Below are 288,358 nucleotides of genomic sequence, written 5' to 3' on the forward strand. Positions count from 1 at the left end.
TATGTCGCAAAAGTCACAGTTTGTGACAGGCCAAACCTGATTGTGGGGCTTCGAGTACAATGCGTGAGGCAAATGGCCCCTTACATCAGTCATTCACAACTAGCTTTAGGCTAGAAAGTGTAAACTGATTTACATATTTGAATTTGTTGCACATATTTGAATTTAACACAAGTTAATTAAAATAACAAAATGTCGTGCCGGTACCAAATTTATCAACCCTGGAGTAAGTATCGGATTTCCCTGTATACACTTATAAAGTAGAAGCATAGACCAAGGAAGGTATAGATATCTCAAGTGAATTCACAGCGCTGTAGTTTGTCAGCACACCGTAGAGGGCTCTTTTTCGTCTGCAATTGAGTGATTTTTTAATTTGGCTTTAATTTGTTTTCTTTCCTTTGTTTTCTTGATGAAACACCAAATATTGTAAAAGCATATAAAATTCTATACATCCACACCTTTTTTGTAATGCAAATTGACTGATTTGTACGGTAATTCTCGTTTTTAAAAAAAGAAATTGAGTCACTTAACTGCGCAATTGAGTGGAATGACTGCGCACTGCAAATAAACAAAACCATGGTGAATTGTCAAGGTATGTCTCTATTTAACTGCCTGTTTCTGTATGTCGAACAAGCTCTATCGATCGACTGAAATGCGTAGAAACAGCTGATTTTTGGTTATAAATTCAGCTGTTTGTTTCCATTTCAGTCGATCGATAGAGCTCGTTCGACATACAGAAACAGGCTATTAATTGGTCTATGGTAGAAGAATACGGCAGCTGATTAATATCCCTGTAGGAATTTCTCGAACTCACTCAAAATCAAACTAACTTTTTACTAACTAATTTGAGGCGACTTTTAGCTAACTCAATATTTATGCAGTCTTGAGTCAGTTGAATTTTTCCCAAACTCACTTTTTCTCGATCAGCAATGAGTTACCTTTTCGTTCACTCTAAGCTGATGCATATTTAAGTGACGTAAAGTCATGGAAACAATTCAAATAAACAATAAAAAAATATGTATTGACTTCCATAATTGTCAATTTGGATTTGGCTTTCTATATTTGTTTCAATTTAATTTTTTGTCACGGATAGCGGTAAGTAACATATAAATGCATAATTAAAATGCAATTTAATAATTAAACTTTCCACTAGAACCCATCATTATCAGTGACGGAATAAATGGAAACTTCGAATAAAAGTATTAAATGGCTATTTGAGGACGAAGATATTGGGAAATACACTTAAGCCTTTTGGACTTCCTTGACGAATGCCACTTCCATTCAGTGTGCGTCATTACAAAAGTAGGTACAACTCCCTCTGAGTTAAATGAGAACATTAAGACAAGATTCAAACTCAAGACAAGATGAACTAAACTAATATTACCCGAATTTTTATTTACGTTATATTTTACTTATTGTAAAATAATTTCAAAAAAATCTGAATTGTTATTATTTTTTAATTAATTCAAAATAAAATGAATCAAAAATAATAAAACAAAATATTTTATTATCCACAAAGAGCTCACCATAAACTAATCAGTTAGGAGCTAACTCATAGTATGCTCATATATTATCAGCCTAAAGCTAACTCACTTTGAGCTAACTTTTGGTTAGTTGAAGCTTCTGCAGGGTTGAGTGAGGACTGACTCGTTCCAATGACAACACGTGTTAAAACTGAATAGGATTTTACATGGGAAATGAGTTAGGTTTTGAGTCACCTGTGACTCAGTTATGACTAACAATTTATTAACTTAAAGTCACCTCAATTTCCTACAGCGATATTTTATTTTATCACCAACCAATAAGAGCAACATAATGTGACAGAAGGACTTGCGGACAAGCACACACACAGAAAAGGATTTTTTTTGTTGATCCTACTTTATAAGTGTGCCCTGGGATTTCCCTGGAATTCAGCTTCAATTCTGTGTGACAGAGAATGAAAGTAGAATAGAACTTTTCTCAATACCTTTTTCCACCTGGTCAATATAGTTCTACCCCCGGTACAACTATAAAGTTCATAATGATTTTTCTCTTTAAAAAATTGTATTTCGCAGAGTAAAAAAGTTTGAAACACTCAAAAACAAGTGAAGCGTCTAAGTCCCTAAAGCCAATTGAGCTCTAGTTCATGGAATTATTATGTTTAGGGAAAGTTTCCTTAACCTTAATAGTTTTTTGCGTACCTTAGTTAAATGAACTAAAACAGGAGAACAAATTATACACAAATGAAGCATAACGATGCACTAAATAATTCAGAATTGGTCACAAAATAATTCAGAATTTGTAAATTTTACCACAAAAGCGATCTTACTGCCTGTTCATGAAGCAAAAAATCGACTTGAGACGAGCTGTTCGTCAAGATTGATGAAACTAAAATAACTTTAGATATATTTGCTAGAAAATCCTGAAATTGGTCATGAACACATTATTTGTGATTTATTATCGAACACCGAAACAATTGGGATTCCACAGACTCTGGTTTTCGAGATATCAATATAGGTTTTTTGACGAATCGTTTGTCTCGAGGCGAACGAAAATTCCACGAACAGGCAGTTAAAGTATGTGTAGCTAAAGACAATTTTGCAATTTTGAACACAAATTTTTACCTACATACCAAGACATTTTAGGAAATCGGCGTTTGTTATACAGTTTTGGTAAAAATTTCTAAATTTAGCCAAAATGTTCCTTATTGGTGGGTTCAATAATTTTTGAGTGACATTTTAAATTACTTATATTCAGCTATTTTCGACAGAATATCAACCCTATTTAAAATCAATTGTGCGAACTCATGATCACCTATACATAGAGAATTATTTTTGGAACTATGATCTTATCTATAGATTTTACTATATTCTAAAAAAAAGAAAAAAAAAAGAAAGAACGAAATCGATTGGAGCGTGAATCACTTTGCAAGTTAATAAGAACAAGATGTCATAATTTATATCCAAATTATGGAAATTCGAATGTAATATTCCTTATATTTTTGTTCCGAAACTATACAAAGGATCAAAGGAGCAGCAGATCAATCAAGATACAAATTATTTAAATTAAAATGTCTAATTTTATTTCAAATTCACGTTTTCCGCGAAATGTATTTTTAAAAATTATAAGTAGAGTCCTTACTCCCTGCCAACATTTCAAACTTCGACTGTATCATCACTAGTGACACTAGAACAGTCTCCAAATCTCATGTGATTTATAACCAAACCATACCCATGGCGATATCAAAATTTCCAGTATCGAAAGGCAATACAAAAGAAGCAGCGATTGTTATCTCAGAGTCTACGTTTGTTTGCCAAAACCGAAAGTAATATGTCAGTAAATATGGGTTTAGGTTTCCGTTTTTAAAAAAACAAAATTTCCCAAAAATATTTATGTGTGATCATGGGAGAAAGTTTCACACATATTTCGGAATTTCAAAGACCGCAGACAATTACTAAGTGATAAAATATATGCAACTACTTTCGAAAAATGTGACTGCTTTTGCTTGTCCCTATAAATCCCGGACTGTACGGCGCAATGTCCCGGATTTCCGCAACCATCATCTGGCAACCTTAACTCCGATGCTTCAGTTTTGCAATGATAAGGCTGTAATATATCTTGTAACTAGATTGCCATAGTTCAACTCACCTTTGTTGTCCCGTTTTAATTAAACAATATTTCAAAGTTTAAATTTTTATACAATTTTGCATTTTTTATTCATTTCACTTGACGTTGTAATCAATTTTGTAATAATTTTTTGTTGCTTTAGTTGCTTTTTATGTTATTAATTTTTTATCTCTGTTGTTACTTCGTACTGTTTTCTTTTAGTTGTTGAATTATTATTTCATTTTTTGTTTTATTTTGGTAAATAACTTAATTATATTGTTGTTGGTTTTTAAGTGTGTAACGTTTGTATTTTTTGTTGTTGTTTATTTGGGTTGTTGACATATGTCTTTACTAGATTGTTGTTTTTTTCATAATTATTTAATTGTTTTTGTAATATTTTATTTATTTTAGAATGCTTGTTTTATTATTATTTAATAATAATCTCATCATAATCATTTTATTTTTTTTTAATTTGTTACATTTTTAATTATATTTTTTTTTTCTTTTTTATATATAATGAAAATTAACACAGTCAAATATTAATGATCAACAAAATGATCATTTGTTTTGTATTACATCCTACAAATACGTACATATTTTTTGGTAATTGTGTTTTTTTATTATTACTTTTATTTTGAAACTAGCAGAGGAGGGGTTCAGGGTAATTTTTGAATTTTTTGTTTTCCTATGCCTTTGGGGTTATCACTTTTAATGTGTTGTTGGAAGGGTGGGAGGACAGAGAGGAATTATTTTGTGGGGGAGTAAATTGTTGTCTGTGTATGAATTTATTAACATTTTCTTCATTTTTCATCTGTTTGTTTGTTGTTAATAATAACCTTCACTATAAATTGCGTTATATAAATACTTTTTCATTATTTTCTTTTTTTTTATTTTGGTAGTGGCGTTTGAGTGAATAGTTTGCTTTTGGGGGTAGGGATCTGGTGATTACATAATAATTAAATTGAGTTTGTGGATTTCTTGTTGTTGTAGGTGGATAGGGAAGTTTTGAAGGTTTTTCATTTTAAAATTCTGCTATTTAAACAATTCTCCTATATAGTGGTTATAAATATAAGAGGGTTTTGGTATTTTCTTTTTGGATTTCTTAAACACGGTCATACATTTTTACTCTCTAAACTCATTTTTATAGGGGTTAGTTAAAGGAATTTTTACTGGTGTTGGAAGTTTTGGTGATGACGGTGCACTGAATATTGATACTAAAATTAAAACTGTGAATGGTGTTGCTTCTAAATGTGTATAATTTATTATTTAGTTTTGTTTATGTAGTCCTTTCAGGGGGAGCAATGAGTTTTATTGGCCGAAGTTTTTACACATGGGATACGTGAATGATTCTAGACAATTCTTTCCACAAATCTGATTTTGTTGATTCAAATGAAAGCAAATCATTTAGTTTTAGAAATTCTTTAGTTTTGAATGGGGGTTGGGAAAGATTCGAGTTCCTCAGATTGTTTCCACATGGGAGAAACTTACAAAGTTAGTCTTCTCAATTTCCTATCTGTTTTTATTAATGAATTCATACACAAATTGAACTAATTGCACGCAGAGAAGGAATATGATCACCCCAACCATGTTCCAAGAACAAAATGTTACTTTATCACGGAAAACATGGAGCATGTTTGTCGAAACCATTCACTTTTCTCGGAAACTATATATCTGATTTCGGAAAGCATGTTATGCTTGACGAGAAAATAATATTTTTGCGACAAAAATGCTACATGGTCGCTGTGAATAAGTAACATTGTGCTCTTGAAACATGTTTGAGGTGATCATATTCCTTCTCTAGGTGTGGTCATCCTCATTAATGGTATACACAAAAAAAGTGAACCCTCCTGGGCTCTAAAGCCAATTTAACTCTAATTAAGTTCATAATTTACTATGATTTAGTTAAAATTTCTCCAATATAATAAACAATGTTCGTTAGTTAAATTCACTAAAAAACCAAAGAAATATACACACAATACAATGAGTTCATAATTTACTATGATTTAGTTAAAATTTCTCCAATATAATAAACAATGCTCGTTAGTTAAATTCACTAAAAAACCAAAGAAGTATACACACAATACAATTACAATATAAAGATTTATTAAATTCGTATTTCCAACAAAATAGTTCAGAATTTCTTAAAATTTGAAAATTTTCCCATGAATGCCCCTATTCTGAACTTTGTATGGCGCTAAATTTTTTTAAAATTAACCAACATTTTCCTCCAGGTGGGTTCACTGTTTTTTGAGTGGAGTTCACTAAATGAAGAAGTTTTAGAAAAGTCACAAATATCTCCATGGGTTTTTCACCAAACTTGAAGAAAATGTCATTAACGAAGTTTTTCATTGAAATTACGTGATTTCTTCCTTTATCCAATGTACACGATCGTTACTTAAGAGTTACAATAACGAAAAATTGCATTTAAGAAATTGTTCGTTCGACTTAGTTTTAATGGCAAAATTTTCAATTTTCTACCAGAGCATAGTCTGTTAAAGTGACATCTCATCATAGTACAACGCATGATAGAATACAGTAAAAATTTTAATTTTGTAAATATATTTCAATTTATTACAAAATATTAGACGCAGAAATTTCATTAAGCATTGGCATTACCCTTGCTAAAATAATATACGTTGTCACATCTTTATATCTTTAGAATAATAAAAGTTATATAGATATTAAAAAAACAGGATCGGGTTTCCCGTTGAAATTTCCACCGTTAAGGTCAGTACTATGTTCGGTTTCCGCAGTGAAATCCCATACAAAACCATAAATGCGAAAAACTACCGAAATATTTTTCCATTTGTGGTACTTTTTTTCGAGTCAAAAAACTGATCCTTTCAATGTTTATGTTAGTTAATTTCATAACATGTCGCCATTTTCAATGTGAATTGAGAAATAATTTATTTATTAAAATGATTTGTGTGAATTTATAATGGATCGCATTGTTATTTAAAAATGTAATCAGATCGATTGACAAAATAAAATATAATATTGAGCGGTTTTTCTTTAATAAACTAGCATCCACCTTCAAGTCTTGCTTACTATATGGTAGAATGTAAACAATGTAGGTTTAGGTTTAGTTTAGGTTAGGTGGCAGGCAGCCCGATGTATCAGGCTCACTTAGACTATTCAGTCCATTGTGATACCACATTGGTGAACTTCTCTCTTATCACTGAGTGCTGCCCGGTTCCATGTTGAGCGCAATGACAAGGGACCTCCTTTTTATAGCCGATTCCGAACGGCGTTCCACATTGCAGTGAAACCACTTAGAGAAGTTTTGAGACCCTCAGAAATGTCACCAGCATTACTGAGGTGGGATAATCCACCGCTGAAAAACTTTTTGGTGTTCGGTCGAAGCAGGAATTGAACCCACGACCTTGTGTATGCAAGGTGGGCATGCTAACCATGTATATACCAGTATATATGGATATGTTTTTGAAAATATTTTCCTCACTTTTAGACATAAAGTCAAAATATCTGTGTTACCTTCATGTTGAAACTGATTTGATACGTACTTTATCAGTAATCAGCGTTGCCACTACGAAATTTTATTTTGGACTAAAATTTTTCCAAAATCGGACCAAAATTCCCTCCAGCGGACCAAATTTCCAATTTCGAAGAAAAATGCTTTAAAAAATATTTTATTGTTGTACATAGTGCTTTTGTTAAAAAAGTAAAATACTTTTCAACTTTTTTATTTAAATTTGAAAAAATAGACTTTTTGAAAAGGTCGAAGTCAATTTTAGTTGACATCAACACAAAATTTTCATTCGATTTTCTGTGATTGAAATGGTATCTAATCCCACACTGAAAAAAAGCATTCACGGCCCCAAAGATTTTGTCTTTACGCTCATGATTTTGGGATTGATTCCGAGCCAAAGAAGCAGAGAATAGAATACAAGTGAAAACTATTTTATGTTTCAAGTAAAAAACGACTTTAAAATAATGTGTTAAAAAACACCTCCAATTTTTAAAAGCTTTTAGTTTTAAAGTCAAGATGCAAAACGTCAACAATATTTCATGTTAGGATACCTAATTTTATGTCGAATTATAAGGACAAACCGACTTCATTGAAAACTTTATAGACTTTTGGATAAGGAAAAAACTTTATTTCAGAGAAATACGTCTTCTATGCTAAGCAAAATTCGCATTCGTATTTTAAGCACATGAAATCTTTGGCCTCCCGGCAATATTTTTAAATTTATTATTAAATATGTGATAGATTTTTAAATACTAGAAAAAAATTTATAAATTTGACTAAATTTATGAAAATGGACCAAAATGGGCCAAATTCCGTTTGGTCCGACCATCGGACCAATTTGAAAAATTAGAAATCTTTTGGACCAATTTTGGTCCGATCGGACCAAAACGGCAACGCTGTCAGTAATAGTATCAAATATTAAAAAACTAGCTAATGAAAAGAACACACCCAGAGAGGGAATATGATCACCTCAAACATGTTTCAAGAGAACAATGTTATTTTTGGATGGTGACCATGTAACATGTTCGCTACAACCATGTTATTTTCTTATTTTCTTATGTATCTGTTTTCGGAAAGCATGTTATGTTTGCCGAGAAAACAACATTTTTGCGACAAACATGTTACATGGTCATCATCCAAAAATAACATTATGCTCTTGAAACCAATTTTCCATCTTCTTCTCTTCTATTATCTTTGGTTTTAACAAATTTAATTATACCAAAAATGACGCTGCGCCCCCCATGAACCTCGTGGTGGGCACACCCCCATTTGTGAAGCCCTGCATTATACCATGTTTTTGTTTTGTTTTAATATTCAACATTGGAGTTGAATTAAAATATAATTGTTTTATTATTTGCTGAGTCTTTGGTTTTAACAAATTTAATGATACCAAAACTGCTCAACCAAAAATGACGCTGCGCCCACCATGAACCTCGTGGTGGGCACACCCCCATTTGGGAAGCGCTGCATTATACCACGTTTTTGTTTTAATATTCAACATTGGAGTTGAATTAAATTATAATTGTTTTATTATTTGCTGAGTTATTTGAAGATAAGAGGATTTCCAAGTGGCCAGACAACAACGATGCCTAATTGTGAGTTAAAAAATTTGATAAGCAATGGCAACACTACACCATTTTCTGTCAAGGAATTAGAATTGACTTTAATTGGGACTTCTCATAAGAAAGGCCCCTAAACAAGTGTTCGCTTATCACTTTGTGCTTGAAGTCGCTAAACTCGAACTTAAAACCCACCTTTAAGAGGATAATAAAAATATTTTTTTGTTGGCATATTTTATTGCAACTTGATGGGGAATGATTTCATGCAACATTCGAATGATGCAAATCAACAAAATGAATTATTAAAGAAAAATGACTGTGAAGAAATGGACATTTTAGCGCGATAATACGAACTTAATACCGGCCATTAAATAACAAAAATGCCGTCTATGTAGAGATGCCATCTCATGAACATGAATTATGTAATTCCAAAAACATGTTATTATCAGACTTGAGGAATACGAATACTAGTAGGAAATTAGTGGAATTTGTTTTTTTTTAACAATTTAAATTACCATTAAATGAGATTATAAATGATGAGGAGGGGTTATTTTGGCATATCTCGGACATTAATGTCTGTTTGTCGGACGTTTCATTAAACAAGAGAGAATATTCAATCTTGTTGTTTTACAGGAGATTTATTGTTCCAAAAAACTTTTTAATTTTTTCATTGTTTTCTTTTAAATAAAAAATTTAAATAAAAGCCTTTGGTTTTCATTTTGTTGTGGTTGTTGTTCTTGTCTCATTGAAGTACATAAATATAATGCTAGAAATACGCTCCGAAACCGTTGAGCATTTTTTGTTGTCCTCATGTTTGTTATCAAATAGTGTCATGGTTTTGTTTTGTTTAGTTTGTCTTAAAAAATAAATTAATTCTTTTGTTTTTGATTTTTATTGAGACTATATATGTATGTACTTTTTTGTTGGTTTTTAGAATTTCTTGTTGCTGTTGTGGGTAAAAGATTTACTCATTCGGTTGCTCTATTTTTTAGTTTGTTAAACAAAAGTTATATATATATATATTTTTTGTTGTAATTATTACATTTTTGACTTTCCCCTTTGTTGTTTTTTTTGTATATATACTTTTTTAACTTTTAACCCTTAACTGTTGTTGTTTGTTTTTTAATTTACTTCTAAATTCTTTTGAACTGATTGCGTTTAAATCCGTCCTCACTCTGCATTCAATTTTTAATGTAACTGTATTCTACTAAAAATGCGAATGGAGTTCCACTTTTGCATTTTTTGTCATCTATATCTCATGTTATGTTTATATCTTTTTTTGTGTGTTAAAACTTAAAAACCATAACTATATAGAATTTGTCTCCATTTGTTTGTTTTCCCTATCAGTTTATTTAAATACATTCGAGTATTAACGGCATTAGGGTGTTTAAAAATAACATCCTCGTTTTTGAATCCTACATATGTATAATGATCAGTTTAACTATGTCTGTATGTGTGTGTCATGTTTCGGTTTTGCTATAAAGTATTTGTGGATGTTTTATAAATCCATATGCGTCTAATTGGTACTTCGCCTAACTTTATTTATGAGTGTGAAATTTGTTTTGAAATGTAATGTCTAAAGGTTCTTTTAAGAACATTAAATATCGATAACAGATTTAATCGACCGTTTGATTATAAAAGATATTTTAAATTTGTTATTTTATTGTTAGCTATAAAACTATAAATTAGAATTGAGATTTACGAATTTTCATTCTATTTTTGTGATTCTATTCACGTATTTTTGTGAAGCTATTTACGTAAAAGTAAATCCAAGTTTAAAATCCAAATTGTAATAGATACTTCAAAATTTGTTGGTACATTAGTGTAGTAATAAATCGAAATCTAAAAATAAGATTAAGGTAGGGTTTCCATATGGATAATTTTCAAGAGAACTTTCGCTTTACAAAAAGAGAACATTTTAACTAAAAAAGAGTTTACAATAAAAAAAATTCTTTATTAAATAATTAATAATTTTATTGATGTTAAAATTAAAATAATTATAGTTTCTAATGATAGAAACAACGAAATAAATATATAATTAAACTATAAAAAACAAAAAGAATCACATTTTCTTAAAATATAAACAAAATAAATTTACGACGACAACGTATTGGCGTATTTACGTCGTAAGTTCAATTACATCTATTTCTAATTTTTACGCCGTACGTCGAAACGTCGCAATTGTGTTCTGGCATTTAATTTGTCAACAGATTTAACCCAGTAAACAATTACTGGCGAATTCCTACTAAATAAATAAAATTCTATCAATCTAGGATTTTTTTTGAAATAGAGTACATAAAGAGCACTGTTGGACATAAAAATACGGCACCAAAAAAAGGAAATTGTGACCAAAAAGATACGAACACAAAAAGAGAACATCTTCTCTTTAAAAGAGATGTAATGGACAGCCTAGATTAAGGGATTGTAAGTTATACGAAAAGATGATGCACAGTGCGGGTGAAAAAATTGTTAAATTTGGGATATGTAAATTTCACAAGAAATTAACATAAAAGAAGCAAATTAAATAATCTCACCCGGCCAGATCTCGCTAAAGACTATGGAAATGTGTAATGGCCAACACTGAAACATATATGTATAGTCAGGCTTGCGAGATGGGTATCTGGCATTTTCTTTTCAGTAACTTAATAATGCCAATTCTCTTAATCTCCCCGTCCAATAATCTCGAATAAATATTGTAATAATTTCTAGTTTAAATGGTTTGGACATTGAACCAGCCTGCATTGATATCAAGCTAACATAAAAAAAAATGTTTTCTTAATTAATAAAAAAAAAAATCCAAAAATTAAGGTATCTTTTATATTAGGTCAATATTTTTTCAGTACAGGATGGGAAATACAAAGAAATTCTTTGACAGCCGAAAATCCATAATTGATGATCATGAAGTTATAATATAACATAATTTTATTGGAATATATATTGCTACTTATGGAAAGACCGAATTGGTTTCATTTAACTCTCAATAAAAAGTCTTCTAAATGGACGTTGGCAACAACATTGACAACATTGCCAGAGAGAATAAAAAGGCAAGAGGAGGAAATTGCGTCAGTAGGTGGCAGTCATGAGGAAAATTTCTCTAATATCATGCAGTTTTTGTCGGCGCTTCTCTCAAATATCATACAGTTTGCGTCGGCGTCACCCAGTTCAATTCTCTGCCAACTTTACGAAACGTAAAGAAAATAGGATTTAAAACCTACTTTGCAGTAACAAATGTTCTTTTTTATAAATGTTTTCATTCCATTAAATTTTTTGGCAGACAATTTGAAATTATAACTGCCGATGCCTTTATAAACAATTTAACAAAACAGCGCTTCGACCGCAATGTCGGTTATACCAAAGCTACAGGCATTGTGCGACATCTATACGGTTGTTATTTGTTGTTTTTGTAGAAGAGAAATTTTCGTCCTCTTGTTTTCTTAATACTCCCTGACATTGCTATTAGCAGTTCATACCGATATAGATACACATACAATATTAAAGCATAATTTTAGGCTTAGATAATTTTTCTATACCAATACCGGGACGTCGTTTTTTATCCGATTCCGAACGGCTGAAATACTTAGAATTGTGGCCCCATTGAGGAAAATTTAAATTCAATTTTCAAAATAATAATTAATAGTAGTGAGAATATTGTGATTTAGAAGCTAAAATAAAAAAAATATATAAAAACAAAATGAAATGAACTCGGAATCGACTTGAGACATCTATGTCTTTCAACGCCCATGGAAATATAATAGGAATTTTCAATTTATATGTCTGGGAATTATTATTACTTATTATATCAATTTTCAACGATTTTAAATTTACATAAAAATGTACAAATATACAAAGAAATTGCCAAAATAAATCAATACTATCATCATTCTTACTTTTCGTGAATGAAAGAATGTGCTTGTCGTATTGAAATCATAGCACCAACTTTCTCAGTATTGTTGTTGTTGTACTAATGATAAGACACCTTTTACTCAATGATAAGAACTATTGCAAATGTTTCTTCAGTTTTCAATTAGTTTAATCGATATTAGTATTAATATCGACTTATGACGTAAGTACCACAAAACGCATTGATCAATAACGGGCAAATAGGAAACATGTCGTCAATAATGTAGGTTCGTTAATGTGCTTTTTCGATAGTATAAAAGTGTTTAGAAGTTTAAGATATCATATTGCTTGTTCTTATTTTTTCTGGAGTAGATTTTTTTTTTAATTTAGATTTTTATTTGCCTAAAGAGAGATTTTTTTTAGTCCTTTGGGTATCATTTTTCGTTTAGCGTATATTTCAGTTTTTTTCATTCAAGATGTGAAATAGACACTTTAATAAAGTAATTTCTTATTTTGGTTTGGTTTACTTGTCGATTTTTTTTTAGTTTTTTTGTTTTTAGTTTAGAATATGATGTGATGACATTTGAAATGACCGTTTCGGTTTAATTTAAATTCAATTATGAGGGGAATAATAACTAGGTAAAAATAGGCGTGTATGCGCATATAGTGTTAATTGTAATGGTGTTTTGTTTCTGATAAATTGATTCAATTTGATTGAGTGAAAAATTTCGTTTGAAAGCATTTATTGAAAATCGATAAACTTACATTTAAAGATTAAATTATTTAGAATATGATCTCAAATTTTCACAAATGTTCTCAAGAGAAATTTTTCCGCTATTTGTGTAGGTGTTAGTGTATGTATATGTGTGTTCTGTATGAAAGTATTACCCCTTGTTTTTTTTTTAAGAGGAAAAGCCCATTTTATTTGTTTTCGAATGTTGCTATTGAGATCTTCCTTTGTTTTTTTAATAAAACTTAAAATCATGTTGTTTTGTTTTGTGTGATGTGACTATCGGAACGGCTTTTTTACTTGCGATATTTTCATATATACAACTTAGTCATACTTAAATATGAGACAGTTTATATTTGTTTTTATTTCTTTTGAGGAACTGTTGAAGACTTTGTCTTTTGTTCTAAACTAATACATTTCTAACATAGTAAACCTATTGCACTTTTTACCCATGTCACAAAGAATGTTTAGTTAGCTTTCATTGATATTTACACATCTGTGATAGATTTCATAGGGAAGAGATCAATGTGCCTTAACATATTAAACATTTTCGTTTAATGCTATTGGACACGTTTGGACTCAAAATAAGGTATTACATAGATATTTCTAAGGAAATGTTAACAATACTAGGAAAAAAACTAATGTTTTCATCAATATACTATTAAACATCATACACCTTCATATCTCAAAAAAGAAAAAAACAAGAAAGACGGTGAAATATAATTTCACAATATTTCTATCGAATACATTTCTCCTAAAAACGTAATAGACCAGTGTTGCCGCTCTGTACAAATGGAGATGCAATTGTACCAAATTGGTTAAATATACATATTCTCCTAAAAATATGTTTTGAGTTTGACTTTAATTCAATCAGAGCTGCCAATTTAGAAATGTCGTCTTTATTGCCTCCCAAAAATACGCCATGAACTTTTAAATTAAATTAGTGTTGCCACCCAATAGGTGTGGTGGTACAATTCTCCCTAAAAATATGTTTTAGGTTGAAATTAATTTAAAAGGAGTTGCCAATTTTATGTTTGTAAGGGCCGGCAGTATCTTCAGTTAGTTCTTAAACTTTATTTTCTCGTTTACATTTTTGAAATAATTTAATTCATTAATTTTCTCAGTTAATGTAAACATTTTCATTCAAATATTATCAAGATCCATCCAAATATTGCCAATATCTCTAATTATTTCAGCCGAGATTGACATTTCAACTTGTTGGATTCATTTAAAACCTTGATTTCCTTACCGAAATACAATTGACAATATAATGAAACTTCGTTGGTATAACATTTCGTTTCGAACCAGAGAATTATTTATTTTGTCTATAACAAAAACTTATGACCCATTTTCGTATCTCATACGAAAGCTTTCTTTCGTATTTGAAACGAAAGAAAATTGATTTTGGTTCTTTTATTTCGAAAGTCAAGTCAATTTATATTTTATTGTCGAATAGAATTCCTTCGTTACAATATGTCAAGATAAATGAAGAAACATTTTTCAAACTTGAATGAATTCTCAGGAAATAAATTTAAAAATACTCATTACGTATTCTCATACAGAGGAAATGAATGTTCACAAATGGAAAAGCGTAAATTGTTACGAATTCGAGTGGCTGCTTCTTTTTCCTTCAGCTATCATTATGATTGGTAATGTATCAACGTCACGATTATTCATTTGGTGCCTACAGATATGTTATAGTTATATTAGATATCTTTTCGTATGTAATAGATTGGCAACGTGTTGTCCACGATATTCATTCGGTGCCTAAAATTATGCCATAGTTATATTATCTAACATATGACATGCATTAGATTGGTAGCGTCATCCACTTGATATTCATTTGGTGCCTGAAATTATGCCATATTTATGTATTTCTAAATGGTACAAAAATTACCTGAATAGGAAAAAGTGACGGTTTTTCAAGTAGATTAATAGGTATATCCATAGACCTTATAATACATAGATGGGCCATGGGTGTCAAACTATGATTGACAGTTCCGAAGATTAAGAATAAACGAGAAAAATAAGAGCACGCTTACAATCTCTTTCGTTTTCCATTTTGTAGTTTGCCAATTTTACACAAAATTAGAACGTTTAGGATGCACCAGAGAATTTATAAATAAATTAATATATTAAAAGTTCATATTTGAACAAAAAATTGTGACCAAAACCGCGAAAATACGAAATTAAATTTTGAGCAGCATTGCTCTTTACGAACAACACAAAAGCAAATGCACGAAAATTAATATTTGGGACAGACTCTTTACGAAAAAATCAAAACGAAATGTCAGAAAATTAATTTTTGGAACTGACACATTTTTTTTAAAGAGACACATGGCCTATCTATATATCATCTATTGTCTATGGGTATATCCATTGGGATTTTGTTCGTGACAATAGCTTTACCACTGACAATTTCGAAAATACCTCACAAGTTGTTGCTAAAGAGGCAGAAAGGCAACTCTGGCGGATATACATTTGAATATTGGAACCAGGTTTTTTTATTGATCATACTTCATAACATCCACTATTAATCTCATAAAACTTTGTGCATTTTTGCTCAAGTTTTTTAGTGGAGTCATAAGTTCAATATATGTAAAAAATTCTAAAAAATGCATTGTTGCATAAGAACCTTTAGCTAATAGTGTTGTATATATCCAATATTTGCTTTAGGTTTGGTAAGATAGTTGGTTCATGCGAACTAATTAGTAGAACCACTTTTTGTAATACAAAGTGCAATAGTTTAACATTTGTTAAAAATATAAATTATTTGTATATGTGTAGGTATTTTATAATGGTAATAACAAGAAATCTGTTTATGGTCAATATATAAAACATATAATGTGTATGTGTGTCTGTATTCGGCATGTAATTGTGTATAGGTGTTATGTATATGTCTGTTTGTCTGTATGTATAGTATTTAATAAAGTATTTATACTAAGAGTTAATAATTTTTTGTGGCACAAAACAACAAACTATTGATTGTTATAAATAATGAATAGTGTTGAATTGTGCCTTTATTTGGTTTAGTATGATTGCGAAGTTTTATTCCTACTTTCACTTGGTTTTGTTTGCTTAGTTGTTCTTTGGTTTTCCTTAAAACACAATACAAACATATAAATACACATAATGTATACTTATTTATAATATATATCATATAATCATAATAATAGTAGTAATAAACATAACTTTCGTAATAACTTCTTCATCATTGTCGTAAAAATAATAATCTTATTATTTGTGACATTGCCTTTTAATTTTTTGTTAATTCTCTATATAATATGTACAATATTAGTTTACCTAAATACTAAACGAATTTCTTCTAGGTTTTCTCTCATCTTTTGGTATCTGTACATAATTTATTTTTGTTTTCGCATATTTACATTAAAAAAGTTTCCCGATCATTTCTTTTAGATTTTGGTTTAGTTTGGTTTTTAATACGTTTTATTTGTTTTTTTTTTAGTTTAGGCAGTATTTTTTTCTCTTAAATGTATATTCTTTTTAATTAGTTTTTTATTTCTTCATCATCATCGCTTAACTTTTAGCCTAATTTTCGTTTTTATTTCTTCTATTTGTTTTTATATAACATGTTTCTTTTTCTCATTCATAAAAAATTGTAACTTAGAAGTGCTTAAAATTTAGATTTTTTCTTACTGTGTTGTTGTATTTTTATTTGTTTTTTTTTTTGGATTTTTTTTCTTTTTTGGTTTGAAAATTTCTTACTATATTTCTTTGATTTTTTTTTGGTTTTTTAAATAATACAACAAGTTATCATTCTGGTGCAAAAAATATGTAAAATTTCTTCTTTTTCCTTGTACGTGCAAAATAAATGAATTTGAAGTGCCTCACCGATGCCTCGTCTTGAGTTTCATTATTATATCTAGTCCAGAATAATAAATAGTAAGTCGTGGTGTCATTCATAAGCGTCCTCATCTCTGTTCTATACGTCATGGATTAATTTTAGTATAAAAATATGACTATGACTTAATATTCGATATTTAATTATTTTTTTTCAAATGCCTAAAATATAAATTTGGCAATTCATTTTGGAAGCGCTTAATTTAAAAGAAAACAAATCTAACAATATAACCTATGATGTTAAGAATATTTTTAATGTTTTTCGAAGTGATATCCTTTTTGCGCCATTCCATCAGTGATTAAGTTTATAATAGAACTAAAAACAATAAAGAATAATAAATCTCGGACATTATCTTGTTGTTGATATATATGTGAAAATTGTGCTGTGGATTACCTTCTTCATGTTCAGTATTTATATACTAATGTGCTTTATGAAATTTATGTCCAAGGAGTTGAAGTTGAAAAGATACTCAAGATCTGTGGGCCATGAAATAGCTATAAAATCACAAAGACTTGTTCGAATTGACCATATTTAAGAATTGAGAAAAGTTAATAGAAGTGTTGTTTAAAATATTATGTAATTTCCAAATAATTATTTTTACAACTATGATTAACTAATGAAACATCCTGCGAAGAAAGGGAGCATTTACTGTTTATTACATATACATCAACATAATGTTAGTTACAGTTTGGTTCAGGAATCCGCTGAATTGATTTAGTAATTTGGCAGCACTTTCCATCTTGCGTCTAAAAGTATGCTGTGCACTATTAAATATTACCACATAAACCTTTAAGAGGCGATCTAATTATCCATATAAAAAATATCAAAAAATGTGATGCGAAAGGCTTCCAAAATGTAGTACTCAATTTGTACAAGCAAACTCAAAGATATTCGTTATATTTATATCCATGTTCATGGGATTTTGGAGGCATTGTAAACGCGACATATGCATAGAAATATGATGCCAGAAAAAGGGGCTCTAATGCCAACTGAACTTTATTTTAGTTCATGAAGATTATTTGATTTTAGTTAAATTATGCACAATATGAGTAAATGTTCCTTATTTGAATAATTTTTCGCTAACTTTAATAACGTGAACTAAAAATAAGAAAAAAAGTTGTATACAAATATAGTGCACAATTTTACTAAATAATAATATAGTTCATATTTTCCTAAAATGGCAGAAGTTTGCTTAAATTGAGTTCATAAGTCTCTAAAATGAGTAAATTTTACTAAAATTGTACCTGTCATGAACTTCGTATAGCGCTAAAGACATTTTAACAATTTTTAAATCCAATTTTTTCTTTCGACATATGAAATTTTCCTAAACAAGAGAAAAAAATTAATTATTTTTAATAAATTTTCTTCAATGTGACAAAAAGTATTAACTTATTTGTAACATGTTGCAATTAGAAAACTATTTTTGTTAAAATTTTCTAAAATAAACCTACAATTTCTTCCGCGGTGGGTTCACTTTTTTTGATGTGTTGAGATTTGGTGATTCTATTAATTGGCAACACAAATTCGAAATAAAATTTAGTGCCTTAAAGTATGCTATGTATAGTATTTGTCGTAGCAAACGAACCACAGTTGGCATTGCACTGAGTATTTCGAAGTCTCTAACCGATGTTTCTCGAACTATTTAAAATGCAGTGGCAGTTCAATTAATTGGTCGAGAATATATTTGGTGCCCAAAAGTATGCCATATATATTATTTGTCGTAGCAAACTGAACTACAGTTTGCGTTGCACTAAGTATTAATTCTTACTTGGGAATTCATTTGAGTGGTAACTCAGTTTTGCGAATATATTTGGTGCCTAAAAGAAGGCTATGGGTAATACTTATCATAGCAAACCGAATCACAGTTTGCTTTGCACTGAGTATTTCAAATCCTCTAACAGATGTTTTTCGAACTTTCTAAAATAACTATTGGATGTAAAACTAATAAAATGAAAGGTATTATATAAAAACAAAAACAAATCGAAACGAAACTTTGATTAACTTTGTGATTTTACACTTATTTCGAATATAAAACATTTTTGAGTGTGTAGTTAATTGACATTTAGAGGTAAATTCCAACACGGAACTTCGCTCATTGGCCCAGGACCTTAATATGTGAATACGATGTGCAGAATATTTTTGTGAGATATTTTTAAGGAAGACAATGTATTATTTCTTTATGTTCAAAAACAACGAGAAACTAATAAAAAAAACAAGAATATGTGGAGTGGAAGTGATATTGATCCTAGATATGAAGTTCTTTGAAGTTTTTTTTTTTGTTTTTAGGTGAGGACGAAGTGAAATTTTGGTTTTATTTTGTAAATGTTGGTAAGGCTCTTTAAATTTAGTATTTTCTTAATCATGTTGTAATAAAAGGGAAGCCTGAATTAGAATTCAAAAAGGAGTGGTCTAGAGAAAGAGAGAAGTAGATGAAATTAGGAGCTGACAAATATTGTATTCTACAAAGGTGGCGGGGGAGTGAGGAGGTAAGGTAAAAAAAAGATATCTGAAGGGTTTTATTTGATTATTATTGAAGGAGGCATCGGTTGGTTTGTCATTTTTGCTTTGTGCATTTTCATCTATACTCTTTCTGGATGTTGCATCTCATTGTCTTTATTCCATTCATATTTACTATGAGAGTCATGCGTTATCTTTCTCTCCGTATTGATTTTCTCACATCATTTTTAGAGATTAATGGTAAGTCTTAATTTGTTCTTCTTACTTATACATAAAGGGATTATGGGGTTGGGGATGTGTTTTATTGTTTTCTTTTTAGGAAGTTGGATTGGGGGGATTCATAAACAATGCTACTTGAGATGTCAATATATAATTTTGATTTGTATGCGTATCTATGTTATGCGTTTCTCTTCCTCTTCCCGGTTACTATTTATGTATGTGTGTTTTTGTGAGCTTAATATCCGGTTATAGGCCTTTGAGAACCATCCTATCTGGGTAGTTTATTCATCATAGTTTATGGTAATTAACATTTGTGATTTTTTTGGGCTTTGTTGGTTGGTTTTGTCATACATATTAAATATATGTATGTAGTTATATTTCATTTGGTGATTTTTTGCTTGTTGGGAATTTGTTTTTGTTGTTTTCTTTACATTAACAGTAAATTATAACTATTCTTGTTCTTTGTTTTCTAAAATTATTTTGGTTTTGCTTTGTTTTATAATATGTATTAAATTTCATTTAACTACATCTAATGCGTGTATCTCTTGGGTTTCTTTGTTACCGCTGCTGTAGTGAACCATTTGTTGTTGGTTGGCTTGTGATTCGTTTTGTTGAGAGTTGAGAGTGTTTCGTCGTCATACTCCTTAAGCCTGGATTAGCCCAGGAAGTGATAACCTCTCGCATATTGTTCTACTTGGAATGATTGCTGGTTGGTTGGTTGTTTGTTAGGTATTGTTAACGTAGTGATAATATGGTGGTCAGATTAGTACAGCTATAACATCTCCCAAGGTTCTTCACTCTCTGTTTTTGGTGCTTTGATTGATACCTGCTACTCTTTCCTTCTGGTTTCGTTTGAGGTCTTTCTTCATTTATTTCTCTTCACCCAATAAGACCAAATCATCTGCCACCACATCGCTAACATGCAGATAGATAATCCAGTACATGAGATTAAAGCACACGAAACACACCGGAAATACAATGCGTGAGTATTTATCAATGTCCGATGGTGTTATACCCAAGAGCTTGTTTATATCCTAAATTTCGTAAAACAATAGATTCATACAATTAAACAAAGAGAAAGAATGAGAAAGAAAACAAGAGGCAGAGAGAAAATAGATTAGTTTAATTTCCATTCTTGTGGGGGTAAGGAAGTGTAGGCATAAAATTACTTTTTTTACCTTGCCCGGGTGTAGCAAGTGAGCTGGTACGGCTGCCTCAGCATCACCACCTTCGGGCGGTGCAGGCGGTCCACTGGGCGGGCCCTGGGGTCCTTGGGGTCCGGGTACGGGCGGCCCTCCACGTCCACCATTCACAGTATTCTCTAGCGTTCCACCCTTAGAATGGGCCTTGGGATCGTGCACTTTGAATCTCACCTCCTGGAACAAGGGTCCCACTATCGAGCAACCGCGACCACCAACGTTTTGTTGCATATTTTGAAAGCCAATTGGGCGGTTACTCACTGTTTGTTTGGGTACATGAGGATGACCATGGCTATGATGGCCATGGCCATGCCCATGTCCGCCATGATCCACCACCGTATTCGGATTTGGATTGGGAGGCGGTTGCACCCCATCTAGTTGCTGCTGCTTTTTTTGCTCAGCCATCTTTTGGATCGTCATAAATCTTTGTTTTCGCATTTGAATTCGTTTTGCCATATAGCCCACAGTGGCATATTCTATTTGTTTAGTCAATTCAATTCATTTTCATTTAAAGTTGGTCAAATTAAGGAGGATGTTTGGTTGAGGGATATGATAATATTTTTTTTTTTTTAGGATTATTAAAATAAAACAAATACATTTTTTCAGATGGAAAGTAAGGAATGTTTGATTATTATTAATCAAAGTTATAAAGGATTCGGAGGGGACAATATTTAAACATTTTACAACGAATCGAATTGAACCAATATTTGTTACATGTTTTGTTTTTTTCAGAAGTTTTGTTATGGATTTTGTTTGGATATGCGGTTAAAGCCGTCGAATTTGAATTTTGGTAAAATTTTCAAGATTTGGTTTCGTTTTCGGTTTCGTTTTTTATTGGATTTTCAATGTGAAAAGAAAAAGATAAATGTAGAAGATAATAATAATGATCTTCGAATTGAGGGATCATAAGAGACATTTTGATAACTGAAAAACCAATAAATAATAATAATAGAAAACGTACTAAAAACAGGTAAAGACATTCAATTGTAGAGAACATAACAGTAAGGCTCTGTATCCATCAGGGCTACGTCTATTAAAATGATAATAGCTTGCAAATTGATTTTAAAATGTATTTTCTCGGCAAACATTTCTAAAATCTTATCATAAATGTACTTATACTTTTATTAGAAGAATAGTCAGGAGAACGAACAAAAACATGGAACGATACATGCTTTTCAGCGTATTGATATTATTATAATTCACTAAAAAATTGGGTTAATTTTTGAAGTTTTAAAGAAAAAAACAAGTAAGGAAAGTCTAAAGTCGGGCGGGGCCGACTATATTATACCCTGCACCACTTTGTAGATCGAAATTTTCGATACCATATCACATCCGTCAAATGTGTTGGGGGCTATATATAAATGTTTGTCCCAAATACATACAGTTAAATATCACTCGATCTGGACAGAATTTGATAGACTTCTACAAAATCTATAGACTCAAAATTTAAGTCGGCTAATGCACTAGGGTGGAACACAATGTTAGTAAAAAACAAGTAAGGAAAGTCTAAAGTCGGGCGGGCCGACTATATTATACCCTGCACCATTTTGTAGATCTAAATTTTCGATACCATATCACATCCGTCAAATGTGTTGGGGGCTATATATAAAGGTTTGTCCCAAATACATAGATTTAAATATCACTCGATTTGGACAGAATTTGATAGACTTCTACAAAATCTATAGACTCAAAATTTAAGTTGGCTAATGCACTAGGGTGGAACACAATTTTAGTAAAAAAAATATGGGAAACATTTAAATCTGAAGCAATTTTAAGGAAACTTCGCAAAAGTTTATTTATGATTTATCGCTCGATATATATGTATTAGAAGTTTAGGAAAATTAGAGTCATTTTTACAACTTTTCGACTAAGCAGTGACGATTTTACAAGGAAAATGTTGGTATTTTGACCATTTTTGTCGAAATCAGAAAAACATATATATGGGAGCTATATCTAAATCTGATCCGATTTCAAACAAATTTGGCATGTATAGCTGCAATGATAATTGTACTCCCTGTGCAAAATTTCAACTAATCGGAGTTAAAAATTGATTTCTGTGGTCATATGAGTGTAAATCGAACGAAAGCTATATATGGGAGCTATATCTAAATCTGAACCGATTTCAACAAAATTTGGCACCCATAGCTACAATGCTAATTCTACTCTCTGTGCAAAATTTCAATTAAATCGTAGTAAAAGATTGGCCACTGTGGTCATATGAGTGTAAATCGGGCTAAAGCTATATATGGGAGATATATATGAATCTGAACCGATTTCAACCAAATGTGGCACGCATAGCTATAATGCTAATTCTATTCCCTGTGCAAAATTTCAACTAAATCGGAACAAAAAATTGGCCTCTGTGGTCATATGAGTGTAAATCGGGCGAAAGCCATATATGGGAGCAACCAAATTTGGCACGCATCTCCCTGTGCAAAATTTCAATTAAATCGGAGTAAAAGATTGGCCACTGTGGTCATATGAGTGTAAATCGAACGAATGCTATATATGGGAGCTATGTCTAAATCTGAACCGATTTCAACCAAATTTGCACGCATAGCTACAATGCTAATTCTACTCTCTGTGCAATATTTCAATTAAATCGGAGTAAAAGATTGGCCACTGTGGTCATATGAGTGTAAATCGGGCGAACGATATATATGGGAGCCATATCTAAATCTGAACCGATCTCAATAAACCGATCTCAATGGCACACTTGACTGCACTACTAATTGTACTCCTAGTGCAAAATTTCAACCAAATTGGGGTAAAACTCTGGCTTCTGGGACCGTATTAGTCCATATCGGGCGAAAGATATATATGGGAGCTATATCTAAATCTGAACCGATTTCAATAAAATGTGGCACACTTGACTATAGTACTAATTATGCTTCTTGCGCAAAATTTTAAGCAAATTAGGATAAAAATCTGGCTTGTGGGGCCATATAAGTCCATATCGGGCGAACTATATATATATATATATATATATATGTATATATATATATATATATATATATATATATATATATATATATATATATATATATATATATATATATATATATATATATATATATATATATATATATATATATATATATATATATATATATATATATATATATATATATATATATATATATATATATATATATATATATATATATATATATATATATATATATATATATATATATATATATATATATATATATATATATATATATATATATATATATATATATATATATATATATATATATATATATATATATATATATATATATATATGCGAGCTATATCTAAATCTGAACCGATTTCTTCCAAAATCAAAAGGGTTCTATTCTGAGCCAACTGCGACCTAGACTTTGATTACAAAAATGTGTTCACGGACAGACGACTCAGGAGCCCACCCTGAGCATTTTTGCCAAAGACACCATGTGTCTATCTCGTCTCCTTCTGGGTGTTGCAAACATATGCACTAACTTATAATACCCTGTTCCACAGTGTGGCGCAGGGTATAAAAACATATAGACTGATGAGATCTCATCAAGCTAAATTGTGGTACCTGTGGCTCCAAAATCTTTGAGTTAGCTTTGAGAATCTTTTCCATCCTCGACGTGTATCAGTCTCATTGGACCTTACTTTTTCGAGGTTTGATCAATAGTTTCGGAGAGTGGATTGAGCTTTCAATGATATGAACAGTCTTTGCTTTCAACAGAACGGCACTACACAAAAATCGTAACAATTACTCTTTCTTAAAAAAAAAATTCCGTGATGTGTTATTTCTCCAAGAGAAATCACCTTGCGATTTATTTCTTTGGGGCTACGTCATCAATGAAATATAGCAACCACTTTGCGACTTGGTAATACAATATTTTATGGTCGTGTAAGCGTTGTAGTCATTTGGCTGATTTTGTTGCCCAGTATTAATGATATATCTTCCTGTTTATTATGAAATTAACATCTTCACGGAAATAACAACTTTTACTGATTCAATCGTTATATTAATTGATCCAATTAAATATTCAATTGAAATTGCTTCTTTCAATTTGGTTTGGTTGGTTTGATTAATAACACAAAAGGTTACCTTGTGCAAAATTTGAGTAAGATCAATAAAGAAATGAGGCCTCTATGGTGAACCATAAGGTTATTAGGGGCAAAATTTTCAAAATCGGGCGATACATATATGGGAGCTATATCTATATCTCAACCGATTTCGATGAAATTTTGGATATACCGTTAGTACAATAGAGGACTGGATCTAGCCAACTTTGAGTACGATCGGTTAATAAATAAGGTTTCTATGGCCAAATTTGGGAAAAGTGGGCTATACATATATATGGGAGCTATATCTCAATGTGAACCGATTTCGATGAAATTTTGCACATACAGCTAGTGCTATAGAAGATTACATTTGGCTAACTTTGAGTACTATCGGTTGATAAAAATCGGTTTATAGCCAAATTTAGAAAATTCGGGCGGTACATTAATATGGGAGCTATAGCTAAATCTGAACCGATTTCCATGATTTTTGGCACATATAGTTAGTGCTATAGAAGATTCCATTTAGCCAACTTTGAGTAAGATCGGTTGATAAATAAGGTACATATATATGGGAGCTATAGTTAATTCGGAACCGGTTTCGATGATTTTTGCACATATAGTTGGTGCCATAGAAGATTATATTTCGCCAACTTTGAGTAAGATCGGTTAATAAATAAGGGTTTTGTGGCCAACTTTGGGAAAATCGGGCGATACATATATATGAGAGCTATATCTAAATCTGAACCGATTTGGATGAAATTTTGTAGACTTGAAGGGCTATGAAAAAGATTATTTTTTGCCAAATTTGGCGACGATCCGTTTGTAAAAAAGCGCAACGTAACCCCATTTGTCGAAATCGGGCGATACATATATATGGGAGCTATATCTAAATTTGATCCGATTTCTTCCAAATTCAATAGCGTTCGTCCTTGTGCCCAAAAGACTCCTTGTACCAAATGTCATTAAAATCGGTTAATAATTGCGACCGGAATCCTCTGAACAACAAATACATGGACAGACGGACGGACGGAGACCAAGCGCTAGATCGACTCAGGAGGTGATTCTGAGTCGATCGGTATATTTTTATGGGGTCTAAAATCAATATTTCTGGTAGGCACATTTTTGGGCAGATCAAACTTAAAGGCCGATGTTGAATGTGAACCACACCTAAACGCCAATTTTTTTCCGAATTTTATTTGACATTTCTCTATTTCAGACTTACTCAATTTGAACCATGGAGAGATACACAATCCAACAACGTGTTAAAGTTATCCAGACTTATTATGAAAATGGGCGTTCAAATCAAAATGCATATCGTGCACCTTCATCTTCAGTGATGAGGCACATTTTCACCTCAGTGGATTCGTCAATAAACAGAATTGCCGCATTTGGGCGAATAAGAAGCCAAGAGTGATTGTCGAAAAACCAATGTACCCGCAAAGAGTGACTGTTTGGTGCGGTTTATGGGCTGGCGGCATCATCGGACCGTATTTTTTTTCCAAAATGAGGCCGATCAGGCAGTTACTGTGAATTGTGTTCGCTATCGTGAGATGATAACGAACTTTTTATGACCCGAATTGGAAGATATGGATGTGGACGATATGTGGTTTCAGCAGGACGGTGCCACTTGCCAAACAGCTAACGTAACAATGGCTCTTTTGCGCAACAAATTCAATGGCCGTGTTATCTCAAGTAATGGCGATGTCAATTGGCCGTCAAGATAATGTGATTTGACACCGTTGGACTTTTCTCTTTGGGGTTATTTGAAAGAAAAGGTGTACGTCGATAAGCCAGAAACAATTCAAGAGCTAAAGGATGAGATAATTCGGCACATTAACAGCATAGAACCTCCATTATGCCTCAGCGTCATTGAAAATTTGGACCATCGGATGAAGGTGTGCCACTGAGGTTGCGGCGCCCATTTGGCCGATATTTTGTTACATACATAATTGAGTAATACCAATATATCATAATAAAATAATATTACAATAATTTCCTAAATAGTTTGTGTTTTATTCAAAATCAACATCGGCCCTTGAAATTTTAACCACCCTTTATTATACCCTGACCACTATGTGGTTTAGGGTATAATGAACTATTTTGTGAGAAGTACGAATTTAGTAAAACTTTTTACTTCATTTGTGTACAATTTTTTTCCCGTTTTTTAGTTCATTTAACTAGCGTACGCAAAAAATTATTAGAGTAAAGGAAACTTTCTCCATATATAATAATTCCATGAACTAAAATAAAGTTAAATTGGCTTTAGTGAAATAGAGAGTTCCCTTTTTTTTGAGTGTACATGTAAATTACAATAAAAAATTAATTTTAATTTGCAGTTAACTCTTTTTTAATTTTTCTTACGTTTTGTTTTAGAATTGGTAAGCTTTTATGTAAATATAACTTCTTTCATTAAGTAAGTAATGGTTACTTGATTTGGTCCCAAAACTAATACTCCAAATATATAATGTATTCTGCACTTTCTGGCATCGTTATTCCATACAAAATCATTGTTTATGTAAAACACATGCAAAACGATGAATACATACGAGATTACTCTAATAGACAAACATTTTGCATTTTGTTTTTCTTTTTTTGGAGGACCTAAAAAGGGTTTGATTGTATTTGAGAATTTTTCCCTCACCAATCATGGGTTGTTGAGAATACTAAAATATTAAATACTAGAGAAAATACAATTCTAAATTTTTACGACCATTGGGTAAGCTTAGGTTGTTTGCAAAGGGTTGCAGATTAATATTGCAAGGTACTTTAAAATGTATGGAATATGCAATATTAAAGGGGTGACTTTAGGGACATAATATAAGCCAAACTCAAATATGTTATTTTCAATGGGGTTCAGAAAACCGGTGAGGACAGACACATAAAGGCCAGACGTAATTCATGGAGCTACCTAAAAGGGATTCCCAAAAAGAAAAACGTTTTTCAATAAATACATAATACCATAGGATCATTGCAGGCCATTTAATATTATGTTCTCCTCTTAAAGATAATCAACATTTCAAAAAATAAAAAAAAAATATAATATAACAACACAACTGAAATAGTAAACTATGGGCACTACACATTACGGATAGATAAATGTATGTTTATTTATTTCCTTAATATATTAAGTCCATTTTGAAAATTAAATAAATGCTAAATACTAAACTTAATGAGTTTCAGACTCAGACCCGTAGGTCGTCCTATGTGGGAGCTATATTGTCGCGTATAAAAATGTTCTTTATATGGGTTTCTAAATTACTTAAAATTGCAAATGTGGGCTCAAGAAATAAAATTGACGGATTGCTTTATGTGGGTCAATATAAACCATATCTAAAACAATCACTTTCAAATTTAGTGACATTGCATAACAGGTTGGCTGATAAGTCCCCGGTCTGACACATAGATGGCGTCGCTAGTATTAAATGCATATTATTTTTATATAGTACCAACCTTCAAATGATTCGTGTCAAAATTTGACGTCTGTAAGTCAATTAGTTTGTGGGATAGAGCGTCTTTTGTGAAGCAACTTTTGTTATTGTGAAAAAAATGCAAAAAAAGGAATTTCGTGTTTTGATAAAATATTGTTTTCTGAAGGGAAAAATATGGTGGAAGCAAAAACTTGGCTTGATAATTAATGAGTTTCCGGACTCTGTCCCAGGGAAATCAACAATAATTGATTGGTATGCAAAATTCAAGCGTGGTGAAATGAGCACGGAGGACGGTGAACGCCCGAAAGCGGTGGTTACCGACGAAAACATCAAAAAAATCCACAAAATGATTTTGAATGACCATAAAATGAAGTTGATCGAGATAGCAAAGGCCTTAAAGATATCAAAGGAACGTGTTGGTCATATCATTCATCAATATTTGGATATGCGGAAGCTCTGTGCAAAATGGGTGCCGCGCGAGCTCACATTTTTTTTTTATTCTTACACATTAAAAATAGATTGTTTAAGTTATAATACTAAGTTATAATACTACAACTAGTCTATTTACAAAGGGACTAACTAGTAGTTTTTTAATATTGATATGAAAATTTACAGAGTTAAAGTATCATATTGTGCCGTGTTGATTGAATCGAAATTTCAAATCAAGTGGTTTATATCTCTGAAGTCTTCGGTTAGATATATGTTGTAATATATGTTGTATCTCTTCATTTTTGTGACTTAACAGTCTCATTTCATGCGCTTCTGCTTGATGATAGATTTCTTCTCTCACTGTTTTTATATTCAGATCCCTATGCAGATCGTTGTTCCTTATATACCACGGAGCGTCCACTATTTCTCTCAACACTCTGTTTTGAAATTTTTGAATCATATATATGTCTTGATTTTTAGCACAACCCCATAGTTGTAGACCGTATGTCCACATAGGCTTCAATACTTGTTTGTACACCATTAGTTTATTTGCAATTGACAAATTAGATTTTCTCCCAATTAACCATTTTAACTCACGGTATTTTATTTCCAATGCCTTTTTCTTACTCTTTATGTGCTCGTTCCATTTCAGCTTTTCATCAAGTGTCATACCAAGATATTTCGCTGAATCAGCTCGAGGTACTTCTTGATCTTTAATATATATATAGGTTTAGGTTGTATCTTTTTCTGTGCAAAGTTAACGTGCACAGATTTTGAACTGTTTAATTTTAGACCCCATTTGTCCATCCATTTATCAATATCGTTTAGAGCAGTTTGTAGTTTGGTTGTTGATTCTTCAATATTTCGCGTTTTTTGCCATTATCACTGTGTCGTCAGCAAAAGTGCCTATTATGCAATCTTCCTGAGGCTGAAGGTCATATGTATATAGGAGATAGAGCATAGGACCCAATATGCTACCTTGCGGTACACCGGATTGAATACGGTAAAGGTTGGAGTACTCTAAATCTTGCTTGACGCGATAAAATCGGTCTTTTAGATACGATTCCAGCAAAAGGCAGACGTTGCTGGGTAAAATGTTTTTCAATTTGTGTATTAATGACGAGTGTACTACTCCATCAAATGCTTGTGATATGTCCAAAAAGACTGCTGAACATACCTCCCTTTTCTCAAAAGTTTCTTCAATGGCATGAGTTATTCTGTGAATTTGCTCTATTGTAGAGTGACCTTTTCGGAAGCCGAATTGTGATTAGGAATGATTTTTTCACGCTCCACCGTGGTGCAATGGTTAGCATGCCCGCCTTGCATACACAAGGTCGTGGGTTCGATTCCTGCTACGACCGAACACCAAAAAGTTTTTCAGCGGTGGATTATCCCACCTCAGTAATGCTGGTGACATTTCTGAGGGTTTCAAAAGCTTCTCTAAGTGGTTTCACTGGAATGTGGAACGCCGTTCGGACTCGGCTATAAAAAGGAGGTCCCTTGTCATTGAGCTTAACATGGAATCGGGCAGCACTCAGTGATAAGAGAGAAGTTCACCACTGTGGTATCACAATGGACTGAATAGTCTAAGTGAGCCTGATACCTCGGGCTGCCACATAACCTAACCTAACCTTCACGCTCCAAATATGAGTTGAGTCGTTTACATAAAATTTTTTCAAATAGTTTTCCAATTAATGGCAGTAAAGATATAGGTCTGTAAGAGCTAGCTTGACTAGAATCCTTCCCAGGCTTTGGAATCATTACAACTTCTGCAACCTTCCAGAGAGTTGGAACGTATTGAATGCGAATGCAAGAATTGAATATTTTGGTCAGTTTTGCTACCGCTTTAATTAGTAATTGCTTAAGGATCTCTCCATTAATTAGGTCAAAACCAGGCATTTTTTTGCAGCTTAATTTTTTTATTTCTTGAAGAACTTCTTTCATCGAGCTCACATTTGACCAAAAAAAAAAAAACCGTGTTGATGATTCTGAGCGGTGTTTGCAGCTGTTAAATCGTAATACACCCGAGTTTTTCCATCGATATTTGACAATGGATGAAATATCGCTCCATCACTACACTCTTGAGTCCAATCGACAGTCGGCTGAGTGGACAGCGACCGGTGAACCGTCTCCGAAGCGTGGAAAGACTCAAAAGTCCGCTGGCAAAGTAATGGCCTCTGTTTTTTTGGGATGCACATGGAATAATTTTTATCGATTATCTTGAGAAGGGAAAACCCATCAACAGTGACTATTATATGGCGTTATTGGAGCGTTTGAAGGTCGAAATCGCGGCAAAACGGTCCCATATGAAGAAGAAAAAAGTGTTGTTCCACCAAGACAACGCACCGTGCCACATTGAGAACGATGGCAAAAATTCATGAATTGGGCTTCGGATTGCTTCCCCACCCATCGTATTCCCTAGATCTGGCCCACAGCGACTTTTTCTTGTTCTCAGACCTCAAAAGGATGTCGCAGGGAAAAAAATTTGGCTGCAATGAAGAGGTGATCGCCGAAACTGAGGCCTATTTTGAGGCAAAAAAAAAAAAAAAAAAAAACAAAATGGTATCAAAAAATTGTAAGGTCATTATAATCGTTGTATCGCTCTTGAAGGGAACTATGTTGAATAATAAAAACGAATTTTGACAAAAAAGTGTTTTTCTTTGTTAGACCGAGGACTTATCAGCCAACCTGTTATAAGTTGCGCTTACTATATGGGGGCTAATCAAAAATATGATTATATTAGTATTTCACCAATTCAGATCAATTTGGCGAATTTTTAATTTAAAAGAAGATAAGCGTCAATATCAAGTGTATAAATGGTTAGTTTTAAACAGCTTTAAGCATAAGTGAACCCACCAGGAAGGACAATGTAAGTTAATCTTAGACATTTTTAACTAAACTGTAATACTAATGCCGATATTATAAAAATCTTTTTAGACAAATTCAAGAAAATTTAATTTAAGAAAATTTCGTGAAGAGAATGGAAAAATTGGAAATCGAAAAATATCTTTAGCGCCATGTGAAGTTCACGATGGGCGCATTTGTGTTAAAATTTACGAATCTAGCAAATTTTTATACTTCATTTGTGTATAATGTTTCCACTTTTTGTTTAATTAAATAACGTACACCAAAAAACTGTTATGGTCAAGGAAACTTTCTAATATTAGAGAAATTTTAATTAAAACATAAAATATTTTGATGAAATAAAAATTTTGTTAATACAATTAATTTTTAATTGCTTCAATTTTGGAATAATATCAATCGAAAGATGAAATGATCCAATAAAAACAAATTATTTTATTCAAGCAATTTTGAATTAAAGATTTAATTAAACAAACTATTGGTTATATTTTTTTCTATGTATATGAAAAGATGGACCCATTTGATCCCATCTATAAATGAATGGACAGACGGACGGACGGGCGAACAGGGTTCCCAGGGAAAATGATCCTAAATCGATGTGGAGTCTGGAACCTATATGCATATATATTTAATATAATTATTTCCGGACAACAACTTAAATTTCTTTTGTATATTTTATAATTTAAATTTTATTAAAATCGTATATAAGATTTTCAGATTAATTATTTAATGATTTTGCAAGTCTTGCACTAAATATCAACGTTTTTGGACTTAATACATTAAGGATATTGATATGTGTAGTTTGTGGTATTATGAAACTTTTAATTCAATATCAATGAGTATAAGCACTAATACAAGCCAGTGATAGAGTGAAAGAGAGAAAATGTGGTCTTGTGTGTATGTGAGAGCGTATTTTAATTGAGAGAGATAGATAAAGCAAACATATAAAAAGCATAGGATATTGAAAAATCTTTCGATTTATGGTGAGATGATAGAATTGTTTTTTTTTTTAATTTTTTTGATAATTTACATACAAATATTTCGAAAAAAATTCTAACAAAAAATCTACTTAGTTGAAAAAAATAGTAAGAGAGAAATAGATCTATTTTTGTAGAAAACAAAATAAAAATTAAGAATTATGGTGTTAAATTTTGTGTTGTTTTTTCTTTATTCGAATAAAAATGGGTGGTGGCAGTATGATTGGAAAAAGAAAATATAGGTGGAATATTTGTTTTGTTTTGATTTGTTTAGTTGTTTTGCAGGATTTTTTTTTTGCTGTTTCTAATAATTTTTTGATAACTTAGTAAATTTTTGTTGTTGCTATTAGACCATCACTTAAAGAAAATTGTTGTTTTACCACAGATACAAACTCATTGTAAGGACGCATCAACACCTTAAAGCAAAAGATGTAGATTTATAATGGGTTGAGGCTCGGTTTTCAAAGCACAAAGTTAAGTTTTGTGTGTTTTTTTTTTTTTTTTTTAATTTGAAATCATAACACGCCATTTGGAATTTTTTAGGCTTCGTAACTATGTAAACAGTAATGTAGACGTAGGTTTTTATTTTTTATAAAAAAATGTTCATAGGTTTTACATGTATATTATTATTAATACATACATATACATATTAATTTCATTTCAAAAATAAATTTAAGAAAAAAAATCCAATTAGAGGGCGGTACTATGTTCAATTATCGCATTGAAATTTTCCCGATGCGTTCTTACCAAAATTGTATGTATTTTTATGTATTTATGTTTTAATTATTTTAGAACTAGTAACCATGAAAATGGAGTGATTTTCAACTCGAAAGCTGAACATGGACCGGGCATAAAAATTTATACTTTTCACAGAAACACGAAAATCTATTTATTTGTTTATTTTTTTGTGCCTAAAAGTCACACCTAAAACAATTACTTTAAAAATTGTGTATGTGGGAAATCCGGTAAGTACATAACATTTTTCTGCAGGGCATTCTTTCAAACGAATACTGGAGAAATTTCAGCGAGATTTTCTCCATGAAGTGCTATTTGTAGCCTAAGTACTTATCGGATACCTAACACTGCAGATATGAATTATACCATATACAATGTGTAATTCATATCCTCAGCGTTCCCATGCATAGTCAGTATTTCTGGCGATGTCTCTATTCATTTGAGTCTATTTACTTACCCGATGGAACATTTTACAATGGGTCTTGAAATGCTATATACCAAATTATTTGCAAATTCACAACTAAAATGACGAGTGGTGAAGAACATTAAAACAATTTAAATGTTAATGTTTGACAATTTTTGTTTAATGTTGACCCCTCCATGTTATTTCCAAATCGATCAGGATGAATAAATTACTTTCAATTGAACTAGTACAGTTGAGTTGCTACTACTTCTTGTTTTTTTTTTTTTGTCACAGTTAAAAATAGTTTACACCCAGAGAAGAAATATGTTCACCTCAAACATGTTTTAAGAACAAAATGTTATTTTTGGGTAGTGACCATGTAACATGGTTTTCGCAACCATGTTATTTTCTCGGAAATCATGTATCTGATTTCGGCAAGCAGGTTATATTTGTAGGACGCAAGTAAATTTAATATGATTTGTCTCTTTATTTTAGTTTTGTTTATTTTAATTATATACGAGCAGAACCACTGCGCTTGCATCCAACCTCTGTCCATCAACTCACGAGACTGACTTTAAAATTATGTGTGCAATGCCAGAAGGGCAAAAATGACAAATGCCAATTCACTCAAGAGCGGTAGTTCTGTTTGGCTTATTTCTAAATACACATATACACACAACGACTTGTTTATAAATACATTTATGATCTAAATTATGATTACAATTAGTGTACATGCTATATATTTGACGAGAAAATAACATTTTAGTGACAAACATGTTACATGGTCACCATACAAAAATAATATTTTGCTCTTGAAACATGTATGAGGTGATCATATTCCTTCTCAGCGTGTACAATCCAAATATCAGTCATATAGTCTAAAAATATCCATTTTTAGCCACTTAAAAAGGACACAGTATGGAATCATCTTTAGTAGCGATCTGATCGGATTTTAATCGGAGTTTTAGGCAAACTGTAATTTAATGACGTCTTCAGTACGGTTCTAATTAGCCCCAGATTTCAAATTTTGGACAAATCTTAGATGTTTGCAGATGTTCATTGTGTAAAATCTATATATAACAAGTATATACGGCCGTAAGTTCGGCCAGGCCGAAGCTTATGTACCCTCCACCATGGATTGCGTAGAAACTTCTACTGAAGACTGTCATCCACAATCGAATTACTTGGGTTGCGGTAAGACTTACCAATGGCAAGGTATCTTAAAACTTCCTAACACCGTAATATATACCACATAGTCCATACGTGGTTTATATTAAACTAAAAAAGACCGATTAAATACGTATATAATTAAGTTTAAAGTTAAAAGTTAAAATTTGACAACATTTTCTATAGAAGTAAAGTTTGGAAAAATTTTTCTATAGAAATAAAATTTTGACAAAATTTTCTATAGAAATAAAATTTTGACAAAATTTTCTATAGCAATAAAATTTTGACAAAATTTTCTATAGAAATAAAATTTTGACAAAATTTTCTAGAGAAATAAAATTGTGACAAAATTTTCTATAGAAATAAAATTTTGACAAAATTTTCTATAGAAATAAAATTTTGACAAAATTTTCTATAGAAATAACATTTTGACAATGTTTTCTATAGAAATAACATTTTGACAATGTTTTCTATAAAAATAAAATTTTAGTAAATTATTTTTGGCTCGAGTGGCAACCATGATTATGAACCGATATGGACCAATTTTTGTGTGAGTGGGGATCGGCTATAAATAACTATAGCCCGATACGGAAAAATTTTGGTATGGTTATTAGCGGCCTTATACTAACACCACGTTGCAAAGTTCATCCGGATCGGATGAATTTTGCTCCTCCAAGAGGTTCCGGACATCAAATCTGGGGAACGGTTTATATGGGGGCTATATATAATTATGGACCGATATGGACCAATTCTTGCATGGTTGTTAGAGACCATATACTAACACCACGTACCAAATTTCAACCGGATCGGATGAATTTTGCTTCTCTAAGAGGCTCCGGAGGTCAAATCTGGGGATCGGCTTGTATAGGGGCTATATATAATTATGGACCGTTATGGACCAATTTTGGCATGATTGTTAGAGACAATATACTAACACCACGTACCAAATTTCAATCGGATTGGATGACTTTTGCTCCTCTAAGAGGATCCGGGGGTCAAATCTTGGGATCGGTTTATATGGGGGCTATATATAATTATGGGCCGATGTGGATCAATTTTTGCATGGTCATTAGGGAACATATACCAACACCATGTACCAAATTTCAGTCGGATCGGATGAAATTTGCTTCTTTTAGAGGCTCCGCAAGCCAAATCGGGGGATCGGTTTATATGGGGGCTATATGTAATTATGGACCGATATGGACCAATTTCTGAATGGTTGTTAGAGACCATATATTAACACCATGTACCAAATTTCAGCCGGGTCGGATGAAATTTGCTTCTCTTAGAGCAATCGCAAGCCAATTTTGGGGTTCCGTTTATATGGGGGCTATACGTAAAAGTGGACCGATATGACCCATTTGCAATACCATCCGACCTACATTAATAGCAACTACTTGTGCCAAGTTTCAAGTCGATAGCTTGTTTCGTTCGGAAGTTAGCGTGATTTCAACAGACGGACGGACATGCTCAGATCGACTCAGAATTTCACCACGACCCAGAATATATATACTTTTATACTTAGAGCAATATTTCGATGTGTTACAAACGGAATGACAAAGTTAAATTACCCCCATCCTATGGTGGAGGGTATAAAAATTTACCCCAAAAATGTGTGTGTATTTATGGATTTTTAAATAACTTTAGATTTGGAACTCCATACAAATAGACTTTCATACCGTAGGTAGTCACAATTGATACATTGGTCTTACGGTTCGCTTGAATTAAAATTTTGGGCAATCGGGAGACTGTCCAAAATTGAGAGATATGCCAAATAGACCAGCATCGCTATAAGTATGGTTAGAGACCTTTATTTGGATTTATTACAAACGTGATGAAGGATCTATTATATCCTTATCTTATAAAGGAGGGTAAACAATTAACGAGTTGGGTACACTTTACCAAAGACAATAAACTTGAGGAAGATAGGAAATTGGCTTGCGTCATACCAAATGTTGCATTTACCATGTTAGTTCCATACATGTTTGTAATTTTTTTATTTATTTTTCGTTTTTATTTTTTAAATGAAAAACTTAATTTTCTTAATGAAACAATGTTGAATTTTAGGCTACAACAAAAAAATTACATTTTCCCCATTATGGAAATTTATTTCGTGCACTTAATTTATTTTTATTTGCATTTTAATGCTATGTCAATACTTGTCGTATACGCGTTTGCTTCGAGTATGAAACTAACACGGTAAATGGTTTGATCTCCTCAGTAGCCAATTTCCTATCTTCCTAGAGTTTATTGTCTTTGCACTTTACATCCATTGTTGTTGATATTTTTTTTGATTACCATATTGGACACAATCCCGTCTTCTATGGCATAAGATCTGACTGAAAATACATTTCTTTAACTTATTTCAATGGCGTTATTACTCAAAATTGGCATTTTTATTAATGCAAAAATAATATTAAAAACAAACAGCATCAGTTATACAACGATTTATGAATTTATTTTAGGATGAATGATAATGAGAAATTACCCTCTTGAAGTAAGTTAGAAAAATGTATTAAACTTCACTTTACGTACTCACAGATGTTGTACATCCAGATGTGAAATGAACAAATATACACCCAGAGAAGGAATATGATCACCTCAAACATGTTTTAAGAGAAAAATGTTATTTTTGGGTGATGACCATGTAACATGGTTTTCGCAACCATGTTATTTTTTCGGAAATCATGTATCTGATTTCGGCAAACAGGTTATATTTGAGGAGAAAAAAACATTTTAGTGACAAACATGTTATATGGTCAGCATACCAAAATAACATTTTGCTCTTGAAACATGTTTGAGGTGATCATATTCCTTCTCTACGTGTATTAACAATTTCTTGTAGAAACATAGCAGTTATAAACATCTTTTTGGCTAGTAGTTGTACCTTGTTTTATATTTTAAAGTTCCATAATGTGTTTCAAATAGTTTTGTATCAATTAACAATAAATCGGCAGTACATTTGTATTACTCTTTTTTAATAATAAAAATATATATATTAAAACCTACACTGCTACTTTTTTTATTTTTTCAAGGTCCTTTAAATAATTTGATGGTAAAAAACTTGTTGATGCACATACAGTGCTAAAAGAGAATAATAAGATATTTCCGTAGTAATAAATAAAGTGAAATATTAGATATTTAAGTCTTTGGAAATAACTCTCTTTCTAATATTTACAGCAAATTTCTTGAATCCTTATTTGTATATCAGGGCCGTATTATATTAACTTCGAAGACAAATGCGAAAGATCTAGTAGACAATGAAAAGCACAATTATAATAATTTAATTTCTAATGGTGTTAGACTTTATAAAACAAATAAAAAGAATAAAAGATTATCATTAAAAATGTGTTTTTGTCAATCTGCTACGAAATAAAAAATACTTGGGAAGAGGAAAAAGTCTTTTCGTATTGGGTCAATAGATATCATTCTCGTCTATGTCCAGTGCAAGCAATCCCAATGTGTCATACCATAATCTGTTGGAAAGGTGACATTTTGGGTTAGGTTAGGTTAGTCCTTGTGACAGTACGCTTACTTAGACTATTCAGTCCATTGTGGTACCACAGATGCTGAAAAAGATTATGATTGTAGCATGAAGATTAATGCATGATCGAATTTGACGCCGCAAAAAGTTATGCTGAGTATTTAGGGGTATTGGAAAGGAATCATCCACTATGAACTGCTTACGCCTGGTTATCAGAGGCTACACTTTACTGTCAACAATTGATGAGAATGAAGCAAGCCATCAGTATGACTCTGCACCACGTTCATAGTTGATAACATGGCACAACTTTGATCCAACGGACTTGGAATTAATTTGGCTTCAAGAGAATCCTGTGAAAATTAGTTGTTGCACTTATTCGCAGAGAAACCGCAAAAGTTTTACACTGATGGAATCATGTTTCTAGTACAATATAGTACTTTCAAAAATATAAAAAATTATAAAAATGGTTGAAGTTGGGTTAGAAATACGAAAAGACTATTTCGAATATCCAATATATTCCTATTTTATTTTTTTTAGTCATGATTGCTCTAAAGAATATATTGCCAAAAAACTACTCTCTGTTTTTTGTTGCAATTCTAAAGTCTTTTTTGTTAATGTAATGCCATCCCAGAAATATACAAAAATAAAATACATAGTTATAGTTATAGTTGTTGTTTTTTAACCTTAAAGTTTATAGGAGAGAATTGCTTTCTAAATAAAATTTTGGTTTAGCTAGTCTCCCAAAAACAAAGCTTCGAAATATTTAATGTAGATAGAATAAATTGTTTATTATAGAAAAAAATTAGTAAACATTATCATCACTAATTCCAGGTAATTTATTTATTTATAAACAAAGTCATCTAAAGCCAAATCATTAAAATATTGAATTAATTTACTTACTTACTGCGGTTATAAATGTTTTACATGCTCATAAAATATTCTCCTAGTACATGTCCATCGATGAGGAGATTATCCTTGTTTTTTATTTTTATTTTGTAACAAATTAACTAAATCAATTATATGGCTATCAACACTTGAGATTGAGTGCCATACATGAGTTTTAATGAATATTTAATGCAATTAATTTAAAATGCCATCATCAAAATTGTGAATAATTTGAATAGATATCTAAATTCCAGTTAGTAATCGAAAATTGAAAACGAATATTTTATATTTCGCACAACTATAATTGATGGTTATATATGGAATATACATCCAAAAGATAATGCTGTGTTCTATATAAAAGTAGATAAAAAGCAACTTAGAAGTTTTCCCAAATCATTACTTTTAATGCATATCGAAAAATGTTTTTCTAGAGAATATGCTTCGTTTCTTCTTCACAAGAAAATATTTCGCAATAATTTACAATTTTCTTTATTCTAACGGATATTAAACATAGCCATGACAAATAGAGTAATGGAAATATCCATTTCTTTGTTCGAAAAGTGTTTACATAGATGTGAAAACCCAAATTGAAAGAAAGAAATAAAATCTGAAATAGCATCACATTTGAAAAATTAATGCGGGACTAATTAAGCGAATGCTTACAAAGATGACAAGGTCCGCTTGCAAAAAGAAAATTTTATAATATACTGGTAGAGTGGATCGCTTAGTTATGGCTCGTGTTCAACGAAAATCAAAATGCAGTAATGATGAAATGGCTACAGATATGGATGTACCCTGTAAAAACAAGCTAAAGTAAAGCTTTATTAGTATCAAAACGCCCATGATCTTAAACATATCGTTCCGAGTGTAGCTCACCAAATTTTAAAATTGTTAATTTTTCGCCATTTTTTTTAAAGAATTTTGAATTTAATCTTTGGCATAATTTTATATATGGACATAACTTTTTTATGCATCGACGAAAGGTCGATATATCCATGGCCCAAAAGACAAACAGACCGACGGACATCCCCCAATCGATTAAGAATTTGGTTCTTAGACGAACGATACACCAAATGTTGGGACCTTTTTTTCAGTGTGCTATATGTCAATACACACACTTATTATGCTTTGTACAACAGTAGTAGTGAAGGAAAGTGAGAAAGGGGGAGAGAGAGGGAGAGAAATACAAAGAACTTCACCACCTTTAATATAACAAGAGACTTAATAATCTAGTGAGCCTGTCACAGTTACAGTTTGAACCGAACACCAATTTCGGAGTAGATTGAGACTTCTCTAAAACAGAGAGAGAGGGAGAGAATTTCACCACGTGTAATATCACAATAAACTGAATAGTTTAGTGAGCTTGAAATTATCTTTATGGTATAGAGTATAGCAAAATCGGTGAAGGGAGTGTATCTGTGACTATTCATTATCTAAAGTGTGGTTCAAAACAATAGCAAAAGCATTTTTAGCGATTAATTCGCATACAGTTTGAGTAAAAATGTTCTTTATAATACACTGAAAAAACAGTGAACCCATCAGGAAAGAAAATTTTAGTTAATTGTTGAAAAATTTGATTAATTGTAGAAAATTTTAACTAAACAGATGTCGCTCCGATTTCGCAAAAACAAGTAAAAAATTTTCGACAAATTTGAGAAGATTTATCAGAAAAATTATTATTTTTCACTTATTAAAGAAAATTTCGTAGTTTGAAGGAAAAAATTGGAGTTCAAAATTGCAAAAATGTCTTTAGTGCCATACGAAGTTCATGATGGACGCATTATTGGTAAAATTTACAAATATTAAGGAATTCTGAACTATTTTGTGGGAGACACGAATTTAGTTCATCTTTATACTTCAATTGTGTATAATTTTTTCTTCTGCTTTAGTTAAGTTAACTTACGTACGCAAACAATTGTTAATGGCATGGAAATTTTCTTAAAACGTAATAATTCCATGAACTAAAAGAGAATTAAATCAGCTTTAGTGAAATATAGGGTTCACTTTTTTTGAGTGTATGTAAATAAAGAAACCTAAAGACAACCCTAAATACTATAGAATTCAAGAAGTTTGGAATATCGTATATCAAATATCAAACTTATTTCAATAATTGATATAACAATAGTGAGAGATAAAATTACGTTGTTGTTTACAGTTTGTCTTTGTTAAATCATCCGTAGAATTCTTCGAAGCACTTCGTTTTCATGTGATCACGAAAGCTGAAATAGTATCAAAACTTGGTTATACATTATTTCTTGAAATATATATGCAATGCTAAAAATCATAGATGCTAATAGAGCTAAGGACAAAAACTTAACAATTCAAAAATTTTCTAAATAATATAAGATATTTAAAATATATGTGATTAGAGCTTAGTCATTTGAAACATATATTATAATTGCTGCTAACTACAATATAAAATCTTTTTTTATATAATACTTGCTTAGTAGATATATATTTTTATTTAAAAACAAGTTAAAATTATATATACTGTTAATTTTAGTTTTTGTTTCTTAAATATAAGTTAAATGTATTAGTAGTTATTACTTTACTTAACAATATATCAAACATTGCAGTATTTATATATTTTCATATCTTCTCACGTCAAATGTATTGAAAAAGAATTAAAAAGAAGGAGAGCTGTATTTCTTATTTTAAAAATATCAGCATACATTTGTAGTAGTTTTGAAGTACAAACTCGGCTATACAAATTTTTCATTTATTTCATAGATGTTCGAATTTAAAGACCTAAAAGCCTAATTAATTTACACCAAAAATATCATAGAAATAATAAGTTTGAAGCTTCTTTCAAATTTGTTTAGATCGAAACAAATGTACCTAAGCCGAAATATTATTTTATACCGATACAAAACTTATACGCATATATATTTCAATTAAGATCAATTTTATATATGTGGAAATTTTTAATTTAGAATTGGTGTGAGTGGGTGACAGACAGATAGAAGGAAATTGATCCTTATAGGTTTTACCAATGGGTTTGCAGCAGCATTATAAAATCTCGTTATTATGCCAAATTTTAAGAAGTTTGGCTTTGGCTTGGCTTTACAACCAAAGAATTTACTTTGTAAAACAACGAAGAACTAAAGAATTCTTTGAAACTTCGAAATTTTAAAGATGAACATACAGACAGTTGAACGGTCATGTAAAGTCCGAAAGGAGATTCTGAGCCGATTAGTCTTAGGTGTTAAATCAAAGTTAAATAATTGAAACGTGGTATTACACACAGAGAAGGAATATGAGCAAAATGTTATTTTTGGATGGTGACCATGTAACATGTTTATCGCAAAAATGTTGTTTTCTCGCCAAACATAACATGTTTTCCGAAAACAAATACATAATTTCCGAGAAAATAACATGTTTGCGATAAAAATGTTACATGATCCTCATCCAAAAATAATATTTTGCTCTTGAAACATGTTTGAGATGATCATATTCCTTCTCTGGGTGTACCAATTCAATAAACCAAGTTATTGATTTTATTGCGACTGACCCCAATTTTTTTACTTTTCAAGTAATATCCCTGGGATTCTATTTTAAAAATAGTTTACTTAAGAAAAAATTTAAGTAAAATAAAACGCCGTTAATCAGTTATTCAAGTTCTTGTTGCATTATTTAACTTTGGAAGTACAGCTAATCCATTTTGATAAAAATAGAAAAAAATAATCATTTTACAAAAAGGCAATAAAAATGTTACTAAAAAGTACTAATTTTTTTATTGAAGCTAAACCCGAGTAGTCCACGTCGACGGCGAATTACTAGTAAATCACTGTGATTATCGATTATTACGTGTGAACTTCTCTTACTCTCCAGTTGAAGTTTCTTTCTTTTTTTGTTCTCGCTCTCGTAAAATCGTTAAACGAGCATAATTAAATACCCTGCAAACATTTTCTATCGAAAGTGTATCGAAGTAGTTTCGCCGCGGAAGATAAAACTTTTGCAGGTGATATCATCTTCTTATCGAATTAGGGTTTCCGTTCGGGAACAAATGTCCCACTACGCGATAGTGTTATCGGGGAATCGAACCAGTGACTAAAAGTAGTTAGAAAAGCGATAGTTATTTTTTACAAAATAAAAATGATGATCGGATGCACCGAGCATTGAACTCGGAACCTTTCGTTTTCAAGTCAGAGGCTCTCCCTCTGTGCCACCCACGCTATGCCTGTGCCCAATTAGCTATGCCGATGTATGGAGTCTATATTTAGATTTTTGATCGCTGTTAGAGTCGAATTTGTTTCGAAACGGAAACACCCCACGCGATAGTTGTTTTTATTATTGCTGTGCTTAAGATTTTACTACCAGAAAACTTCCTGGCGATCCGAAATAGTGACATCTTAGCGAAAGACGATAAAACTATCACCCAAATGTTGGCAGGGTACTGTTTATTTATAAAAAGAAAAAGAAGCAATAGTGAATTCACCTTGTACAAGACTCAAAATGTAAATAAAGTTTTTTTGTAAAGTAAAGAGCAAACATAAAACAGCTGACTACTCTATTTCGGTAGACAGAAAAAAGTCGTAGTGATATTAGTTTTGCGTATTGGTGCTGCTGCCACAGTTTAGCTGAAGTTGTTCATAACATTGGGATCGGTTGAAGAAATCGCTTTGTACAGTATCTGTATCAAGTGAGTGAGTAAGACCCGGCAAGTGTTTGGTCAAGCACTAGCTCTGTAAAGGAACTGTGATTGATGTAGTAGATCTTTTTGTATTCGAATTATCAAATCATTTTGAAATCAATCGTTGTAATAGAATGTCAGTAATCGAATAATCATATTACTCGATTACAACCAAAGAATTCATTCACTTTGTGATTTAAGCTGAACAGTAATTGGATAAAAATAACAACGAGTGTACCTTTTTTTATTAAACATTTCAAAAAAAAAAACAATATAATTATATTATTATTTCCATAAAAGAAATCGAGGATTACAAAATAGTTACGTATATATGAAAAATTTAACCAAGAAAAAGTTATTATTTAAAAATGTTGCGAAATCTGATTTTGAATATATCTCAATGTCTGGAAAAAAAACTCAAATTTCAAGTATTCGACAATCGGTATTACAATTTATGATATAGTATTTAAAGTATTTGAGTTCGCTTACTTATTTCATATGATATATGTAAACCATGAAATGATATTTCGTCATGTTAAAGTATTCGAATAACGATTACTTAAATACTTTATGTTATGAAGTCAATGATAAAGTAAACATATGATAAGAGTCGATAAATTTTCAAATAGGCAAAGACGACACGAACATTTTTTACGTCACGTTTTCGTAGAATACTTCGTGACAGAACACCATACATAACATGGGTCTTTGCAAAAATGAGCCGCAAAAAATGTTTCGGGTGGCCTTGACCTTAAATTTAGGTCATTGCATAATGAGATAATCAATGTATAACTGATGCTGATTAAAAGTCAAGTCGTTTCTTTTTGCTCATATTCAATGGATGGGTGCATTGTTTCAATTGTCGGTGGGTTATGAACTCTGTATATGTTTTTGTTTCTTTCGGAGATATCCAATTAGGCCACGTTAATTTCATGTCCTTCTTTTTGGGGTGGGTAGATTTCAAATTTAGACCGTTCCCTAAGGTCAAACATGATAGTTGTTATGCTAATTGAGATATTTTTGTTTTTTTTTTTAGCTTGAGGAGAGGGATAGAGCCGTTGCATGGTGGTGGTAGTGGTTGTGGTGGTTATGATTATGTCGAAGTGCGTAGAATATCAGATGATAACCGCTGGAACGACGCCAAAAGCTATAGAAAGCAGGATACCTGTACCATTTTTACAAAAAGAAAACTAATTGCGGCAGACACGTGATATTATGTATAACAAATATCACATGGTCGTCTTTGGTTAAGCTGAATTTTTTTGGTTTGCTTTGCGTGTGTACTTACTTTTAATGTATTCATTTATGCTTTGTGGTTGGCGTGACAAGCGTTTCATATACATGTATATATATACCAAAAAATCCTTTTTGTGTTTGGTTTTCGTAGAACAAAAATGAAATTATCTGTCTTGCACGCCTGGTCCATCTGATGTGTCAGAATGGGTACAAGTGCCTCCAGCTGCGTTTATGTTTTATAAATCTATGCGTTGATGAACTGAGTGATCCCAGCATGCAGCATGCTGCAAGCTGAGTGTCTAAGTGGTAAAAATCTTGTCTAAGTTATGAATACATACCTTGTTCGTAGCAACTTATAGTCAAGTCAAAATGATATAGAGAGAAAGCCTAATGGGAGTAGGGAGAAGGAGGAGGAATTAGGGGATGGGTGCTGAGGTTGATGCCAGGATATTGTATGCAAGAGTAGCAGGGAACTGGCGGAGCCAACTATTAGTGGCCCATTCAACTTAAGACTACCACACACTTTCATTGTTGGCGGTGGTTTAATGTTTTAGTCGCTGATTTCTTTGTTTTCATTTGGACTCTTGGTTTTGACGGAAGCTGGGCGTATATGATATCAGGGTATCATTGCAGGTTATGGCATGTTTTCACCCCATGCTGAAGCAATCCCATTGCCCATTATCTAAAAGACAAGGAGCAATGACTTTTTACTTTTCGTTCTTTTTTCTTATGAACAAGATACCACACTGAATAGTGTGTATAGACACTCTGGCAGCCAACGGGGGGCAACCCAAGTGCAGGGAAAACATGACATAATCTAGCTTTGCTTAACAGTCGGATGTCTGTCTCTGTTGGCTTATCTGTGATCAGTTTTCATTTCAGATTTATTTATTTTGATTGATTTTTATTTTCAATACTTTTCTTTTAAACATTTCTTACGAAGCTGCTCTGCTGTAAATGCATGACGCGCGTGCCAAGGTTGGGTTTTTGATTCTTTTTGTACATAGTTTTTTTGTTTTTATTTAGTTTAGTATTATCTGGTGTTTTTTTGGCGGCATTGACTTTAGTTTACGTTGTAATGTTTTAAGCACGTATAAAATAAGAAATAGTTGGGTTTTTTTATGTATGAAGTATATAAGGAAAAAGAAAACGAGAAAAGGTTCGATCGAAAAGGTCTTGCGGCGAAACTCTGTGGCATTTAAGGCGAAAATTCGCAAACAACAATGAGTTTATATTTATTTTCTTCAAATGATGGTGTTCAAAGTTTCTTTTCTTTAAAAAAGAAACAAATACGAAAAAAGAGATTCTTTCTTGTGTGTCTTGCTGTTCATTTTATATTAGCTTTTTGGCATTTTTTCCTATTCTTTTATTCTGCAATGAATTAAATTATTGTCATTGAAGTGTTCGTGGAAAACTAGAGGGCTGTAGAACTAATTTTTTTTTACAGAAAAAGAGCCTCTCGTGTTCCAAGAAACTTTTGGCTTGCACTGAAAGAATTGTTTTACGAAAAACGCGATTGATAAAACTAACATAAACATTACTAAAATAATTTTAAAAAAGCTATAATTTTTTTGAGGGTTGTATTAACCCTCGATTTAATTTCACTGAAGGATGCAACCAAATAAACTCAAGGATAAGCATACGCAACACCATATCAATTTGAGGGTAAACCCCATACTCAACAGAAATTCAATTGGCTTTGCAAATTGTTTGCCGTCAACACATTGAGTTTTAGAAATTGTCGCCAATGTATTGGAAAATTATTGCTAACGTTTTGAATTTTACGGTTAAGGGTAATGTCTGTTTTTTGTAGCGAACTTAATTTTCTCAACAATTTCTCATCTTGCATTTTAGCTTAAAATGTTTGAAAGCGTGTTAAATATAAACATTTTTCTAATGCTTGTGTTTATTGGGAATGTTTACCTAATAGAAAACTGATGAAATACGCTCTTCAATTTTCTCCGTAAATTGCATTATGTAATTTTCGAAGAAATGGCCAAAAAAGAAACGAGTCCACGATTCAAGGATTCTCTAAAAATGTTCCCAATTTCTTCCTTGAACTGTTTTTATAGGGAACCATTTTATTATTATTTTGACTACCATGCACACAGGAGCAGGTATCTTCAAAATAGCTGCGATTGCGGTCAGTAGAACATGGTTCCCCCATGTGGGATTATGCATATTAGTATTTATATTAACTTTCGACGAGAATTATTTCTCCAAAACCTTCTACTGTATATATTTATTTAAGATTTGAAGTATAACAAATAATTATGTTAATTGAACAATCATCATATAATTAATTTAGCGATTGGTTAATATCACGAAACAGGTTCTTTCAGTGCACGCTTATTATTTGATATTTGTGTGTGAGTTTAAATAAATGTTTTGTTAGTTTTCCGTGTATGTGTTTCAAGTCTGTAAGGGAGTGCTCTTTAGTGTGATCGATATTTTTGTATTTTTTGGTTTCTTGTGAATATTCGCAATAAGCATTGGCATTTTAGACAAATACATATCAAATATATTTTGATATTAGTGAGAGAGGTTGTATAGACATTGGAATTGTAAGAGTTTTTGTTATAAAATATGGAGCTTATTCAGTTTTGTGGTAAATTGAGTGTGGATTAATTTCCTGAATGGTGTATAGTGGTGTATACAAAGGAATACAACATGTACTGACGAAGTATATGGTTATAGACAGTACATGTTGGTTTCGCAAAGTAGTTGAATTTTGTATTAAGGTTTTTAATATTTTACAGATAGAAGTAGTAGAAGAAGAAGAGCTATGTAATAGTATACAGTAGGTGTGGTAGAAGTAATAGAAGTTATATATGTACGTTACATAGTGAATGGTGAGTAAACCAATGCCTTAAGCTGGTAAAATATTTGTCCCTCTTGATTACTCAGCAACTCAAGAGTTTTGAGATCATTTGATTTTAAGGGAGAGTTGCAATATTTTGCCAGCTTTTTTGCTTTGTTGAATTTGTAAGCAGAATTGGTTCGGTGTATTGATGATATTTGTTGTTTTTGTATTGTCATTTATATTTTCTACAAAATGTACACGGAGAAATTAAGGGCACACTTTCAAGAATAATTCACAAAAAAAACGGAAAATTATACATGTTTTTAGTAAAGAAACACAAAAACATAAATTAAAATTTTACAGAAAACTCAGAAGGTGAAAACAGAAACATATATAAAGAGAGAGAGATAGATAAGTATATAGACCAAATACTTAGAAGAGTAATACGGAAAACGTTACACATGTACAAAATGTCAGAAGTTTAAGTTTTGTTTACCCAATAAACTGGCAAAGACCATCACGAAACATGTTCCGAGATACACGTCAATCGATTTGACATAAGAAATTTTCGGCAGCGCAGCATTTGTCGATGACATCAAAGTTGTCATGGTCAACACAGTGGTGACACCTAAAGCTACACGGGCTGGTGTAGCATTACGATTAAGCCAAAATGATACCCATGATATAATAACGATCAGTCCAGAGGGTATATAAATTTGAATAAGATAATAGCCCATCGAGCGTACAAATTGTATCTCACACGCCAGACGCGAGTAATTTCCTGTTGTTTTGTAGATCCAAATTTTGTTTCATAATTTTATTTGTTTTCCATACAGTAGACATCAAACATCAGACATTAAACACCCGACATCGTTGTTTCGTTTATACATTTAGAAATTACATTAGTGTTAACGTAATCGTAGCATAGTTTATCGTTCGAGGCGATGTATAACGTGGCATAACGTATCCATATATTCAAAGTGTGTGTGTTTGAGTGTAAAGGTTATATGATTTTGATTTTGTTTTTTTTTTTTCGAAGATGACGATGATGTTGTCACAAACACATAAAAACGTCGCATTCGATGGCCGTGTTATAAGGGAGTTGTAGCAAAAAAGTAGAGTAGAAAATTATTTACGTTATTATAAGGATTTTTTCTCAACAAATTATCATTAACACAAAAGACACAACATTTAATTATTAAAAAAACAAAACAGAAAACATAAGCAATGAAATAAAAGAACAAAACCAATAAGAAACCTGTGAAATTATAATTTGAAATAAAAAATAGCTTAGGATTTCATTTAAGGAGTTAGAAGATAAATATTGTTAATAACTAATTACATACAGACACGCAAATACACACTCACACAAAAACGTTAGCTCATAAGTAATATTGTAATGTTTAAATTTTCTTGATATTTAGACAAACAACAAAAACAAAATTCCACAATAAACAATTTGGCATACCATCAACAACTTTTTCAAACTAAAAAATAAAACAATGACAAAACCATGAAAATCTGAAAAAAAAATATTTTAACAATGGAAAAAAAATCAAAAATAAATGCTTGTTTAGCGGACAACAAATATTAGACTGACATAAATTATGAAATGATTTATTTGCTTTGCATGGTAGTTGTAATGGAAGTGGGGTGATGTTGACGGCATGACAATAACTGCTTTCATAAAAATATACAAAATGAATGAAATGGTCAGTAAGAGGACTATGACAAAAATAACACAAATAATCACACAAAAAATACAGAAAAGGCTAATGACAAGTGCGAATTGTGTGGTGACAACACAAACAAACAATATTAAATCAAAGCTGCGGATACAAAGGCACAAATACACAGTGGTGCAAAGGATTTTTCATGATTTTTTTCAATGCCAATTTGTAAATGAGCTAAATTAACAAGCCCTTTGTTTTTATCAAAAATCTAGCTCATTAGATTTTTTGTGACAGACTTTGATTTTAATATTTTACATTTTTGTATTAGCTTTGTGTCTTCCTGTATATAAGGAATACAAATTACTAAATAAAAAAGGTAGAGAATTTGACTATATTCAACATGAGTTGACAATGTTGTTTGTGTCTTCCTGTATATAAGGAATACAAATTACTAAATAAAAAAAGTAAAGAATTTGACTATATTCAACATGAGTTGACAATGTTGAACTTAGTCTACAGTCAATGCCAATGAAATTATGAGTGAGTTTTGATGTTAAGGAGAAGTATACAAAAGTCAACGTTTATTATGATATTACAATAGTTTGTTATTTTATAGATAAATGAAAAGAAAAAAATAGAATCTAACAATATAAAATAAAAAATATATTTTTTTTGTAACATAAATTGTGTTATTTTTTCAACTAAAAATTGCTGATAAAAACGAGGTCTTTATTTGTTTTATTATTTTATTCAATATTTTTTCTTTATCCTTTAGAACACAAAAGAGCTTGTGTAATAAATAACATGTAACTTATATATGATAAAGTGTGAAAAAATAAAAATGAAGAAACTTATCAAAATAAAAAATAACAAGTAAGTAAAGTAGAAAGTCGGGCAGGCCGACTATATCATACCCTAAACCACTCTTACTGAATTAGTAATCGTAAGCATTTGTGGGGTAACATTGATATAGGTCTGGGAGATAAACCGCAGCTGCATATTTAAGAAAATTAAGGGGTACATGCTTATGGGTGCTTTGTCTCAATCTGACTATAGCTCATAGTCAGTGTTGCCAGCGAAAATGTTCGGTTTACCCTACAAGGACAAAAAAAAGTTCCCTACTTTCCATACATTCCCAAACAATTTTCCCTACAATATCTTTCGTTAAATTTAAACAAATTTTACAAATCAAAAATGGTTCCAACTACTTTATTATCTTAAAACATGAAAATGCAATGTATAGAAAATAAATTTTTATTACCCCCACGGTTGCCACAGTTGGTAGAATTGTACCAAAAATAGTATTTTTTTTTGTTAAATCTCTATAGAAATAAAATTTTGGAAAATGTTTCTATAAACAATTTTTTTTGAGAAATTTTTCTATAGAAATAAAATTTTGATAATAAATTCTATACAAATAAAATTTTGAGAAAAAATTCCATGGAAATAACATTTGGAAAAAATTTTTTATAGAAATAATATTTTGAAAAAAATTTCTATAGAAATACAATTTTGACAAAATTGTGTATAGAAATAAAATGTTGATACAATTTTCTACAGGAATAAAGTTTAGACAAAAATTTCTATAGAACTATTTGTTTGGTAGATTTGTGGTAATCTTCAAATTTTGTTAAATTTTTTTTAGCACGAGTGGTAACTGTTGTTAAAGATCAAGCCTTGCCGGCTTCTAATTTCCTCCTCTATAGCCACCAAAATGTAAAAATTATTACAAATTGTGTTGAGAATGTCCCTACATTGTGGCCCTACGCCCAGATGCTACAAGACGCTAAATATTAGAAAAAACCTACATATCGGGAATTTTCCCTACTTCTAGCAACACTGGCTGTAGTTGATATTGCACCTACGGGGTTAGTATGCCATTAATATTGAGCCCATTATTTAGAAAGAGAAAATCGCTCAATTGGTGTGGGTAATAAATCCAAATTTGTACAAATCGAGCAATATTCTTATGTAAAAGCTACAAGTACGTACAAATACGATCGGTTAGTACATCAAAATTTGAATTTTGAGTAACATTGGTTAACGAATAAGAAATTATTATAGAATTATGGCCAAATTTGGGAAAATCGAGCGATGCATATATATGGAAACTATATGTAAATCTGAACCAATTTGCATATTATTTTTGGGTTTGATTAATACCACAAAAGGTTACCTTGTGCAAAATTAGAGTAAGATCAGTTAAGAAATGAGGCATCTATGGTCAAACATAAAGTTATTAGGGGCAAATTTTTCAAAATCGGGCAATAAATATATGGGAGCTATATCTACATCTGAACCGATTTCGTATCTAGCCAACTTTGAGTAAGATCGGTTAATAAATAAGGGTTCTATGGCCAAATTTAGAAAAATCGGGCGGTACATATATATGGGAGCTATAGCTAAATCTGAACCGATTTCGACGATTTTTTGCACATATAGTTAGTGCTATAGGAGATTACATTTAGCAAACTTTGAGTAAGATCGGTTAATAAATAAGGGTTCTATGGCCAAATTTAGAAAAATCGGGCTATACATAAATATGGGAGCTATAGCTAAATCTGAACCGATTTCGATGGAATTTTGCACATATAGTTGATGCTATAGAAGATTACATTGGGCCAACCTTGGGTAATATTGGTTGATAAATAAGGGTTCTATGGCCAAATCTGGGAAAATCGGGCTATACATATATACGGGCTATACATCAATGTGAACCGATTTCCATGATTTTTTGCACATATAGTTAGTGCTATAGAAGATTATATTTTGCCAACTTTGAGTAAGATCGGTTAATAAATAAGGGTTCTATGGCCAAATTTAGAAAAATCGGGCGGTACATATATATGGGAGCTATAGCTAAATCTGAACCGATTTCGACGATTTTTTGCACATATAGTTAGTGCTATAGGAGATTAAATTTAGCAAACTTTGAGTAAGATCGGTTAATAAATAAGTGTTCTATGGCCAAATTTAGAAAAATCGGGCTATACATAAATATGAGAGCTATAGCTAAATCTGAACCGATTTCGATGGAATTTTGCACATATAGTTGATGCTATAGAAGATTACATTTGGCCAACCTTGGGTAATATTGGTTGATAAATAAGGGTTCTATGGCCAAATCTGGGAGAATCGGGCTATACATATATACGGGCTATACATCAATGTGAACCGATTTCCATGATTTTTTGCACATATAGTTAGTGCTATAGAAGATTATATTTTGCCAAAATTGAGTAAGATCGGTTGATAAATAAAGGTTTTATGGCCAAATTTAGAAAAATCGGGCGGTACATATATATGGGAGCTATAGCTAAATCTGAACCGATTTCGATGATTTTTTGCACATATAGTTAGTGCTATAGGAGATTACATTTAGCAAACTTTGAGTAAGGTTGATAAATAAGGGTTTTATGATTTAATTTGGCAAAATCGGGCGATACATATATATGGGAGCTATATCTAAATGGGAACCGATTTCGATGAAATTTTGCAGACTTAAAGGGTGATGCAGATGATTAGTTTGTGCTTAATTTGACGACGTTCGGTTAGTAAAAAGTGCAACGTGACCCCTTTTGTCGAAATCGGGCGATACATATATATGGGAGCTACATGTAAATTTCATCCGATTTCTTCCAAATTCAATAGAGTTCATCCTTGTGCCCAAAAAACTCCCTGTACCAAATTTCATCAAAATCGGTTAATAATTGCGACCGGAATCCTGTGAACAACAAATACACGGACGGACACAAAGCGCTAGATCGACTCAGGAAGTGATTCTGAGTCGATCGGTATACATTTTATGGGGTATAAAATCAATATTTCTGGGAGGCATCAAAATCGGTTAATAATTGCGACCGGAATCCTGTAAACAACAAATTCATGGACAGACGGACGGACGGAGACCAAGCGCTAGATCGACTCTGGAGGTGATTCTGAGTCGATCGGTATACATTTTATGGGGTCTAAAATCAATATTTCTGGTAGGCACAGTTTTTGGCAGATCAAACTTATTATACCCTGACCACTATGTGGTTTAGGGTATTAAAACTTAAAGAAATCGGTTAACACTGAAGGAAAATATAACATCAAGTTGACTTTTGTAGGCCCCTGAAAGTGTAATGAAGATTGTTTGATAGGACAATAAAAACATAAAACAAATATATATTGAGACAAATTGAAAAAAAAAGGAGTGAGAAATAATAAATTAAATCTGCATTTCTTGTAGCATTTGATAACGATTTATTTTAATGACGGCGATTATGATAGATATGTCATTTGTGACAGGTTCATATGTTTGTGTTTACTCTTTTTGGCTGCGTGAGCGCTCCTATGTAAAAGATGTTTTTTCTGACTGATGTTTTGGGGGCAGGATTAGCAATAAATAACCGAGTACGACTTTTTTTTTGATTTTTTTTACTAAAGATGAGATCATGCTTGGGAGGGCATTTCATTTGCAGTTACCAAAAAAAGGTATTTCGGTTTGTTAGAAAGATGAAAGGTTGATGACTCCATGATTGAAAATGTCTTATTTTGCGTTAGGTTTGCATAATTATGTATTTGTTTATATGATACGTTAGATTAATTATACATACACCGAAAAAATTGTACTGTATTGTATTTTATAATAATATATGTAAATATATGTAATTGTAAGTAGATTTGCTAATTCTCTGATGGGTAGTAAATATATAAATATGACTAAGGGATATTTGTATATGGTTATGAAAAGATGAGAGATACTGATAGCTTTATGTAGAAATGTATTAGTAAAATAATGTTTGCCATTGAAAAAATTATATATAAATAATTCTAAGTGTTTAACAATTCAAGCTTGTCATTTTCTATTGGTAAAGTATAACAATTGAGAACAACTAAAACGATTTCTTTTGTTTATTACGAAAAAAAATAAAATAATTAAATTTATTTAATACATTCCTTTTGCTCTAACTATGGTAAACTAATTGAATTAAATACTACACAAGGATTTAAAAATTCTATCTCATGTGAAAAAAAAACTAGGTGTCATTTAGAAGTTGATGATTTTTTTGTCTTTTGGATCTGAGAATATGAAGATTTCATGGATGCTGATCACGAACCTTAGTCATTTGAAACCCAAATATGTAAGACTTTGGCTTTTAAAAATGATCTCAAATGTTTCGGTTCGATCTCTGATATTGAAGTTGATATGCCAAGACATTGATAACAAAACAATGAATAGACAAACGTAATGGGAATGTTAACGAATGAGTAATTTAAAATATATTGAAAACAAAAACACACACAATGAGAAATTAAATAAAAAAAAATATATATAAAGGTGAGTATTAAGTTCGAGTTTAGCCGCTAAAATCGCAATTTTTTCACGATTACTTTTCTTTAATAATACTTTTTAAGGAATACAAACTTTGTGAAAACTTGCTTTGGGCTATTCCCCATCAAGTTATAATAAAATCTGCAACAAATATGTATAATTTTATTCCTTTTTTTAATGATTTAGTTTTCACTTTAGTGAAAAAACTCGAACTTAATACCCACCTTAAAAGATAAGTTCACATGCTAAATTAAGATAAACGAATATGCATTGACAATTGAAAATGGTAAACATTGGTTGATAGACCTTCAATGAGTTTTTGCAATCATTTTTTGTGTGAATTTCTTTCCATTTTTCTATTAATTTCGTAATTGAATGAGAAAAAAAAAAAATTTTTTTTGTATGAAGGAATATTATCTAGCAGATATGCATTTAGATATACACAGAATACACATGGCGTAGCGAGTATGAGTACTGATGTGCAGGCTACTCATATGAAACGTAGATTATAAACGGCGTAGATGATCCGTTTCTGTCATCTCCAAAAACTATTTCTCTAACATTTCATTTTTAATTTTTTCGTAATGAGACAATTGCAAAACGGCAATTTGCTTTTGTGTGGTTCGTAAACAGTAAATCTGCTCAAAATTGAATTTCGTATTTTTTTTTCAATCATCTATGTAATTTATAATCTATGATTCAATTCAAAGTATATCCCAATTTGAATAAGTATTGCGATATACTCTCTCGTGAGTACTCTCACCATATATATAAAATTTGTATCAAGCAACTCGTTGATCTAAACATAAGAAACAAACCAGTTGCTTCGAAATGAAAACCATAAATTCCCTTTAGAATGTTTGCTATTACGACTCTTTAACCCGCTAATGTCCAATTCCGTCTTTAGGCGGGCTTCATTAAATAAGGAAGTTTTTAGTAAAACACACCTTAAGATGGGTAAAATAAAAAGAAAACTTAGTATAAACTGTTAAAGAGGCTTTGCAGCATATACAGTATTTTACCGTATAAATTTTGCTTGCTTAGTTTTCTTGCTTTTGTGTCGTTAACATCTAATATTTAATCAGATGGCAAACAAATTGGGACATTAGAGAGTTAATACTACTTACGAATAGCAAGGAAAAAATGGAATACACATGATTTGGTATCTACATTATCAGACACATAAATTATATTCCCTGGCCGAGTAGTGCAACTGGTCAACCTTTGTTAATTGACAAACTTAGAAAAGAAGATATTAAATTGTGAAATTTTAGTAGAATTATTTAAAAGTCTAAAAATTTAAAAATATATTCTTTGAATGAATTTTTTTTTTCGGCTGAAGCTGAACATTGTGTTCGGCATAAAAGCAAAAATTTTACCGAAGCCGAATATATAATTATTAAAGTTTCGAATGCTTTACAATAATATTAACGTATTTTTTTGAACAAAACCTTAAAAATGTGAATTTTACTCATTTTAGAACTAGGCCTTCCAGTATTCAAACTTGCAATAGTTTGATATCATAACAATTAAAATTTCTTTAGAAAAAAATTTTAACGTAATTTTTTTTTAATATAACACTAGTTTACAAAAAAAAAATCATGTACACTTGATGAAAATCAAGTTTTTTTATGGATTTTGAGCTGCTGAATTTGAAAAAATTTTTTAAAAATTGTTTTATGGAACAGTTTTTGAGATATCGCGTTATTTTTAAATTTTCGCTCTTTTTTCACTAAACACAATATATCTCGAGTTAGAAATGTCCGATTATATGGTACTTAAATGATTGGTAATAAGATGATGAACAATCGTGTGTAATTGGATCTGTGATAAGGTAAGTGGTTCAAAAAATATCAATGCGAAAATCAAAATTTTCAAAAAATTGTAGTTTACAATGGACCTTTTCCGCCTGAAAAGTATAAACCACTCAGCAAAAAAATTTGGAAGTTCTTCTTAAGGTACAACATTAAAAGCACTTCCAAAAATGTCCTTCGAAAGATTTTCTTTATTTTAACTGCACAGGAAGTTTATTTGAGTCAATTTTTTATTACTTGCTTTTTTTCATATTTTTAATGGGAAATTTAAAATGTTATTGTTTCAAATGGGTTAAAAACGATTAAAAATTAATAAAATAGTGCAAATTATTTAAATTTTGCCGAAAAAAATTCTAAATCATTTCTAGAAAAATTGCGAATTTTTGAAATTATTTGATGTCAAACTTTCCGGATAAGCGTTATAATGCATTAAAAATCATACAAAATTTTTTAATTTATTTATTCGTCAAAATATCACAAAATTTCTTTATTCAGATCCAAATCACTGGATTCGCATCACACCTTAAGAAGTGATGCAAATTCAGTGCAACGGCTGTTGAAATGGTGGACATCCGTCTTATGACAAGCCCATGTTAAAATCATCGCTTCTGCGCCAATTTTGCACCACTTCCGGATCCAAAAAGAACATTTCCACTACTTTTTGGCGACGCTTTTTTTGCTGGGCATTTAAAAAATTGTTTTTCTCTTCACGGTCATATAGACGATACTCTAGCGTAAGTAATAAGACCAACTAGAAGAACAACGACCGAAAAATGACTAAGTTATTACCTTTCATTTAAGTACCAACATCGTTATAATCGGACATTTCTAACTCGAGATATAATATATTGTGTTTAGTGAAAAAAGAGCGAAAATTTAAAAATAACGCGATATCTCAAAAACTGTTCCATAAAAATTTTTTAAACATTTTTGTCGAATTCAGCATCTCCAGATAAATAAGAAAAGTTGATTTTCATCAAGTGTACATTTTGAGTGTAAACTAGTGTAATTAATTAAATTTTGAACAAAACCAAAAAAAAACTTAAGTTGTATTCAATTTAATACTATTTAGAAAACATTATTTACATATTTTTTTAATATGTGTACAATTATAATTATCTAAAACAAGCTGAATTTTCCTGGAATTCAATGTTTAGCTATAAAAAATATTTATATAAAAAGCTTCGGCTTTGTTTAAGTGACGCAATACGCCAAAGTCCGTTTTGTGGCCTATTTTCGATTTTTTGGCGGGATTCGATTCATTTGTTGTTGCCGTCTTTTTTTGTGTGGGCAATATTTAAAATAATTGCAAAAAATCACATTGTGCGTTTTTTTTTTTTAAATTTCATCTCAATTCTATGCGAAATTAATTTAAATGAGAATGCTTTAGGCATTTGCTATTATCAAATCCTCTTTGTAATAAGAATATGAGGAATGATGTAGAATGAATCAATTTTGTATTCATAAAAGTAAGTACTTCTAATAAATCTAAAACAAATTTGTATTACTAGTATAACGATTAGTTGGAAAACTATTAGTATTTTGTAGACAATTAGGTATAATTGAATGAAGCAAAACTATGTTGATATACAAGTAAACATGCTCTAAAATGTTAGAAATGAAATTAGCGACAACTGGAATGAAGTTAAATGTAGTAATTTGAAGATGTAATAGAAAATTAAGATGAAGTTTTTGTTTGAAGGATATATTCAATATTATTGATTAAGAGTCAGCCAGGTTATGATTAGATATTTGTTTTACAATAAAAAAATAGTAGGATATCATTTTAATATAGAAAATTACAATGTAATTCTTTCCATGATTTCGATATCAAAACTTGAAATACACCAACATATCTTTACCAGTGACCATTGTTAACAACTGATATTTTATAAAATGTTATCGTATTATTTAGTTTATTTAAATACAGAACTATTATTATTATTATTATTAATATTATTATTATTATTATTATTAATATTATTATTATTATTATTATTATTATTATTATTATTATTATTATTATTATTATTATTATTATTATTATTATTATTATTATTATTATTATTATTATTATTATTATTATTATTATTATTATTATTATTATTATTATTATTATTATTATTATTATTATTATTATTATTATTATTATTATTATTATTATTATTATTATTATTATTATTATTATTATTATTATTATTATTATTATTATTATTATTATTATTATTATTATTATTATTATTATTATTATTATTATTATTATTATTATTATTATTATTATTATTATTATTATTATTATTATTATTATTATTATTATTATTATTATTATTATTATTATTATTATTATTATTATTATTATTATTATTATTATTATTATTATTATTATTATTATTATTATTATTATTATTATTATTATTATTATTATTATTATTATTATTATTATTATTATTATTATTATTATTATTATTATTATTATTATTATTATTATTATTATTATTATTATTATTATTATTATTATTATTATTATTATTATTATTATTATTATTATTATTATTATTATTATTATTATTATTATTATTATTATTATTATTATTATTATTATTATTATTATTATTATTATTATTATTATTATTATTATTATTATTATTATTATTATTATTATTATTATTATTATTATTATTATTATTATTATTATTATTATTATTATTATTATTATTATTATTATTATTATTATTATTATTATTATTATTATTATTATTATTATTATTATTATTATTATTATTATTATTATTATTATTATTATTATTATTATTATTATTATTATTATTATTATTATTATTATTATTATTATTATTATTATTATTATTATTATTATTATTATTATTATTATTATTATTATTATTATTATTATTATTATTATTATTATTATTATTATTATTATTATTATTATTATTATTATTATTATTATTATTATTATTATTATTATTATTATTATTATTATTATTATTATTATTATTATTATTATTATTATTATTATTATTATTATTATTATTATTATTATTATTATTATTATTATTATTATTTTTTTTTTTTTTTTTTTTTTTTTTCTTCTTTTTGAAATTAGTCTGCCGCATTTTATTTCAAGTGAGTGCAATATATGGGATAGACATATAGCAAATTACGTAGTAAATGATTGTCAAATGCATTGTTGTTTTTGTAATATGTACACTGAAAAAATATCACCAATTGGGAATACCCAATTAAAATGTTGATTGAAGTTGAAAACTTTTTCAAAATAAAAATGTAATTGATACCATTAATCTTTTAAGAAAAACTAAGTCAATTAAGTCCATGATTGAAAATTTTTAAATTTTCAATTAAAAAATTTAGTGATACAATTAACTTTTTAGTGTAACTCGCAAGAATAAGACCGTTAAAATATTATAAATATACTTTTTGAATTCTTAGTTAAAATTTTTTAAAACTATTAAATTAAAAATTTAATTGAATCAATTAAAAATTTAATTGAAATTTGCTAATGAAATCAATTAATTCTTTAATCAAGTACTTTTTTGATGTTCAATTAACACTGTGATTGATACTATAATTTTCGTGATTGCAAACATTTCAATTAAAAAAATTAATTGGATCAATTAATTTTGTGATTGAATCTGAAAAATTTTTTTTTGTGTGCACACAAAAAAAAATTTTCTGATTCAATCACGAAATTGATTGATCCAATTAATTTTTTAATTGAAATGTCTTCAATCACAGAAATGATAGTATCAATTAAAAAATTAATTGATTCAATTAAAAAATTAATTGATACTATTAATTTTTGTGATTGATTTTTGTTTCAATTAAAAAATTTGTTGATTCAATTAAATTTTTAATTGAATATTTTTTAAAACTCAATTAATATTTTAATTGGAAAAATTTTCGTGAAATTTTTTTCTGTGTTTTTCCAATTAAAATGTTAATTGAATTTTAAAAAATATTCAATTAAAAATTTAATTGAATCAACAAATTTTTTAATTGAAACAAAAACCAATCACGAAAATTAATAGTATCAATTAATTTTTTAATTGAATCAATTAATTTTTTAATTGACCTTCAATTAATTTTTTAATTGGTACTATCATTTCTGTGATTGAAGACATTTCAATTAAAAATTTATTGGATCAATTAATTTTATGATTGAATCTGATTTTTTTTTTTGTGTGTAGTGATACATATTTTTGTTAAAATAACATAATCTGGCTGGCTACTGCTATCAATAAAGTAAGGTTAGCATATTTAGCTGATTTAAGATTTGAACTTTGAATGCTCAATTTATAACTCTTATTTAAAATGATTATTAGCTTTCTCAATTTAGTGTTTTGATGATAAGCTATGCTTTCAAAGAAAAATATGTATAAAAATAGGGGTTTTAAATAAAATAATACAATATATAGCATTAAAAGGGTAGCTATTAAAAGGAAGTCAAATAAATAAAAGCTAAAATATTAACATAAATATTGATAATAATAATAATAATAGAACAAGGATATAAAATTGAATAAGATTTTGTATTTTTTTTCTTGGTTTATTGATTAATAGAAAATCGGTAACCGTCTACAGGTACCTGTGGTAAGACTGATTTCCATAGCTCTCTGACGATGACCCAAGACCTTAAATTGCGGTAGCGAGACCTCACTCGAGACACCAACCGAGTTCGGTCCTTCATTCCACTTATAGCGAATGTCACGCATGGTATAGCCGACTTTGGTTCATTATTGTACGTTAGGTTTCGAGTTCGGATTCGGGTTTATAGATTTTTTTGATTTGGTAACGCAATCAATATGATATGTTTTTTTTGGTTGGTCGGTCCGGATGGGGTGGTGGGTGGTGGTATATTTTGATTGTGGTGGTTTTGTTTATACAGTTTGATATTTACAAGTTTTATATTATTGTTTTTTTTTATTGTGGAGGGACATGAAGTTATAGCAGAGATTTTGGTTTTATTTAGGTCGTTCATTTTTTCGATATATTTTTCAGTATGATGGTTTGGCATGGCCGAAAACAGAAGAAAAAGAAATAATTCATTGGATTTTTGTCAGTTAATTGGCCTTAGCAAATAAATGAGACTATTAACTACTGTTTAATGTTCAACATCAATTAATCATATATAGATTTTTTTTGAAGGGGGCTTTAACACATCAAATTGTTTGAATTGTCCTTAAAAATATATTTTTGATTTTTTGTTTTCATCTAATAGTCTCATTCAGAATTCTTGTTTTATTTTTCTTTCATATTTATTTTTGCAATGCGTGAGGTATTTTGTTCTAGGCACGTTATATAGTCCTGTCATTGGGTTTAAATCAAATCAAAAAGCTGATTACTGATATACCAAAAATATCAGTAGGGTGTTGTCGGCATTAAGTATTTGAAATAAATATGGCTACTGTTTGTTCATTTGGCCAGTAGTAGATACATATATTTGTTGTTTATATTATGAAAAGTGATATATAAATTATATACTAAAATTAAATAGATTAGCTTGCAATTGCTGCTTTGACTACTAATGCTGCAGTAGCCAATGATTTTTTTTTATTTGTTTTTGTGATTGCAAGAAATGTTAAGACGCTATATTTTTAAATTACTATGTAAAATATTTAAATTATTTTATAGTAAAGCATAGAAAATTGTAATAAGCTTAGCTTTAAATTTATACGATATTGCTATTGATACATATAATAAATCTTAATGTATACTAAATTTTAATATAGAAATAGAAAAAATAGTAAATACTAAATAAATAATTATGTAAGCATATATTATTATTTTTTTTTAATTAGGAACTATTTTTTAAATATCTATAATTCTAGCCACTTGTGTTCTTAAGTTTTATTTTCACCTTTTTTCCTAACAATATCCATGGTCTGTTTTATTTCACGTATTTTTTTTGGATTTTTGAAAACAAAATTTAGATTAATATTTAATATATTCTTATACACATAGATTTTTCAACAAATAAGTTTTCTATAAAAATGTTTCTATAAATGAAAATAATAAAAAATATAATAACTAAATTATTGGGAAACATAAAATATGTTACTTGGTCTGTATGGGGTATTTCACGATATATAATAGATGACCCAAAACGGAAAACAACTTTGATTTTCAGGATTTTCTTCATACTATATCAATTCAAGTTCTCATTTATTTTGAGAAAATTTTCGGTTTTTGATTTATTTATTTTAATTTTCTATATAGAGTATTTCTTTTGATTGCTCTTGATACGAATAAATTCATTCTGCTGAATAAAAATAGATAAAATCCTGTTTTCTGAAGGGAAAAAAATTCGGTGGAAGCAAAAACTTGGCTTGATATTGAGTTTCCGGACTCTGCCCCAGGGAAATCAACAATAATTGATTGGTATGCAAAATTCAAGCGTGGTGAAATGAGCACGGAGGACGGTGTACGCAGTGGCCCGAAAGAGGTGGTTACCGACGAAAACATAAAAAAAAAAAATTCACAAAATGATTTTGAATGACCGTAAAATGAAGTTGATCGAGATGGCAGAGGCCTTAAAGATATCAAAGGAACACGTTCCTCCACGTCATATCATTCATCAATATTTGGATATGCGGAAGCTCTGTGCAAAATGGGTGCCGCACGAGCTCACATTTGACCAAAAACAATAACGTGTTGATGATTCTGAGCGGTGTTTGCAGCTGTTAACTCGTTATACACCCGAGTTTTTCCGTCGATATGTGACAATGGATGAAACATGGCTCCATCACTATACTCCTGAGTCCAATCGGCAGTCGGCTGAGTGGACAGCGACCGGTGAACCGTCTCCGAAGCGTGGAAAGACTCAAAAGTCCGCTGGCAAAGTAATGGCCTCTGTTTTTTTGGGATGCACATGGAATAATTTTTATCGATTATCTTGAGAAGGGAAAAATAATCAACAGTGACTATTACATGGCGATATTGGAGCATTTGAAGGTCGAAATCGCGGCAAAACGGCCCCATATGAAGAAGAAAAAAAGTGTTGTTCCACCAAGACAACACACCGTGCCACAAGTCATTGAGAACGATGGCAAAAATTCATGAATTGGGCTTCGAATTGCTTCCCCACCTACCGTATTCCCCAGATCTGGCCCCCAGCGACTTTTTCTTGTTCTCAGACCTCAAAAGGATGCTCGCAGGGAAAAAATTTGGCTGCAATGAAGAGGTGATCGCCGAAACTGAGGCCTTTTTTGAGGCAAAATCGAAGGAATACATACTACCAAAATGGTATCAAAGAATTGCAAGGTCATTATAATCGTTGTATCGCTCTTGAAGGGAACTATGTTGAATAATAAAAACGAATTTTGACAAAAAAATGTGCTTTCTTTGTTAGACCGGGGACTTATCAGCCAACCTGTTAGTGCAAGCAAAGAATGGCTAATTATATACTGCACCAGTCTGTGGAACAACTATTCCGTTGCCATGTAATGGCCTTTAAATTTGTTGGGAGGGAAATATATATGTATACTTGCTATACATAGATCTAAAACCATTAAAAACTCGATTTTCTGTTTGAATAATTTTTGTAGGTAACAACAGAGAAATTGCCATATTTGCACAAATCTGGCACTATATCCTAATCCGAAAGGACTGAGATATAGTAAGATATCTAGTTGGTTGGTGTAAAATTTTCAGTTTGATTTAAGAAAGAAATTTAAGTCTGATCGGATTAACAAAAGAAATTTCTCAGGAATATCAAAGTTATTATAGAAGGTATTTTTTTTGTAAAAATTTTAAAAATGATTGGTTAAGAAATATAACAAATTGGAAATATTATTTGATCTTGGATTTGCTAGTCGTGGAAAATACCCCATATGTCTATATTAAAATCTGATCCTGTGTGTGTATTCTAGTTTTTTCTCTTCACACAAAGCAGATAGCTTCAAGTGCTCTTGTGTTAACTCCTGTATTTATATTTCTTTCAGTAATATATATTAAAATTTTTATAAAAAGAAAACTCTATAAAAAAACAGTTTTTCTATGTGTACACCTATCTATATATGTATGTATGTAAAATTGCTACTATTAAAGCAATAGTAGTGTAGTAGTTGCTTGGAGAGTATCTAAAATGTTTTTGCAATGATGAAAAGGCCCTCCTCCTTGAAGATTTATAAGATTGTTTTTTTGTTGTTGTCGCCATTCTTTTATATTGTTGCTTTTTTCTTTTTTTATATTCGAATGCAAAATTTATTTTCTTTTGTTCACGAGCGTTCATTCATTCATTCACTTCACTTTTCATTACCATACTGTCAGCTTGTTTTTTTTAATCGTTTAATAAATTCTTTGCAAGGGTATTCCATTTTGTATGGGGTATTCTAGTTTATATTGCATTTATATGTATATATTAACGATGAAGTTGAATAGGGATTAAATTAGAATTAAAAACTATGCCTATCCCAAAGCAACTAAGGCGATTAAGAAGTTCTATGAACTAATAAAGCAAGTTAGACAGGGTATTCTTTTTTTGGTATTATGTATTTTTTTTTTGGTTTGACCTTTAAAATAGAATCTCCTATTGCAGGCATCTTAAGTTATGCTATCAAACATATAGACATATAGTTTGATGGTTAGGGCCAGCTAAAAATCATACTGATTTATTCCGATGTATAAGACTTTGCGATGTTCGATAAAAATGGAAGATTAAAAACTAATGGAAACCACTTTAATAGATCGGTTCACATGGAATTATATATAATTCTAAACCGATATGGGCCAAATCAGGTGACATATATTGACACCACGTACCAAAATTTAGCCAGATCGGCTGAAATGGATGGTCGGTATAATAAGTATTGACGTCCGAATCTTAGATTGTGTATGCAATTCGACTAGCTAGCTATACAATTGTAAGTTCTTATTACTTTTGTCTTAATCTAAAAATGCTTTGGAGATGAACTTACTTTTGGATTTTACCAAATAAAATATGCGTTAGTATTGTTTGAAAAATCTTTAGGTAGAAGTCGAGAGAATATAGAAAAAGTTTCACTTCTTCATATGAAATTTTTCATTTAATGCGAAATCAATGAACCTGATACTTAAACAAGTATATACGGCCGTAAGTTCGGCCAGGCCGAAGCTTATGTACCCTCCACCATGGATTGCGTAGAAACTTCTACTGAAGACTATCATCCACAATCGAATTACTTGGGTTGCGGTAACACTTGCCGATGGCAAGGTATCTTAAAACTTCCTAACACCGTAATATATACCACATAGTCCATACGAGGTATATATTAAACTAAAAAAGGCCGATTAAATACGTATATAATTAAGTTTAAAGTTTTTATAGAAATACAATTTTGACAAAATTTTCTTTAGAAATAAAATCTTGACAAAATTTTCTATAGAAAAAAAAAATTGACAAAATTTTCTATAGAAATAAAATTTTGACAAAATTTTCTATACAAATAACATTTTGACAATGTTTTCTATAAAAAAAAAATTGGTAGATTATTTTTGGCTCGAGTGGCAACCATGATTATGAACCGATATGGACCAATTTTTGTGTGATTGGGGATCGGCTATATATAACTATAGACCGATATGGACCTATTATGGCATGGTTATAAGCGGCCTTATACTAACACCACGTTGCAAATTTCAACCGGATCGGATGAACTTTGTTCCTTCAAGAGGCTCCGGAGATCAAATCTGGGCAACGGTTTATATGGGGGGCTATATATAATTATGGACCGATATGGACCAATTCTTGCATGGTTGTTAGAGACCATATACTAACACCACGCACCAAATTTCAACCGGATCGGATGAATTTTGCTCCTCTAAGAGGCTCCGGAGGTCAAATCTGGGGATCGGCTTATATGGGGGCTATATATAATTATGGACCGATATGGACCACTTTTGGCATGGTTGTTAGAGACAATATACTAACACCACGCACCAAGTTTCAATCGGATCGGATGACTTTTGCTCCTCTAAGAGGCTCCGGAGGTCAAATCTGGGGATCGGTTTATATGGGGGCTATATGTAATTATGGGCCGATGTGGACCAATTTTTGCATGATCATTAGAGACCATATACCATGTACTAAATTTCAGCCGGATCGGATAAAATTTGGTTCTCTTAGAGGCTCCGCAAGCCAAATCGGGGGATCGGTTTATATGGGGGCTATATGTAATTATGGAGCGATATGGACCAATTTTTGCATGGTTGTTAGAGACCATATACTAACACTATGTACCAAATTTCAGCCAGATTGGATAAAATTTGGTTCTCTTAGAGGCTTTGCAAGCCAAATCGGGGGATCGGTTTATATGGGGGCTATATGTAATTATGGACCGATATGGACCAATTTTTGCATGGTTGTTAGAGACCATATACTTACACCATGTACCAAATTTCAGCTGGATCGGGTGAAATTTGCTTCTCTTAGAGCAATCGCAAGCCAAATTTGGGGGTCCGTTTATATGGGGGCTATACGTAAAAGTGCACCGATATGGACCAATTTTTGCATGGTTGTTAGAGACCGTATACTTATACCATCTACCAAATTTCAGCCGGATCGGATGAAATTTGCTTCTCTTAGAGCAATCGCAAGCCAAATTTGGGGGTCCGTTTATATGGGGGCCACCGTGGTGCAATGGTTAGCATGCCCGCCTTGCATACATAAGGTTGTGGGTTCGATTCCTGCTACGACCGACCACCAAAAAGTTTTTCAGCGGTGGATTATCCCACCTCAGTAATGCTGGTGACATTTCTGACGGTTTCAAAACTTCTCTAAGTGGTTTCACTGGAATGTGGAACGCCGTTCGGACTCGGCTATAAAAAGGAGGTCCCTTGTCATTGAGCTTAACATGGAATCGGGCAGCACTCAGTGATAAGAGAGAAGTTCACCACTGTGGTATCACAAAGGACTGAATAGTATAAGTGAGCCTGATACATCGGGCTGCCACATAACCTAACCTAACCTATATGGGGTCTATACGTAAAAGTGGACCGATATGGCCCATGTGCAATACCATCCGACCTACATCAATAACAACTACTTGTGCCAAGTTTCAAGTCAATAGCTTGTTTCGTTCGGAAGTTAGCGTGATTTCAACAGACGGACGGACATGCTCAGATCGACTCAGAATTTCACCACGACCCACGACTACTACCCTACTTTATGGGGTCTTACAGCAATATTTCGATGTGTTACAAACGGAATGACAAAGTTAATATACCCCCATCCTATGGTGGAGGGCATGGCTGAACAAGAAGGTTAAATCATGATTACAATTTTTTTATTTCGACAAAATTTTAAGATGTCAAAATCATATGTTTATGGTGATTGCATTCTCCAAATGACACTGCATAGCAAATGCATCTCAAACAAACTCGCGCATTCATAGCTGGAGAATTGTTCAAAGATGACTTGGGGATCTTGATAACATATTTCAGACCCAAAATACCACGCACATCAGTTTTTAAACTGCATCATAAACTGTTTTTGTTAATAGATGGCGAAGATCCATTTGACTGACTTCCATCTTAACTTTGGTGGGTATTATAGTCTAATTTGTCTCATATCGGCGTTCCTCGGATGAAATATCCACTTCACAATTACTCATAGGTGACGCAATTAAATTTGAACCTTTATTTTTCTCTGGATTTCAATTATTTTTTCAGGACAATTGAAAGAATAAATAATTGCCACTTTTACCAATGCCATACGATTCTTTTATCAGCTGTTTTTGACTTCTTCAAATTGTAAGCAACATATTGAAATTTGTTGTTTTTGTTATCGTGATTCAACCTCCTTATTCAGCCATGGGTGGAGGGTATAAAAATGACTTTCGCCCTATCACAAGGCAATATGAAATTCATTGCATCTGATTTGATTTTGCACCACTTCCGCATCCAAAAAGAAATTTTTCATTCCCGTTTTGACTACACTTTTCTGGTTGGGTAGTTTGAAACTGCATTGCTGCATCTATTAATGAAGCGATATTGACCATTGTTGTTTGGTTTCTTAGGATAAGAACAGAGCCGCCATCACGGTCAAGAAGTTGATGATCACGGACATCGGGTCCTTTCAGGTGACAGGCCAAATACAATTCTAGGAATTGGTCTATACATATACTAAATTTACAATAGCTGGCGTTCTATAACAATAAGAAGTCATTATGCAAAGTTTTAAGCATATATGCCACATCGTTCAAGAGTGATTTCAACAGAAAGTCACACTTGTGGATAGACGGATGTGAATGGTTTAAAATTTCAGCAAATATTAAGAATATATATTATGAGGTTTTGAGACAAATTTGGGTTAGAAAGTGGGTTTACAAATCCAAAGCTATTATAACCTGATCCTATGGTGGTGGGAATAAAAATACGAGAAACGAAAAATGCTTGGAAATCCGAAGTATATCGTAAATTTTTTACTAGTTCAAATAAATATACAAAATGGAATACCCCATTATTAAACGTTATAAAATCAATCAATTAATTCATAAATACTCTTTAGAATATCATAAAGATTTATATGGCTTTTTATTAGATGCGAAAAGTGGTTAGAAGGATTTGCAAATATTAGAAATACTGATTTCTTTTCTTGCTACATTTGCATTTTCTTATCACAATAACCAAACAAAAAAGTACTCGCGACAAAAATAATGGAAAAAGAAATAAGAGGGAAACATAAAAACCGCAATACAAACTTTGTGTATTTTTGATTTGGGACACAAACATAGGAAATGGCACTTGTCAGTTATGATTTCCTTAGAGAATAAAAGTGATTTGGGACGATTTTGTTTTGTGTAACAAGAAACAATGAAATTAATTTCAATTAACCAAAGACATATTGAGTTGGTGGTATTGGATTAGTGGTAGTGATTGCTGATAAATGAAACCAAGAGTTGTGTTTTTTTTTTCGGAAATAGAGAGAGAGAGAAATAGTGTTTGTGTTAATGGTGTATATTCAATGAGTTTAAATTTGAGTTTTTAATTATTGGACGAAATCTTTGGACGGACTGGGAAATGATTTACAATTGGAAAAAAAATATAACAAACATGAAAATGCATTTCAAAGCCCTTTAGGTTTGAAACACACACAAAAACAAAAAAGAATTTAACTAAAAATTTGTTTGGACAAATGTGAAATTAAATATGTAAAGCTGTATAAGTATTAATTTTTCATAATAAATTTTGAAAATTGTTTTAATGGAGGGTACCTGTGGTTAGGTTTATTTCGGTCGCCCTCTGCCTGTGTCCCAAGACGCGAAACTGAGGTAGTTCGACCTCACTGCTCATGCCAACACTACTCAGTCCATCTTTCCAGAAGTAACGGATATCTCTCATCGTGTAACCGACTTTTGTATATGTGGTGTGTTTTGGATATTTTGTTAGTTTTTTTCGTATTTTATTGATGGACAATAATCGAAATTGATTTCATTATCGTTTCGTGGTCAATTGATTTATTCGTTCGTTCGTTTGTTCATTCATCCGGTTGTTTGATTTTATTTGATGAATAGAGGGAGATGATTTGCGAATTGCATTGGTAATTTACATGTTATAGGCACGAACGTATACGCGCCCACATCCACACACAATTACACATATACCAAAAAAGTATGACATTTCAAAAAAAGGATATAACAACAATAAATGGCATTTAATCCCAATTCAATGATTGTTTTGTTTGTTTGTTTGTTATTGCTTCGTTCTTTAGTGAGAGCGATATATGTTGTGGTTGTTGTAGTAGAGTAGTAGTGGTAATAGTAGAGAGTAGTAGTTAGAGTAGTAATAGGTGGTATTGGATAATGCTTTATATGTAAATTAAAAGTGAAATGAAATCAACTATACACATAAAGGCGAACGCCCACACACTCACGCAAACACATACAGATTATTAAGCTGTTGTGCTCGGTGTTTGGGAGGGGGTTGCCAAATAATTATTTTACATAATTCTGTTGATTGCTTTGATTTTGTATAGGTATCTAAACTTGAAATAACATAGTTTGTTTTTCGGGTGACATTGTGAGATGTTAATGATATAATGGTGAGAAAACCAAACTCGTGAAATGATATTTTGTGTGTTTATGTTTAATATTTTTGTTTTGTGATAACATAAAATTATATGAAGAAACTATATTTAAGCGCATATGAAGGGGGGAAAAGCGGAAAAAATGTATAAATTTAAATATATCTGACTAAATGAGTGAGATCAGGTAAACACATTTTTCATTGCCCATCATATCGGCACTGGGTTATAATGGCAGCTTTTTTGATGTGGTCAAAAATTGTGTCCACCTTAGTGAAATGAATAAAATGTTAGAATATTTTTTGTGTATTCATTTTTTCTGTACATGTTTTTCTTTTTAGTGCTGTGATTTGAAATATGTGATATGAAAGTTAAAAAAACGTAAAATGTATTTTGGAAAATTGTTTTCAAAAGTGAGTTGGAGTTTTCTGTACTGTTTCCGTTTGTGATCTTTAATGATGACAGGGATTGGGAGATCAGGAAATGTGTATATTTGTATGGTTGATTGTTTTGTGGTGTTTATGTGAGAAAAAGGTTTTGTTGCTTGTTGGTTTAGTCGTTGCAAATCTTTTCAAAAACCAAAAAAATTACAATGAAATGTAGGATTTGCAACTGGTTTGATTTGTTTGAGAAAACAAAAATGAAAAGATGATTACAAATGATTTCTTATTCTGAATGATATGAAAGGAGTGTTGTGTGATCGTTTTCCGGAGGTAGAATACAAAAAGGAAAATTTGGTTTTCTTTTAAAGTCAGTGCTGACCAGCGAAAACATACTTTTTTTTTTAAATCACTTGATTGCACAGCCTTGGCTTTCTCTAAGTTTATCTTTCATAGAATAAACTTTATATTTATTGAAGATTGATACCAAAAGTTTAAAAAGCTAGCTCGAAGGGTAGGTTTATTCGGCTTTATTGAAGGCTCACTATATGTATATTAACTCTTATCCTGTACTTAAAAAAATAAAAAAATCCGCATATTGTATTAGTGGGTCAAATTTGCCCAATATAAATTTATTCATATAATACACTAATACAGTATACGGAACATGTTTTTTATAGGTCTCAGCCAAACAGAGCTTTAAACTCAACTAGCTCTTTAGAATAAAATGATTAAAAAACAAGTAAGGAAAGTCTAAAGTCGGCCGGGGCCGACTATATTATACCCTGCACCACTTTGTAGATCTAAATTTTCGATACCATATCACATCCGTCAAATGTGTTGGGGGCTATATATAAAGGTTTGTCCCAAATATATACATTTAAATATCACTCGATCTGGACAGAATTTGATAGACTTCTACAAAATCTATAGACTCAAAATTTAAGTTGGCTAATGCACTAGGGTGGAACACAATGTTAGTAAAAAAACTTCGCAAAAGTTTATTTATGATTTATCGCTCGATATATATGTATTAGAAGTTTAGGAAAATTAGAGTCATTTTTACAATTTTCGACTAAGCAGTGGCGATTTTACAAGAAAAATGTTGCTATTTTGACCATTTTTGTCGAAATCAGAAAAACATATATGTTATACGGGAGCTAATTCTAAATCTGAACAGATTTCAACCAAATTTGGCACGCATAGCTACAATGCTAATTATACTTCCTGTGCAAAATTTCAATTAAATCGTAGCAAAAAATTGGCCTCTGTGGTCATATGAGTGTAAATCGGGCGAAAGCTATATATGGGAGCTATATCTAAATCTGAACCGATTTCAACCAAATTTGGCACGCATAGCTACAATGCTAATTATACTCCCTGTGCAAAACTTCAACTAAATCGGAGCAAAAAATTGGCCTCTGTGGTCATTTGAGTGAAAATCGGGCGAAAGCTATATATGGGAGCTATATCTAAATCTGAACCGATTTCAACCAAATTTGACACGCATGGCTACAATGCTAATTCTACTCCCTGTATAAAATTTCAACTAAATCGGAGCAAAAAATTGGCCTCTGTGGGCAAATGAGTGTAAATCGGGTGAAAGCTATATATGGGAGCTATATCTAAATCTGAACCGATTTGGCTGATATTTTGCAAGTTTTTCGAGACTAATAAAATATTTGGATGTACGGAATTTGAGGAAGATCGGTTGATATACACGCCAATTATGACCAGATCGGTGAAAAATATATATGGCAGCTATATCTAAATCTGAACCGATTTTTTCCAAAATCAATAGGGATCGTCTTTGAGCCGAAACAGGACCCTATACCAAATTTTAGAACTATCGGACTAAAACTGCGAGCTGTACTTTGCACACAAAAATACATCAACAGACAGACAGACAGACAGACAGACGGACATCGCTAAATCGACTCAGAATTTAATTCTAAGACGATCGGTATACTAAACGATGGGTCTCAGACTTTTCCTTCTTGGCGTTACATACAAATGCACAAACTTACTATACCCTGTACCACAGTAGTGGTGAAGGGTATAAAAAACAACAAGTATATACGGCCGTAAGTTCAGCCCGAAGCTTATGTACCCTCCACCATGGATTGCGTAGAAACTTCTACTGAAGCCGATGGCAAGGTATCTTAAAACTTCCTAACACCGTAATATATACCACATAGTCTATACGTGGTATATATTAAACTAAAAAAGGATTATTAAATACGTATATAATTAAGCTTAAAGTTTCTATAGAAATACAATTTTGACAAAATAAAATTTTGGCAACATATTCTATAGAAGTAAAATTTTGACAAAATTTTCTATAGAAATAAAATTTTGACAAAATTTTCTATAGAAATAAAATTTTGACAAAATTTACTATAGAAATAAAATTTTGACAAAATTTTCTATAGAAATAAAATTTTGACAAAATTTCTAAAGAAATAACATTTTGACAATGTTTTCTATAAAAATAAAATTTTTGTAAATTATTTTTGGGTCGAGTGGCAACCATGATTATGAACCGATATGGACCAATTTTTGTGTGATTGGGGATCGGCTATATATAACTATAGACCGATATGGACCAATTTTGGCATGGTTATTAGCGGCCTTATACTAACACCACGTTGCAAATTTCAACCGGATAGGATGAATTTTGCTCCTCCAAGAGGCTCCGGAGATCAAATCTGTGGAACGGTTTATATGGGGGCTATATATAATTATGGACCGATATGGACCAAATTTCAGCCGGATCGGATGAAATTTGCTTCTCTTAGAGGATCCGCAAGCCAAATCGGGGGATCGGTTTATATGGGGGCTATATACAATTATGGGCCGATGTGGACAAACTTTTGCATGGTTGTTAAAGACCATATACTAACACCATCTACCAAATTTCAGCCGGATCGGATGAAATTTGCTTCTCTTAGAGCAATCGCAAGCCAAATTTGGGGGTCCGTGTATATGGGGGCTAACGTAAAAGTGGACCGATATGAACCAATTTTTGCATGGTTGTTAGAGACCATATACTAACACCATGTACCAAATTTCAGCCGGATCGGATGAATTTTGCTCTTCCAAGTGGCTCCGGAGGTCAAATCTGGGGATCGGTTTATATTGGGGCCTATATGTAATTATTGACCGATTTCGACCAATTTTTGCATGGGTTTTTGAGGCCATATATTAACACCACGTACTAAATTTCAACTGAATCAGATGAATTTTGGTCTTCCAAGAGGCTCCGGAGGTCAAATCTGGTGATCGGTTTGTATGGGGGCTATATATAATTATGGACCGATGTGGACCAATTTTTGTATGGTTGTTAGAGATTATCTACTAACACCATGTACCAGCCGGATCGGATGAGATTTGCTTCACTTAGAGGCTCCGCAAGCCAAATCGGGGGAATGGTTTATATGATGGCGATATGTAATTATGGACCGATGTAGACCAATTTTTGCATGGTTGTTAGAGACCATATACTAACACCATGTACCAAATTTCAGCCGGATCGGATGGAATTTGCTTCTCTTAGAGCAATCGCAAGCCAAATTTGGGGGTCCGTTTATATGGGGGCTATACGTAAAAGTGGACCGATATGGCCCATTTGCAATACCATCCGACCTACATCAATAGCAACTACTTGTGCCAAGTTTCAAGGCGATAGCTTGTTTCGTTCGGAAGTTAGTGTGATTTCAATAGACGGACGGACGGACATGTTCAGATCGACTCAGAATTTCACCACGACCCAGAATATATATACTTTATGGGGTCTTAGAGCAATATTTCGATGTGTTACAAACGGAATGACAAAGTTAATATACCCCCATCCTACGGTGGAGGGTATAAAAATACCGAATATTGTATTAGTGGGTCAAATTTGCCCAATATTAATTTATTCATATAATACACTAATACAGTATACGGAACATTTTTTTATAGGTCTCAGCCAAACAGAGGTTTAAACTCAACTAGTTCTTTAGAATAAAATTATTTAAAAAAAATAATAGTTAAGAAGTTTCAAGTTGAAATAATGATCATAAAAAAATATACTCATATAAAATTTGTTTGGGCAATTTTGACCCACTAGTACAGGATAAGGGTTAAAGTGCATCCCAATTTAACAATAAGTAGGCACGTATATTACACAGAGTAGAAATCTGATACAAATCCTATCGAATTATGTAGGAAACGAATAAAAACATGAAAGCAAGTTCAGTTTTTAAATTACCATCTTCGGTTTCAACAATAAATAAAGCAAAATTTGGTACTTTATTTTAGAAACCTTGTATTGTTCGCCAAGGCTCTCTATTACTTCTAATAGAGATGCTTTTATGTAGTTCCGCAATGAACTAATTCTAATTAACGAGCGTTAGTAGTTCAATTACTTTCGCCCCTGTAGATCTATAGTTCTTTAGTTACAGTTAACTGAGGCTCTCTGAGAGAAAGAATCTGATGTTAGAGGGAATTAAATGGATTTTCATAGATGCTATATGATGATCGATTTAAGCTTCATTATTCGGTTTAAAAACAAATCAAATACGAACTATTTCTCTAAACGATATGTATAGCTCTACAGTTCCTAATTCTATTATGATCAACTGTTTGAAACCATCAGAGCCTATCTGAGAGAAGATTAGAGAGAACTTGATTTCATAGATGCTATCTAAGATGGACGATTTAAGCTACGTTTATTAGAAAACTAATTGACAAACAATTAATTCGATTTTATTCATTCCACTTCCAGGAACTACTTCCTATGATAAAAATGGAGCGAAAAAGACCGATCCCTTTGGAGAACGAGTTTATCCCAGACTACTGTTTAGACCTATAGAACTTTGTTTTGGTGGCAAGATCTCCAGTTATCGACTCGCGGCAGTTATTAGAAAACTTTCTGGCAATGTGGCCTTTTTGTGTTTCAGACGTGACTATTAAGACTGGTTGTCTGATTATTTTAATGTTATATTGCATCAATCACTTTTAGATATATTGTCCACATAGTACGTAGTGCAATGCGCGTCCCATCTAAACTTAGGCATACGCTAGAGTTACTGATATTCCCACAAAAAAAAAAAAACAAGTATAAACGGCCGTAAGTTCGGCCAGGCCGAATCTTATGTACCCTCCACCATGGATTGCGTAGAAACTTCTACGAAAGACTGTCATCCACAATCGAATTACTTGGGTTGTGGTATCTTAAATCGTTTTCTAAATTGTGAGTTAGTCCATACGTGATACAAAATAATACAAATAATTACGAATCGATATGGACTTTTGCACAGTACGTAGGGAGCCAGAATTGAAACATGGGGGTCGCTTTTATGGGGGCTATATACAATTATTGATATGGACCAATTTATGTGTGATTGGGGATCGATTTATCTGAGGGCTAGATATAACTATAGACCGATATGGACCTAGTTTGGCATGGTTGTTAACGGCCATATACTAGCACAATGTACCAAATTTCAACTGACTCGGATGAAATTTGCTCCTCCAAGAGGCTCCAAAACCAAATCTCGGGATCGGTTTATATGGGGTCTATATATGATTATGGACTGATATGGACCACTATTGGCATGGTTGTTAAATATCATATACTACCACCACGTACAAAATTTCAACCAGATCGGATGAATTTTGCTTCTCCAAAAGGCACCGGAGGTCAAATCTGGGGTACGGTTTATATGGGTGCTATATATAATTATGGACTGATATGAACCAATTCCTGCATTGTTGTTGGATACCATATACTAAAATCACGTACCAAATTTCAACCGAATCGGATGAATTTTGCTCTTCCAAGGGGCTCCGGAGGCCAAATCTGGGGATCGGTTTATATGGGGCTATATATCATTATGAACCGATTTCGGCCAATTTTTGCATGGGAGTTTGAGGCCATATATTAACAGCACGTACCAAATTTCAACTGAATCAGATGAATTTTGGTCTTCCAAGAGGCTCCGGAGGTCAAATCTGGCGATCGGTTTATATGGGGGCTATATATAATTATGGACCGATGTGGACCAATTTTTGCATGGTTGTTAGAGACCATATACTAACACCATGTACCAAATTTCAGCCGGATCGAATGAAATTTGCATCTCTTAGAGGCCTCGCAAGCCAAATTTGGGGGTCCGTTTATATGGGGGCTATACGTAAAAGTGGACCGATATGGCCCATTTGCAATACCATCCGACCTACATCAATAACAACTACTTGTGCCAAGTTTCAAGTCGATAGCTTGTTTCGTTCGGAAGTTAGCGTGATTTCAACAGACGGACGGACGGACGGACGGACATGCTCAGATCGACTCAGAATTTCACCACGACCCAGAATATATATATACTTTATGGGGTCTTAGAGCAATATTTCAATGTGTTACAAACGGAATGACAAAGTTAATATACCCCCCATCCTATGGTGGAGGGTATAAAAAAACAACAACAATTAAAAACAACGTGCATTGAAAACTTAATGTGGTACTTCACTGGTGGCAATAATATCTTAAGGTGGCACATTCACCACATATGGACCACAATGGACTAAATAGTCTAACTGAGTCCAAGGTTCACCACTATACCTAACCTAAACTTGGTTATCATTAAATAACCCAAATTCTATTGAATCGTATTTCCTTTTACAATCTACCTTCACTTAAAAAAATATATATATTTGCACAACACTCTTTTATTTGAAAAGCGACATTGATGAAAAATAGGTTTATAAAATTAAAAGTATAAAATTATATGTTCTTATGATTTTTCCCGACAATTAGTTATCCTTTTTGAGAACAAATATCGATTAAGGAACACTTGTAGATTTTTATATTTAAGATTCGATTCTTCTTTGATTGTTAAGGAATCAACCTTCTGCGGTTGCTGTAGTAGAGAAGGCGACCGAAAACCAACCAATTCGTTACGAAATATTGTTTGTTCAAGAAATTTAAAAATTATCTTTGGTATAATTTAGGCAATTCGTTTTTTTTTGTTATTGTTTTTATCAGAATAGAAAGACTAGACCATTGTAAGTCACTTTAATTAATTTTAAAAATACAAACAAAATTAAGTAATGAGAAATTAATCAATTAAAAATGTTTAACTCTTGTAGCTTTAGTCTATACATCTATTATGAATAATTTTTGGTAAAAGGTTTCTATTTCGATTTAATAATTTTTTTTTTGCGAGATTTAAAACTTATTTCGTAACGTATTTCTGAGATACTGAACTATCTTCTTTTTTAAATCTGTGATGTTTGTATTTTCTTTAGATAAGCCAGTATCTTTAAATCCATTATAATCATCATTGTCGTTATTTGATTTCGATTTTAATTTTTGATTTTTTGATTTGAAAATATGTGTTTATTTTTGAGGGTTGGTTTGTTAGGGTCGTGGTAAAAATGTGTTTATTTTAAGGATGTGTGGGTTTTTTTTGGTTTTTCTAATGCTTTGGAGAAGAGAGTTCAAAAACAAACAAAAAAAAAATCTGTGTGTAATCAAAAAGCAAAGAAAATTGGTAACTTAAAACAACTTTGTCTACCATATCTTCCTATACACATATACCATAAATATCTATTCATTGTATCGGGATTTTCTTATAGGTTTCTTTTCTTTTTTATTTTTGCTCTATTATACATAATTGCTTATCGATTTTTAGTGTTTTGATAATATACTGATTTGTTATTTGGTCAAAAAAGCAGTGTTTTTTTTAATAAAAATACTATTAAAATACTTATAAATATATATTATATATAAAATAATTTATAAAGTGCCAGGTTAGAAAAAAGCCATTTTATATTTTTTGTTAATTTTGCTTTGTTTTTTCTTTTCGTAGTTTGTGTTTTTTTCTCGTTGCAATTACGCATTCAACGAACAAATAGATTTTAGTTATTAAGACCTCACAAGCAGATTGAGAAATCCTTAGCAATAATAAGGGCTTTTGAATTGCATATTAAAAGGCCATAAAAATACATTGGGTTCTTTCATACAAATGTTTAACTCAAGTTTTACAAGAATAACAACTAATGGGAATGTTAAAGGGTATCAGTGTTGCCCTTTTGTTAGTTGACACTTTTGTGCCACTAACTATCTATACTTTTAACATTTTTATGCCACCTTTGGGTCATGTTGTCGCACAGTTGCTTTTTAGTGCAATAGTTTACCCTGATTTCTTTGAAATTATGAATCGGTGATTTAAATCGAACTAATGCATCCATTACTATTATTTAAGGAACTGGTTTCTTCTCAAACCATAATTTTATCAAACGGATGATTGTTGCGCCATTAGATAAGCAAAGAAATTTTTCTGAAGTAGGTTAAACATGCTCTCCCATTAATTATTAACTTCAATAGTTGATTTTCGACGAAATGGAGATAAAATGATTGTTGGGATTATAAAGATCTCTTTTCACCAAAGGAGCTTATTTTACAATATATCCGGGCTTTATTTGTCTATATATCAAATATTCAGATAGTTTATATTTATTTTTCTCAATGTTGTTTTAAAATAAAGTACTCTTAAGTTGGTATCTTAACGTAAGGGTCCTGAAAATGTCAAGTAATTCAGTTAATTAGCTTCCGTTTGAATATATACTATTCTAAGGATTTCCTGCATCTATTGTTAGGTCTTTTATTGCAACAAGTTGTAAAATAAAAGTATAAACATTCTGAATGAGTTAATAATGTCTTCAGTTTTGTTTTTTTTTTCGAAATATACAAAACATATTGTCTTGTGGTATGTTTATAATAATTATAATAATAAGCTTACTTAAAAACTAATTTAGATTTGTACAAAATGTTTTATTTTTAGATAAAGTTATATTAAAGGTATTTTCTATACATGTTTAAGGTGAGGGGAATTTATAGAACAGGGCTATATAGTGGCATATTTGTTTATATATATAACTATATATATATATATATTGTAGCATATATATGTTTAAAAGATAAATAGAAATTTAAATTCATGTACTTACAGCTTTCGATTTCAATATGACACAATTGACGATCCATGGGGAAGTACTGAAGATTCATGGGGCACGATGCAGTAATGGTTAATCTAGAATCGTACAACGACGACAAATGGGAAGAGAAAAGGAAAATGAGTATTAAGAGAATATCATCAAAAAATTGCCGCAATCTTTATTTTGAAGATGATGAGCTGAAAATAAACGATCAGTGTGTCTTATGCTAAATAACATCAAAAGCTTTTTGTATGGTTGGTGGTTAAAGCTCTACAATTACACATTGAAGACGTGTGTTTGGGAGAGAGAGAGAGTAGATAAAAATCTTTGGTTGATCTCTCTGGCAATTCATCTCTCCTGTCTTGGAAGAGACTTTTATGCGTTCTCGTGGAATCACATACACACATTATAAATATACAAAAGTTGTTGTTGCAAAGTCTTTTATAACTCTAGGATATTTACAAATACTTGTACACATTTATATAGCCAAATACATAACCATAAACAGAGTGAGATAGAGAAAAATGTTTAAATTCATAAAAAATAGAGAGTAAAAATAGAGAGTATGTAACGAGTATTCAGCGAGTTCAATTGGTGAAATGATAAAAAAAAGTGATAAAGAAACCTAAAAAATTACTTACTTTAATGCTTTTGTAGATATATAAATGATATTTTACCAGAATTTATTATTGTGGAGAAAGAAAATAAAAATGTTATAGATTTTTACAACTACTCATGAAGCCGTGGTATTTGAAAAAATTAATATTATTTTGCACTTGTTTAATTTAATTTTTGAAATTCTGTTATAACGATACTTGTTCCATACTTAATAGGTAATTCATTGAAACTTCTTTGTTTATAGATAAATGTGGTTTCTTAGCTAGTACTTACATAACTTTGAATAACAAGAACTTACGCTTATGTTTGGTTCATTGTTTCAAAGAAGCGATTGCGAATTCATTGCTGTTGCGCATTATCCTTGCCCTTGGAGTCACAGTTTTGGCATGTAGACTTTTGGACAGATTCTTGTTTTAAGGTAGTAGAAAATTTACAAATCGAAGAAATTTCTTAATATTCTAAAGAAATTTCTCCAATGGGGCAAACCTTTTTGTGGTGTAGTAAAAACACACAGAATTGTTGTTGTTTGTTTTCCTCTATTTTTTTGTTGTTGCCTGATTTTGAGCGTTGCGTTGGTGTTGTATCGTTAATTTGCATATATAGAAATGGGTCAAAATTTTCGTTTTATGGTTTGATGCTTTGATTTATGTTTACTGAAGGGCCAGAGCCAACTCTAAATGAGTTGGCAATTTTTGTGGAGTAGGAGGGTTTGGAAGGTAGTTGCAAATTACTTATTGGTAAGTATTCGATTTGTATGACTAGGTAATGTAGGGACGACAATTTGAATTCCTGTTTGTAGTTTGGCTTATGAGATACATATATATATACTCTACAACACTCTGAATGATTTCTTAGCGAAATAAATTACTTTTTAGTTAACAATTATTGTAAATAATCTTAATGAGTGAAGAATAAAAGTAAAGCCTGGAGTTATACAATATTAAAATATATTCATGAAGAATATCCAATATATTGCATTAATACCCAATAAATTGTATCTAACAATTGGAATTTTTCAAATCAAAAGGCATAATGAAAACTATGATTTTTTTAAGAACACTACTTATGTTACGATTAATGAAAAGTAAAACACTATTTTTCTCGAAGAAAATTTTTTTAACATTTTTTTCGATTTTATTATTAACATAATGATAAATTCCCTCTTTTTATAACCGAGTACTAACGGTGTAACATACTATGCATGAATCTACTTGGAAAAGCTTTGAAGCATTCAGAAAAGTCATCGCTGAAAAAACTTTTTACTGTTAGGCCAAAATTTGAATTGAACTCATGACAATTTGTATGCAAAGAACGATTTTTATATGAACTGCAAATCAGTTCGTAACAACAATTATTAGAATCTTTCGGGAAAATTAAATAATGTTTCTGTAAGACCAGTAAACTAAACTGCAATTAAAAAATTTATTGAAATTCATTTCTATCAATCTTAGCATTGATCACTTATGGCTATCGATTATATTTTATAATTTATCTTTCATTCTGATGGAATAATATCCACTTTATTTCAGAGTGTTGTAAAACATAAATAAAAGTCGATAATGTCCGACTTTAATCCATTGATATGATTCATGTTCTTTAGATAGATTTGTTTTCTATACATATTCTTGGAAATAAAATAAAGCCAATTGAACTCACTTTGCTTTGCTGGTGGTGTGACAGTTTAATTGATAAATGATATTTAATTATGATAAGGCTGTACATGGTTAATATGATATATAAATATGATGATTTTTGGGTTATGATGCAATGTGATGATGTTCATGTTATGATGCAACGTATATATTCCACAATTATAAAGGGTGATTCTTTTGAGGTTAGGATTTTCATGCATTAGTATTTGACAGATCACGTGGGATTTCAGACATGGTGTCAAAGAGAAAGATGCTCAGTATGCTTTGACATTTCATCATGAATAGACTTACTAACGAGCCACAACGTCGAATTTTCAGTGAATGGGCCCTAGAAAAGTTGACAGAACTTTAGAGAAAAAGAAAACTTAGAGACCAGAGTACCGAGTATTAAATACCAACTATCGGATAAAAGGACCACAGATTTGGCATTTACTGAATAGCAGATATTGTCCTAATTATGGGATTCAGATTCTAGTTTCATTTTTCTTGAATTAGTTGCCATGTAGATCAATAAATACTTGTAAATAAATTCTCTTTGACGTCAATCAAAAACTAATAATGTTTAACCTCAATATAGATTTTCATATTCCACATATTGTATGATTGAGACTTTGAACTACTCCAAGAGTATTAGGGTTTATTCTATAGATTTTCAGAATTGTTGGACTGCAGACAAATAAATCTTCTTGGCTACTTATAATGGAAAATACTGAATAGTAGTTTACTTCGAGCATTAAAGGGGCCTCACTTGCAATCAAAAGTTAATCGCTTTGTCTTAGTTAAATTAAATTGTGGAGTATACATAAGGTCGATGAAAGACGACCATTATTATAAATAAAATCGTGATTAGATTTAAAATAAAAAGAAATATTGTTTGAACAATATACTAATAAACAACATCGATAATTTTTCGTTCGTTAAAATTTGTATAATTTTTGTACAAAAATGAAAAATCAAATTGCACATACACGCACACACAAATAGATAGATTTGTAAAGAGAAATATAGAGCAAAAACATTAGAAGAGTAATGGTTAACAAAACAAATGGATAGAGAGAGAGACATTGCGAGGGAGAACGAGAGTGAGTGAGTGAGTGAAGGAAAGAGTGGTTTCTCAAATCATAAGGATGTATATATGAGACTATGAAGAATGCAAAACATAATAACTAAATAGGAAGATTTCTGATAGAAAGATTGACAATCAATCACATAGACAGATATATGGCACGTTTATAGTAGTAGTATTAATTGTGGTAGTAGTAATAGTTAGAAACAATTGTTAGTTTACACAGTTGTACAACATTCAAATGTTAAATCTTTGGACATGGATCCAAAGTGTATTGTTTTTTTTTTTATCTGGATAATGGGTTTTAATATATGGTGGGTGTTTTAGTAGTTTTTAATAGGGCGAGTATATAACTGTTTTTTTTTTAGTTTTTTCGCAAAGGATGATTGTTGCTGTAGAGGAGGGGGGTTTTTTTTATTGTGGTTTTACCTAATACTTCTTGTTATTGATCCAGAGTGATGTACACGTATGAATTCATTACTGGTTGTTGCAATATGAAAATATGACTGTTTTTCATTTACGAAAAAGGTGTCAGGTACCCAAATGTTTTTTATGAACTCTGATCCAACCGATAGTGTTTCTACACCAGGTCGTTTTCTATACGCTAAACGAGGATCAGTCCAAAATTGACGGAAGTAAAAATCCAGTGTAAAGTCCTGTATTTACATAATTCCACGTTCATATACAACGATCGAGATGTTATCATCAGCAGTATTCATCATCCGTATGAGAATTCGTAGATGGAGATAAGTGGATAGGCGATGCCATCATAGTCGAGGTAAATGAGGGTGCGTGTGTGTATGGTTATGGAGATGAAAACCATAGTAATTTTTGTAACAACACACACCCACACACATATAGATGACATATACATGTGTAGTAGTTGGGAGTGAGAGAAAAGGGGGAAGAGAAAAAAATCCTTATTAGTTAGTGCACACTTTTTAAATGTGTACATGAAATATAAGAAAAAATAAAAACAAAAACACATAAAAAGAAAAAAATATTTAAAATATAAAAAAAGAAAACATAAATTATAACAATTTTAATGTAAAACGAAAAACAACACAAAACACACACACAAATACACAAATTTCGTGCAGTTTTTTTTTTCTCATTGTCTTTGTAGGATATTTATTTATGCCAAACATGCTTATCACATATAAAACAACGAACAAATTATTTCACAACACTGATTGGAAATGAAAATTGTCAATCACAGTTTCTAAGGAAATTTTGAAGATTTTCGAAAATGTAATACAAAAACGCATAAAACACAAAACAAGACTTAAGCATGAATTCTGCTTTTCGTTTTAAACACAAAATCCAAAAAACCATCCAATTGCTTTGTCATTGAGTTTTGCTTTGTTTTCTGGTGGCATTTTGCAGCATGAGTTTTTTGACATTATTAAAAAAAAAAAAAAATTACAAAAATAAAATAAATAATTATATATTAAGACAATAAACCACAATTTTGTCACATTTTTTACAACAGATAATTTTTAAATTATGAGTTTAACACAATAATATCGCACACACACAAAGGTGGAGGAGATTATTTTATAATTTTAAGCTCTGGTGCGTTTTGTGGCATTTTTCGTGCTTGTTTTTTACATTTGACTTAAGCATTTGCTTAGTTAATAAAAATAAGAGAAGAAAAAACAAAAATGTTGCCTTTTTTCAAAAATATTTACAAAATGAAATATTACAGAATCCTCTCACAAATACTTTGTCAAAATAAGTACGTTTTGTTTAGATGAGCCGTAGTTGTATGCTTTTTTGAAGGCTTTAATATTTTATTTTCCTTTAACATGTCTCCACCTTACAGTGAAACTTTCTTTCTATGTCTAGGTTAGTAGTAGTCGCAAAATTACTTTAGATTATATATGCTTGTAAATGAGTATATTCTAATAGATGAATATTAGCCAACATAAAGGGAACTGGGTTAGTTATAGTAAAATTTGTTATTCTTATTACTTCAGAAGATTACAAAAAAAAAACGAAAAGTCAAATAATAAGAAATAGATTTAAATAGAAAATATAATCATTGGATTTGTAGAGTATACGAATATAAAATAGAAATAACAGCATACTTTTAAGCCTACGAGTACAATTACATATCGATACTTTTTGGTATTATTTCTGAGGTAACTCATATCTACATTTGTATGGTGTTTTTGCTTTTCAAAGAGAAGTTTATACTCATATTTAATTTAATTTTTTTAAACATGTCATCAATAGATTTACTTAATAGATTTACATTTTGCACAAAGCAATAATGGGGCGACCGTGGGTGTCCACATTTGACAGGCTTCACTGTATATAATAAGATGTTTGTGAACTATTTAATTAATATTCTCCTTTTTTCTGGCAGTGACTTGTGTGTGTATATGTTATCATTTAATTAGTTTGGGGTTTTTTTTTATGTAAAAACAAAACACTGTGTATTGAACCATAAATGCCACATAGCATTAAGATTTAAAGGGAAATCTGTGGCTTCAAGATAATAAGAACTAGAGGTCTGCACCGAATAACTTTTCACTACATGTATGCAATTCGCTGTCGAATATAGTACATACACTGTCTTTCTATCAGAGCGCAAGTAGTGAAGTGAAGAGAACACTTGCTTGTCAAATACCACCAAGTACTTATCCGAAACAATAAAAAGGTAAGTACTTGAGAAAAAGTACAACATGGATTCTCTTCACCTCACGTGGTGGTACCACAGGTATTTCTCAGTTATGTGCGAAGCAAATCTTTCCATTATTATTAATCATAGATATGTATGTATCTATGATTAATAATAATGGAAATCTTTATAACAAACCGAAAACATATATTATGGAGAGTAACTGTTTTCTTTTGTATTTCTTAAACTGCACGTGGTACATGGAGTACTCTATGAAGTTTTGTTCTCGCAACATTCTCGACGTGATCACTCTGAGTACACTTCAATAAGAGAGAAAGAGGAATGTGTGTTTGTTGGTAGTGAAGATATCAGAGTAGCAACATGAAGTTACTCGTGGCTTTTGGTGTTCATCAAAATGTGTACCAATTGTTTTGCGACTTCTCTCAAAGAGATGAACTCATGTTGCAAGTACACGTGTACTCTGAATTTACAAATGGAATTGTGCAGACCTCTATTGTCAAATACCACCAAGTACTTATCCGAAACGATATGTGTTTCGAAAAAAAGGAACAAAAAATTGTAAGTACTTGAGAAAAAGTACAACATGGATTCTCTTCACTTCACGTGGTGGTACCACAAGTATTTCTCTCTGTTATGTGCGAAGCAAATCTTTCCATTATTATTAATCATAGATATGTATGTATGTCACCTTTTTAATATATTTATATATGTCACACACCTTAGCATTGCCGTTCTTTATAACAAACCGACAACATATATTATGGAGAGTAACTGTTTTTTTTGTATTTCTGAAACTGCACGTAGTACATGGAGTACTCTATGAAGTTTTGTTCTCGCAACATACTCGACGTGATCACTCTGAGTACACTTCAATATGAGAGAAAAAGGAATATGTTTTTGTTGGTAGTGAAGGCATTAGAGTAGCAACATGAAGTTTCTCGTGGCTTTTGGTGTTCATCAAAATGTGTACCAATTGTTTTGCGACTCTGTCCAATAGATGAACTCATGTAGCAAGTACACGTGTACTCTGCATTTACAAAAAGGAATTGTGCAGACCTCTAATAAGAACATTATATAAAATATCTTATATTTTGTATAGTATTTGTAATGTAACAAAAACCGATATATAGCTCATGTACCTGTTCTCCCGAGATATACAAAGATAGTGAAGGTACGACAAACAAACTTTGTATTGAGTTGTAAGTCGACCGGTTTCAAATTAAGTGACTGTAATGTAATTATATATGCGTAAATTTACCGATACATATATGTATAAGAGATACAAATGTATTTCAATATGTAATATGATGTCACATTATAATCAGGGGTACAGAAGTCGAAAACGACTTTTTGTTATTCTAAAAATCGAATAATCATCTAATCGACTCTGTAGTTCTTTTTATGCTAAAAATGCATAAAAAATTGATTTTTCAATTTTTCGCTGAATATGCATCAAAACGATCTTTTAACCTTGATTTACTAAAAAAGCAACGAAAAAAAGTCGACTTTACAATCACCACTAATAATGATAATAAAGTTCGATAAATGTAATGATGATCGGATATTTAACTGAATTAGCAAATTCCGTTGTTCTAGGACCAAAAAACTGTCCTGATCACACAATGGAAAATAATAGGGTAGAAATTACAAATAAGCTTTTTATATACCCCAATTACAAAATAAGCTTTTTATATACCACAATTGTCCAAGCTTGCCCATAGACATCTTTCTCTTCCGCCCAAACGAATAGGCAAGGCGACTCAAAATATTGGCTAGACGCTCCTTAAATGATATCAACATGATTAAAAGTAAAACAAGTATATACGGCCGTAAGTTCGGGCAGGCCGAAGCTTATGTACCCTTCACCATGGATTGCGTAGAAAATTCTTCTAAACACTGCCCTACACAATCGAATTTCTTAAGTTGCGGTAACGCTTGCCGATGGCAAGGTATATTAAAACCTCCTAACACCGTCTTCTAAATTGTATGTAAGTCCATACGTGGTATATATTAAATCAAAAAAGATCGATCCAATACGTATATAATTCAGTTTGACAAAGTAGACATACAATTTTGACAAAATTTTCTACAGAAATAAAATTTCAACAAAATTTTCTATAGAAATAAAATTTCAACAAAATTTTCTATAGAAATTAAATTTTTACAAAATTTTTTATAGAAATAAAATTAAAAAAAAAAAAATTCTATAGCAGTAAAATGTGGACAAAATTTTCTATAGAAATAAAATTTTGACAAAATTTTCGATAGAAATAAAATTTTCACAAAATTTTCTATAGAAATAAAATTGTGACAAAATTTTCTATAGAAACAAAATTTTGGTAGATTATTTTTGGCTCGAGTGGCAACCATAATTATGAACCGATATGGACCAATTTTTGTGTGATTGGAGATCGGCTATATATAACTATAGACCGATATACACCAATTTTGGTATGGTTGTTAGCGGCCATATACTAACACCACGTTCTAAATTTGAACCGGATCGGATGAATTATGCTCCTCCAAGACGCTCCGGAGGTCAAAACTGGAGAACGGTTTATATGGGGGCTATATATAATTATGAACCAATGTGGACCAATTCTTGCACGGTTGTTAGAGACCATATACCAACACCATTTACCAAATTTCAGGCGGATCGTATGAAATTTGCTTCTCTTTGAGGCTCCGCAAGCCAAATCTGGGGATCGGTTTATATGGGGGCTAAAGGGTGATACGGTCAAAATTTGGTCAATATAAACTTGACATATTTCTTTCAATTTTGCATTTAAAAAACCTGAACACCCCTCATTTTGAAGGTGTGTGTGTAGAATGTTGCTCCTATTTTGATTTTGGAATTCACTCTTCAGTTGTCAAAATGCCGTCCAAGCAAGAAGAGCAGCGAATCAAAATTTTGCTCGCGCATCGCGAAAATCCGAGCTACTCGCACACAAAGCTGGCAAAATCGCTAAAAGTTGCCAAATCAACCGTTACAAATGTAATTAAAGTGTTTGGGGAACGTTTGTCGACAGCCAGGAAGTCTGGATCGGGAGGAAATCGAAAACCGGAAGCCGCTGAGACGACAAAGAGAGTTGCCGGTAGTTTCAAGCGAAACCCTAACCTCTCTCTCCGAGATGCCGGAAATAAGCTGGGTGTATCGTCTATAACCGTGCATCGGGATGATAAACAAAATACGACGGCCAAAGCGCGATCCCGGAGGCTGTACACGACGATGCTGACGAAGTTTGACTGCGTGGTAATGGACGACGAAACCTACGTCAAAGCCGACTACAAGCAGCTTCCGGGACAGGAGTTTTATACGGCAAAAGGAAGGGGAAAGGTAGCAGATATTTTCAAGCACATAAAACTGTCAAAGTTCGCAAAGAAATATTTGGTTTGGCAAGCCATCTGTACCTGTGGCTTGAAAAGCAGCATTTTCATAGCTTCCGGGACTATCAACCAAGAAATTTACGTGGAAGAGTGTTTGAATAAACGTCTGCTGTCTTTCCTGAAGAAACTCGGTTGTTCCGTACTGTTTTGGCAGGAATTGGCATCTTGCCATTACGGTAAAAAGGCCATGGAGTGGTACGCCGCCAACAACGTGCAGGTGGTTCCCAAGGACAAGAACCCTCCCAACACGCCAGAGCTCCACCCAATTGAGAAATACTGGCCTATTGTCAAGCGGAACCTAAAGAAGACCAAAAAAACTGCTAAGGACGAGCAGCAGTTTAAGGCAAACTGGCTTTCTGCGGCGAAGAAGGTGGCTGTACAAAATCTGATGGCAGGTGTCAAGCGTGAGGCACGGCAATTCGGATTTGGAAAATCGAAAGCCTAACTGAATATTTTTCTTGAATTTTATACTAATTGAACTTGAAAAAAAAATTTAATTTGATATTTTAAATAAACGATTTCACCGATTTACACGCGTTTTCCCTTGACCAAATTTTGACCGTATCACCCTTTATATATAATTATGAACCGATGTGGACCAATTTTAGCATGGTTTTTAGAGACCATATACCAACACCATGTACCAAATTTCACCCGGGTCGGATGAAATTTGCTTCTCTTAGAGGCTCCGCAAGCCAAATCTGGGAGTCGGTTTATATGGGGGCTATATATAATTATGGACCGATATGGACCAATTCTGGCACGGTTGTTAGAGACCATATACCAACACCATGCACAAAATTTCAGCCGGATCGGATGAAATTTGCTTCTCTTAGAGGCTCCGCAAGCCAAATCTGGGGGTCCGTTTATGGGGGCTATATATAATTATGGACCGATGTGGACCAATTTTGCATGGTTGTTTGAGACCATATACCAATACCATGTACCAAATTTCAGCCGGATCGGATGAAATTTGCTTCTCTTTGAGGCTCCGCAAGTCAAATCTTGGGATCGGTTTATATGGGGGCTATATATAATTATGAACCTATGTGGACCAATTTTAGCATGGTTTTTAGAGACCATATACCAACACCATGTATCAAATTTCAACTAGATCGGATGAAATTTGCTTCTCTTTGAGGCTCCGCAAGTCAAATCTGGGGATCGGTTTATATGGGGGCTATATATATATAAATTTCAGCCGGATCGGAAGTTAGCATGATTTCAACAGACGGACGGACGGACATGCTTAGATCGACTCAGAATTTCACCGCGACCCAGAATATATATTTTATTTGGTCTTAGAGCAACATTTTGACGGAATGACAAAGTTAATATACCCCCCATCCTACTGGGCTAAACTTGTAGGGGTATTATAAACGAAGTCTGATCAAAAAATTAATAATTTTAATTTTTATTTAGCTCTCTTCAAAAACAGCCTTTTTTCCAATCCTCGAAACACTTCTGAAATGCGCTTTGTGGTATAACTTCTGTTTTGATTTTTCTTTTAGCGGCGAAGAAAGGTGGAATTTTTTATTGACCGTACAACCTTGTGGCGTAAATTCATGATGCACCATTTCATTGTAGTTGAAGAAAACAGATTTGACCGAACCTAATGTGCTTTTTTCGATCTTGGCTCTTCTGGAAGTTTCCATTGAGCAACTACGAGGAGCGTTGCCATCGATATCTTCTTGGCCTTCTCAAAACTGAACTTGCTTTTTGTTCATAGTCAAATGCTACAGTGACTATTTGCTCATTTAATTTCATTTTGGACACAAAACTTAATACAGTTTCTTTGATACATTTTTTTTTTTGAATTGACTGATATTACCAATAACTATAACACACATGTACATACATCTAACTTATAGGAAAATATCCGAAAATCGAACATACGCCAATAACAAATTTTAAAAATAAGGTTTATGTTTTGGTCAGATCTAGTATATGACAAGAATGAGAAAGAACAAAGGTATTTGTACTAACCCTTTAACGTTGTTGATTGAGATTGGGAATTGTAAATAATCTATTTCGGTTTGTATTTCACTTTGAGAAATTATTCAATTAGCGCAAAATTTTTGTGGTTACCCGACGTAAAACTGCTATAAGGAGTTCTCAAAAGCTTCTCTTGAAACCAATTTTGTAGATCTTTCTTTGATTAGTTAGATGAATGCCATAAAACATAAACACAAAAATAGTTCCTATGGAAAACTCGGGCAAAGTTTTTTTTTGTCATTATTGAATTAATCACAAATTTACTTTTTCTGAGGGATTTTCATAAACAAATGAAAATTGAAATATTTATGTGCATTATTTGATATGACGTGTTGAAATTAATCATGTTTAGTTTTTAATTAAATTTATTTATTTATTTTTTTTTTGATTTAGGATGTACTCATATGCTGTTAGTTGGAGGAAATGTTTACAGCTTCAACTGAAAATTACAAATTTGGAGATCTGATATCAGTTGTGCTTAGGGGCGTTATACGCAATATGGGATTTTTAAGCGATAAAGCCTATTGACAGACAAACTGCATTTTAAAATATTTCGTAAAAACCCAATTATTTTATTGATAACTAAAACTATTTCTGTTAGACACTTTCCCTTTTGCAAAAAAATGCATAAAGTATGGTAATAATAAAGGAAAATATTTCAAATGAGAGACCAAAATAACCCATGAACGATTAAGAAGATCTAATAAGGTAGATATTCTAAATATATCAAGATTTTTAATTGTTAACTCTGTTACTGAGGTAATGAATAGTTAGAGTTACTAAATTTTTATAGATATACTTTATTAAAGAGAAACTCATTTGGGTTTTTGGGGGAAAGTTATTGAAATCAGGACAAAAATGAACTGAAAAAGAAGCTTCGAAATAAAAAAAGTTCATTTTAGCCTCATTTAATCAATGCATTTGTTTTTTTTGTAATTATACTTTTATAAAGGTGGATGGTATTCTATTGTTTTTTTTTTGTTATAACTAAATCTATTTGATTTGGTTTCCACTCGATTGATATAGTATACATAGTTTTTCACTAGGGATTTCAAGGACTACATATTTGATAAATGCTTTGATGGAGGACAAAACACAAACAAAAATGATTTGTATACAATTATTTTTTTCTACTTCTTCTTCACACCTCCCTATTGAGGACATATACAAGAATATTGATGAACTATGGAAAGGACCCATTTGGACATAAAACGATATGAAAAACGAAATACAAAATGAATGTTCCAATTTCAAGAAAACAAAAAATATACATCTTTTAATACAGAAAAAATTAAAATAAACCTTTTTTTTTTTGAATTATTAACGCTTATAGAAAAGCTTAAATTAACATATGAGTGAGTTTGAATTGAATTGTATGCATGAGGTGTGTATAGATTACTGACCATATATGTATATTGGTGTTGAATTTTGTTTTTGTTGTACGTAACTACTGGTGATCACTTATTGGTCCAATATGGTCATATTGGTGTGGTGTTGTATGTTTTCATAATATAATAATAATTTTTATGGTTTAAAAATATTTCTATATAAGTTTTTTTTTTGGTTTTATGTGAAAGTGTGTGTGTGTGTATATATCTTAATCTTTTACAATATATTTTCTTTTTTATTTTGTTACACATATTTTTTTTCTTTATCACATATTTGAGTCGCATGAGTATGACCAAGAGTAATTGTAGAAAAGTGATTTTTTTCTAATTTTAGCAAAATAAATGTTAAAAAAAATTTTGATTGCAAAATATTTATAAATGAAGCTAAGGAAAAATAAAACAAAAATGAAAAAAGTTTAATATAAAATCAAAACGAATTTTTAGTTTATTATAAAAGTGCTGAAATTATAGCAATCGATTGAATTTCTATTCACAGAAAAATTGTTTTTTTAATTCATCTAATTCAAATTTATTCAATCACGGAATTGATAATATCAATCATCGGCACTAATTAGAAAATGAATTGTTTCCATTAACAATGTAATATTAGTACCCAACAAAAAAAAGCGTCGCCAAAAAAGTAATGAAAATGTTCTTTTTGGATCCGGAAGTGGTGCAAAATTGACGCAGAAGCGATGAATTTAACCTGGGCTTGTCATAGGACGGAAGTCCTCCATTTCAACAGCCGTTGCACTGAATTTGCATCATTTCTTTAGGTGTGATCCGAATTCAATGGTTTAAATGTAAATTAAAAAATTCTGTGATACTTTGTCAAATAAATAATTTTTAATTTTTTTTTATGAATTTAACCTGGGCTTGTCATAGGACGGAAGTCCTCCATGTCAACAGCCGTTTCACTGAATTTGCATCATTTCTTTAGGTGTGATCCGAATTCAATGGTTTGGATGTAAATTAAAAAATTCTGTGATACTTTGTCAAATAAATAATTTCTAATTTTTTTTTTAATTTTTAATGGATTCTAAAGCTTGTCAGAAACGTTTGACCTCAAATATTTTCAAAAATACACAATTTTTTCAGATTGGATTTAGCATTTTTTCGTCAAAATTTAAACGATTTGTACCGTTTTATGAATTCTTACTCTGTTTTTAACCTATTTGAAACAAAAAAAGTTAAAATTACCCATTAAAAAACCAAGTTATAAAAAATTGAATTAAAAGAACTTCCTGGGTACTTAAAATAAAGAACATCATTGGGAGTACATCTTCTGGAAGTGTTTTTAAAGTTGTGCCTTTGGAAGAACTTCCAAATTTTTTTGCTGGGTACTTAAACATTTTATTAATTCACGTGATTTTTGTGATTGATTTTTTTGACTAAAAAAATTTATTAAATCAAATTTTCTATATATTGATTTTTTGAATTCAAATAATTTTTTTAATACAAAATAAACTTTGTTTATATTTTTGCTGTATTGCTATAATTTTTGGAATGAAATTTTCTTTTAAACGATTTGTCTTAATTAATATTAACCCTCAAATATATTTTAGAAATATAGTATTCATAAAATAGTTCGATTTTTTTTTAAATAAATATTTTGTGTTAATTTATAAACTTGTCTTAGTTTTTGATCTGTAATTACCTGGTTTCCAATCCTACCTCCTAGTTAGAGTTTGACCAAGAAAATGATTAGAAATAATTTAGAGTTACGCAAGATAACTTAGATAATTTAGAGTTGTGGATTACAAGACCGAGATCTTCTCAGATGGGAATGTAAAATAACCAGGAAAAATCTTTCTTTTCTGAGGAATTTCTCTGATACAAAGTTTTTGTTCCTTTACTATGAGTTGATAAACTTTTCAATGAAGGGATTATGTTCTGAGTTTCTACTTAAAAATCGGTATCAATACAAAAAGGAAAGTTTTCTTTTATGTTAACATTTTTTTGTCCTAAAAAATTGGTTATAAATCTTCAATTTACCTGACATTGTCCTTAAATTCGATGATTTTTTGTAACTTGACTAAAAAGTTAAAATGTATTAAATGGCTTCCAAGACAATAATTTCTACTTGAAGTCGATTCTGAATTTTCCACCAAAGGTTTTGTCTCCACATTAATGATTTTGGTACAAATTTCGGAGAATTGGAAGCATTTAAGGAGCAAAACTCTTTTAAATTTGAGTTTTTCGTACTTGATACTAGGAAACAAATTTGAATTTATTTATGGTCCGTTAAAAGACGTAAAAATACCTGCTAATTTATTTCCTGGCATAACGTACGCAAAACTCAAATTAAAAAATCTTGCATCTTAAATGCATCAGTAGGGCAATTCTCCGGAATCTATACCAAAATCATAGATATGAACACAAAGCCTTGGAAAAAGTATTTCAAGCTCCGTTCGATGATATCAGAGTTTTTGTTGTTGGTCCTACCTAATTAAAAGTTTCTAATTTATGCTAGGCTGTTGTTACAAAAACACCCAGAATATACTGTCCATTGTGATACAGATGGTGAACTTCTCTCTTGTCATAACAGGGTTAAACCTGTTGGTGTTAATTGAATGCTCATTTTTCATTAATTGTATTTCGATCAACATTCATAATTTTTGATTGTAATATTTTGTACGAGGATATATCAATAGTTTTTACAATGAATTTTGCTGTGGGTCATGAGCTTGTGCACTGCTGTGTAAGTGTGGACATAATATGTGTGTGTGTATGTGTATGTGGATTTGTTATAGACAGGCTGATCGAATTGTTGCAATACAACATTGTAGTAGGCATACTCACTATGTTAAATCACTCGCAATAATCAAAACTATAACATTTTCCCTCTCACACAAACACACACACATATCAAAATGACGAGATCAATAATTTATACATTATGTACAAGAAAACTAACAGTAAGGTGAACATTAATTGCTGTAGAGTTTATCTCTGTTGGTGGTGTTGCAATAAAATATTTGATCAACAAAAATGTTAAAAATGTATATTTTCACAAAAATATTCACCAGATAGTGAATGGCTTTATATATTTCTCTTGAATTTTTTTTATTGTGCAAATATTTGTGTCGTTTGTGAAGACCTTCACACTTATTCGGTGAATACCTCGTCTTGTGAATTTTGGCCCTTGTCTCCTCAAGGGAGCCTTTATAAAAAAGCCTTAAATTTACACTGTTGAGCGGTGGTGGTAGGTGAATGGTTGTGGTGGTTTGGAGATTTATGTCAAAAGAATCAATGTCGTGCAGAATGATTAAATCATGAATAAAGAAAATAAAGGTAGAAGATCAAATTTACAATCGGGGATGCGAAACATGACTTAAAAACTAAATAAATAAAATCCAAAAACCAATTTTATGCTTGGAAAAATTAAAAATGAAATTTTATTTGGATTCATACATTATGACGATTTTAAATAACAAACAAATAAAGAGTATAAAATTCAAGGAGGAAGAGAGAAACAGAGAGCAAGAGAGAGAAGGAGGTAGGCAACATTTCGAATTTAAGAATATTAGATAATCAAGGGAATTTGAGTTGGTTAAAATTTTACAGCGACAGCAACAGTTGTAGAGAGTAGTAGGTGGAAGAGAGGGAAAGATATAGTTGAAAGTTTAACAGTGATAGACATTTGATAGGGATTAATAAAATAGAGTTTTTATAATCTTTAGAATATTTAAATGTAACAGTTGTTTAGAACATAGATAATATAGACACAGGATAGAATTTCATAAATACAACTCATATATATGGCATATATATGTATATTGATATATATTCTTGTATATATATTTTTATATTAATAGATATATAGATACTTTGAATGTTGAAACAACAACAACATCAACTATAACGCTTTCATTTCAAACATATTCAAATTTGATTGATTTCAAATGAAATGAAATGAAAAAAAAAACATATTAAAAATGAAATGCAATGGAATTTTGAAAAAGAAAAAAGAAAATACAAAACAAAATTTTATGAAATGTTAAACAAAACAATGTTAGACACGTTATTTGTATTTTTATTCAATAAAAGGAAACTTTTAAGAGTTTAATATAAGATTTATTGTAAAATTTCGTGAACTTTTAAATCTTATTAAAATTATTTTAAAATACAATATAAAATAGTTTGTATTAATTTATAAAAGTAAAATTGTTTTATATTAAAAAAAAAAAAAAACAATAAAACAAAAACATTAAACGCATGAAAATAAATAATGCAGTAATAATACAAAAAAAAAAATATTAAAATTTATGTACATTGAAAATAAAATAAATTAAAATATGATATAATTTTTTAATTATTAGATTTTCAGAACAGTATCTTTGGAGTTGACTTCGTAGGCATCGATCCAACCTCATATTTTGATTGAAAATTGGACGGACAAAATGGAGCATTGGACAGAGAATATGTACAAAGTTTATTATATCTATAAAAAAGTCTAAAATAATTTCAGATCGGATCAAACTTACGATTTGAGAAGCAAGATTAGTATTATATCTATGAAAACGATCCCCAAAGTGCAAATGGAGTAGCACCCTAACGAATTACATCGAAAACAACAACACCATTAGCATTATGAAAATAAACGCCAATATATCAAATGGAAAATGACCGAGGTTTCTTTTGTGGGATTTTGTTTTGTTTCACCTGATGACGTATATCGGCTTTCTGGCACTATGCAACTTTTTGTTGTTCGGAAAAGAATTCTCTAAATTTCGTTGCAATGCAATGCAATACCGGAATTAACTGCAGTTACTGGATTTGTGTATTTTGATGTATACAAGTTCTTGAGACATGATTCCAATGTTAAATAGGTCGCCGGTCTTTGGCCGGGGCATAACACTTTATCGTAAGAACAGAGTCCAAGGTTAGGTTAGGTTGCAGCCCGATGCATCAGGTTCTCTTAGACTATTCAGTCCATTGTGATACCACATTGGTGAACTTCTCTCTTATCATTGAGTGCTGCCCGATTCCATGTTAAGCTCAATGACAAGGGACCTCCTTTTTATAGCCGAGTCCGAACGGCGTTTCATATTGCAGAGAAACCACATAGAGAAGGCCATATATAACTATAGACCGATATGGACCTAGTTAAGCATGGTTGTTAACGACCATATACTAGCATTTTCAACTCACTCGGATGAAATTTGCTCCTCCAAGAGGTTCCAAAACCAAATCTCGGGATCGGTTTATATGGGGCTATGTACGATTATGGACTGATATGGACTAATTTTGGCATGGTTTTTAATTATCATATACAACCACCACGTACCAAATTTCAAGCGGATCGGATGAATTTTGCTTCTCCAAAAGGCACCGGAGGTCAAATCTGGGGATCGGCTTATATGGGAGCTATATATAATTATGGACTGATAGGAACCAATTCCTGCATGGTTGTTGGATACCATATACTAACAGCACGTACCAAATTCCAACCGAATGGGAAGAATTTTGGTCTTCCAAGGGGCTCTGGAGGTCAAATCTGGTGATCGGTTTATATGGGGGCTATATATAATTATGAACCGATGTGGACCAATTTTTGCATGGTTGTTAGAGACCATATACTAACATCACGTACCAATTTTCAGCCGGATCAGATGAAATTTCCTTCTCTTAGAGGCCTCGCAAGCCAAATCGGGGGATCGGTTTATATGGGAGCTATATATAATTATGGACCGATGTGGACCAATTTTTGCATGGTTGTTAGAGACCATATACTTACACCATGTACCAAATTTCAGCCGGATCGGATGAAATTTGCTTCTCTTAGGGCCTCTCAAGCCAAATCTGGTGATCGGTTTATATGGGGGCTATATATAATTATGAACCGATGTGGACCAATTTTTGCATGGTTGTTAGAGACTATATACTAACACTATGTACCAAATTTCAGCCGGATCGGATGAAATTTGCTTCTCTTAGGGGCCTTGCAAGCCAAATTTTGGGGTCCGTTTATATGGGGGCTATACGTAAAAGTGGACCGATATGGCCCATTTGCAATACCATCCGACCTACATCAATAACAACTACTTGTGCCAAGTTTCAAGTCGATAGCTTGTTTCGTTCGGAAGCTAGCGTGATTTCAACAGACGGACGGACCGATTTCAACCAAATTTAACACGCATATCAACAATGCTAATTCTATTCCCTGTGCAAAATTTCAACTAAATCGGGCAAAAAAATGGCCTCTGTGGTCATATGAGTGTAAATCGGCCGAAAGCTATATATTGAAGCTATATCTAAATCTGAACCGATTTCAACCAAATTTGGCACGCATAGCAACAATGCTAATTCTACTCTCTGTGCAAAATTTCAACTAAATTGGGGTAAAACTCTAGCTTTTGGGACCGTATTAGGCCATATCGGGCGAAATATATATATGGGAGCTATATCCAAATCTGAACCGATTTCTTCCAAAATCAATAGGGATCTATTCTGAGCCAAAACACATACTTGTGCCAAATTTCAAGTCGATTGGACTAAAACTGCGACCTAGACTTTGATTACAAAAATGTGTTCACGAACAGACGGACAGACAGACAGACGGACATCGCTATATCGACTCAAGAGCCCACCCTGAGCATTTTTGCCAAAGACACTATGTGTCTATCTCGTCTCCTTCTGGGTGTTGCAAACATATGCACTAACTTATAATACCCAGTTCCACAGTGTGGCGCAGGGTATAAAAAGGACATTGCATGATGATATGGAAGGCGGGTTTTAAAACATTCTTCTGTAGGTTAACAGACTCTTCGGCCCGGGGTTCAGACTTTCTTGTAAGTGACCTAATACGAGCCTTCCTAATATCCATTTTTTTCAAAATTAAATACAAATTTTCTAAGTTAAATCTTTAACATTTTAGAAATTCAAAATTCTTCTGAAGTTAGTTCTTATTATCTTTAAATAAAAATTTAAGTGAATGGTTTTTATAATTGGAATTTGAAAATAATTGAAAATTATTGCATAATTCATGTTGAAAAAATTGTAAATTAAATAAATTAAATAAGAAATAATAATTAACTATTAGTTGAAATTAAAAATTAAATTGCTTAAGGAAACTAAAAATTTCTCCCAATTTAAAACATGGAAATACAATTTTCAAGAAATTTTTATTCATGAATAAAACATATTAAAATAAAAGAATTGTATCTAAAAAGAAAAAGAAAAATTTAAACATTTAATGTGGTTTGGAAATATTCATTATTTTACTTTTTTATATCTTTGAAAATTTATTTGCTAGTAAACTCTTTCTAGTTGCCATGTGAATATTAAGTTCTTTATATAAACTTGATATTAAATTACGATAATAATGCTCAAAAGCGCTAAGCATGTATCGTACAAAATTTTGGAATTTAATAATTTCCTAAACGAAAAACAAATATATGTTTTTGAAATACAGTGATGTGTTTACAACAACGCAGGAAATTATAAAATCAAACAAACGAGGCTTTAAATTAAACATTTTATAGACATGGGAGAAAACAAAAAACAAAAAGGTTTTTCTTTTCTAAAATGAAATTATTTTTAAAGAATTATAAGGACACATCGATTTTAGGCGTGATAGTAAATGAAAATCACAAAAGTTGATATACATTTAATTATTTAAAATTTAGAATTTCATATTTCAAAATATGTCATCAATTCTGAAAGAGGTGAAGAACAGAAATAAAAGAAAACCAACAACAAAAGTTATAAATAAAAACGTAATGAATTGTATTTTATATAGTGAATTGAAAACAAAAAAATTTAAAATTGAATTTTGAAAATTTTCATGTAAATTAAAAACAAAAAAACATTTCTTTTGAATAAATGAAATAAAATGCATATACATATATATTTTTGCTGAGTGTAGAGTTTTAGTTAAATTGTTGTTGCATATGTACCATGAGAACTTCCGAAACCGAACTGATACTGAGAACATACATTGTGACGCCAACCTCCACAGGGGGACCTGTAACATATACACACACACGTTTGTTTGCTTTTGTAGTAGTAGTTTAATATCAATCTTTTGTTGTTTTTTGTATTTGTACATATTTTTTTTTGTTAAGTTTAAATATTTCCTTAGTTTTTTTAATTTTACTGATTGTTTGTTTGTTAGAAATGTTCATTATAATTCTTATTTTTTTTTCTTTCTTTGCAGATACAACATATTTTTGTTTTAATCTCAAAATTTAGTTTAATTTTCAGTGTTTAGTGTTAGTAACAGTTTACAGTATAATATTTTTTCTTTTTTTTTACTTTTCTAGCTACTGGGTTGGTAGGTCTTCATTTTTGATGGAGGAGGGACTGGAAGTGCTAGACAGTACAAAGCAGGGCTCGATTTTTTGTGTGTTCAAAGTGCTTAACATTTTAAATGGACAAATTGACAATTTTGTGCTCCTATCTAACTGTTCTGTTAATGTAATAATCACAAGTTGATTTAAAAATATTCATTTTTATGATATAGTATTTATTTATATAGATCTAAGACACAATGTTGCTTATATGCTGTGTAAACATAGCAACTACACTCAAAAAAAAAAGTTTACTTGGTTCCAAAGATTTTGACCTTCCCCTTAGGATTTTGGTATTGATTCCGATGCAGCTTCATTAAAATAAAGAAATTTTTTAGCGGCCTATCTGGCTTTAACTCTAGGACCAATAAAATTAAAATTAGAATACAGATCTCATTTATCAAATTTTCATTCTCTTTTCGCGGTTTATTAATATAGGTACTCCCGTACAAACAAATACCAGTTTAAAAATCCAAATTATAAAGGATACTTCAAAGTAAAAAATATTTTCTTAATTCCAAAAAAACTTTAAACCAAAGACGCTAAATCCTCAAAATAAGTCTTAGTCTATATTTGAAGCGTTTTTATCTTAAATCTAAAGTTTCAATATTTCAGTTAATTTAAGGACAATTTCTTTAAAGAAAAAATGAGTTTCTTTGCTTTAAGTAAAATTAGCCTTAGTTCAAAGACACAAATTTACAAAATTTGTGTCCTAAATTTAATGAAAAATAAATTTCCAAAAATTACAAATATTATAAACATCATTTTAATTAAAATTTCATTATTTTAAAGAAATTTGTCCTTAATAGTTCGCATCCTAAAATTTAGGTTACGTAATCCTTAATATCACATAATTATATTTTTCAGTGTAGGGATACCAAATTCGAAAATAGACTTTTAGTTAAAAAAAGTTGAAAAGTTGCATATTTTCATATTTTAAAAAATATCGGAAGGTCGAAAAGTCGACCATAAACATTTAGATGTTTAATATGAGAGGACCCTATATGTAAGTTCCATAATTTTCTGAATCTACTACTATGAGCAAAACGTATAAATGAATTTTAAAATATAAATTTATACAATTTAGATTAACTTGGCGCCTTGGTTGTTCATGGAAATCCCAATAGGAAATTAATTACATGTGTTCGTTATAAACCGAAAAAGAATAATAATTACGTTTATGGAACAAAAACTACTAAACCTGGCAACTAAATATTTTCACTGTTAAAAGGAATATTTGAAACCGATTCATTGCCACGAGTATGAAAGCAAATTTAAAAACATGTTAATGCAACTTTTTTGCATTAAAATGCTCACAAATTTTAACTTTTTCATAAAAATAAATATTCTTAAATCTTCTCCTTGAGGGTCCTGTAAAAATAATAATAATAATTGCTCGTTTGTTTTTTTTTTTATTTTCTTTAGGAAAAGTTTTTGATTAGCAAAAAATGCTAGAGATAACCAACTGTAACAGAATATGTGGTAGATAATTTGCCTATGATCTAAAAAATGGAGCAATTTGGAAAAATTGAAAATTAGTGGTGGAAGAGTGATAAATTGATTTTGCTTTTTTGTTTTTTTTTTTTTTTTTTTTAAGAAAAACAAAGGACCAAAAAATGGACTTTCGCAAATGGTTGAATTGATTGATGAGAATTTTTGAATAAATGTATGGACAAATGTTTGGAATGATGTGGAATCGTTTATGTGTGTAGAATAATCTAGGCGAATGAAAACCAAATCAAACTTAGTCTTGAAACATCCATTCCATGATGGAAAATCAATTACATATTTCGAATCCGAAATTGATGGATGTCAAATGAACCGGAATATAGGGTGAAGACCTCTCTTTAATTAGCTATGATAAGTTGTTATACTACAATAAAGGATATTTTGGGGATTTTATGTTTCTTCCAGAAAGCGAGTCCACCTATAATAAAACATAGTTATTAAATTTGCCTAACGTGAATGGTATTTTTTAAATAACACGTGAGCAAACAAAAATTTAAAAGAAATATATATAAACTAAAAAAAATATTTTTGAAGAAATTTGATTTAAAAATAATAAAAGAAAAAAACTAATAAATTGAACTTGACTTTAGGCCAATTTGTTTTCATATTTTCTAAAATTAAGTTAGGGAAAAAAGAGAGAAGGATTAGTCCTTGTTGTTTAGAAATTTTCCAACTACCAAGAAAAACTAAATCATATAGGAGGTGATGATAAGTAGGTGGTTGAACTATTATTAGAAAGTGGTGATGGGTGGGGGCTAGGGTCTAAAATGTGGTGGTTGGCATAAAAGGTAGTGACGGTGGTGTTATTAAAACTAAAGTAAAGTGCTTCTAAATTTATAGGAGATATTATATTTTTCATGACTAGTCTCATCTTTCATAAGGCTGCTCTGGTTTTCTTCATTTATATGTATGTATATATTCTTCTGTTTTGCTGGTAGTAATACTGCTCTTGAAATGTTTATTTCATACGGCCGTGTTTCTTTGCTCTTGTGGAATTAATGGTCATTTTATTGACTATATCATTTTGTAGCCTATAACCTGTTATATTATTGCTTGATTATTTTTCAACTGGAACATTGTAATATAGTTTGAAGTATCGTTTCATTTGATCCGTATATTTCTTATATATGCACAAGTTCATAAAATATTTGTTTTGTGAAGTTTTTATGAAAACAATTTTTTGTGTCATTTTCATATTGAATCTGAATCAGAATCTGTAATTGGCTGTGTTTATTCATATACCCAAAGACAATTAAAATCTAAGAGTGGAAGATAGCATCTACAGTTTATATTGAAACTATTTAATAAGAACCGCAATTCAAAAAAATCAATAATAATTATAAATTATTAATAATGAGTCAAGGAGAATCTCTGAGCCTAGTTCGATGTAAATTTCAAAAATACCCCAAAAAATAGCCCAATATAAAGTAAATTGGGAATATAAAACAAGTCTTACGGCCATAAGTTCGGCCAGTCCGAATCTTATGTACCCTCCACCATGGATTGCGTAGAAACTTCTACGAAAGACTGTCATCCACAATGGAGTTACTTGGGTTGTGTTATCTTAAAACTATCTTAACATCATTTTCTAAATTGTGAGTTAGTCCATACGTGGTATATATTAGACAAAAGAGGTAAGTATAGGTAAGTCTACAAATAATTACGAATCGATATGGACTTTTACACGGTACGTAGAAACCCAGAATTGAAATATGAATATGAAATACAATTATGAACTTGATATGGAGCAATTTTTGTGTGATTGGGGATCGATTTATCCGAGGGCTATATAACTATAGACCGGTATGGACCTAGTTAGGCGCGGTCGGTTTATACGGACCGATGTGGACCAATTTTTGCATGGTTGTTAAATATCATATGCTGACACCATGTACCAAATTTCAGCCGGATCGGATGAAATTTGCTTCTCTTAGAAGCTCCGCAAGCCAAATCTGGGGATCGGTTTATATGGGGGCTCTATATTAAAGGGTGATAGGTCAAAATTTGGTCGTTAAGTTGGTTGCCAAATCAACCGTTACAAATGTAATTAAAGTGTTTGGGGAACGTTTGTCGACAGCCAGGAAGTCTGGATCGGGGGGAAATCGAAAACCGGAAGCCGCTGAGACGACAAAGAGAGTTACCGGTAGTTTCAAGCGAAACCCTAACCTCTCTCTCTCCGAGATGCCGCAAATATGTATCGTCTACAACCGTGCATCGAGCCAAAAAACGAGCCGGACTATCGACTTACAAGAAGGTAGTGACTCCAAATCGCGATGATAAACAAAATACGACGGCTAAAGCGCGATCCCGGAGGCTGTACACGACGATGCTGACGAAGTTTGACTGCGTGGTAATGGACGACGAAACCTACGTCAAAGCCGACTACAAGCAGCTTCCGGGACAGGAGTTTTATACGGCAAAAGGAAGGGGAAAGGTAGCAGATATTTTGAAGCACATAAAACTGTCAAAAATCGCAAAGAAATATCTGGTTTGGCAAGCCATCTGTACCTGTGGCTTGAAAAGCAGCATTTTCATTGCTTCCGGGACTGTCAACCAAGAAATTTACGTGAAAGAGTGTTTGAATAAACGTCTGCTGCCTTTCCTGAAGAAACGCGCTTGTTCCGTACTGTTTTGGCCGGATTTGGCATCTTGGCATTACGGTAAAAAGGCAATGGAGTGGTACGCCGCCAACAACGTGCAGGTGGTTCCCAAGGACAAGAACCCTCCCAACACGCCAGAGCTCCGCCCAATTGAGAAATACTGGGCTATTGTCAAGCGGAACCTAAAGAAGACCAAAACAACTGCTAAGGACGAGCAGAAGTTCGAGGCAAACTGGCTTTCTGCGGCGAAGAAGGTGGACAAGGTGGCTGTACAAAATCTGATGGCAGGTGTCAAGCGTGAGGCCCGGCAATTCGGATTTGGAAAAGCGAAAGCCTAACTGAATATTTTTCCTGAATTTTATACTAATTGAACTTGAAAAAGAAATTTAATTTGATTTTTTAAATAAACGATTTCACCGATTTACACGCGTTTTCCCTTGACCAAATTTTGACCGTATCACCCTTTATTATGGACCGATGTGGACCAATTTTTGCATGCTTGTTAGAGACCAGATACTAACACCATGTACCAAGTTTCAGCTGGATCGGATGAAATTTGCTTCTCTTCAAGGATCCCCAAGCCCAATTTGGGGGTCCGTTTATATGGGGCCTATACGTAAAAGTGGACCGATATGGCCCATTTGCAATACCATCCGACCTACATCAATAACAACTACTTGTGTCAAGTTTCAAGTCGATAGCTTGTTTCGTTCGGAAGTTAGCTTGATTTCAACAGACGGACGGACGGACATGCTCAGATTGACTCAGAATTTCACCACGACCCAGAATATATATACTTTATGGGGTTTTAGAGCAATATTTCGATGTGTTACAAATGGAATGACAAAGTTAATATATCCCCATCCTATGGTGGAGGGTATAAAAATTGGAAATAAAATGTTGCCAAATGAATGACAATAGTAGAAAATTTTCATGAACAGTGAGCCAACGAGTCAACACGAAACTTTGTAATTATTGAACAGTCGCCACACCAAAAGTCGACTTTTCAATAATAATAAAAATAGACTGTTTAAAATGTTTACCTATTTTCAACTTTTTCAAAAATCGAATTTTGCTAATGTCGTCTTTATCAATATTGGATAAAATTGAAAAGTCGCATTTAAATTAAGAAAGCCAAAATTTTAAAATTGACTTTTGCAAAATATGAAAAAAATCGATTTTTCGTCTCTTTTGGTATTGATATTTGGACATTTTCTTCAATTTTCGCCGATTCCTACGATTACTTATATTTCCAAGATTTTTTTTTTTGTAAAACGGGTTATTAAGAAATATTTTATTATATAGGTTGTAGTAGTAATACCGACAAATTCTACTAGTCTGAAATTTTAATAATTTTTCGTTATCGCTGTTCAAATTTTTATATAGGGTTGTATTAAATCATTTAGTGGAATAAGCATTCTTTAAATTAATATAGTAATTGTAGTTGGTAAAAATATTGTTTTGGGGAAAGCAAAATTGAAATGAAAATAATTCGAAGTTTAACTTCAGATTCAATGGAAAATGCACAAAAATATTTCTTCATGACTTTGAGCAAAACTTATTTTATACGAACTTGCGTTATAGTTTTAGCTTGTCTCAAAATAGAAACAAATTTCAATGTTATTTATAAGAGGAATTCCGCAGTTATTAATTAAGAAAACAAAAAAAAATTAACGGACACTAATTGGAACCAACAATCAAACAAACACAATCCAAAATAAAAGATAACATGAAAACAAAACTAAAGAAACACAAGGGACAAACATAGTGAACAAATTTTTATTCTCGATTAAAAGGACTAAGGCAAATAAAATAAGAAAAAGAATTGCATAAAAAGTATGAATAGATTTTATTCTTATAATTTATTTTTCTTGTTTTTTCATAAATTTCCATTTAATGAAACGTTTTGTCAAAAAACACTCAAACACAAACTAGTTTTTGATATTTTTTTTTAATATACTTTTAAAGGCTTAAATATCTAATTGATAAAGATATAAATAACAAAAATAATCAAAAAAAAAAAAAAAAAAAAACAGATAAAATTTCTAATAAATTTGAATATAGCTTTAAATAGAGAATAAGAGAGAGAGAGAGGTACATATGTGAAAAATTATGTACCATTTTCACTTCAGATAGCGAGCTGATCGATAGCACATACATGGTGACACCAACTTCGACCGGGGGTCCTGAAATGTCATTTAGCATCAATATCAATATCCAAATAATTTACAAACAAAATTTTTGGTGAAATATAATGAAAATAAAAGGAATCTGAAAAACAAATATGAGATTAAAATTTTAAAATGAAAATTGTGAAAAAATTAAAAATTAAGCCAAACATCTTTTTCAGAATGTTAGGAAAAATAAATGAAAAAAAATTAAACTTGTGTTTAGGGCCATAATGTGTGTTTCTTTCAGTCTATAATCCTAATGTTTTAAGCAGTAGGGTAATGTTTTATTTTTTATAAATATTTGCAGGGGAAAATTATATTTTACATTTGATACCTTAAAAATGTGGTTACGGTTTAATAATTAATTTTACTTTCATAGTTTCCCTATGCATTTTATTTGGTTTAACAAAAAAATATGAGGGGAAGACTAATATGATTTTTGTTGTATGCGAAATTAGTTTTGGATATTTTGTTAAATTTCCTCTTTAAATTTAAACAAACAATCATTTGCTTAGTAGGGATTAAAACGGGATGGAGGCTTGAATGCTTAGGATGATTACAGTTGTTTACTTACCACCATAGTTGGGTCTTACTCTTTTGTCATAACTGACACTGAAGGAATCCAATATAGCCGATATATTAACATCTCCCAACATACTACCGCCAGAGTTTCTAAAATAATATGAGAGAAGAATATATATGCTAATATGGTCTAGTTTGTCGAGTTGGATTCGCTAGGGATTTTCGTGTGAGAGAAAGTTATAACGAACGAACACATCAAGTTGTACAACATCAAATGACATGACATTGTGGCGTATGAGTGTTATTAGAATTTCTTTTGCGGGCAAAGTAACACGTATACGCCACAAGGTCTTATGTCGGGAATATGGGGTGGTATATTTATTTCATTTTTGTTTGTTTTCTTTACTTTTGTTATTCTTCATGGTTTGTAGGTGGATATGGAAACAAACGCATATTGTTGTTTTTATTTTTAATTTAAATATGTTATGCTTATGCAATACAAAAAGACACTCGGCAGCAAAATTTGTGGCAGCTGTCGTTGATTTTTTTTTCAGTTTTTTTTTTTCATCTGTAAATAAAACTTTAAATTTCTATGTCCAAGAATATGACAATGAAGGTGATTTAAGTGAAACTACATACTATATTTATTTTTATGTTACTTCACAAAATTTCAATTTTTATAACATTGTAGTATTATGGTATAATTGTGATTCGCTTCTGCTAAAATTTTCCAAAAAAAAAAAAAAACATAAATAACTATATATAATTTTTTTTATGGTTGGTATAAAAAATATAGTTTTACTGCCATATCTCAAAATCTTAAAATATATTGTGTTTAAATGTTCCTTGATTTGTAAATGTATCAAAGTTGGGCCATCAAATAACCGTTACTTATTACCATGAAGAAATACATGGGACTTTTTCTGCATTAAAGAGCGATCAAACTGACCCAAAACAATAATTAAGGTTGTTGAAGATATTGCCTTAATGAAATGTAATTTTAAGCAAAAGAAAGTTGGATATTATCTCATCGTTTATGATCGTCCAAAATGTGACTTTTCTGGATGTATTGGTAACTTTTGCAATGCTTCTTCACTCCTCAATCTACTTATTTACGTACCCATTGAGTTAAAAACAAGTATATACAGCACTAAGTTCGGCCGGGCCGAATCTTAAATACCCACCACCATGAACCAAATATTAGGGTTTCCTTTGAAATTTCAGGAGGGCTAGAGGACTTGAGGACACTTCCCAAAGATAAATTTAAAGATTTCACCTATTAAGACTATATCAGATTCTGGATTTATAAGAACCATTTTTGTTTGAGTTTTAGAGGAATCATTAACATCTCTTGTAAGTGTGCAAGAAAATTATTAAATAACGTCTTGATTTGAAATCTAAAATCTGTAGAAGAAAAATCTGGAAGTTTTACATTGAGTTTCAAGCAATTTTCATGATCAGTGCACCTTCTACACCCTCAAAAAGTGAAGTCGGTCTATATGGAGGCATTGCCAAATGGACCGATAAAAACTTAATCCGATACACGTTTTTGTGAGCCTGTGATACCAGAATATTTACAATTTCAGGCAAATCAGATAAAAACTACGGTTTCTAGAAACCCAAGGAGTTAAATCGGGAAATCGTTCTTATGGGGGCTATACTAAAACACGAAAATACCTCTAGATTTCCAATTTCAGGCAAATAGGATAAAAACTTCGGATTCTAGAAGTCCAAGATGTAAAATCGGGAGATCGGTCTATATGGGGGCTATACCAAAATATGGACCGATACTCAAAATTTTTGGCACACGTATTTGTGGTCCTACAATACCTCTAGATTTCCAATTTCAGGTAAATTGAATAAAAACTGCGGTTTCTATAAGCGCAAGAAGTAAAATCGGGAGATCGGTCTATATGGGGGCTATACCAAAACAAACTAAATTTTAAATTGAAGTTTGAGGCCTTTAAAACACCGGGGATTTTTAATAAACCCCCAGCCGGTGTTGATAAACCCGTCCACCGGTTTTCGTCCATTGGATTTGATCACTCTAGATACAGTCCACGGATTCCATTGTTCCTTGGTACCAGTTACGGTGTTGAAATCCGACACCTGTTAACAGGATTCAATTACACAAAACGAAACTGGAAGGTGAACAACCGATTTTCGATAATCGGTTTACCGGTGTTCTATATTTCAATGAAATATCTATCTATTTTGTCATCCGAAAGACTTCTGAAAGTCGAACTTTTTGTAGAGAGATATTAAAGATGAGAAACAACTGACTACTGACAAGACGCTTCCACTAAGTAGCTCAAAAAATCTTTTAGTACACAGCTCTCTTTACGACGATTTCACATTCTGTATCTCTACATAGTGTATACACGCACAGAAAAACCATGGTTGGACATGGTTGCCGCATCCATTTAATGCTTATCTAGAGCATGTAATTGCCGCGAAAACCATGTATTTTGTCTTTGTAAAAATAGTTTTCGAGCGGAGAAAAATGTATGGTGGCAATAAGCATTTGAATGGTTCTCAAATACCGCAAACATGTTCTATCATTTAAATGATAGAATTTGAAACCATTAAATGGTCGGGAAAATCATGTATCTGACCATTCAATTTTTTTACTTTTTTACAAGGAAAAAAAGTATTTTTATAGGTTAAGTATAGACATGTCTAGAACCATTACATGGCCATAAAGACCATTTAAATTTTTTTCGTGACCATTTAATTTTTTAACTTGTTTGCAGCGAAAAGAATTTTATAAAAACATTGAGCAGGTACACACGATTTTCATTTTGCGCGTCAGTCGTGTGTTGATTGTTTCTTGGAATGGACGGAGAATACGGATTTACTGTGTTTTGTGTTAATTTATTTATTCAGAAGTGGCACGTGGTTTTATGTGAACACAAAAAAGGAAAGTGTAATTGAAAAAATGAACCTGTTTTTTGTTCTGCCTTTTTCTATATGGTATCATTTATTTTTATTTGTAGTTACATGATGTCTGCATTTGTACATTTGATGCGCACGATGTAAATATGGAATAATTACTTATTGTTGAAATTGAAATAAAATAGAGTGTGTAAAAATATACGATGTTAGATTGAACGGCATTATAAATACAAATAAACAATGAATTAGTTTATAAATAAATAAAAACCAACAAATAAAGTTAATTTTGCGTTTTCTTTTCTCAAGTGCTTCTATTTTAACCGGTTTAACGGTTAAAGAACAAAAAAATAATAATAATAACAAGTATGTACGGCCGTAAGTTCGGCCAGGCCGAAGCTTATGTACTCTCCACCATGGATTGCGTAGAAACTTCTTCTAAACACTGCCATCCACAATCGAATTACTTAAGTTGCGGTAACGCTTGCCGATGGCAAGGTATCTTAAAACCTCCTAACATCGTCTTCTAAATTGTATGTAAGTCCATACGTGGTTATATTTAAACAAAAAAGATCGATCAAATACGTATATAATTCAGTTTGACAAAATTTTCTATAGAAAGAAAATTTTGACAAAATTTTCTACAGAAATAAAATTTTAACAAACTTTTCTATACAAATAAAATTTAAACAAAATTTTCTATAGAAATAAAATTTTGACAATGATGAAAATTTGATTATGAACCGAATAAAATGTTAACAAAATTTTCTATAGAAATAAAATTTTGACAAAATTTTCTGTAGAAATAAAATTTTGACAAAATTTTCTGTAGAAATAAAATTTTGACAAAATTTTCTATAGAAATAAAATTTTGGTAAATTATTTTTGAGTCGAGTGGCAATCATGATTATGAACCGATTTGGACCAATTTTTGTGTGATTGGAAATCGGCTATACATAACTATAGACCGATATGGACCAATTTTGGTATGGTTGTTAGCGGCCATATATTAACACCAAGTTCCAAATTTGAACCGGATCGGATGAATTTTGCTCCTCCAAGAGCCACCGGAGGTCAAATCTGGAGAACGTTTTATATGGGGCTATATATAATTATGGACCGATGTGGACTAATTTCTGCATGGTTGTTAGAGACAATATAACAACATCATGTACCAAATTTCAGCCGGATCCGATGAAATTTGCTTCTCGTTGAGGCTCCGCAAGCCAAATCTGGGGATCGGTTTATATGAGGGCTATATATAATTATGGACCGATGTGGACCAATTTTTGCATGGTTGTTAGAGACCATATACCAATACCATGTACCGAATTTCAGCCGGATCGGATGAAATATGCTTCTGTTAGAGGCTCCACAAGCCAAATCTGGGGATCGGTTTATATGGGGGCTATATATAATTATAGACCGATGTAGACCAATTTTTGCATGATTATTAGAGACCATATACCAACATCATATACCAAATTTCAGCTGGATCGGATGAAATATGCTTCTGTTAGAGGCTCCACAAGCCAAATCTGGGGATCGGTTTATATGGGGGCTATATATAATTATTTACCGATGTGGACCAATTTTTTCATGGTTGTTAGAGACCATATACCAACACCGTGTACCAAATTTCAGCAAGATCGGATGAAATTTGCTTCTCTTTGATCGGTTTATATGGGTGCTATATATAATTATGGACCGATGTGGATCAATTTTTGTGTGGTTGTTAGAGACCATATACCAACACCATGTACCAAATTTCAGCCGGATCGGATGAAATATGCTTCTGTTAGAGGCTCCACAAGCCAAATCTGAGGGTCCCTTTATATGGGGGCTATACGTAAAAGTGGGCCGATATGGCCCATTTGCAATACCATCCAACCTACATCAATAACAACTACTTGTGCCATGTTTCAAGTCGATAGCGTGTTTCGTTCGGAAGTTAGCGTGATTTCAACAGACGGACGGACGGACATGCTCAGATCGACTCAGAATTTCACCACGACCCAGAATATATATACTTTATGAGGTCTGAGAGCAATATTTCGATGTGTTACAAACGGAATGACAAAGTTAATATACCCCCATCCTATGGTGGAGGGTATAATAAATGAATGGTTTTTGAAAAAATTAGGAATTGTGAATAAACCGAAACGCGACTTAAAAACACCTGTTATTAGGACACCATAGTCTAAGTGTACTATATGTGAATCCCTGCATTACGTTTAAACACTGCTATGAAATGGTCTCACTTTTCTCAATTTTTCTAAGATCAATTTGGGGATCGATTTATATGTACACCATATGTATATTAAATCTTATAATGAAATACTTAAGCAGTCCAATTTAGAAACTCATATAGGTGACTTTTTTATATAAAATTTAAGTAATAAAATAAAACTTTTTATATAAAATTTAAGTAGAATTAAAAAAATCACAGTTGTTAAGAAAATAGCATTGTTTTCGTTTGCCATTTACAGACATATCTCAACGTTAATTTTTAAAGTTTCGAAATTTTCTTACACCTTAACTAGCCGCCAGGGTCGTTTCTTTTAGTTCCTAATTTTGCTAGCAGCCAACTATGAAGTCACTTAATAACTTCTGGCTTCAAGTTTTTGAGTAATTTATCTTTTTCTTGACCTAGTTTATTTATATTCGTACTTGAGCTGTCCATCAGTACATAGTGCAACTTCAACCTATACACACATACAAGAGCTAACATGCATACATGTATATATAATGACGTGTTGTTTCACCCTATATTATTTTTAACATGTTTGCAATTCCATTTATTTTTTTTCTTGCGCGCCAAATGAAAATTGCTAAGGCATCATTTTAAGGCAAATATTAAGTTTTTCATTGTTATTATTGTTGTTGCAGATTCCAAACTAAACCGTCATCATCATCATCATCATATATGCAAGTTGTTATAAAACAAAGTTATGGCACACAAGACGGAAACACTTGCCAATAATGTCAAAGTTGTTTGTTCATATTGTTCTGGGTAACACTAACACCGTTGGCAGTATTCTGACAAGGCAGCTAAACGAAAACAAGTTCTTAGCTTGGCGAATATTTTATCGACATTATTTGCCTGAGTATATGTAGATATATCATAAGTTGCCTGAAGTTCGTTGTTTTTTTTTCAAGAACTATGCTTAGTAACTTGTGAATGGAATTTTCTTATGAAGAACAAAAAAAAAAAAAATTGGCATTGTATGATTATAGATCGAAGATGAATAAAATGCATATTTTCTACGAAAGATACATGTTTATTATACCCTGCGCCACACTGTGGAACAGGATACTATAAGTTAGTGCATATGTTTGTAACACCCAGAAGGAGACGAGACACACGGTGTCTTTGGCAATAATGCTCAGGGTGGGTCCATGAGTCGATATAACCATGTCCGTCCGTCCGTCTGTCTGTGAACACATTTTTGTGATCAAAGTCTAGGTCGCAATTTAAGTCCAATAGCCTTCAAATTTGGCAGATGTTCATAATTTGGGTCAGAATAGAACCCTATTGGTTTTGGAAGAAATCGGTTCAGATTTAGATATAGCTCCCATATATATCTTTCGACCGATATGGACTTATATGGCCCCAGAAGCCAGATTTTTGGCCGAATTTGGTTGAAATTTTGCACAAGGAGTACAATTAGTAGTATAGTCAAGTGTGCAAAATTTGATTGAAATCGGTTCAGATTTAGATATAGCTCCCATATATATCTTTCGCCCGATATGGACTAATATAGTCCTAAAAGCCAGAGTTTTGGCACAATTTGGTTGAAATTTTGCACAGGGAGTAGAATTAGCATTGTAGCTATGCGTGCCCATATATCTCTTTCGCCCGATATGCACTTATATGGACCCAGAAGCCAGAGTTTTATCCCGATTAGCTTGAAATTTTGCACAAGGAGTACAATTGGTAGTATAGTCATGTGTGCCAAATTTGAAATCGGTTCAGATTTAGATATAGCTTCCATATATATATGTTTTTCTGATTTCGACAAAAATGGTCAAAATACCAACATTTTCCTTTTCGCCACTACTTAATCGAAAAGTTGTAAAAATGACTCTAATTTTCCTAAACTTCTAATACATATATATCGAGCGATAAATCATAAATAAACTTTTGCGAAGTTTCCTTAAAATTGCTTCAGATTTAAATGTTTCCCATATTTTTTACAAAATTATGTTCCACCCTAGTGCATTAGCCAACTTAAATTTTGAGTCTATAGATTTTGTAAAAGTCAAATTCTGTCCAATTCGAGTGATATTTAAATGTATGTATTTGGGACAAACCTTTATATATAGCACCCAACACATTTGACGGATGTGATATGGTATCGAAAATTTAGATCTACAAAGTGGTTCAGGGTATAATATAGTCGGCCCCGCCCGACTTTAGACTTTCCTTACTTGTTTTTTTTTTTTGTTTTTTTTTTTTTTTTGTAAAAGATAGCTAGAAATCCATTGCAATGGTCAAAATTATAACCACAATTCGCAAAAATGCAAATGTTATCCACATCTGTTCTTTATAGAAAACAACGACCATATGGTCGAGAATATTTTCTATGGACATCTAAATTATGTGTTGTTAATTTGTAGCAGATATCTGTTTCCCAAGGATTTTGTTTACACTCCCCTATCAGACAAGGACCTGCTATCACAGATGTCAGGATTGATGACCGTTATAACAATAAATCTAATATACGCATTAAGTCTAGATGGCGAAACAGTTTTGTTTTTATTTTCTCAGCATAGTTACAAAACCTATCGCTTGTTTCGTTCAGAAGTTTACGTGATTTCAACAAACGGATATCGCTAGATCGTCTCAACATGTCCCAAAATATTTATAGTTTATGGGGTCTGAGACCAATATTTCGATATATTACAAACGGAATGACATTGTTAGTATACTCTCATCATAAGGTTATTTTCACTGATTTTTATACCCACCACCATAGAATGGTGACGGGGGTATAATAAGTTTGTCATTCCGTTTGTAACACATCGAAATATCGATTTCCGACTATATAAAGTATATATATTCTTGATCAGAGAGAAATTCTAAGACGATATAACGATGTCCGTCTGTCCGTCTGTCTGTCTGTCTGTCTGTCTGTTGTAATCACGCTACAGTCTTCAATAATGAAGCAATCGTGCTGAAATTTTGCACAAGCTCGTCTTTTGTCTGCAGGCAGGTCAAGTTCGAAGATGGGCTATATCGGTCCAGGTTTTGATATAGTCCCCATATAAACCGACCTCCCGATTTGGGGTCTTGGGCTTATAGAAATCGTAGTTTTTATCCAATTTGCATGAAATTTTAAATCTAGAGGTATTTTATGACCATAAAGAGGTGTGCCAAAAATGGTGAGTATCGGTTCATGTTTTGGTATAGCCCCCATATAGACCGATCTCCCGATTTTACTTCTTGGGCTTATAGAGACCACAGTTTTTACGCAATTTACCTGAAATTGGAAATCTAGAGGTATTGTAGGACCACAAATACGTGTGCCAAAAATTATGAGTATCGGTCCATATTTTGGTATAGCCCCCATATAGACCGATCTCCCGATTTTACTTCTTGGGCTTATAGAAACCGCAGTTTTTATCCAATTTACCTGAAATTGGATATCGAGAGGTACTTTAGAACTGTAAAGAGGTGTGCCACAAATGGTGAGCATCGGTCCATGTTTTGGTATGGTCCCCATATAAACCGACCTCCCGATTTGGGGTCTTGGGCTTATAGAAACCGTAGTTTTTATATAATTTGCCTGAAATTGAAAATCTAGAGGTACTTGAGGACCATCAAAAGGTGTGCCGAAAATGGTCCGTATCGTTCCATGTTTTGGTATAGCCCCCATATAGACCGATCTCCCGATTTTACATCTTGGGTTTATAGAATCCGCAATTTATATACAAATTGCCTGAAATTGGAAATTTATAGGTATTTTAGGACCATAAAGAGGTTTGCCACAAATGGTGAGTATCGGTCCATGTTTTGATATAGCCCCCATATAGACCGATATCCCGATTTTACTTCTTGGGCTTCTAGAATCCGAAGTTTTTATCCTATTTGCCTGAAATTGGAAATCTAGAGGTATTTTCGGGTCATAAAGAGGTGTGCCCAAAACGGTGAGTATGGGTCCATATTTTAGTATAGCCCCCATAAGAACGATCTCTCGATTTAACTCCTTGGGTTTCTAGAAACCGTAGTTTTTATCCAATTTGCTTGAAATTGTAAATATTTTGATATTTTCGGCTCACAAAATGTGTATCGGATTAAGTTTTTATCGGTACTTTTGGTAATCCATAAGACCGACTTCACTTCTTGAGGCTATAGAAGGCGCCCTGATCATGAAAATTGCTTGAAACTCAATGTAAAATTTCCAGATTTTACTTCTCGGGTGAAAATCTACAGATTTAGATTTCAAATCAAGACGTTATTTTATAATTTTCTTGCACACTTACAAGAGATGTTAATGATTCTCTAAAACTACAAACAAAATGGTTCTTATAAATCCAGAATCTGATATAGTCCTCATAGGTGAAATTTTTAAATTTATCTTCGGGGAAGTGTCCTCAAGCCTCCTGATATTTCAAAGGAAACTCTAATATTTGGTTCATGGTGGTGGGTATTTAAGATTCGGCCCGGCCGAACTTACTGCTGTATATACTTGTTATTTTGTCGGTTTTGTCCGGTTTTGGGAATATCAAAAAACCGAAAAAGGGCTGCAAAAACTTGGATTTTTGGATAAACTGAAAACCAAAAAAAAAAAAAAACTTTATTTGGGCAACCTTAGATTTCAGTTTCAGATTTTGATATAGGTTCCATATATACACCCTCAACAAAAAAATCGCTTCTCTAACATATGTTCCAAACATAATTTGCATGAAGCACACATATTATTAGATACTGCCGAAACACTAATATGTTTGTTTTATGTGAACATATTGCTTGGAAGAATTTTCCCACAAGAAGATTGTGCTGATTTCCTCACATAATTTTTATTTTCACGAAATTTGTTAGTTTTTGGCATCTTTTTCTGTAATTCACATAATATTGAAGAAATTATTCAATTTTATATATATATTTTTTTTAGTTTTACCTTTCGCCTGGACGGAGAATCGAACCGAACACCATACAGTTTGTTAGCCAACAAACTATCCACTGGGCTACGTAGCTGTTATAGTCACCAGTAGACAATTAACGATTATAAGTTACATTTATATAGCATAGTTTGCAGCGCCCACGATCCCATGGAAACATAGCACTATTTAACAGAAATATACATTTGTTGTCCACGTGGAGCAGTGGTTAGCATATAGCATATATATATATATATATATATATATATATATATATATATATATATATATATATATATATATATATATATATATATATATATATATATATATATATATATATATATATATATATATATATATATATATATATATATATAGATATATATATATATATATACTTTATGGGGTCTTAGATCAATATTTCGATGTGTTGGCGAACTGTGTTAATATACCCCCTATCCTATGGTAAAAGGTATAAAAATGGTGTTCGGTCGAAGCAGGGATTGAACCAATGACCCTTTGCATGCAAGGCAGACATGCTAACCATTGCTCCACGTGGACAACAAATTTGGCTTCCAGACCCTCTAAGAGAAGCAAATTTGATCCGATCCGGCTGAAATTTGGTACATGGTGTTAGTATATGGTCTCTGAAAATCATACAAAAATTGGTCCATATCGGTCCATAATTATATATAGCCCCCATATAAACCGATCCCCCCATTTGGCTTTCGGAGCCTCTAAGACAAGCAAATTTCATCCGATCCGCCTGAAATTTGGTACATGGTGTTAGTATATGGTATTTAACTACCTTGCAAACATTGGTCCATATCGGTCTATAATTATATATAGCCCCCATATAAACCGATCACCAGATTCGACCTCCGGAGCCTCTTAGAAGACCAAAATTAATCTGATTCGGCTGTATTTGGTACGTGGTGGTAATATATGGCCTCAAACACCAATGCAAAAATTGGTCGAAATCGGTTCATAATTATATATAGGCCCCATATAAACCGATTCCCAGATTTAACCTCCAGAGCCCCTTGGAAGAGCAAAATTCATCCGATTCGGTTGAAATTTGGTACATGGTGTTAGTATATTGTCTCTAACAACCATGCAAAAATTGGTCCACATCGGTCCATAATTATATAGAACCCTCATATAAACCGACCCCCAGATTTGGCTTGCGGAGCCTCTAAGAGAAGCAAATTTCAACCGATCTGGCTGGAATTTGGTACATGGTGTTGGTATATCGTCTTTAACAACCATTCAAAAATTGGTCCACATCGGTCCATAATAATATATAGCCCCTGATTTGGCTTCCAGAGCCTCAAAGAGAAAAAATTTCATCCGATCTGGCTGAAATTTGGTATATAGTGTTTGTATATGGTCTCTAACAACCATGCAAAAATTGGTCCATATAGGTTCATAATTATATATAGCCCCCATATAAACCGATCCCCAGATTTGACCTCCGGAGCCTCTTGAAGGAGCAAAATTCATCCGATCCGGTTGAAATTTGGTACATTTCGCTAGGGTATGGTCGATAACAACCATGCCAAAATTGGTCCATATCTATCTATATTATATATAGCCCCCAAATAAACCGATCCCCAATCACAGAAAAATTACGATTGCCACTCGAACCAAAAATAATCTACCAAAATTTTATTGCCATAGAAAATTTAGTCAAAATTTTATATTTCTATAGAATATTTTGTCAAAATTTTATTTCTATAGAAAATTTTGTCAAGATTTTATGTCTTTACGAAATTTTGTCAAAATATAGTTTCTATACAAAAAAAACTGTCAAAACTTTATTTCTATAGAAATTTTAGTGCTCCAGATGTTGAAATGGTGGACGTCCGTCCTATAACAAGTCCATGTGAAATTCATTGCTTCTGTGCCAATTTTGCACCATATCCAGATTCAAAAACAACGTTTTCATTACTTTTTTGGCGACGATTTTTTTGCTGGGATGTAAAATTCAAGTGTTAAAAGATACCTTAAATACTGGACACAGTAGTAAGAGAAATTCTTACTCATATACTAGATATTACCATCAAAAGTCTATCAAATGTATTTTCAATGTAAAATTACCAAAGGATTTTAATAAAATGTAATGATAACATTTTCAACGTGAGATAACAAATTTATATCCACCGTTTAATAAATTTATTTTAACAAAAGAAATTAAATTTTCCTTTCAAAAGTATGTGTTGTTATGAGAATCGTTGGAGTCGGTTATGTCAATTATTTGTTAAACAAATATACCAGATTTTTACAAACAAGAAACTCCGACACCCTGTGTTATTTTTTTTATCACTCTATAGTAGGTTCCAATTAGGATGCAAGTTCTTTTACCTTAAATTATAGTTATTATCCCAACAGTTGTTATATATGACTCTTCAAAACCTCCATTATTTAAGGTCAATACAAAACGCAATACCAATCTCAATTGAAGAAAATGTTCTGGGTCAGTATTAACATAAAAACGAATGCAATTTCGCCTAACATCCAAAAGAAAATTTAAACGAAGCTCCTTGCATATGAAATTTTTACTAATGATTCGTGTTAATCACCATTATTGTTTATGGTAATCCTAAGGATGACCTATGTCAAAAGTGACCTTCGAATGTCGAATGAGTTAACAAAGACACCACCCGGAATTAGATTAAACGAAGGGGTTATTAACAATCACTTAGTTGAAGGTTGTCACCACTATGGCAGGCGACAGAGAGTGTCTTCGAAATTATCTTGAAATGGTCTATTGTGGAGGCTTTCACCACCCTCCCCTACCCAACCCTTGGAGTAGAGGTCATTCATGTGGTCAAATATACATAACACATACCATCTACTGCCACTCTACGCCATTTGCAGTCATTCATACAAAGGTTCTTTAAGGTTCATGTTAGCTTGGCAGAAACGCCTTTGATGTGCCAAAAAAAAGAAAAAGAAATGGCTATGCAACGCCCAAAATATGTTTACTTGCCATTATATAATAATGGCCGACAGTATGAAACAGGAAATCAAAATGGAGCCAACGGCAAAAAGATTTTGGTCTCAACAGGGGAGAGTAAAAGCGGTGCTGAAAACTATGGCAACAACGAACATAAAACATTCACAGTGTGACCTGTGACCAAATTTTCGTTTTACTATGGATGGGTGTGAGACAGCTTGGATGCTGGTGGCCACTTTACTTTTAGGGAAGGGCAGTTGGTATTTTCTTTGATGATGATAACGAGAAAAAAAACGAAAAATAATGCTAACATCATCAAGAACATCAGTAATATGCCCTTGTTGTTGTTGTTGTTCTTGTGTTTGTTGCTGCTGTTTTCATTCATTCCATTTTTCGTTTATTTTTATGTTATTGTTGTTGTTGTTTTTTATTTTGGATTATGGGGTATCTGTTCAAATGTTCTTTTGTATTGTCGTCGACAAGCCTGTGGGTGAGATGTGTCAAAATGCTTGGTGACGCCCTTAACAATAAGCATCTCGATTACAAGCATTTTTATCTGGTAACATTTTTCTTTATACACCTCTTAACATATCCAAGTATACATCGCAAATAACAGTACGCACACACATACAGTTACATTTTTAGGGATATTAAAGAAGCGGATTTGGTTAGTTCTTTAATTTTAAAATATATACACGCAAAAAATAATTCTTTCCTCCCAAACGAAATTTTAGACAAACAAAGTTCATTCTCATTTGCTTTTCGCAATAAGGAAGTGTATTTGGAAGAAAAGTATATACTTTTTGTGATAAACGTTTATTATTTTCCAGGATGTAAAAACAATTTCATAAAGACTAACTCAAACAAAAAACATTGTTTTCTTGCACTTTCCCTCACATCTTTCTCACTCCCACGAGGTTTTTTTAGTTCTTAACCCCTTTTCCTGTAATAACAACAATGTAGAAGAAATTATACGATTTTATATTTTTTTTTTACCTTTCGCCTGGACGGAGAATCGAACCACGGACCATGCAATGTAAGCCAACACACTATGTACCTGTTATGGTCATCAATAGATAATTATCCATATAAGTTTAAGTTATTTATATAGCATAGCTTGCGGCGCCCACGAACCGAATAAACAACGTTTATTTAACAGAAACAAACATTTAGTTTGACACCGTGGAGCAGTGATTGCTGCTTCCCTGCTTCGACCAAAGTTTATTTTTGGTTTTTTTTTTACATATATTCCAGATATGTTCGCAAGATTCCGAAAAAAATGTTCAACATTACATTGTACTATATTAAATTTTGAACTGTAAAATGTTTCTTATTAAAGACCTAAAGTCAGAAAAGAACAGTGTTTGATATAAACGAAATGGACTGTGTTGTTGTTTCAAAAATAACTTTTTTATTGAAAAAATAAAAATTTTGTAACAAACGATTTTTTTCGGTTATAAAAGTTTAAAATTTTCGAAGCAATTCAAAAAATTCTAACAAAAGAAAAACGTTTTCGGTACCAAACGTTTCCAAACGTTTTTTTCTTTACGTGTACATCGCCTGATAAATCTAAAAATTGTGATGAAAAAGTACCAAATGGCTCGCGGTCGTGCCACGGTGTTTTTGCCAGTCGAAATATAGCAAAAAAAGCACAAAAGTGTCAACTTTATCAAGCCTGTCTTGATCAGGTTTGGCCTGTCACAAACTGTGACTTTTGCGACATACATTTGCGACGGTATAATACGTATGTCGCAAAAGTCGTAAACCTACTGTAGAAAACCAAATTTTGAATAGAAGAAATCCTGAACATTTTTTAATTTAGTTTGACAGCATTCGCTGTGAGTTTCTGCAGAAATTTGTTAAAGCTTTCCCATGGTCAAGCCTATTTTCTTAGGTGGTATCGAAATTCCCGTTGGTGAGTGTGCAAAATACCTTGGGATTATATTGGACAGGAGACAGAACTTAAAGCTAAGAAAGGACGAGAAAATCCACGGTTACCCTGTACTCGTGCAAAAGGCAATAGGGAACTGGGGGACTAAAACCGAAAATTGTGAACATTCCTAAGAATTGAAACCTCTTCGCACATACCATCGTCTTGGATATCATCGAATTCGCTGCTTAGCCGACGCGACTAAAGTATTTTCTGTTTGCGACTTTTGTTACTTTTTCTACATTTACGACGCGTATGTGACGTTTACGACGTTTACAACTTTGCGACAGTCGCAAACCTAAAAAAGTTTGATACAGACCATCTCTGGTGTTGATATTACATATCGAATATGAGCTAAAAATGTTAGCTGGTTTGACTGTAGTGACGAATTCTTTCTTGATGTCTGTCAAATACACAGAGAATACAGATTGGTTGAGACGATCGAATTTATTGCCAACCTCCTTTTGGCAGTTGCAGCTAATATCACTTGGCAGTTGTGTCTCCTAAATAATTCGGTCCTGCCAATCGGACGATGGCAAGGAGGACTTACATGACATAAAGAGTTGATTTTGTCAATAAATAAATTCTGCTGTCACCTTCACATTCGATTGAGTTGATCAACCCTCGAAGTACATATAATCGAATTATAAAAAAAAATGATCCCGCTATCTAAATAACCCTACCAATATCCAATGTTTTAATGAGAGAAGTTCACTCTTTTTTTATTAAGTATTTTATTATTATTTCATTTTGTTAAATGGTATCATAGCATATGTACATGTAATAAAACGTATAATTATAGAATACATATGTATATATATATATATATATATATATATATATATATATATATATATATATATATATATATATATATATATATATATATATATATATATATATATATATATATATATATATATATATATATATATATATATATATATATATATATATATATATATATATATATATATATAAACGAAAAATATCGATATATGATATTAGTAGTCACATATAACAAATCCATTACCATTGACAATGATACGTATGATAATTTTATCCCGTAGCGTAGTTAAAAGATCTCACTGAAATCGGTTCAGATATATCCCCCAAAATTAGCTTTCGACAGATTTACACCCATATGAGCACAGACGCTAAAGTTTTACTCCGTTTTACGTGAAATTCTGCACAGAGTGTAGAACTAGCATTAAGGTATGCACGCCAAGTCTTAAACCGAACGGTCACAGATGTCATAGTTTCGAAATCCGTGCCAAATTTGGTGAAGGTCGGTTCAAATTTAAATATAGCTCTAATGTATGTTAATTCGAAGGGGGAAATATGACAAGTAAAGGGTGATACGGTCAAAATTTGGTCAATATAAACTTGACGTATTTCTTTCAATTTTGCATTTAAAAAACCTGAACACCCCTCATTTTGAAGGTGTGTGTATGTAGAATGTTGCTCCTATTTTGATTTTGGAATTCACTCTTCAGTTGTCAAAATGCCGTCCAAGCAAGAAGAGCAGCGTATCAAAATTTTGCTCGCGCATCGCGAAAATCCGAGCTACTCGCACGCAAAGCTGGAAAAATCGCTAAAAGTTGCCAAATCCACCGTTACAAATGTAATTAAAGTGTTTGGGGAACGTTTGTCGACAGCCAGGAAGTCTGGATCGGGGGGAAATCGAAAACCGGAAGCCACTGAGACGACAAAGAGAGTTGCCGGTAGTTTCAAGCGAAACCCTAACCTCTCTCTCCGAGATGCCGCAAATAAGCTGGGTGTATCGTCTACAACCGTGTATCGAGCCAAAAAAACGAGCCGGACTATCGACTTACAAGAAGGTAGTGACCCCAAATCGCGATGATAAACAAAATACGACGGCCAAAGCGCGATCCCGGCGGCTTTACACGACGATGCTGACGAAGTTTGACTGCGTGGTAATGGACGACGAAACCTACGTCAAAGCCGACTACAAGCAGCTTCCGGGACAGGAGTTTTATACGGCAAAAGGAAGGGGAAAGGTAGCAGATATTTTCAAGCACATAAAACTGTCAAAAATCGCAAAGAAATATCTGGTTTGGCAAGCCATCTGTACCTGTGGCTTGAAAAGCAGCATTTTCATTGCTTCCGGGACTGTCAACCAAGAAATTTACGTGAAAGAGTGTTTGAATAAACGTCTGCTGCCTTTCCTGAAGAAAGTCTTGTTCCGTACTGTTTTGGCCGAATTTGGCATCTTGCCATTACGGTAAAAAGGCCATGGAGTGGTAAGCCGCCAACAACGTGCAGGTGGTTCCCAAGGACAAGAACCCTCCCAACACGCCAGAGCTCCGCCCAATTGAGAAATACTGGGCTATTGTCAAGCGGAACCTAAAGAAGACCAAAAAAACTGCTAAGGACGAGCAGCAGTTCAAGGCAAACTGGCTTTCTGCGGCGAAGAAGGTGGACAAGGTGGCTGTACAAAATCTGATGGCAGGTGTCAATCGTGAGGTCCGGCAATTCGGATTTGGAAAAGCGAAAGCCTAACTTAATATTTTTCCTGAATTGTATACTAATTGAACTTGAAAAAGAAATTTAGTTTGATTTTTTAAATAAACGATTCCACCGATTTACACGCGTTTTCCCTTGACCAAATTGTGACCGTATCACCCTTTATACACATTTTACCCACAAGACTAAGAGTAGATTTCAAATTCTCCAAATCGGCTCAGATTTAGATAAAGCCTCCATATATATGTTTTTCCGATTTGAAGAAATATGGTCACAATGCCAACATTTTACACAAAATTTGTTTTACCCACATTGTAGTCTAACAGGTTGACTGATAAGTCTGACACATACGGGCCTGTTCTGGTTTTCACATACGCAAAATTTTTGCGAATTGGCTTTTTTGGCGTGTTCTGGTCATTCGAATTCGCAAAATTTTGCCGAATTCAAATCGGTTGTACTTGAGGTTGCGAATTCAGAATTGTAGTGCTTTTTTTCTATGTAAAAACAACAAAATATGTTTAATATAATAAGTGGTATAGTGGAAAATACAGTTAAGATTATATTTATAACAATAAAACCCACATCCGAAACTTATTTTTCGTAAAACTAATCATTTTCAAACAGTCCGTAATTTTAGAGTGACACTACTCGGGTAATTGGCGTAAGTATGCAAAAGATTGGTAACCCTGTAAACTAATTTGTAAATAATTGACAACTCTGAGAATTTCAGACACAACAAAAATGGCAGCAGGTTCGACGTAAGTATTTTTATAAGACTAATTTTTCATTTTTAATTCAATTTTTTTATTTTAGACGAAAACACAAAAACTTACAGCAGGAGGACATATTTCTCCAGTTTATGGATGAAAATCCGAACATCGCTAAAGGCTTTGTGAAAGGAGATCGCCTACACGCTGATGAGAAATGGGCAAGACTAACAGCGTCTTTAAATAGTGCTGGGCCACCAGTAAAAGATGTAAATAGTTGGAAGAAAGTAAGTTTTATTTAACAATAATAATTGTATAAAACATATACGATTAAGACTTCATTTGAATAGGTGTGGTCTGATTGGAAAGTAAACATTCGAAAGAAGTTGGCGCATAACAAACGCGAAACTTCTGCTACTGGTGGTGGACCGTACTCACAACTTGCCGTGTCACCTGTGGAAGACCGAATAGCCCAATTGTGCGGTTTATATAAAATGATTGATGGTGTAGAAGGCACCAAATCCTATGGTGTGTTTGAAGATAATGTTTGCGAGACGTCTCCCGACTCTCAGAAGGCGGTAAAAAAACAATTGCATTTTGAAAGTGACGAAAATGCTTCCATCAGAAGTCCAGAATACAAGCCAAAGCGCAGCCGTCGATCTCAGCCTTCTGTAGAGTTGGAAGATCTATGTACTGCTCAAAATGAAATGATGGAAAGAGTTGTCGATACTCTCGGCGAAGTTCATTTGGTTTTACGTGAGCAAAATTACATTTTTAGGGACATAAAAAATATACTGCAAAACAAATTTGGAAATTAATCGCATAAATAATTAATGAAATTGATCTCGTGAAAGTTATGTGTTGAATAGATAAAAAAAAATCCTTAAGATTTTTAATCAAACTATTTTTTTTTAAATGATTTGTGAACCTGAATTTGAGTTTGAAAAGAGTTTCCATGAAAGCTGCAATTAGCTTAGGTTATGTTTTTTTTATTTGTTTTTGTTTGTATGGAGCCTTGTTATGAATTCCTTATGGAAAAAAATCTTAAAACAATTGTACTTTCTTTTACTTTCTTTTAGTATAAAAAAGTGATCTCTAAGTATATTTAAATAAATGACAATATGTTCGACAAAATTGAATCTTTATTTTATTAATAAATGGAATTATATTTTCGTTATAAGGTGAGTATCAAGTTCGAGTTTAGCCGCTAAAATTGCTATTTTGTCACGGTTATTTTTCTTAAATAACTCAAAAAAGTTATAATTTTATTCTGCTTTTACAAATTTATTTTCGATTTCAGCGGCTAAACTCGAACTTGATACCCACCTATACATAATACTGCATTCTTACATTTAAACCAAGCTTTGAGCAATGCGATTTCTTATAGTAGAAGCTATTAAACCTTCTTCTTCTGTGGAACTTTCTTCTTCGTTTTCAAAATAAGGCAAAATAATAGGCACTGTTTCGTTATCAAAGAGGTCTTGCGGAATCGTTTTAAGCCTTCGACAAATATTGTGAAAAGCACAACACACGTTTATTAAACTGCATACGAATTTTGGGTCATAATGAAGAGTAGACTGCAAGCATCTAAATCTGCTCTTCAAAACACCTATAGTGCGCTCGACAATATTACGCGCTTCTGCATGTTTTTTATTAAATATATGTTGCATTGTACCATACTGTGCTCCTCTGTAGGGCGTCAAGACAAATGGTTCCAAAGTATAGGCAGAATCTGCCAAAACAAAACAATTTTGAATTCTTGATAAATAATTTCTAGCGTCGCTGTATTTCCAAATAAATGCATCATGGCATGCTCCAGGATGAGTGGCATCAATCGCCAGTATTTCTAAATTATAGTTGCAAACCTATAAAAATATATTAGATTTTTTACCCTGTCAGATAAATTCCATAAAGTACTAACCACCATCGCATTTAAACTAAAATAGCCCTTTCGATTCAAAAAAGTAGACTCGTCCTTTTGGGGCTTAACAATTTTTACATGCGTTCCATCAACACATGCAATTACACTAGGAAGTCGATATTGAGAGTAGAAGTATTCCTTGGATCTTGTTACTTCTTCATCTGTCATTTGCAATTTTATGTAATCACTGCAATAGTGGTACTCCAAAAGACCTATAACATTGTGTAGGATTTTAGAAAATGTGCTTCTGCCAATGCTAATCTGGTGGTCTTTTGCGATGGCCAATTGGTATGATCCGGTTGCTAAGAATCGAAGCACGGCTCCTAGTTGTATGTTGGGATGTATACTAGAGTTTAAGTGTGGTGCAATCGTGTCTGCTACCATTCGAAAAGTATCTTTGTCAATTCTAAACGACTCAATAAACCTACAAATAAAATAAATATAATTGTATCTATTGAAATCGAAAGGAAGCCTGATTTACTTACTGTGGTTCTAGTAATCCCATCATATTATTTGAACTTCTTAAGTTGCGATTTTTACGAATTGCATGAATTTTGCGTCTTCGTTTTATTTCTTCACAAGCAAATGCGTGAATGAAGGACATACATGTATTTTAAACAATGAATTCAGAAAAATAATTTTGTGAAATGTAAAATCAGCTGTTGCCTATCATCTGTTGCAAACAGTTTTGTGTTGCCATTTTTTTAATTTGAATTTAATTGTAAAACTCGCGAATGTGCGAACACGCAAATCTAATACGCGCGTTTTCAAATCACTTCAATTACGCGACAATATGTGAAAACCAGAACAGGCCCGATAGATGGCGTCGCTAGTATTCAAATGATTCGTGTTAAAATTTGACGTCTGTAAGTCAATTAGTTTGTGAGATAGAGCGTCTTTTGTGAAGCAACTTTTGTTATTGAGAAAAAAAATACGAAAAAAAAGGAATTTCGTGTTTTGATAAAATACTGTTTTCTGAAGTGAAAAAATACGGTGGAAGCAAAAACTTGGCTTGATAATGAGTTTCCGGACTCTGCCCCAGGGAAATCAACAATAATTGATTGGAATGCAAAATTCAAGCGTGGTGAAATGAGCACGGAGGACGGTGAACGCAGTGGACGCCCGAAAGAGGTGGTTACCGACGAAAACATCAAAACAAAAATCCACAAAATGATTTTGAATGACCGTAAAATGAAGTTGATCGAGATAGCAGAGGCCTTAAAGATATCAAAGGAACGTGTTGGTCATATCATTCATCAATATTTGAATATGCTCTGTGCAAAATGGGTGCCGCGCGAGCTCACATTTGACAAAAAACAACAACGTGTTGATGATTCTGATCGGTGTTTGTTAACTCGTAATATACCCGAGTTTTTCCGTCGATATGTGATAATGGATGAAACATGGCTCCATCACTACACTCCTGAGTCTAATCGATAGTCGGCTGAGTGGACAGCGACCGGTGAACCGTCTCCGGAGCGGAAAGACTCAAAAGTCCGCTGGCAAAGTAATGGCCTCTGTTTTTGGGGATGCACATGGAATAATTTTTATCGATAATCTTGAGAAGGGAAAAACCATCAACAGTGACTATTATATGGCGTTATTGGAGCGTTTGAAGGTCGAAATCGCGGCAAAACGGTACCATATGAAGAAGAAAAAAGTGTTGTTCCACCAAGACAACGCACCGTGCCACAAGTCATTGAGAACGATGGCAAAAATTCATGAATTGGGCTTCGAATTGCTTCCCCACCCACCGCATTCTTCAGATCTGGCCCCCAGCGACTTTTTTGTTGTTCTCAGACCTCAAAGGGATGCTCGCAGAGAAAAAAATTGGCTGCAATGAAGAGGTGATCGCCGAAACTGAGGCCTATTTTGAGGCAAAACTGAAGTAGTACTACCAAAATGGTATCAAAAAATTGGAAGGTCGTTGTAATCGTTGTATCGCTCTTGAAGGGAACTATGTTGAATAATAAAAACGAATTTTGACAACAAAAAAATGTGGTTTTCTTTGTTAGACCGGTGACTTATCAGCCAACCTGTTATGTAAAAATGGTATTAATTTTTTCAAAGAGAAAAAAAAAAAATCCGACTGAGCCAGAAAAATTTTTAAAAGGGGGCGTGGCACCGCTCTATTCCAACTTGGATGTATTCATACTGGGCGGTGCCACGCCCAATCATAACCAAGTATAGCCAAGGACTATTAGCAGGACAACAATGGTTATGATTGGGATTTTTTTAAATTTTTTAAAATTTTTGAATTTTTTTAATATTTTTAAAATCGCATAAGTAGTTTAATTAATCTCCATTTTTTGCGATTTTGCCTCACTGTGCGACGTACGATTTTAACGTAAGGACGAAGATATCTTAAATTCGCGTAAACTTTATTTCAATTGAAATGTATTTATTTTAAGGATTTTTTTCTTAATTTTCATTAAATTACGTATCCTACAATTCAGGTTGGGCAAACCATCGTATAACATAGAAGATATTGAAATACATAAATTACGAACAATATTTTTTTCTAGAAAAAAATAATTTAGTTTGTAAGCCCATTAGGACATGTGAGTATGACTTCTTTAGTGTTTGTTTTTTGAAATGTCCCTTCAATAAAAATTCGCACAATGACCCTCCCTTCTTAATCATTCCATATACCGACCAAAAATAGATACTCACTCTGAACATGACATGCGTTTAGCCTGATATTGTCCAATGGTAACGAAATAAAAGTGTAAACGTTCACGCTTATATTTTGTTCCTTATTCTGTTCTGGACATGTCTTTAGAGATGTTTAGATTGTATGTATCTGTATGTGTTTCACACGGCGCACACATCGAAAGCAATTTAATGTCAGTTTTAATGGTACTTGTAAATGGTATTATCGCACAATACGGCCATTGCAGTTATCTCCTACCCTGGCATTTGCCAGTGGCATGCTTTGCCATTTATGTGGAACAACTTGAGAAGAAGAAAAAAATTAAGTATAAAACGTAAGACTTCTAAATGCTTTTTGCACCTTTGAAGAGTTTAATAAACAAATTAAGAAAAAGTTTCCTTTATAGCCATGTTTTCTAGGGGGTTATCAAAAGTATGTAGCCTTTGAGGGAACATGTGTGATTCTCTTGACACAAATTAAGGTGACATATTTAAGAAATTGTTTTTTTTTTTATTGGTTTTTAATAAATTTCTAATAAATATTAGAAGAAAAATGTCTTCAATAGATTTCTTATAACTAAATTTCAGTGAAATATTGCTATTGGGCGATACTCTAAATTCAAAACAATCAAATTTCAACCCCTTTACACAAAAGTCGCCAGAGGGTTTGTTTTTACCCACAACAGAAATGAAATCAATATGTTCAAATATTATTAATCTAGGAATAATATGATTGAAGTGATATTTTTATGTTTAGTTATCTTATGTAAATTATTTGTATTGTTTTACTATGATTAAAATAAAATTGAATAGAAATTTCTTTGATTTTAAATATTTGAATATATCGGATAAGAGACTAGGATAACGCCATCTAGTGGTTTTGACAGTCAGCTGTGTGATATGTGTGTGGACGACCGCACTGAAAAAAAAGCATGCCCGGTTCCAAAGATTTTGTCTTTACTTTAAAAAATTTGGTATTGATTCCGAGCCAAAGAAGCGGAGAATACAAGTAAGGATACTTTTAAGACACAATTCTCTTTTAAATTTGGGTTTTGTGTACTTGCTTCTAAGAAGCAAATTTTAATTTTTCGCTTTCTCATCTTTTTTTCTTCATATGCAATCAAAGTCCTTTAAAAACGAGTTAACGACAACTTTATTTTCCAAATTAAGACTCGACTTCCAGTAGAAATTATTCAAGTAAAAAACTTCTTTAAAATAAAGTTTTGAAAAACATGTCCTATATTTGAACGATTTTTTGCTTTGTAGTCAAGATACAAAAAGACAACTAATTTAAAGACAATTTCATTAAATTTAAAGAATATTTCTGTATTATTAAAGTCAAGTTGACCTTAGCCCAAACATTTTTTCTTTCATGTTATGATACCCATTTTTAATTCAAATCACTTAATTATAAAGACAGTACGACTTCATTGAAAAGTTTATCGACTTTTGGACAAGGAAAAAAACTTTATATTAGAGAAATGCGTCTTCTATGCTAAGCAAAATTTGTATTCGTATTTTAAAGACACGAAATCTTTGACCTCACGACAATATTTTTTTCAGTGGGTCTGTAGCTATAAAAGGAGTAGCGAGACAAGAAACTGAGCAGTTGGTTTGCGATCGCCAAAGAGGTAAGCAGTGTTGTCAGATTAGGGGATTTTCCCCAAACTGGGGATTTTTTCTCGTGCTTGGGGATATTTTTTCACTTTGGGGATCCGACTGGGAATGGCGTTGTGATTTGGGGCTTTTTCTGGGGATATTTCCACTTTTAATCACAGTATAAAATTTGTTATAGAACGTGTAAAAGCGAAGTACAATAGACTTTGCAAATTATTCCTCTCCAAATAAGAGGTACTTCACAAACTTTCTATAGAAGTAAAATTTTGACAAAATTTTTTGTAGAAATAAAATTTTGATAAAATATTCTATAAAAATAAAAGTTTGATATAATTTTCTATACAAATAAAATTTTGATAACAATGCTATAGAAATTAAATTTTGACAACATTTGATATAGAAATAAAAGTTTTAAAAATTTTCTATAGAAATAACATGTTGACACAATTTTCTATAGAAGTAAAATTTTGACAAAATTTTCTATAGAAATAAAATTTTGACAAAATTTTCTATAGAAGTAAATTTTTGACAAAATTTCTATAGAAATATAATTTTGACAACATTTTCTATAGAAATAAAATTTTGAGAAAATATTCTAAAGAAATAAAATTTTGAGACCATTTCCTCTGGAAATAAAATTTTGCCAAAATGTCCTATGGAAATAATATTTTGACAAAATTTTCTATAAAAATAAATTTGTGACAAAATCTTCTACAGAAATAAAATTTTGACAAAATTTTCTATAAAAATAAAATTTTTACAAAATCTTCTACAGAAATAAAATTTTGACAAAATTTTCTATAGAAATAAAATGTTAACAAAATCTTCTACAGAAATAAAATTTTGACAAAATTTTCTATATAAATAAAATTTTGACAAAATTTCATATGGAAATAATAGAAATAAAATTTTGACAAAATTTCCTATGGAAATAATATTTTGACAAAATTTTCTATAAAAATAAATTTTTGACAAAATCTTCTACAGAAATAAAATTTTGACAAAATTTTCTATAAAAATAAAATTTTTACAAAATCTTCTACAGAAATAAAATTTTGACAAAAATTTCTATAAAAATAAAATTTTTACAAAATCTTCTACAGAAATAAAATTTTAACAAAATTTTTTATAGAAATAAGATTTTGACAAAATTTTCTATAGTAGTAAAATTTTGACAAAATTTTCTAAGGAAATAAAATGTTGACAAAACTTTCTATAGAAATAGAATTTTAAGCAAATTTTCCTATAGAAATAAAATTTTGAAAAAATAATTCTTGTTTGGATTTCCTCCAATTTTTGGTAGATTGGTTTTGGCTGGAATAGTATAACTTTCTGAAAAAAACTCCGCAATTTTTATTGCAAAACACACATCGATTGTAACAATTGACGAGCTAACAGACTTGCTGAAGTCCTTATCTAACATATTAAAGAATTCGATATTGTAAGATTGTTTTTATTTTTCATAGAATAAAATTTGCACACATACAATAATTATATGAATTTTTTTCTTTGAGGATTTTTCATGGGGAAAAATATTTCAGTTGGGGATTTTTTGGGGAAATTATTTCGAAATTTTGGGGATCTCTCTCAAAAAAAATCTGGCAACCGTGGAGGTAAGGTAAGAAGATGCGGAGTAAATCTCAGCTTCAAATAAAATTAATAAAATCCTCAAAAGAGGATCTTCCACCCTGCGCAGTTCGGCCAGCGAAGTATAATCTTCGTCTGTCACCCCTCTCCTCACCCCTGGTGCAGCGAAGTATAATCTTCGTCCGACACCTATCTCCGCTCCGACCCCTTCATAAGCGAAATATAACTTCGCCCACCGATCTGCAACCCCTGACTCTGGTATCCAACTTCCCCTGGGTCATCAGTTCAGGAAAACGTGCCCGTATATCCCAGCGCCGCGAGGAGACACTATCAGTGTGGAACGAATATATTAGTGACTATGTTTAACATCTCTGTGTAATTATTGTGTTTAAATTTGTGTAAATAAATAACTGTTTGTGACTGTAAAAGAAATAATAAGTTTTTTCTTTCTCTGGCAGTCAACTATAAATAAATGGTTTGTAATGGCTCGCTGAGTCTTCCCTGGTTAAAAGTGATAAAACATGTCGTTACAAAATAAAGGACGATTTTTAGCTACTGTCTTTTTCGGCAACAATATTTAAATAGCTTATGTAAATTTTTTTTGTTTCATAGTCCAACATCTTCCGTGTTCTGTTAAAAAAGTTTATTTCGCGTTTCTTATCGAAAAATAGTATTTTGGGACAAAGTTCAGGTTTTGACTCAATGGTTACGTAAAATAGCAGAATTGTCTATTTGGAGTTAGAATCAGCCAGAAACAAAAGCTGCTAATACACCCAGCAAAAAAGTGTCGCCAAAAAGTAGTGAAAATGTTCTTTTTGGATCCAGAAGTGGTTCAAAATTGGCGATCCGAATTCAGTGTTGTGGATGTGAATTAACAAAATTGTGAAATTTTGCCAAATAAAAAATTTATATAATTATTTATGATTTTTATGCATTCTAATACTTGACTGAAACGTGTGACACCAAATAGTTTAAAAAAATCAATTTTTCTGGAACGAATTTGGCATTTTGTTTTTTTTTTTGAAAAATTTTTTTAAATAATTTGTATCATTTTGTCAACCCTTACTCTCTTTTTTAACCTATTTGAAACAAAAATTTATAATATTACCTATTACAAATAAGAACAAGTATATACAGCAGTAAGTTCGGCCGGGCCGAATCTTAAATTTCCACCACCATGAATCAAATATAACAGTTTACTTTGAAAACTCTTCGTCGCATCGGGTTACTTGATAATATATAGCATTTTAGGGGGTTTGATGAGAAATCTTCTCCCAAGCAAATCATTTCAACCAGTACGCTTCCCCAAGAAAAAATTTAAAGATTCTAGCTATGAAGACCAGATCAGATTCTGGATTTATGGGAACCAATTTTGTTTGAGTTTTAGAGAAATCATAAACATATCGTGTATATAATGAAATAACGCCTTGATTTGAAATCTTAAATCTGTAGATTTTTTACGCCATTATTTAAATAAATACGATGAGTAAAATTTTACTTTCAGTTTCAAGCAATTTTCATGATCAGTGCGTCTGCTATACCCTGAAAGAAGTGTTCTGAGGAACGAAATTTTAGACAAGCAAAGTTTTCTTTTGACACAAATTTTAGAGACAATTGTTGAATCGCTTATCAAAGATTCGGATTAGTTTGCTCTAAACGAAATACTTTATACGAAACGGGAATTTCGTTTGTCTAAAATTTCATTCCGGAGGAAAATATTTTTTCTTTAGATGTACCCTCAAGAAGTTAAATCAGTCTATATCGATGCCATGCCAAATGGACCGGTAAAAATAAATGCGAAAGGGGAATTTCGTTTGTCTAAAATTTCATTCCGGAGGAAAATATTTTTCCTTTGGGTGTACCCTCAAGAAGTTAAATCGGTCTATATCGATGCCATGCCAAATGGACCGGTACAAATAAATGCGATACAGATTTTTGCGGGTCTAAAATGTCAGTATATTTACATTTTTGTGCAAATCGGATAAAAACTATGGTTTCTAGAAGCCCAAGGAGTTAAATCTGGAGATCGGTCTATGTGGAGGCTATACTAAAACATGGGTCGACACACGCCATATTCGGCTGGCCTATTTATGGTTAGCCGGATTCCAGAAGTCCTAGAAATAAATTCGGGAGTTAGGTCAATATGGAACTATACAAAAACATGGACTAATTCCACTTTCAGAAGAATTGGGTGAAAACTACGAATTCTAGAAGCCCAAGAAATAAAATCGGCAGATCAGTCTATATAGGGGCTATACAAAAACATGGACCGATACGGACCATTTTCGACACACCTCTTTATGGTCGTAAGATATGTCTATATTTATAATTTCCGGCAAATTGGATAAAAACTACGGATTCTAGAAGCCCAAGAAATAAAGTTGGGAGATCGGTCTATATGGGGGCTAATACCAAAATATGGACCAATAGGTAGCATTTGCGACACACCTATTTGTGATCTTAAAATACCTCTAGATTCAATTTCAAGCAAATCGGCTAGAAAAAATAGTCTCTAGACGCCCAAGAAGTAAAATCGAGAGATCGGTCTATATGGGGGTTATACCAAAAAAATGGACCGATACACCTCAATTTCGGCACACATATTTGGGGTCCCAAAATACCTCTAGATTTCCAATTTCAGGCAAATCGGGTAATAAATACAGTTTTAGAAGCCCAAAAATAAAAATCGGGAGATCGGTCTATATGGCGACTATACCAAAACATGGACCGATACGGACCATTTTCGACACACCTCTTTATGGTCTCAAAATACCTCTAGATTTCCAATTTCAGGCAAATCGGATAGAAAATATAGTTTCTAGACGCCCAAGCAGAAAAATCGGGAGATCGGTCTATATGGTGGCTATACCAAAAATGGACCGATGGGCACCATTTTCGACACACCTCTTTATGGTCCCAAAATACCTTTAGATTTCCAATTTCAGGCAAATCGGATAGAAAATACAGTTTCTAGACGCCCAAGCAGCAAAATCGGAAAATCGGTCTATATGGGGGCTATACAAAAACATGAACCTATACGAACCATTTTCGACACACCTCTTTATGGTCCCAAAATACCTCTAGATTTCCAATTTCAGGCAAATCGGATAGAAAATACAGTTTCTAGACGCCCAAGCAGCAAAATCGGGAGATCGGTCTATATGGTGGTTATACCAAAACATGGACCGATGGGCACCATTTTCTGCAAACCTCAAGTACCTCTAGAGTTTCAATTTCAAGCAAATTGGATAAAAACTTCGGTTCTTACCGATACACACCATATTCAGCACACCTATTAATGGACGTAAAATATATCTAGACTTCCAATTTCAGGTAAATCGGAAACAAATTGCAGTATCTAGAAGCCCTTGGTCGGCCTATATGGAGGATGTACCAAAACATAGACCGATACACACCATATTTGTGGTCGTAAAATACTTATTATAAAAACGATTTCATTAATGTATGTCTAAATATATATATTTTTTTGCAAATTAAACCAATGTTATATAAAATTAAAATGTCTAAAAGCATTAAAAGCAATCTCCTACTCTCCTTTAGCATGAAGCACTTCACATGCTAATTAAATGAAAAACACACACACATACACAAATTGTACATCCGTCAAAGAGTATTGCAGATGGATGGATAAGAATCACGTCGGCAACATGTTTGTCCACATACACAAATATTGTCAAACAAACACTTTGCTTTGGCAAACCCCTTTCAAGCAATTGAGATCAAGAACCCTCATCAGTATCATCTTCAATGATAGGTTCTTCAAGTGAAAGGCATCATCATGCAGTTCGAGCTGCAGCAACAGCTTCAATAAATTCTTCCTCTTTCTCATTATTATCCACGTCTTCTAATGCTTGCTTAGTTGACTGTAAATGGAGAACTAATGCCAAAGCACTTTGCTGCTTTTTTCATCACTCTTTTAACTTTACCTCTTTTCGGTATTGCATTTTGTGCAAGAGCGAAATGAAAGAAGAACTGCAAGCAGAATATTCTTGGCCATATAGATTGAAGTGTCATTGTGTTCAAATATTGTTGCTCTATACCAAGTGCGATTGAAAACTGTTTCAAGACGTTTGTGATTATCTTTTGACTTGAAATGGTAACAATTTGTGGGTAAAATGAGGAGGGTTAAACAAACTATTATATAAAGCACATTTTGAGAAAGCAGTCAACTAAATGGAAAAACTAAGTGGTTTAGAAAAATATACAAATTCTTTGATATTTTCATAGTAACATAAAAACGGAAAGTAGAAGAACGAATAGCCATGGATTAAACGGACCGGTGAATAATTTTAAAAATTAAATTCTTACAAGAACATTTCAAATGATATGCAAAATAGGGTTATTTAGCCTTTCGTCCCAAACATTGGTGTAGCAAGAGGGTGATGGGGAGGGGCTAAGGCCCCCAAGAAAGATTTTATAGATTTTATAGGTAAATATTTTTGGTGGCCATACCTTTGAATTCGAGCATTACTATAAGTATATACGGCCGAAAGTTCGGCCAGGCCGAAGCTTATGTACCCTCCACCATGGTTTGCGTAGAAACTTCTAAACACTGCCATCCACAATCGAATTTCTTAAGTTGCGGTAACGCTTGCCGATGGCAAGGTATATCAAAACCTCCTAACACCGTCTTCTAAATTGTATGTAAGTCCACACGTGGTATATATTAAATCAAAAAAGTTCGATCAAATACGTATATAATTCACTTTGACAAATTTTTCTATAGAAATAAAATTTTGACAAAATTTTCTATAGAAATAAAATTTTCACAAAATTTTCTATAGAAATAAAATTTTGACAAAATTTTCTATAGAAATGAAATTTTAACAAAATTTTCTATAGAAATGAAATTTTGACAAAATTTTCTATAGAAATGAAATTTTAACAAAATTTTCTATAGAAATAAAAATTTTAACAAAATTTTCTATAGAAATAAAATTTTAACAAAATTTTCTACAGAAATAAAATTTTGACAAAATATTCTATAGAAATAAAATTTTGGTAGATTATTTTTGGCTCGAGTGGCCACCATGATTATGAACCGATATGGACCAATTTTTGTGTGATTGGGGATCGGCTATATATAACTATAGACTGATATAAACCATATAAATAAAATTTTGACAAATTTTTCCGTAGAAATAAAATATTGACAAAATTTTCTATAGAAATAAAATTTTGACAAAATTTTCTATAGAAATAAAATTTTGACAAAATTTTCTATAGAAATAAAAATTGTAATTGCTTTGTTTTGGCCAAATAGGCTTAGAATTACATGCTCTGAATGAATAAATAAAAAAAAATAAAAAACAAAAATTTTGACAAAATTTTCTATAAAAATAAAATTTTCACACAATTTTCTATAGAAATAAAATTTTAACAAAATTTTCTATAGAAATAAAATTTTGACAAAATTTTCTATAGAAATAAAATTGTAACAACATTTTTTATAGAAATAAAATTTTGACAAAATTTACTATAGAAGTACAATTTTCAAAAAATTTTTTATAGAAATAAAACTTTGACAAAATTTCTATAGAAATAAAATTTTGACAGATTTTTTTATAGAAATAAAATGTTGGTAGATTATTTTTTGGCTCCAGTGGCAACCATGATTAAAGTTGTAAATATGACTCTAATTTTCCTAAGCTTCTAATACATATATATCTAGCGATAAATCATAAATAAACTTTTGCGAAGTTTCCTTAATATTGCTTCAGATTTAAATATTTCCCATATTTGTTTACTAACATTGTATTCTACCCTAGTGCATTAACCGACTTAAATTTTGAGTCTATAGATTTTGTAGAAGTCTATCAAATTCTGTCCAGATCGAGTGATATTTAAATGTATGTATTTGGGACAAACCTTTATATATAGCACCCAACACATTTGACGGATGTGATATGGTATCGAAAATTTAGATCTACAAAGTAGTGCAGGGTATAATATAGTCGGCCCCGCCCGACTTTAGACTTTCCTTACTTGTTTTTTTGATAATTCCTCCTTAAATTATTCACATATTATTTCTAAAAATTAAGTATGTATACTTTTATTTATCATGCCAATTTTTCGTTTTAAATTTTTGAAAATTTCATAAAATTTCGAAATTTTCAAAATATCCTGTGTTAGTAGTAAATTTAGGCCAATTAAGGTACATTTTCCTTTCAAATTCGATTCAAGTTTTTGTTTATTCATGAGATGATTCCACATACTTTTTATTTCGTAATACTTTTTACATTTTTGTGCCGCTATTTGAATTTCAATACAATTTTCTCCGGCAAATATTCCAGAATGCCTCTTTGAACTGTTGATTTCAAAACGTGATAAAAAAAGGCGATAATATGATTTTTAGGTTGAAATCATATACCCAAGGATTAGTGGTTCTTTATATTTAGTTATTTGTTTCTTTTAAAAGGAGCACAAATTTCAAAAAAGGTATTTGAACAGCATACAAAGTGGTTTTTATCAAAAATTGAATACAATGTACATAGTTCAATTTTGGCACGAAGTAGTTTACTTTTCTTACTAACACGGTTTACTGTGTTCAGTTTATATTCACCTTCGGACGACTTTCTTTGGTTATTTCTAGAGTTTCTCAACTATAACATTTACCAAAAATGAATGAAAAGTTGTTGTCTTATGCCAGAAACCCAAACATTGGGCAAAAATGTATCAATATACTATAGTAATGCATAATTCTTGGCTTCTTCGTCCTTTGTTTATAGCAAAACAAAAAAAAAAAAAAAAAAAAAAACTTATATTGTTGCTAAGCTATAAAGGTATAGCAGGAAAATATCAAAATGTTTGCCCTTTGACCTTTTGCATCTGTCAGGCACTACAGTTTAATTTCGTCTATGTAGTGATGAGGTTAAATGTTAAAGGTTTCTTCATACTAGGATTTCAAAAATACAAATACATCAACTTCAACCCGTAATAGTTTGGCCACAGACTCACATAACTAAACATACACAAACAGAATAGTCAAATTCCAATGCACTTCACTCATATTAACAATTCAACATGCAAGCACTGCAATAATTGATATATATATATATTTTTAATTTCCAAAGAATTTCTAAAAGGTCATTCTTTTTAGACAATTTTCCACAAAATTTCTGGACTATCTATGTGTCAGCAAAGTTAGTGGACATATTTTTGGTTGTTGTCGTATATACACTAATGAATTGTGAATGATGACAGTTGTCAATACTAGAAGGAAATTCTAATAAAAATGTTTGTTTTGAAGGACTAGAAGATGACACACTGGTTATACGTTAAAGGGTGATACGGTCAAAATTTGTAATCCCATTGTAAATGAGAGAGATTGATGAAATTGTTGGTATTTTAAGGGAGGCTGTCGGTAATATCATCAATCTCAAATAGAATCTTTTTCATGCGATTGAGATAAAATTTAATAAACTTGTTTTTAAATTAACCCTATTTATATTTTTTTTATGGTGTTCGGGATGACCCAAGAGAAAATGGACGCATCATCTTAGTTTGCAATTCTCTACAGTTTCTAGATAAACCCAAAATTCATTTGCTACTCCTTCTTGGTGAATAATGACTTTGCATTAAATCCTTTGTTGCGGATGGAGATATATGGTCAGCAGAATATTTAAGTGTAGTTATCCTACCACTTAACTTCCTAACTTCCCATTACACTTTTTGCCTTGCATGCATGCAGAGAAGTGTTGCAATTGCTATGCTGCAGGAAAGCCATTTACTATATACCCTAAGGCATCTTTTGTTTGGACCAAGGCTATATCCGCGTACATGAACAAAAAATGTTAGCTTTTGTTTCCATGCTGCAGTAACTTTGCGGTTAATGCGTCAATTTCGTGTCGTGGTTATGGTACTTGTGGTGAAGAATCTTTTTTTTTTTTCATTTTCCTACCTGGTAGAAATGACTTGACATACGATGTAAATAGAGAGGGGAATGGTATTATTTAAATGAATGATTATTTTTTCAGAGACACGCAACCACGTGCTTTTTGTTTTTGGTATTACTGGAGGAATTCAAGAACTACCAGCATTGAGTGTCCTTATGGTGAGCAATATCGTTGCACGTGAATGTTGTTGAATTTATGTCGTTTGGTTCGTGTCGTTTTCGTTTGCCAATACAAATGAGTTCCTGGCAGTAATTATAGCAGCAGTAACTTGAGTCGAGTGGTCATTGTATGGCAAATATAAAGAAACACATGTGCACACTTCTTTTTATAAGAATCTTAGTTACCATATGTGTTGCTTCTAAAACATGCACGCAAAAAAATAATTCTTTCCTCCCAAACGAAATTTTAGACAAACAAAGTTCGTTTCTCATTTGCTTTTCGCTGTAAGGAAGTGTATTTGGGAGAAAAGTATATACGTTTTGTGATAAACGTTTATTCTTTTCCAGGATGTAAAAACAATTTCATAAGGACAAACAAAAAAAAAACATTGTTTTCTTGCTAATTGCATTTTCCCTCAAATCTTTCTAACATCCACGATGTTTTTTAGTTCTTAACACCTTCTCCTGTAATACCAACAATGTAGAAGAAATTATACGATTTTATAAATTTTTAAATTTTCTTTCGCCTGGACGGAGAATCGAACCGCGGACCATGCACTTTGTAAGCCAACACACTAACCACTGAGCTATGTACCTGTTATGGTCATCAATAGATAAATATCCATATAAGTTATATTTATATAGCATAGCTTGCGGCGCCCACGAACCGAATAAACAAAGTTAATTTAACAGAAACAAACATTTAGTTTGGCACCGTGGTGCAGTGGTTGCTACGTCCGACTTGCATGCCAAGGAGCAAGAAAGTCGTGGGTTCGATCCCTGCTTCGACCAAAGTTTTTTTTCTTACATATATTCCAGATATTTTCGGAAGATTCCGAAAAAATGTTCAACATAACATTGTAGTATATTAAATTTTGAACTGTAAAATGTATCTTATCAAAGACCTAAAGTCAGAAAAGAACAGTGTTTGGTATAAACGAAATGGACTGTGTTGTTGTTTCAAAAATATCTTTTTTTATTGAAAAAATAAAAATTTTGTAACAAACGATTTTTTTTGGTGATAAAAGTTTAAAATTTTCGAAGCAATTCAAAAAACTCTAACAAAAGAAAAACGTTTTCGGTACACGTTTTCCAAACGTTTTTTTTTTCTTTGCGTGTGGGTATAGGTAAATAGCTAAGCATGCACAGTGGAATTGCCATTATGCTTATGAAAATTTTAATCGATAAATTTGGAAAAAAAGAAATCCTCGTCCAAAATTTCGTGTCGACGGAACGAATTAATTTGTTGCGTGTAAATAAAAAACTAAAAAATTAACAAAAAAAAAAAAAATCATTTACCAAGAAATTTTAAACCAACGTTTTTACGTTTCGTAGTCGAAAAGTTTGTTTGGAGTAAAGGTACTGTATAAAACCAATTTTATTAAAATGCACTTCCTTTAATTTTTCTCACTTCCAAATGACTTCCTCTTTTGTAAGACAAACAATAAATATACGCAAATAAATAATGAATATTAAAAAGAAAAAAACAAATATAGTTTCCCATTTGATTTTCGTATTAAGGGAGTGGAAGAAAAGTATATACTATTAGTGATAAACGTTGATTCTTTTACAAAAAACAATTTTTCTGGTTCATTGTTGAACTAGTTGATAAACTTTTTCTATAGCCGAGGGAAACCAATTTTAGAGGCCTGTCAGTAGGGTTCTGGTCCACCTATGGTCTCAAAATTTAGCTCAATACTTGGTCAATATCTCGGCTCTAACCATACAACATTTCCAAAAGTGATATATAACCGTTCCAAAATGACGCACATTTTGCTATTAGTGTTATCTCACCTCTCTTTGCCATCAAATATTTTGATCCCTTTGTATGGGAGGTACCCGAAGGGGTGGTCCGATCGGAACCAAACTTCGCATTTGTCTTAGCATGCTAACCATTGCACCACGGTGGCTCCCCTAGCCAATGTAAAGAAACTTTATTTAACGGAAACATACCTTAGGTTAGGTTAGGTTAGGTTAGGTGGCAGCCCGATGTATCAGGCTCACTTAGACTATTCAGTCCATTGTGATAACACATTGGTGAACATACCTTAGTTGGCCAAATAAAAATTTGTAGCAAAAAAAAAAAAAACAAATCAAAAACCTCTTACAAAAGACCAACGTATTCGATACGTTTGGAAAACGTTGTTTTTTTTCTCTGCGTGTAGGCAAATATTCAATTTTATAACTTTTTTTTATTTAATTTTTTACCCGGACGAAAAATCGAATCATGGATAATCCATTTTGTAGGTCAACACAAACGAATACCCCTCTTTTGTAAAGTAATCTCTAATAAACTCGATGGCAAATGTTTCAGCGCTTATCTCTAACCTATTTTATTACTTTGAAAAAAAAATATTATTGTTGTTTTTGATCTCAGCTTAATGAAGAGAAACCAACAATAACAAACACAACGAATGAAAATAGAGCCAACTACCTTCAAATCGATGATTTGAGTTTGGCAAAGGAAAAGATATATGCTTGCAAATTTGTTTAGGCAGTAACCGTCTATCATACCTTTTTTCGGAAGGTTCAACTGTAGTTCACTTTGGGTTGAGTGAATTACTCGAATTTATTCTGATAATTGGTTGATAGTTTTGCTGCAAGTAGAGGATGCCGATGGGGAATGTGGTAATTCTGAAACAGCTGTACATCCAACCATCTTGCAGTCTATAGGGCTTTGCCCAAATAAATTTGACAAGCATATTTTTCCTCTGTTGGTTAAGCTACACTTTTAGTTTAGTCAATGCATGGTTTTAAGCTGAGATCAAAAACAACAATAATGATTGAAGAGAAACCAACAATAACAAAAAAAAAATATTTTCAACATCAAAGAAAAGCTTCAATTGTCAGAAATTTCGTTAATCACAAAAGAAAACTGTACTTTCAGTGCAGACAATCGAATCACGGACCATATTGTAAGACAACATACTATCCACTGAACAATGTAGTTTTTATATCTATGAAATACACAAGTATCGGTATCATCAGCATCAGTTTTGTATTATTTTAGAACGCGATCGATAACTTCTTATCTAGTGTTCGTATGGAAGCGTGATATAAAATTACATGATTTTTTCGACTAAAACATTCATGAAATTCAAGAAAATCGTGTTTTTGACTATGGCTTTTACAAAATCGAGATTTTCTTCCCGCATGAACTTGTCTGTTTTGCCATATTTGTAAAAGACTATTAGCAAATTAGGTTAATAAAGACTTTCTCAAGATATTAAAATATTTTGTCAAAACTATTGTACCATAAATCTGATATCGACTTAAAAATGTCTACACAAAAGATACTAAATCATTCGCGGGGGTACTACGGTACTGACTGGAGTGAAAAAGTATTGAAAAAAGTACTATAGTACTGCATTATCCATCGCTAATGTACACATGTGCTCCTTCGAAATAATTTATAAAACAAGTATATACGGCCGTAAGTTCGGCCAGGCCGAAGCTTATGTACCCTCCACCATGGATTGCGTAGAAACTTCTACTGAAGACTGTCATCCACAATCGAATTACTTGGGTTGCAGTAACACTTACCGATGGCAAGGTATCTTAAAACTTCCTAACACCGTAATATATACCACATAGTCCATGCGTGGTATGTATTAGACTAAAAAAGACCGATTAAATACGTATATAATTAAGTTTAAAGTTTCTATAGAAATAAAATTTTGACAAAATAAAATTTTGACAACATTTTCTATGGAAGTAAAATTTGGAAAAAATTTTCTATAGAAATAAAATTTGTAAAAAATTTTCTATAGAAATAAAATTTGGAAACAAATTTCTATTGAAATAAAATTTTGACAAAATTTTCTATAGAAATAAAATTTTGACAAAATTTTCAATAGAAATAAAATATTGACAAAATTTTCTATAGAAATAAAATTTTGATAAAATTTTCTATAGAAATAAAATTTTGATACAATTTTTTATAGAAATAACATTTTGACAATGTTTTCTATAAAAATAACATTTTGGTAGATTATTTTTGGCTCGAGTGGCAACCATGATTATGAACCGATATGGACCAATTTTTGTGTGATTGGGGATCGGCTATATATAACTATAGACCGATATGGACCAATTATGGCATGGTTATAAGCTGCCTTATACTAACACCACGTTGCAAATTTCAACCGGATCGGATGAATTTTGCTCCTCCAACAGGCTCCAGAGATCAAATCTTGGAAACGGTATATATGGGGGCTATATATAATTATAGACCGATATGGACCAATTCTTGCGTGTTTGTTAGAGACCACATTCTAACACCATGTTCCAAATTTCAACCGGATCGGATGAATTTAGCTCCTCCAAGAGGCTCCGGAGGACAAATCTGGGGATCGATTTATATGGGGGCTATATATATAATTATGGACCGATATGGACCAATTCTTTCATGGTTTTTAGAGACCATATACTAACACCACGTACCAAATTTCAACCGGATCGGATGAATTTTGCTCCTCTAAGAGGCTCCGGAGGTCAAATCTGGGGATCGGCTTATATGGGGCTATATATAATTATGGGCCGATGTGGACTAATTTTTGCAAGGTCATTAGAGAATATATACCAACACCATGTACCAAATTTCAGCCGGATCGCATGAAATTTGGTTCTCTTAGAGGCTCCGCAAGACAAATCTGGGGAACGGTTTATATGGGGGCTATATATAATTATGGACCGATATGGACCAATTCTTGCGTGTTTGTTAGAGACCACATTCTAACACCATGTTCCAAATTTCAACCGGATCGGATGAATTTTGCTCCTCCAAGAGGCTCCGGAGGACAAATCTGGGAATCGATTTATATGGGGACTATATATAATTATGGACCGATGTGGACCAATTTTTGCATTGTCATTAGAGAACATATACCAACACCATGTACCAAATTTTAGCCGGATCGGATGAAATTTTCGTTTCTTAGAGGCACCGCCAGCCAAATCGGGGGATCGGTTTATATGGGGGCTATATATAATTATGGACCGATGTGGACCGATTTTTGCATGGTTATTAGAGACCATATACTAACACCATGTACGAAATTTCAGTCGGATCGGATGAAATTTGGTTCTCTTAGAGACTCCGCAAGCCAAATCGGGGGATCGGTTTATATGGGGGCTATATATAATTATGGACCGATGTGGACCAATTTTTGCATGGTTATTAGAGACCATATACTAACACCATGTACCAAATTTCAGTCGGATCGAGTGAAATTTGGTTCTCTTAGAGACTCCGCAAGCCAAATCGGGGGATCGGTTTATATGGGGGCTTTACGTAAAAGTGGGCCGATATGGACCAATTTTTGCGTGGTTGTTAGATACCATATACTATCAGCCGGCTCGGATGAAATTTGCTTCTCTTAGAGCAATCGCAAGCCAAATTTGGGGGTCCGTTTTTATATGGGGGCTATACGTAAAAGTGAACCGATATGGACCAATTTTTGTATGGTTGTTAGAGACCATATACTAACACCATGTACCAAATTTCAGCCGGATCGGATGATATATATAATACTATCCGACCTACATCAATAACAACTACTTGTGCCAAGTTTCAAGTCGATAGCTTGTTTCGTTCGGAAGTTAGCGTGATTTCAACAGACGGACGGACGGACATGCTCAGATCGACTCAGAATTTCACCACGACCCAGAATATATATACTTTATGGGGTCTGAGAGCAATATGTCGATGTGTTACAAACGGAATGACAAAGTTAATATACCCCCATCCTATGGTGGAGGGGATAAAAAAAATATTTTCAACATCAAAGGAAAGCTTCATTTGTCAGAAATTTCGTTTCTCACAAAAGAAAACTATACTTTCAGTGCAGACAATCGAATCACGGACCATATTGTAAGACAACATACTATCCACTGAACAATGTAGTTGTTATATCTATGTAATACACAAGTATCGGTATCATCAGCATCCCACCACGTGCTCTTTCGAAATAATTTATAAAATAAATGATATCGTCTGTCCTTCTTTTAACGAAATGTCGAGTTTGTAGTTAAAAGTCTTTTGATCGATTTTGGTTAACATCAAAAGTCGATTGGACGATTTTAAAAACCGATTAGTTAAAAAATAATATTTCAAATATTTTTGTTTATATCCATATCAAAAGTCGATTAGAATATTTTTAAAAGTCGGTTAGTCAAATGTGTAGCTTACAAAAAGTCGACTTCAAATTTTCCACATTTCGATTTAAATTTTATCTGAGAGGCTATAAACCAGTGCTGACAAACTTTTTGGTATTTGGCCAAAACTGGTGTTGAGCCCACAACATGTTGTATACAAGGCGGATATGCCCACCACGAAAATTATGAATGTAGCTATAGTCAAGTGGAATACCAGGACAAGAAGAAAACATCAAGTGTAAATTCTTTCCGTAGCTAAGTCAGTAAATTTAGTAGTTTTGTAAAAAAACGTAATATTCTGTGCTTGCATGGAAAAGTGTTTACATGTCAGGGACAGACTATGGAGAAAATATTATGGGCATATATCCGGTATATAGGGTTTGAGGATTCCACAATGAACATTTAGAATATGAAGAAAAATGAAGAAAAAAACTAAAACATTATTCTAAATACATCCGTATGAACACCATTGTAGTGGTTTCTCAAAAATTTATTGCCATGGATTGGGGAAATTGTTAGTTGCTCTCATGGTATTCCATATGGGTTTAATTTTCAACGTTTAAGTAGAAAACCTCAAATTTGTGTAACAAATTGATGGTATACTACTTAGTTGCCCTATTTTTATTGTTGTTATAATATCAACTAAGGCTAAGTTGGAAAGTGCGTGTAACATGAGATTCTTAGTGGGTCAGAGGCACAAAAAACAAAGATTTTGTTATTTTTGTTATTTCAGCTTTCCCTTTGCTTTTGTGATATTGGTAGTGGTATGGTATCTGGTATGCATTCAGTTCCAAGTGATGCATAAAGGAAATTAAAAAAGTTAAGCGGAGCTTAGCATTAAATAAATTCACACATACACACACACACCCCTCCATAAATGTATACACACATACATATATGTTATTATATATAATTAATAATGAACTTTTGACACTTTCTACGGGGATTGGGGTTGGAGGGAATACAAATTGTATTTAAATTATGGTGATTTCATTTCAATCCCCTAGTCACCCGCGTGAACGATTAACCTATTTTATTTTTTTTTTGTTTAATAAAAGTGGACATTTGCAGTATTGCAGCAACTTAAAATGATTTCTATTTGAAAGGCTTAAGTAAATAATTCAATATGAATAATTGTGTTCATTTATACATAGCTAAGCTAAAAAAAATTATGTATATTACACTAAGGTGATTTGTAAATTAAGTACAATGAGTATTAATGTATTCCGTTCTAGAGAAAATAATTGGATTAAAATAAGTATATACGGTCGAAAGTTCAGCCGCAACGAATCTCAAATACCCACTATAAAGGGGTCGTATATAATTGATTCCAATGGTAAATTTGCACAAATGGAAACTAGATCATCAAATTCTGGATCTTTAAAAACCATTTTTGTTTAAGATTTGGAGAAATATTAAATTGTTCGTCTATGCGACCAAAAAGCGTGCGTGATATAACGCCTTCCAAATAACACGTCATAAAATTGTGAAGATAGGGACCTTATTAAAGTATGGGCCGAGATTTTTATGGATAACCAAATACTTGAAATTGTAAGCAAATCGAAGAGAAATTGTTAAATTGTGAAAACTAAAGCAACATAAATGCAAAGATTCGCAATTTACACACTATAAATGAAAAATTTCTCTAAAATAAAGACATTTTAATTAAAAGACAGTTCATCACCTTTGCTGTAAATTTGTTTGCAATAAATTTAGGACACGAATTTTTGTCCTTCGTTTAAGTCGTAAGGCAAGCTTTCCTGCAAAAGTTATTTGCCTAATACGAAAGACTAGTGTGTGTCCCATATGTATTGCAATCAACTTCAGGTTGCTATCATTAAGTCTTTTTTTACCGGAGAAAACGGTACCAATCAGGGATGTGGAGTCCGAGCCGGAGTCTTGGAGTCGGAGTCTGAAGATTTTGCTGGAGTCGGAGCCAGAGTCGTAGAAATTTTGCTCGACTCCAACTCCGGCGAAACAAACTTCGAAAACCACTTCCTATCTTATCCTATCGAACAACGAACAAGTATATAAAGCAGTAAGTTCGGCCAGGCCGAATCTTAAATACCCACCACCATGAATCAAATATTATAGTTTCCTGTGAAAAATTCTCTCTTTATGTTCCTCTGTCTTTATGTTCTTTCATGAAAATTTGATAAAAATTATGGTTTCTAAAAGCCCAAGAAGTAATATCGGGAGATCGGTCTATTTGGGAGATAAACTAAAACATGGACCAATACACGCCATTTTCGGCTCTCATATTTAAGGTCCTAAAACACCTGTAGATTTCTCATTTCAGGCAAAGTGGATAAAAACTACGGATTCTAGAAGCCTAAAAAATAAAATCATTTCTTGTATTCCCAAAAACTCCAGATTTTCGATTTCAGGCAAAGTGGACAACAATTACGGTTTCTAGAAGCCCAAAAAATAATATCGGGAGATCGGTATTTCTGATGGCTATATCAAAACATGGATCTATATTCACCCTTTTTCGACATACCTTTTTATGGTCCCAAAATACCTTTAGATTTCCAATTTGAGGCAAGTTGGATAAAAACTACGGTTTCTATAAGCCCAAGAATAAAATCTGGAGATCGGTCTATATGGGGGCTGTATAAAAACATGGTCCGATACTCATCATTTTCAACACACCTCATTAGGATTTTAAAATACCTCTAGATTTCTAATTTCAGGCAAATTGGATAAAAACTACAGATTTTAGACTCCCAAGAAGTAAAAACTGGGGGTCGGTCTATATGGGGGCTATACCAAAACATGGACCGATACTCACCATTTTCGGTACACCTCTTTATTATTCTAAAATACCTCTAGATTTCCAATTTCAGGCAAATTGGATAAAAACTACGGATTATAGAAGCCTAAAAAATAAAATCATTTCTTGTATTCCTAAAAACCTCCAGATTTTCGATTTCAGGCAAAGTGGACAACAATTACGGTTTCTAGAAGCCCAAAAAGTAATATCGGGAGATCGGTCTATCTGATGGCTATATCAAAACATGGACCTATACTCACCCTTTTTCGCCATACCTTTTTATGGTCCCAAAATACCTCTAGATTTCCAATTTGAGGCAAGTTGGATAAAAACTTCGGTTTCTATAAGCCCAAGAATAAAATCTGCAGATCGGTCTATATGGGGGCTAAATAAAAACATTGTCCGATACTCATCATTTTCAGCACACCTCTTTAGGATTTTAAAATACCTCTAGATTTCTAATTTCAGGCAAATTGGATAAAAACTACAGATTTTAGACTCCCAAGAAGTAAAAACTGGGGATCGGTCTATATGGGGGCTATACCAAAACATGGACCGATATTCACCATTTTCGGTACACCTCTTTATTGTTCTAAAATACCTCTAGATTTCTAATTTCAGGCAAAGTGGATAAAAACTACGGATTCTATAAGCCCAAGACCCCAAATCGGGAGATCGGTCTATATGGGGGATATACCAAAACCTGGACCGATACTCACCATTTTTAGCACACCTCTTTATGGTCCCAAAAGACCTCCAGATTTCAAATTTCAACCGAATTGGATAATAACTACGGATTCTAGAAGCCCAAGAATAAAATCTGGAGATCGGTCTATATGGGGGCTATACCTAAACATCAACCGATAGTCACCATTTTTGGCACACCTCTTAATGGGGCTAAAATACCTCTAGATTTCCAATTTCAGGCAAATTGGATAGAAACTATCGATTCTAGAAGCCCTAGAAATATAATCGGGAGATCGGTCTATATGGGGGCTATACCAAAACATGGACCGATACTCACCATTTTTGGCACAACTCTTTGTGGTCCTAGAATACTTCTAGATTTCCAATTTCAGGCAAAGTGGATAGAAACTAAGGTTTTTATAAGCCCAAGACCCCAAATCGGGAGGTCGGTTTATATGGTGACTATATCAAAACTTGGACCGATAAAGCCCATATTCGAACTTGACCTGCCTGCTGACAAAAGACGAGTTTGTACGAAATTTCAGCACGATTGCTTTATTATTGAAGACTATATTTGATTACAACAGACAGACAGCCAGACAGATGGACAGACGGACATGCCTATATCGTCTTAGAATTTCTCCCTACTTCATATAGTCGGAAATCGAAATTTCGATGTGTTACAAACGGAATGACAAACTTATTATACCCCCGTCACCATTCTATGGTGGTGGGTATAAAAACGATGTAATGGATTTCAGGCCATTCAAAGTGTATTTATATGGTTGAAATTTCGCGGTGATATAAAAAGTAGGTTTTACTAGAATATGGGCTGAATTGATCAATTGTATTGTCCATTTTGAACATATTAAAATATCGATTTTTGACCATATATGTACTCTTGATAAAGGTACAATTTTATATATAGCAGTATAACCTAACATTCTAAATTTTTTGGCAGGCATGTCAAGTTCGAAGATGGGTCATACCGGACAATTTTTTGATATAGCACCTACATATAAAACCATCTTCCGATTTGTTTTAAGAAGTTTTTGCTAGTCTAAAATTTTCATACGATTTGTCAGAAATGTTGAGTTATTTGAGATCCATAAAAAATTCGGAAATTTACCGTCGGCCCAGATTTTGTATATGGAGATAATTTCTTGAGAAATCTCCATATACACCCGATGTCCTTGGAAGCTGTAATTTTAAATTGAACCTCGGCCAACGTGCCATCTGAGCCGGTCTTTTGGGAGAATGTTTGTTTCATCAAAGCCACTTTAAATTCTTTACATTAATTTATAAATCGATGTTTGCTTAGCACATTTCCGTAATACTCGTACAACGTTTTGTTCCTTGTCCAAAAGTCGATAAACTTTTCAATGAAGTCGTGTTGTCCTTACAATTAAGTGATTTGACTTAACAATGGCTATCATAACATGAAAGAAAATTTTTTTTGGGATAAGGTCAACTTGACTTTAATAATACAGAAAAATTATTTAAAATTAATGAACATATCTTCCTGAAAACAAAGCAAAAAATCGTTCAAATGTAGGACATGTTTTTCAACACTTTATTTTATAGTCATCTTTCACTTGAAACATAGCATAATTTCTACTGGAAGTTGAGTCTGAATTTGGAAAATAAAGTTGTCGTTAACCTGTTTTTAAATGACTTTGATAGCATATGATGGAAAAAAGCAGAAAAAAACGAAAAATTTAAATTTGCTTCCTAGAACCAAGTACACAAAACCTAAATATAAAAGAGAAGTGTGTCTTAAAAGTATCCTTACTTTAATTCTCCGCTTCTTTCGCTCGGAATCAATACCAAAATTGTTAACGTAAAGACAAAATCTTTGAAACCGGGCATGCTTTTTTTCAGTGTACATATTCTGGAGATTGTTGTTATCTACCCACATTTTGATGAGGTATCTATATAGTATTGTGTCGTATTTGAATTTATTGGCCTGACATTAAAATGTAGAGTTCTTTACATCCCTAAAATGCTGAGATTTGTCGTCGAGTCGTATCAAAATTTAAAATTATGATTATTTAGGACATATAGACACATATGGCAAAATATAATTCTTATATCGGTCTATTTTTGGAACACTACATCTTAAAATTACAATTGGAATACTGTTAAAATGAGATTTAGGTACACCACCTGCACCGAAAAAAAAGTTTACTATTTTTTATGAAAAATGAACTAACCCATAGTAAGAATGACCATGATTTGGCGCCAAAGATATTTTTCATCTAGATAAGTTCATGATTTTCTTATAAATTAGTTCATGTATTGCATCGTATTTTAGTTCATTACTACTATGCTGTGGGAAGAATATAGTTAAATTCATTCAAAATATTCCTGCTATCCGGAAAAATGAACGATTTTTTGGGAAACCTGTATTAAGAAATTGGTTTGAAATAAACTGTTTGTCGGTATAATTTTCAAAAAAGTAGAGAAATTGAGGAATCAAAGGTACAACAAGCCTGTATACAACTAAGAAATTTTTCGTACAAAACAAGTCAATTTTCTATAACCACCAGTATTTTATTTCAAAAAATTATTATTATATTACACAAAACTATGGCTTATGATATACAATAAAGGAAATATTTTTATTAGTACGTTGGATGCAGTTACTTGTCGGTAGTTAGTAATTGCTTCTTCAAAAGAGTAATATTCTATGTTATTAGGACTATAATAATTAATTTTAATTTCCATGTTTTCTATCCACATGAAAGATATATGTGGCATAAGTTGCTATATTCAATTGAATTGTCCAATTTCATCGATTTTGGCTAACTTTTGTTGGGCGGATTTGACTTATAAGCATCTGAAATTGCAAAGTTATATAAAATATAAGAAAAATATTATCAAATTCTATCGTTAATATTGATTTTAACTTACGGTTTTCAAGTGTATTTCCTAGAGCCAATAAGGATATTAGCTTAATTAGCATTAAACAGTAAGAATATTCACAAAAATTACCATTACAAGACCTATCTACCTGGAAGTGAAAATAATTATTTTTAATAAATTGAAATTTTGGTTTTATTAAAAACGGACAAAATACCGTTTAGAGAAAAACTTACCACATTGAAAAATCCATGCAGTAGGTACATTATTGGAATCATATCCATGGACTAATGGGACGTTTTTGCAATTATTCTCAGAATATATTTGAAATAAAAAATATTATAAAATTAGACATAATTTCCACTTGTCAGTATAGCATTTAGTAGTTAAGGTGGATATTAAGTTCGAGTTTAGAGGCCAAAATCGCAATTTTTATGAAAATTTTTGTTTAATAATCTATTATAAAAAATAATCTTTATAAAAAACTTGGTTTGGGCTATTCTCCATCAAGTTATATTTAAATTTGTATCGAAGACGTATACATTTATACTTTTCTTAGTGATTCATTTTTAATTTTAGCGGCTAAACTCGAACCTAGTACTCACCTGTAGGAATTGTTATAACATAAAAAATATAGATTCAAAAAAATGGTTGCATCTCCAACCTGTGATCCAGATATAGAATAAATATAGATCTTCCTATTACCACTCATGTTAAATATTTTTATGAAAATCAATTAAAATCCGCACTAATTTTAAACTAACATATTAACAGAAATATACAGTTCCTTAATCTGTTATTTGTTTTTTATCAATAAAAAGCGTTCTTGATTACTCTAACATCACATCATTCACTTCTCATTTTCTAAAATGTTTCGAATAAATGTATTTTCATTAATAAACACCAATACCGCACGTACAATTTTGCAAAATTAAACCCACGTGTGCACTTCATAAATGCATCAACATAACTGAATGCAACAATAAAACTCAAAGACACAAATAGTCATAAAAGATACATACATGCCGTGAAGAAAAACAATTTCACACACACACACACACGATCCCTGTCAGATCTCGTTATTGCAAGAAAACAACTCTCACCACAAAAGATACCAACAACACACAAGGAACATTCTATTGTCTCTAGAATCAAAACAACCAACAACAGCATAAATGACGCAATAACAAACACAAACAATCATACGAGATATACACAAAATGTCTCTAAAAACTCCCTCACATGATGCATTCACATTTTGCAGTAGCACATTTATTGATTAGTTGGAATTCCATCTATAAGTTAAGGTAAAATATATACCAAATCTATGAGGAATCTCTAAAAAATTATATACACCCGTCAAGGATTATATTAACTACTTTTTATTCTACTTTTTCTAAAATTTTCAATGTGAGTAAAAACACTCCAACATATAATAAAAAGGGAAATAATCTGTAGGTAGCCATCGTACGAATCGGTAATGTCGTTAAGTTAAATTTTACTAAAAAAATTTTTTTCCATACAAAATTTGTTCTTAGTAAATTGTCCACATTTCGTAGTAAGATTTTTATATTGCCCATGTATTTTTATAATAGAATCAACGATGCATTAACTACTGTGTTGGAAATTTATTTAAGGAAAAATCCTTCCCATTTCGTAGTTGGTGAACTAAAAAACATTTACTGAATTTTTATAAGTTTTCCTTTAGCTAAGTTAATTTTCGTTGTGGTTACGAAAAATGAACTATATTACAGTAAATTTGTTGAACTATGTGGAAGTTAAAATGGTCCTTAAATTTACAAGACACTTTTTTTTCTGTGTGGAGTCGACTCCGGAGTCGGAGTCGAGGTTAATAAGAACTGCTGGAGTCGGAGCCGGAGTCGGGCAAAATTGACTCGACTCCACAGCCCTGGTAACAATACCATAAATCTTCCGAAAAGTGAAGGCCAGATTTGAGCGAAATCCACGCCGCAATAGTAAAACATCCTCATGTGTTGAAAAATGATCTTGGATTGAAGTCCATTGAAATTCCAAAAAGTGTAAGGGCTCACCGATGCACCAAGAAAGTTAGACGGGAAAGAGCCAATAACTAAATTCAGTTTTCTCCGATGAGAAGTGATTCCAAATTGAGCAGTTTGTGAACAAAACAATTACCGGGTTTATTTGCTAAAGAAGTCAGCTGAAGATGTACTCCTTCGACTATCCACCAGAATTCAAGCAACACCGACGGTAATGGTGTGGGTCAATAGTCGCATATAAGCATATTCATCGACCATGGGCGCAAAATAAATAAATATTGAGAAAATATCCTAAAGACAGTATTGAAGTCCTGGACAGACAAAAATTTCGGCCGAAGACCATGCATATTCCTGCAGAACTTAGCACCATCATACTCAGCACGCGTCATTCCTGAGTGGTTTAAAAAGAATATTCTTCGCTTCATTTTTACATCACAATGGGCACTAAAATCTCTAGATCTCAAGCCCTTGAACTTTGTATTTTGGAGCCCTGGGCAGAAAAACATTATGGCACAAGGGTATTTTGGAGTCCTGGGCAGACAAACATTACGACCGCAAACCATGGTCATTCCAATGGGACCCAGCACCATCGCAATAAGCACGCGTCAATCAAAAATGACTCGATTACCGACCAGAAGTCAAGCGACGCCCTTGGTAGTGGTGTGGCACCAAGGGTCACTTACCGCTCATATTCATCGACCGTGGGGTCAAAATAAATGCCAAACATTATCGGGAAAATATCCTAAAGACAGTATTGAAGCCTTTGAAGCAGACAAACATTTTGGACCACGGACCATGGACATTTCAACAGGACTCAGCACCATCGCATTCAGCACGCGACTTAATTTTTACTGCACAATGGCCATCAAAATTCTCGGATTTTAAGCCGTTGAACTTTTGCGCCTGAGGTATTTTGGAGGGTAAGGTTTGCCCTAAAAAATACCAAATGCCGCTAGGTCGGGAATGAATCAAAATACCGCAGAACCACTATTTCGAATCGTGTGATTGCTTTGTCGGCCGTTGAAGGCCATAACTCGTGCCAAATGTAGCTAATTCGAACAAATCTACAGGTAGAGAAATTATCTCTTATATATATAAGTGCCCGATTCAAGCGACCTCCTCTTTATAGACGAATTCGAACAGCGTGAACACTGAGAAATGTCACCAGGAATACTGAGACATTTTTTGGTGTTTGGTGGAAAATGGCATTTATCCTCTCACTCGTTGTATGCAAGGGAGGCATGCTAACAATAACAGGCTGGCTGATAAGGTCTGACACATAGATGGCGTCGCTAGTATTAAATGCATTTTATTTTTATATAGTACCAACCTTCAAATGATTCGTGTCAAAATTTGACGTCTGTAAGTCAATTAGTGTGTGAGATAGAGCGTCTTTTGTGAAGCAACTTTTGTTATTGTGAAAAAATGAAAAAAAAAGGAATTTCGTTTTTTGATAAAATACTGTTTTCTGAAGGGGAAAAATACGGTGGAAGCAAAAACTTCGCTTGATATTGAGTTTCCGGACTCTGCCCCAGGGAAATCAACAATAATTGATTGGTATGCAAAATTCAAGCGCGGTGAAATGAGCACGGAGGACGGTGAACGCAGTGGACGCCCGAAAGAGGTGGTTACCGACGAAAACATCAAAAAATCCACAAAATGATTTTGGATGACCGTAAAATGAAGTTGATCAAAATAGCAGAGGCCTAAAGATATCAAAGGAACGTGTTGGTAATATAATTCATCAATATTTGGATATGCGGAAGCTCTGTGCCAAATGGGTGCCGCGCGAGCTCACATTTGACCAAAAACAACAACGTGTTGGTGATTCTGAGCGGTGTTTGCAGCTGTTAACTCGTAATACACTCGAGTTTTTCCGTCGATATGTGACATTGGATGAAACATGGCTCCATCACTACACTCCTGAGTCCAATCGACAGTCGGCTGAGTGGATAGCGACCAGTGAACCGTCTCCGAAGCGTGGAAAGACTCAAAAGTCCGCTGGCAAAGTAATGGCCTCTGTTTTTTGGGATGCGCATGGAATAATTTTTATCGATTATCTTGAGAAGGGAAAAACCATCAACAGTGACTATTATATGGCGTTTGAAGGTCGAAATCGCGGCAAAACGGTCCCATATGAAGAAGGAAAAAGTGTTGTTCCACCAAGACAACGCACCGTGCCACAAGTCATTGAGAACGATGGCAAAAATTCATGAATTGGGCTTCGAATTGCTTCCCCACCCACCGTATTCTCCAGATCTGGCCCCCAGCGACTTTTTCTTGTTCTCAGACCTCAAAAGGGTGCTCGCAGGGAAAAAATTTGGCTGCAATGAAGAGGTGATCGCCGAAACTGCACCCAGAAAAAAGTGCCTTCGAAACTAAAGGAAAAAATTTTCATCAATATAGTTTATCCATTTTATTTCCATTAAGGTAAATTTTTGTGAAAAATAATAAAATTTACTCGTTTCAGTAAAAAAAATCCTAAACTGTAAGCAGTTAGGAATAGTTCATTAACTAGAATAAGGCATGGAATTTTACTCATACTATTTTCTTCGCTGGGTATAAGAATTTACTACTGAAAAAGAAAATTTTATTCACCGATAACAAAGCATTCGTAAAAATAAACAAAAACCGAACTAAAACCAAGTTTCCTCAAAATTAGTAAAATTTCTTATAAAATGATAATTGCGACTTCCTTTATAATAGAAAGTTTTTCATACATACGAACAACACTTGGCATAGAAAAATATTTTAGTTCATTCGTACTAAGAAGTATGCAATCCTTTCAAAACTTAAGGAAACACACTTGTTAGAATATAGGAAATTTTCCTAAATTTCTATTGTCTACCTGTAATCGATACCTGTCATCGTAATCGATGTGTTTGCGCGTGGGTGTAATCGATATATTTGCGCGTCGGTTGTTTTTTTAGTTGGAATCGCGTTGTTTTGGTATACGGAGAGATTGTAAAAAATAATATGGTAAAATAATATAATAAATAACAAATAAAATATATAAAATATTTGTTATTTTAAATTAGTGAGAAAAATTTTCGTTTTTTAAATAAATCTATCAATGTTCGTGATAGTGTATAAAGAAAGAAAACACCAGCAGAATAACAACCCTTTCATTTGTCTTCATTTTTGAATCTTCAATTATCAGGTAATATTCAGTGACGCTAACCTTTTGCAACAAAAATGTTTTATGATTTTTTATATTTGTAGGTATTGAAATTGTAAAAGGAGGACAAAATCGTTAGGCAGCAACTTATTAAAAGTGAAAAGTACAAGAAGAAGAAAAAGTGCGTTTTACAGTTGATAATATCACACGGAAATTGGAAATAGTGGAATAATAAACTAATATTTCAAAGAGATTCGATGCTGTTGATTCTTAATAAATATATTGAATATATTAATAAAACATGTCTTTTATTGAAGATAAAATTGCTTATAGAAATAAATAAAATTGTATTTAAAAACGAAGGTAAGCAGTTCTAATTATGAAGTAAAAGTTTTACCACAAATGTGTAAGATTTGTCGAAATGAATGAAAAAATTTCAATAAAATCATTCCATATATGAATTCAAATTAGTTAAATTTTTTCATTCTGTAGTATAGTGGTATATAAATATAGGAAAATGTTAACTAATATATGGAATGCATTATTCCTAATTTCTACGAAAATCACATCGTTCAAACAAATAAAAATGTCTTTGGCGCTATACGAAGTTCAACTTTCTTCACAATGAGTTCATTTTAACTTAAAGAAGGGGTCACTTTTTTCTGGGTGTGAGGCCTATTTCGAGGCAAAACCGAAGGAGTACTACCAAAACGGTATCAAAAAATTGAAAGGTCGTTATAATCGTTGTATCGCTCTTGAAGGGAACTATGTTGAATAATAAAAACGAATTTTGACAAAAAAATGTGTCTTTGTTAGACCGGGGACTTATCAGCCAACCTGTTAGGTTAGAACGGTTGGTCCCGTGGTATTCAAATTTAGATTAAATAAAATTCGACCTGAAAGAATACACTAGGAAGGTATTTTTTTTGTATTCATGATATTCGAATTATATACTTGAATTGCAATAAATACATGAGTTACTGGGGTCTGCAATATATTCTAAGCATACATAAAATACAGTTGTTGTAAGCATGTCTTATGTGATTTGCAGAATGCGTTTTTGATACTGATACACATGCAATTTTATTTTGTATAGTTTTTTTTTTCATATTTCTGGAATTTTTAATTTAATGATATAATATCGCATCGTCCTAAATATTCTACAAATTCTGTCATTTCTCTTTTTACCAACCAATAAATAGCTCTTCGACATTTGTGGAATTTTTAGAAAATATATTTAAATATTCATATGTAGTTTTATTAAATTTAACAACTATTCTCTTATTCTGGTATGCATATTCAAAATGCTCTATTTGACCTGAATAATATGGCCTAGAATAAAAGGTATTTTATAAAGTACCATTGTTGTTGTTCCTTCAGAAATATTTTTTTGGCACAAACAAAAACATTTTTTTTATTTCGTTGACATAGCCAAGTTGTGTGTTTCGTTCAAAATATTTGTTCGAGTTGCTTGTATACTGGAAATATTTCATGTAACGGAAATATAGAAACAATGCCAATAATAAATAGCTACATATGTTGTACAAATACATTTCGAATAATGGAGTATGAGGAAAACAAAATGAGCACAAATAGGCAAGGTAAATCAAGATCGGATGGGGTCGACTTTATTATATCCTACACCATTCTGTATACCAACATTTTTATTACCATTTGACGTCTTTCAAATTTCCCTATGGATATTTTGTACAGTATGTTCTACTCAATGGTACCGATTTTACAAATTTTAATATTATATTATAATATGTATGTTATCATTAAGATCTGGAGCAGTCATCTTTGAGGTTTTGTGTAAACTGTGTGCAGAATATGATACATCGAATATTAAATATTTTCTATATTGGTCAGGTCAAGATAAGTGTGACACACTGGGTCAGGGTTGTTGAACTTTTGTTGATATATCGAAAGGTTACAATTTTAAGTAAAAAAAAATCAAAATTTATGAAATATTAAATATTTGACAACAACAGCAAAAACAATCGGTAGAATTTTATTTTAATTCTTGGCATAATTTTATATATAAAATAACCTTTCGATATATCGACAAAAGTGCGAAATACCTGACCCACTATGTCACACTTATCCTGGTCTGACTTTTGAAAAATATCAAGTAAATTGATTAAAATCTCGTTGCGATCGGGTTTTCAGCAATATTTGTTTAAACCGTTGAGATACACTATGAAGTTATACTTTCCCTACACCCTCAAAAAAATCGCTTCTGTAACATTTACCCCAAACACGATGGATCCAAACAAAATATTGTTTGTATTATTCAAACATATTGTGTTTCACCTTACACTGAAAAAACTATTGACCTAATATGGAGATTATGCAACTTAAATTTAAGGACCTAATATGGAAGATTATGCAACTTAAATTTAAGGACTCAAAATTTACGCAATGCTAAGGACAAAATTCTTTAAAACAATGACATTTTAATTAAAAGAAAGTTTATAATCCTTGCTTCAAAAATCTTTTTCATTATATTTAGGACACAAATCTTGAAATTTTGCGTCTCTCTGCTGAAGTTGTAGATCTTTGAAGTAACGCAAATTTTCCTAAAAATAAAGAAAAACATTTTTAATTCAAAGAAATCGTCTTTAACTCAACTGACATATTGAATTTTTAAATTTAAGATAAAAACGCTTCAAATATAGGCTAAGACTTATTTTAAGGAATTGCATCTTTGGTTTAAATTTTTTTTAGCATTAAGAAAACTGTTTTTACTTTGAAGTACCTGGCATTATTTGGATTTTGAAATTGGAATTTGTTTGTACATAAACACCTTTATTAATATATCTGAAAAAGAAAATAAAAACTCGATGAATGAGATCTGTGTCCAATTTTTATTTATTTGATCCTAGATTTAAAGCCAGGGAGGTCCGTAAAAAATGTCTTTATTTTAAAGAAGGCGCATCTTTGGCTCGGAATCAATACCAAAATCCTTAAGGGAAGATCAAAATCTTTAGATCCAAGTAAACTTTTTTTTGAGTGTAGGCATACCAATTTTTGCATAGTTGTTAGACACCATATACTAACGCCATGTACCAAATTTAAGCCGGATCGGATGAAATTTGCTTCTCTTAGAGGGCCTACAAGCCAAATTTGGGGGTCCGTTTATATGGGGGCTTCACGTATAGTGGACCGAAATGGATATATATATATATATATATATATATATATATATATATATATATATATATATATATATATATATATATATATATATATATATATATATATATATATATATATATATATATATATATATATATATATATATATATATATATATATATATATATATACACTTTATGTGGTCTTAGAGCAATATTTCGATGTGTTACAAACTGAATGACAAAGTTAATATACCCCCATCCTATGGTGGAGGGTATAAAAAGGCCGATTAAATACGTATATAACTAAGTTTGACATTTTATATAGAAATAAAATTGTGACAACATTTTCTATAGAAGTAAAATTTGGACAAAATTTTCTCTAGAAATACGATTTTAACAAAATTTTCTATAGAAATAACATTTTGACAAAATTTTCTATAGAAATAAAATTTTGACAACATTCTCTATTGAATTAAAATTTTGACAACATTTTCTATAGAAATAAAATTTTGCTAGATTATTTTTGGCTCGAGTGGCAACCATGATTATGAACCGATATGGACCAATTTTTGTGTGATTGGGGATCGGCTATATATAACTATAGACCGATATGGACCAATTTTGGCATGGTTATTAGCGGCCCTATACTAACACCAGGTTGCAAATTTGAACCGGATCGGATGAATTTTGCTCCTCCAAGAGGCTCCGGAGTTCAAATCTGGGGATCGGTTTATATGGGGACTATATATAATTATGGACTGATATGGACAAATTTTTGAATGGTTGTTAGAGACTATATACTAATACCATGTACCAAATTTTAGCTGGATCGAATGAAATTCGCTTCTCTTAGAGGATCTGCAAACCAAATCTGGGAATCGGTTTATATGGGGGCTATATATAATTATGGACCCATATGGACCAATTTTTACACGATTGTTAGAGACCGTATACTAACACCACGTACCAAATTTCAACCGGATCGGATGAATTTTGCTCCTCTAAGAGGCTCCGGAGTTCAAATCTGGGGATCGGTTTATATGGGGGCTACACATAATTATGGAACGATGTGGACCAGTTTTTGCAAGGTTGTTAAGGACCATATACCAACACCATGTTGCAAATTTCAGCCGGATCGGGTGAAATTTTCTTCTCTTTGAGGCTCAACAAGCCAAATCGGGGTATTGGTTTATATGGGGGCTATATATAATTATTGACCGATATAAACCAATTTTTTCATGGGTATTAGATACCATATACTAACACCATGTACCAAATTTTAGCCAGATCGGATGAAATATACTTCTCTTATAGGCTCTGCAAGCCAAATTTGGGGGTCCGTTTATATGGGGGCTATACGTAAAAGTGGACCGATATGGCCCATTTGCAACACCATCCGACCTACATCAATAACAACTACTTTTGCCAAGTTTCAAGTCGATAGCTTGTTTCGTTCGGAAGTTAGCGTGATTTCAACAGACAGACGGACGGACATGCTCAGATCGACTCAGAATTTCACCACGACCCAGAATATGTATACTTTATGGTGTCTTAGAGCAATATTTCGATGTGTTACAAACGGAATGAAAAAGTTAATATACCCCCATCCTATGGTGGAGGGTATAAAAATATATACACACAGAGAAAATTTCATAAAAATTTTTTACTACCAGTGTGTGCCCTAAGGTGAAATATAATATGTGTGAACAATATTTTGTTTGGACCAATCCTGAAAATATATATGCTTGGAGCAAAATATGTTTGGCGTATATGTTACAGAAGCGATATTTTTGGGTGTAGCTTTCGATGCCGTTACAGTTTTTTGAACAAAAACAAGGCTGACAGTTAGTCTCAAAACACACGAAGTTACCCACAGGCAACTTTAGGAACGACAGGGTTATAGAAATTTGTCCTTAATATTGTGTAAATTGTGTATACTAAAATTTAAATTGAGAAATTTTTAATATCATGTAAATATTTTTTTCAGGGTAGCGAACGTCCCTACACGACTATCCACTTTTGGGAGGTGTCTGGTTTTCAGTCCAAGTTTGAGAGATTTCACTGTATATTGAATTTAAAATGTATGGCCCGTCTACATATTTCCTCTGTGTGCATTTATCTGATTTTATATGAAATGTGAGTAAAATCGGGAAGTGTATCAAATTTTCCCCAAATCGGTTTAGATGTTAATGTATGTGTATTGGAATATAAATTTTTATATACAGCTCCCAACAAATTTGAAGGATTTCAGATGGCATCGCAAAATGTTAATCTACGGAATAGTGCAGCGTATAATATAGTCGAAACCGCCTGACCTTAGACAAACCTTGCTTGTTTCTTTGTATTTTTTTTTGTCCTTCGTATTGGCAACTTTGGCAGTTACCCAGTCGGATAATTCGTGGGCCCTGCATTTATAAGAGCTCAAAATACGCATTATAAAAGCGTCAATGAAACTTCCAACACAGCTTACATGATAAGGTGCTTTATAATCTGTGTTTTTAAAAATTTTCTAAAGACGAAAAGATTCAATAGGCATTGCCCATTCGCTTCTCAAATCAAGCCTATTATAATGTCTATTTTAAGCCCAACAGCGGAACGACTACTAATGACATTTCAACTTCCACGAGAAGGCTTGTTTTTTATTCAAATAATTTCATTTAAAAACGAATGACACTTATTATTTCTGGCGGAAAATTTTTGAAATTACAGTTTACATTGGATGAAGTTGAAATTAAATGTTTTCTTAAGTCTTAAGCAATAAGGGGCATCGTTTTCTATGAAAGTATCACTACGGGGCAAATGTCACAGAAAAAAGTGAACCCACCAGGAATTGTTCGTTAATTTTAGAAAATGTAGATTATTTATATTGAATATTATATATATTTTTCGACAAATTCAAGAAAATTTATTTGACATAATTAATCACATGTTAAAAACAAGTAAGGAAAGTCTAAAGTCGGGCGGGGCCGACTATATTATACCCTGCACCACTTTGTAGATCTAAATTTTCGATACCATATCACATCCGTCAAATGTGTTGGGGGATATATGTAAAGGTTTGTCCCAAATACATACATTTAAATATCACTCGATCTGGACAGAATTTGATAGACTTCTATAAAATCTATAGACTCAAAATTTAAGTCGGCTAATGCACTAGAGTGGAACACAATATTAGTAAAAAAAATGGGAAACATTTAAATCTGAAGCAATTTTAAGGAAACTTCGCAAAAAATTATTTATAATTTATCGCTTGATATATATGTATTTGAAGTCAGTCAGTTTTACAACTTTTCGACTAAGCAGAGATTTTACAAGGAAAATGTTGGTATTTTGACCATTTTTGTCGAAATCAGAAAAACATATATATGGCAGCTATATCTAAATCTGAACCGATTCCAACTAAATTTGGCACGCACAGATGCAATGATATTTATACTCCCTGTGCAAAATTGCAACTAAATCGGAGTAAAAAATTGGCCGCTGTGATCATATGAGTGAAAATCGGGCGAAAGCTATATATGGGAGCTATATCTAAATCTGAACCGATTTCAATCAAATTTGGCGCACATGACTATACTACTAATTGTACTCCTTGTGCAAAATTTCAAGCTAATCGGGATAAAACTCTGGCTTCTGGGTCCATATAAGTGCATATCGGGCGAAATATATATATTGGAGCTATATCTAAATCTGAACCGATTTCAATAAATTTTGGCACTCATGACTATACTACTAATTGTACTCCTAGTGCAAAATTTCAACCAAATTGCGCCAAAACTCTGGCTTCTGGGGCCATATAAGTGCATATCGGGCGAAATATATATATATATGGAAGCTATATCTAAATCTGAACCGATTTCTTCCAAAATCAATAGGGTTCTATTCTGACCCAAAAAAGGAACACGTGCCAAATTTGAAGGCGATTGGACTTATATTGCGACCTAGACTTTGATCACAAAAGTGTGTTCACAGACAGACGGACGGACAGACGGACATGGTTATATCGACTCAGGGAACCATCCTGAGCATTATTGCCAAAGACACCATATGTCTACCTCGTCTCCTTCTGGGTGTTACAAACATATGCACTAACTTATAATACCCTGTTCCACAGTGTGGCGCAGGGTATAATTAAATTTCGAGTATGTATATTAATATATAATATTTAATAAAGTTTAAAGCAATTTTTTTTTAAATTTGACTTTTTGACTTTGTCAACAACATTTAACAATGCTTTCGAATTTAATATGCCGCTATTAGACGTTAGAAAGCCCCTGATTGTGCAATGCAGAGAATCATGAGTAGTGAATATTTTTCGGTTTCTAAAAACTGGAGTGTTGGAAGTACAATGTTTCTTTGGTAGAGCAGCATCACTATTCATTATGTTGTCGTTTCTAATAACAGACCTGTTAACACAGCTCTCATGGAATGCGGAGGATAATGTGTTTATGTGTGTTTCATTTAAATTAGCCTTTAGCTCTGTGCAAAGCACAGCCGACCGTAGCCGAGTGGGTAGAGTGTGCGCTTATGAAGTCAATGGTCGTGAGTTCGACACCGCTTTCAGAAGAAATTGTAAAGGTAAAATTAAATAGTAATAACAATAAATTCTATGTCAACATACATTAAGCAATTGGGGAAAACCATTAAAAACAAAAACAATAAATCTAAAAATAGCACAATTTTTTTTTTATTTTTTTTCCAAGACCTTACAAGACAACTTATTTAGAAGGCCTTATTAAAGGTAATTTTTTCTCCTAATAAGATCATGCATTATATAAGGACTATATATTGAAGTGAGAGGGCAAGGCCTTGGCCCCCAATGACACCCAATGTTATTTTGAAATAGAGTTTGCATTTGTGTGGCATCACTACTGGCTCCTAAATAAGGTACTTTATAATGACTTATACACGACGCTTTTTCCTACTGGGTAGTTTAGGTAGAGCCTATTTTTCACAGAAAGTATGACACTCAATATAACAAAACGCATAAATACAGTTCACCATGCACAAAAAAAACCCACCGCTATATATGCCAGCCAGATGACCCATAAGCATGTCGTTACAAAATACACATGCACTCTACATACATATGTATTAAAATATATCATGTGTTCGTATAAATATGAGTTTAGAAATAAAAGCCCATATCGGGTATGGGGTACAATGTTGGCTAGTGCTCATAGGTAGTATCATTACGCGGCGATGAAATAAATTCGGGTGTGTTCACGTTTGTGTGTCTGGTTGCTCGTCATCATCATACCATTCATTGAAGAGTACTGTATACACAACAATAACTACATATTCACCATAGCCTTTACTAAATGATGCGGCAAAGGGTGAGAAGTGGACTCCTTTGTCATAAAAGGGTCTGCAAAATTGTATCAGCTAGGAAAATATTAGCTTTTCGATTGTTCAGTTGTTGTTAAGCAAAAAGACAACAGGTACAATGATATTTGCTAATGGAGGAAACATTAGGTTGTAGTAGACATGAAATATCCGAATGGTGAAATGCCATTATTGATAGCATTTTATTGGATGTTATTGTTTTGATCCTATCATCTTATAAACATTTAAGTATAATATAATATATGATTGTTCGAGTCGCATATATGGTATACCAGATAGTATTGAATGTGAAACAAATACGGGTTTTCAGAAAGATGAGAGGTTTTTTACTTACAATTATACAATTCTGACGATTATAGGACTTCATTCTACACTAAAAAAAAGGATGCCCAGTTCCAAAGATTGTGTCTGTACACTAATGATTTTGGTATTGGCTCCGAGCCAAAGAAACGAAAAATTCAAATAAAGACAAATTTAAGACGCAATTCTCTTTTATGTTTAAGTTTTGCGTGCTTGATTCCAGGAAAAAAAGTTTAATATATTCGTTTTTTTTCAGCTTTTTCTTAGTGTGATATTAGAGCCCTGTAAAATCATGTTAACGACAGCTTAAATTTCCAAATTCGTGCTCGCCTAGAAAGTATGCTTTGTTTCATGTAAAAAAGTCTGTAAAAAATAAAGTGTTGAAAAAATTTCTTATTTTTAAACGCTTTTCTCTTTGTCAACAACGCTTTTCAAAAAGTCAACAATATTAAAGACGATTCCATTAATTTTGAAGGTTAAGCTACACTTGTAGTTTAGTCAATGCATGGTTTTAAGCTGAAATAAAAAAAACAACAATTTTGAAGAATTTTTCAGAATTATTAACGCCAAGTGGATCTCAGTCAAAACAAAATTGTCTTTCTTTTTACGATACCTAATTTTAAGTGGAATCACTTAACTGCTTATGAAACGAATTTGTTGAAAAGTATATCGATTTTTTGGACAAGGAAAAAACTTTATATCAGAGAAATGTGACTTCAATGCTAATCAAAATTCGGATTCGTATTTGAAGGACATGAAACCTTTGGCTGTACGATAATATTTTTTCAGTGAAAATTCTACATTATACTACGAAGATTTTTTTTTATTCTTATTCGAATGCTTTATTTATATTGCAATTCTGTCTTAAATCAATGAAATATATTAAGAATATGAAGAAAGGATGAATTTTCGCATCGGAAGATAATGTGCCCTAGTTTTATTGTAAAATCTAATCTATTAAACTTAAAAAGGCCGATTAAATACGTATAAATTAAGTTTGTCAAAATTTTCTATAGAAATAAAAATTTGACAACATTTTCTATAAAAGTAAAATTTGGCAAAATTTTTCTATAGAACTACGATTTTAACAAAATTTTCTATAGAAATAACATTTTGACAAAATTTTCTATAGAAATAAAATTTTGACAAACTTTTCAAAAGATTTAAAATTTTGACAACATTCTCTATAGAATTAAAATGTTGACAACATTTTCTATAGAAATAAAATCTTATTTGTAGAGTTTGTAAAGCTTGAGGTCATGTTGTAATAAAACAAAATAAAATCTTAGTTTTTTTATAGTGTTTTATTTTTAATTCTTTCCAATATTTCGAACACCATCGTTGTCCGTCATGTTCGAAATATTGGAAAGAATTAAAAAAAAACACTATAAAAAGCTAAGATTTTATTTTGTTTTATTACAACATGACCTCAAGCCTTACAAACTCTACAAATAATTATACAAAAAGGTCAACCATACAACAACTACAAGAAATAAAATTTGACAAAATTTTCTATAGGAATAAAATTTTGATAAAATTTTCTATAGCAATAAAATTTTGCTAGTTTATTTTTGGCTCGAGTGGAAACCATGATTATGAACCGATATGGACCAGTTTTTGTGTGATTGGGGATCGGCTATATATAACTATAGACCGATATGGACCAATTTTGGCATGGTTATTAGCGGCCATATACTAACACCACGTTGCAAATTTGAAACGGATCGGATGAATTTTGCTCCTCCAAGAGGCTCCGGAGTTCAAATCTGGGGGTCGGTTTATAAGGGGGCTATATATAATTATGGACTGATATGGACAAATTTTTGAATGGTTGTTAGAGACTATATACTAATACCATGTACCAAATTTCAGCCGGTTCGGATGAAATTCGCCTTTCTTAGAGGATCTGCAAACCAAATCTGGGAATCGGTTTATATGGGGACTATATATAATTATGGACCAATATGGACCAATTCTTGCGTGTTTGTTAGAGACCACATTCTAACACCATGTTCCAAATTTCAACAGGATCGGATGAATTTTGCTCTTCCAAGAGGCTCCGGAGGACAAATCTGGGGATCGATTTATATGGGGGATATATATAATTATGAACCGATGTGGACCAATTTTTGCATGGGTGTTAGAGACCATATACTGACACCATGTACCAAATTTCAGACGGATCGGATGAATTTTGCTCCTCTAAGAGGCTCCGGAGGTCAAATCTGGGGATCGGCTTATATGGGGGCTATATATAATTATGGGTCGATGTGGAGCACTTTTTGCATGGTCATTAGAGAACATATACCAACACCATGTACCAAATTTTAGCCGGATCGGATGAAATTTGCTTCTCTTAGAGGCTCCGCAAGCCAAATCGGGGGATCTGTTTATATGGGGGCTATATATAATTATGGACCGATGTGGACCAATTTTTGCATGGTTGGTAGAGACCATATACTAACACCATGTACCAAATGTACCGGATCGGATGAAATTTGCTTCTCTTAGAGCAATCGCAAGCCAAATTTGGGGGTCCGTTTATATGGGGCCTGTACGTAAAAGTGGACCGATATGGACCAATTTTTGCATAGTTGTTAGAGACCATGTAATAACACCATGTACCAAATGTACCGGATCGGATGAAATTTGTTTCTTTTAGAGCAATCGCAAGCCAAATTTGGGGGGTCCGTTTATATGGGGGCCATATGTAAAAGTGGACCGATATGGACCAATTTTTGCACGTTTGTTAGAGACCATATACTAACACCATGTACCAAATTTCAGCCGGATCGGATGAAATTTGCTTCTCTTAGAGGCATCGGAAGCCAAATTTGGGGGTCCGTTTATATGGGTGCTATACGTAAAAGTGGACCGATATGGCCCATTTGCAATACCATCCGACCTACATCAATAACAACTACTTGTGCCAAGTTTCAAGTCGATAGCTTGTTTCGTTCGGACGTTAGCGTGATTTCAACAGACATACGGACGGACGGATCGACTCAGAATTTCACCACGACCCAGAATATATACTTTATGGGGTCTTAGAGCAGTATTTCGATGTGTTACAAACGGAATGACAAAGTTTATATACCCCCATCCTATGGTGGAGGGTATACAAATAATGTACTATACTCAAAAAACAATAAACTCATCAGGAAACAAAAAAAAATAGGTTAATTTTAGAAAATTTCAATTAAAATATGTTAAATTGTTAAAGAACATTGCGTAGTGTGATTGGACAAATTGTGCAAAAATGTCTTTAGCATTACACGAAGTTAAGATGGGTACACTAAAAAAGTGAACTCTCTATTTCGCTAAAGCCAATTTAACTTTATTTTGGTTCATGAAATTATTGTGTTTGGAGAAATTTTCCTCTACTCTAATAATTTTTTTTCGTACGTTAGTTAAATAAACTAAAAAACGGGTAAAAATTATACACATATTAAGCATAAAGATTTACTAAATTCGTATTTCTCACAAAATAGTTCATTATTTCTTTAAATTTGTAAATTTTGCTACAAATGCGTCCTTAATGAACTTCGTATGTCACTAAAGACATTTTTCCTTCAAACTACAAAATTTCTTTAGCAAGTGAGAAAAATTATTTATATCTAATAAATTTTCTTGAATTTGGCGAAAAATATTTATTTATTTTTGTGATATCGGTGTGATGCAAGCGTTTGTAATACTGTTCAGTTAAAATTTTCTAAAAATATTCAAAATTTAACCAAAATTATATTTCATGTTAGCCTGATACCGAAACAGGCAATTGACGTCCAAATCTGGCGTTTTCTTTTCAATGGCTCTATTAACCATGTTCCTTAATCTATATCTGTCCATAAAGCTCGAAAAATAATTGTATAATTAGATTTAACCAAAATTTTTCTTTCTGGTGGGTTCACTGTTTTTCTGTGTACATTTGTGGTAAAATGTACAAATTTTAAGAAATTCTGAACTGTTTTGTGGAAAATACGATTTTAGTAAATTTTTATTCCTCAAAAGTGTACATAATTTTTCCACTTTTTACTCTATTTAACTAGTGTACACAAAAAAAAATTGAAGACAAATAAACTTTCTAAAAGCATAATAATTCCATGATCTTCAATAGATTTAAATTGGTGTGTTTTTGTTTTTTGTATAATTGCATCGAATTTGTTCCATCTATCTTTTAATCATCAATTATTAATAAAAATGTCGTTGATCTATTAATTTGAATATTGCCATAATTTATCTTAATGTCAAACAATATTGTATTCAATGAAAGGTCATCGAAAATACAAATTGATTTGAATTTGTAAATGTCATAGAACAAAACTACACAAACGTACACACACGCACACACACACTAAGTAAATTAAATTTATCATTACAATTGTGTGCTAAGTTGCAAGGGAGAAAATCTCATTCTCCTCACTGCTCACTCATAATATGGCAACTCGTAAACTCTGTTATTTTGTCATCCAACCATCCTGTTGGTCATCCGGTCAGTTATTGCGTATGTGTGTGTGTGTGTGTGCGTTTGTATATGAGAGAGTCTTTTGTTTTCGTAGTCGGCACTAGGCCGAAATATGTTATTAACGATGACTAAAATTTTCGTACGACAAGTGAGTACCCACAACAAAAATAACAACAACAACATCGTCAAAAACGATAGCGACTTACTTGAATAAAGGCAACTTATTTGTATTTTATTTATTGTTGTTGGTAATATAACAATTGTCAGTTTTGTGTTGGAATGTCATTAATAATAATCAGTGTTATTGTAGTGCCACAATGCTCAGTTGAAATCCAAAATGGTCAAAGCTATCGCTACCACTTTTCAATATTAATTTCTTAGTGTCCGTCCATTAATCCGTTACAATTATTATTAAATTTGATGGATGGATGGATGGAGTGGTGTCTGCTTTGCTGTGGAAACATTATAGTCACCTGGAATGCACCTGGAATGTGTGAAACCAGAGAACCAAGAGAGGTAATTTTGCGTGCCCATATTTATGTTAGGTTGATTATGACCATTATTATGGATGTTAGATGATTAGTTCGGGTTTGGAATGTTTGACATAGAAGGAGAAACAATTTGACAGGCCATGATTAACAGCAATTTGTCGTAAATGAGCCCAAGAGTTGATTTAGCCATTGTGATGGGTGGAATATAGCTACGTGGCATGTAGGAAGCTTTATTCTTTTATTTTTGTTTTGAAATTTCTATGGAGATAGGAGAATAGGTGTCACATATAAATTTGACAATTTTAATCAAGGTAGTTTTGGTATATTGTATTTATTAATGTTTGCAAATATTTAGACCATTTTCAATGTAATCATTGTTCTTTATTATTTGTTTGTTTATTATTATTCCTTATTATTTGTTTGTTTAAAGAATGGCGCAAATGCTGATTTATCTAAAATCGTAATTTTTTCACGATTACTGTCCTCTAATAGTCCATTTTAAAGCAGATAAACTTTGTAAAAAGTTGCTTTGATCTAAGAGGTATAATTTTATACGTTTTTTTTACTGATTTATTTTGGATTTTAGCGTCTAAACTCGAACTTAGTGCCCACCTTTAGATTTCACAAATTTGAGTAGGATATAATTTTGTATTAACAGAAATTGAACATAGGAGCATCCATGGCCATTTTAAAGATTTTTAATCACCAAAATGGAAATTGACAGTTTGATAATTTTCATCCCAAAAATGAAGATTTTTCATATCAAAGTGATATCGTTCAGAATTTTAGGGCATAACACCCAGAAGGAGACGAGATGGACACATGGTGCGTTTGGCGATAATTCTCAGGGCCGATCCCAGAGTTGATCTAGCCATGTCCGTCTGTCTGTGAACACATTTTTGTGATCCAAGTCTTGGTTGCGGGTTTAGTCCAATTGACTTCAAATTTGGTGCATGTACGAGTAACAGGTTGGCAGATAAGTCCCCGGTCTAACGAAGAAAAACATATTTTTTTTTTGTCAAAATTCGTTTTTATTATTCAACATAGACCCCTTCAAGAGCGATACAAAGATTATAACGACCTTCCAATTTTTTTATACCATTTTGGTAGTACTCCTTCGTTTTTGCCTCAAAATAGGCCTCAGTTTCGGCGATCACCTCTTCATTGCAGCCAAATTTTTTCCCTGCGAGCATCCTTTTGAGGTCTGAGAACAAGAAAAAGTTGCTGGGGCCAGATCTGGAGAATACGGTGGGTGGGGAACCAATTCGAATCTCAATTCCTGAATTTTTGCAATCGTTCTCAATGACTTGTGGCACGGTGCGTTGTCTCTTGGTGAAACAACACTTTTTTCTTCTTCATATGGGGCCGTTTTGCCGCGATTTCGACATTCAAACGCTCCAATAACGCCATATAATAGTCGCTGTTGATGGTTTTTCCCTTCTCAAGATAGTCGATAAAAATTGTTCCATGCGCATCCCAAAAAACAGTCTTTGAGTCTTTCCACTCTTCGGAGACGGTTCACCGGTCGCTGTCCACTCAGCCAACTGTTGATTGGACTCAGGAGTGTAGTGATGGAGCCATGTTTCATCCATTGTCACATATCGACGGAAAAACTCGGGTGTATTACGAGTTAACAGCTGCAAACCCGACTCAGAATCATCAACACGTTGTTGTTTTTGGTCAAATGTGAGCTCGCGCGGCACCCTTTTTGCACAGAGCTTCCACATATCCAAATATTGATGAATGATATGACCAACATGTTCCTTTGATATATTTAAGGCCTCTGCTATCTCGATCAACTTCATTTTACGGTCATTCAATATCATTTTGTGGATTTTTTATGTCACCTATTTCGGGCGTCCACTGCGTTCACCGTCCTCCGTGCTCATTTCACCACGCTTGAATTTTGCATACCAATCAATTATTGTTGATTTCCCTGGGGCAGAGTCCGGAAACTCCTTATGAAGCCAAGTTTTTGCTTCCACCGTATTTTTCCCCTTCAGAAAACCGCATTTTATCAAAACACGAAATTCCTTTTTTCCATTTTTTTTTTCACAATAATAAAAGTTGCTTCACAAAAGACGCTCTATCTCACAAACTAATTGACTAACAGACGTCAAATTTTGACACGAATCATTTGAAGGTTGGTACTATATAAAAATAATATACATTTAATACTAGCGACGCCACCTATGCGTCAGACCGGGGACTTATCAGCCAACCTGTTATGTACATGTTTTAGATTAAAATAGAAGCCTGTTGATTTTGGAAGAAATCGGTTCACATTCAGATGTAGCTTCCATATACATATGTATGGGAGCCACCGTGGTGCAATGGTTAGCATGCCCGCCTTGCATACACAAGGTCGTGGGTTCGATGCCTGCTTCGACCGAACACCAAAAAGGTTTTCAGCGGTGGATTATCCCGCCTCAGTGATGCTGGTGACACTACTGAGGGTTTCAAAGCTTCTCTAAGTGGTTTAACTGCAATGTGGAACGCCGTTCGGACTCGGCTATAAAAAGGAGGTCCCTTGTCATTGAGCTTAACATGGAATCGGGCAGCACTCAATGATAAGAGAGAAGTTCACCAATGTGGTACCACAATGGAAGAATAGTCTAAGTGAACCTGATACATCGGGCTGCCACCTATATTTTGCCCGTTATACACTTATATGTCCCCAGAAAGCAGAGTTGTACCGTAACTTGCCTTTTGCACAAGGAGTTAATGGTGTTGTAAAATGTGTCAAATTTGATTTGATTTACGCTCATATAACCACCGGAAGTCAAAATTGCACTAGGATTTACTTTAAATTTTACACAAAGATTATAATTACAATTCTAGATATGTATTTCAAAATTGGTCCAAATCGCTTTAGATTTAGAAAACATAATGGGGTCAAGCAAAAGTTTTAATCAGATTGCATATCATATAAGTTCACGATGTTAAATATGGACTAATTTTTACACGATAGCTAGAGGACATATACGTCAACATAGTCTGAATTTTAATCTGATCGATAGAAATATGCGGAAGCTCAAGAACTCAAATCTGGAGATCGGTTTATATGAAGGCTATATCTAAATGTGGTTCTAGATGACCTACATCAACAACTAGTACTTGTGCAAATTTTCGAGACAATGTCTTGTTTCGTTCGGAAGCTAGCGTGATTTCAAAAGACGGACGGATGGACTCAGAATATACACATACCCACTCAAAAAAAAAAAGTGAATTCTCTATTTCACTAAAGTCAATTTAACTTTATTTTAGTTCATCGAATTATTATGTTTGGAGAAAGTTTCCTTAACTCTAATATTTTTTTGAGTACGTTAGTTAAATTAACTAAAACCTAGGAAAAATACATACACAAATGAAGCATAAAGATTAACTAAATTCGTGTCTTCCACAAAATAGTTCAGTATTTCTTTAAATTTGCAAATTTTACTACAAATGCGATTTTGAACTCCAATTTTTTTCTTGAAACTACAAATTTTTTTAAGAAGTGAAAAAACTTAATTATGTCTAATAAATTTTCTTGAATTTATCGAAAAAATATTTGCTTATTTTAATGATATCGGCGTGATGCCAGCGTTTGTAATACTGTTTAGTTACAATTTTCTACAAATGTTCAAAATTTTCTAAAATTAACCGAAAGTTTTCTTCTTGGTGGGTTCACTGTTTTTTCAGTGCACTTTGTGGGGTCTGAGACCAATATTACGTCGCGTCACATCTCTATTAGAATAATAAAAATAAAATAGACCAATACCAAGAAGAGAATGTCGTGATTTCATAAAAGTTCATCCAAATCGATTATAAACTCGATGACCCCAACCCTCAAAAACGCCGCTTCTGTAACATATACTCCAAAACCCATTGTGCTTCGAGCATATATAACAGGTTGGCTGATTAGTTCCCGGTCTGACACATAGATGGCGTCGCTAGTATTAAATGCATATTATTTTTATATAGTACCAACCTTCAAATGATTCGTGTCAAAATTTGACGTCTGTAAGTCAATTAGTTTGTGAGATAGAGCGTCTTTTGTGAAGCAACTTTTGTTATTGTGAAAAAAAAAATGGAAAAAAAGGAATTTCGTGTTTTGATAAAATACGGTTTTCTGAAGGGAAAAAATACGGTGGAAGCAAAAACTTGGCTTGATAATGAGTTTCCGGACTCTGCCCCAGGGAAATCAACAATAATTGATTGGTATGCAAAATTCAAGCGTGGTGAAATGAGCACGGAGGACGGTTAACGCAGTGGACGCCCGAAAGAGGTGGTTACCGACGAAAACATCAAAAAAATCCACAAAATGATTTTGAATGACCGTAAAATGAAGTTGATCGAGATAGCAGAGGCCTTAAAGATATCAAAGGGACGTGTTGGTCATATCATTCATCAATATTTGGATATGCGGAAGTTCTGTGCAAAATGGGTGCCGCGCGAGCTCACATTTGACCAAAAACAACAAGGTGTTGATGATTCTGAGCGGTGTTTGCAACTGTTAACTCGTAATACACCCGAGTTTTTCCGTCGATATGTGACAATGGATGAAACATGGCTCCATCACTACACTCCAATCGACAGTCGGCTGAGTGGACAGCGACCGGTGAACCGTCTCCGAAGCGTGGAAATACTCCAAAGTCCGCTGGCAAAGTAATGGCCTCTGTTTTTTGGGATGCGCATGGAATAATTTTTATCGATTATCTTGAGAAGAGAAAAACCATCAACAGTGACTATTATATGGCGTTATTGGAGCGTTTGAAGGTCGAAATCGCGGCAAAACGGCCCCATATGACGAAGAAAAATGTGTTGTTCCACCAAGACAACGCACCGTGCCACAAGTCATTGAGAACGATGGCAAAAATTCATGAATTGGGCTTCGAATTGCTTCCCCATCCACCGTATTCTCCAGATCTGGCCCCCAGCGACTTTTTCTTGTTCTCAGACCTCAAAAGGATGCTCGAAGGGAAAAAAATTGGCTGCAATGAAGAGGTGATCGCCGAAACTGAGGCCTAATTTGAGGCAAAACCGAAGGAATACTACCAAAATGGTATCAACAAATTGGAAGGTCGTTATAATCGTTGTATCGTTCTTGAAGGGAACTATGTTGAATAATAAAAACGAATTTTGACAAAAAAATGTGTTTTTCTTTGTTAGACCGGGGACTTATCAGCCAACCTGTTATTTTGAGGATTGGTCCAAACAAAATATTGTTTGTATTGTTCAAACATATTATGTTTCACATATTATTATGTTTAAGGCATATACTGGTAGAAAAAATTTTAATGACATTTTCTTTGTGTTTACATATTTTTATGACGCCAATTGATTACATTCATTTTTGTACTTCCAGCATACTCTCTCGTTCTCCCTTTCTAAACACATATATGTTTAGAGGCGATTTCTAAATTAATATACGTTTGTATCCAAACATATTATATTTAACAAATTTTTATGTGCTAAGCATATTAACATTTATGTCGCAAACATGTTATGCTAGTTTATAAACATTTTATGCTTGCACTTAAAAATAATGTGTTTAAAATTTGAGTTGCAAACATATAATTTTTACACCCAAACACCCATCGATAGCTGATTCCATTATTTTTATGGATCTTTTTTAACTATTGATGATTTATGCAAACTAACTAGAAAGGACTCGTAAAGTACATAAGGAAAACATGCCTTTGCAATACTTAAATCATTAAACATCGATTTCATAATCGTAAAAAGTGTTCATAGATTTATTTTATTGTTGTAAGTCAGATAAGCTAAAAATTCCTAAAATTAAAAAAAAAAATAAATAAATAAATAAACATGGGACAGTAATTTTAACCTTTTGTTGAAACAATTCACAATTATTGTAACCATAATACCACTTTATGTTTCGAGAGAATTGAATTCTCAAAACTTTTATCAATCTGTGCTAGTGAATTTATCCATAATGACAATAATTATTTTAATATATAATATCTTATAAAATGATTTAATCAAAAATGTACTCCATAATATCCACAATTTTAGGGAAAAAATAATTTAGGGTTTCTACACTACAACAACTACTAGAGATAACATAAAATCGTTTACTTACGCTGCATTAACTGTTGCTCCATGTCGCCTGGGCTCTTGGACTAGCATCGCCAAATTGAAGGCGAGCCACAGGGTTATAATCCGTGATTTTGGCAGACATGTTTGTAGCGTTTGATATAGCATTGAATCACACATGGTGGTGGTGATGACGATGGCGTTACGTTGTGGAGATGATGATGATGATGATGGTAGTGTCGATGTTGCTGGTGATGATGGATTTTATTGTTGTAGATAAAAATTATGCTGATTTGTAGATGTTTTATTGGAGATTAGTATTGGGGGTTTGCTGGTGATATGTCCTTCTCAGAGGGAGGAAGCTAGATGTTGATTTTTCTCTGCTCTGCTCTTTCCGGTTTTCCTATTTTTGGAATGTTTTCAAAATCTTTTGTGTGGAGGGGAGTTTTACTTGTGAAGTTTGTTATGTTTCACAGGGTCGTTGTGGAGTTTCTCTAAGCCGGTATACTTTTATTGTTTTAATATTTAGATTTTATAAAAATGCATTTACCAGCCTTTTCGGGAGAATTTGAGTATAATTTGTTTGGTGTGGGCAATTTAATAGCTATACCCTTTTTCTTATTATTATGGGATGAGTAACTAACATCATCTTGGTCTTCACCATTATCATCTTATTTAACATCGTTGTTAGTTTACCTTTTGGGAGCTACGGGAATTTAAATATCTCTTTTTCTCTGTATCTCACATCCATAGGTCAATACAGCCATACATACAAAAATACTCGTTTCGTACCAAATGCCTCCTCTCTTGACTTTGTTATGCTCATGAGTATTAGCGAATATCTGGATGCCGTTATTGAGATTGTTCTATGAAGATGTAATTTTTCGGCAAGCCATTAGTAGTGGTGCTTTTATTGTTTACGTGTTAGAGTTTTTAGTAGCTTTGTTTTTTTTGTTCTGTCATTCATATAATTTTATAGCCTCTTAAGTTCTTTAAGTTTTCGATTTTTTATTTTTGTTACTGCCATTCTTTTTGATAATTAAGTCTCTATAGATCGGTCCTGTTAAACAATTTTCACATTATTTATCAGCATCAACATGTATGTGTATGTATACAGAGAGGTGTTTGCAATAAATCTACCGATGTTAGTGTGTATGTGTAGGAGTTGTTGTGTATGCGAATATTTTATAGGTATTTCTTGTTGTGGATATATGTGATGATTTTCTTTTTGGTTGATTGTAATATCTTGTTTTTGTTTTTCAACCTACGGATGGTTGGAATTCCATTTCCGTATTAATTAAACTAACCAGACATATTAAGTCTTTAGTTTTACTGATAATGTTTTTTTGGGGGGATTTTATAGAAGCTTTTTAATGGATTGGGCTCTGCCCTTTCCTTTAATTGTATGGCAATTTAGTTTCTCCATAAAATTGTTCATTGTTAGTATTTAATGAGAGAATGCTAAGCTTACATTAAAAAAAAAACGTAGTAAAATTAGTGAATATCCTGTCTGGTGTAGAGGGATGGTGATAGTTGTGTGTATAAATATTTTTGTTGTTGTTACAGCCTTGTTAGAAGATTTCCATAAAAACGAAAGATGGGTGTTTTAGTTTTCTTGTTGTAATTAACTTCGAAGAAAGTTAATAATAAACCGTCTATATGCTCATTAACAAATTGGTTGTAGTTGCTTTTATTATTCAGAAGTTGATGCTGTCATTTATATACACACATACTATGTCACCCTTTGTTGATTTATATTTAATGGCATTTCACCTTCGCACAACCATAGTTTTACATTTGTTTAGTTTTTGTTGTAGTTAGTTATAGTTTGTGTTGTTTTTATTATTGATGTTGTTTTCGGTTTTTTTATTTATTAAGAATTTTATGAATTTTCTTTGGTATTTTCCGTTTGAAAGGAACAATTCATATGATTTTTCTTGTCTAGAAGATTTTAGCGAATGTTTATTAGTTAATTTGTACATTGTTTTATGTTCTTTTCTTATTTTATGTCATGATTGCTTTCCAATAAAATTTAATTAAGTTTCATGTCAATATCTGTTTCACCTTAGTTTATAAAATTATCACTTTTTCACACTTTTCTAACACAGCCTAGAAAGAGAGATTTTTCCAAAAATTATTATTTTAAATGTTACACATATTTGGAATTGGTTCAAAAGCATTTACATAAAACATTACACGCTAAGATTGATTGGTTAGGGTGAAAGACAGCTTTGATTTAAATATTTTCTGTTTTTTGAGTCACTCTTTCTTGAGTCTTCGTAACTAAGCATATAAATATGCCTAGTCTATTGTTTAAAAAAAAACTAAATTAGACAAGTATATACGGCCGTAAGTTCGGCCAGGCCGAAGCTTATGTACCCTCCACCATGGATTGCGTAGAAACTTCTACTGAAGCCGATGGCAATTATTTTTGGCTCGAGTGGCAAACATGATTATGAACCGATATGGACCAATTTTTGTGTGATTGGGTATCGGCTATATATAACTATAGACTGATATGGACCAATTTTGGCATGGTTATTAGTGGCCTTATACTAACACCACGTTGCAAATTTCAACCGGATCGAATGAATTTTGCTCCTCCAAGAGGCTCCGGAGATATGGGGGCTATATAATTATAATTATGGACCGATATGGACCAATTCTTGCGTGTTTGTTAGAGACCACATTCTAACACCATGTTCCAAATTTCAACCGGATCGGGTGAATTTTGCTACTCCAAGAGGCTCCGGAGGACAAATCTGGGGATCTGTTTATATGGGGGCTATATATAATTATGGACCGATATGGACCAATTATTGCATGGTTGTTAGAGACCATATACTAACATCATGTACCACATTTTAGCCGGATCGGATGAAATTTGCTTCTCTTAGAGGCTCCGCAAGCCAAATCGGGGGATCGGTTTATATGGGGGGCTATATATAATTATGGACCGATGTGGACCAATTTTTGCATGGTTGTTAAAGACCATATACTAACACCATGTACCACATTTCAGCCGGATCGGATGAAATTTGCTTCTCTTAGAGGCTCCGCAAGCCAAATCTGGTGATCGGTATATATGGGGGCTATACGTAAAAGTGGACCGATATGGACCTATTTTTGCATGGTTGTTAGAGACCATATACTAACACCATGTACCAAATTTCAGCTTCTCTTAGAGCAATCGCAAGCCAAATTTGGGGGTCCGTTTCTATGGGGGCTATACGTAAAAGTGGACCGATATGCACCAATTTTTCCATGGTTGTTAGAGACCATATACCAACACCATGTACCAAATTTCAGCCTGACCGGATGAAATTTGCTTCTTTTAGTGCAATCGCAAGCCAAATTTGGGGGTCCGTTTATATGGGGGCTATACGTAAAAGTGGACCGATATGCACCAATTTTTGCGTGGTTGTTGGAGACCATATACTAACACTATGTACCAAATTTTAACCGGATCGGATGAAGTTTGCTTCTCTTAGAGCAATCGCAAGCCAAATTTGGGGGTCCGTTTATATGGGGGCTATACGTAAAAGTGAACCGATATGGCCCATTTGCAATACCATCCGACCTACATCAATAACAACTACTTGTGCCAAGTTTCAAGTCGATAGCTTGTTTCGTTCGGAAGTTAGCGTGATTTCAACAGATGGACGGACATGCTCAGATCGACTCAGAATTTCACCACGACCCAGAATATATATACTTTATGGGGTCTTAGAGCAATATTTCGATGTGTTACAAACGGAATGACAAAGTTAATATACCCCCATCCTATGGTGGAGGGTATAAAAATATCAAGCACAAGTCCTTTGAAATTTGCATCCAATCAAAGTCCAATTAAAGAGATCAATGTTTTAATTTACTGAGCGTTAAATTTAATACATGTTACACACACATGTTTCTCTTGATTATTGAATAATAGACAAAGAGGACATTTTCATATTAATGAGTTTAAATCGAACCTCTTTTAAAGTCAGGGGAAGATTTTAGTTAGCTAATTTCGGGTTTACACCAAGTAACTTTGACCTCCTGTGACTAAACAAAAATATCAATTCACTAGTCGTATGTCTGGATTTTATACAGACTTCTAAGCTCTACTCAAATAGGAACAAATAGAGGAAAAATATGTTTGTTAAATTGCTTTGGGATATATTAAAGTTTGGATGTTGATTCCATCACTAAAAATATGGTGAGCGCAAAGATACGAATACGGTGTTTGGTTAGCATAGAATTTACATTTTCATAGCCTTCAGTATAGATCTGGCGGGAAGAGATTATTTATTTTGGGTCTTATATACTAACTTCTTACACAGAAAAAAATATTTACGTGATACTAAAACTTTATTTTAGGATACGCAATTTACAAAATATTAAGGACAATTTTTTTTGTTAAAACAATGAAATTTGTCCACATAGTTAGGTGAATCGACTCAGAAATGGATTTGTTTATATAAAAGAAAAATTCTTTTGAACTGAGGTCAACTTGTTCTTCGATGATCCAATTAGAGAATGTATTTCCCGACTTCACCGTTAGTGTAAAGACAAGATATTTGAAACCAGATATGCTTTCTTTTAGTGAATGAACATCAATATAAGCCAAATAGTCACCATGATCGCGCTAAGAAGAACGTATCCCTTTCATGAAATTTTACAATGCCATCGCCGTGTCATAAACCGCACCAAATAGTCATACGTTGAGAATGAATAGTCTTCTCAATGATAAAGTGTTGGTTTTTCCAAACTACAAATGGGAAAATTTAGTTTGTTTTCCCAGCCACTGAAGTGGAATGGGGCCTTATCAGTCCAGATGATTTATTGACGGAATTTGATTAAATTGATTTTCACTATTTGTGTATTGAATTTAAATAATTCCAACTTTGCTGGAAAATGTTCCCATTTACGTAATAGTGTAATTTCTGCTTGTGATATGTCCAACAATAAAAAAATTGTTTCGATAAAATTTTTTATATCCAATATCTCTCTTCGTTTAAATCGTGGATACGTTTTAAAATCACAGACAATATTTGTATTGAGTCAATACTAGCCCATATCAAGTGGAATTTAAAAATTAATTTTTACAACTGATTCTATGGTTATTCATTATATCGGTTAATTGAAGCTTCCTGTGTCCAAAGGATTGTCCACTTTGATTATGTTAGAAGCAAGGAATGTTCATATATTTGATCACTTTTTCTGCATATGTTATGAAATTATTGGTATATTTGTGTAATTGGGCACATTGTTTGGTTCTGAGTATATATTTAGTTGCTAAAATAATCCCAACTTCTTTAAAATTTAGAAAGGAAGTGTATATATTTGAAAATTTTTTATATTTCTTTTAAAAAGAAATTTGCTCATTTTGTTTTCTTTTTGTATCATTTTTTGTTTTTTATTTTCTAAAATTTATAATCATTTTGTATTTGTTTGTTACGCATATTTATAAATTATTTTCACTCATAATATATATTTTTGAATAATTTTCTTTTTCTTGAGGGAGGCTGTTTTTAAGCTAGCTTTCTCTCCTTTTAGCGAAGAAATTTAGAAAGGATGTGTATATATTTGAAAAATTTTTATATTTCATTTAAAAAGAAATTTGCTAATTTTGTTTTCTTTTTGTATCATTTTTTGTTTTTCATTTTCTAAAATTTATAATCATTTTGTATTTGTTTGTTACGCACATATACAAATTATTTTCACTCATTATATATATTTTTGAATAATTTTCTTTTTCTTGAGGGAGGCTGCTTTTAAGCTAGCTTTCTCTCCTTTTAGCGAAGGGGAAAAAGGAGTTTATGGTTGAGTTTTTTCTTTTTTTTTGTTGATGGCTATTTTTTCAAGCGCCTTTAATTATGCTATGCAAACGTAAAGTATCAAAGTGCTTTAGGCACTGAGTAGAGGAACCTATACTCGCCCTGTCACAGGATACAAAATCCACACAGCGAAGTTGGACAAAGTGCCTTGATAACACCCTGTGAGAGACGAAGAAAAAAGAAGCAGAGAAAAATGTGCAGATTCCAGAGAGATTCCAAGTTCAGTTCTCTCTTGGCTATTGAAACATGGTGCTTAGAAGGCATTCTCTTTTGTATTACTCTCTAACGCAATGGTTTGCCTTTTGTAGTATCTTTCATAAAAGGAAAACACCTATTTCTTTGTGTTTATCCATTCTTATAGTAAAGGTTAGTCTTCTCACGAAAAATAACAAAACTGTTTTGAAACTGCAGACTGATTTTGTTTGTCACCTTTTAAACTCTCTTGCTCTCGCTCTCGTTTTCTCTCTAAATTTACAGTAATACATTTATCTTATACACAAACAAATTTCCATGCCTTAGTACAAGAGTAAAAAAACACAATAATAACATTCTTTGTGTTGTGTTTGATTATACGAAACACTCATCGTCGTTGTCGTTGCCCTCGTCGTGGTCGTCATCGTCTCACTTATTGTCGACAGAGTCCTATCATATGTTTTTGTTCCTTTTCTCTGTGTCATGGCATTTTCTTGGGAGGCCATCAGACTTGCCCTCCTTGGCCAGGAGAGTGGGTGTGTATATGTTTGTTGGTATTTATGTTCGCCCTTTTTCTATTTTCTTTTCGTTTAATTTTTTACTATTTTCTATTTCGCTTGTTATTGTTGTTGGTGTTATTTTGTTTTCCTTTTCCTATTTTATTCTTTCTTCTGACCAACTTTTATTATGTTGGCCAATAGGTATGTGCAGTTAATTGGTTGCATTGTACTTTTTTATTTTTACTCTCTTTTTTGTGTAATGTTTCTTTCCTTTTGACATTTATTATTATATCGTTTAGCCTTTTTGCTTTCACTGTTAGCACCAGCTTGGCAATGTGACAATAGTAGGCTGTTTGGCTAGCTGACTGGCTGCTGGTATTGAGAGCCATAGATAGTGAGAGAGAGCATTAAGGTTCAAGTGTTTGATTTTTCGGTTTTTCGGATTTTGTGTGTGTTTGTGATTATTAGTGTGTGAGATTTTTGTGTGTAATGCTTTGCCCAGCCATTTGTGCGTATGTTGCAGTGGGTGGGTGGTACTGTTTTTGTTATGGCCAAATCTAAATCAAAGTGACAAAGCCTCATTTAATAGAACTGAAGAGTGATGCTTAGGTATGCATATTTTTTTTGGTCAGATGGTTTTGTGAAATTTTCTTTGTGTGGATATATTTTTAAGGCGCTAATTTTATGTCCCTAACATTATGTGTTCTAACATATTAACATATATGTTCCGAACATATTATGCTAGTTTATGAACATTATATGCTTGCACTTAAAACTATTGCGTTAAAAAATTTGAGTTCAAACATATAATTTTTACACCCAAACATATGAAAAACAGTATTTTTCCACCGTGTAACTATCTCTCCAAATAATGTTAACTTTTGTTTACTTAAGTTTTTTTTTTTCAAATTTATATTTTGCAAATAAATAAACACTTAAAAAATTTTCTCTATGTCCTACTGCTTTTTTGAATCTAAACATTAACCATGATCTTCTTCGATCGCTCTTGCTGCTATTTTCTCTAAGTCCAATTCCTACTGCTTTTACAAATTAAAACTTAAGCCATGATCTCCTTCGAGCGCCTTTGCTGTTCTTTCAGGTCAACATAAATAATCCGACATACTTGTAAAATTCTTACAAATCTGAGCTAACGTGGTGCTATAGCTGCATACACACAAAAAAAAAATTCACGAGAATTTTTCCAATTAAAATTTTAATTGAGTTTTAAAAAAATTCAATTAAAAATTTAATTGATTCAACAAATTTTTTAATTGAAACAAAAATCAATCACAAAAATAATAGTATCAATTAATTTGTTAATTGGATCAATTAACTTTTTAATTGACCTTCAATTAATTTTTTAAATGATACTATCATTTCTGTGATTGAAGACATTTCAATTAAAAATTAATTGGATCAATTAATTTCGTGATTGAATCAGAAAAAATTTTTTTGTGTGTACATACAAATGATCACATTTTCAATCCCAGTTTTGGGCAATCACCAAAAATGTTTCTCAGCGGTGGAGTATTCCATCTCAGTATTAGCTATCAGACTCGGCTATAAAATGGAGGTCCTTTGTCATCGCGCAAAACATAGAATAGGGCAGCACATTGTGGACTGAATACTCTAAGGTTGTAACTATACCTAACCTAACCTACATCATATCTTAAGTCTGGTCAAAGTAGGCTACGCGAGTCATATAAACATGAAGTATTTAAAATTGGTAGGAAATCATCAGTAGAGTTTGTGAGGTGGATATAAAAGACCTTATATTTGATATTTTGATATGCAGGGCAAACCCATTAACCGAAATGTTTCCATGGACATATACCGATCTGCGAGAATAATTTCGATTGTTCCTGAGTAAAAAGGAAAGGAAAGATTATCTGATCTCCTTATTTTGCCAAAGTTTTAAAGACGAATAATAAATAACATCACAGCAAAAAAATTTGGAAGTTCTTCTCAATGCACACCTTTAAAGAACTTCTAGAAATGCCCTCCCAAAGATGTTCTTTATTTTAACTGCACAGTAAGTTGATTTGAGCCAATTTTTCTATAATTCGCTTTTTTCATATTTTTAATGGGAAATTTATTTGAAATAGGTTAAAAACAGATTTAGAATTTATACAATGGTAATTTTTTTTTTAAATTTAGCCGAAAAAAAATGCTAAATTCTTTCTAGAAAAATTGCGAATTTTTGAAAATATTTGAGAACAAACTTTCCAGACAAGCGTTATAATGCATTAAAAATCATAAAAAATTTTAAAAATTATTTATGTGTCAAAATATCACAAAATTTCTTAATTCACATCTAAAACACTGAATTCGCCTCACACCTTATGAAGTGATACAAATTTAGTGCAGCGGCTGTGGAAATTGTGGACACCCATGTTAAATTCATCGCTTCTGCGTCAATTTGGCACCACATCCGGATCCAAAAAGAACATTTTCACTACTTTTTTGGCAACGCCTTTTTGCTGGGAATAAAAGTGAGGAATTTATTGTCATTTTGAGTTTAAGGTTAAAATGTAGAAACGACGTTTTCCGTTCTCAATGAGATTATTTTGTGAGCATTAGCATTTTGAAGGAATGTTGAAGTTCAAAGAACACAATACACATATTGTTGTAAAAGACCGTTGTAATGACCCAGCAAAAAAATTTGGAAGTTCTTCCAAAGGTACAACTTTAAAAGCCCTTCCAGAAGATGCACTCCCAATGATGTTCTTTATTTTAACTACCCAGGAAGTTATTTTAATTCAATTTTTTATAACTTGGGTTTTTCATACTTTTAATTGATAATTTGAACTTTTTTTGTTTCAAATAGGTTAAAAACAGAGTAGGAATTCCTAAAATGGTACAAATCATTTAAATTTTGTCAAAAAATGCTAAATCCAATCCAAAAATTGTGAATTTTTGAAAATATTTCAGGTCAAACGTTACCGACAAGCGTTGGAATCCCATAAAAATTATAAAAATTATTTTTTTGCAAAATATCACAGAATTTTTAATTTACATCCAAAACATTGAATTCGGATTACACCTAAAGAAGTGATGCAAATTCAGTGCAACGGCTGTTGAAATGGAGGACTTCCATCCTATGACAAGCCCATGTTAAATGCATCACTTCTGCGTCAATTTTGCACCACTTCCGGATCCAAAAAGAACATTTTCATTACTTTTTTGGCGACGCTTTTTTTTGTTGGGGAATAATACGGGAGGTTATAGAATGTGATGCTTAGTTCTATTACTAGAAATCAGGAAAATAAGGAATGTTTTTGTTCTACAAACAAATTTTAAATAAATTCAAAAATTTTTGCAATTAAAAATGTATACCTATTTTAACTTTTCTGTGTACTTAGACTTTTACTTAAAATGATGTCCCATTTAAAAGGTCGATGTTTTTACTGTGCTAATAGTTTCTTATGAAGAAATTAGAAGTATTAGCCGGCAGCACAATTTTACGTGAGATATATAGAGAGAGTAAGAAGAGAGATATCCAACCGGTTGTATAATATATATTAGAGGTCTGCACAATTCCAGTTGTAAATGCAGAGTACACGTGTACTTGCTACATGAGTACATCTATTTGAAAGAGTCGCAAAACTATTGGTACACATTTTGATGAACACCAAAAGCCACGAGTAACTTCTTGTTGCTACTCTGATGTCTTCACTACCAACAAACACATATTCCTCTTTCTCTCTTACTGAAGTGTACTCAGAGTGATCACGTCGAGTATGTTGCGAGAACAAAATTTCATAGAGTACTCCATGTACCAAGTGCAGTTTCAGAAATACAAAAAAACAGTTAATCTCCATAATAAATGTTTTGGTTTATTATAAAGAACGGCAAACGTTAAGGTAAGTGTGTGACATACATAAATATATGAAATATGTGATATACATACATATCTATGATTAATAATAATGGAAAGTTTTGCTTCGCACATAACTGAGAAATACTTGTGGTACCACGTGAAGTAAAGAGAATCCATGTTGTACTTTTTCTCAAGTACTTACATTTTTATTGTTCCTTTTTTTCGGAACACATATTGTTTCGGATAAGTACTTGGTGGTATTTGACAAGCAAGTGTTCTCTTCACTTCACTACTTGCGCTCTGAGAGAAAGACAGTGTATGTACTATATTCGACAGCGAATTGCATACATGTAGTGAAAAGTTATTCGATGCAGACCTCTAATATATATACCTATGACCTAAGGGGACAATTTGAAGATCGAAAATTATTTGCTACCCATAATAATGATTTCCGGTGAAGAAACTTAAAATTCATTAAATTGTAGTTGTAAAATGTATTGCTCGCTTTACTTTTATTCTGAACTTTATTCCAATTTATTTCTTTTAGCGATATTGGACCGGTTTTGCCGGAAGCTTTTCAATGTAGATTAGTTTCGAGCAACCCCATAAATGGAAAGTGTTAATATTCATCGCAATAATTAATTCAATAACTATAAGTAAGGAAAGCTAAAGATGGGCTTGACCGTCTACATTATACCCGGAAACATTCGTTGCCTTCCGATTCGTTCAAATTTGTTGGAACTCTATGGGAAATGGATCAACCTCAGGACCGATACAGGACTAGTCACACTCACACACTAAGGTGAGGGCCGGTATCAGTTTTGTTCAAAACTGATGGAAGGACAGGTAAGGGCGTGACTTCGAATGTAGGCGTTCTGGGACAGTTTATTGCACCACTATTTAGACAGGTCCCCAAGAACTAGTCTTGGAAACCCTTTTAAAAACCTTTTCGTTTTGAGAATGTGAAACGTCATACAATGAAAAACTTTTGCAACATTAAATTATTCTAATAATTATATGTCAGCATCAGTGCCAGTTTAGTGATAGGTCTCCTATTGTCAATTTACACCAATGTCCCGCAGAGGAGCTACATCTCCCACATTTATATAAATATGAACTATTAAATCTCTTTGTATATAAAATCGCTAGTCAATTTTAATAAAATCTCTTCGAGGGCAAGTTTGTGTAGCGTTTGTAGCCATATTTGACAAACTAGGGTGTACGTTTGCATGCTATATTTAATTAATAACCGATGAAAACCACACGCTCACAAAAAATCGCTTCTGTAACATATACTCCCAAACATATTTTGCTTCAAGCATATACATTTTTGGGTATTGCCCAAACATTTATATGTTTGATCTCTTCCAATATATAATATGTTTGAAAGCATATTAGTCTAAACAATATATGTTTGGGTAGTCTAACTTTCAAACATTTTGTATTTTTGCATCCAAATTCAATAATGTTGTCTTCCAAAAAACAATATGTTATTATGTGAACATATAATATGTTTGGAAGCATTTTGCACCCAAAAATATTATATGCTTAAAAAAATTCTCCCAAACAATATTGTGCTCAAAATTTTAGTTATTTATTAATATATTTACAATCATGACGAATTATGAAAATAAACAGGTAATATAGGTGCTAACAACATAGGTTTTCGACCTGAATGCTCAAAATTTTGTTTCTGCCTAATTGTATATTCCCCCACATCTTTCTCACTTCCACGAGATTTTTTAGTTCTTAGCACCTTTTTCTGTAATACAAACATTGTAGAAGAAATTATTCAATTGTATGATTTTTTTTATTTTAATTTTACCTTTTGCCGGACGGGGATTCGAACAGCGGACCACACAGTTTGTAAGGATCAAAGAAGTAGCTGATCAATTGCCCAAGGAAAAATAAAATGTTAATTTTGTAATAACAAGCAACAACCACCAACTTAATTCAATATCGCTCCCTGTTAAATAGCGCTCCAAGCTACTAAACACATATATGTTTATAGGCTATTTCTAAATTAATATATGTTTGCATCCAAACATTTTATATTTACAAACATTTTATGTCCCAAACATAATATGTTCTAACATATTAACATATATGTCCCAAACATGTTATGCTAGTTTATGAACATTATATGCTTGCACTCAAAAATATTGTGTTTAAAAATTTTGTTCCAAACATATAATGTTTATAGCCAAACATATGAAAAACAGCCTTTTTCATCCGTGCAGATTTGACGCACATACTCGTAGTTAGACTGTGCAATGTTTCAAACAAATAAAGGTGAACTGCTGGTTTCTGTTGCCATGTACAGCCTCAAAAAAAAATCGCTTTTGTAACATGTACTCCCAAACACATTTTGCTTCAAGCATATAAATTTTTGGGTATTGCCCAAACATTTTTATATTTGATTTCTTCCAAATTAATATGTTTGAGAGCATATTGGTCTTAATAATATAATATGTTTGGGTAGTCTAAGTTCCAAACATTATGTATTTTTCCATCCAAATTCAATAATGTTGTATTCCAAAAAACCATATGTAATTATGTGAACATATAATATGTTTGGAAACATTTTGAACCCAAAAATATTATATGCTTAGAAGAATTTTCTCCCAAAGAAGATTGTGCTCAAAAAATTTTTTCTGCCACATTTTTCTCACTTCCACGAGTTTTTTTAGTTCTTAGCACCTTTTTCTGTAATACGAACATTGTAGAAGAAATTATTAAATTTTATAATTTTTTTTAAATTTTAATTTAAATTTTTTTAATTTTACGGGGATTCGAACAGCGGACCACACAAATTGTAAGCCAGCACACTATCCACTGGGCTACGTAGCTGTTATTGTCATCAAGAGATAATTATCATTATAAGTTATGTTTATATAGCATAGCTTGCGGCGCCCACGAGCCGATGAAAACATAACATTGTTTAACAACATAACGTTGTTAAACATACATTTGTTGGCGACGTGGATCAGTGGTTGGTACGTCCGCCTTGCATGCCAAGGGTCCTGGGTTCGATCCTTTCTTCGACCAACACCAATTTTTTTATTTTTATACCTGTGTTACAAACGAAATAACTTTGTCATTTCGTTTGTAACACATCGAAATATTGCTCTAAGACCCCATAAAGTATATATATATATATATATATATATATATATATATATATATATATATATATATATATATATATATATATATATATATATATATATATATATATATATATATATATATATATATATATATATATATATATATATATATATATATATATATATATATATATATATATATATATATATTCTGGGTCGTGGTGAAATTCTGAGTCGATCTGAGCATGTCCGTCCGTCCGTCTGTTGAAATCACGCCAACTTCCGAACGAAACAAGCTATCGACTTGAAACTTGACGCAAGTAGTTGTTATTGATGTAGGTCGGATGGTATTGCAAATGGGCCATATCGGTCCACTTTTACGTATAGCCCCCATATAAACGGACCCCCAAATTTGGCTTGAGATTGCTCTAAGAGAAGCAAATTTCATCCGATCCGGCTGAAATTTGGCGCATGGTGTTGGTATATGGTCTCTAATAACCATACAAAAATTGGTTCATATCGGTCCACTTTTACGTATAGCCCCCATATAAACGGACCCCCAAATTTAGCTTGCGATTGCTCTAAGAGAAGCAAATTTCATCCGATTTGGTACATGGTGTTAGTATATGGTCTCTAACAACCATGCAAAAATTGGTCAACATCGGTCCATAATTATATATAGCCCCCATATAAACCGATCCCCCGATTTGGCTTGCGGAGCCTCTAAGAGAAGCAAATTTAAGCCGATCCTGCTGAAATTTGGTACGTGGTGTTAGCATATGTTCTCTAATGACCATGCACAAATTGGTCCACATCGGCCAATAATTATATATAGCCCCCATATAAACCGATCCCCCGATTTGACCTCCGGAGCCTCTTATAGGAGCAAAAGTCACCCTATCCGATTGAAATTTGGTACGTGGTGTTAGTATATTGTCTCTAACAACCATGCCAAAATTGGTCCACATCTGTCCATAATTATATATAGCCCCCAAATAAACCGATCCCCATATTTGACCTCCGGAGCCTCTTAGAGGAGCAAAATTCATCCGATCCGGTTGAAATTTGGAACATGATGTTAGAATTTGGTCTCTAACAAACACGCAAGAATTGGTCCACATCGGTCCATAATTATATATAGCCCCCAAATAAACCGATCCCCATATTTGACCTCCGGAGCCTCTTGGAGGAGCAAAATTCATCCGATCCGGTTGAAATTTGCAACGTGGTGTTAGTATAAGGCCGCTAATAGCCCCCAATCACACAAAAATTGGTCCAAATCGGTTCATAATCATGGTTGTCACTCGAGCCAAAAATAATCTACCAAAATTTTATTTTTATAGAAAACATTGTCAAAATGTTATTTCTATAGAAAATTTTGTCAACATTTTATTTCTATAGAAAATTTTGTCAAAATTTTATTTCTATAAAAAATTTTTTTCCAAATTTTATTTCTATGGAAAATTTTTGTCAAAATTTTATTTCTATAGAAAATTTTGTCAATATTTTATTTGTATAGAAAATTTTTTCCAAATTTTATTTCTATAGAAAATTTTTTCCAAACTTTACTTCTATAGAAAATGTTGTCAACATTTTATTTTGTCAAAATTTTATTTCTATAGAAACTTTAAACTTAATTATATACGTATTTAATCGGCCTTTTTTAGTTTAATATATACCACGTATGGACTATGTGGTATATATTACGGTGTTAGGAGGTTTTAAGATACCTTGCCATCGGCAAGCGTTACCGCAACTTAAGTAATTCGATTGTGGATGTCAGTGTTTAGAAGAAGTTTCTACGCAATCCATGGTGGAGGCTACATAAGCTTCGGCCTGGCCGAACTTACGGCCGTATATACTTGTTTTTACATTTATTCCATATACGTTCGAAAATTCCGAAAAGGTGTTCAACACTACATACTACTATATAAAATTTTTTTCTATGAAACTGTAAAGTGTGTCTTATAAGTCAGAAAAGAACAGTGCTTGATATAAACGAAATGGACTGAGTTCAGATCATATATTATTTTTTTATTGCAAAAATAAAAATTTTATAACAAAAAAGGTTTTTGTATACAAGTTTGAAATTTTTGAAGAAATTTAAAAACTCTTACAAAAGAAGAACGGGAAGAATATATATAAATATTTCTCCATCGAATCCTAAGAGTAACGATAACCATTTCAAAGCACATTATATTTAAATTCTAAACAGTAATTTTACAACCAGCACATAAATTTAATTTGGTGTGAACAATTTAGAAATACAAATAAATATGAATTTTTATTAACGAATAATTTTGTACTTAATTTAATCTTAAGGCCTGTATAAAGTTGACATTATCGCGCTAAAATGACCATGTTTACCCTTTTACTTTTTTTTAATAATTTATTTTAAAGAAAATAAACTTATTCAATTGTTGCTTTGGATCATTCCCCACCATGTTATAATAGGTTAGGTTAGGTGGCAGCCCGATTATATCAGGCTCACTTAGACTATTCAGTCCATTGTGATACCACATTGGTGAACTTCTCTCTTATCACTGAGTGCTGCCCGATTCCATGTTAAGCTCAATGACAAGGGACCTCCTTTTTATAGCCGAGTCCGAACGGCGTTCCACATTGCAGTGAAACCACTTAGAGAATCATTTAAAACCTTCAAAAATGTCACCAGCATTACTGAGGTGGGATAATCCACCGAACGCCAAAACTTTTTGGTGATCGGTCGAAGCAGGAATCGAACCCACGACCTTGTGTATGCAAGGCGGGCATGATAACCATTGCACCACGGTGGCTCCCATGTTATAATACAATTTACCTAAGAAATTTATAATGTTATTCTGGTTTTACCGATTAGAGTTTTCGAGATTCGAGAAATAATTTTAGCGGCAAAACTCGAACTCAATGCCCGCTTTTATTTTCGAAAAAATCCGTCAACTCCTCTTGGATTACTCATTAATAAAGAGGAACTAATCTTTGTTTTTATAGATCTTACTGTTTAATTTTTCACTGTTTCCCCCTGTTTTCATTTTACTGTGTTACTCTAAACAGAGTACACTGAAAATATTGTCGTAAGGCCAAAGAGTTCATGTCCTTAAAATAAGAATACAAATTTTGCTTAGCTTAGAAGACGCATTTCTCTAATATAAAGTTTTTTTTTTCATGTTCAAAATTCGATAAACTTTTCAATGAAGTCGTGTTGTCCTTATAATTAAGTGATTTGACTTGAAAATGGGTATCATAACATGCAAAAAAAATTTTTTTGCACTAAGGTCAACTTGACTTTAATAATTCAGAAAAATTCTTTAAAATTAATGAAATTGTCTTTAAATTTGTTGCATTTTTGCATCTTGACTACAAAGCAAAAATCGTTAAAAATAGGACATGTTTTTCAACACTTTATTTTAAAGACGTTTTTTACTTGGAACATAGCATAATTTCTACTGGAAGTCTTGTTTTTAACGGACTTATGAATAAAGTTGAAAAAGCGAAAAATTAAAATTTGCTTCATAGAGTCAAATACACAAAACCCACATTTAAAAGAGAATTGTGTCGTAAAAGTATCCTTACACTCAAAAAAAGTTTACTTGGATTTGGAAGATTTTGACCTTCTTTTAAGGATTTTGGTATTGATTCCGAGCCAAAGATGCGGCTTCTTTAAAATAAAGACATTTTTTAGGGACCTCCCTGGCTTTAAATCTAGGATCGATAAAATTCAAATTGGATACAGATCTCATTCATTGAATTTTTATTCTCTGTTTGCGATATATTAATAAAGGTATTCATGTACAAATAAATTTCAGTTTCAAAATCCACATTATGCCAAGTACTTCAAAGTAAAAACTGTTTTTTTAATGCTAAAAAAACTTTAAACCAAAGATGCGAATCCTTAAAAAAAGTCTTAGCCTATAATTGATTTACGTTCCGATTTGTTTTGACGAAACAAAAATTGTGCCCGTAATGCGAAAATGATAAACATAAACAAAACTCATGCTCTTTTTTCCAAATGTATTTTCTCTTGGTTCCGAATGAATTTTCTCTCCGAATACTCATTTTAATATTTTTACTTAAGCATATACAATTTTTGGCGAAATCTTATATCGCAACATATATATGTTTACTCCAACACCATAGAATGGTGACGGGGGTATAATAAGTTTGTCATTCCGTTTGTAACACATCGAAATATCGATTTCCGACTATATAAGGTATATATATTCTTGATCAGGGAGAAATTCTAAGACGATATAACGATGTCCGTCTGTCTGTCTGTCTGTCTGTTGTAATCACGCTACAGTCTTCAATAATGAAGCAATCGTGCTGAAATTTTGCAGGCAGGTCAAGTTCGAAGATGGGCTATATTTGTCCAGGTTTTGATATAGTCCCCATATAAACCGACCTCCCGATTTGGGGTCTTGGGCTTATAGAAATCGTAGTTTTTATCCAATTTGCCTGAAATTTGAAATCTAGAGGTATTTTATGACCATAAAGAGGTGTGCCAAAAATGGTGAGTATCGGTCCATGTTTTGGCATAGCCCCCATATAGACCAATCTCCCGATTTTACTTCTTGGGCTTATAGAAACCGCAGTTTTTATTCAATTTACCTGAAATTGGAAATCTAGAGGTACTGTAGGACCACAAATACGTGTGCCAAAAATTATGAGTATCGGTCCATATTTTGGTATAGCCCCCATATAGACCGATATCCCGATTTGGGGTCTTGGGCTTATAGAAACCGCAGTTTTTATTCAATTTACCTGAAATTGGAAATCTAGAGGTATTGTAGGACCACAAATACGTGTGCCAAAAATTATGAGTATCGGTCCATATTTTGGTATAGCCCCCATATAGACCAATCTCCCGATTTTACTTCTTGGGCTTATAGAAACCGCAGTTTTTATTCAATTTACCTGAAATTGGAAATCTTGAGGTATTGTAGGACCACAAATACGTGTGCCAAAAATTATGAGTATCGGTCCATATTTTGGTATAGCCCCCATATAGACCGATCTCCCGATTTTACTTCTTGGGCTTATAGAAACCGCAGTTTTTATTCAATTTACCAGAAATTGGAAATCTAGAGTTATTGTAGGACCACAAATACGTGTGCCAAAAATTGTGAGTATTGGTCCATATTTTGGTATAGCCCCCATATAGACCAATCTCCCGATTTTACTTCTTGGGCTTATAGAAACCGCAGTTTTTATTCAATTTACCTGAAATTGGAAATCTAGAGGTATTGTAGGACCACAAATACGTGTGCCAAAAATTGTGAGTATCGGTCCATATTTTGGTATAGCCCCCATAAGACCGATCTTCCGATTTTACTTCTTGGGCTTATAGAAACCGCAGTTTTTATTCAATTTACCTGAAATTGGAAATCTAGAGGTATTGTAGGACCACAAATACGTGTGCCAAAAATTGTGAGTATCGGTCCATATTTTGGTATAGCCCCCATATAGACCGATCTCCCGATTTTACTTCTTGGGCTTATAGAAACCGCAGTTTTTATTCAATTTACCACATTTAAAAGAGAATTGTGTCGTAAAAGTATCCTTACACTCAAAAAAAGTTTACTTGGATTTGGAAGATTTTGACCTTCTTTTAAGGATTTTGGTATTGATTCCGAGCCAAAGATGCGGCTTCTTTAAAATAAAGACATTTTTTAGGGACCTCCCTGGCTTTAAATCTAGGATCGATAAAATTCAAATTGGATACAGATCTCATTCATTGAATTTTTATTCTCTGTTTGCGATATATTAATAAAGGTATTCATGTACAAATAAATTTCAGTTTCAAAATCCACATTATGCCAAGTACTTCAAAGTAAAAACTGTTTTTTTAATGCTAAAAAAACTTTAAACCAAAGATGCGAATCCTTAAAAAAAGTCTTAGCCTATAATTGATTTACGTTCCGATTTGTTTTGACGAAACAAAAAAAAAATTGTGCCCGTAATGCGAAAATGATAAACATAAACAAAACTCATGCTCTTTTTTCCAAATGTATTTTCTCTTGGTTCCGAATGAATTTTCTCTCCGAATACTCATTTTAATATTTTTACTTAAGCATATACAATTTTTGGCGAAATCTTATATCACAACATATATATGTTTACTCCAACACCATAGAATGGTGACGGGGGTATAATAAGTTTGTCATTCCGTTTGTAACACATCGAAATATCGATTTCCGACTATATAAGGTATATATATTCTTGATCAGGGAGAAATTCTAAGACGATATAACGATGTCCGTCTGTCTGTCTGTCTGTCTGTCTGTTGTAATCACGCTACAGTCTTCAATAATGAAGCAATCGTGCTGAAATTTTGCAGGCAGGTCAAGTTCGAAGATGGGCTATATTTGTCCAGGTTTTGATATAGTCCCCATATAAACCGACCTCCCGATTTGGGGTCTTGGGCTTATAGAAATCGTAGTTTTTATCCAATTTGCCTGAAATTTGAAATCTAGAGGTATTTTATGACCATAAAGAGGTGTGCCAAAAATGGTGAGTATCGGTCCATGTTTTGGCATAGCCCCCATATAGACCAATCTCCCGATTTTACTTCTTGGGCTTATAGAAACCGCAGTTTTTATTCAATTTACCTGAAATTGGAAATCTAGAGGTACTGTAGGACCACAAATACGTGTGCCAAAAATTATGAGTATCGGTCCATATTTTGGTATAGCCCCCATATAGACCGATATCCCGATTTGGGGTCTTGGGCTTATAGAAACCGCAGTTTTTATTCAATTTACCTGAAATTGGAAATCTAGAGGTATTGTAGGACCACAAATACGTGTGCCAAAAATTATGAGTATCGGTCCATATTTTGGTATAGCCCCCATATAGACCAATCTCCCGATTTTACTTCTTGGGCTTATAGAAACCGCAGTTTTTATTCAATTTACCTGAAATTGGAAATCTAGAGGTATTGTAGGACCACAAATACGTGTGCCAAAAATTATGAGTATCGGTCCATATTTTGGTATAGCCCCCATATAGACCGATCTCCCGATTTTACTTCTTGGGCTTATAGAAACCGCAGTTTTTATTCAATTTACCAGAAATTGGAAATCTAGAGTTATTGTAGGACCACAAATACGTGTGCCAAAAATTGTGAGTATTGGTCCATATTTTGGTATAGCCCCCATATAGACCAATCTCCCGATTTTACTTCTTGGGCTTATAGAAACCGCAGTTTTTATTCAATTTACCTGAAATTGGAAATCTAGAGGTATTGTAGGACCACAAATACGTGTGCCAAAAATTGTGAGTATCGGTCCATATTTTGGTATAGCCCCCATAAGACCGATCTTCCGATTTTACTTCTTGGGCTTATAGAAACCGCAGTTTTTATTCAATTTACCTGAAATTGGAAATCTAGAGGTATTGTAGGACCACAAATACGTGTGCCAAAAATTGTGAGTATCGGTCCATATTTTGGTATAGCCCCCATATAGACCGATCTCCCGATTTTACTTCTTGGGCTTATAGAAACCGCAGTTTTTATTCAATTTACCAGAAATTGGAAATCTAGAGGTATTGTAGGACCACAAATACGTGTGCCAAAAATTGTGAGTATTGGTCCATATTTTGGTATAGCCCCCATATAGACCGATCTCCCGATTTTACTTCTTGGTCTTATAGAAACCGCAGTTTTTATTCAATTTACCCGAAATTGGAAATCTAGAGGTATTGTAGGACCACAAATACGTGTGCCAAAAATTGTGAGTATCGGTCCATATTTTGGTATAGCCCCCATATAGACCGATCTCCCGATTTTACTTCTTGGGCTTATAGAAACCGCAGTTTTTATTCAATTTACCAGAAATTGGAAATCTAGAGGTATTGTAGGACCACAAATACGTGTGCCAAAAATTGTGAGTATTGGTCTATATTTTGGTATAGCCCCCATATAGACCGATCTCCCGATTTTACTTCTTGGTCTTATAGAAACCGCAGTTTTTATTCAATTTACCCGAAATTGGAAATCTAGAGGTATTGTAGGACCACAAATACGTGTGCCAAAAATTGTGAGTATCGGTCCATGTTGTGGTATGGTCCCCATATAAACCGACCTCCCGATTTGGGGTCTTGGGCTTATAGAAATCGAAGTTTTTATCCGATTTGCCTGAAATTTGAAATCTAGAGGTATTTTGGGACCATAAAGAGGTGTGCCAAAAATGGTGAGTATCAATCCATATTTTGGTATAGCCCCCATATAGACCGATTTCCCGATTTTACTTCGTGGGCTTCTAGAATCCGAAGTTTTTATCCTATTTGCCTGAAATTGGAAATCTAGAGGTATTTTCGTGTCGTAAAGAGGTGTGCCGAAAACGGTGAGTATCGGTCCATATTTTAGTATAGCCCCCATAAGAACGATCTCCCGATTTAACTCCTTGGGTTTCTAGAAACCGTAGTTTTTATCTGATTTGCCTGAAATTGTAAATATTCTGGTATTTCAGGCTCACAAAAACGTGTATCGTATTAAGTTTTTATCGGTCCATTTGGTAATGCCTCCATATAGACCGACTTCACTTCTTGAGGGTGTAGAAGGCGCACTGATCATGAAAATTGCTTGAAACTCAATGTAAAATTTCCAGATTTTACTTCTACAGATTTAAGATTTCAAATCAAGGCGTTTTTTTATAATTTTCTTGCACACTTACAAGAGATGTTAATGATTCCTCTAAAACTCAAACAAAAATGGTTCTTATAAATCCAGAATCTGATATAGTCCTCATAGGGGAAATCTTTAAATTTATCTTCGGGAACTGTCCTCAAGCCCTCCTGAAATTCATGGTAGTGGGTATTTAAGATTCGGCCCGGCTGAACTTAGTGCTATATATACTTGTTTTTACTTCAATTCTTCGCTTCTTTGGCGCGATATTAATATCAAATTAATTAGTGTAAAGACTATATCTTTGGAACCGGGCATACCTTTTTCAGTGTATAGTGACTAGTCGAGCATTAACAAAAAGCTCGAAAAGTCGAATTTTATTTGAAAGGAGAATGGCATGTAGCTCTTATTATGGAAAAATTAACGAAAAATAAAAATCAGTAACATTTCAATTATAATAAATGATCTCTTATTTGTGTTTTTTGTTTTAAAAATTTGCAAAGGTTGACTTTTTGGTTTTTCAACTTTTTAAAATTTGAAAATGTCAACTTTCGTCAATTTTTCGCTTTTTTTTTTTTTGAAACATTTACGACGAAAATTTGAAAGTTAGTAACAATAAAATAATCATAAAAGTCGAAAATCGACTTTTTCAAATTTTTAGAGAGTCTAAAATTCGGATTTTTATTAAAGCCAGTTTTGCTTTTTTTTTAAGTAGAAAGCTTGTCAAATAGTCGTCTTTTTGGTTTTGCAAAATTTTAAAAGGTAATTTTTCGTAAATTTTTCGCTTTTAATTCAAAACATGAACGACAATTCGATTTTTGTTTTTTCAAAATTTTTCCAAAGTTCGACTCATATAAAATTTGAATAAAGTTAACTTTTTGTTTTTTCCAAAACATGATCGACGATTCGACATTTGCAAAAGTCAAGGGTTTGGTTTTTTAAAACTTTTTAAAAATTAAGAAAAGAAGAATTTTCGTATTTTTGACTTTCTTTCAATTTTACGCTATTTTCCAAAAACCGAATGTCGATTCTACTTTAAGGCGATCTCTTTCGGTATAGTTTTCGGAAGAACACTATTAATATATTGGAATTTTTTGTAACACAAAAAAACTTTTTGGAAATGAAAGAAACTTATTTCGATTTAACCATCGTTAAACGGGGTCAATAAATGCACATGTTCAGTCAATATTCCCAAAAGGGAAACACTACCATGTAATACGACATTCGTATTACACTTCCAAAATCCACTTTAACTAAATTTCAGTTGTCGTATGACCTATAAATAAGGGCTTTAAGGGTGGATTATCCCACCTCAGTAATGCTGGTTATTTTTCTGAGGGTTTCAAAGCCTGATACATCGGGCTGCCACCTAATGTGTATAAGGTATAAATTTGAAATTAAAGTAACTATCTTAAAAAACGTTGGAATTTTCTTATTTCATAAAAAACATTCTTGCAATAATTGTGAAATTTTGAAATTATGCAATAGCCAACGGGGGTTACATAAGGTAAAAGCTTTACTCAGTCTACCAGTCTATCGGAATGTCGGTTTACAAAAACATGACAATCGTAAATTAGGAAGTGCAAACTTCTTTTTAACAATTGGGAGCCCGTTGGATTCTAGATTAGAACCCACAACTATGTATGCCCCATGCTAGCCATTGCATCACGGGAGCCACCGTGGTGCAATGGTTAGCATGCCCGCCTTGCATACACAAGGTCGTGGGTTCGATTCCTGCTTCGACCGAACACCAAAAAGTTTTTCAGCGGTAGATTATCCCACCTGGTGACCTTTCTGAGGGTTTCAAAGCTTCTCTAAGTGGTTTCACTGCAATGTGGAACGCCATTCGGACTCGGCTATAAAAAGTAGGTCCCTTGTCATTGAGCTTAACATGGAATCGGGCAGCTCTCAGTGATAACAGAGAGAAGTTCACCAATGTGGTATCACAATGGACTGAATAGTTTAAGTGAGCCTGATACATCGAGTTGCCACCTAACCTAACCTTTGCTCCACAAGGCAACTATTACGACTTGGTACCATTACACTTACAAAATCCACTTTAATTAGATTTCAACTGTCATTTGTCATATAAAACCCTCTATTATATATAAAATATTGTAAAGAAAAATTCCCGGGAATTCCCGCATTTCATTTCCGGGAAAGCGGGAGCGAAAAAATAGCAATTTTCCGGGAATTCCCGGTATCCCGTTCCCGGAAAAAACCCTACTTATGCGATATATAACATGAAGTCTATTGTAAATATTTATGCAGGTCGACATTAAAACCCAGACCTCATATAACCTTAAGCTGAATACCATTATGTATTTCCGCCTCAAAATTCATGTTTTCATGGTACACAGAAAAAATATCAACATTTTTATACCCTCCATCATAGGATGGGGGTATATTAACTTTGTCATTCCGTTTGTAACACATCGAAATATTGCTCTAAGACCCCATAAAGTATATATATTCTGGGTCGTGGTGAAATTCTGAGTCGATCTAAGCATGTCCGTCCGTCCGTCTGTTGAAATCACGAACGAAACAAACTATCGACTTGAAACTTGGCACAAGTAGTTGTTATCGATGTAGGTCAGATGGTATTGAAAATGGGCCATATCGGCCATTTTTACGTATAGGGCCACTTTTACGTATAGCCCCCATATAACGGGACCCTCAGATTTGGCTTGTGGAGCCTCTAACAGAAGCATATTTCATCCGATCCGGCTGAAATTTGGTACATGGTGTTGGTATATGGTCTCTAACAACCATGCAAACATTGGTCCATATCGGTCCTTAATTATATATAGCCTCCATATAAACCGATCCCCAGATTTGGGTTGCGGAGCGTCAAAGAGAAACAAATTTCATCCGATCCGCCTGAAATTTGGTACATGATGTTGGTATATGGTCTCTAACAACCATGCAAAAATTGGTCCACATCGGTTCATAATTATATATAGCCCCCATATAAACCGATCCCCAGATTTGGCTTGCGAAGTCTCCAAGAGAAGCAAATTTCATCCAATCTGGTTGTAATTTGGAACATGGTGTTAGTATATGGTCTTTAACAACCGTGCCACAATTGGTCCATATCGGTCCATAATTATATATAGCCCCCATATAAAACGTTCTCCAGATTTGACCTCCGGAGCCTCTTGGAGGAGCAAAATTCATCCGATCCGGTTCAAATTAGGAACGTGGTGTTAGTATATTGTCGCTAACAACCATACCAAAATTGGTCCAATCACACAAAAACTGGTCCATATCGGTTCATAATCATGGTTGCCACTAGAGCCAAAAATAATGTACCAAAATTTTATTTCTATAGAAAGTTTTGTCAAAATTTTATTTCTATAGAAATATTTGTCAAAATTTTATTTCTAGAGAAAATTTTGTTAAAATTTTATTCGGTTCATAATAAAATTTTCATCATTGTCAAAATTGTATTTCTATAGAAAATTTTGTCAAAATTTTATTTCTATAGAAAATTTTGGTCAAATTTTATTCGGTTCATAATCATGGTTGCCCCTCGAGCCAAAAATAATCTACCAAGATTTTATTTCTATAGAAAATTTTGTCAAAAGTTTATTTCTATAGAAAATTTTGTTAAAATTTTATTTCTATAGAAATTTTTGTCAAAATTTTCTTTCTATAGAAAATTTTGTCAAAATTTTTATTTCTATAGAAAATTTTGTGAAAATTTTATTTCTATAGAAAATTTTGTTAAAATTTTATTTCTGTAGAAAATTTTGTTAAAATTTTATGTCTACTTTGTCAAACTGAATTATATACGTATTTTTTGATTTAATATATACCACGTATCGACTTACATACAATTTAGAAGATGGTGTTAGGAGGTTTTAAGATACCTTGCCATCGGCAAGCGTTACCGCAACTTAAGTAATTCGATTCTGGATGGCAGTGTTTAGAAGAAGTTTCTACGCAATCCATGATGGAGGGTACATAAGCTTCGGCCTGGCCGAACTTACGGCCGTATAGACTTGTTTTTTTTTTCAAATAAGATTTTTATTGTAGGTATATTCAATTAAAATTTTAATTGATTCAATTAATGTTCTAATGAAAATGAAATGCAGTCACAAAATTTACATGAATTAATTAAATTTTTAATTGGTTTTTGTTTCAAATAAGATTTTTATTGTAGGTATATTCAATTAAAATTTTAATTGATTCAATTAATGTTCTAATGAAAATGAAATGAAGTCACAAAATTTACATGAATTAATAAAATTTTTAATTGGTTTTTGTTTCAAATAAGATTTTTATTGTAGGTATATTCAATTAAAATTTTAATTGATTCAATTAATGTTCTAATGAAAATGAAATGAAGTCACAAAATTTACATGAATTAATTAAATTTTTAATTGGTGTCGGAGATTGTTATTATCAATTCCCTGATTGAAGCAATTTCAATTAAAAATTAATTGGATCTATTAATTTCGTGATTGAAACCACAAAATTATTTTTTTCTATGTAAGTTTTTTTTGAAATATGAAATGTATTTTAGTCAATATTCGTAGAAAACATCGTAGACAATATTTTCTAAAAATATAAAATTTTTTTTTCCAATTCAATTCCCTAAAATCATATTAAAATGCGATTAATTCTCAGATGTTTATATTTTTATATTGAAAGCTTGACAAGCAGCTTTCAATTCTCATATCCTTTAGGCAATTCACACTAGATCATGTTTATATTGTTTACCCTCTCCAAAACAAAAAAAGCAAACTAAAAGAAAAAACAATATGTTGGCCTAGTTTGGGGTTGTCTTGCTTTGGAATTTTGCTTTTGCATTTACATTTCACTTTGAATGTCGGTTGTCTAAGTCACATATACGCACATACACTCACACACGCACACACACACACACATTCATAGTAAGTCATACGTTTAGCCTTTAAGGTCTTTTTCGTATCGTATCGCTGTCTTGTTGTATGTGAACTTTTTGTGTGTTTTCGTTTTCAGCCTTTTTATGGGCTTTTCCTTTTGATGCTATTTTGTTAGGATACAAGTGTATGTGGAGTATGTGTTTAGCTTAGCAAAAATCGTCCATGTGTATAAGAATGGTGAGTGTGTGAGAGTACTTTGTTCACTTATTTTTATCCATCATATACATGCGAAGAATAGTAGTGGTGGTAGTAGTACACAGGGCCAAAGGAACAGCATGACTTTGGCATTTTAGACAGCCAACCAGACGCGCACGCACCAGGCAAACAGACCCAAGCAGTGCCACATAGTGCCAGCTCAGTCAGTTTGTACCACAAGAAACAACAAAAAAATGCGTATATATGTTTCAGTTGACTATGTAGGTGTGCGTGTGTGTGTGTGGAAAACTGGCAAATACAGAAGAATCCGAAACACTTTTCACACGGCAAGCAAATTTCTCTTCAAACTGGCCCAAATTCAATGACCATAAACCAATTTCCGTTTAATATCCTTCTCCTTGCTGTGATATGACACTTTTTTTCTTTTTTAATTTGAAGGCGTTTTTGGGACGTTTAACCGCATTATGGTTTTAGAATTGCTCGATGGCAAAAAAAAAAGAAAAATAAACACACACACACAGACAGGTATTTACACTAAAGAATTTTCACTTTGAGATCTTTTGTTTGAGACAAAAAGGAGAAAATCTCTGTATACTATAGACAGGAGTATACATGCAGGCGATATTATCCATTTCTTTTCAAATTTTGATTAACACAATATCCTTGCTACGCCTTGATTATTTAGATAGAATTTAGATTTTCTTTTTTAAGAGATTTTTCATAAAATTTCGTTTCACTTTAATTTGAAAAAAAAAAACACTTTTTGATTTTTTTTTAATGAATTTTTATATCCTTGCTTTTTTGTTTAGTAGCTACTTTAGCTATACACATTTGAGTAGAGGATTTCTATTTTTTCTTTGTTAGCTTATCCTTTTATATATGATTTGAATTGAATTTCTCTTTTCGTTTTAGGATTGTGGGGTTTTTCTTATTTTTATTTAATTCTTAATAACTATTTCACAAAATACAAAAATTTGTTTAATTTCTTCTCTGATTTACACACATAATTAAATATTTCTTTATGGGTTTCTTTTGGAATTTTTTTCAATTTTTATTGAGTTAAAGAACAATCCATAGGTGTAAAAAACAAGCGAGTATACAGAGACCGACTGCCCCAGAGCTTACATCACGAAGAAATTCAGGGTGCGACCAGAAGTTCATTTGAGTTAGGAAAAATTTTAAAAGTTTGTCGCCAAGCCATTCGGGTTTTTCACGAAATCCTGCGCAACTTCTCTCATTTTTCATGGCACGAGATAAAATGAGAGCCAGCAAGAGAGAGCGAGAGCAAAAGCTTTTTCTGGCCATAAGTTGTTTGAAGTTGTGTCTATACCTTGCAGAAAATATCTCTAGATACTATATTGATAGAGGGAATTGTATTTGTTTTATGATTTTTGTTTGCTTTCAAGCATTTGCCAAGTGTGCAAGGACCTGTCATGCCCTATCTCAGTGGGTTATGTTGTGCTAGTTCTCTGTATGTATATGTGTTAAGAGTCTCTTTGTTTTTGATTTTGTTAACTCAATCATTTACAGCATGCCAGATGGAGATGGGTCCGCTAAGATTAAATATTTTGCAGACTTGAGAGCATAAATTCCCACACACACACATACACTAGCATACTTTTTCTAACTGAAAGAAATTCTCATAAATATGTTGGCAAGCTCACCGGATCCAAACTTAATCGAGTGGCAGAATTTCTATGTGTAACAGACACCCAGCCAAATACTGGAATTCGTGTTTGTCTCTTCGTTTGTTTATTTGTGTGCAAATTATTGCCTGTTTCCCTTTGTGTCTGTTACTCGCAGATGAATGCGTTGCTTACACGCATCCCTAGATTTGTTCGAGTATTAGTAAATTTAGGCCCTTTAGCATCTAAAATGTGTGTGTGGGTTTATATCTATACATGTGTATCCATATATGTGTATATCGATGTTTTAGGCCCTTTCTGCTGTTGTTCTTGTTGTTGTTTTTGTTTTTTCTTCTTGTATTTACTTATTTGCACAAATGTCTCCATTTACCCCCAGCCCATGCATAAGTACAACATATTTCCATACTAAAGATTGCATGAAATCAAATGAAATATACACACGATGATGATAGAGTACATTGGAAATTTGTGTTTATAGTAAATAAACAAATTTTCTATTCTTTTTGCATGTTTATTGAATTGAATTTCGTCATTTTATTAAAATAAATGTTAACATTGGCAAATTGATATAATTATCATATATTAAGAAATTTTATTATATCGATGAATATTTCCTATTTGACATAATTTATTATTTCTTCTACACTGAGAAATACTATGTGGTATTAATAATAAAATTGAAAAAAAAAGTAAAGTAGAAAGTCGGGCAGGGCCGACTATATCATACCCTAAACCACCCCTACTGAATTAGTAAACATAAGCATTTGTGTGGTAACATTGGTATAGGTTTGAGAGATAAACCGCATTTCAATATTTAAGAACATTAAGGGATAAATTTTTATGGGATTTTTGTCACAATCTGAGCAGAAATGTCAGATTTTCTGATATACTTGTAGCTATAGTTGCCCAGCAAAAAAAGCGTCGCCAAAAAAGTAATGAAAATGTTCTTTTTGGATCCGGAAGTGGTGCAAAGTTGACGCAGAAGCGATGAATTTTTAACATGGGCTTGTCATATGATGGAAGTCCTCCATTTCAATAGCCGTTGCACTGAATTTGCATCACTTCTTTAGGTGTGAGCCGAATTCAATGTTTTGGGTGTAAATTAAAAAATTCTGTGATATTTTGTCAAATAAATAATTTTTATAATTTTTAATGGATTCTAACGCTTGCCGTAAACGTTTCACCTCAAATATTATCAAAAATTCACAATTTTTTCAGATTGGATTTAGCATTTTTGTCGACAAAATTTAAATGATTTGTACCATTTTATGAATTCTTACTCTGTTAACCTATTTGAAACAAAAAAAGTTAAAATTATCCATTAAAAGTATGAAAAAACCAAGTTATAAAAAATTGAATTAAAAGAACTTCCTGGGTAGTTAAAATAAAGAACATCTTTGTGACTGCATCTTCTGGAAGTGCTTGTGGCTTTGGAAGAACTTCCAAATTTTTTTTCTGGGTGATTTTGCGCCTACAGAGTTGGTATATAACTAATATTGAGCCCATTATTAAACATGTAAGTAAAGTAGAAAGTCGGGCGGGGCCGACTATATTATACCCTAAACCACCCTTACTGAATTAGTAATCTAAGCATTTGCGGGGTAACATTGATATAGGTCTGGGAGATAAACTGCAGTTGCATATTTAAGAAAATTAAGGGGTACATGTTTATGGGTGCTTTGTCTCAATCTGATTATAGCTCATGGTCAGTGTTGTCAGGGTAAATGTTGGGTTTACCCTACAAGGACAAAAAAGTTCCCTACTTTCCCATACATTCCCAAACAATTTTCCCTACAATATTTTTCGTTAAATTTAAATTTAAATTTTACAAATCAAAAATGGTTCTAAGTACTTTATTATCTTAAAACATGAAAATGCAATGTATATAACTTAGAAAATAAATTTGTATTACCACCGTGGTGGCCACAGTTGGTAGAATTCTACCAAAAATAGTATTTTTTTGTGTTAAATCTCTATAGAAATAAAATTTTTGAAAAAGTTTCTTTAAACATTTTTTTATGAGAAATTTTTTTATACACGCAAAGAAAAAAAAAAAAAACGTTTGGAAAACGTGTACCGAAAACGTTTTTCTTTTGTTAGAGTTTTTTGAATTGCTTCGAAAATTTTAAACTTTTATCACCAAAAAAATTCGTTTGTTACAAAATTTTTATTTTTTCAATAAAAAAAGTTATTTTTGAATTTTTGAACAACAACACAGTCCAATTCGTTTATATCAAACACTGTTCTTTTCTGACTTTAGGTTTTTAATAAGACACATTTTACAGTTCAACATTTAATATACTACAATGTAATGTTGAACATTTTTTCGGAATTTTCCGAACATATCTGGAATATATGTAAAAAAAAACAAAAACAAAAAAAAACTTTGGTCGAAGCAGGGATCGAACCCACCACTCTTGGCATGCAAGTCGGACGTAACACTGCTCCACGGTGCCAAACTAAATGCTTGTTTCTGTTAAATAAACTTTGTTTATTCGGTTCGTGGGCGCCGCAAGCTATGCTATATAAATATAACTTATATGGATATTTATCTATTGATGACCATAACAGGTACATAGCTCAGTGGTTAGTGTGTTGGCTTACAAAGTGCATGGTCCGCGGTTCGATTCTCCGTCCAGGCGAAAGGTAAAAAAAAATTTTAAAAATTTATAAAATCGTATAATTTCTTCTACATTGTTTGTATTACAGAAAAAGGTGCTAAAGAACTAAAAAACTTCGTGGAAGTGAGAAAGATGTGAGGGAAAATGCAATTAGCCAGAAAAAAATTTTTTTTCAGTTAGCCTTTATGAAATTGTTTTTACATTTTGGAAAAGAATGAACGTTTATCATAAAAAGTATATACTTTTCTTCCAAATACACTTTCTTTCAACGAAAAGCAAATGAGAAACGAACTTTGTTTGTCTAAAATTTCGTTTGGGAGGAAAGAATTATTTTTTTGCGTGTAGAAATAAAATTTTGATAATAAATTCTATATAAATAAAACTTTGAGAAAAAATTCCATAGAGATAAAATTTTGAGAATTTTTTTATAGAAAAAATATTTTTAAAAAAATTTCTATAGAAATACAATTTTGACAAAATTTTCTATAGAAATAAAATGTTGACAAATTTTCTACAGGAATAAAGTTTTGACAAAAATTTCTATAGAAATAAATGTTTGGTAGATTTGTGGTAATTTGTGGTAATCTTCAAATTTTGTTAGATTTTTTTTTTTGGCACGAGTGGTAGGTTAGGTTAGGTTAGGTTGTAGAGGGTGACATCAATGTTCTTGTATTGATGCCCACTTATACCAGTATAGGTCCATTGTAATCCCTCGATGTGATTTTTCAATCTTTCTCCTTCCGATACGGCCTCTTTGTCCCAGAAACTTCCACCTGCTCGTTCTCTTTGAAAGAAAATTCAGAATAACCAACCAGAGGCCCTGATGAATGCAAGTATGTTCCTTAAGCTGCACTCCCGCAGATCAGTGAGAGCCTGAAAGAAAGAGGAGCCCAGTATCTTGTTTCTTCTAAAGGATAAAGCTGGGCACTGACACAGGAAGTGGTACGAGTCGTCCGTAACTTCCGGGTCCAGGCACCATCTACAGATATCATCGTCTTTAAGTCCTATTTTTACCATGTGTTTCCCAAGTGTGTTGTGTCCTGTTATGATACCAATCAATGGCCGTAATTCCTCTCTGTTCATCGACAACAAAATGTCACAGTTCCTACGTTTCTTTTCATCCCATATCAACTTGGTTTGCTCGCAACCATCCGAAGAGACCCAGCGTCTTCGTCATTGCTCATCACATTTAACCTCTATCCTGTAATGATAAGAAGGTAGTGGAGGAAAAACGTCCGCTACACTGTTAGAAAAATATGTTTTTCATATGTTCCGATATAAACAAAATGTGTTTCGGGCACGATTTTAAACCACAATATATTTAAGTGCGAACATGTAATGTTCCTAAACTAACACTAAATGTTTGGGACATCTATGTTAATATGTTAGAATATATTATGTTTGGGGCATCAATGTTTCATAAAAACCATATGTGTGAATACAAACATATATAAATTTACAAATTTCGACTAAACATACATATGTTGTGATATTTTATTCAAAGCGACAGAGAGAGTATAGAGAGAAATAGAGATGGAAACCGGGAGAGTTGACGAAAGATATCAATATAACACAGCAAAAGAGTCAAAAGAGAACAATTTCTGTGAAACCGCTTGTATGTTGTTTCGGAAAACTGTTTTATGATAAGGCCAAAAATTTGATATGTTTATGTCTAAATATTATTTAATTTGAATAAAGAGAATATACATTCTGAACCAAGAGAATAGACATTTGAAAAACAAACAGCTTATGTTTTCGCCTTGAGAGCAGCATTTTATGTATGTGTGGACATGTGTTTTGTTTATCATTTTGGCATTATGGGCACAATTTTTTTCTTGGTTCGTTAAAAGAAATCAGGGGTCTTCACAAAAATAACGAAATGGCACTATACTCTTTTTAGAGTTGGGACAGTAAAATGAAATAAGGAGGAAATAGTGAAAAATTACACAGTAAAATGTAAAAAAAACAAACTTTAGTTCCTCTTTATTAAAAAGTAGTCCACGAGGAGTTGACGGACACCATCAAATATAAAAGCGGGCATTAAGTTCGAGTTTTACAGCTAAAACAATTTATAAACTTTTTAAAATGAATTATTAAAGAAAAATAAAAGGAATTTTAGAGCGATGGTGTTAAATGCTAGTAAAAAACTGTTCACTCCTAAATAAATTTATGTTTATATTATAAAATTATGTATGTATGTTTATACTCGACTCCACGTTCTTCTTTTGTTAGTTTTTGAATTCCTTCCAAATTTTAAAGTTTTGTACAAAAACAGTTTTTTATTACAAGATTGTTATTTTTGCAATAAAAAATAATATTTTATCCAAAAATCAGTCAATTTCGTTTATATCAAGCACTGTTACTGACTATAAATCTTTAATAACGCACATTTCGAAGTTTCATTTAAAAAAAATTAATATAAAGGGTGATTCTTTTGAGGTTAGGATTTTCATGCATTAGTATTTGACAGATCACGTGGGATTTCAGACATGGTGTCAAAGAGAAAGATGCTCAGTATGCTTTGACATTTCATCATGAATAGACTTACTAACGAGCAACGCTTGCAAATCATTGAATTTTATTACCTAGAAAAGTTGGCAGAAAATCCGCTTTTTTATCGACAAATTTTGTTCAGCGATGAGGCTCATTTCTGGTTGAATGGCTACGTAAATAAGCAAAATTGCCGCATTTGGAGTGAAGAGCAACCAGAAGCCGTTCAAGAACTGCCCATACATCCCGAAAAATGCACTGTTTGGTGTGGTTTGTACGCTGGTGGAATCATTGGACCGTATTTTTTCAAAGATGCTGTTGGACGCAACGTTACGGTGAATGGCGATCGCTATCGTTCGATGCTAACAATCTTTTTGTTGCCAAAAATGGAAGAACTGAACTTGGTTGACATGTGGTTTCAACAAGATGGCGCTACATGCCACACAGCTCGCGATTCTATGGCCATTTTGAGGGAAAACTTCGGAGAACAATTCATCTCAAGAAATGGACCGGTAAGTTGGCCACCAAGATCATGCGATTTGACGCCTTTAGACTATTTTTTGTGGGGCTACGTCAAGTCTAAAGTCTACAGAAATAAGCCAGCAACTATTCCAGCTTTGGAAGACATTTCCGAAGAAATTCGGGCTATTCCGGCCGAAATGCTCGAAAAAGTTGCCCAAAATTGGACTTTCCGAATGGACCACCTAAGACGCAGCCGCGGTCAACATTTAAATGAAATTATCTTCAAAAAGTAAATGTCATGGACCAATCTAACGTTTCAAATAAAGAACCGATGAGATTTTGCAAATTTTAGGCGTTTTTTTTTTTAAAAAAGTTATCAAGCTCTTAACAAATCACCCTTTAGTATAAATATAAATGTGTAAATTAAAAAAAAAAAAAACAAAAACAAAAAAAATGTTCGGTCGGAGCAGGGATTGAACCCACGACCCTTTGCATGCAAGGCAGACATGCTAACCACTGCTCCACGTGGCAAACAAATGTATGTTTCAGTTAAATAATGTTATGTTTGCATGGGCTCGTGGGCGCTGCAAACTATGCTATATAAATGTAACTTATAACGATATTTATCTGCTGGTGACTATAACAGCTACGTAGCCCAGTGGATAGTGTGTTGGCTTACAAACTGTATGGTCCTCGGTTCGATTCTCCGTGCAGGCGAAAGGTAAAATTTAAAAAATTTATAAAAGTGAATAATTTCTTCAACATTATTTGTATTACAGAGAAAGGTTCCAATAACTAAAAAATTTCGTGGAAGTGAAAATTACGAGTATGTTAGGGAATGAGCACAATCGTGTTTGGGAAAAATTCTTCCAAGCATATAATATTTTTGGCTCAAAATGCTTCCAAACATATAATATGTTCACATAAAACAAACATATTAATGTTTCGGCAGTATGCAATAATATATGTGCTTCCTGCAAAATATGTTTGGAACATATGTTAAAGAAGCGATTTTTTTTTAGGGTGTAGGAAATTGTTCGTTCCACGAGCACCCTCCTTAGCCAGCACATCCGCTTTCTCATTTCCTATTATCCCATAGTGCCCAGGTACCCAGAACAGAGTTATGTTATGCTGTTCAGTGAGAACCTTGAGTTCTCGACGACAGCGGCTGACTACCCTAGACCTTATGTCAGCACTGCACAATGCCTTTATATCTGCTTGACTGTCGATGAAGAAGCTGATATCGCTTCTGAATAACGGCCTCATCAACAGCGACTCAGCAGCCTTTGTGATCGCAGAAATCTCAGCCTGAAAAATACTGCAATAACTATCCAGCGTGTAAGACCCCCTTATTCCTAGTGTGGTGAAAGTTGTTAAAGATCAAGCCTTGCCGGCTACTAATTTCCTCCTCTAGAGCCACCAAAATGTAAAAATTATTACAAATTGTGTTGAGTGAAAATGTCCCTACATTGTGGTCCAACGTGCCTACAAGACGCTAAATATTAGAAAAACCCTATATACAGGGAATTTCCCCTACTTCTAGCAACACTGGCTGTAGTTGATATCGAGCCCATTATTAAAAACGAGAAAATCGTTCAATTAGTGTGGGTAATAAATCCAAATTTGTAAAAATCGAGCAATGTTCTTATGTAAGAGCTACAAGTACGTATAAATACGATCGGCTAGTACATCAAAATTTGAAATTTGAGTAACATTGGTTAATAAATAAGAGTACTATGGCCAAATTTTGGAAAATCGAGCGATGCATATATATGGAAGCTATATCTAAATCTGAACCAATTTGCATAATATTTTACGGGTTAGATTAATAGCACAAAAGGTTACCCTGTGCAAGATTTGAGTAAGATTATTTAAGTAAGATCATTTAATGAGGCCTGTGTGGTCACACATAAGGTTATTAGGGGCGAATTTTTCAAAATCGGGCGATACATATATGGGAGCTATATCTACATCTGAAGCGATTTCGATGAAATTTTGCACATATAGTTAGTACTATAGAAGACTATATTTAGCCAAATTTGAGTAAGATCGGTTGATAAATAAGAGTTTTATGGCCAAATTTGGCACATATGACTATACTACCAATTGTACTCCTTGTGCAAAATTTCAACCAAATTCGGCCAAAAATCTGGCTTCTGGGGCCATATAAGTCCATATCGGGCGAAAGATATATATGGGAGCTATATCTAAATCTGAACCGATTTCAATCAAATTTTGCACACTTGACTATATGACTAAGTGTTATGTTTGTACAAAATTTCAAGCAAATCGTTATAAAACTCTGGCTGCTGGGTCCATATTAGTGCATATCGGGCGAAAGATATATATGGGAGCTTTATCTAAATCTGAACCGATTTCTTCCAAAAACAATAGGGTTCTATTCTGACCCAAATTAGGAACATGTGCCAAATTTGAAGGCGATTGGACTTAAATTGCGACCTAGACTTTGATCACAAAAATGTGTTCACAGACAGACGGAGATGGTTATATCGACTCAGGGACCCACCCTGAGCATTATTGCCAAAGACACCATGTGTCTATCTCGTCTCCTTCTGGGTGTTACAAACATATGCACTAACTTATAATACCCTGTTCCACAGTGTGGAGCAGGGTATAAAGATTTATCGGGACAAGAAATTCATAAAGATGGTGAATGTGTTGGGTGAAAGTGCTCCTTCATATGCAACAGTAAAAAATTGGGTTGCTGAATTTAAACGTGGTCGTACAAGCATTGAAGATGAATCACGTAGTGGTCGTCCAAAAAAGGAACAACAACAGAAATTGTAGCCAAAGTGCATGATATGGTATTCAATGATCGACGAATAAAAGTGCGTGAACTTGCTAATATCATTGGCATCTCAAATGATCGAGTCCATTTACTTTTGCATGAAGAACTACAGATGAAAAAGCTTTCTGCAAGATGGGTGCCGCATTTGTTAACAGTCGATCAAAAACGCATAAGAATGAACATTTCTCAAGCTTGTTTGGATCGTTTTAAGCGAAATAAAATCGATTTTAAGCGTCGTTTCATAACTGTTGATGAGACATAGGTTAGTTTAGGTGGCAGCCCGATGTATCAGGATCACTTAGACTATTCAGTCCATTGTGATACCACATTGGTGAACTTCTCTCTTATCATTGAGTGATGCCCGATTCCATGTTAAGCTCAATGACAAGGACCTCCTTTTTATAGCCGAGTCCGAACGGCGTTCCACATTGCAGTGAAACCACTTTGAACAAACGTGGGAGTAGTTTCTAAAAGTGGACTCTAGGTTAATGTTTTGTTAACTCCCAGAGTTGTTAAAGCAGAAGCCAAGATCGTCTTCGATGAAGATGTACAAGTGAAGTATAAAAGGTTCGCGCGCAGGCGTTATTGTAAAATTGAGTGAAAAGCTACTTAAACATTGAGATATTAATTCAAATATGGTGACAATATATCTCTTGAGTTAGAGCAGTTATCGATATTTGATAAGAATAAATGGTTGACATATGGAAACAATTGAAATTCAACGGATATTCAAGTTATTCTTAGGGATATTCATGATAGATAATAGAAAAGATAATTCATAATATTTTGCTTCATAATTCATTAAGTAATTCATTAAACATTTTAAGAGGAAATATTTGTTTGTGGAACGGAGTTCAACACACTTAGAGAAGCTTTGAAACCTTCAGAAATGTCACCAGCATAACGGTCGAAGCAGGAATCGAACGACCTTGTGTATGCAAGGCGGCCATACTAACCATTGCACCACGTTGGCTCCCGTGAGACATGGATCCACCACTATACTCCAGAGACAAAAGAACAATCCAAACAATGGACTGAAGTTGGTGGAAGTGCCCCAAAGAAGGCAAAAACAATTAAATCGGCTGATAAGGTTATGGCAACTTCAAAGGTATTTTATTGGTTGACTGTCTGCAAAAGGGTAAAACAATAAATTCAGAGTACTAAATACGGAAGCTAGCGTGATTTCAACAGACGGACGGACATGCTCAGATCGACTCAGAATTTCACCACGACCCAGAATATATATACTTTATGGGGTCTTAGAGCAATATTTCGATGTGTTACAAACGGAATGACAAAGTTAAAATACCCCCATCCTATGGTGGAGGGTATAGAAATGTTTTTGAAAAACTAACTATTCTCTTTCATTGATAGGCTAAGAAGTTTCCGAACCGCCTTCGTACATAGTGGGTTCACTACTTTCACAATGAAAATAACGAACTGCCACTAGCCAGTCAAATTTAAGAAATCACACTATCACGCTCGAATTCCATCAAAATGCTTTTGTAAGCTTGTAAACAATAAAATAACCTGAAAGCACAACAAGGGAAAAATTCATTAGGTCTTATAAATTTTCTAGGATTTCGGTTTGTTTTATATACAAATAATTTGTTAAATTTACTTCAATTTTCTTTTCTGCTATTGTCATTTTTTTGTGAGGAATACGCTTACTAATACAACTACAGGTTTTTTAATTGGACATTTTCTGTCATTGTTTTACCATTTGTCAAACGCGCCTCTGGCTTCATTAACAAACAATAAAATTTAACATTTGTGTGATTTGTGACATTGTGGAAATGGCTATCAAAACCTATAAATGTTCTTTTTTTTAATTGTTTATCTTTTGCCGTGACAGTGACAGAGGATTGCGTGTTAGGACCCATGGCGATAACCTAGCACTTTAAATGCACACCTGATTAGTGTGACTTGAGTAATTTTTACATGTCCAAATCCAAAATGGAATATAAAAACCAAAAAAGAAAACAAACAGAAAAAAACCCAAACATGGAATAAGTCACCATCAATAACCATCAAATAGATGATAATGATAAAGTCGTCAAAATGGTTGACAAGTGTAAATCCCATTGATGACCACTACCTTTAGATAAAATTCGAGTGTTATGGGCTATATATGCTGTGATTTGCCATTAATGGCATAACATAGATGATTATGATGACGATGACTGTAGTGGTTGGTACTGGGCCATGGATGTGCTAGTGGTATGGCAAGTGGTATTGGTAATGAAGCTTGTGGCAATAGTGTTCGTTTCTGGCTAATGGCAAATGGAGGGCATATTAATGAAAATCAAACTAGAACTGGAGCCAATGTGGCTACAAAGAACAAATGACGACTACAATGATGACAATGATATCCTTCATACTCTTCGCTTCTGGTTTTGCCATCGACAAACTAATTACTTAACATTAATATTATCCTCATTTGCTTATCGCAAAGTACAAATCACCATAAAAATGAATTTTTAAAATTGTATAAAAGTATAGTGGGTATGTGTTTTTATGTAGTAGTATAAGCCTATATATGCGTGTCGGTATTTGTAGGGTGTGTGTGTTTGATGTTTGTCTGTGCATGATGTTGTGTTACAATCACGCACACAATGATGTTTTAACTTTGCATATCCAATCCGAGTAGGTGGCATATTTTTGAGAAGTTTCTGTATGAAAATTGCAAATATAAACATATTCTGTCTGTCCAATTATTCTCATGTCTGAAGCACAATGGGAAGGATTTGTGAAATTTTGTTAGCGAACAGCATCTTATTACGTTTCAGTGAATGTAATATTACATCAAGGACATTGGGTGGAATACTACATGGTACTTTACACACAAATTAGAATGATCACTTTTTATACCCTCCACCATAGGGTGGGGGGTATATTAATTTTGTCATTCCGTTTGTTACACATCGAAATATTGCTCTAAGACCCCATAAAGTCTATATGTTCTGGGTCGTATTGAAATTCTGAGTCGATCTATGCATGTCCGTCCGTTTGTTGAAATCATGCTAACTTCCGACGCAACAAGCTATCGACTTGAAATTTGGTAGTTGTTATTGATGTAGGTATTGCAAATGGGCCATATTGGTCCACTTTTACGTATAGCCCCCATATAAACGGTCCCTCAGATTTGGCTTGCGGATCCTCTAAGAGAAGCAAATTTCATCCGATCCACCTGAAATTTGGTACATGGTGTTAGTATATGGTCTCTAACAACCGTGCAAAAATTGGTCCTTATCGGTCCATAATTATATAAAGCCCCCCCATCACAATATACCAAGTGAGCCTGAATCTTAATCGGGCTGCCACTTTAACCTTTAAGCCCCCATATAAATCGATCCCCAGATTTGGCTTGCGGAGCCTCTAAGAGAAGCAAATTTCATGGGATCCGGCGAAAAGACGATTCTCCGTCCTTTCGCCTGGACGGAGAATCGAACCGTGGACCATGCAATTTGTAAGCCAACACACTATCCACTGAGCCCTGCAGTTGTTATTGTCATCAATAGACAATTATCCATATAAGTTATATTTATATACCATAGCTTGCGGCGCCCACGAGCCGATTAAACAAACTTTATTAATCCACGGTGCCCGGTGTTTCTGACATTTAGTGGGGCACCGTGGATCAGTGGTTGTTACGTCCGCCTTGCTTGCCTTTTATACCCTCCCCCATAGGATGGGGGTATATTAACTTTGTCATTCCGTTTGTACACTGAAAAAAAAGCATACTCGGTTCCAAAGATTTTGTCTTTACTTTAAAAAAGTTGGTATTGATTCCGAGCCAAAGAAGCGGAGAATAAAAGTAAGGATACTTTTAAGACACAATTCTCTTTTAAATTTAGGTTTTGTGTACTTGCTTCTAGGAAGCAAATTTTAATTTTTCGCTTTCTCAGCTTTTTTTCTTCATATGCTATCAAAGTCCTTTAAAAACGAGATAACGGCAACTTTATTTTCCAAATTAGGACTCGACTTCCAGTATAAATTATGCTATGTTTGAAGTAAAAAACTTCTTTAAAATAAAGTTTTGAAAAACATGTCCTATATTTGAACGATTTTTTGCTTTGTAGTAAAGATGCAAAAAGACAACAAATTTAAAGACAATTTCATTAAATTTAAAGAATTTTTCTGAAATATTAAAGTCAAGTTGACCTTAGCCTATAAATTTTTTCTTTCATGATAAGATACACATTTTTAAGTCAAATCACTTAATTATAAGGACAATACGACTTCATTGAAAAGTTTATCGATTTTTGGACAAGGAAAATAACTTCATTTTAGAGAAATGCGTCTTCTATGCTAAGCAAAATTTCTATTCGTATTTTAAAGACATGAAATCTTTGACCTCACGACAATATTTTTTTCGGTGTAACACATCGAAATATTGCTCTAAGACCCCATAAAGTATATATATTCTGGGTCATGGTGAAATTCTGAGTCGATCTGAGCATGTCCGTCCGTCCATCCGTCCGTCCGTCTGTTGCAATCACGCTAACTTCCGAACGAAACAAGCTATCGACTTGAAACTTGGCACAAGTAGTTGTTATTGATGTAGGTAGATGGTATTGCAAATTGGCCATATCGGTCCACATTTACGTATAGCCCCCATATAAACGGACCCCCAAATTTGGCTTGCGAGGCCTCTAAGAGAAGCAAATTTCATCCGATCCGGCTGAAATATGGTACATTGTATTAGTATATGGTCTCTAACAACCATGCAAAAATTGGTCCTCATCGGTCCATAATTATATATAGCCCCCATATAAACCGATTCCCCGATTTGCATTGCGAGGCCTCTAAGAGAAGCAAATTTCATCCGATCCGGCTGAAATTTGGTACATGGTATTAAAATATGATCTCTAACAACTATGCAAAAATTGGTCCATATCGGTCCATAATTATATATAGCCCCCATATAAACCGATCCCCCGATTTGGCTTGCGAGGCCTCTAAGAGAAACAAATTTCATCCGATCCGACTAAAATTCGGTACATGGTGTTAGTATATGGTCTCTAACAATCATGCAAAAATTGGTCCATAGCGGTTCATAATTATATATAGCCCCCATATAAACCGATCCCCCAAATTTGGCTTGCGAGGCCTTTAAGAGAAGCAAATTTCATCCGATCCGGCTGAAATATGGTACATTGTATTAGTATATGGTCTCTAATAACCATGCAAAAATTGGTCCTCATCGGTCCATAATTATATATAGCCCCCATATAAACCGATTCCCCGATTTGGATTGCGAGGCCTCTAAGAGAAGCAAATTTCATCCGATCCGACTGAAATTTGGTACATGCTATTAAAATATGGTCTCTAACAATCATGCAAAAATTGGTCCATATCGGTCCATAATTATATATAGCCCCCATATAAACCGATCCCCCGATTTGGCTTACGAGGCCTCTAAGAGAAGCAAATTTCATCTGATCCGGCTAAAATTTGGTACATGGTGTTAGTATATGGTGTCTAACAACCATGCAAAAATTGGTCCACATCGGTCCATAATTATATATAGCCCCCATATAAACCGATCCCCCGATTTGGCTTACGAGGCCGCTAAGAGAAGCAAATTTCATCCAATCCGGCTGTAATTTGGTACATGGTGTTAGTATATGGTCTCTAACAACCATGCAAAAATTGGTCCACATCGGTCAATAATTATATATAGCCCCAATATAAACCGATCACCAGATTTGAACTCCGGAGCCCCTTGGAAGACCAAAATTCATCTGATTCAGTTGAACTTTGGTACGTGGTGTTAATAAAGGGTGATTCTTTTGAGGTTAGGATTTTCATGCATTAGTATTTGACAGATCACGTGGGATTTCAGACATGGTGTCAAAGAGAAAGATGCTCAGTATGCTTTGACATTTCATCATGAATAGACTTACGATCTGCCACAACGTCGAATTTTCAGTGAATGGGCCCTAGAAAAGTTGGCAGAAAATCCGCTTTTTTATCGACAAATTTTGTTCAGCGATGAGGCTCATTTCTGGTTGAATGGCTACGTAAATAAGCAAAATTGCCGCATTTGCAGTGAAGAGCAACCAGAAGCCGTTCAAGAACTGCCCATGCATCCCGAAAAATGCACTGTTTGGTGTGGTTTGTACGCTGGTGGAATCATTGGACCGTATTTTTTCAAAGATGCTGTTGGACGCAACGTTACGGTGAATGGCGATCGCTATCGTTCGATGCTAACAAACTTTTTGTTGCCAAAAATGGAAGAACTGAACTTGGTTGACATGTGGTTTCAACAAGATGGCGCTACATGCCACACAGCTCGCGATTCTATGGCCATTTTGAGGGAAAACTTCGGAGAACAATTCATCTCAAGAAATGGACCGGTAAGTTGGCCACCAAGATCATGCGATTTGACGCCTTTAGACTATTTTTTGTGGGGCTACGTCAAGTCTAAAGTCTACAGAAATAAGCCAGCAACTAATTCAGCTTTGGAAGACAACATTTCCGAAGAAATTCGGGCTATTCCGGCCGAAATGCTCGAAAAAGTTGCCCAAAATTGGACTTTCCGAATGGACCACCTAAGACGCAGCCGCGGTCAACATTTAAATGAAATTATCTTCAAAAAGTAAATGTCATGGACCAATCTAACGTTTCAAATAAAGAACCGATGAGATTTTGCAAATTTTATGCGTTTTTTTTTAAAAAAAAGTTATCAAGCTCTTAACAAATCACCCTTTATATGGCCTCAAACTCCCATGCAAAAATTGGTCGATATCGGTCCATAATTATATATAGGCCCCATATACACCGATCCTCAGATTTGACCTCCACAGCCCCTGGGAAGTGCAAAATTCTTCCCATTCGGTTGAAATTTGGTACATGATGTTAGTATATGGTATCCAACAACCATGCAGGAATTGGTTCCTATCAGTCCATAATAATATATAGCTCCCATATAAACCGATCCCCAAATTTGATTTGCTTGAAATTTGGTACGTGATGGTAGTATATGATATTTAACAACCATGCAAAAGTGGTCCATATCAGTCCATAATCATACATAGCCCCATATAAACCGATCCCGAGATTTGGTTTTGGAGCCTCTTGGAGGAGCAAATTTCATCCGAGTGACTTGAAATTTGGTACATTGTGCTAGTATATGGTTGTTAATAACCATGAGTAACTAGGTCCATAGCGGTCTTTAGTTATATATGGCCCTCAGATAAATCGATCCCCAATCACACAAAAATTGGTCCATATCAAGTTCATAATTGTATGTAGCCCCCATATAAGCGACCCCCATATTTCAATTCTGGCTCTCTACGTACCGTACAAAAAGTCCATATCGATTCGTAATTATTTGTAGACTTAACTATACATAACTTTTTTGTCTAATATATACCACGTATGGACCAACTCACAATTGAAGTTTTAGATACCACAACCCAAGTAATTCGATTGTGAATGACAGTCTTTCGTAGAAGTTTCTACGCAATCCATGGTGGAGGGTACATAAGATTCGGCCTGGCCGAACTTACGGCCGTATATACTTGTTTGTTTTTACATATATTCCAGATATGTTCGGAAGATTCCAAGAGGATGTTCAAAATTACATACTACTATATTAAATTTTGACTATGAACTATAACATGTGTCTTATTAAAGACTTAAAGTCAGAAAAGAATAGTGCTTGATATAAACGAAATGGAATGTGTTGTTGGTTCAAAAATATTTTTTTTTTCAAAAAATAAAAATTTTGTAACAAACCATTTTTTTGGTGATAAAAGTTTAAAATTTTCGAAACAATTTAAAAAAATCTAATAAACGAAAAACGTTTTCGGTACACGATTTACAAACGTTTTTTTTTTTGCTTGTAGAATTTCTGGGGGTTCAATGACAAATATTCCCCAAGCAAATTGGTTCAACAAATACGCTTCCCGAAGATAAATTTAAAGATTATACCTATTAACACTAGGTCAGATTCTGGATTTATAAGAACCAATTTTGTTTGATTTTTTGTGAAATCATACACTTATCGGTAAATGTTGAAATAACGCCTTGATATGAAATCTTAAATCTGTACATTTTTACCGCTATTATTTAAATGATTACGAGGAGTAAAATCTGAAAACTTTACTTTCAGTTTCAAGCCCTTTTCATGATGAGTGCGCCTGCTATACATTGCAAGAAGAGTTTGCTTTTCTGAGGAACGAAATTTTTGGACAAACAAAGTTTTCTTTTGACACAAATTTTAGAGACAATCGTTGAATCGTTAACAAAAATTCGGATTAATTTGCTCCGAATTTTTGTTAAGCGCCAGATCCTATCTACCATTGACCCTTGCTACCATTTATGTTATTCCGGCCATGCTCAGTGGATGAGGCGGTCTTTTCTTGGTAGATAGATCTCAGTCGGTTGCAATCGCAATAAAATTTAAGGTAGCAAATTATAAAAAAACGACCGACGATTGATTGATTAAAGAAGTACGAATAGATACAATTTATTCTATATAAAACAATTTATTCTTTTATATCCTCTATGAATTCCACTAACTTGGCGTCCGATAATTCAGGTACCTTATTCTATTATGTAATTCGGCGACCGTCATAGGAGTTTTTACTAAAGTTGAGGAAAACTAGTTTAAGTTAGGGTTTTATTTATTTTTATAAATACTTTATTATTAGTGAAGTTTCTTTATTAATTGTAAATTCTTACTCTCCGAGAAGAAACCAGAGTTAGTAAAATTCAAAATCTTATTCTAGCTTACGAACTATTTTTAACCCTTGTGTATGTGATAACACTGGAAGCGATACCAGCGTGATGATCCCGTGGGACCTACAATAAAAAAAGGATGGTAGAGAGGTTATCCCTACGATATTTTTCGATCATTTACTGTAGGTGGACTCTTCTATAATGCACAAATTGCATATATAAACATTTGGTTGTAAATATAGAGTTTTATTTAATTTTTAATAGGATACAGATAATGTTAAAATTTTTGATTAGTATACTAGTGGCCCTGATGTTTGACGCAGGCGTGGTACCTATAAGTATCCTTATACGTACCAAGCAACAATTTATTGTGTTTGTAGTTGAATGTTCTAAACAAATTGGATTTTTGAAGGAAAAACAATACGATTTTTTTTAGTGGCGTTCGTTTTGCTCGCAGTATTATGTGCACAGTGGTTGTTTCAAACTTGGTCCAAATTGAGGCACATCTTGCCAAATTCCAGGAGCCGATAGGTCTGGAAAATGTATAGAAATATAAAAACTTATTTCGACCACGATTTCCATGAAGTTCAAATAACTTTTTTTGCACTTTTACTCTCACTATATTGGATATATCAACGGAAGACATAAAATTATGTACTACCAAGCGAAGAAACCAATGGAAACTTCAAAAATGAGAAATTCTTTCAAATAACGATATTTTCTGAAAGGATGTTAGTGTTATAAATTGTTCCAAATCGCAATATCTTTAAACTGTGCTAAAACCACTAATGTAATTAGTAATAGGTCCCATTGGACCTCATCACGCAGAATCGCACTAAACTTTTTCAAATACCTATAAAAACCGATTTAATGATTCAATCACATAAAAATTTTAAGTTTTCAACTTAAAACACTTCAGTACAAGAAGTCATAAACCATCAAGCTGAAATTCATATAAAAGATAAAGTTATGTATGCATAAAAATCAAAAAGGTCCAGCGGGACCTCATCACGCACAGAAGGGTTAATTGGGAGCCACCGTGGAGCAATGGTTAGCATGCCCGCCTTGCATACACAAGGTCGTGGGTTCGATTCCTGCTTCGACCGAACACCAAAAAGTTTTTCAGCGGTGGATTATCCCACCTCAGTAATGCTGGTGACATTTCTGAGGGTTTCAAAACTTCTCTAAGTGGTTTCACTGCAATGTGGAACGCCGTTCGGACTCGGCTATAAAAAGGAGGACCCTTGTCATTGAGCTTAACATGGAATCGGGCAGCACTCAGTGATAAGAGAGAAGTTCACCAATGTGGTATCACAATGGACTGAACCTAACCTAACCTAACTAGTTTTAATTTCTATAAGTTAAGAAATTTTTACTGAAATAAGTAAATTTTTTAATAATTAATGGAAATAAATTAAATTGTTGTCATTTTTTTTATTTTTGAAGACACTTTTTTCTGGATGTAGGTGATGGCACTTGGCATATTGTGGAATATATGAGGGCATGTATATGTAATACAATTGGGTGGCTGGCTGGTGGTGATCGATATTCTCACGTCTCCAAACATCCTATACGTAAAAGTTCAACTGATTCAGATTCGAAAATCATTCTTGGTTGACTCGTGCTGAGTCTTTTTGGGATGTGCATGGTTTGCGGTCTAAATGTGTGTTTGTCCTGCACTCAAAAAAAAAAAGATTTTGACCTTCCCCTAAGGATTTTGGTATTGATTCCGAGCCAAAGATGCGGCTTCTTTAAAATAAAGAAATTTTTTAGCGACCTATCTGGATTTAACTCTAGGACTAATAAAATTAAAATTAGATTAGATCTCATTTATCAAATTTTCAATCTCTTTTCGCGGCTTATTAATAAAGGTACTCACGTACAAACAAATGTCAGTTTAAAAATCCAAATTATAGCGGCTACTTCAAAGTAAAAAATATTTTTTTTTTGATTCCAAAAAAACTTTAAACCAAAGACGCAAAATCCTCAAAATAAGTCTTAGTCTATATTTGAAGCGTTGTTATCTTAAATCTAAAGTTTCAATATTTCAGTTAATTTAAGGACAATTTCTTTAAAGCAAAAATGAGTTTCTTTACTTTAAGGAAAATTAGCCTTATTTCAAAGACATGGGACTTTAACGAAGGGACGCAAATTTACAAAACTTGTGTCCTAAATTTAAAGAAAAAAAATTAAAGCGAAGATTATAAACTTTATTTTAATTAAAATTTCATTATTTTAAAGAAATTTCTCCTTAAAATTTTGCAAATTTCGCATCCTAAAATTTAGGTTACCTAATCTTTAATATCACGTAAATAGTTTTTTCAGTGTGGTCATCAATACGGTCTTTAGGACATTTCACAAAATATTCATTACATAAATCCACTTTAAGAGTTATTTATTTCACTCTACGAATATATGCACTTATTCGACTAGGGCGTTGGATGGTAATAGAAATATTGTTCAGCAGAATGATGCAGGGTATAATATAGGTTCTTAGTTGTTTGTGTTAAGAAAAATTTGACATATGAATTTAACCGAAGGACGAACATTTCAATTATTGGTATTTTAAATTTATTGGCAAATGACGCAGTTTTTAAACACAAATTATAATTTTGTTTAAATTAAAATTTCTTTATTTTATTTATTTTGCTCGTTACCAAATTTTGTGTCCTAAACCTGATTGCTGAATCTTTCTTATTATATGTGATTAATTAGTATTGTCTTCTTTGGTATACTCTATTAAACTCAACCCAATGTGCAAGTATATATGTTTTACTATAGAAAGCATCTCTTTGGATGGTATTGCCAAAATATGTGTGGGTTTGTGTGTGTTAAGTCTTAGCTGGTGTTGTTTCCATTACTGCTTCCACGTCCATCGTTGTGTGTGCGTGCGCGGGTGTGTGTGTGTATGTAGATGTGCGATCAAAATCTCAATAAGCGTAGCGGCCAAACAGGCATCCTGGTAGGCAATATCGCATTTATGTGACCTCTTTTTACTTAAATACGTTTGTATGTGTTTGTCTCGTTGTGTGTGTTTGTGATGTAGGAAACTTTCTTAATTTTGCTATGGAGACTTTTACCTCACGTTTTCGTTTTACTCGTGCTGGTGTGTGTGTGTGCGTTTGGCTTTGTACGTGCTGGCAAATACTTACACTTCTTTGGCTGTGTATCTGTGTGAATGTGTAGGCTCTGCGTTACTTTTGTTTTTGTTTGTTTTCCTTTTTTGTTTTGGCAGTAAAGCTGCAGTGAATGTTTCACAGCTTGTTTAAAATTTAAACAGTCTGTTTTTATTTGGGCTTTATTTATTTTCGTCCACAACAAAGCCTCAAAATGATATACATATTTGGAACTTTGTTGTGGGATATAATGTTATGAAGCAAATGAAATTTGGAGACGTTGTTGCACAGTGTATAAATGTGTATACCCTGCTTCATACTAGGGAGCAGGGTATTATAAGTTAGTGGATATGTTTACAACACCCAGTAGGAGACGAGATATACACTTGGTGTCTTTGTCATTATTACTCAGGGCCGGCCCTTGAGTCAATATAGCTATGTCGATCTGGCTTTGAACAAAGTTTTGTGATTTTGTGTTCTAGTCACAGTTTTGGTCCAATCAATTTCTAATTTGGCACAAGTTTTTGGTCAGACTGTAACTCTATTGATTTTGGAAGAAATCGATTTGGATATAGATATAACTGTTGCATATATCTTCGATTTACATTCATATGACCATAGAGGCTATAGTTTTACTCCAATTTACGTGAAATTTTGCAAAGGGAGTGGAATTAGCATGTTAGCTGTGCATGCCAAAGTTGGTTTAAATCGATTCAGATTTAGATATAGCATATACCTGTCGTACGATTTCCATTTAAATAAATGACTACCTCTCGATATAAATTTTAGGCAAGCGAAATTTTTAATGTTGATTTGCTTTGTAAGATCAAACAATTGTAGCTAGTAAACTTAAAATTTTGTCTAAAATTCCTTTCCTCATGGAAGAAAACTCTTCTTGGAATCTTGCTCGTGATCTGAACGTAACGACAGAAAAATGAGTAAAAAATGAGCTTGGGCTAAAGTCCCAACAATTAAGTTACCAACAATTAAAGAGTTTATCTATGCAAAAAAAAAAAAAAAATGAACTGAAAAAGGAGTTGCTTCGCTGGCAATAGGTCAAAATACTACAGAGTCATGTACGTCCAGCGTATGTTGATTTTGTTGAGGCCCTTTGAAAGCCATTTATGAATAAGAATCAAACCATGAATCAGTACAAAAGCGTATTGGGTACACCTGTTTGTGGACCTACTTGAATTTAATAGTTATGAAAAAGTCTTCAACATAATGAAACAAATGAGTAAATTAGAAAGTCGGGCGGGGCCGACTATATCATACCCTAAACCACCCCTACTGAATTAGTAAACATAATCATTTGTGTGGTAACATGGGAGAAAAACCGCAGTTCCATATTTATAAAAAAATAAGGGGTACATGTTTATGGGTGCTTTGTCTCAATCTGATGTTTTCATATTAGGAGCTATAGTCACTGGTGCCATTGAAAATTTTCGGATAAAAAAAAGTCCCCTACATTCCCAAAAAATGTTCCCTACACACAAAAAAATAAAATATGAATTTGTACATAAATTTGTACATTTTTATAAATTTATGGAATTTCTCATAAAAAATGTGTACACTTACATAATATATTGTTTTCATAAATACTTGTTATGAAATTATGAATTTTTTAATAATATGTAGAGACGGTTTCATAAAATTAATGAAATTTTACTTAATATATCAAAAATACTGGTTTTCTCTTAGCCACAACATAGAGCAACTCTCATATGTATACAATACAATCATATAATACGAGACAAAAACCGAAACGTAACGTTTTGAAGGCAACACGTGATTTTGTTGTGTTTGAGTTTTTCAGTACAGTTTGAGTCGCCGTCGCGATTCGAAGATTTTTTTTTTGCTTTAGAAAAAATTGACGAAAAAACAATATTAACTGGAAGCGTTGGTGCTCATGTTTATTAATAATAGAAAATATTATAAAACTATGTTCTTTGCTGGCTGGATTTTAATGCGAGTTTTAATAAATTGGTTCATACATTTTGACCAATTATGCAGGCATTAAAAATCAGGGGAAAAAATTTAAAAGAAAAGTTACATATAATGCATGACGTTTTTAGTATATATTATGTAAAATTACATTTTTTCAATGACAAAAATATGTATACTTCGTTTATAATATTAAAAATTACATTCATATTATGTACACATTCATAGTCAATGAAAACCTGTATTTTTTATTTTATGAATTGTTTTCATATAATTTATGAATCCCGTGTTTGGAAAATTTTTGTGAGCACTATTCATAAAATAAATGTATTATTTTTTTGTGTGTATAATTTTTTTCGTTAAACTTAAACAAAATTTACAAAATAAAAATGGTTCCATGCGCTGTATTATCTTAAAACACATGAAAAACGGTTGCCACAGTTAGTAGAATTCTACCAAAAATAGTACATTTTTTCTGTTTGGTACACGGATGAAAAAGACTGTTTTTCATATGTTTGGCTATAAACATTATATGTTTGGAACACAAATTTTTAAACACAATATTTTTGAGTGCAAGCATATAATGTTCATAAACTAGCATAACATGTTTGGGACATATATGTTAATATGTTAGAACATATTATGTTTGGGACATAAAATGTTTGTAAATATAATATGCTTGGATGCAAACATATATTAATTTAGAAATAGCCTATAAACATATATGTGTTTAGTAGCTTGGAGCGCTATTTAACAGGGAGCGATATTGAATTAAGTTGGTGGTTGTTGCTTGTTATTACAAAATTAACATTTTATTTTTCCTTGGGCAATTGATCAGCTACTTCTTTGATCCTTACAAACTGTGTGGTCCGCTGTTCGAATCCCCGTCTGGCAAAAGGTAAAATTAAAATAAAAAAAATCATAAAATTGAATAATTTCTTCTACAATGTTTGTATTACAGAAAAAGGTGCTAAGAACTAAAAAATCTCGTGGAAGTGAGAAAGATGTGGGGGAATATACAATTAGGCAGAAACAAAATTTTGAGCATTCAGATCGAAAACCTATGTTGTTAGCACCTATATTACCTGTTTATTTTCATAATTCATTATGATTGTAAATATATAAATAAATAAATAAAATTTTGAGCACAATATTGTTTGGGAGAATTTTTTTAAGCATATAATATTTTTGGGTGCAAAATGCTTCCAAACATATTATATGTTCACATAATAACATATTGTTTTTTGGAAGACAACATTATTGAATTTGGATTCAAAAATACAAAATGTTTGGAACTTAGACTACCCAAACATATATTGTTTAGACCAATATGCTTTCAAACATATTATATATTGGAAGAGATCAAACATATAAATGTTTGGGCAATACCCAAAAATGTATATGCTTGAAGCAAAATATGTTTGGGAGTATATGTTACAGAAGCGATTTTTTGTGAGGGTGTAGATTAGTAGAAATCTTGATGTTTTGGTAAATTAGATCTATATGAAATAAAAAGCCAAAAGTTTATATAAAATGAAAATTTTGAATATAGGAATAAAATTTTGAGAAAAAAATCCATATAAATAAAATTTTGGGAAAATTTTCTTTAAAAATAATATTTTGAAAAAAATGTTCTATAGAAATACAATTTTGAAAAATGTTCTATAGACATAAATTTTTGCGAAAATTTTTTATAGAAAAAAAAATTTGACAAAATTATCTATAGATACACAATTTTGACAAAACTTTCTACAGAAATAAAATTTTGACAAAATTTTCTATAGAAATATTTATACTCTGCGCCATACTGTGAAACAGGGTATTATAAGTTAGTGCATATGTTTGTAACACCCAGAAGGAGACGAGATAGACACATGGTTTCTTTGGCAATAATGCTCAGGGTGGGTCCCTGAGTCGATATAACCATGTCCGTCCGTCTGTCTGTGAACACATTTTTGTGATCAAAGTCTAGGTCGCAATTTAAGTCCAATCGCCTTCAAATTTAGCACATGTTCCTATTTAATTTGGGTCAGAATAGAACCCTATTGATTTTGGAAGAAATCGGTTCAGATTTAGATATAGCTCCCATATATATCTTCCGCCCGATATGCACTAATATGGACCCAGCAGCCAAAGTTTTACACCGATTTGCTTGAAATTTTGTACAAACATAGCACTTAGTCGTATAGTCAAGTGTGCAGAATTTGATTGAAATCGGTTCAGATTTAGATATAGCTCCCATATATATCTTTCGCCCGATATGGACTTATATGGCCCCAGAAGCCAGATTTTTGGCCGAATTTGGTTGAAATTTTGCACTAGGAGTACAATTGGTAGTATAGTCAAGTTAGCAAAATTTGTTTGAAATCGGTTCAGATTTAGATATAGCTCCCATATATATATATATATATATATATATATATCTTTCGCCCGATATGGACTAATATGGCCCCAAAAGCCAGAGTTTAATCCCGATTAGCTTGAAATTTTGCGCAAGGAGTACAATTGGTAGTATAGTCATGTGTGCCAAATTTGATTGAAATCGGTTCATATTTAGATATAGCTGCCATATATATTTTTCGCCCGATATGGACTTATATGGCCCCAGAAGCCAGAGTGTTGGCCCAATTTGGTTGAAATTTTGCACTAGGAGTACAATTGGTAGTATAGTCAAGTTAGCAAAATTTGTTTGAAATCGGTTCAGATTTAGATATAGCTCCCATATATATATATATATATATATATATATGTATATATATATATATATATATATATATATATATATATATATATATATATATATATATATATATATATATATATATATATATATATATATATATATATATATATATATATATATATATATATATATATATATATATATATATATATATATATATATATATATATATATATATATATATATCTTTCGCCCGATATGGACTAATATGGTCCTAAAAGCCAGAGTTTTATCCCGATTAGCTTGAAATTTTGCGCAAGGAGTACAATTGGTAGTATAGTCATGTGTTCCAAATTTGATTGAAATCGGTTCAGATTTAGATATAGCTCCCATATATATTTTTCGCCCGCTATGGACTTATATGGCCCCAGAAGCCAGAGTTTTGGCCCAATTTGGTTGAAATTTTCCACTAAGAGTACAATTAGTAATAAAGTCATGTGTGCCAAATTTGATTGAAATCGGTTCAGATTTAGATATAGCTCCCATATATATGTTTTTCTGATTACGACAAAAATGTTCAAAATACCAAAATGTTCCTTGTTAAATCGCCACTGCATAGTCGAAATGTTGTAAAAATGACTCTGATTTTCCTAAACTTCTAATACATATATATCGAGCGATAAATCATAAATAAACTTTTGCGAAGTTTCCTTAAGATTGCTTCAGATTTAAATGTTTCCCATATTTTTTTACTAAAATTGTGTTCCACCGTAGTGAGTCTATAGATTTTGTAAAAGTCTATCAAATTCTGTCCAAATCGAGTGATATTAAAATGTATGTATTTGGGACAAACCTCTATATATAGCACCCAACACATTTTACGCATGTGATATGGTATCGAAAACTTAGATCTACAAAGTGGTGCAGGGTATTAAATAGTCGGCTCCGCCCGACTTTAGACTTTCCTTACTTGTTGTTGGGTAGATTTGTGGTAAGATTTGCTTCAAATTTTTGTAGATTTTATTGATACGTGTGGTAACCGTTGTTGCCGGCTTCTAAATTCCTCCTCTTGAGCCACAACAATGCAAAAATTATTAAAAATTGTGATGAGTGAAAAAGTCCCTACATTGTGGCCCTACGTCCTACAAGACGCTAAGTATTAGAAAAAACCTATACTTCGAGCAACACTGGCTATAGTTGATATTGCACCTACGGGGTTAGTATGCCACTAATATTGAGCCCATTATTAAAAAAGGGGAAATCGCTCAATTAGTGTGGGTAATAAATCCAAGTTTGTAAAATTCGAGCAATATTCTTATGTAAGAGCTACAAGTACGTATAAATACGATCGGCTAGTACACAAAATTTGAAATTTGGGTAACATTGGTTAATAAATAAAAGTATTATGGCCAAATTTGAGAAAATCGAGCGATGCATATATATGGAAGCTATATCTAAATCTGAACCAATTTGCATAATATTTTGCGAGTTTGATTAATACCACAAAAGGTTACCCTGTGCAAGATTTGAGTAAGATCATTTAAGAAATGAGGCCTTTATGGTCTAACATAAGGTTATTAGGGGCAAATTTTTCAAAATGGGGCGATACATATATGGGAGCTATATCTACATCTGAACCGATTTCGATGTAATTTGGCACATACCGCTAGTACTATAGAGGACTGGATTTAGCCAACTTTGAGTAAGATTGTTTAATAAATAAGGGTTCTATGGCCAAATTTGGGAAATCGGGCTATACATATATATGGGAGCTATATCTCAATCTGAACCCATTTCGATGAAATTTTGCACATACAGTTAGTGCTATAGAAGATTACATTTGGCCAACTTTGAGTACTATCGGTTGATAAATAAGGGTTTTTTAGCCAAATTTAGAAAAATTGGGCGGTAAATATATATGGGAGCTATAGCTAAATCTGAACCGATTTTTTGCACATATAGTTAGTGCTATAGAAGATTACATTTAGCCAACTTTGAGTAAGATCTGTTGATAAGTAAGGGTTTTGTTGCCAAATGTGGGAAAATCGGGCGATACATATATATGAGAGCTATATTTAAATCTAAACCGATTTGGATGAAATTTTGGAGACTTGAAGGGCGATGAAAAAGACTATTTTTTGCCAAATTTGGTGACGATCCGTTTAAAAAAAAACGCAACGTAACCCCATTTGCCCAAATCGGGCGATACATATATATGGGAGCTATATCTAAATTTGATCCGATTTCTTCCAAATTCAATAGCGTTCGTCCTTGTGCTCAAAAAACTCCCATTACCAAATTTCATCAAAATCGGTTAATAATTGCGACCGGAATCCTGTGAACAACAAATACATTTACAGACGGACGGACGGATACCAAACACTAGATTGACTCAGGAGGTGATTTTGAGTCGATCGATATATATTTTATGGGGTCTAAAATCAATATTTCTGGTAGGCATATTTTTTGACAGATCAAACTTATTATACCCTGACCACTATCCCTAAACTACGGGTATAAATATTACTACCGGAATTAATGGTTGCTCATTAGATCGGGAAACCTGGATTCTTGATCCAACATAATCTAACTAAAGAAATAAGGTGCTACACCTATTGTTTGTGAAAAATTGCTTATGGAAAAAAGTTCTTTATTTTGATTTGTTTACTGAAAATTTTTCTTTCCTTATGATTTGAAATTCTGCCTGCAGGTATACTAAAAGCTATTTTGGCACAGCTTAAAAAATGTTCAACGTCTATTTGTCATGCTATCGACGACATACCACCTCTAGTAGATTTGAGTATTAAAAATCTTGGTTCATAATTTGTAGACATTGCGCCTTATTGTGTCATGTGATTGTCTTTTGAAACTATGCTTGCCGTCTATACTAAGGTCCTTAGACAGTAAAGGAAATGTGGTACTATATGGTACAATATTGTTAAAATCCTCAGATATTGTTTGGCTGCTTTGTTTGGGACTCTTCGTTTTTACTTAAGCCGTTAATCAAAGTCAAAGATGCTTTGATATTAATTCATATTTTTTTGTTTTTCTTCTATCTTTGAGTCTTGGCCAAGGAAGTGGTGTGAGCATACGGGGATTACAATGGGCGAGAGGATTATGTTTTTGGCATTTTTGATAGAATTGTTTTATTTCATTTTTATTAGTCTTGTCTGGTTCTTCGCTTCATCGTTTACTGGGGTTTATTTTTTTGTTCAGTTTCGTTTTTGTCCAATATCAACGTTATTTTATTGTTGTACAAATTTACTTACTCTATTGTATATAGATACACATAGAAAATAAAGTAAAATGTGAATGGAAACAAGTATATACGGCCGTAAGTTCGGTCTGGCCGAAGTTTATGTACCTTCTACCATGGATTGCGTAGAAATTTCTACTGAAGACTGTCATCCACAATCGAATTACTTGGGTTGCGGTAACACTTGCCGATGGTAAGGCATCTTAAAACTTCCTAACACCATAATATATACCACATAGTCCATACGTGGTATATATTAAACTAAAAAAGGCCGATTAAATACGTTTAAAGTTTCTATAGAAATACAATTTTGACAACATTTTCTATAGAAGTAAAATTTAGACAACATTTTCTATAGAAATACGATTTTAACAACATATTGACAACATTTTCAAAAGATTTAAAATTTTGACAACATTCTCTATAGAATTAAAATTTTGACAACATTTTCTATAGAAATAAAATTTGACAAAATTTTCTACAGGAATAAAATTTTGACAAAATTTTCTATAGAAATAAAATTATTATTTTTGGCTCGAGTGGCAACCATGATTATGAACCGATATGGACCAATTTTTGTGTGATATATAACTATAGACCGATATGGACCAATTTTGGCATGGTTATTAGCAGCCATATACTAACACCACGTTGCAAATTTGAACCGGATCGGATGAATTTTGCTCCTCCAAGAGGCTCCTGAGTTCAAATCTGGGGATCGGTTTATATGGGGGCTATATATAATTATGGACTGATATGGACAAATTTTTGAATGGTTGTTAGAGACTATATACTAATACCATGTACCAAATTTCAGCCGGATCGGATGAAATTTGCTTCTCTTAAAGGATCCGCAAACCAAATCTGGGAATCGGTTTATATGGGGGCTATATATAATTATGGGCCAATATGGACCAATTTTTACATGGTTGTTAGAGTACCAAAGTTCAACCGGATCGGGTGAATTTTGCTCCTCCAAGAGGCTCCTGAGTTCAAATCTGGGGATCGGTTTATATGGGGGCTATATATAATTATGGACCGATATGGACCAATTTTTGCATGGTTGTTAGAGACCATATACTAATACCATGTACCCAATTTCAGCCGTATCGGATGCTTCTCTTTGAGGCTCCGCAAGCCAAATCTGGGGATCGGTTTATATCGGGGCTATATATAATTATGGACCGATGTAGACCAATTTTTGCAAGGTTGTTAAGGACCATATACCAACACCATGTGCCAAATTTCAGCCGGATCGGATGAAATTTGCTTCTCTTTGCCTCGACTTTGCATCTCTAACAAAAATTTGGAAAATGTTTCTATAAAAAAATTTGAAAAATTTTTCTATAGAAATAAAATTTTGAGAAAAAATTCTATAGAAATAAAATTTTGAGAATATTTTCGATAGAAATAAAATTTTAAAAAAATTTTCTATAGGTATAAAATTTTAAGAAAATTTTCTATAAAATAAAATGTTGACAATTTTTTCTATAGAAATATTTGTTTGGTATGGTTTTCTTAAAATTCTGGCAGATTTTTTTAGGCACCAGTGGTAACCGTGGTTAGGTTAGTTGGCAGCCCGATACATCAGGCTCACTTAGACTATTCAGTCCATTGCAGTGTTGCCAGTTTAGGGGTTTTCCTCCCAAATTTAGGATTTTTTTCACGTTTAGGGGCACTTTTAGGGGTAACATTTATTTGGGGGGATTTTGGGGGTAAAAAATGTCTTAGACCTTATAAAGTGGAGCAATTCTCAACCCAATTTGGAAAAATTCTGTCATGAATTTGGAGAAATAAGATGCAGGAAGTCAATCGAAGTTCTTAAATATAAGCAAGTATGCATTAGCATTATTTTACTTATCCTTTTCAACTACTTCTGTTGAAAGAGAATTTTTAATATTTGACACCGTTAAAAGCACATTAAGATATCGTGAAAGCATTTTAAGAGTTAAAATTTCATTTAATTATGGGTCTCATAAATTATCACCTACAATTAGTACAATGCAACGACAGACGATTGTACATTTTAGACTCTTTGTGGCGAAAAATGTCTTTATTTACTGATTTTTTGTTTTTTTTCTACTTTATAAACCTATTTTTAAATTAATTTTATTTAAAAGATTTATACATTAAATTATTTTTTTATTTTTTGTTTGATAAACATATTGATAGACATATTATTATATTCTTTAATTAAAATTGATTTTTAAAGTGTATCACTACAGGAGTTTTTCACGAAATATGGGAATCCATTTTGTACTTTTTACATTCTTAAATTTTTGGGGGTTTTTGAGAAAAGTCTAGACCAATTTAGCGTTTTTTTTCTTAAGATTTGGGGGGAAGATTCAAAAATGACCTGGAAACACTGGTCCATTGTGATAAAACCGTGGTTACCACGCAGTGTTAAAGATCAAGTCCTGTCGACTTCTAATTTCCTCCTCTGGAGCCACCAAAATGTAAAAATTATTAAAAATTGTGTTGAGTGAAAAAGTCCCTACATTGTTCCCCTACGTCCCTATAAGACGATAGATATTAGAAAACAAAAACCTACATGTAGGGAATTTCACCTACGTCTGGCAACACTGGCGTATATCGAAGTTGCTATCTACCCTCTCTCGCTCTCTTCGCAACAATGTTTGTAGGATCACATGGCTGGTTTGCTGTTGTTAATCAAAAGCAATAGGTTGGGTTGGTGATTTGGGGAATATGTATTATACTCCATCTTGCCTTCTGATAATAATGGGTTTTTGGCCAACAGTTTCTATTGGTCCCAGATTTCCTGTACTCACTCCTGCTTTGATTTTTTTGTGCCTTGACACAATCAACATTTTATAAATTTGTTGTTCGTGTTTTGATCTATGCATGAGTATGGTGTTAAGTATGTTTGTGTGTGACTGTGTGCGCTTGTCTGTAAGCGAGTCGTTTGAAAACTTTAGTGTAGATGTGTTTGTGTGCGTATGTATGTATGCATGTACGTATTTTGTTGAATATTTAATCTGTATTATCGAGGCACATGCCAAGAAAACTTTATTTTGTGTACTTTTTCTCTGACTCTTCCTCTCTACCTTTCGCCCGTGGTTCGTTCACATCTGTTTTGAGCCAGCCAATGTTAGTGTGAATAAATGTGTATGGTGAATTATTTTGTTTTATGTTGTTTGCCTGTATTGTTCCACTTTTATGTTCAGTGTTTCGTTTTGTGTGTTGCTCCTATTTCTTCATGACAGATGCCCTTACGACTTACGGATGAATGTTGAATTGTGTTTAAGTTTGGCCCTCACTTTGTCAAGTTTCAAATGTTTTATTTCAAAGCTTGTGCTGCTTTCACTGTCGTAACTCGTCTTTGTTGTGTTTCGCTCTGACCATTTCAAGTTTCCAGTGTTTTTGTTATTCGTTTTTGTTCGTGGACTTGATTTTAGTCGTTTGTTTGTTCGATTGCATGCTCTCTGGCTTGTTTGTTATTTGGGATTTTTGCATGTTTAGCCGAAATGTTATTACGTTTCAGTTTATTTTACTTCGGTTAGAATACTATTTTGACCATTAGAGTGTAACGAAATTCTAATATCAAATTTCCTTTTAAGAAATTGAATTGATCTAAGCGAAAACGACGCCAAACCTTAACTCCCCACTCAATAGTTTCGATTTATTGCTCTGAACTAAATTTGTTTTAAATATTTTTCTTAATGCAGCTTAAAATGCATTTTTAAAAACCTCATAAATGAACCTAACGGGAATAAAATGTAGATGAATTTTAGAATGATTGAATTATCCACAAATTAAATAAAACTTATTAGACGTAATTTATTGTTTTTTATACCCTCCACCATAGGATGGGAGTATATTAACTTTGTCATTCCGTTTGTAACACATCGAAATATTGCTCTAAGACCCCATAAAGTACATATATTCTGGGTCGTGGTGAAATTCTGAGTCGATCTGAGCATGTCCGTCCGCCCGTCCGTCCGTCTGTTGAAATCACGCTAACAAGCTATTGACTTGAAACTTGGCACAAAAAGTTGTTATTGATGTAGGTCGCATGGTATTGCAAATGGGCCATATCGGTCCACTTTTACGTATAGCCCCCATATAAACGGACCCCCAAATTTGGCTTGCAGACCCTCTAACAGAAGCAAATTTCATCCGATCCGGCTGAAATTTGGTACATGGTATTAGTATGTGCTCTCTAACAACCTTGCAAAAATTGGGCCGCATCGGTCCATAATTATATATAGCCCCCATATAAAGCGATCCCCCGATTTTGCTTTCGGAGCCTCTAAGAGAAGCAAATTTCATCCGATCCGGCTGACATTTGGTGCATGGTGTTAGTATATGGTATCTAACAACTATGCAAAAATTGGTCCACCTCGGTCAATAATTATATATAGCCTCCATATAAACCGATCCCCCGATTTGGCTTGCGGAGCCTCTAAGAGAAGCAAATTTCATCCGATCCGGCTGAAATTTGGTACATGGTGTAAGTATATGGTCTCTAATGGCCATGCAAAAATTGGTCGAAATCGGTCCGCAGTTATATATAGCCCCCATATAAACCGATCCCCAGATTTGACCTCCGGAGCCCCTTGGAAGAGCAAAATTCATTCGATTCGGTTGAAATTTGGTATGTGATGTTAGTATATGGTATCCAACAACCATGTAGGAATTGGTTCATATCAGTCCATAATTATATATAGCACCCATATAAACCGATCCCAGATTTGACCTCCGGTGCCTTTTGGAGAAGCAAAATTCATCCGATCTGGTTGAAATTTTGTACGTGGTGGTAGTATATGATATTTAATAACCATGCCAAAAGTGGTCCATATCAGTCCATAATCATACATAGCCTCATATAAACCGATCCCGAGATTTGGTTTTGGAGCCTCTTGGAGGAGCAGATTTCATCCGAGTGAGTTGAAATTTGGTACATTGTACTAGTATATGCCTAACTAGGTCCATATTGGTCTATAGTTTTATATGGCCCTCAGATAAATCGATCCCCAATCGCACAAAAATTGGTCCATATCAAGTTCATAATTGTATATGGCCCCCATATAAGCGACCCCCATATTTCAATTCTGGCTCTCTACGTACCGTGCAAAAAGTACATATCGATTCCTAATTATTTGTAGTTTTAAGATACCACAATCCAAGTAATTCGATTGTGGATGTTAGTCTTTCATAAAAGTTTCTACGCAATCCATGGTGGAGGGTACATAAGATTCGGCCTGGCCAAACTTACGGCCGTATATACTTGTTTTATTCTTATTTTATAGCTATGTACGCTACAAAAAGCAAGTCCGATACCAATGATTTTGTCTTTACTTTAAAAAGCGGAGAATACAAGTAAGGATACTTTTAAGACACAATTCTCGCTTAAGACCCTAGCAGTCATAGCTTACAATTATATTTATAATTTTATTGTAAATGTAATTAATTGATAAATAAATAAATAAAAAGACACAATTCTCTTTTAAATGTGGGATTTGTGTACCTGCTTCTAGGAAGCAAATTTTAATTTTTCTTTTTTTTCAGTTTATTTTCTTCATTTGCCATCAAAGTACTTTCAAAACGAGTTAACGACAATTTTATTTTACAAATTCAGACTCGACTTCCAGTAGAAATTATGCTATGTTTCAAGTAAAAAACGTCTTTAAAATAAAGAGTTGAAAACATTTCATATATTTGAACGATTTTTTGCTTTGTAGTCATGATGCAAAAAGACAAGAAATTTAAAGACATCTTCATTAAATTTAAAGAATGTTTCAGAATTATTAAAGTCAAGTTCACCGAACATTTTTTCTCTAATGTTATGATACCGATTTTTAAGTGAAATCACTTAATTATAGGGACAACACTACTACATTGAGAAATTTATCGACTTTTGGATAAGGAAAAAACTTTATATTATATAAATGCGTCTTTTATGCTAAGCAAAATTTGCATTCGTATTCTAAAGACATGAAATCTTTGACCTCACGACAATATTTTTTTCAGTGTAGGTTCCAAAACAAGAAGCCGCACATTTGGCTCATTATCAATACCAAAATATTTAAGATTCAAGTAAACTTTTTTTTAGAGAATATTTAGGTCACCTTATTTTCTTGTCGGAACGTAACAAAATTTTCCTTAAAATGTCCTTCGAGGCATACTATTATTTGTCACATATGTTCTCATTTGTGTTAAATTTTTGTTGCTGTGATTGTCCTTGACTAGTGAATGTCAAGTGGTTTATTACTTCTATGAAAATTGTTCAGATACTCCATCCGCCGTTTGCTGATATCCCCAACAAATTACAAGCGTAGGAAATTTCTCATAAAATATAGGATATGTGAGAGACATTCTTAAATTGTAGTAAATTCTTTTATACGACCGAAACTTAATGTCCATATTCATATCTTGACATTCCCAGTGTCATTGGATTTTTGTCTTTGTCACAGTCTACGTTTATGCAGATATACAAAAAAAAAACTATATTCGCATAGATTTGTGTTTGGGGTGTAGGAGAAGAGTGTGAAAACATTTCTTACAAATTACACTAGGTCACAAATAACAAAATTTTTTCTGTTATTTGTTTCTAGCATACTTTTTCCCATTGATTTTGACCTACTAAACACGAAAATGAGTTTTAAAAAATTTTCTGTCGATTGGTTTTCGAGATACAAATTTTTTAACTTTTTTTTTAATTTTTGGAGGTACACTTACAATTTTGAGCATATCTTTCGTCTTCTTTGACCAATTTGATCCTAGTGCTACTCAAATTAAAGAAAATTGAGCCGTCTACAACTCATTCTCAGAAAATTTCAAATCGGGTAAGAAGTTTGGATGTTGGCGGCTTAAAAAAGTTAAAAACTGCGTTTTTTTAGTAAAGATTTGTCAGAAAAAAAAACCATAGAAAAATTCATATATATATTAATACGCTACACTTTTTTTTGGGTACATATTGTGGGCGCGGGAGGTGGTGTTGTGTGGTAAATTTGGTATCAAATGAAAGGTAATTTTCTGTAGATATGGCGAATCGCTTTAATTTTTTAAATTGATGCATTTTTGGAGGTGAAAATTGCATTTTTCTAAAATTATTGACGTTGTTGTCGTTGTTGTGTTGTACTTTGAGAGTGAGAGCGAGAGAATTGTTGTTTGGTTTATTGTAGCGTGTGGGTGTGTGTGTGTGTGTACATTTTGTTTGGCTTTTGTTATGCTGGCATGGGGGAGAGTAAGTTTGAGAGTGATAATGTGAGAGTTGATTGGGAGCAATGAAAATAATAGGATTGTAAGATGGTAATAGATAGGGTGGGTGGGGAGTGGGTGGTTTTATGTTTTACGTAGTAAAGTGATCAGTTAGTCGTGTATATTTTCTAAAGGCGCTGGAAATAGTAATTTTGGAAAGTAATATTATATTTAATTTTGTTAAATAATATTTAGAACAATACATTAAAAAATTTTAATTTAATTTTATTTAAGCCTACTTCTATAGGGATGCCATATACGGATATATGGTTGCTATTATTTTGGAAAATTTTAACAATTTTTTTTAACTGCAACGTATTACAAATAAGCGAATTATTTTTGTCAAATTGAAGAAAATGTATTAGAAGTAATAATGTTTTTTGTGTTGTTTAAGAAAATTTCATATGTTGAAAGAAAAAATTGGATCCAAAAAATATTAAAATGTTTTTAGCGCTATTATTTTGGAAAATTTTAACTAATTTTTTTTAATTGCAACATATTACAAATAAGCGAATTATTTTTGTAAAATTGAAGAAAATGTATTAGAAGTAATAATGTTTTTTGTGTTGTTTAAGAAAATTTCATATGTTGAAAGAAAAAATTGGATCCAAAAAATATTAAAATGTCTTTAGCGCTGTACAAAATTCAAGGCAGGTAAAAGTTTTGTAAAATGTACTCATTTGAGAGGCTTATGAACACAATTTAATCAAACTTCTCCCATTTTAGGAAAATATGAAATATTTTATTTTTTAGTAAAATTATATACTATATTTGCATAAAACTTTTTTTCTTATTTTTAGTACACGCCAATAAAGTAAGCAAAAAATTATTCACTTGCTCACATTGGGCAAAATTTAACTAAAAGCAACTAATCTTTATGAACTAAAATAAAGTTCAGTTGGTATTAAATCCCCCTTTTTTGATACAGTGTCAGAGTCATTGGTAGAGCATTAATAGTGAGAAGTGAGCGTGTTACAGAAATATGAATAATAGGATTGGGTGTTATATAGCTAAACACTATTCACAGTACTGTGATGAGAGGAGTGTGGTTGTGGGAGTGAAATATAAGAATGTTAATAAAAGTTTTTGGTTTTAAAATACAAAATTTTGAATCGGTTTTCAAGGTTAATGGCGATTTCGATTCGAATAATAGATCGAAGGAGACTGTCATAATTTTTGCATATAGAATCCCTCAAAATATTATGAATTAATATAAACTTTGGATGGAACTATCGTTTGGGCAAAATAAAGGAAGGAATGAATTAGTGTAACACACGCATACTATTTTTTTCACCCTTATAAATTTATTTATTTTTATAAATTTATTTCTAATTCTACTGAATTCCAATATAAATTATTGAGGCGAATGCACTTTTATTAATTTTAGTTGAAGAGGGTCGGTTAATAAATACGGAACATTTGCGTAAAACTGTTGGGAATAGCTATAAATTATCCATTCTACAAAATTGTCGTAAGGAAATTGTATAACTCTGCGCCACATATATCTTATTCCACATTAATTTAATCAATTACAATATCAATTTCAAAATTTAGAGAAGACAGTTTTAAAGGTAAATAAAAATGCATGTGACACTATTAGTGCAAATCATATGATATGTGTATAAAACTCATTTTTCTGTTTATGAAATAATATTCACTGCCACTTTAAAGAAGTTTGTTTAGGTAAGATGAAGCATACAAATAATAGGGTATGCTTTCAGTACACGAGCCATATTGAATCTATATACACTGAAAAAACAATGAACCCACCAGGAAGAAAACTTTTGATTAATTTTAGAAAATTTTGAATATTTTTAGAAATTTTTAACTAAACAGTATTACAAGCGCTGTCATCGCGCCGATATCACAAAAATAAGTAAATATTTTTCGACAAATTCACGAAAATTTATTAGACATAAATAATTTTTTTCACTTTTTAAAGAAAATTTTGTAGTTTGAAGGAAAAAATTAGAGTTCAAAATTGCAAGAATGTCTTTAGTGACATACGAAGTTCATAATGGACGCTTTTGTAGTAAAATTTACAAATTTGAAGAAATAATGAACTACTTTATGACAAATACGAATTTAGTAAATCTCTGTCCTTAACTTGTGTATAATTTTTTCCCATCTTTTAGTTCATTTAACTAACGTACGCAAAAAATTATTAGAGTAAATGAAACTTTCACCAAATATAAGAAGTTCATGAACTAAAATATAGTTAAATTGGCTTTAGTGAAATAGTGAGTTCACTTTTTTTTGAGTGTATATACTAATATCCTAAATTTTAAGTTAACAAAAAATTTGGTTTCGAAAATAAAATATATGGAAATTACATTATAAAAATCATCATAGAAAATCTGTGTGTATCTTTAGGAGCCTCTTTTATTTAGGAACCTTTAGTTTTTCACATTAAAAACATTTTGTTGTTTTATTTAAAGACTGTTGGTTTAAAAGTAAGGAAATGGTTTTCAAATTAGTGTATGCCAATAGTTTTTTTTTTTATCATTTTTCGATAAAGATGGGTATTAAATTCACATTATCGATGTAAAAAAGCCTTTTTCGCTGTTAGTTTTCTTTAATAATTCATTTTAAAGAAAAAAATTTACAATTATTTTTATATTAGCCTAATAGTAATGAGGACTGAATTTTTTTAAATTTATGCTTTGGACCATTCCCCACCAAATTACGATATTTTTTTTCAAAAAAGTTATAATTTCTTATTGTTGTTTCAGATTTATTCTCAATTTTAGCGGATGAACTCGACCTTTATACCCAAAAACTTTCGAAAAAGTGAGGCTACATTTGTATAAATAGTGCGCCACTTATATCATACTCCGATTAACTTTACTTGCATACAATATAGAAGAACAATGTAAAATATCAGTTACAGAATTCAGAGAAGACTATTTTAAAAACTAACTAAAGAGAAGTGTATAAATTGTATGATATAGAGTTCGCTAGAGTTCCATATCATCTAGGACCTCTATCCCACCGTTAATGGCTTACAATGCACTCGAGTTTCGAGTGCCGGGAAGGCTAGTATAAAATATAAAACACAATGCTAACAGCAATTTTGGTTTTTTGCGTATAGCTGAAATTTTTACAAAGAAAATAAGCCCTTACTTAACAAAATCTAATAGCGGACTTATTTTTTTGGTAAAAGACCGAAAGGACCAAATCAACACCCAAAAAAAAAATGAGTAGAAACAAAGATATAACTGTACATTTTATGCCATGTGATTTGGTCTTTTCGGTCTTTAAATCGAAATTTTCGGCAATTTGTTGTAGGGATACAGATGAATATCGATCTACCGACTAATCGAATTTCTATAAAAAAATTAAATTTTTAATGTTCAAAAATTAGTAATCGACGTGTGGATTGTTTTTAAACGACTAATCGATTTTTGTGTCTTGCCAATATCCTTTAATTAATTTTTGCAAAGGGTTTGCAAAAAAAGGTTAGGGAGTTTTAGTGAAAAATTCTAAAAGTCAAATTAATTTTTTTGCTCTTCTTCTTCGACTAATCTACTTTTCCGATCTTGTTAGAAAATCGAGTCAAAATGACTAATAAATTGTTATACCCTCCACCATAGGATGGGGGTATATTAACTTTGTCATTCCGTTTGCAACACATCGAAATATTGCCCTAAGACCCCATAAAGTATATATATTCTGGGTCGTGGTGAAATTTTGAGTCGATATGAGCATGTCCGTCCGTCTGTTGAAATCACGCTAACTTCCGAACGAAACAAGTTATCGACTTGAAACTTGGCACAAATAGTTGTTATTGATGTAGGTCGGATGGTATTGCAAATGGGACATATCGGTCCACTTTTACGTATAGCCCCCATATAAACGGACCCCCAAATTTGGCTTGCGATTGCTCTAAGAGAAGCAAATTTCATCCGATCCGGCTGAAATTTGGTACATGGTGTTAGTATATGGTCTCTAACTACCATGCAAAAATTGGTCCATATCCATGGTCTCTAACAACCATGCACAAATATAGCCCCCATATAAACCGATCCCCCGATTTGGCCTGCGGAGCCTCTAGTATATTGTCTCTAACAACCATGCATAAATTGGTCCACATCGGTCCATAATTATATATAGCCCCCATATAAACCGATCCCACGATTTGGCTTGCGGAGGCTCTAAGAGAAGCAAATTTCATCCGATCCGGCTAAAATTTGGTACATGGTATTGGTATATGTTCTCTAATGACCATGCTAAAATTGGTGCACATATGTCTATAATTATATATAGCCCCCATGTAAACCGATCCCCCGATTTGGCTTGCGGAGCCTCTAAGAAACGAAGCTTTCATCCGATCCGGCTGAAATTTGGTACATGGTGTTGGTATATGTTCTCTCATGACCATGCAAAAATTGGTCCATATCCCAGATTCCCAGATTTGTCCTCCGGAGCCTCTTGGAGGAGCAAAATTCATCCGATCTGGTTGAAACGTGGTGTTAGGTTAGGTTAGGTTAAAGTGGCAGCCCGATTAAGATTCAGGCTCACTTAGACTATTCAGTCCATTGTGATACCACATTAACTAAAAGTACCTATTATATATGGGCACTTCTAGTTTTAACCGCTGAACCTTCTTGATTATTTTTCTTTGTTGAACCAACCAGATTGTTCCAAAAACAGTAGCAGACTGCTTAAGTTAACGTTTTCCAGATCCGCCAGTAATCTGAAGCTATATGCTCCTAAAAGTTGCTTGCGCTTTACACAAAATGCAGGACACTCACACAAGAGGTGTTTAATTGATTCTTTTTCCTCCGCATCATGACAGCTCATACAATAGTCATTATACTTCGCGCCAATAGTTTTTGCAAAATCGCCTATCAGGCAGCGACCCGTTATAGCAGATATCAGGAGTGATATCTGACGTCTCGAGAACATTAGCATATCTAGTGTGCGGTTTAAGTTGAAATGGGGCCATATTTGCTTGGTGTCGTTACAACCCTTGCAATTCTCCCATCGAACATTTGCCATCATAACAGCCTTCTCACGCAGCATGAGCTTGCAGGTAGCTAGGGGCATACCAACAAATTCTAGTTCCCCTGGAATATGTAAGGTAGTCCCTAGCCTTGCCAACTCATCCGCTTCGCAGTTCCCCGGTATGTTCCTATGGCCAGGCACCCATATTAGGTGAATATTGTACTGCTCAGCCATCTCATTGAGAGATTTGCGGCAGTCGATGGCCGTTTTCGAGTTGAGGAACACAGAGTCCAAGGATTTTATTGCAGGTTGACTGTCTGAGTATATATTAATGCCCACATTTTTTGGAACATTACTTCTCAGCCAATTCGCCACCTCTCTTATTGCTAATATTTCAGCCTGAAAAACACTACAGTGATTAGGTAATCTTTTCGCTATTCGAAGTTCCAGATCATTAGAATATACTCCGAACCCCACTTGTCCATCCAATTTGGAGCCATCAGTGTAGAAATCTATATATTCTTTATTCCCCGGGGTCTGTGTGCACCACGTGGTGTTAGTATAAGGCCGCTAATAACCATGCCAAAATTGGTCCATATCGGTCTATAGTTATATATAGCCGATCCCCAGTCACACAAAAATTGGTTCATATCGGTTCATATTCATGGTTGCCACTCGAGCCAAAAATAACCTACCAAAATTTTATTTTTATGGAAAGCATTGTCAAAATGTTATTTCTATAGAAAATTTTGTAAAAATTTTATTTCTATAGAAAATTTTGTAAAAATTTTATTTCTATAGAAAATTTTGTCAAAACTTTGTTTCTATAGAAAATTTTGTCAAAATTTTATTTCCATAGAAAATTTTTTTCAAATTTTATTTCTATAGAAAATTTTTTCCAAATTTTACTTATATAGAAAATGTTGTCAAAATTTTATTTCTATAGAAACTTTAAACTTAATTATATACGTATTTAATCGGCCCTTTTTAGTTTAATATATACTACGTATGGATTATATTACAAGGTAGTAATTTAGAAGACGGTGTTAGGAAGTTTTAAGATACCTTGCAACCCAAGTAATTCGATTGTGGATGACAGTCTTCAGTAGAAGTTTCTACGCAATCCATGGTGGAGGGTACATAAGCTTCGGCCTGACCGAACTTACGGCCGTATATACTTGTTTATGTTATGTTGGCTGAAATCGACTAGTCAAGATTTTATAGGGCCAAAGTCGAATAACTGAATTACAAAAAAAAACTCGAAAAGATTAATTTGTATTGAAATGGCATTGAATGTATTGAAATGTAAAGTATCTTTTGGAAATGCTTTAAAAAACCCGTGACGTCAAAAGTCGACTTTTTAAAATTTTTAAAAAATCAAAAATTGAAACTTTATTTTTTCCAAGTTTGCATATAGTCCTCTTTTTCGAAATTTGGAAACATCATTTTTCGACTTTTTACAAATTTTGAGCAGGTGTTATATCGGATAGTTGCACACATTCATGTCTGTAAATATGTATCCCTTTTAGTTGCCATAGAAATGTTTATATTCCCCTTTTTAATTTAATGTCAGGTTACACGCAAAGAAAAAAAACGTTTGGAAAACGTGTACCGAAAACGTTTTTCTTTTGTTAGAGTTTTTTGAATTGCTCCGAAAATTTTAAACTTTTATCGCCAAAAAAATTCGTTTGTTACAAAATTTTTATTTTTTCAATAAAAAAAGTTATTTTTGAAATAACAACACAGTCCATTTCGTTTATATCAAACACTGTTCTTTTCTGACTTTAGGTCTTTAATAAGACACATTTTACAGTTCAAAATTTAATATAGTACAATGTAATGTTGAACATTTTTGCGGAATCTTCCGAATATATCTGGAATATATGTAAAAAAAACAAAAGCAAAAAAACTTTGGCCGAAGCAGGGATCGAACCCACGACCCTTGGTATGAGAGTCGGACGTATCTACCACTGCTCCACGGTGCCAAACTAAATGTTTGTTTCTGTTAAATAAACTTTGTTTATTCGGTTCGTGGGCGCCGCAAGCTATGCTATATAAATATAACTTATATGGATATTTATCTATTGATGACCATAACAGGTACATAGCTCAGTGGTTAGTGTGTTGGCTTACAATGTGCATGGTCCGCGGTTCGATTCTCCGTCCAGGCGAAAGGTAAAAAAAATTTTAAAAATTTATAAAATCGTATAATTTCTTCTACATTGTTGGTATTACAGGAAAAGACGTTAAGAACTAAAAATCCTCGTGGATGTGAGAAAGATGTGAGGGATAATGCAATTAGCAAGAAAATAATGTTTTTTTTTTTTGAGCTAGTCTTTATGAAATTGTTTTTACATCCTGGAAAAGAATAAACGTTTATCACAAAAAGTATATACTTTTCTTCCAAATACACTTCCTTACAGCGAAAAGCAAATGAGAAACGAACTTTGTTTGTCTAAAATTTCGTTTGGGAGGAAGGAATTATTTTTTTGCGTGTAGTTATAGTAGCTGTCGGATATTTCAGGCTCACTTAGCTCAATTACCAGGGACCCCGAGTCCGAACGGGGTTCCACATTGCGGTTAAACCATTTAGATGCGCTTTGAAATGTCACCAGCAATACTGAGAGGGGATAATGCTACGATTTTTTATACCCTCCACCATAGGATGGGGGGTATATTAACATTGTCATTCCGTTTGTAACACATCAAAATATTGCTCTAAGACCCCATAAAGTATATATATTCTGGGTCGTGGTGAAGTTCTGAGTCGATGAAAGCATGTCCGTCCGACCGTCCGTTGACTTGAAACTTGGCACAAGTAGTTGTTATTGATGTAGGTCAATTGGCATTGCAAATGGGCCATATCGGACCACTCAGATTTGGCTTGCGGAGCCTCTAAAAAAAACATATTTCATCCGATCCGGCTGAAATTTGGTACATGGTGTTGGTATATGGTCTCTAACAACCATGCAAAAATTGGTCCACATCGGTCCACAATTATATATATCCCCCATATAAACCGATCCCCAGATTTGGCTTGCGGATCCTCAAAGAGAAGCAAATTTCATCCCATCTGGCTGAAATTTGGTACATGGTGTTGGTATATGGTATCTAACGACCATCCAAAAATTGGTCCATAATGGTCCACAATTATATATAGCCCCCATATAAACCGATCCCCAGATTTGGCTTGCGCAGCCTCAAAGAGAAGCAAATTTCATCCCATCTGGCTGAAATTTGGTACTTGGTGTTGGTATAAGGTCACTAACAACCATGCAAAAATTGGTCCACATCGGTCCATAATTATGTATAGCCCCCATATAAACAGATCCCCAGATTTGGCTTGCGGATCCTCAAAGAGAAACAAGTTTCATCCGATCCGGCTGAAATTTGGTACATGGTGTTGGTATATGTTCTCTAATGACCATGAAAAAATTGGTCAACATCGGCCCATAATTATATATAGCCCCCATATAAACCGATCTCCCGATTTGACCTCCGGAGCCTCTTAGAATAGCAAAAGTCATCCGATCCGATTGAAATTTGGTACGTGGTGTTAGTATATTGTCTCTAACAACCATGCCAAAATTGGTCCATATCGGTCTATAATTATATATAGCCCCTATATAAGCCGATCCCCAGATTTGACCTCAGGAGCCTCTTAGAGGAGCAAAATTCATCCGATCCGGTTGAAATTTGGAACGTGGTGTAAGTATATGGTCTCTAACAACCATGCAAAAATTGGTCCACATTGGTCCACAATTATATATAGCCCCCATATAAACCGATCCCCAGATTTGGCTTGCGGAGTCTCTAAGAGAACCAAATTTCATCCGACCCGGCTGAAATTTGGTACATGGTGTTAGTATATGGTCTCTAACAACCATGCAAAAATTGGTCCACATCGGTCCATAATTATATGTAGCCCCCATATAAACCGATCCCCTGATTTGGCTTGCGGAGCTTCTAAGAGAAGCAAATTTCATCCGATCCGGCTAAAATTTGGTACATGGTATATGTTCTCTAATGTCCATGAAAAAATTGGTCCACATCGGCCCATAATTATATATAGCCACCATATAAACCGATCCCCAGATTTGACCTCCGGAGCCTCTTAGAGGAGCAAAAGTCATCCGATCCGATTGAAATTTGGTACGTAGTGTTAGTATATTGTCTCTAACAACCATGCCAAAATTGGTCCATATCGGTCTATAATTATATATAGCCCCTATATAAGCCGATCGCCAGATTTGACCTCAGGAGCCTCTTAGAGGAGCAAAATTCATCCGATCCGGTTGAAATTTGGTACGTGGTGTAAGCATATGATCTCTAACAACCATGCAAGAATTGGTCCAAATCGGTCCATAATTGTATATAGTCCCCATATAAATCGATCCCCAGATTTGTCCTCCGGAGCCTCTTGGAGGAGCAAAATTCATCCGATCCGGTTGAAATGTGGAACATGGTGTTAGAATGTGGTCTCTAACAAACACGCAAGAATTGGTCCATATCGGTCCATAATTATATATAGCCCCCGTATAAACCGTTCCCCAGATTTGATCTCCGGAGCCTCTTCGAGGAGCAAAATTCATCCGGTCCGGTTGAAATTTGCAACGTGGTGTTAGTATAAGGCCGCTAATAACCATGCCAAAATTGGTCCGCATCGGTCTATAGTTATATATAGCCGATCTCCAATCACACAAAAATTGGTCCATATCGGTTCATAATCATGGTTGGCACTCGAGCCAAAAATAATCTACCAAAATTTTATTTTTATAGAAATCATTGTCAAAATGTTATTTCTATAGAAAATTTTGCCAAAATGTTATTTCTACAGAAAATTTTGTCAAAATTTTATTTCTATAGAAAATTTTTTCCAAATTTTATTTCTATAGAAATTTTTTCCAAACTTTACTTCTATAGAAAATGTTGTCAAAATTTTATTTCTATAGAAACTTTAAACTTGATTATATAAGTATTTAAGCGGCCTTTTTTAGTTTAATATATACCACGTATGGACTATGTGGTATATATTACGGTGTTAGGAAGTTTTAAGATACCTTGCCATCGGCAAGTGTTACCGCAACCCAAGTAATTCGATTGTGGATGTCAGTCTTCAGTATAAGTTTCTACGCAATCCATGGTGGAGGGTACATAAGCTTCGGCCTGGCCGAACTTACGGCTGTATATACTTGTTTTTATTTACTTTTGATAAAAAGTCGATTAGTTGAAAAACCGACTTTCAACTTTTGTATTAGTAACATATCCACAAACTCTTCCCCAGTATGCAAATTAAACTTCACAAACAACTCATTTAAAAAATTTTTCTAAGTGTTTACCTCACCACACAAGCCGCCTATTCATTAAATGCATCTGTGTGCTCTTTTCTTACAGCTCGGCTGCAAGACCTCCATTTGGATATTCTCATTGCCGCATGATTGTTAGTCCATAGTAGTTGGGGGTCATTCTGATATGAAACAAAGACACAATACTGTAAAAAAAAGAAACGCACACACACACACACACACAAATGTTAAAATGACCCAAAACCCTACGAAAAGAATCTTGCAATTGGTCATTGTTGTGTTAAAAGCTTGCCTTTATTCATAGTTTGATTGGATTTCATGTTTGGTTGGTTTTCGTTTATTTTATGTTTTCACTCTCAGTCTCATGATTATATGACCTATTGCCCCAGTCCATTGGCATATTGTATGCATTTGTGACGTCAGCGCTGCTAATATGATATTAAGAGTGTTCACTTGAATGCGAGAGCATTTATGGAAGTCGAGTGGCAACTTTTTTTATAAAGTTCACTTTATTGTTGTTGTTGTTTTTTTAAATGCTAAATGGGGTTACAAATATTGAATTGCTATACAATGAAGAGTTATCCATTATGAAAATTTCAATTGACCTTAGATTAGTTCGAAATTTTTTAAATGGAAATTTTTAAATTTCTTTATGTAGAAGCTAACAAAAAGGAAGAAAATCTGACTTTATGAGGAAAATTGAGATTTAAATGGTGGCCGATATTTATTGCAACCAACTTCTAGTTGCTATCATATCTAAAGCGCTCGTATGACAGATTTAATCCAGACAGGAAATTCTAACAGGAATCAGCACCATCGCACAAGGTGGTTCCTCTCTTCAGCAAATTGGCGACGAAAATATCCGGTTCTCAATCCGTAATGAGAATATTGGGATTTTCGGTTAACCACGAAAACCGATTTGGATAATATTTTGCAGGTTTAGTTCATATTATAGAAGATTAATATATGCAAATTTTGTGGTTTGGTTAATAAATAAGACTATGACCAAATTTTGGCAATTCGGGCTGTACATATGTACATATCTGAATGTGAATCGATTTCGATGATTACATTGTGCAAAGATCAGTTAATTAATAAGGGTTTTATGGCCAAATTAAGGAAAGTCAGGCGATATATGTACATATATGAAAGCTATATTTAAATCTGAGCCAATTTCGATGAAATTTGAAGAGTACTGTTTTGTTATTGTTGCACGCAAAAAAAAATAATTCTTTCCTCCCAAACGAAATTTTAGACAAACAAAGTTCGTTTCTCATTTGCTTTTCGCTGTAAGGAAGTGTATTTGGAAGAAAAGTATATACTTTTTGTGATAAACGTTTATTCTTTTCCAGGATGTAAAAACAATTTCATAAAGACTAGCTCAAAAAACATTATTTTCTTGCTAATTGCATTGTCCCTCACATCTTTCTCACATCCACGAGGATTTTTAGTTCTTAACACCTTTTCCTGTAATACCAACAATGTAGAAGAAATTATACGATTTTATAAATTTTTAAATTTTTTTTTTACCTTTCGCCTGGACGGAGAATCGAACGGCGGACCATGCACATTGTAAGCCAACACACTAACCACTGAGCTATGTACCTGTTATGGTCATCAATAGATAAATATCCATATAAGTTATATTTATATAGCATAGATTGCGGCGCCCACGAACCGAATAAACAAAGTTTATTTAACAGAAACAAACATTTAGTTTGGCACCGTGGAGCAGTGGTAGCTACGTCCGACTCTCATGCCAAGGGCCGTGGGTTCGATCCCTGCTTCGGCCAAAGTTTTTTTTTTTTGCTTTTGTTTTTTTTTTTTACATATATTCCAGATATATTCGGAAGATTCCGAAAAAATGTTCAACATTACATTGTACTATATTAAATTTTGAACTGTAAAATGTGTGTTATTAAAGACCTAAAGTCAGAAAAGAACAGTGTTTGATATAAACGAAATGGACTGTGTTGTTATCTCAAAAATAACTTTTTTTATTGAAAAAATAAAAATTTTGTAACAAACGAATTTTTTTGGTGATAAAAGTTTAAAATTTTCGAAGCAATTCAAAAAACTCTAACAAAAGAAAAACGTTTTCGGTACACGTTTTCCAAACGTTTTTTTTCTTTGCGTGTGGTTTTGTTCTTTTATCATTGTTGAGGAAAAGAATGTTTGTCAAATTTATTTGTTCAAAGCCCTATAGACTGCAAGATGGTTGGATGGACGCACGTTTGGGAATTACCACATTACTCATCAGCATCCTCTACTTGCAGCAAAACTATCAACCAATTATCAGAATAAATTCATGCAGTTCATTAAACCCAACAATGAACCACACTTGAACCTTCCGAAAAAGGTTTTACAAGATAGCCGGCTTATGCCGAAATAAATTCGTACAAACATATCTCTTTTTCTATGCCACTGTCAAATCATCGGTTTGAGTGCAGTTGGCTGGGTTTATTTTGAGCGTGCTTCTGAAGACCATGGTTTCAGGGCGGCCAATTTTGTTGATTTATCGGCATTTGGACGATTTTTTTTACTAAAAATCTATTTTTGCCTCGAAAATGATGATTTTAGCTCCTTTCTTTAGACACATATTTTAGGGAATTAAGCTTTTTAAATGAAGAAAATATTGAAATAAATTTGAAAAGTTTTGCGAAAAAAAATCGAAAATAAAACATGGAGTACTTTGGCTTTTCGAGTTTTGTCAAAATTCGTACAAATAATCATGACACTTCCGCACTCCACAGCAAATGTGGACATTTTTAATTAGGTAAACTAAAATTAGAAGCTAGCTGGAGAATAGTTAATTGGAAGGAGTACTTTATTCAAAAAATTGCCTAAAATTAAATAAAAACTAAATTTGATTTAATACCAAAATTGACAATGATTTACCCAGAATGTGCAATAGAAATATTTACTTATTATGATAAAATACTAGTACAGTACAAAAAATCACACTTTCTGGACAACACGGGCCTTTTTCTTGAGTTAATTTTTTCTAAATTTTTAAATAAAAATGTTACTGAATTTATAACAATATTTTAGAAAAATATATTTGTTTAATGCAAAAATTACTAAATATTTTTGATTAACCACGAAATGATTGTTATTTTAAATATTATTTGTATACAAAACTATATATGAAACAAATACTTTTGTTTTGTTTATACTCAAAAAATATATTTTATTTTAAAATTAATTATATTGCCGATTTTTTACGATTTTTAAAATGCAAGTGCCTATTATGATGTTTTTTATACACTGAGCCACACTGTGGAATATGGTATTGTAAGTTAGTGCATATGTTTGCAACACCCAGAAGGAGACGAGATAGACTCATGGTGTCTTTGGCAATAATGCTCAGGGTGGGTCCCTGAGTCGATCTAGACTTGTCCGTCCATACGTCTGTCTGTGAACACATTTTTGTGTTCAAAGTCTAGGTCGCAGTTTAAGTCCAATCGCCTTCAAATTTGGCACAAGTTCCTGTTTTGGGTCAGAATAGAACCCTATTGATTTTGGAAGAAATCGGTTCAGATTTAGATATAGTTCCCATATATATATTTCACCCGATATGCACTTATATGGACCCAGAAGCCAGAGTTTTACATTGATTTGCTTGAAATTTTGCACAAACATAACACTTGGTTGTATAGTCAAGTGTGCAAAATTTTACCCTAATTTTTACCAGAGTTTTACCCTAATTTGCTTGAAATTTTGCACTAGGAGTACAATTAGTAGTGTAGTCATGTGTGCTAAATTTTATTGAAATCGGTTCAGATTAAGATATAGCTCCCATATATATCTTTCGCCCGATATTGACTTATATGGCCCCAGAAGCCAGAGTTTTTGCCCAATTTGGTTGAAATTTTGCACTAGGAGTACAATTAGTAATATAGTCATGTGTGCCAAATTTGATTGAAATCGGTTCAGATTTAGATATAGCTCCCATATATATGTTTTTCTGATTTCTACAAAAATGGTCAAAATACCAACATTTTCCTTGTTAAATCGCCACTGCTTAGTCGAAAAGCTGTAAAAGTGACTCTAATTTTCCAAAACTTCTAGTACATATATATCGAGAGATAAATCATAAATAAACTTTTGCGAAGTTTCCTTAAAATTGTTTCAGATTTAAATGTTTCCCCTATATTTGTAATAAAATTGTGTTCCACCCTAGTGCATTAGCCAACTTAAATTTTGAGTCTATAGATTTTGTAAAAGTCTATCAAATTCTGTCCAAATCGAGTGATATTTAAATGTATGTATTTGGGACAAACATTTATATATAGCACCCAACACATTTGACGGATGTGATATGGTATCGAAAATTTAGATCTACAAAGTGGTGCAGGGTATAATATAGTCGGTCCCGCCCTACTTTAGACTTTCCTTACTTGTTTTTTACTAACATAGTGTACCATCCCAGGGCATTAGCCGACTTAAATTTTAAGTCTATAGATTATAAATTTTGTTCAGATGGAGTCAGATTTAAATGTATGTATTTGGGACAAAAACCTTTATATATAGCACCCAACACATTTGACGTATCGAAAATTTGATAGTATCGAAAATGTGGATTTACAAAGTGGTGCAGGGTATAATATAGTCGGCCCTGCCCGGCCTTTAGACTTTCCTTACTTGTTTTCTCTAAAAAAGTGACGATTTTTCCTGACAGACGGACAGTCGGAAGAAGGAACGGACGGGCCCCAATGACTAGATCGATTCAGTAGGAGGATTCGATCGGTATGTATTTTATGGAGTCTAAAATCAATATTTCTGGTAATTTCTATTCAAAGTTATTATACCCTTACCATTGCACGCAGAAAAATAATTCTTTTTTCCCAAACGAAATATTAGACAAACAAATATTGTTTCTCATTTGTTATTCACTGTAAGTAAGTTCGTCTGTAAAAAAGCATATACTTTTTGTGATAAACGTTGGGTTAATTCCATAACTTAAAAATAGACATCAGTCAAGCAGTTATATTTATAAAGAATTTGTTCGACACCCACGAGCCGATGTCAAGAAACTTTAGTTGATAGAAACATATCATTAGTTGGCCTCTGACTGTCTTGCTTCTCTGCTTCAAACAAACACCAAAAAGTTTTTTTTTTCTACATGTATTCCAAGATTCCGTTTTTCGACGTTACAATTACTGTATTAAAATTTTACTATGAAACTTCAAAATATGTCTATTAAAGGGCTTAAAGTCAGAAATGAACAGTGTTTTATATAAACGAAATGGACTGTGTTTTTGGATCAAAAAATATTTTTTTGTTTGAAATTTTCCAAGAAATTCGAAAAACTCTTACAAAAGAAAAACGTTTACCGAAAGTATCTACATGTTCTCCAAACGTTTTTTCCTTTGCGTGTATGTGGTTTAACATAGGGTATAAAACGAAAAAAAGGTGATTTATTTGGTTACATTGCATATCAACCATCCTGTTTCCTTTAATTGAATTTTTTATTACATTAATTTTAATATTCTAGATATAAGTCTAAGTCAGATCAGTACAATACCTTTAGAAACATTAGAAACAAAAATGAAGAATCTTAATAGTAAATAATGTATGAATGAATGAATAGTTGGCTTCGCCCGATTTTAGACATTCTCTACTTTTTCTTTAATATAGATGACATACATATTTCCATACAAATTGCCACTATGAAAATGACTCTATTGAAAATTGAATATTGCAAAGGGTTACTCGCTACATGTTAAAAAACCCAGTGTTAGAACCCCATTGCGTATGTGTAATGTGCATAAATATCGTATAGCTAGAAAACATACACCACCGTGTCCTAAGGGCTAAAAAGATGATTGTGCTTGCTAACACAGAACACCGAAATACAGAGTGACATAAAGAGAGAGAGCGAGAGAGAACACACAGCAAGGAAGCAAGTATAGCAGCTTGTAAATAAATCATAAACATTTTGTTTATTTTCATACATAAAAAGCTGAAAGCTTTCTTTATACTCTGGTCTTTTATGCCAATGGTAACAACATTTTACCTCGTCTTTGGTAACTCCCTCTAAGCGACTCACAACAGCATCACTTACGATGTCATCAACGTGATTAAAGGCAAATTACATAAAAATTTAACAACATCAATTATCCTACTGAATGAGTAGTAGTATTCGTTGTTTTCGTCCTTGTTTTCGACTATGTAGTACTCGTAGTCGTCATCAAAGACATAGCTGCTGCTGCGGCTACTGCTCTGGTTGTTTTTTTCTGTTGTTGTTGTTGTTGTCATTCGTACATTACTCTTTCATCGTAAGTGTTGTGTGTCCGCATTAGTGAATGAATGGTGGCGAAGGCAAAAACAGACGTCAAATGAATCATAGCCCGTCATCATTGTATACTACTGTGATATGCATGCACACAATCACACGCACTAACACTCATACATATACATACTTGTGTGAAAAATAGTACCTTAAAACAACCATCTGCCAATCTCCATAGCAAGGGTAACAAACACATCATCACCAACGACAAAAGCAACAGTAACAGCCAAATGTACCTGCAATGACAACAATAAAAAGAACAACAACAAAACCCCCGACGAGAAACAGATTTACATTACATGTGGATAATCTGAAAAGCTCATTAAAAATAAAAACAAAATTATTTCACAGCAGTCTTGCCTAAGTACTTTACCTCCTAGAAATGGCAGATGAGAAGTGTTAAGGGATTTACGATTTTTTTACTAATTTTTTTGAATTTTTAAGATTTCACAACTAGCTTGTCATAAAGTTAAGAGAACTATTAAAAGGACTACTAAATTCTAGTTGCAACAGTTTGAAGTACGTAACGGAAGAGATTTTTCAAAATTGCCAGGATATTTTTATACCCTGCGCCACACTGTGGAACAGGGTTAGTGCATATGTTTGTAACACCCAGAAGGAGACGAGATAGACACATGGTGTCTGTGGCAATAATGCTCAGGGTGGGTCCCTGAGTCGATATAACCATGTCCGTCCGTCCGTCTGTCTGTGAACACATTTTTGTGATCAAAGTCTAGATCGCACTTTAAGTCCAATCACCTTCAAATTTAGCGCATGTTCCCAATTCGGGTCAGAATAGAACTCTATTGATTTTGGAAGAAATCGGTTCAGATTTAGATATAGCTTCCATATATATATTTCGCCCGATATGGACTTATATGGCCCCAGAAGCCAGAGCTTTACCCTAATTTGCTTAAAATTTTGCACAAGAAGAACAATTAGTACTATTGTTAAGTGTGCTAAATTTTATTGAAATCGGTTCAGATTTAGATATAGCTCCCATATATATCTTTCGCCCGATATGGACAAATACGGTCCCAGAAGCCAGAGTTTTGGCCCAATTTGGTTGAAATTTTGCACAGGGAGTAGATTTAGCATTGTAGCTATGCGTGCCAAATTTGATTGAAATTGATTCAGATTTAGATATAGCTCCCATATATATCTTTCGCCCGATATGCACTATATAAGTGCATATCGGGCGAAGCCTGAATTTTATCCCGATTAGCTTGAAATTTTGCACAAGAAGTACAATTGGTAGTATAGTTATGTGTGCCAAATTTGATTGAAATCGGTTCAGATATAGATATAGCTTCCATATATATTTTTCGCCCGATATAGACTTATATGGCCCCAGAAGCCAGAGTTTTGGCCCAATTTGTTTGAAAGTTTGCACTAGGAGTACAATTAGTAATATAGTCACGTGTGCCAAATTTGATTGAAATCGGTTCAGATTCAGATATAGCTCCCATATATATGTTTTTCTGATTTCGACAAAAATGGTCAAAATACCAACATTTTCCTTGTTAAATCGCCACTGCTTACACGATTTTTGAGTCTATAGATTTTTTAAAAGTCTGTCAAATTCTGTCCAAATCGAGTGATATTTAAATGTATGTATTTGGGACAAACCTTTATATAGCAAAATTTAGATCTACAAAGTGGTGCAGGATATAATATATTCGGCCCCGACCGACTTTAGACTTTCCTTACTTGTTTAATTTACATAAGAAGGTTGCTGAAAATTATGTTTAAATCAACACCATCATGGGTTTATCTGTTATATGGCTCTTAAGGACTATTTTGCGAAAAAATATCTTTTTCCTAAAATATATGACCATAAGATCCAAAGAGATTATTATACAATGAAACTCTTATTATTGCATTTCATCTCTGCTTGCTATCTCTATACCATCTTTTGTTGGAGCATAATCTTTGTCAATGTTGTTTTTCCAACATCGTTTATCTTTAACCAACAGGAAAAGCTGATGCCTTAGGATGCCCGCATACAACTGTAATATGAGATCAGGAATTAACAATTGGAATTGACATACACTACCTTTAATTTATATTTGGTTGTGATTTTTAAAGTCCTCAGATTTCATGACGTACTGTTTTTTCAATGCCTTCAGTCGAGGTGTAAAATAGCACCTGATAAAAGAACTCTTCACAATGGCAACAGAACAGATGAAGGTTAAAAGCTGGGAATGATCTAGTCCAAGACATATTGTGGTCCACACATTTTTTTTCTAGCTATTAAAATCATAGATGTTTACACGTTTATATTTTGAATTTGAAGTTGGCTTTTACCTTGGTTCAAAGTTAACCTCCCAAGGTTTTAAAACAAGTCACCTCTCACAAGTAGACATTTTTAATGAGACGTTCACCTCTCGTAACTTTGGCACTAATTATGGCTTCAAACGACCAACAAAGCCATCACACACTGCAATAAAACGGGAGTGGACCAATCACGACGAAGTGCTGTCTTGATATGATCTACACTTTGGTAGTTTTTAGTGCCAACCTTACTCTCCGAAATGCCCCAGGCTCAAAAGCCCAACGGATTGATATCTAAACATATTAGAGACATTATGCCATTCTGGGTTGAGGAGCGCTGAGTGCGATGGTGCATAGAAAAAAATTTCACCAAATTTTTTAAATTAAAGTCTAAATTGACTTTTAAAAAATATTCAATTAAAAATTTAATCGATTCAACAAATATTTTAATTGCAATGTCCATATTTTGAGGCCAAAATGTTTGTCTGTTCATCGCTTCTATATAGATAATAATCGGCATTTATTTTGATGCCACGATCAATGAATACGAGCGGGGAGCCACTATCTCCCGACCTATTTGGCAAGTATGGAATGTTTTCTCATCGAGAAATCCCAATTCGGTAACTGGCCACTTTCGTGTTAGCGAAGCAACTTTTTGGCTCTTTCCAGTCTAACTCTGTTTGTGCATAAGCTCTTGCACTTTTTGAAAGTTTAATGGCTTTGGTTCACGCTTATTATACCCTCCACCAGAGGAGGGGGGGTATATTAACTTTGTCATTCTGTTTGTAACATATCGAAATATTGCTCTAAGACCCCATAAAGTATGTATATTCTGGGTCGTGGTGAAATTCTGAGTCGATCTAAGCATGTCCGTCCGTCCGTCCGTCTGTTGAAATCACGCTAACTTCCGAACGAAACATGCTATCGACTTGAAACTTGGCACAAGTAGTTGTTATTGATGCAGGTCGGACGGTATTGCAAATGGGCCATATCGGTCCACTTTTACGTATAGCCCCCATATAAACCGATCCCCCGATTTGGCTTCTTGAGCCTCAAAGAGAACCAAATTTCATCCGATCCGCCTGAAATTTGGCACATGGTGTTAGTATATGGTCTCTAACAACAATGCAAAAATTGGTTCACATCGGTCCATAATTATATATAGCCCCCATAAAAACCGATCCCCAGATTTGGCTTGCGGAGCCTCACAGAGAAGCAAATTTCATCCGATACGGCTGAAATTTGGTACATGGTATTAGTATATGGTCTTTAACAACCATGCAAAAATTGGTCCATATCGGTCCATAATTATATATAGCCCCCATATAAACCGATCCCCAGATTTGAACTCCGGAGCCTCTTAGAGGAGCAAAATGCATCCGAACCGGTTGAAATTTGGTACATGGTGTTAGTATATGGTCTCTAACACCCATGCAAAAATTGGTCCATATCGGTCAATAATTATATATAGCCCCCATATAAACCGATCCCCCTATTTGGCTTGTTGAGCCTCAAAGAGAACCAAATTTCATCCGATCCGGCTGAAATTTGGTACATGGTATTAGTATATAGTCTCTAACAACCATTCAAAAATTTGGTCATATCAGTCCGTAATTATATATAGCCCCCATATAAACCGATCCCCAGATTTGAACTGCGGAGCCTCTTGGAGGAGCAAAATTCATCCGATCCGGTTCAAATTTGCAACGTGGTGTTAGTATATGGCCGCTAATAACCATGCCAAAATTTGTCCATATCGGTCTATAGTTATATATCGATCCCCAATCACACAAAAATTGGTCCATATCGGTTTATAATTATGGTTGCCACTCGAGCCAAAAATAACCTAGCAAAATTTTATATCTATTGAAAATTTTGTCAAAATTTTATTTCTATAGAAAATTTTGGCAAATTTTTATTTATATAGAAAATGTTGTCAAAATTTTAATTCTATAGAGAATGTTGTCAAAATTTTAAATCTTTTGAAAATTTTGTAAAATTTTATTTTTATAGAAAATTTTGTCAAAATGTTATTTCTATAGAAAATTGTGTTAAAATCGTATTTCTATAGAAAATTTTGTCCAAATTGTACTTCTATAGAAAATGTTGTCAAAATTTTATTTCTATAGAAAATTTTGTCAAACTTAATTATATACGTATTTAATCGGCCTTTTTAAGTTTAATATATACCACGTATGGACTACGTGGAATATATTACGGTATTAGGAAGTTTTAAGATACCTTGCCATCGGCAAGTGTTACCGCAACCCAAGTAATTCGATTGTAGATGGCAGTCTTCAATAGAAGTTTCTACGCAATCCATGGTGGATGGTACATAAGCTTCGGCCTGGCCGAACTTACGGTCGTATATACTTGTTTTTAATATGTGTTGAATATAATATAATTTCTGATGTTGTTACTGTTTATTATTGTCGTATCTGGTATCGTATTCACTGGCCGTATCACGCGAGAAACAACGGTTTTATTTACATTTTAATATTGGAGGACTCTAACGATAGTCCCTTGTGGTTTTCCAGGAGTTTCATCACGAATAACTTTACTTCTAAATGCAATAAATCGGTAACAACGACCAGTTGCTTGCAATATATATCAGCCACACTGTAATGGATTAAAAGGAAGAACTATGTTAATTAGAATATCAGCTATTCGAACTTACACCATGGCTATTCATCTTCTTTGTCGCCTTGTTTCCTTTGGTATGAACTAACTGAGTTACTTCAAGTTTTTGGGATTGCATTTACATATCTGTGAGTCAAATACGACAACACTTTTAAAAGACTTTAGGGTAAATCCAGACTGTCTCTCACTCTCTGCTGTAGCTTCATTGAAATCGAAACATACATATATGGATATCTGTTTATAAATATGGGACAGATTAAAGCTTAGGAGACCTTTTGTTATTCGCATTTTCCTTAAATTCATACAAATTTAACGTTGTAGGACTGATGTGCTAAAAAATATTGAGATAATTAATATTAAAGCTCAACTGACCTTTTTCTATTCTATATTGTATTCTCACGTTTTTTTTTTAGTTGTAACTCTCTGAGATGATATATAGCATATTGCAAATGTAGAAGAGAATCGCTGTTGTAAATGTTTATGTGTGAGTGCTGGTTAAACATTGGTGATATATTACCGGGTTTGGTTTTATCTTTGTTGTTGTTATAACTATGAATGTTTTCATTTGCTCTGCTTGTTATTGCTCTCGTTGTTGTTGTTTTTTAGATACATGAAAATTCATTAAATTTGTCTACACCCAAGGCGCAATTTAGCATTTTGTTCAATAGATGGCATGAAGGTAAGTGTCAAAGAAAAATCAAATAACGGCCCGCGATATCCCCCCCAGTCTATTGTGAAGAGAATATCAAAGAATACACATAGCAGGACGACAGAACATCAAGCCGTGTTGTTTGTTTTTTGCCGAGGCTGCTTCAATGTAATTTTGTTTTTGACTCTATGTGTGTATGTGGATGATATGAGTGAGAGTTTATTATAAAAATAACCATGATTCCAAGTACATGCTTTTTGTATTTTTGGCGGTTCCAAAATTGGAAAAACCTTAGCAAACACACACCCGCACGTATGTAAGCTCACACTCACCTTCAAAGAAAATAATTTTTGAGGGCAATATATCTAATAATAGATCGGTCGGTAGTATTAAAATACAACCCCATTTAATGCTGATACTAAGGACACACCAATGACGTTTGCGGCATATTTAAACAAGCAGATAGAACGATGATATTTGTGTTTTTTTTTTTTTTGTAAATTGTAGTCCTTTCTGTATTTCCAGAGCAAAATAAAAGGGCAAATTTAAATGGGTTCAAAGTTAAACGACTAAATTATTTATTTAATATTTACCATAAATATTTGTTTCATTTTCCATTATCATAGTGAGACAAATGATGAAAATTTCATTTTAAAAATCAACGGTGGTTAAAGTAAAGGGTATAGTCATTATATTTCTGGCAAAACTGGGTTAAATAACTGACGAACGTTTCGTTTTTTTTTTTTCATTGTCAAACATCTTCAGTTTGGTTTATAATTTATCCAAGAATTTTCGTACATTTTCCTTCCTGTTGGGTTTACTTTTTTCAGTGTAGTTCGCCACCTATGGTATAACAATTGACATTCTGACAACAATGTAATCATTATAAAGAAAATCTTCCAAATTTTCACAAAAAATATTGCAGAGAGAATATATCGTCCTAATACGAATGTTTAGACGAGGTGAATCTTCTAAATTGCTACACTGAAAAAATATTGTTGTGGGGCCAAAGATTTCATGAACTTCAAATACTTTGCTTAGCATAGAATACGCTTTGCTCTGATATAACGATTTTTTCCTTGTCAAAAATTCGAAAAATTTTCAATGAAGTCGTTTTGTTTTTATATTTAAGTGATGCGACTTAAAATTTGGTATTTTAAAATGAAAGAAAATTGTTTAAATTTGTTAACTTTTTGCATCTTTACGACAAAGCAAAAAAGCATTTAAAAATATGCGATTTTTTCAAGACTTTATTGTAAAGACTTTTCTACTTCAAACAGGGAGCCACTGTGGTGCAATGGTTAACATGCCTGCCTTGCATACACAAGGTCGGGGGTTCGATTCCTGCTTAGATGGAACACCAAAAAGTTTTTCAGCGGTGGATTATCCCACCTCAATAATGCTGATGACATTTCTGAGTGTTTCAAAGCTTCTCTAAGTGGTATCACTACAAATTGGAACGCCGTTCGGACTCGGCTATAAAAAGGAGGTCCCTTCCCAGCAAAAAATACTTCAGCAGTAAGAGTTTAGATACGCTGTTTGGTATACAATAAAGTAGGCAGTGCACCCACACTGCATGAATCGGTGGCAATAACGTAAACGAGAGATCAAACTAGTTTATGATCATTCGTTTACGTTATTGCAACCAATTCATGCAGTATAGATGCATGAAAGGTAGTGCTTTTTTCCATCACGCCAACAATGCTATACTCAAGATTACATATCACTTCTAAGCAATATTTCTATTAAAATGTGCAATTATATCAGCGCTATGTAGAAGCTGCTCTAAATCGGGACATCGCCCACAAAAATCAGCGCTGATTCGAATGTTTTGTAAGCAGTTGGTACTGCCTCTGTCCCTTACAATCCTGCTGAAATAGTGCTCCATTTTTTGCTGGGTTGTCATTGAGCTTAACATGGAATCGGGCAGCACTTAGTGATAAGAGAGAAGTTCACCAATGTGGTATCACAATGGACTGAATAGTCTAAGTGAGCCTGATACATCGGGCTGCCACCTAACCTAACCTACTTGAAACAAAGCATAATTTCTACTTGTAGTCGAGTCCCAATTTGAAAATTTAAGTTGTCGTTAACATGATTTTAAAGGACCCTGAAAGCACATGAAGAAAAAAAGCTAAAAAAGTGAATACATTAAACCTTGTTTCCTAGAATCAAGTACGCAAAACTCAAATTAAAACAAGTAAGGAAAGTCTAAAGTCGGGCGGGTCCGACTATATTATACCCTGCTCCACTTTGTAGATATAAATTTTCGATACCATATCACATCCGTCAAATGTGTTGGGTGCTATATATAAAGGTTTGTCCCAAATACATACATTTAAATATCACTCGATTTGGACAAAATTTAATAGACTTTTACAAAATCTATAGACTCAAAATTTAAGTTGGCTAATGCACTAGGGTGGAACACATTTTTAGTAAAAAAAAATATGGGAAACATTTAAATCTGAAGCAGTTTTAAGGAAACTTCGCAAAAGTTTATTTATGATTTATCGCTCGATATATATGTATTAGAAGTTTAGGAAAATTAGGGTTATTTTTACAACTTTTCGACTAAGCAGTGGCGATTTAACAAGGAAAATGTTGGTATTTTGACCATTTTTGTCGAAATCAGAAAAACATATATATGGGAGCTATATCTAAATCTGACCCGATTTCAATCAAATTTGGCACACATGATTATATTACTAATTGTACTCCTAGTGCAAAATTTCAACAAAATTGGGCCAAAACTCTGGCTTCTGGGGCCATATAAATCCATATCGGGCGAAAAATATATATGGAAGCTATATCTAAATCTGACTCGATTTCAATCAAATTTGGCACACATGACTATTGTACTCCATGACAATTGTACTCCTTGTGCAAAATTTCAAGCTAATCGGGATAAAACTCTGACTTCTGGGTCCGTAGTAGTCCATATCGGACGAAAGATATATATGGGAGCTATATCTAAATCTAAACCGATTTCGAAGGCGATTGGACTTAAATTGCGACCTAGACTTTGATCACAAAAATGTGTTCACAGACAGACTGACGGACGGACGGACAGACGGACAGAAGGACAGACGACTCAGGGACCCACCCTGAGCATTATTGCCAAAGATATCATATGTCTATCTCGTCTCCTTCTGGGTGTTACAAACATATGCATTAACTTATAATACCCTGTTCCACAGTGTGGCGCAGGGTATAAAAATTGTTTCTTACATGTCTCTCCTAATCATTGGCGTAGCTAGGGGGGTGCCCAGAATAGTTCTTGCCCCCCCCCCCCCAGAATAATCAAAGCTACAGTTGTTTTATATTTTAATTCAAGCTTTGCGATGTGTTTAATCCAATTAAGATTGTGGCAGAGAGAGAGTATGTTAAGCATATTTTTTAGTATTGATATTTACATTACAACTAAAAACACGTAATAAAAACACTAAAAGGAAACTTGAGACGCACATTTTCAAAAATAGTCAATTTATAACTACGTTGATTAAAATCATGAATCGTCACATGCCCAATTTACCATCTAAAATCGTCAAAATCACGAAAAATCCACAGAGTTGGCACCGCTGCTCTCAACAGTTGCTTCGTTGTATTCTGTTCTCACAGAATTTTTAAAAACTAATCGAAGATAGACGTTTTATAATATTCAATTTATTTTTTGCCTTTTATTTAATTTTTTATTCTTAGTATTTTTTATACACGATGAATATGTTATGTTTATGTTTTGCTTTTTAAATAAAATATTTTTCAAACACATACTTAAAGCAATGCTTTTATTTTTTGTTATATTAAATAATGGTAAGTTGCTATTTGATTATTTATAGCGGTGTCGTGGAACCGGCTCCAACACACAATAAAATATTTTTTGTCTTCAACCATGAAATTAATTGATCTAATTAATTATACCCTTCACCACTACTGTGGTACAGGGTATAACAAGTTTGTGCATTTGTATATAACGCCAAGAAATAGTGGTCATAAACCCATCTTTTAGTATACCGATCGGGTAAGAATTAAAATCTGAGTCGATTTAGCGATGTCCGTCTGTCTGTCTGTCTGTCTGTCCGTCCGTCTGTCTGTATATGTAATTTTGTGCACAAAGTACAGCTCGCAATTTAAGTCCGATCGTCCTCAAATTTGGCATAGGGCCGTTTCTTGAGACAGAGACAATTGCTATTGGTTTTGGAAAAAATCGGTTCAGATTTAGATATAGCTGCCATATATAATTATCTACGATGTGGTCATAGTTAGCTTGTTTATCAACCGATTTTCTTGAAATACTGTACATCCAAATATTTAATGAATCTCGCAAATCTTGCAAAATATCGGTTCAGATTTAGATATAGCTACCATATATATCTTTCGTCAGATTTAGACTCATATGACCACAGAGCCCAAAGTTTACTACCGATCTTCATGAAATTTTGCACAGAGGGTAGAATTGGCATTCTACCAATGCTTGGTACACTTGATTGAAATCGGTTCACATTTAGATATAGCTCCCATATATATCTTTCGTCCGATTTGAACTTATATGGCCTCAAAATCCAGGGTTTTGCCGTGATTTGCTTCAAATTTCGCACAAGGAGTACGTTTAGTAGTATAGGTAATTGTGCTAAATTTGGTTGAAATCGATTCAGATTTAGATATGGCTCCCATATATATCTCCCGTCCGATTTGCACTCATATGACCAGGGGGCCCAAAGTTATACTCCCATTTACGTGAAATATCGCATAGATAGCAGAATTATTATTCTAACTATGCATGCCAAATTAAGTCAAAATTGGTTCAGGTTGTATATAGCTCCCATATTTACGTACACCAGAGTTGGGGAAATATGGTCGACTGTTTCATATTTTAGACCCATTTTCAATGGGATTTTCCTCCAATTGACTGGATAGTTTCCACAGAGAATACAAATATGGCCAAAATTCTCACAGTTTACACAAAATTCTGTGATGATTTCCCCATATCTTAGCCATATCCTACACACTGCAATGCCAAAATTTCCACAGAACGGATGAGTTTTAAATAAGGCTCCAAGTCGGCCTACACATATCTTGGCGAGATCTAACCAATATCCTTGTAAAATCACCACTGCTGAGTAGCAAAAATTGTAAATATTACTCTAATTGTCCTATATCTCGAATACATATGTATCGCCTGAAAAATCATAAATCTCTTTTGTACAATTGCATTAAAATTTCTCTCGCTTCATATTTCCCATATTTTTTACTAACATTGTGTATCATCCCAGGGCGTTAGCCGATTTAAATTTTAATTCTAGAGTTTTTGTAGAAGTACAAAAAATTGTTTCCATTAAAAGTATTTGTATCTGGAAATGCAAAACTTTATATAGCTCCCAGCAAATTTTAAGTAGTTGAGATGGTAACACAAATGTTTGTCTACATAGTGTTGAAGGGTATAATATAGTCGGTTCCGCCCGACTTTAGACTTTACTTACTTGTTTTTAATTGAAATGTATTCAATAAAAAAAAATGATAGTATCAATCATCAAAGCCAATTAAAAAATTAATTGATACAACTAATTTTTGTGATTGAGTTTTTTTGTTTTTGATTGATTTTGCTGCATATTGCCTTTAACACCGCAATAAAATTGAGGATGTATAGTTTTATCAATAGGCGTAATTTATCGCTTCGGAAATTTCGACAAAATTTCGAAGGGTGTCTGGGGGGGGCATAGCCCCCCCAGAGAAAATTTCTAGCTCCGCCAATGCTCCTAATTCAATTCTCCGCTTTTTTGGTGCGGACTCAATACCAAAATTATTAGTGTAAAGACAAAATCTTTAGAACCGCACATGCTTATTTTCAGTGTATGTAGCATAGTAGCATAGCTCGTAAGTCAATACATTGTGAGTACGAATATCTTCAAAAATATCATGTTTTACTATAGAGCTTCAGTTGGCAGGATGCTTACTTTCTCGAAATAAAAGACAACCCTCGTAGTGCCATATTTATCATCTTCCAAAGATACCTAATATGAAACAATAATGGTTTACCCTTCTATTAACTTCTATTGCGTCCTTGTGATTTTGCTTCTTAAAAGCATTAACTGTTTTATTATTTAAATGCTATTCTCTTTTCCAGTGATAATCATTTTATTTTATTTTGGATGTGTAAAATGGTCACTGTTGTATTTCGTTTCTGTTATTTAAGTAACCTTTGTCAATATATTTAATGTCTCTTTACTTTGTTTTAATTTAGTATAAACAAATCGAAACAAAATTCAAATCTCTTTTCACTTGTCACAAAACTTCCGCTCACATATCCCTATATGTTGGTATGTACCTCTATATTTACCTAAAGAACTAAACAATTGATTTTATGTTTCGAGAGGACATTAGGCACAAAACAAGGAGGGCACAAACAAGCAGGGAGAGCAAAACAAAAGAAAACAAAAACAATTGAATATCCATTTCAATGAATAGTTTAGTACCCATTTTCATGTGTGTACTTATGTAAATTAAATCGCAATGTGTACTCATAGCCACCACCCTCCCCCCCCACCCACATTTACTCCTATGTGTCCTTCCTCCATTACAACCCATTGAAAGTTCGATAATAAAGGCGGCTATAGGAATTACATATAATACAAACTATGAATAGAGAGAGTGAGAGAGTCAACATCACTATAAAACATACAAAAGTCGAAGCTGGTCGTATTTGCTACAATTGGGCATTGTAGTCAGCCAAGCCAAGCTAAAACAAAGTCAAGCCATCAGCTAAGACATAAACCCCTTTGAATATGATTGTAGCCTTTGCCGTTTGCTGTGGCTGAATGGTTTCGTTTTTGTTTTTTTGTTTAAACCTCGTTGCTTTCCATACACATAAGCTAACGCACATGACCAAAGACAATGAACTTTAGGAAGATAGGAAATTGGCTACTGAGGATATCAAACCATTTACGGTGTTAGTTTCATACTTTTCGTTTATCGAACCAAACGCTTATACGACAAGTATTGACATAGCATTAAAATACCAATAAAAAGAAATTAAGTGAAGGAAATAAATTTCCATAAAGGGGAAAATTTATTTTTTTTGTTGCCTAAAATTTAACATTGTTTCATTAAGAAAATTAAATTTTTCATTAAAAAAATAACAAGTATATACGGCCTAAGTTCGCCCAGGCCGAAGCTTATGTACTCTCCACCATGGATTGCGTAGAAACTTCTTCTAAACACTGCCATCCGCAATCGAATTACTTAAGATGCAGTAACGCTTGCCGATGGCAAGATATCTTAAAACCTCCTAACACCGTCTTCTAAATTGTATGTAAGTCCATACGTGGTATATATTAAATCAAAAAAGATCGATCAAATACGTATATAATTCAGTTTGACAAAATTTTCTATAGACATACAATTTTGACAAAAATTTCTATAGAAATACAATTTTAACAAAATTTACTATAGAAATAAATTTTTCACAAAATTTTCTATAGAAATAAAATTTTGACAAAATTTTCTATAAAAATAAAATTTTGAAAAAATTTTCTATAAAAATAAAATTTTGAAAAAATTTTCTATAAAAATAAAATTTTGACAAAATTTTCTATAGAAATAAAATTTTGACAAAGTTTTCTATAGAAATAAAGTTTTGACAAAATTTTCTATAGAAATAAAATTTTAACAAAATTTTCTATAGAAATAAAATTTTAACAAAATTTTCTATAGAAATAAAATTTTGACAAAATTTTCTATGGAAATAAAATTTTTACAAAATTTTCTATAGAAATAAATTTTTGACAAACTTTTCTATAGAAATAAAATGTTAACAAAATTTTCTATGGAAATAAAATTTTGACAAAACTTTCTATAGAAATAAAGTTTTGGTAGATTATTTTTGGCTCGAGTGGCAACCAAGATTATGAACCGATATGGACCAATTTTTGTGTGATTGGAGATCGGCTATATATAACTATAGACCGATATGGACCAATTTTGGTATGGTAGTTAGCGGCCATATACTAACACCACGTTCCAAATTTGAACCGGATCAGATGAATTTTGCTCTTTCAACTAAATTCGGTATGCATATTTATAATGGTAGTTCTACTCCTTATGAAAAATTTTACGTAACTCGGGGTAAAATTTTGGTCTCTGGGGCCATAGGAGTGTAAATGGGGCGAAATAATATATGGGAGGTATATCTAAACTGAATCGACCAAATTCGGAGTGCATATTTATAATGTTAATTCTACTCCCTGTGCAAAATTTCACGCAAATCGGAACAAAATATTGGCCTCTGGGCCCAGAGCAGTGTAAATCGGGCGCTAGCTGTATATGAGAGCTATATCTGAATCTGAAGCGATTTGACTGATATTCTGCAAAATTTACGAGACTCACAAAATATTCGATTATACGAAATTGGAAGAACCAGATCGGTTATAAATATATATGGCAGCTATATCTAAATCTAAACTGATTTTTTCCAAAATCAATAGGGATCGTCTTTGAGCCGAAAAGGGACCCTATGCCAAATTTGAGGACGGTTGGACTTAAACTGTGAGCTGGACTTTGCACACAAAAATACATCGACAGACGGACAGTGTTATTATACTTTGTACCACAGTAGTGGTAAAGGGTATAATGAAAATAAGGGACTGCCACGAAACATAACCTAAACTAAACTAACCCTAGAATATTTTTATAATGAGTTTATTATTATAGTAGCGATGTACTAACTGAAATCATTCAGTTAGAAAAATGTCTAAGACAGTCTCACTGCCATAAACATTGTCAAAACCCACTTCCTATATGTCGTAAACTTTTTCCAGAAAATGTCATTCAAACTGGTAAAAAAATAAAATTCCCTCGTCAGGGATTTAAAACAAAAGTCCACACAACACATTGATCTCTCTGTGGAATGCCGCAGGTATAGTTGTGAGAAACATTTGAATTTGGTATTGTTGTGTTTTCTTTTGTTTTTCCGTTTTGCCATTGGCGTAAAGGCAAAAATAGGTTAAAATAACAGAGTAAAAAACAACAAAGAACCTTAGCCAATGGTAAAAATGTCAACATATGTGAGACACAAAACAGGATGTAAACTTTTTCCCATCTATACACTTACAAACGCACGTGTTCTCATATAAATGTATGTAAAACACATAAACGTGTGTGTGTGTGTGATCTTATGTATAGAGGCACGTAATGGTTGAGTATGATGTGGTCTAAGTGGTGTCTGTGAGTTCGCTCATTCAGCACTATGCCAAAGTGCCCGTTACAACAGCTACATCAACACTTGCACTCTTTAATGTTGGCCATAACAACTAAAAGAGAATGATGAAAATACAACCACAATGGCACACAAACAAGATTCATGACAAAAAACACCGCTAGCCCTAGCAGAGAATGAAATATGACACTATGACAACTTGACTCCCCATCATGAATATTTTGCTTGAACCAATGAACACACCCGCACACATTAACGTACAAAAGTACTTACAGTTGCATGGATATATGAAAAAGGACACGAGCATGGGAGCATTTTTCAGAGTTTGTGAGAAAATGCTCTTGTATATCGGTCCATCCATATATGAGCAATTTCATGATAACATAGCTTTCAGATCACTTAATATAATAAATTTTCCCACATCCATTTATTGACATGTCACAGATAAATTTGGTATGCACGGATTGTGTCCTTAGCTTTATTTTCGATCCACATATTTGAAGTGATTTTTGCTCTTCACAAAAAAAAAAAAAATATTTTTAGACAAAATTTTATTTCTATTGAGAATTTTGTAAAAAAACAAGTAAGGAAAGTCTAAAGTCGAGCGGGCCGACTATATTATATCCTGCACCACTTTGTAGATCTAAATTTTCGATATCATATCACATCCGTCAAATGTGTTGAGGGCTATATATAAAGGTTTGTCCCAAATACATACATTTAAATATGTTATCACTCGATCTAGACAGAATTTGATAGACTTCTACAAAATCTATAGACTCAAAATTTAAGTCGGCTAATGCACTAGGGTGGAACACAATGTTAGTAAAAACAAGTATATACGGCCGTAAGTTCGGCCAGGCCGAAGCTTATGTACCCTCCACCATGGATTGCGTAGAAACTTCTACTGAAGACGATGGCAAAGTAACATAAAACTTCCTAACACCGTAATATATACCACATAGTCCATACGTGGTATATATTAAACTAAAAAAGGCCGATTAAATACGTATATAATTAAGTTTAAAGTTTCTATAGAAATAAAATTTTGACAAAATAAAATTTTGACAACATTTTCTATAGAAGTAAAATTTTGACAAAATTTTCTATAGAAATAAAATTTGGAAAAAATGTTTCTATAGAAATAAAATTTTGACAAAATTTTCTATAGAAATAAAATTTTGACAAAATTTTCTCTAGAAATAAAATTTTGACAAAATTTTCTATAGAAATAACATTTTGACAATGTTTTCTATAAAAATAAAATTTTGGTAGATTATTTTTGGCTCGAGTGGCAACCATGGTTATGAACCGATATGGACCAATTTTTGTGTGATTGGAGATTGGCTATATATAACTATAGACCGATATGGACCAATTTTGGCATGGTTATTAGCGGCCTTATACTAACACCACGTTGCAAATTTCAACCGGATCGGATGAATTTTGTTCCTCCAAGAGGCTCTGGAGATCAAATCTGGAGAACGGTTTATATGGGGGCTATATATAATTATGGACCGATCTGGATCAATTCTTGCGTGTTTGTTAGATACCACATTCTAACACCATATTCCAAATTTCAACCGGATCGGATGAATTTTGCTCCTCCCAGAGGCTCGGGAGGACAAATCTGGGGATCGATTTATATGGGGGCTATATATAATTATGGACCGATATGGACCAATTCTTGCATGGTTGTTAGAGGCCAAATACTAACACCACGTACCAAATTTCAAAAGGATCGGATGAATTTTGCTCCTCTAAGAGGCTCCGGAGGTCAAATCTGGGGATCGGCTTATATGGGGGCTATAAATAATTATGGGTCGATGTGGACCAATTTTTGCATGGTCATTAGAGAACATCTACCAACACTTTGTACTAAATTTCAGCCGGATCGGATGAAATTTGCTTCTCTTAGAGCAATCGAAACCAAATTTGGGGGTCCGTTTATATGGGGGCTATACGTAAAAGTGGACCGATATGGACCAATTCTTGCATGGTTGTTAGAGGCCAAATACTAACACCACGTACCAAATTTCAACCGGATCGGATGAAATTTGCTTCTCTTAGAGCAATCGCAAGCCAAATTTGGTGGTCCGTTTATATGGGGCCTATACGTAAAAGTGGACCGATACGGCCCATTTGCAATACCATCCGACCTACATCAATAGCAACTACTTGTGCCAAGTTTGAAGTCGATAGCTTGTTTCGTTCGGAAGTTAGCGTGATTTCAACAGACGGACATGCTCAGATCGACTCAGAATTTCACCACGACCCAGAATATATATACTTTATGGGGTCTTAGAGCAATATTTCGATGTGTTTCAAACGGAATGACAAAGTTAATATACCCCCATCCTATGGTGGAGGGTATAAAAATATGGGAAACATTTAAATCTGAAGCAATTTTATGGAAACTTCGCAAAAGTTTATTTATGATTTATCGCTCGATATATATGTTTTAGAAGTATATGCAAATTAGAGTCATTTTTACAACTTTTCGACTAAGCAGTGGCGATTTTACAAGGAAAATGTTGGTATTTTGACCATTTTTGTCGAAATCAGAAAAACATATATATGGGAGATATATCTAAATCTGAACCGATTTTAACCAAATTTGGCACGCATAGCTACAATGCTAATTCTACTCCCTGTGCAAACTTTCAACTAAATCGGAGCAAAAAATTGGCCTCTGTGGTATTATGAGTGTAAATCGGGCGAACAACATATATGGGAGTTATATCTAAATCTGCACCGATTTCAATAAAATTTGCCACACTTGACTACGCTACTAATTGTACTCCTAGTGCAAAATTTCAACCAAATTGGAGTAAAACTCTGGCTTCTGGGACCGTATTAGTCCATATCGGGCGAAAGATATATATGGAAGCTATATCTAAATCTGAACCGATTTCTTCCAAAATCAATAGGGTTCTATTCTGACCCAAATTGGGAACATGCGCTAAATTTGAAGGCGATTGGACTTAAATTGCGACCTAGACTTTGATCACAAAAATGTGTTCACAGACAGACGGACGGACGGACGGACAGACGGACATGGTTCTATCGACTCAGGGACCCACCGTAAGCATTATTGCCAAAGACACCATGTGTCTATCTCGTCTCCTTCTTGGGTGTTACAAACATATGCACTAAGTTATAATACCCTGTTGCACAGTGTGGCGCAGGGTATAAAAATATATAGATCGGGCTTCGAGACGAAGCATTTTTTTTTTCAAATTTTTCTGATATGATAAATTGTTTCAAATTTGTTTTATATCGATAAGTACTTGATATCGCTCCCATTTACCATTCTTGGTGAGATAGAAGGCGCAGGTGTCATCCAAAGTACGAGAAACTTAAAGCAAAAATTTTATATATATATATATATATATATATATATATATATATATATATATATATATATATATATATATATATATATATATATATATATATATATATATATATATATATATATATATATATATATATATATATATATATATATATATATATATATATATATATATATATATATATATATATATATATATATATATATATATATATATATATATATATATATATATTTTTTTTTTTTTTTTTTTTGCTTTAAGTTTCTCGTAATTTGGATGACACCTGCGCCTTCTATCTCACCAAGAATGGTAAATGGGAGCGATATCAAGTACTTATCGATATAAAACAAATTTGAAACAATTTATCATATCAGAAAAATTGGAAAAAAAATGCTTCGTCTCGAAGCCCGATCTATATATTTTTATACCCTGCGAGTAACTCGCCACGGCGATGGGGTTTTGTACGGGAGTCACCGTGGTGCAATGGTTAACATGCCCGCCTTGCATACACAAGGTCCTGGGTTCGATTCCTGCTTCGACCGACCAACAAAAGTTTTTCAGCGGTGGATTCCTATCCTACCTCAGAAATGCTGGTGACGTTTCTGAGGGTTACACAGCTTCTCTAAGTGTTTTCACTGCAATGTGGAACGCCTTTCTGACTCGGAAGTCCCTTTTCATTGAGCTTAACATAGCACTCAGTGTTAAGAGAGACGTTCACCAATGTGGTATCACAATGGACTGTATAGTCTAAGTGAGCCTGATACATCGGGCTGCCACCTAACCTAACCATTGTATTTGGACCATGGTGGAATTTCCCGACACTGAGTGAGCTCCGCGTCAAAAATATCTCATATGACGAGCTTTTTACTAAAAACTATTTCTATAACACTCTTACAACGAAAAGTATATCTCATTCGAGAGTCGTTTATATTGTAATGTTTGCCATATTGCTGTATACATTGGAGATTGGAGTGAGCGATCGTGCTATATATAGAAATAACAGTGTTTCTTTTCCTTTACGATATAAATAATTACAACATTTATATTTTGTTCACAAACTTCTGGTATTGAATAGCGAAGATAAACTTTGCAGACTGCCAAATAATCAAAAATTTTGGTTTTAAGATGAAAGCAATTATTTCTATACATTATGTATGAATTGTTTGGCCAAGAATCCAGTCGGTATTATAAATAAAAATCCTTTGATTGTTTACCTCCAAATAGCTTTATGCTCAATCGGCTCGTTGGTAATATTTAATATGCTTGCCAAATGGGTTAATAACCCCTTTGGCTCAATGCAGACAAACATTTATTGAGAAAACAAATAAATCTCAGTGAATTATTATCCATGAAATTTGATGTGGGTTCATATGTTGTTTGAAAAATTCCACAGACACTAGTGCTGGTCTATGGAATAATTTAAATTCCCTTTATATAAAAACCATAAAAATGGATAAATCATTTTGTCCACTCTTACATATCCAAAGAAATGTAGCATATTTTTATTTAAAAGTTTTCTTTTCAACTTCCTGTTTACTCTCTAACCATTTCGTTCTGTATTTTTTGTTGTTTTAAAAGAGTTTCATAAAAAGTTTTGAGAGGCGTTTTCCTTTTTTTCAGCATAAACTATAAACTACAAGTACAACATCTAAACTCTCCTTCGAGTCCATATAATGGTACAAAACAGACGGGGGCAATACTAAAAACATCATCACTGCAAAGCTGAATAATAAAGTAAACTTCATTATTGCCATCATCATAGTAAGCAAAGACTTGGATAGGGATATACCTGAGTGTATGTTGCCATCTGGATTTTTTTTTGATTTGCCTTTACTAGAGAAGTAGGATAAAGTTGTTGTTTTTCCACGAAAAATTTTTTATCTATATAGAACTTTTAGTCTAAGATTCCATTATTCGACTGATCACACAAAAATGGGGAAATGTTTCCCCTAGTTTCCGGTAACTTGGATGATAATTACGCCTTCTATCCTCTAACGAAGTTTAATCGAATATCGTTATATATGGAGGCTATAGTATATACTTAGGCAAACCTGATAAATATTGCGAATAATTTTCTTTAAAGAAGTCAAATCAGAAGATTGGAAGTAGGTACATATGCGCTGTAGGAGAATATGAACCGATACCAATTTAGATTTAAAGTAAACTAAGCCAAATCGGTTAAAAGTTGTGGCTTTTATGTATTAACAAGTATATACGGCCGTAAGTTCGGCCAGGCCGAAGCTTATGTACCTCCACCATGGATTGCGCAGAAACTTCTTCTAAACACTGTCATCAACAGTCGAATTACTTAAGTTGCTGTAACGCTTGCCGATGGCAAGCTATCTTAAAACCTCCTAACACCGTCTTCTAAATTGTATGTAAGTCCATACGTGGTATTTTTAAATCAAAAAAGATCGATCAAATACGTACACGCAAAGAAAAAAAACCTTTGGAAAACGTGTACCGAAAACGTTTTTCTTTTGTTAGAGTTTTTTGAATTGCTTCGAAAATTTTAAACTTTTATCACCAAAAAAATTCGTTTGTTACAAAGTTTTTATTTTTCAATAAAAAAAATTTTTGAAACAACAACAGAGTCCATTATGTTTATATCAAACACTGTTCTTTTCTGATTTTTGGTCTTTAATAAAACACATTTTACAGTTCAAAATTTAATATAGTACAATGTAATGTTGAACATTTTTTCGGAATCTTCCGAACATATGTGGAATGTATGTAAAAAAAAAAAAAACTTTGGTCGAAGCAGGGATCGAACCCACGACCCTTGGCATGAGAGTCAGACGTAGCAACCACTGCTCCACGGTGCCAAACTAAATGTTTGTTTCTGTTAAATAAACTTTGTTTATTCGGTTCGTGGGCGCCGCAAGCTATGCTGTATAAATATAACTTATATGAATAATTATCTATTGATGACCATAACAGGTACATAGCTCAGTGGTTAGTGTGTTGGCTTACAAAGTGCATGGTCCGCGGTTCGATTCTCCGTCCAGGCGAAAGGTAAAAAAAATTAAAAAATTTATAAATTCGTATAATTTCTTCTACATTGTTGGTATTACAGGAAAAGGTGTTAAGAACTAAAAAACTCGTGGATGTGAGAAAGATGTGAGGAAAAATGCAATTAGCAAGAAATTTTTTTTTTTAGTTAGTCTTTATGAAATTGTTGTTACATCCTGGAAAAGAATAAATGTTTATCACAAAAAGTATATACTTTTCTTCCAAATACACTTCCTTACAGCGAAAAGCAAATAGGAAACGAACTTTGTTTGTCTAAAATTTCGTTTGGGAGGAAAGAATTATTTTTTTGCGTGTATATAAATCAGTTTGACAAAATTTTCTATAAATATAAAAATTTGACAAAATTTTCTATAGAAATAAAATTTTAACAAAATTTTCTATAGAAATAAAATTTTCAACAAATTGTTTATAGAAATAAAATTTTGACAAAATTTTCTACAGAAATAAAATTTTAACAAAATTTTCTATAGAAATAAAATTTTAACAAAATTTTCTATAGAAATAAAATTTTGACAAAATTTTCTATAGAAATAAAATTTTGACAAAATTATCTATAGAAATAAAATTTTAACAAAAATTTTCTATAGAAATAAAATTTTAAAAAAATTTTCTATAGAAATAAAATTTTGATAGATTATTTGTGGCTCGAGTGGCAACCATGATTATGAACCGATAATGACCAATTTTTGTGTGATTGGAGATCGGCTATAATATATATAACTATAGACCGATATGGACCAATTTTGGTATGGTTGTTAGTGGCCATATACTAACACCACGTTCCAAATTTGAACCGGATGGGATGAATTTTGCTCAAATCTGGAGAACGGTTTATATGGGGCCTATATATAATTATGGACCGATGTGGACCAATTTATGCATGGTTATTAGAGACCATATACCAAATTTCAGCCGGATCGGATGAAATTTTCTTCTCTTTGAGGCTCTGCAAGCCAAATCTGGGGATCGGTTTATATGGGGGCTATATATAATTATGGACCGATGTGGGCCAATTTTTGCACAGATGTTAGAGACCATATACTTACACCATGTACCAAATTTCAGCCGGATCGGATGAAATTTTCTTCTCTTTGAGGCTCCGCAAGCCAAATCTGGGGATCGGTTTATATGGGGGTTATATACAATTTTGGACCGATGTGGACCAATTTTTGCACGGTTGTTAGAGACCATAAATTAACACCATGTACCAAATTTCAGCCGGATCGGGTGAAATTTTCTTCTCTTTGAGGCTCCGCAAACCAAATCTGGGGATCGGTTTATATGGGGGCTATATATAATTATGGACTGATGTGGACCAATTTTTGCATGGTTGTTAGAGAGCATATACCAACACCATGTAATAAATTTCAGCCGGATCGGATGAAATTTGCTTCTTTTAGAGCAATCGCAAGCCAAATTTGGGGGTCCGTTTATATGGGGGCTATACGTAAAAGTGGACCGATATGGACCAATTTTTGCATGGTTGTTAGAGACCATATACCAACATCATGTACCAAATTTCAGCCGGATCGCATGGAATTTTTGCTCTTTGAGGCTCCGCAAGCCAAATGTGGGGATCGGATTATATGGGGGCTATATATAATTATAAACCGATGTGGACCAATTTTTTCATGGTTGTTAGAGAGCATATACCAACACCATGTACCAAATTTCAGCAAGATCGGTTGAAATTTGCTTCTCTTTGAGGCTTCGCAAACCAAATCTGGGGATCGGTTTATATGGGGGCTATATATAATTATGGACCGATGTGGACCAATTTTTGGATATATGTTAGAGACCATACACTTACGCCATGTACCAAATTTCAGCCGGATCGGATGAAATTTGCTTCTCTGTGAGGCTTCGCAAGCCAAATCTGGGGATCGGTTTATATGGGGGCTATATATAATTATAACCGATGTGGACCAATTGTTGCACAGATGTTAGAGACCATATACTTACACCATGTACCAAATTTCAGCCGGATCGGATGAAATATGCTTCTGTTAGAAGCTCCACAAATCTGAAGGTCCCTTTATTTGGGGGCTATACGTAAAAGTGGACCGATATGGCCCATTTGCAATACCGTCCGACCTACATCAATAACAACTACTTGTGCCAAGTTTCAAGTCGATAGCTTGTTTCGTTCGGAAGTTAGCGTGATTTCAACAGACGGACGGACGGACGGACGGACGGACATGCTCAGATCGACTCAGAATTTCACCACGACCCAGAATATATATACTTTATGGGGTCTTAGAGCAATATTTTGATGTGTTACAAACGGAATGATAAAGTTAATATACCCCCATCCTATGGTGGAGGGTATAAAAATGGGTAAATCGATATATCGAGCTATATAAACCGATTCAAACCCTATTTCTGCGCTCGAAACATCAATACGCATATCAGAGTGGATAGATGCACACCATATTTGGTCAATATGGCGACCAAAATATGAACCGATACACATCATAAGCGACTCACCAATTTGTGGACTTAATCTTAATTATATGTTAGTCCATATCGTGTCTGTGTTAGATAAGACATCTGTAGACGACCAGACCTAATCTTAAATACCCATGTATCAAAGATAAATGCAATAGATTTACAGATGAGCATGGTTTTATGGTCTTAGAATAACTCCCTGATCATGACTATATATATTTTTATGGTCAGAAATGGATATTACGATGTGTTACAAACGCAAAGGCAAGCCTGTTAGGCCCCATCGCCTTTCTATAGGTGTGGGAAAAAAAGGCAGATTAAAAATATATTAAAGCCTCTTATTTTTTGATCGGTTCGTATAGAAGTGAACCAATTTTCGCATGGTACATGTAAAGAAAAAATACTTTCTTTCGAAACAATATTTTATGTAAAAGAAATGTAAAATATTTTCTTTAAGCTATTAAATTCCAATTTATGATAAACATTGCTTTGATTATTACATATATGTTTTCAGGTATCCAAAGAAACGACACTTTTCCTCAGAACGAAATTTTCGACAAACGAAATTCCCCTGTCTTATTGAGTATTTTCGTTAGAAGCAAATAAATGATAAACGATTCAACGATTATCTCTAATCATTTTTATATGCTGTTAAAGAATTTTTAAGCGTCAAAAGAAAACTTTGCTTGTTTAAAATTTCGTTCCCCAGGAAAGAAAACTATTCTTTCAGTGTATACCAAATTTCAATCAGAGCGAATAAAAGTTGGTCCTCCAAAATGCCCAAAAGTAAAATTTGGTGGGGTGTGGGGTGTGAGACCAATATTTCGATGCGATACAAACGGAATAACAATGTTATGAGGTATACAAATTCCCCTACAATCACTAATACCTTATGAGATAACATCTGGCAATGTTGGCATGTAAAGGTAAAGATTCTACGTTTTCATCGTTCTTCAGCCAACACCTCCACCATGAATCCGAAAACACATTCAAGGTATCATTTAACTTCTATGGATGAAGTTTATTCACATAACGCTTCACAATGCCAACATAAAAATTTAGCTGCTAAAGTTTGCATAGCCATTCATCCGTGCCTTGTGCCATAGAGTATTTTTTTTTTGCTTTTTTATAAAACGGCATGGTTTCGATATGACAATGCGCAAGCGTTTACCCGGGAATTCGTGCGACGAATACCACCCGACGTGCTATGAATCGTGAGTGAGAAATGAATAAGGCCGACCGCAAACAGCTTCAAGTTGGCAAGGTGAGACCGCTAGTATGCAATGCGATCAGAGGTTTGGTTAGGTTCATACGACTGGGTGTTTTTTTTTTGCTTATTGTGTAGATTCATTCGTTCCGAGTGTTTGGTTGCATGTTAATGTTGCCAAGGATGCTGCTATGGATTCATGTGGGTCCTTGTGTGTGTGTGTGTGTTTCCATCATACACTCTGACTGGCAATGTTGATATTCGCGGTTGTGTCGATTGCTGCCATTTAAAGCCGTCTTGTGTATAATCGTGTTTGTATTATGACCCTTGAGGATGATGACAGCGACGATGATGATGATGATGATGATGGCGAGGCCGATATGTAGTGATGACGATGGCGTTGATTATGACGTTGTTTCATTGTTGTTGCTTCCTCTTCATGTTGTGCTATTTCGTTGTTGTTATTGCCATCTTTGAAAAATGATGAGGTTTATGTCGAATATGTAATAAAATTGACGCTATGTTGAGTACCTCAAAACTTTTACTATTTTTCATTGCTGGTGAAGGAGTAGGAGTATGCATTTACATACATACATATGTAGGTATGTCAATATTCATCCATTTCAGTAGGAGGCTTATAGGTTTTCTCAACTATTATGAGTTGTATATGTCGTTGTTATTGATTTTCTCTCGTTTCGTACTTACATATTTTTCGTGTTATTCGGTGTCATTATTCCGGTGTTTATTTTGCGAATATGATTATGTGAATGGAAAATTGCACGTGCATATGTGTGCATATGTAAGTCAGTAAGTTGTTATTATATACACACATAAATATCCATGGGAAACGTTTATGGCATAACGATAATTCTCTTCAAATGAAAATAGAATGGGAGAATAGGGCTCTCTAGAGGAATATTTTAATTCGGCTTCTTTGTAGAGGCAAAAAATTATGAAATTTCTAATGTCGGGCGGAACTCAGCACCATTCCGTAGACCAGTATTTATGTATAAAATAATTATATTCCCTTATATTGAAATCCGAATTAATTTCTACCAAATTTGGTATACATCTATACAATTCCCATTTTGCCCTCAAAACAACATATTTAGAAAAGCGTATTTATCAATTGGAGTGAAATAAGTACATACAGGGGGAAATATGTCTATGGGACCAATACCTGAGTTAATTAAAAAAAAAATAGCTATAGTAAAAATTACACGGACGAAAAGGACACTATATATATATATATATATATATATATATATATATATATATATATATATATATATATATATATATATATATATATATATATATATATATATATATATATATATATATATATATATATATATATATATATATATATATATATATATATATATATATATATATATATATATATATATATATATATATATATATATATATATATATATATATATATATATATATATATATATATATATATATATATATATATATATATATATATATATATATATATAGTGTCCTTTTCCTCCGTGTAATTTTTACTGTAGCTATTTTTTTTTAAATTAACTCAGGTATTTGTCCCATAGACATATTTCCCCCTGTATGTACTTATATATATATATGAAGCAAAGTGTGTTTGGGGTATATGTTACAGAAGTGCTTTTGAGGGTGTATACATCTGAATACAACTGTGAACTCTAGTAGTCATATAGGGTAAAGTGGCAGCCCGATTAAGATTCAGGCTCACTTTGACTATTCAGCCCATTGTGATACTGTAGTCATATAGGAACATATTGAATATTTGTGTAGATGGGGGATATATCTAAATATAAGTAAATAATATTTCTTTAGCAATTATAGATAAGGAAACTATGTATGACATTGTTCAAGTCAGGTGGCTTAAAATCATTCCAAAGTGCTGAAAACCTTTTACACAGCAAAAATATCTCCAAAATATTTCCAATTAAATTTTTATTTATTTATATATTTACAATCATAATGAATTATTAAAATAAACAACAGGAAATATAGGTGCTAACAACATAGGTTTACGACCTGTTCCAATTAAAATGTATGACATTGTTCAAGTCAGGTGGCTTAAAATCATTCCAAAGTGCAGAAAACCTTCTACACAGCAAAAATATCTCCAAAATATTTCCAATTAAATTTTTATTTATTTACAATCATAATGAATTATTAATATAAACAACAGGAAATATAGGTGGTAACAACATAGGTTTTCGACCTGTTCCAATTAAAAAGTTGATTGAAGTTGAAAAATTTTTCAATAAATAAATTAATTGATATTTTTTTTTTTTTCAAAATAGAAAAATTAAGTCAATGATTGAACATTTTTAAATTTTTAATTAAAAAATTAATTGATACAGTTAATTTTTAATCAAATTTGGAAGTCAGTAAAAAAAGTGATGAAAATTTTTTTTAATTCAAAATTTATTTCAAACAATCAGTTTTTTAATTAAATTAAAAGGCTAAGTCAGTTAAGAATGTACACGAAACTAGTTACGTTTTTAATTAAAAACAAGTATATACGGCCGTAAGTTCGGCCAGGCCGAAGCTTATGTACCCTCCACCATGGATTGCGTATAAACTTCTACTGAAGACTGACAATCGAATTACTCGGGTTGCGGTAACACTTGCCGATGGCAAGGTATCTTAAAACTTCCTAATACCGTCTTCTAAATTACAAGGTAGTCCATACGTAGTATATATTAAACTAAAAAATGCCGATTAAATACATTTATAATTAAGTTCAAAGTTTCTATAGAAATAAAATTTTGACAAAATAAAATTTTGACAACATTTTCTATAGAAGTAAAATTTGGAAAAAATTTCCTATAGAAATAAAATTTGGAAAAAATTTTCTATAGAAATAAAATTTTGACAAAATTTTCTACAGAAATAAAATTTTGACAAAATTTTCTATAGAAATAAAATTTTGACAAAATTTTCTATAGAAATAAAATTTTGACAAAATTTTCTATAGAAATAAAATTTTCTATAGAAATAATATTTTGACAATATTTTCCATAAAAATAAAATTTTGGTAGATTACTTTTGGCTCGAGTGGCAACCATGAATATGAACCGATATGGACCAATTTTTGTGTGATTGGGTATCGGCTATATATATCTGTAGGCCGATATGGACCAAATGTGAACGTAGCAAATTTCAACCGGATCGGATGAATTTTGCTCCTCCAAGAGGCTCCGGAGATCAAATCTGGGGAACGGTTTATATGGGGGCTATATATAATTATGGACCGATATGGACCAATTCTTGCGTGTTTGTTAGAGACCACATTCTAACACCATGTTCTAAATTTCAACCGGATCGGATGAATTTTGCTCCTCCATGAGGCTTCGGAGGACAAATCTGGGAATCGATTTATATGGGGACTATAGATAATTATGGACCGATGTGGATAATTTTTTGCATGGTCATTAGAGAACATATACCAATACCATGTACCAAATTTCAGCCGGATCGGATGA

The 288,358-nt window shown here is 32.8% G+C and overlaps 2 protein-coding genes across 2 annotated transcripts; one reads left to right on the plus strand and one right to left on the minus strand.

Moving 5' to 3' along the window:
• Nucleotides 1–18,516: 18,516 nt before the first annotated feature.
• On the minus strand, nt 18,517–180,765 carry Rdl (Resistant to dieldrin). The gene is made up of 9 exons (XM_075305961.1): nt 179,455–180,765; nt 108,130–108,227; nt 107,503–107,570; nt 83,994–84,220; nt 80,241–80,323; nt 61,453–61,590; nt 48,521–48,805; nt 20,906–21,411; nt 18,517–20,770 (listed from the first exon to the last, which is right to left on the minus strand). Exons 1-9 carry the CDS (start codon nt 179,586–179,588, stop codon nt 20,606–20,608), a joined length of 1,704 nt encoding a protein of 567 aa, XP_075162076.1. The 5' UTR covers nt 179,589–180,765; the 3' UTR covers nt 18,517–20,605.
• On the plus strand, nt 126,191–127,103 carry LOC142234438 (uncharacterized). The gene is made up of 3 exons (XM_075305570.1): nt 126,191–126,210; nt 126,266–126,446; nt 126,510–127,103. The coding sequence occupies exons 1-3, from the start codon at nt 126,194–126,196 to the stop codon at nt 126,975–126,977; spliced, it is 666 nt and encodes a 221-aa protein (XP_075161685.1). The 5' UTR covers nt 126,191–126,193; the 3' UTR covers nt 126,978–127,103.
• Nucleotides 180,766–288,358: the final 107,593 nt, after the last annotated feature.

Source organism: Haematobia irritans, chromosome 4 (assembly GCF_050003625.1).
Source record: "Haematobia irritans isolate KBUSLIRL chromosome 4, ASM5000362v1, whole genome shotgun sequence".
NCBI lineage: Eukaryota > Metazoa > Arthropoda > Insecta > Diptera > Muscidae > Haematobia > Haematobia irritans.

Coding starts and splice junctions, on each gene's coding strand:
- LOC142234438 (XM_075305570.1), top strand. Junction 126,447..126,509: donor ATGTAAATAGTTGGAAGAAA/GTAAGTTTTATT, acceptor TCATTTGAATAG/GTGTGGTCTGATTGGAAAGT.
- Rdl (XM_075305961.1), bottom strand. CDS start 179,588: ATGTGTGATTCAATGCTATATCAAACGCTACAAACATGTCTGCCAAAA. Junction 84,221..107,502: donor CGCTATCTGAAGTGAAAATG/GTACATAATTTT, acceptor ATGTAAATACAG/GACTTTACACTGGATTTTTA. Junction 61,591..80,240: donor TCATATTGAAATCGAAAGCT/GTAAGTACATGA, acceptor AATGAACCAAAG/TCGGCTATACCATGCGTGAC.